This window comes from Macaca fascicularis, chromosome 13, assembly GCF_037993035.2.
Source record: "Macaca fascicularis isolate 582-1 chromosome 13, T2T-MFA8v1.1".
Taxonomy (NCBI): Eukaryota; Metazoa; Chordata; class Mammalia; order Primates; family Cercopithecidae; genus Macaca; species Macaca fascicularis.
The window spans coordinates 51,825,824-52,062,815 of record NC_088387.1 but is presented as its reverse complement, the minus strand read 5'-3'; the positions used below and the strand labels follow the sequence as shown (position 1 = coordinate 52,062,815).

The following is a 236,992-nucleotide window of genomic DNA, read 5'->3' as shown; positions in this document are numbered from 1 at the left end:
GTCTCGCTGTGTCACCAGGCTGGAGTGTAGTGGTGCAGTCTTGGCTCACTGCCACCTCCGCCTCCTGGGTTCAAGCAATTCTCCTGCCTCAGCCTCCTGAGTAACTGGGACCACAGGCACGTGCCACCACGCCCAGCTAATATTTGTATTTTTAGTAGAGACAGGGTTTCGCCATGTTGGCCAGGAAGGTCTCGATCTCTTGAGCTCATGATCCGCCCACCTCAGCCTCCCAAAGTACTGGGATCTCAGGCATGAGCCACTGCCCGGCCTGTTTTTTGTTTTGTTTTGTTTTTTTACGAAGTGTTTCACAGCTAACATTTTATCTAATTTCAAGTCTTTCAATAGGATTACCATCATATGTGAACAATTTTCAACATCAAATGCAAAAATAGGGTTACTGGGGGCCGGGCACAGTGGCTCACACCTGTAATCCCAGCACTTTGAGAGGCCGAGATGGGCAGATCACCTGCGGTCAGGAGTTCGAGACCAGCCTGGCCAACATGGTGAAACCCCGTCTCTACTAAAAATACAAAAATTAGCTGGGCATAGTGGCGGGCGCCTGTAATCCCAGCTACTCGGGAGGCTGAAGCAGGAGAATCGCTTGAACCTGGGAGGCAGAGGTTGCAGTGAACCGAGATCGTGCCATTGCACTCCAGCCTAGATGACAGAGTAAGACTCTGTCTCAAAAAATATATAAAAAAATAGGGTTACTGAAGATCACTGTGGCCACTTAAATGTAAGTTAATTAAAATTTAAAGAAATTTAAAATGTACTCCCTCAGTCACACTAGCCACACTGTAAGTGCTCAGTAACTCATGTACCTGGTGGCTACCATATTGGACAGTACAGCTATAGAATATTTCTATTGCAGAAAGTTCTGATAGCTGATGTAGAATATTGGACTGGTAATTGTTAAACTGTTTAAGATGAACCTGTGTAAAGAATAGAAAATAATAGAGCCAGGGGTACAAATGATAAGCATAAATGACTTGTCAATCTCCTGAAATGTGTTCAACCAATATGGACCCAATCATGTGACTGGATTAAAATTTTTTAAAAGGCATGGCACAAACTCTCCTCAACCAGAGAGTTTTAATTCTTCCCAAGGTGTAAGGTACAGGGGTACAAAGAGCAAAAATCCTCAAAGGGCATCAATCATTATTAACTAGTGGTCAGACTGTATCTGATTATGGAGCAGAATTACTCAACAGCATACATTCATTTGTAAAGTATGAAAGGCTGGGCCTAGTGGCTCATGCCTGTAATCTCAGCACTTTGGGGGGCCAAGGCAGGAGGATCTCTTCAGGCCAGGAGTTTGAGACTAGGCTGGGCAGCAAAGCAAGACCCCATCTCTACAAAAAATATTTTTTTAAAAAATAGGTGAAGCCAGATGCAGTGGCTCACGCCTGTAATCCCAACACTTTGGAAGGCTGAGGAGGGTGGATCACCTGAGGTCAGGAGTTCGAGACCAGCCTGGACAACATGGTGAAACCCTGTCTCTACTAAAAATACAAAAATTAGCTGGGCATGGTGGTGCGTGCCTGTTGTCCCAGCTACTCGGGAAGCTGAAGCAGGAGAATCGCTTGAACCCAGGAGGCAGTTTGCAGTGAGCCAAGATCACGCCACTGCACTCCAGCTTGGGTGACAGAGTGAGACTCCATCTCAAAAAAGTAAATACATGAATATAAAAGTAATAAAAATCAGCTGGGTGTAGTCCTCGCTATTCAGTAGGCTGAGGCAGGAGGACTGCTTGAGCCGAGGTCAAGGCTGCAGTGAGCTATCATTGTACCCACTATACTCCAGCATGGGCAACAGAGTAAGACCTTGTCTCTTAAAAATAAACTAGAATACTTTTGTAATGACTGGTAATTTTATATGAACTAGGACTGGCAAAGGTTAAAAAAAAAAATCTAACTTCCTGGCTCAAAATAAAATTTCCTGCGTCAACAACGACTTTGCTGTTCAATCCTGTAGGTTAGATGTGCATTCCCTTTAACTAACATTTAAAATTGACCACTTTGCTCTCCTTAAAAAGGAGTCTTCTCTTAAACTTCTCTGACATCACACTATTTCTATTTCTCTGGACACTCCTTGGTCTAATTTTGTTTTCTTCCTCTGGCTGTCTCCAGGCTCTTTTCTCTCCTGAGCCTGCACCAAGTGATTTCATGTACTCTCATGGCTTCAAATGACCATCTGTATTTTGATAATGCCTTTTCCTATAGTTCTAGCCTAGATCTCTCTTCCAAGTTCCAGATACACATCTAGTTGACATCTCCTCTTGAGTGTTCAAAATAGCACCTAAAGTTAGCGTGTCCAGATCTGCATGCATCTGCTTTCCCCGGAATTTGTCTTGTATGCCTCATGTCAGCAAATGACACTACTCAATTATGCAAGCCAGAAACCTAGATATCATTATCAAATCTTCCAACTCCCTCATGCTCTGCATCCAGAAATCACAAAGTTCTTGTGATTTTACCAACTGTATCTCAAATGCAGCCGCTTCTCACCTTGACCACTGCCACCATTCTAGTACAGACCATGATAATTTCCAACCTGGATTATTGCACCAACCTCCTGTGTTTTCCCCTTCTAATTGAGTCTCCACATTACCCAAAGAGTTATCTGCATAAACTCAAATCTCTGTCTATTCTCCTATCCTCAAAATTCTTTGAAGGTCCCCCATTTGCCCTCAGGATAACTCTGTACAATAGCTAACGAGTCTGTTTCAGCCTTGTCTTCACATCTCCACACTCTGCCCCCAAGGTGGCTGTCATACTTTTCTTTAGTTCTCTAAAGAGCCCATCCTGTCCCTCGCTTCCTGCCCTTGCACATGCAGTCTCCTCAGCCTGGACAATCTCTTCCACCTTTCCCCACCACAGATGTCACCCCATTTCACCCGGCTAGTCTCTGCTCATACTTTAGGTCTTGTTTGGACGTTGTTTTCTCCTGGAAACTTTTCTTGACAACCTTCCCATGGTATGTGCCCTCCTAGTACTCTGTTCTTTCCCCATTAATGCACTTTCACACTGTTTACTTGTTTGTATCCCCCACTGGACTGCAAGCTACTCACGACTTGTGTCTTTTGCATTGTTAAATCCTCTGATACATGTGGTGTGCCATAAATGTGTGAATAATGACAAACTGTAGTAACATGCCTTTTTTATTTTCTGATGTTTTGACATCTGGGTTCTTACTAAGACTTATCTTCCTAGGACTAATTCCTAGAGATTGCAAAAGACTCCCATTGGAGCATGCCTTACATATACACCCCAGCCAATCCAAAGCCCACATCCCCAACTACCTCCTTTAACAAACTCTCATAAGCCAAGCCAATATTCTCATCCCCTAATCACCCCAGGGCCAGCCTCTTACCTGACAGCCTGCTGAAGTTATTCAGACTAGCCAAACTAGCCAGTCTTAGAAGTTGCTTACCCTGCCTCACCCATTCCTTCCCATGACAACCACAGTAAAGTCTCACCCATGCTTTCCCCTCATTCCCTTCACCTCCTGGTCAACTCTAGTGCTTCCCTGTGTGGAATACCATGCTTCCTGCTTCTAGGAAACTGACTGTAATGTTTTACTCAGTTAAAAACATCTTCCTTCGTGACATTCACAGCTGTGTCTCTGTGTCTTACCATATGCTATGGTTTGAGTGTGTCCCTCAAAAGTTCATAAAATGCAAATTGAATTCCCATTTTAACTGCGTTGAGAGGCAGGACATTGGAGAGGTGATTAGGTCACAAGGGCTCCACATTCATGAATGAATTAATGCCATTACTGTGAGAGGGGGTTTCTGCCGAAAATGATGAGTTTGCCCCCTTCCCCCTTGCTCTCTGTCGCACGTGCTTCCTCACCACATGATGCCTTCCACCATGGGATGACCCTCACCAGATGCTGGCAGCATGCTCTTAGACTTCCCAGTCTGCAGAACCACGAGCCAAATAAACTCCTCTTCTTTGTAAATTATCCAGTCTGTGGTATTCTGATACAGCAGTAGAAACAGACTAAGGCACCATATCTGATTAAAACATTCCAGATTTTTAAAACACACATTTACTAAGTGCTATGTGCTATTATTCTTCACAACAGTCTAACGTATTAAACTTTATTATTCCCACTTTAGAGAAGAAAAAACTGAAAGCTTAAAGCTTAAGAATATTGTCCAAGGTGGTAAAGCTGTGGAGCAGTGGAGCTGAAAGTAAACTCAAACCCCAGAGCTGTTTTCCTTTAAAAAAAAAAAATTGCATATGTTTAAAGTGTACATGATGTTTTGATATACATAGTAAAAAGATTAGGACATGCAGGCAAATTAATATATCCATCACCTACCACTGTTACCTCTTGTTTTGTGTGGTAAAAGCGCCTAAAATCTCCGCTCTGCAAAACTTCAGTATACAATATTAATAACTCTAGCTCTGTGGCACACTGGACCTCTAGACTTATTCATCCTACATAACTGCAAGTTTCTACCCTTTGAACTACACCTCCCCATTTCCTCCTCCTCTCTGCCCTTGGTAACTACCATTCTACACTGTGTATGTGACTCTTTTTGGATCCCAGATATAAATGAGATCATGCAGTATTTTTCTGTGTCTGGCTTTTTTCACTTAGCATAATGTCCTCCAGTTTAATTCATGTTTTTGCAAATGGCATATTTCCTCTTTTAAGTCCAAATAACATTCCATTTTATATATAGCACGACTGATCCATTCATCCATCAATGGACACTTACGCTGTTTCCATATCTTGACTCTTGTGAATAATGCTGCAATTGATGTGGGAGCCCAGACACCTCTGTGGTGCTGATTTTATTTCCTTTGGGTATATATGCAACAGTGGGATTCTCTGGGTCATGTTGGTTCAATATAAATCAATTTGAAAATCAATTCATGTAATTTACCATTTTAACAAACTAAAGAAAAATCACATGATCATATTAATAGATGCAGAAAAAGCATTCGACCAAATATAACACTAAAAGGTTTAGTGAATCTTGGCCTAAACCTTACACATTATACAAAAATCAAAATATCATTTAAATATAAAATGTAAAATTATAAAACCTTTAGATTACGTAGGAGAAAGTCTTTGGACAGTCTTAGTCCATTCAGGCTGCTAGAACAGAATCCCTTAGACTGGTAGCTTTACAAACAACAGAATTGTATTTCTTACAGTTCTGAAGGCTGGGAAGTTCAAGATAAAGGCATCAGCAGGTTCTTCATCCGGTGAGGGCCTACTTCCTGGTTCATAGAACAGAATAGTGCCTTCTTGCTGTGTCCTTACATGGTGGAAGAAGAAAGGGAACCCTTTGGAGTCTCTCTTGTAAGGGCACTAATCCCATTCATGAGTACCCCAGATTCATGACCTATTCACCTCCCAAAGGCCCCACCTCCTAACACTATCACACCAAAGATTAGGTTTCAACATATGAATTTTGGGGGAAACAAACATTTAACCTACAGCAGGATTCTGGGCCTTGGCGACAGCTCTTAGGTATGACATTAAGAGCATAATCTGTAAAAAAGAAAATAAGTGGACTTACTCAAAATTTAAAACTTTCCTCTGTAAGAGATCCTGTTAAGTGGATGAAAAGATAAACTAGAGATTGGAAGAAAATGTTTGTAAATCATATATCTGACAAAGGACTCATATCTAGAATATATAAAGAACTCTGAAAACTCAACAATTGGCCAGGCATGGTGGCTCACACCTGCAATCCCAGCACTTTGGGAGGCTGAGGTGGGAGGATTGCTTGAGTCCAGGAGTTTGAGACCACCCTTGGCAACGTAGGGAGACTCCATCCCTACAAAAAAAAAAAAAAAAAAAAAATTTTTTAATTAGCTGGGTATGGTGGCATGCACCTGTAATCCCAGCTACCTGGGAGGCTGAGGTAGGAAGATCACTTGAGCCCAGAAGGTCGAGGCTGCAGTAAGCTGTGTTCACACCACTTGGGCGACCCCGTATCAAAAAACAAAACAAAACAAAACAAAACCTCAACAGTTAAAACCAATAATCCAAACAGAAAATGGACAAAAGATATGAAGAGATATTTCATCAAAAAGTATATATGGATGGTAAATAAGAACATGAAAATATATTGAGATAGCCATTAGGGAAATACAAGTTAAGACTGTGATGAGATATCACTATCTACCTATTAGAATACCTAAAAAATAGTGACAACACCAAATGCTAGTGAGGAAGTGTAGAAACTGGATTTCTCATACATTGCTGGTAGGCAAGTAAAATGGCATAACCATTTTGGAAAACAGATCGGCAGTTTCTTTAAAAAAAAAAAAAAACAACTAAACGGGCACTTACTATAAAGCCCAGCAATCACACTCCTGGGCATTTATCGGTAGAAAAACCTGTATACAAATAGTCATAACGGCTTTATCTGTAATAGCTAAAAGCCAGAAACAAGCAAAATGTCCTACAATTGGTGAATGGTTAAACTGTGGTACATTCCTACTATGGAATACTACTCCACCACAAAAAGGAACAGATAATTGATACAACAACTTGGATGATCTCAAGGGCATTGTAATCAAAAAAGTCCATTTTAAAAGGTCATGTATCAGCCAGGCACAGTGGCTCATGCCTGTAATCTCAGCACTTTGGGAAGCTGAGGCAGGTGGATCACTGGAGGCCAGGAATTTGAGACCAGTTTGGCCAACATGGCGAAACCTTGCCTCTACTAAAAATACAAAAATTAGCTGGGAGTGGTGGCACATGCATGTGAACCCAGCTACTTGGGAGGCTGAGGCAGGAGAATCGCTTGAACCTGGGCTACAGAGCAGGACTCTGTCTCAAAAGAAAAAAAAAAAAAGGTCATGTATCACATGATTCCATGTATATAACATTCTCAAAATGGAAAGCTACAGAGGTAGAAAAAAGCTTAGTGGTTGTCACAGGCCTGGGGTGGTGAAGGAGAGGTGGATGAATGTGACTACAAAGAGACAGATCTGCTCACCTTTTCAGTCATCACTTCTTTTGTTGTGTTGAGTTGCCATTGTTTTAGGTATGATTTTTCTGGTTTGGAAATTCCTCAGCTTCTGGTCTGCTGATGGCATCTTCCCTAATGTCCCATGCTGGTATGGATTTCGGGAGTAAGAAAGATGAATGTAATTCTTTGTAATTTGTCTTAACCTACTCTCCCCAAAAACAATTTTCAGCAAGTTCACCAATGGCCTCTATAAAGCTAAATCCAGTGGACAGTTTTCAGTTCTTATTTTAAAGCAGAAGTCCCCAGCCTTTTTGGCACCAGGGACCAGTTTTGTGGGAGACAGTTTTTCCACAGGACAGGGCAGGGGATGGTTTTGGGATGAAACTGTCAACCTCAGATCATCAGGTATTAGTTAGATTCTCATAAGGAGCATGCAACCTAGATCCCTCCCATGTGCAATTCACAGTAGGGTTCGTGCTCCTATAAGAAGCTAGTGCCTCACTGATCTGACAGGAGGCAGAGCTCAGGGAGTAATGCTGGCTCACCAGCTGCTCACCTCCTGCTGTGTGGCCCGGTTCCTAACAGGCCACAGACCCATACTGGTCCATGACCTGGGAACTGGGGACCCCTGCTTTAAAGGATTCTCTGCTGCATTTGACGTAGCTGATGGTATTAGTTTCCTGAGGCTACTGCCACCAATTACCACAGACCTGATGACTTCAAACAACAGAAGTTTATTCTCTTACCATTCTAGAGGCCAGAAATCCAAAACCAGTTTTACTGGGCCAAACCCTACTACAAAGTGTAGTAGGGGTGTGCTCCCTTTGGAGTTTCTAGAGAAGAATCTGCCAGCATTCCTTGGCTTGTGGCTGCACCACCCAATCTCTGCCTCTGTGGTTACACTGCCTCCTTCTCTCATGTATGTATCAAACATTCCTCCGCCTGTGCCTTATAAGGACATTAGTGATGGCATTTAGGGTCTATCTGGATAATCCAGGATAATCTCCCTGTCTCAATATTCTTAATCACATCTGTAAACATTTTCCCATAGAAGGTAATATTCACAGGTTCCAGAGGAAAGAACCAGGTATCTTTGGGTGGCCATTATTCAGCTTGCTACACTGACCGTTCTCATTCTTTCTCAAAACTCCACCCCTCTGAATTCTGGCACATTGTTCTGTACTCTTGTTTTGCTACCTGACAAGTGCATCTTGGCTTCCTTTGTGGGCCTTTCCTTTTCTGTTTAATCCCACATGGGGGCCATCCTTTGCTCACCTAGCACACTTTTCTCACTGGGACAATTTCATGGACTTCTGTGATTCATCACTCCCCCATCTGGATCTTTTTTTTTTTTTTTTTTTTCTTGACACAGAGTCTCGCTCTGTCGCCCAGGCTGGAGTGCAGTGGTGTGATCTCGGCTCACTGGTGCAAGCTCCGCCTCCCGAGTTCATACCATTCTCCTGCCTCAGCCTCCCGAGTAGCTGGGACTACAGGCTCCCACCATCACGCCCGGCTGATTTTTTGTATTATCAGTAGAGACGGGCTTTCCCCGGGTTAGCCAGGATGGTCTCGATCTCCTGACCAAGTGATCCGCCCACCTCAGCCTCCGAAAGTGCTAGGATTACAGGCATGAGCCACCGCGCCCATCCCCCCCATCTCTATCTTTAGCCATGATTGCTCCCTGTAATTATCAGACTCAGTCTGTAGCTGGTCAGATGCCTACCAAAAATATATCTATCTGGATGTTCCTCAAGTCCCTCACACTTAATAATCTTCTAAAATGAAATTCATGTTCTTCCTCTCACCAAAAGCAGAAGTGTAACTAGGTTCTCACACTGTGGAGCAAACATGTACAAAAGGAATTCCCCTGAATGGATATGGGGGGATCTAGGGGCAGGGAAGGGCCCATACTAATCACTGACATAGGGCGTCTCACATAAAAAAGGGATGTCCCTTTTACTGTCTTCTCCACCGTCTCCCACATGGACTCACCATTGTGTCTCAGTTAAGTAGTAAACTGACAAATTGTGATTTTTCTCACTTTAGTAGGCATCACTAGGAGAGACACACTTTTTGCTAGGCCCAGTGCAAAATGGAAATGCAGAACCTCTTGTTCAAAGATTAGCAGGAATTTCAAGAGTAGCAAAAGCTGAGTACTAAGCCCTTCTATGCCCAGGACCCTGTATGACTACACAGGTCACATGCCTGTAAAGTTGGCCCTGCCTGGAAGTCATTTCTTCTCTCTCTTCCCACTGCCTGGATCTAACCAGTCTCCAAGACCTGCCATGCTATTCCTCAAATGTCTCCTATGTTCTTTCTCATTCTCTTCCATCATTGCCTTAGTGCAACCCGTTATTCCCTCCACTTGTTCTTTCTGGCCCAGGTCTTTAGATCCAGATGAATCATCTAAAATGCAAATCTGGTCAGGTCACTCCCCAGCCTGAAATGCTCCAGTGGCCTCTCATAACCATAAGGATAAAATCCCAGGTACTTAGTAAGGTCTGCCATGGTGAACTCAAAGTGATGATAATATCAAACCTCTTTTAGTGCTTGTGTATGTCCCAGTGTGACACATCTCTGTGCCTTTTCTATTGCTGCTACTCCCGCTCTTTACCTGGACAATGTATTCTTTTGAGTCTCACAGCTCAACTAATTGTGTGCGTGTGAATGTGTGTGTACATAAACATTTTTATAACAGTGCCTGGAATATAATTAGCACAGTACGTATTAGCTATTATTATTATTCCAGGAAACCCTCTTGGACAAATTAGGCTGAAAAGCCTTCTTTCATGTCACCATAGCACACTGTGCATATTTTATCTTACCACATTATAGTGAAGATGTGTCTCCTCTGTCTGCCTCCACAGCTAGAGTGCAAGCTCCTTGAGGCAGGGACCATGTCTTACTCATCTTTTCATCCTAGTGCCAAAGTGGTATAGTGTCCTGTGCATCTTATGCATTCAAAAAATCTTTGTGTATTCAACTGATCCCCAGCATACCTTCCAATCACGTTTAGTCCTAGAGGGGTTTCTTAAAAAGCATTTTCATCAGATGAGACCCCACCCCTGAGGGGACAAGGAGAAAGAGAAGGAGTGTTTTCAGCCACCACCTGAGGCCACCATGTTCTTCCTCTCTTACATATCTAGTACATACCCCCTTAGGTTTCCCATAAACCCTGTCTTCCCTGTGGACAATTTCTTCAATCGTTAGTGGTGTATTTCTTCTTTCTCTCTCTCTCTCTCTCTTTTTATTTTATTTTATTTTATTTTATTTTATTGAGATGGAGTCCCACTGTGTCACCCAGGCTGGAGTGCAGTGGCGTAATCTCAGCTCACTGCAACCTCAGCCTCCCAGGTTCCAGCAATTCTCCAGCCTCAGCCTCCCAAGTAGCTGGGATTACAGGCGTGTACCACCACGCCCAGCTATCATTAGTGGTGTGTTTCTCCAATGATGTCCCTAAATCTTCTTCCCTGGGGCCTGCGCCTCTCTTGAACCTCCCCATTCTACACCTAGTGCATGATTTGCCAGGGTAATTCCAAAAGAGTCTGGGGGTCGGGGCTGGTGGTAGAAATCCTACATGTCATGGCTGGATCTTTCCTGGAAGTCTGGGTTGGAATAGGTATTAAAGAGGCCACTCTGAATGTATAAATCTAACTAAAAATGTATGTGATTGGTGGGCATTTTTTCCAACCTAATAAAGTCCCTTTCCATCTCCCAGCTCTTTGTATTTTAAAAGCCAGGTCACTAGATTTGATAATTCTGGAAAGAACTGACTGAAAAGAGTTGGTTTGATTAGAAATAGAGGTTCAACACTTTTACACTGTTGGTGGGAATGTAAATTAGTTCAACCATTGTGGAAGACAACGTGGTGAATCCTCAAAGACCGAAAACCAGAAATACCATTTGACCCAGCAATCCCATTACTGGGTACATACCCAGAGGAATATAAATCATTTTATTACAAAGATACATGCACGCATATGTTCATTACAGTACTATTCACAATAGCAAAGACATAGAAACCACACCACCCAAATGCCCATCAATGATAGACTGGATTAAAAAAATGTGGTACATATACACCATAGAATACTATACAGCCATAAAAAGGAATGAGATAATGTCCTTTGCAGGGACATGGATGGAACTGGAAGCCATTATCTTTAGCAAACTAACACAGAAACAGAAAACCAAATACTGCCTATTCTCACTTATAAGTAGGAGATGAACAATGAGAACACATGGGCACAGGGAGGGGAACAACACACACTGGGGCCTGTAGGGGGAGGAGCTGGGGGGAGGGAGAGCATTGGGAAGAATAGCTTAATAGATGCAGGGCTTAATGGGTTGATAGGTGTAGCAAACCACCATGGCACACGTTTACCTATGTAACAAAACTGCACATCCTGCAAATGTACCCTGGAACAAAATAAATAAAATAAAATAAAATAAAGAGGTTTGAGTCTTTCCTGGTAAGCTTATTTATGCTCTATCACAGATGGTTCAGCCTTGGGGCAAGATAGTCTTTCTCCTAATTTTTGTAGTTTTGAACATTCTAAAGTTGTTGTTGTTGTTGTTGTTTTCCCTGAGGACAGAGGCAACTTCGGGGAAGTACTCTGTGGGGTAGGATGGAATTTGGGGCCTTTAGTTTTCCTTCCAAGAGCCCGTAGGAGGTTTCGGGTGCCTTCTCAATGCTGGCATGAGAAAATATAAAGCAGATGGACGGGGGCCGGGCACAGTGGCTCACGCCTGTAATCCCAGCACTTTAGGAGGCCAAGGCGGGCGAATCACGAGGTCAGGAGATCGAGACCATCCTGGCTAACACGGTGAAACCCCGTCTCTACTAAAAATACAAAAAAATTAGCCGGGCGTGGTAGCGGGCGCCTATAGTCCCAGCTACTCGGGAGGCTGAGGCAGGAGAATGGCGTGAACCCGGGAGGCGGAGCTTGCAGTGAGCGGAGATCGCGCCACTGCACTCCAGCCTGGGCGACAGAGCGAGACTCCGTCTCAAAAAAAAAAAAAAAAAGGTGAACTTTGGTATATTCACTGCTTATAAATGTTATGTGGAAAAACATAAGCTGTTTGCTGTTTACAATTGGTTTCCTGTATTTTGTGCATGTGGACAAAAATGGGGGGAAAAATGAAAGATGTGTTAGGATAATGAGTATACGGCTGAATTTTCCAGGAATTTCTATAGTAATACCAAATCGCATGTTTTAATGCCCACCGTGAACAAAAGAAGACCGGAACCCTCGCGACTCATTTTGACGTTTTCTGGTCGGCGGTAAAAGCTCGGTTCCCGGCCCTCCCGGAAGTTGTTGCACAGTTGTTTCCGGGAAGCGGGACTCCAAATGGGTCGCAGTCGTAGCCGCTCCCCACGGAGGGGTGAGTCCTGTAGCATTTCGGAGGATGTGGGGCTCTGTCGGAGGCCGGTCCCTTTTGTTTTATTTTGTTTTGTTTTTGGTAGCCGGGTAGTAGAGAGGCGGGCTCTTTTCCCCAGGAGGAGAGCGAGGGGTGGATAAAGGAACGTAGACCTGGGCCCTTCCCTCTTCAGCCCACCTCCTCCGGTTTGAAGGCAGTGTCTCTGAATTAGTTTCATTAAGTCTTTGTCACCTTCATACAATAACCTTTATTACACTGTGGCCGGTGGGTTTAGAATTAGGCCTCAGTTCCTTTGCTGAATTTCTGGGCGACGGTGGGCAAGTCACTACTCAGCCTTTCTGAATCGAATTCCCAGAATTAGTCATTGAGGGTACTATTGCCAACTTTTAAAAACTGATGTGATAATTAATGTCACACCCTATAACATACAGTATGTGATTCTGCCTAGTTCTTAAATACTTAATAAATGTTAGATTCCTGCCCAAGTCATTACAGGGAAATCGATATTAAGAGTTTTGAGTCCTGGGAGCTCACTTCGTAATGTTTTCTGGCTCCCAGCCCCATAAATGAGGCAGCGCGATGTAAAGAAAGCTGGACTTCCATCAGGAGATCTAACTTAGACCCTCGGTTCTGCCCCGATTCGTTGGTTTTTTTCTTTTTAATCAATTTATTTACTTTTAATGAGACAGAATCTTGCTCTGTCGATCTCAGCTCACTGCAACCTCCACCTCCCGGGGTCAAGCGATTCTTCTGCTTCAGCCTTCCTAGTAGCTGGGATTACCCGTCCGTGCCACCACGCCTGGCTAATTTTTGTATTTTTGTTAGAGACGGGGTTTCGCCGCATTGGCCAGGCTGGTCTCGAACTCCTGACCTTGTGATCCGCCCGCCTGGGCCTCACAAAGTGCTGGGATTAAAGGCGTGAGCCACTGGCCTCTTTTTACCTTTTTAATGTGACTAGTAATGGTTTGCATTATTTTTCTACTGGACGGTGCAGCTCTAGATATTTGAGGTAATTTTCAGTTCTGCAATTTGTGTGCGATTCCATTAGAACGTAGGCGTTCCCGGTCCACATCCCGGGAGAGAGAACGCAGGCGCCGAGAAAGGTCCAGGTCTCGGGAGAGAGATCGGAGAAGGAGCCGTTCGCGATCCCCGCACCGAAGACGCTCCCGGTAAGGGTAGAAAATAAGCCAAGAGCTTTATTTACCGAAAGTCCCTAAGAAACTGGTCGCTGCTCTTAACTTTGTTTTGATCGCTTATAAGGGGATTTACAGTTTCCTGAAATGGAGGAAACTTAATCCAACCGTATTCTAAAGCTAACATTCAGCTTGGTTAAATGGGACTAATAGTACTCTACATCGCAAAATTGTCTTGAGGAGTTAATAAGAAATAATGCATGCAAACCACAGAGCATGGTGCTTGGCAAGAAGAAGAAGTATTTTATATTTTTGTTTCTTTCTTTTTTTTTTTTTTTTTTTTGAGATGGAGTCTCACTCTGTCACCCAGGCTGGAATGCAGCCACGCAACATCGGCTCACTGCAACCTCTGCCTCCCCTGGTTCAAGCGATTCTCCTGCCTCAGCCTCCCGAGTAGCGGGGACTACAAGGCATGTGCCACCACACCTGGCTATTTTTTTTTTTTTTTTTTTTTTTTGTATTTTTAGTAGAGACGGGGTTTCAACGTGTTAGCCAGAATGGTCTTGATCTCCTGACCTGGTGATCCACCCACCTCGGCCTCCCAGAGTGCTGGGATTACAGACGCGAGCCACTGCACCCGGCCTTTTGTTTCTTTTTTATTAACTTTTGGTGATAATGATTTATTCAAGTATGTAATCAAGAATGGATGATCTTGGAAGAACTTCAGAAATGGGCTCTGAGTCTTTTTTTGTTTTTGTTTTTGTTTTTTTGAGAGAGAGAGAGAGGGTCTCCCTGTGTTGCCCAGGCTGGTCTTGAATTCCTAGGCTCAAGCCATCCTCCTGCCTCGGCTTTCCAAAGTGCTGGATTTACATTTTTCTGCCTTCCAGAAAGCTTTCTAGCTCTAATTGTACTGAAGGCAACTGATGATTAAGCAGTAAACTACATTTAAAATTTTTTTTGTTAACAAGGCCTTGTCAGAACCTTTTTCCTCACTTTGCTATAGGGAATGACTGGTGGTTCTGCGGAGCTTGGCTCATGTATATCTGTGCTGATTGATACAAAGTTGATATGTCTGTTTCTAACATCTTTACTTGTAAATATTAGATCTCCAAGACGACATAGATCCACATCTCCTTCCCCTTCTCGACTGAAAGAAAGAAGAGATGAGGAAAAGAAAGAAACAAAAGAAACAAAGAGCAAAGAACGGCAGATTACTGGTAATGTTATTAGATAAATAACTGTAGTAAAAGTACAGTGATGATAAAATTATAAAAGTTTAATTTTGAACATTTAAATGTTAAGCCTTTTATAATGTTCATTGCATATGGTTTTGAGTTTTTTAGTTTTTTGTTTTTATTTTTTGAGATAGAGTTTCATTCTTGTCACTCAGACTGGAGTGCAATGGCACGATCTTGGCTCACTGCAACTGCCACCTCCCAGGTTCAAGGAATTCACGTGCCTCAGCCTCCCAGAGTAGTTGGAATTACAGGCACCCGCCACTATGCCAGCTAATTTTTGTACTTTTAGTAGAAACGAGTTCTCACCATGTTGGCCAGGCTGGTCTCAAACTCCTGACCTCAGATGATCCTCCCGCCTCTGCCTCCCAAAGTGCTGGGATTATAGGCGTGAACCATCGTGCCCAGCGTGAGATTTTGTTTTAATTACACCCTAGCAAGTTGCTGGTTATCTGTGGTGCTCCTGATATAGAAGGGAAGTTACAAACATGAGAATATTCTATTTTGGAAGTATCTTCAGAACTAGATAGTGTCATGCCTGATATTAAAGGTAGTCCTTAATATGAAACCCAGATTTTTTTAAAAAGGTAATCCTGTCTAAAGGCTTCAAGGAGAGGACTTTTTCTTTGTACCATAAGTTACATTCTGTCCAAATGTAAGAGGAATTTTTTCATTAGACTCATCTTCAGCTAATTGTTTTGTGTATTCTCTGCTAGTGAGGTGGAATGACTATTAATCTGTTACCACCTCTCTTTTTGTTTATGTATATATATGAAATGATAGAGAGTTCACAAAATTATTCATTTTTGCAGAGGAAGACTTAGAGGGCAAAACAGAGGAAGAAATAGAAATGATGAAGTTAATGGGATTTGCCTCCTTTGACTCCACAAAAGTAAGTAAAACGTGCAACATTCTCATTTGAATTAATCTGTTATGACTGTCCTGACTTTCCATGTTCTTTTCCATTTATACAAATGTGTTTGGTTATAAGACAGTAACTATCTGTTTGAAGAACTTTGAGAATACAGAGGAGGAAATAGTGAACTGCCATTGGAATTCGGGGAGTGGTTGCCAGGGACGATGTTTGAGTTAGATCTTAAAGGGCAAGTAGAAGTGATCAGACAAAAAGAGGAAGATGATTATTTCAGGTAAAGGGAAGAGCTCATGAAAATGCCATGTAGCTGTAAAGGAGCACAGTGTATTGTGGGAATTTCAAATTCTGCCGGGGATAAAGCAGTGCTGATGGGCTAGTGACTTAGGCTAGAAATAGAGGTAGGAGGCAAATTACAGAGGGCTTTTGATGCCCTTAGTCATGCTAAGGAATTCAGAGTTGATTCTTTAGGTGTTGAGGAGAGGAAGTAGTGATTTTTAAATAAGGGAGTGGCATGGTTATATGTGTGTTTTAGAACAATAACTCTGGGGGCAGCATGGAGGACAGATGGGAGGTGGGTTAGACTGGAGGCAGGGAGAACTGCTGATTTGTGCAAGTGAAAGATGATGAAGGCCTGAATTGAGTTGAGCACGATTCAGGAGCTGGGGGAAGTGGGAGTGAGTAGTTAGTAATGCCTCTCAGGTGTCAGGCTGGGACCCTGAGTGATACAGTTAACCCGGAACAGAGTTTCTGGAAGGGGAACTGCTGGGAAATGGAAGAACAAAATCCAGCTGCCAGATAGAGATGACATTGGGCAGCCGCATACATGTCTCACAGCTTAGAAGTAGGGTGGATAGGGGAGTGAATGCTGTCTAGCCTTCATAATAGCAGAGAGATGAGGGAAGAGGAAAAAGAGGGAGGGATTAGGTAGAGGAGGGAGAGCATAGAGAGAGAGATGGGGGAAGAGACAGATAGGCATAGAAAGAAGAAAGAGGAGAGGAGATGGAGAGAGGGAGGGTGTGTGGAAAAAAAAGCAATATATTTTTCAAAATCTCTTTTCTAGAATTTTAAGTCTTTCCATTTAGTTTTGCAAATGGAAATAGAGATGTTTGAGAAAAAATTGTCAAAAATAATCCACTTTCCCAAGTCTTGTATTCCATTGAGTTGCTAATGGAGTGGGGTAATCGCAGTTGCTTTAAGAGTTTCTTTCTAACTAATGTGACTGTGTAGGGCTCACATGTTTTAAAATGACAGTGTGTAACTTAGGAGTACTGAGGCATGACTGTTTTGAGGTGAGAAATTAAGAGCAATCTCTCATTCTTGCAATGGTTATGTGAACTCTGTTTTGGAATTTAATGAAGTTTATTTATCAGCTTTTTTTCCTTTGAATGCCCTAAATCCTTATTTGTTTTTCCAAAGAGTATTTTATAAATGAAAATTTGTTAATATATATGTTGGGTGAATAAAAATACATTAAAAGTAAAGCAACTATAGTTTTATTGTCTTTAGAAGAATGAGGAGGGAACTTTTTCCCCAAAGAAAATGGAATTATTTTCTTTGTTTTTTGGTTTTCCTGTTGTTTGATGTCAGATTTGAAGTTCCTGAAAGTCAGATCTAAGGGTGATGCCACCCATCACTTAAATGTAGTCAGTGTTGAGGATGTTTGCTTATAAGAGAAAAATTAGGTGAAAAGTCATAGATCTTATAAAAATTATGGAGTACCATCACACTAATTGATGTCAGTTTTTTAAAATGACATCTACAAGGATGTTAATTTAGTTTATATGCAGTTGGCTTCATGGCTATCAGTTATAAAGTCAGCTCATTTGTCTTTTTAAGTAATGTGTATCTTGTGATGTTTCATCATTGATCTATTGTGGGACCTCTTCATATGCCAGTGTAGTCACCCATTTTCCTTTCTATTTGATTGTATTTTCATTTTTTTATTTTTATTATTTTTTATTTTATTTTATTTTATTTTTTTGAGACAGAGTGTCGCTCTGTCATCCAGGCTGGAGTGCAGCGGCGCCATCTCAGCTCACTGCTACCTCCACCTCCCAGGTTCAACCAGTTCCCCTGCCTCGGCCTCCCAAGTTTCTGGGATTACAGGTGCCGCCACCATGCCTGGCTAATTTTTGTATTTTTAGTAGAGATGGGATTTCGCCATGTTGGCCAGGCTGGTCTCGAACTCCTGGCCTCAAGGGATCCACCTGCCTTGGCTTCCCAAAGTGCTAGGATTACAGGCATGAGCCACTGCACCCAGCCTCATTTTTTAGTTTTTTAGACAGGTTCTTGTTTTGTCACCCATACTGGAGTACAGTGGTATGATCATGGCTCACTGCAGCCTGACCTCCTGGGCTGAAGCAATTTCCCCACCTTAGCCTTTGGAGTAGCTGAGAGTATAGGCACATGCCGCCACGCCAGGATAATTTTTTTATTTTTTGCAGAGATAGAGTCTTGCTGTGCTGCCTAGGTTGGTCTTGAACTTATGACCTCAAGAAATCCTCCTGCCTCAGTCCATTTTTTTTTATTATTATTTTTGAAGAGACGGAGCCTTCCTGTGTTGCCTAGGCTGTACTCAAACTCCTTGGCTCAAGAAATCCTCTTGCCTCAGCCTTCCAAGTAGCTGGGACTGTAGCCTCACAGCAATGTGCTTGGCTTTTCCCTTTCATTTTATTAGATTGGTGCAAAAGTAATTACAGTTTTTGCCATTGAAAATAATGGCTAAAACTGCAATTACTTCAATAACATTCTTCTAGGAAGTTTCAAAGTTTGGTTTTGTTTATTAATGGATAATTTTCTATGCCAGCATTTAAATAAATGAGGATAGAACTAATAATATGCAACTCTGCAACTAGTTGCCAGAAATCAGTTAACCTTTAGGAATCGAACTTTGTAAAAAGGTTCTCATCATTTACTTTTTTGTGCCCAAGACCAGTTTCTCAGTCATGCTTACTTCCTATTATTGGGAGTTCAAAATCATATACCTCAAGTAATTTGTTGAGGACTCACCCTCCACCCCCCAAAAATACATGAAAATAGATATAGAAAAGTAAGACCAAATACATTTATTTTAGCCCCACTTCAAATATATATTAATCTGTGTATGCCTTTTGGCCAGTGGGTCAGAATCAGTTTTTGCCCTGACACCAATATCTAATTAAGTACACTACACAGATAGGCTACTCTTGCATAGGTAGTAATGGGAGAGGGAGGAGGTGGGGGTCACTTGTGTGTGTCATGACATTAACTAATGATACTCATCTAAGTCATTTTCTGAATACCTGGGAGTGCAGTTACCTAGGATGTAAGAATGCAAAGGTGACTCTCAGACATATCCCTCCATCAAGAAGCTTGCAGTCTCATAGGGAAAATACCTTTACGATGTACATCATGGTTTTATAGGGTAGAAAATGGAAGGTACTGGGCTGGGTGTGGTAGCTCATGCCTGTAATCCCAGCACTTTGGGAGGTGGCGGGGTGGGATCACGAGGTCAAGAGATCAAGACCACCCTGGCCAACATGGTGAAACCCCATCTCTACTTAAAATACAAAAATTAGCTGGGCGTGGTGGCGCATGCCTTTAGTCCCAGCTACTCGGTAGGCTGAGCAGGAGAATCGCTTGAACCCGGGAGGTGGAGTTTGCAGTGAACTGAGATCATGCCACTGCACTCCAGCCTGGTGACAGAGCAAGTCTCCATCTCAAAAAAAAAAAAAGAAAAGAAAATAGAGGGTACTGTGAGGAAAGCACAGTTAACATTTTTCTGCAGTTAGAGAAGATGGCACTTCCTAGCAACTGGAATGCTTGAATTGGGCCTTGAACAATGGATAATAACCAGATAGTTCAAGTTAGAGGCGGGGAAGGCAATTCAGGCATGAGGAACAACATGGGGGAAAGTGGGTATGTTGAGTTGACTTGGCTGGATTAGAAGACCTGAACAAGAATTTGTGAAAGAGAGAATGGGTGCTACATTCAGAAAGGTCAAGACGGAGTGACACATAACCTAGCATTTGTGTCTGTTATTCTGTTCTGATTCTTGATTTAAAGATCAAAATTGGGCTGGGCACAATGGCTCATGCCTGGGATTCCAGTACTTTGGAAGGCCAATGCAGGAGAATTGCTTGAGACCAAGAGTTCAAGACCAGCCTGGGCAACATAGTGAGATCCCATCTCTACAGGAAAAAAAAAAATTCAAAATTAGCCCAGATTGGTGGCATGTGCCTGTAGTCCCAGCTACTCGGGAGCTGAGGCAGGAAGATCACTTGAGCCCAGGAGTTTGAGGCTGCAGTGAGCTATGATCACACCACTGCACTCCAACCTGGCGACAGCAAGACCCTGTGTCTAAAAAATAATAATTTTTAAAATGAACAAAAAATTGCAAGGGCAACCATTCCAGCCATGATATGAGAATATTATTAGCTAAGGTTGTAAGTTAAATTTTGTGTAAATGTGAGTTTTTCTGGAGATTATACCTTTTATCTGGTTTCAAAGTATTCTTTGACCAGAAAAGATTAGATTCTGCTACCCTACTTTCTCAGCATGCCTTGCACATAGTACATACACTGTGAATGTTTGTTGGTTTGAATATTAATTGCTTATGTGCAATTGTAAAAGTGTGAGCAGAGAGTTGTACCGCTTGGGAGTTCATAGGATCTGGAAATTCTCTCTCCCTCATTGGACTCTTCTCCTCCTCCTCCTTCCTCCTTCCTTCCTTTATTCTCCTTCCTTCTCCTCCTCCTTCCTCTTCTTCCGCTGCTGCTGCTGCTCTTGCTGCTGCTGCTCCTTCTGTTTCTGCTTCTGCTCCTGCTTCTTGTGCTGCTGCTGCTCTTGGCTTCTGCTGCTGCTGCTGCTGCTGCTGCTGCTCTTGGCTTCTGCTGCTGCTGCTGCTGCTGCTGCTGCTGCTGCTCTTGCTTCTGCTTCTGCTTCTGCTTCTGCTGCTGCTGTTTCTGCTTCTTCCACTGCTGCTGCCGCTTCTTCTGCTGCTTCTCCTTCTCTTCCTCCTCCCCCTCTTCCCCCCTTCTCCCCCACTTCCCTCTTCCTCCTTCTTTCTTCTTTTTTTTTTTTTTTTTTTTTTTTTTTGAGAGTGGATCATGCTCAGTTGCCCAGGCTGGAGTGCATTGGATTGGTGTGATCATGGCTCCTTGCAGTCCCAAACTCCTGGATTCAAGCAATCCTCCCACCTTAGCCTGCCCCCAAGTAGCTGGGAGTACAGGTACATGCCACTGCCACCACACCTGCTTTCATATGTCCTGATTTAATGTATCCTCCCTGGTTTTTTGTTTGTTATTTGTTTATTGTTTTTCTTCAGGGTAAGAAAGTGGATGGCTCTGTAAATGCCTATGCCATAAATGTCTCTCAGAAGAGGAAGTACAGGTATGCATGGCCCCCATTATTATGTTTGAACTAATCAGTTTTGTACTTAGAACTTTATTATGGGATAATCACGTTTGTAGGAAATGTAGCAGTTTTCCATACAGTTCCTTGTTTGAATGAAATATTATCTTCATTGCTTATATTCTGGCATGTTAAAATTGTTTTCCCATTTACATGTGAGCTAATAGCTATTAGAGAGAGAGGGTAGTTGGCTTAAATATTTTAGGACTATAGATAGTAATTTCCTCAGAAAAGCATAATTTCAAGTCTATGGGCTTTGATTTCAGTATAATTTAGGTATAAAATAGATCCCTCCTGAACTAGATTGATTATGTAATGATTTCAACTGTAAATATATTCTTCTGTTACGTATAGGCATATTTTATTTGTACCACAGTTTTGGAACAAACCAATCCATACATGAATTCTTAATGAAAAAGTCAAGATATTTTCAAACATTGCCTTTCTCTCTAACTTTATCACTGATAAAAGATTAATAGTCCAGTTAATTTAGATTATGAATCATGTGATTGAAAATGCTATAAGCTAAGGTACTAGGATCATTTTGGACAATCTTTTGTAAAATTACCTTCAAATAAGGTCTTATGGGGAGAATCATTACAGTGTGCAATTGAATTGGCTTAATGGGTGCCTGTTTTGGAACTCCTCTCTATTTCTAAATTACCTGTTTCTTATTACCTAAAATAAATAAGGATTTTCAATTGATTTTTTTTAAGTCCGTAGAATCTTCTCAAATAATTTCAAAATTAAACTTCCATACTGCTATTTGGAGTTAAAAGAAATCTGAAAGTCTTTGGTTTATTTTGAAAGTAAAATAATCTCTAAATATACATTAAATTACCTTGAATAGTTTCTACCCTAGACTTTGCTATTATAAAGATGGTTTATAGGTTTAATCTCTGAAACATGTTTTTTTTTTTTATAAGAAGAGTATAGGATTAAAAAAATAAACAATGAATTTTCTCTTCTCATCACAGGCAGTACATGAATCGAAAAGGTGGATTCAACAGACCTTTGGATTTCATTGCATGAGAATTGAAATGTTGAAGGATAATATTTTTTCCCCTCATCTTGGTCAGAGAGTGGATTTTGTATTTTGTATTTAACTTGCATTCAAAAAACAGGATCTCAGTTCTCCCTTCTTGTAAAGTAAGAAAATCTTATTTATGATGTATGCAGTTAATTTACCTTGCCTCAAGAGAAGAAAGGTTAAATATTACATTTTTTTCTTTTAGGAAATATCATTTGTGGCAGGCGTCAACCCCATTTTATTTGTCCTTATTCCTGTGGAAGCAGTATATGTTTTCTTCTTGAATGCTCATTAGGACTTCTTAAAAAACATGAAAGTAATTTGGAAGTAAGTTTATCCAATAAAGCAGTATTTCTACCCTTTTAGATTTGATAAATATTTTTTATTACTAACGAATCTCCCTAGACATTTTCTTTTTTTTTCATGCATAGATTTAAGTATATTGATTGTTAGTAGTTTAAAAATGGGAAGAATGAAAAAGCATAACTAGATTTTTCTGTCTTCTATGGTCCCCCCCAAAAAAATGCCATTTATGGTTCTCTCCCCAAGTATAAAAAGCGTTACATGCAAAACAAAAGACCTGAGAGAAACCAAAAAGTAAAAGAAAAGCAGAAAATCACCTGTTATCTACTCCCAGAAAAAATCAATTTCAACATTTTGGTATATGTCTTTCCAGGCTTCTTTGGGTTAATCCCATCCATGAGATCAGAATATGTATGCAGTTCTTTCTTTAACCCTTTTTTCTCCCATGTACTGTGAACATTTAAAAAGTACTTTTAAATATTCTTTGGAAACTTAGCTTTTAGTAGCTACTTGGTTGTATCATAATTTATTAACTAATGTTTTATTGGTAAACATTGGCTTGCCTCCCATGACTTGCCATATAATTAAAACTGTGACTACTCTATCTCCATTACATACATATTTTTGTATGTTTCATTATTTCCTCAGGCTCCATACTTAGACGTGGCATTGCTGAGTGAGATTAAAAGGGCTATGTATACATGTTTTAAGACGTTTGGTATCTCTGGCTAGAAGGTAACAACCAACTCTATCCAGTAAAGTATGAGCATTCATGTTTCAGACACATGTACAAATATTAAGTGTAAAATTTGTTTTAAAGTTTCCTACCTGATGGGTAAAATAATGGTACTATTTGGTTTTGTGTTTTTGTTTCGTTTCTAGGGAGGATGAATATTTTTTAAATGTATTAGCCATATTTCTTTTGTGACATGCTAATTTTAAATCTTGGATCTATTAATATTTGTCTTTTGTCAAACTTTTCTTTTTTTCATTTGAAGAACACTCTTTTTATATTGAAGATAATAACCATCACCCATTCTGTTGTAGACTTTGCTGGTAGTTGAGGCTGTGTGGCTAGATTTTAACTTATTTTTCTGAGTAAGTACTACAAATGCGGAACACAATTCAGATGATACAAAGGATATCTAGTGATGCATTAATTGTATATCCTTTCAGAGATATTCCACATATACACAACCATATATTTTTATATATATATCTTATACATAAAGATAGAAGCAAACTCTTCATACTGTTCTGCACCTAGTCTTTGTTTACGTACATCTTATACATCTTTTGATGGTTTCTTATCGGTACCTGTAAAATTGTGTTGCTAGAGATTTGACTTGAAATCCTTAAGGCAGCATACTTTGCAGATAAATAATCTGAGAGAATCTAGTAGGTCAACAGATCTGCTCTCTGTGAGCTAACACTAAAGAAATAGAGGAAGAGGAAATCTTTGAAAAATCAAGAAAAGATACCTTTGATCCTAAAAGTCTTGGTTTGAAGGAACTTTTATCCATTAGATCATCTAATTCTGGAAGAATAACCAAAGTGCAGCATCCTTGTATTCTTCCTCTAAGAGGCTCATCCTCATAGGGGATGTAAATTGAGCCAGGTTTTCTCAGTGTCTAAATGATAAGAGCTTCAGGGCTCAGTCCTTGAACTCTCCAATCTCTTCTTTGGTGAACTGTCCATTTGTGTGGCTTCAAACACCTTCTGCCATGGCTCTCAAATTTATACTCCTCCAGTCAGACCATTTTACTGAATTACAATCATGTATATGCAGCTAGACTATTAGGCACCTCAAATTTAAGATTAACAACTTTTTTGAGGCTTTCTTTTTTGAGGCTTTCTTTTTTGAGGCTTTCCCATCACAGTAAATGGCCCTTTCATTCACTCCCTTGTTCAGACCATGGTCCTTGGGGTTGTCTTTGACTCCTTTATTTTATGTCTTACATCTGATTCATTAGCTGATTCTTTTGGCTTTAACATCAGAGTACATTTTGAATTGGACCACTTTTCACCACCTATGATAACCTAAGCCATCTCTCTTGCCTGGACTACTGCAGTAGCCTCCTAACAAGTCTCCCTCCTTCCACTGTTGGTGCTGTTTATTCTTCACCCAGTATCAGAGAGGAACCTTTTAAAATGTATATCAAGGCTGGGTCTGGTGGCTCATGCCTGTAATCCCAGCTCTTTGTGAGACTGAGACCGGCGGATCACTTGAGGTCAGGAGTTTGAGACCAGTCTGGCCAATGTGGTGAAACCCTGTCTCTACTAAATATTCAAAAATTAGCTGGGCGTGGTGGCATGCACCTGTAATCCCAGCTACTCGGGAGGCTGGGGCAGGAGAATTGCTTGAACTCTGGAGGCAGAGGCTGCAGCGAGCCAAGATCTTACCACTGTATTCCAGCCTGGGCAACAGAACAAGATTTTGTCTCTAAATTAATTAAATGTGCAACTAGTCATATTTCTCCTGGCTCCAGTGATATTTTTTTTTTAATCATTTAGAATGAAGTCCAGTCCTCAGTGTGGTCTACAGAGCCTCCACATGACCTAGACCCTGGCTTTCCACAGCCTCACTCCCTTGCTCACTGCACTGAGCTACACTGGCCAGCCTCCTTGCTGTTCTTTCAAAACAGGCATGTGTCTACTCCCAGAGTCTTCTCACTTGCTCTTTCTTCCTTCTGAAATGTTCCCCCACCTCCTTGATTTGCACAAGTAGCTTCTTTACATTGTTCAGATCGCTGCTCAAACTAAGGTCATTCCTGACCACCGTATCCAAAATAGCAAACTTTCTTCCCTATCTCTGCACTCTGCTTTACTCTTTTTTTTTAACCTTTAAAAAGTTGAGATTAAATTTATATACCATAAAATTTACCCTTCTAAAGTTTACAATTCAGTGGTTTTTAATATACACAGAGTTACGCATCCATCATTCCTAATTCCAGAATGTTTTTATAACTCCAGAAAGAAACCTCATATCCATTAATAATCACTCCTCATCCCCCCCACCCCTAGAATCCACTAATGTATTTCCTGTCTCTACAGATGTACCTATTCTGAACATTTCATATAAATGGAATAATACAATATGTAGCCTTTTGTGTCTGGCTTCTCTCATTTAGCATAGTGTTTTCAAAGTTCCTCTGTGTTGTAGCATGTATCAGTACATCCATCATTTTTTTTGTCTCCAAATAATATTCCATTCTCTATTTATACCACATTTGGGTTTATAATTCATCAGTTGATGGGCATGTGAGTTGTTTTCACTTAGTGACTATTAAGAAATAATGGTGCCATGGCCGGGCGCAGTGGCTGACACCAGTAATCCCAGCACTTTGGGAGGCCGAGGTGGGCAGATCACTTGAGGTCAGGAGTTCAAGACCAGCCTGGCCAACATGGTGAAACTCCATCTCTACTAAAAATACAAAAATTAGCCAGACATGGTGGCGTGTGCCTGTAATCCCAGCTACTTGGGAGGCTGAGGCAGGAGAATTGCTTGAACCTGGGAGGCAGAGGTTGTAGTAAGCAGAGATCACACCATTGCACTCCAGCCTGGGCTACAGAGCAAGACTCCATCTCAGAAAAAAAAAAGAGAGAAAGAAATGATGCCAGAACATTTGTATACAAGTTTTAGAGTGAACATATTTTCAGTTCTCTTGGGAGTATGCTCAAGAGAGTGGAATTACCAAGTCATATGGAAACTATGTTTGACTTAAACATAAAGCACTGTCAAACTGTCTTTCAAAGCTGCTGCACTATTTTATAGTCCCATTTACAATATATGAGGGTTCCAGTTTCTCCATGTGGCTCTCCAAACCCTCCTTTACTTGTCTTCACCGCATTTATCACTGCCTGACATACTCTATATTCTTTTATTATTGTCTGGTTCTTCCATTAGACAGCAAGCTCGGAGAAGTGGGGCATCTGTCTGGTTAGCTCTGCAGCCCCAGCACGACACAGTGGCTGGCACAGAGTACAACACTCAATGCATGTCTTGAATTCGTGAATATAGTTCTGTAACCTTTTTTCACTAACCGAGTCCCCTGATCTTCAGTTTACATCTGATTACCTTTAGTTACCCAAGTACTTTATTTTGTATTTAACTTGCATTCAAAACACAGGATCTCAGTTCTTCTTTCCTGTAAAGTAAGAAAATCTTATTTTTGATATATGCAGTTCACTTATCTTGCTTCAACAGAAGAAAAGTTAAATATTACGTTTTTTTTTTCATTTAGGAAATATCATTTGTGGCAAGCCTCTTTCTTGTAACAGTCTTAAAACATTGTGACAAAGCTAAACTCCTTTCGAACAGTACTCAGAATGATATTGCCCATTCTTTTTTTTTTTTTTTGAGATGGAGTCTCGCTCTGTCGCCCAGGCTGGAGTGCAGTGGCCCCATCTCCGCTCACTGCAAGCTCTGCCTCCCGGGTTCACGTCATTCTCCTGCCTCAGCCTCCGGAGTAGCTGGGACTATAGGCGCCCGCCACCTCGCCCGGCTAGTTTTTGTATTTTTTAGTAGAGACGGGGTTTCACCGTGTTAGCCAGGATGGTCTCGATCTCCTGACCTCGTGATCCACCCGTCTCGGCCTCCCAAAGTGCTGGGATTACAGGCTTGAGCCACCGCGCCCGGCTGATATTGCCCATTCTTATTGCTGATCCTTTGCTTTGTATCTTTTTTCCATGCCTCTATGTATATAACAGAGTAGGAAATTGGGAAAATACATAGTTTGGGCCTTTAAAAAGAAAATGCTGTAAGGGTTATTTTACAATGTATTTACTCAACACTGTGCCTTGGGGATCTTTTCTTGCCAGTATATGTAAGTCTACCTTTTAAAAAGCTGCTGCATAGTGTTTTGTGTGATGTACATATGACAGTTTAGCCATTGCCTTTTTTTTCTTTTTGAACCGCTCTGGCTGGAGTGCTGTGTGGTGTGATCACAGCTCACTGGAGCCTCAACTTCCTGGGCTCAAACAGCCCTCCTGCCTCAGCCTCCCAAGTAGCTGGGACTACAGGCTGCACCACCACACCCAGCTAATTTATTTTCTGAATAGAGATGAGGTCTCACTATGTTGTCCAGTCTGGTCTTGAACTCCTGAGCTCAAGTGATCCTCCCATTTCAGCCTCCCAAAATGCTGGGATTACAGGCATGAGTCACAGTCCCTGGCCAGTGCCTCATTTTCTAAATCACAGATTTGTACAGTGACTAATTTTTGCAAAGCAGAGTTTTTAAAGGTTTTTAAAATTTACTATTATGATGTTAGGTATCATATTAGTGTGTCCAAAGTAGCCACAAAGAAAGAGATGATACTGTTGAAGCAGAAACTTGAAATCCTGATTTATACTTCAAGGAACAAAATCAATTCCTCAAAACCTTATGAGGCAAAATTTATTTTAATGTCATAGTAGTTAGGTATCAAACTCAGTTATAAATAGGGGGCTTTAATTCTCATAGTGATAGAACTTTTTAAGCACTTCAGGATTATAATACCGTAACAGTTGTCTTCCCTGCCACTCTGGGGTGCTCTCTGAAGCGGCATCTCCGGCAAAGAACTCCATAGTGTGTGATGAGCCTGCTGCTTGTTCAGTATTGGCATTTACCTCTTAATATACTGTCCTGTGCCCATCTGGAGTAGGAGCCCCCCAGAGGAGACTGGGCAGAGATTTACTTGGCAGTAAAGATTATCTGACAAGTCTAATATTTTAGGTCTTTGTAATTCCCCATTTTCAAGGTATATCTCAATTAGTTTATCTTGATATATGCTCAGAGATATAAACTATTGCCATCCCATGTTTATGTTATTACACATAGCTTTTTATTTAAAGTTCTGGTCGTAAAACTCAGGTTCAAACATCCTAGAATTCACAACTTCTATGTTTGGAGCTGTGATTCTCAGTCAGTCAATGCTTATATCATGCCTTTGAGGCACTAGGTATTGAAAGTCACCACTTTTTCATTATCTTAGGATTCTCAATTCTTTCTTCAAGACTTATACTTTCAGGTTTTCTTAATTAACTGGTCATCCCATACATTTGTGTAAAATAATTTCTGGGAAACTCCGAATCTCAAAACCTTTGCTTTATACTTACTACTTCATTTCCAGTAGATGGCACCAAATACCCTTTGAAGGTCTTCGTTATACTAATTCCTAGTTGGTGTTGCTGGCTAATTGATAATTGGCGTCCACCACCAAGGAACGAACATGGTCTATTCTTTAGTCTGATTCTCTAATTTTTATATAATGTAGTATTTTTGTTTGGAGTCTAAGCTAGACTTGTTGGCATTTAAATTATTTGCTGTTTCTGGCTCAGATTTCAACCTTTTCTCCCCCTTTTTAAAACACAAGTGTGACTTTCCAGTCAGGGTGATGGTAGAGGAAGGGTCATGATACTGAAATAGGACTTGGTTAAAATAAAGAGTTGAGAGTAAGAGAATAGAGACATATGCCAAATGTTTGTAATAAAATCAAAGAGAAAATATAAATATACACAAAATCCAAAATGTTAGGATAAAGAAATCAAAGCATTTTTAGTATTAATCGCTTTGGGTACTGTAGTAGAATTGCACTTATGATTTTCAAGTTTGTTTTACAAATAACATGCAATTTAAAAATACTCTTTAAAAACTGTTAGATCCTTTTGTAGTTCATAAACATAGTAATTAGGTGTTCCCATTCATGTGTGAGACGTGCCCCCCAAAGAGCTTGTTACAGCATTGGCACATTACCTGTCTGATGGGGAGAAAAAAAATACTGTTATATTTTTACCTTCATTTCCAACTTTGTATTGTACCTTGAAAACCTTTACCTACAGTATGTGTATTTCATTAGTATTTTCCTAAAGAATCAGTTTTTAGATCCAGTTAACCACTGAAACCAGAATATGCCTATATGTCAGGCATGATTTACTACATGTTTATTCTATTTATTGAGTTGATTTAATTTTAGTGGGTTTGTGGACCATTAAAAAATACATGTTTAACATTTCCTACCATAATTACATTTACACCTTTGTCTTTTTCTTCAGTACTTGAGTTGTCAGTGTTTTGTGACTCAGTCTGGAAATCTGTTTAAACCACCTTGTCTTTATACAACTACCAACAGGAGGATTGGTAATTTGGGCTCTGGGTGAGATAGACCTAGATTCAGTTTCCATGTCTGCAGCTGAATGCATGACAAGGAAAATCATTTAGCCTCCCTGGGCCTCAGTTTCTTCACTTGCAAAATGTAATTAACACAACCTACCTCATGGAGCTATGTTGAAGATTAGAGATAATGTAGGTATGATGCCTACACATAGTAAGCTATTATATATTGGCAACAATAATAAACTTAAAAAAAAAAAGAAATATGTTCATGCTTTACTCATTTGTATTTTTGGGACTCAACCTACCAAGAACTTCATTTCTACTTTTAAAATTGGAGATGTCTGTCAGGACATTGGCAGTGTAGCTTGGTTTGCCATATAGCTTTCATCTCAAAAATTTTGATAGGTTTAGGGAACAATCTTTAAACTTTTTAGTTTTCTATACATAACATTCTATTAAGCATTTATATTGGTACCACCCCATGCGGAAACACACCATTTGCAGACATCTTAAAGAGTATTCTTGGCCAGGCGCGGTGGCTCAGGCCTGAAATCCCAGCACTTTGGGAGGCCGAGGCTGGTGGATCACCTGAGGTCAGAGTTCGAGACCAGCCTGGGCAACATAGTGAAATCTCGTCTCTACTAAAAATACAAAAATAAGCTGGGCGTGGTGGTGGGCACCAGTAATCCCAGCTACTCAGGAGATTGAGGCAGGAGAATCGCTTGAACCGGGCGGGAGAAGGAGGTTGCCGTGAGCCGAGATTGCGCCATTGCACTCCAGCCTGGCCGACAAGAGCAAAACTCCCTTTCAAAACAAAAAAAACAAAAAACCCCCAATAATCTTGTGAGTGCCTTCATCTAGAATTAAAAGGGAGGGGAAAACCCTAAAAGAGATTTAAGTCAAAGAATCTTAGAGTTTAATGCCATTCTGTAGGTTCACAAAGTCTCAGCTTTAAAAACCCACTCGCGTGAAAGGAATTAATTATTCCATCATTTCCCGGGGATGGAGGGGGTGCGGAAAAGGCGCATGAGCTCAATGCTGTATATTGGAGCCCGATTCCAGCTCTTTCTTGAGGGCAGAAAAAACGCCAGGCGGCAAGCATTTAACAACCGCCAGGCTTTTCTTCTCAAGCCCCGCAGCAGCCACGTGGCGCCTGCCCGAGCTCCCGGCTCACCGGCCACTATCCTACACCGCTCTCCGGGATGATTCGCGGCTGGGCCCTCGCCAGCCGGAGTTCCGCGAAGCCCAGAACCTCCAGGGCCGCGGCCACCAGACCCAGGGCTCCGGCCCCGAACCCAAGCGGCGCAGAGCGCCCAGGCGACGCGAGGTGCCAGCCTTCCATTCGAGGGACGCCTGGCAGGTCCCCGGAAGTTTTCCCCGGGGACAGGTCTTGGCAACAGGTCCGAGGCGAGACCGGGTGGAGCCGAGCTCCGCGGCTGCCGGTGAATCAGCGCCGCCCAGCGCCGGACCGGCCCTCCCAGCCAATGCCACACCTGGTGAGGAGCAGGCAGGCCGCTGACCATCAGCCACTTAGGGCTCGCCTGAACTGGAGAAAGGTGACATCATCGTAGCTGGGAGGTTTCCGAAGGCTTCACCAATGGGAGACCGGCGAGGTGCTTGCCTGCTACAGCTCTTGGCCAATACTAACAAAGCAAAAGGGGGCCCGGGTTGTTGGTATAGAACCAATGGGAAACAAGGAAGGAGCACGAGGCGGAGTTGCGAATCCTGTCACCAATTGGAAAGAGGGGGTGGAGCCCGGGCCTTGTCAAGCGTGACCAACCAGCGAGAGGAGCGGACTTTGGGGGGTGGAGCCGTGAAGCCCTCTCCCAATCGCACAAGTTTGGGGGCGGGGCATTCTTTGGGGGGCCCAATGAGGAACGCGGCCGAAGCTGGCCTGTCAAGAGAAGGGGCTGGGGGCGGGGAGATGGTGAGTCGGGGATAAACACTCCGCGGCGGTGGCGGCTGCTGCTCTGCTCCGGGTTCTGTCACGGTGTCGGCGGTGCCCAGCTCACTGGCCCCCCTCCCTCTCTTGTCGAGCGTGGTTGCCAGAGAGGCTCCCTCAGCCCTGCTCCGCGGTGTCCACAGCGGGCTCCATAGCGGTCCGGCGGCGGCAGCGAGCCCGTGGGCAGTGGGGGTTGGTCCCGTGGCTCCGGCCCCCGGTGCAGAATGGCGGCGGCGGTTCGGATGAACATCCAGATGCTGCTGGAGGCGGCCGACTATCTGGAGCGGCGAGAGAGAGGTGCACGGGGACGGGAAGGGGTCCACTCGAACCGAGGCCGGGGGTCCTGTAGGGCCGGCCTCAGGTCCGGGCGCCCAGCCGCTCCGGGGGTGGTTGGAGGCGGGGAGACCGCGAGCGCTCCCAACCCCTCCGGCTCTCCCCACGCGCGGTCCGAAGGGAGGCCGCCGCTGCCCTAGAGCAATGAATCAGATGGAGAAGGGGCTTTCGCCCGCCGGGGTCCCGAACGCCGCCCCTTCCGCAGTCCCTCCCGAATGGGTGGCCGGGGCCCCCTCCGATAGCCTCCCTGGTTTACCTCACCCGGGCTGGTCCCGGCCGGCCCCCAGGTGGGTCCAGCGCCCCAGTCTCCTGGGCAGAGGAGCAGCGCCTCACGGTGCTTGCCCCGCACCTTCGCCTGAGGCTGGTTCCACTTAACCCGCACCAACCTGCTGGACGTTGCCAGTGGGAAACCCAGGCTGCGTGAGCTTAGCCACTACTGTGTCTTTCTCAACAATGAGCAGCTGGAATCCTCTTTACACCTGCTCCGAACTGAGGGTATTCACACAATGTTGTTTTTTTTTTTTTTTTTTTTTAATCATTGTTCTCAGAATTCCACCTTACTCCATTTAATTATTTCCACAATATTCTTTTAAAGATAAATAAAGGAAAAAGGAAATACTGTAGAGAGGAGAGAGTATTAAATATTCTGGGCCCATTCATTAACTGGATCCTCCTGTTTTCTAGAAGCTGAACATGGTTATGCCTCCATGTTACCATACAATAACAAGGACAGAGATGCCTTAAAACGGAGGAACAAATCCAAAAAGAATAACAGCAGTAGCAGGTAATTTGGTAAATACTTCTTTCTGTCTTTTAGATTATATTGTAGGTGACACAAACTGCTGAATGTAAGTTGCCTGTTGTGATTATAACCCTATAAAATTACATTGTGGCCGTCATGATTCAGTAATGTACACATGGACTTAAGACCTTGTAGGAAGCTGTTTCTGTTTGGGTTGAGGGAACTGAAAAGAAAAATAGAAATGTTTTACATTTTTTATGAACTTTATTCAAAATTTAATTTCGCTTTTCTTCCCTTTTGGAACAAAAAAATCTGTGAAAGCTTCAAGTGAGATTAGCAATGGTGACAATATTTTCCCTTCAGAAGTTGCAGATCAGGGCAAGTTTTCTATAAGTCAAAATGCTGGACATTATCCATTTCTTTTACTTTTCGTTGTAATGATTTTATAAACACATTAAAGTACCTGATTTGGCATAAGTGGTAGGATCTCATACTTGACATGTAAATTAAATACAGTGGTTTGTTTGATACTCTAATTTGTCACCTCTATTTGTAATGGCAAAGAGGAATGATTGAGGTTAAAACCTACCTCTTTAGTGATAGAGGAATATATAATACCGAAATATTAATATGCTACAACCTTTCCATGTTAGTCTTATAGATTGTCTTATACCATAGTTCTTAAAAGCTGTGAATCTCACTGGAGATTTGGTTAATGGTCAGTTAAATCACATATTAAAGTCCTGTGCATAGTTTCTGGTACATGTAAATAGTCCATCAATGTTACTGCCCTTTTTCTCCCTTCTTTGCCCTTAAAATGTAGTTGGCTAGGAAATTCGTTTTATTAGATCCCTTCAACTATACCTTTCCTGCCAGTAAATTAAAAGCATTGATTTTTTCATCACTGGTTTAGAATCCTCATCCCTCCCTCACCCTCATGAATAACTCCTTGCAAGTATCTATTTGATATTCTCTGTGGCTTAATACAGACCAGGAATTTCCCACTTAAACCTAAAAATCACTTGTTCTTGCTGCGTCTTCTGTACTTGGTTCACCTCATTAGTATCGTTGGTGGAACCACAGGATGTGAGCAGCATTACTTGTGCCATGCCCTTGAATAAAAATGGCACATGAAGAATCAACCTGGTAATTACTTGGTGGGTTTTGCTTGTCCTCTAATCTTAGCATTACCTGAAGGTGGTAGCCTGTAGTTTTGTGCATGGATATGAAGGCACTTTAAGAAGGTTGTTAATACTGACTTGTAATATGCAATGGTATAAAAACAATTCAGCTGTGTTGCATTTTAATACAGTATTTTTTTTAATTTGTTTAAAAGAATTTTGAGGCCTTTCAGTTAATTTTTCTGGAAAAACATAGTCCATTTTGGCTTTTATTATTGTCCACTAATGATTTGAGAGGAATTGTCCATGTTACTTATTTAGGCTTAATACCTTAACACCTTATTTTTTTCCTTAGTTTCACAGGAAGGTTGTAGGGGATGTTCACTAGTGGGGATAAAAAAATGAGATGTTGAAGTGGTTTGGTCCCAAAAGGTGATTAGGAAAGAAAAATAATAGTAGTTAAGAATCTTAAGCCAAGAAATGGATTCTTTCTAGTAGAAAGAATCAGTACTATGCCAAAAAAAAAAAAAAAAAAAGGGCTACAAATTCTTCTGTTAATGGGTTGGTTTGCTTTCCATGGTTAGAGACAGGGGATTATCACAGTTGTCCATATACTTGACTGTTAGTGAGTTAGTGTAATATATTCAGTAGTGTAAGGATTTCTGAGAGACCATGATTAAACCTAGAGGTAGCACCAGGCACACGTGTGAGGCAGGAGCAGGTAGTTTTCTTTCAGTGTGATCATTTCCTTCATGACCCATTTGGAATAGCTCCTTTTTTGAGGAACAAGCAATCATAACGGAGAAAGCAGCTTGACCCCATGGTTTGAATCAGCTTTATATCCTCAGCCATGTATGGTCAGAATTTTGAACTGAGGTAAAGGATAGGGAGAGATTACTGCTGGTTTACATAACCCTTGGATAACAGTTTACTCTTGTTCATACAGGTTGAAAATGCTGTGCTTTTTGCTTGTAGAGTCTGGGGAGGTACTTTTCCTTGGACAATAAAAGATAAGATTTAGCCACATAGGAAACTTCTTGGGAACTGAAAATGCAGATCTTATTCACGTTTCTCTAGTTGCTTATTAAAACAAAAACGAAAATGAAATTGTGAATATCAGTTGTTTTTGAAATTATCCGTAGGAAGATGGAAGTTTCTTTCCTACTGATTTTTGAAGTCAATTACTAATTATTTAGAATTGAAATCTAGAACTTTTTAAAAGTGTGTTTTGTTCAATGAGTAAAGCAAGCTTTGGCACTCATATGAAAGAGGAAGTTCAGGACTTGCCACCCAGTTGTTTTATAAGACAGTGGCTAGAGTGGCCTGACATGAGGAGTCTTTTTGAACCCAAGGATCTTTCCTGGTTATCTCAGATACGCCATAATTTGGCTTAGTTATTTTTTTATTAGAGTGTATTTTTAAATGGTGAAATTTGACCTTTATCAGTGATTCCAGAGTTATCCATTGTTTTCCATAATCACATGGAAAATAGTTTTGACACAAGGCATCAATGTGTTCTTATAATGCTTTAATTAAAAATGTAAATGTTTACCCATCAATGGAGGTGGCTGGCATCTCGGAACTCATCATTTTTTAAAGGGCTGCTTTTTATTAATAACTCAGTTTCAGTAAACTGGATACCCTTCAGTAATGCTCTAGCCATTCGCTATAAGTCCCCCTTGAAAAAGCACCATGTGTTTAACACTCTCAAGTAATCAAAGAAAATCTGTAGTTTTAAAAATTTTGTTCAAATTTTGGAAGAAGTTGTGCTTCCTATGGAGTTTGTTTAAAAGTTTATTTTGGGGATTCAAAATTTTACATGAGTATATAACTCTATTAGTTTATCTATATATTTTCAAAGAATCCAGAAATATTTTGGTAAGAATTTCCTGTGTACTGTTATTTTCTACTGTCTTCTCAACCTGTTCACTTTCCTCTCCTCCACCTACAAGGGATGGTCCTTGTCTACAGTGAAAGAGGGTAATCTGAACCAACTGTTGGCATATACTTTCATCCATTTTATTTTATTTATTTATTTATTTTAGACAGAGTCTTGCTCTGTTGCCTAGGCTAGAATGCAGTGGCACCATCTCAGCTTACTACAGCTTCTACCTCCCGGGTTTAAGTGATTCTCCTGTCTCAGCCTCCTGAGTAGCTGGGATTACAGGCATATGTGACCATGCCTGGCTAATTTTTGTATTTTTAGTAAGGAAGGGGTTTCGCCATGTTGGCCAGGCTGGTCTCGAACTCCTGACCTAAGTTGTCCACCTACCTCAGCCTCCCACAGTGCTGGGATTATAGGCGTGAGCCACCGTGCCCATCTACTTTCATCTTTTAAAAAAAATCTGTCAGACTTTGAATTTACTAGTCCTGGTTAAAGTTAAAATGCCACGTGCTTTAGAGCCAAAGGTTTGCCGTATATGCCAGATACTTGTTAACTATAGTATCCTGTTGGCCACTGAAGGCAATAAACCTTCAGAACAATGTGACTGGAGAATGCTGAGGGATAACCAAGTGAATCAATGTAAAGCTTTTATTTCTTTTTAATTGAGATGGGCTCTTGCTGTGTTGCCCACACTGGTCTCCAACTCCTGAGCTCAAGCAGTTCTCCTGCCTCAGCCTCCCAAAGTGCTGAGATTACAGGTCTGAGCCACCATTTCTGACAATTTTAAAGTTTTGTTTTGTGTTGTTTTTGAGACGGAGTCTCCCTCTGTCGCTAGGCTGGATTGCAGTGGCACGATCTCAGCTCACTGCAACCTCCGACTCCCTCGTTCAAGCGAGTAGCTGGGATTACAGGCGCCCACCACCACGCCCAGCTAATTTTTGTATTTTTAGTAGAGATAGGGTTTCACCAGTTGGCCAGAATGGTCTCAATTTCCTGACCTTGTGATCCGCCCGCCTCGGCCTCCCAAAGTGTTGGGATTACAGGCATGAGTTACCACGCCCAGCCTAAAACTTTTAAGTTAACCAATTTTGGATTGGTTTGAATACATGAGGTCCATGTGTTGTTTACCTAGAAAACAAATATTCTAAACTTAAAATACTGTCATTTTCTCATTTATTTTTTCTTTGTGAATAAAAATTGATTCCCAAGGTCCTTGTGGAAGAGAAGTTTAATGCTAGGTTGGAAATTTCTCATTTCAAGACAACCTCCTCATTTCCTCCACTATCCCCCCACATTTGCTGTCCTTACCCCCATTCTCTGACGAGTGAACTTGGTGGTGGTGCCCCTGATGTAAATAAGTGGCTGAGCACTCTTGAGGTGGTATTCCTCCATGATAGCTGTGAGAATATATCTCCTAAGCCCAGTAAGGTGCTGATTATTGATGGCCCAACAGAATTCATGAGCTGAACCAGGGAGTAAACTCCTGAGCTGGTTAAACTCCAGAGAATTTTCATAAGAAAGGTCAAGATTCAGCTCCTTTATAATGCTGGTAGCTTCTTCCAGATTTATAACTGGTTAGGAAGGAGTTGTGTGAGGAGGACACTAAAAGGGCCACATTGACTTGTTATAACTTTGTGGTAACTTGTCCATAAAGTCTTAGGCCAGACCTTGTCTTTAAGGTCAGCCATAAATACACTAATCATATGGTTTCATATCTATCACACCTTTCATCCGAGGCTCTCTAATCAGTTTTACAGTTGCTACCTCATTGGCCTATACTTGTTCAGTAAATAATTGATAATTATTTTTATTCTCATCTTATAGACAGGTTAACCAGTGACAGGATGGTAAAGAATTTTATTTATTCCACAGCATATCAGTGGCAAAGCTGGACTTCACATTTCACTAACTTCTGCTTTAACCAACCTGTCATCTTTATGTTGAGCTGAGCTTTGGAAACCCCTTCCTAAAATCATTTGGTTGCTATTTAACAGTAGCATCTTGTACATGATAGTTACTTCAGGGAGTCAGAAGATTGGGGAAGAGGGTTATTTTACTATTTAAAACAGCATAGTCAAGCAACTTTACACAAAGTTTTGGTGTATGCTACCCCTAGGGAAAACTGCAGGGGTGGGGTAGGGATGCTACCTCCGTTGTTCTACCCTTAGCCTAAAGAAGGCTTTGTCATATTATGTAACGCAAATTCCCATTGCTTTGTGCAGCTGTTTTTGCATAAATAGACCCCTTTTCTTCCTTGTCTTAAAAGGGATTATTTTTCCACTAGAGAAGGCATGCTTCTTGGTTTGTCTCTTTACCTTGAACTCTATTTTAGGTATTTACATTTATCTAACTCTTCAAATGGACTAATTTTTTTAGTAGAGCCCAGTGAATTTTTCTCCCTTTCTACATCTCTCCTATCAACTTCGGAGAGAAGGAAGTTAAAAGAATTGTGTTGGTGTTGAAGTAGTTCTTTAAGACAAAAATATCTTATTCTTCTTTTATTGTTCCCTCTTTCAGATCAACTCACAATGAAATGGAGAAGAATAGGTGAGTTGGGGATTTGGGAGGTGGAATGCGGGGAGCTTTGTTGCATTCTCTGTTCATTAAGTTCAAACTTGGTTGCTCTTTTTGACTCTTCCCACTAGTAACACCTGATTTCAGAATTCACCCAGGGCCCTCTAAGCAGCATTGCTCATAAATTACTTAGGTAGATATAGAGCTTGCCAGTTAAAAGACTACACCCCTAACCCTCACCCCCACCAGCCCACTCCTGAAGAAAGCCTTTGGATGACTATTCCACAGACCAAAGCATTTTAGTAAGAGGCAATATTTCCACAAATAGTGTTTTTTAAAAATTACATGCTACTGAATATAATTGGCAATGTTATCTAAAATATGTATACATAGATATATATACACAAACATAATATATGTGTGTAATATTAACACATGTGTATTAACATGTGTATGTATGAGTATTTGCAGTTTACTTGTGAATGAAGAGTCTCAAAATTCAGGCAAATGTATGCATAGCAAAAATTGGAGATGGTGCCTAACTAGAGGAGGCCTACCACCCTCACTGGGCTCCATCTTGCCACAGCCTGAGTGGAATCTCTCTCACCTGGATTGCTTCTTGCTGCTTACTTAAATCTTTATTTTCCAAATCCAGTTGCCCCTCCTTCATTGAGGCCGCTGAGTGGTTCTCAACTCTGGTTGCACATTAGAATCACTTGCAATGCTTTCTGTGTATTTTTAAACATATTTTTATATTAAACACATTATACACATAGACTTGTAGATTTTTCTGGTGAGAGTAGAGAACAAAGTTTTATTTCTGCTGATTCTATAAAATAACTTTTTATTATAGAAAATTTCAAATCTGGACAGGTACAGTGGTTCACACCTGTTATCCCAGCACTTTGGGAGGCCAAAGTGGCTGGATCACCTGAGGTCAGGAGTTTGAGACTAGCCTGCCCAACATGGCAAAACCCTGTGTCAACTGATAATACAAAAATTAGCCAGGTGTGGTGGCACGTGCCTGTAATCCCAGCTACTAGGGAGGCTGAGACAGGAGAATCACTTGAACCCTAGAGGCGGAGGTTGCAGTGAGCTAAGATCCCACCACTGCACTCCAGCCTGGGCAACAGAGTGAGACTCTGTCTTAAAAAAAAAAAGAAAAAGAAAAAGAAAAAAAAAATTTCAAATCTACAAAAGTAGAGTGACTAATCAACTCCTATGTATCCATTACCCAGCTTCAGTAATTATCAGCATTTTGCCAGTCTTCTATAAGCAAAACCACCTCTCCCCATGGAGTATTTTAAAGCAAATTTTCTTGTATATCTCTAGTAAACACCAAAAAAAAGCCACAAAATACCCAAAACAACAACAACAAAGAAAAAACACTTGGTTTTACCATACTGAAAAAAAATTAATGATAACTTTCTGTGGAGCTTTTAAAAGCCAACAAACAGACAAACAAAATAATGCCCAGACCTTACCTTTAGCAATTCTGATTTAACTGGTTTGGGTTGAGGCTCTGCACTCATATGTTTCAAAAGCTCCTCAGGTGATTCTCATGTGCAGCCATGGCGGAGAACCATTGAACTAGCCTCATTCTGGTCTCTGGGCTCCCATCAATTTGAAATGCGGGCTACCCATCCAAATTGAGTGCTTTCTCAGTGCCCTGCATGAACAAGAAAAGGATGTGTAATGATGGCTCTGTAAAGACGTGGTTATTTCCTGCCAACCCTCTTTGAAAAAGGAGCCTGACTCTGAAAGTCAGGATCTGAATTATATTTATGTTTCATCAGTGAAAGGGCAGACCAAACCCTTCCCAGGCAGGTAGAATTCTAGAAGAGGGCGGTTAGCTTTACTCCACTATGGAATTTCGTGTGTGTGTGTGTGTGTGTGTGTGTGTGTGTGTGTGTGTGAGATGGTGAGTGTGCCTCACTGCACATATGCTTCTGCTCATCCCTTCATCTTCCCTTTTAATTGTTCTATGATCGTGACTGACCATGTTTTAAGTTGAAGCTTCCTTTATGCTTTAGCTATTTACATATCATGAACTAGAAACACAAAAGTATCTCTTAAAGTGGAAAGGTAGTCAGTGTGGCTTCTCTTTCTCATCTTTAGATTTTCTCTTCAGATTCTCTCCCTTCTTCCTGCCTTTGCAGTGATGTGGGTAAACCGGGACTGTTTCTACTAAAAAGTCTTCTAGTTCTTCACCCCTCTAATACTTTACTTTGGTATTTATTATTATTATTATTAAAATTTGATCCCTTCACATAAAGACTTACTAAAACTTTGTGACTTTTGCCTCTGCAGGAATGCCACAGAATGTCAATTGTATTATTTATTTTAGCACCTCAGGGATGTTTATTTTTTGTCTATGGTGGCCCCAGAACTTGTGCGTGTTACTGGGTATTAAATGCGTTCCTAGTAGGGTATTAAATCAGCAAGGTCCTCATCCAAGATAAATGTGCAGTTTGTCCAATGGTAAAGATGCAGAGACAGTTTCAGTTAATATACTAAGTGCTAAGATTGAGGTGTGCACAAGAAGCTGGAGGTAAAAAGTCTAGAAGAGTGGACGTGAAGTCACCACTAGGCAACCTGCCTATAATTGAGCTTGCTTCCATATGACCAGTCAATTTTGCTTGTTGAAGGGTTAGTTATCTAGTTTCCTTCTTTTCTTTTTTGGAATTTGGTCTTTTAAGGTCTTGATAGTCTTTCTCGTCTAGAGCATGTGAACAGAAGAGAAGGAAAATCAGGACTCAGTTTACTTAATTTAAGCAAGCATTGGTTGCTGCAGTTCAGGGGAGGTTAAAGCTGCTGGGCTCCCCTCTCTTATTAGCGTGGATGTTTACGAACTTCAGGGTTTGGAGGTCAGTTGAACAGCTGTTTTTGTACTCTTCCTGGTTTTAGTAGCTGAGTTCTATAAAAGAATACCACTCTGGTAAATGCTAATACACTTTAGCCATTTTTTACCTGATAACATTGCATAAAAAGATTATCATGGCTTTCATTGCTTCTCGGCCTTTTGGCTATAATCAAGTGTAAAAAGATTGCCATGGGTCTCAAAAAAAAAAAAAAAAAAGGAAGAAGAAAAGGCAACTTAGAAAAAGAACTTCTAACAATGGGATTTTCCCTTTTGATATTGCAGAGCTGATTATACTTGGGTTAGTTTTCTTGAATGGAAACCTTTTCTATAGCACTTTAGAGATCCTAAATAATTAGTGTTACTCTATGTTATCAGGACTTAACTGTAAGGATATTATACCCAACACCAACACTTTGAAGTATCTTCGCATTGGTGGGACAATAAATGAAAAGACTTCTAGAATGGTGGTGGTAGTATTCTCTACTCAACAGAATAGGTGTTGAGCACCTAAGATGCCATGTAGTAGGTGCTGGGACTACAGAGTCCAGTAAAGGCTACGCACTGCTGTGGAGGAGCTCAGATTAATATCACTCTACAGGGGGTTTGTCAGTCAGCACATGGCCTGTGTTTCTCTGCATTTTAACTAATTTTCTGGGTCTGAGCTCCTAAGAAAACACCCTCAGGGGTGTGGGGGTGGCGGGCGGTGTGTGTGTGGTTTTTCTTTTTTTAAACTAATCTTGCAGAAAATTTTGAGAAATATAGAAAACAATACTAAAAATTTAAATCATCCATGGTTCTGGCACTCAGAGAAAACCAATGGAACTTGGAAGTATATCTTTCCAATTGTTTTGGAAAAGAACTGAAAATATAGTTTTGTGTGGAAAGTTAGAAAATTCAGAAAAGCACAAAGAATGTAAAATCACCTGTAATAGGCCTCTCAGAGGTAACACCTGCTAACATTTGTTCTATATCCATCTAGACTTTTGTGTACAGTTTTTTTTAACCAACATGGGATCATATAGTAATAATTTGTAGCATCTTTTCCAGTTATAAACATTTACCAGTGTCATTAAATCTCCTTTTCCAACATTACTTAATGCCCAGTATTATATTATATGAATACGTTAAACCTCGTGTAATCAGTCCCCTAGTTTGGATTCTTCCCAGAACCTAAACAATGCTTTCTTAAACCACCTGTAGAAAAATCTCTGTCCAACGTCATAATTATTTCCTTAGGATAAATTTATAGCTGTGGAATTGGTGGTGAGCACGTTTTTAGGATTGCTGGATTGTCCACCAGGCAGGTTATAGGCAGTATTTTCCCTACACTTCACAAGTTGATGTTATAACTTAAAACCTTTATGAGTTTGATAAGTAAAAAATAAAAAACACCCACACAGGCAACTTGTTTTAATTTGCATTTCTTGTACTACTAGCATAGTTGAGCAGTGTTGATGTTTTTGACTCTGTGCGTCTCTTTGTGCAAATTGTCTATTCAATAGCGTTTGCCCAATTTTCTACTGAAGAATTTATCTTTATTTTGAAAAGTTTCAGTAATTTAAAGGACATATATGAAAGATATTGACACTTTTTCTATCACATAACTGTCCAGTTTGTCATTTAGCTTTACAGAATCAGTCTTCCCTCACTGATTCAAGTTGCTGCCTTTGGTGTATACTTAATTTTTGTTTATGGCTAGGTCTCCTTCTAGACTTATTCTTCCAGTCCATTGATCCATCTCTTCTTTCTATGCCAATACATACCCTTGCATTCTCCTTTTTTTATTTCTCCATGCTCTTATCTATTTTCACCAGTTTATTTTTCCTGAAAAAACTTTATGAATTCCCCAACCCCTAAATTCTTTTGGGAGTTTAAAAATTAACATTGCATAATTCCAATATAAGTTAACCTTGAAAAGTTCATGCTTATATATTAGATCTTTTCATCCAGGATTTGGTGTGTGTCTTTATTGAGATCTCTCTTTATTCAGATCTGTCTCTAAGCAAAGTTTTGTAGCGAAGTTTTCCACACAGGTCTTATACATGTCCTGTAAAAGGTATTCCTGGATTTGTATATTTTTAGATTGCTATTGGTTTCCCATTTTAGTTAACTAATTGATTATTGTTGGAATATAAAAATATTTGAATATTTTGTTGTTATATACCCTTTATTGATGATAATTCTGCTATATCTTTCTCTTAACTGAGAATTCCTCCACTTTAAAATAAAGCCTTTCAATGAGCCCCTCAGCAAATGGAGACTGAGCGAACACATGTAAGCTACAGCCAATAGGTCAGGAGCCAGGTGGTAGAATAGACTCTTTTTTCAAAAGATGGCTCTGGCATTTCCTTTAATAGTAGACATCTATTTTTCTGGAATGGTGCATATGCAGCTCTTGCTGGAATTAGGTGCCTGGTCTGGAGCTACTACCTCTGCCAGAGTCTTCTGATCCTGTGACAGAAGATTTCTGTGTGGCTCCATGGGGAAGACTCCGCAGCCCAGTCTAAGCTGTTATTTCCATTTGATCAAACAGTATTTCAGTGGCATCTGGTCTGGCATGAGAAACTAATTCAGTCAGGTCTCTTCTGGAAGAATATTCTAATTGATTACAGGTCCCTGTAATTGTTCCTTTTGGATTTTGATTTTTCGAATGACCAAGTCCCTTATATCAGAAGGGCTGGGGCCTGACTTTTGCACTGGGCCTGAGTTGTGGTATGTGTTGCATCACTCTTACTGTTTCTGAACTTTCTTGACCACATTCAGATTTCACTCTGGGATGTTGTAACAAGTCCATGTTTGTTGCAACATGGGGTAAGGTTATTACGAAGGAGAGACACAGGGATCAGTGTATAAATCCAGTCTATATTGATGGTCTGGAGAAGAACTCACATTTGTACCACAAGAATCATCTTTCTTATACTATAACCCTTGAGTAGATGACACCTGCCTTTGGCAAGACTTGGAGGAGAGACACACGCTGGTCATTTGACCAATTTCTAGTCTCCTACCTGGAACTCTGGGGCTACTCCCTGACTTTTTGTCATAGGCATTAATAGTCAAACAGTGGGATAGAGCCAACAAGTATGATTATAATATATATGTTGCATTTGAAAATTAGGCTCTAAAAAGGAAGTATTAATGAGGTGTACTTATGTATTTTATACTTTAATAAAGAAGTGATCTTATCTCTCCAAAATGTAGCCACTGTGAACTGCTATTTATGTATTATTCACTGAATATATTAATATCTTTGTATTTTCTACAAAGATTTATCAGCACAACTGTGAGAAATATTCAAAACCTTTTAGGGTTCCAATTAAGTTGGTAATAATGATGCACTTGGCAATTGTTTATAAAGGGATCATTTTAGAGAAAGAAGGAAAGTATTTTTTCCCTTTTCAAAGCATGACTTGTCATCTTCACCTAGTAGGGCTTTGTTCTCAATGCAGAATCTCTTGTGACCCTTGACACTTTAAGGGATTAATTTTACGAGTCCCATTAATAAGACTTGCTCCTTCTTACTTTATACTAAATACCTTCTTTTCCTTATTATACAGCTCATACATACCCATATCTAAAATTATTTTTGTTCAACCTCCAATTATCTTATAGGATTTAAGATGCTATTTAATTGGGTAAGTCTGTGCACCCACTGAGATAGGTGATAAAATGGTGAAACCTCAAAATAGGCTACCCTGTTTAGGGTGATCTATTTGGAAAGGAAAAGAATGTTATGATAGGCTATGAAAACTTGGAAATAAGTTAAGTCAGATGGGATGTTTGAGGGTGAGGAAAAAGAAAGAACGTGTTTGGTAAGAACAAAGGGGAGCCCATTCTATAACTTTAGGTGGGAGCTGATATCTGTCAGGGTTTGAATGTAGCTCCTACAAATCATTCTGCAATAATTCATCTACATGTTTGAGCACTCCAACTAAATTTTAATTACCTCAAAGGTAGGGACTTGATCTTACTCAATATTGTATCCCAAGACTAGCTGGGGGCACTGGCTCACACCTGTAATCCCAGCACTTTAGGAGGCCGAGGTGGGAGGATCAGTTGAGCCCAGGAATTCAGGACCAGCCTGGGCGACATAGTGAGACCCATCTGTACCAAAATAAATAAATTAATTAATTAGCTGGGTGTGGTGGCGTGCACCTGTAGTCCCAGCTACTCAGGAGGCTGAGGTGGGAGGATTGCTTGAGTCTATGAAGTTGAGGCTACAGTGAACTGTGATGGCACCAGTACACTCCAGCCTGGTTGACAATGCAGAAAAAAAAAAAAGAAAATATAGCCTGTGACCTAAGAAAGCAGCAGAACATAACATAATAGTTTTTTTTTTTTCTTTTTTTGAGACAGAGTCTTGCTCTGTCGCCAGGCTGGAGTGCAGTAGCACAATCTCAGCTCACTGCAACCTCTGCCTCCCAGGTTCAAACGATTCTTGTACCTCAACGTCCTAAGTAGCTGGGATTACAGATGTGCACCACCACACCTGGCTAATTTTTGTATTGTTAGTAGAAATGGGGTTTTGCCATGTTACCCAGGCTGGTCTCGAACCCCTGGCCTCAAGTGATCCACCCACCTCGGCCTCCCAAAGTGATGGGATTACAGGCATGAGCCACCGCGCCCGGCCCAGCCTGTTACACTTTCAATGAAGAGAAGTAATCACAGATAACAGTGCTTCCCTCAAACACACACACACATACCCACATACCCCTCATTTGGTAACTTCTGGTCTTGATTACATCCAAGTCAGAAAGAACTTTAAGGATAGTATATTAAGTGCAGGAGACACTATCTACAGATAGCACCATCTGCCTAATAATCCTACTCTGTTAAATCTATTCCCCAATTTGCAGATCTACTAGCCTGAGAGAGATTCATAGATAGAATCAAGGAAGCATGGTCTGTGAAGAGCTACCGTCAGAATTGTCTGAGACACGCAGGTTAGCCCAGGTGCCTTCTATCAGTGCCAAAGCTCTGGTAGGAGCTGGTGCCTCAAACAGCTCGGCACTTTCTTCATTAATAACTTCCTTCACTTGGATGTTTACTTTCCGTAATTCATGGCTGGCAAGAGTTAAGGAAGACTAACAACAGAAATATGTGGTATCTGAATATATTTTATATTTAAATCTTTAATCTGTTTGGAATTTATTTTGATGTTAACCTCCTCACTCTCTTGCCATTTTCTGAGTAATCCATTCTTTCCCCAAGGATTTGTGGCATTATCTCCTTTATGTGCTAAATTCCTATCTATTCTTAGGTCTGTTTCTGGGGATTTCTATCCTGTTCACTTGATTTGTCTGCCTATTCCTGTATTAGTACTACACTGTTTTTAATTATTGAAGCTTTATAATACAATTTAATATCTGGTACAGCACATTCCTCCTCATTATTCTTCTTTTTCAAAAATTTTGGCAGTGTCTCACACATCTATTCTTCTAGATGAAGTGTAGTCCCAGCATTAAAAAGAACACTGTTGGGAGTTTTTTTCTTGGAATTGTGTTAAATTTGTAAACAAACTTGAGGAACATTGACATTTTTTGTTTGGAGGGTTCATATCCAGGAATCTGCTATTTTTTTCATTTACTCAAATATTCTTTGTCTTTCGACAGAAAGTTTTATAGTTTTCTTCCCATAGATCCTTCCCAATCTGTTTTAAATTTGCTCCCCAGTATGTTATACTTTCTTCTTGCTATTGCACGTGAGATATTTTAAGATCTGTGTGCTTGGGCTTCGCAAGTCAATACGTATTTGCCTCTATTTTTATTTTCCTTTGGCCCTTGCAGTAGAGGTCAAGGAGGCAGGCCCAGGCTCTTCAGAATGCTTGCTCCTGCAGCAAGCAGAAGTGAGGCAGCTGCCTCTCTCCCAACCGTGGAATCCTTTCTACCCCTGCCTCTCCATGATGTGAATAGGAAATAAAGGAATCTTTTATTTTGCATTCATTGGCTTTATAAAACCCTTGCTAATTTTGTAAATGTAAAGAAATAGTACCTTTAGCATAAGCATTTTCTGTGTTTCCACAGAAAATGGATTAGATTTTCCATTAATTATTTTAATGACAAAAGATGTCCATTTTCTTCAAGGAAGCATTCAGAAAAATGGATTTTGCCAGTTAGCCTCTGTCTGCCTAGTGAGACATTTTTTAGTTCCTATTGATTGTAAAAGGAATATTATAGGGCCATTATTATCTGTGTTTGCTCACAGTAAATCTCCTTCTACAGAGGAAGCTAGGATTGAAAGGATAACTGCTACCACATACAGAGTACTCCCTGTCAGACCCTGACCCAGGGGCTTCCATACCTTGTCTCAGTCAGTACCCATGGCAGCCCTCCCAGGGAGGCACTTGTCACCCTCTTTCTACTAATAAGGAAACTGAGGCTACACAGAGTTAAGTAATTTGCTCAAGGTCACACAGGGAGTAAGTGGCAGAGCCAGGATCTCAAACATTTACTGTTTTTTTAATACTAATTTTTAATTTTTGTGGCCATGTGGTAGGTGTGTATATTTATGGGGTGCATGAGGTGTTTGATACAGGCATGCAATGCATAATAACCACATCACGTAAAATGTGGTGTTCATCCCCTCAAGCATTTATCCTTTGTGTTACAAACCATCCAGTTCTACTCCTCCAGTTATTTAAAAATATACAATTAAATTATTTTGACTATAGTTACCCTGTTGTGCTATCAAATACTAGGTGTTATTCATTCTTTCAAGCTATTTTTTTTTTAAACCCATTAACCATCCCCATCTCCTCCCCACCCCCACCACCTTTCCCAGCCTCTGGTAACCCTCCTACTCTCTATGTCTGTGAGTTCAATTGCTTTGATTTTTACATCCAACAAATAAGTGAGAATAAGCAATGTTTGTCTTTCTGTGCCTGGCTTATTTCACTTAACCTAATGATCTCCAATTCCAGCCATGTTGTTGCAAATGACAGGATCCCATTCTTTTTATGGCTGAATATTGCTCCATTATGTATATGTACCACATTTCTCCAGGCATTTACTCTTAATCACTGCATTAATGTTTGGTTGCATAGTGACTGAAAGAGTCAGAATATTTTCTAAAAATTTAAAATAAAAATCAATAAAATTTGGGATACTTAAAACTTACTGAAGAGAATCTATAGTTGTACCTAAATTCGTTATTACTAGTTATAGGCCATACTTGCTTGGGAGCATGACTTATTATAGTTCAAAGATTGGTTTCTTTATGCCGCTGTAGACCAAAGGTATATCAGCCTATTCCGAATAATTAAAGTTATATTTCTGAAGAGTCAGAAGGTGAAGTTTGTTAAAGTTCATGACCTAAGTACAAAGCAGTGTGGATCAGTGCTAAAGGAAGAGGCAGCCAGGAAGCTGGGAGGTAGCTCTTGGCAACAGAGCGAAGACTGTCTGAAGAAGATGTGATGGGAAGAGAGCCAACTGCAGGGGTTAGATTGAGGTGTCAGGTGGCTTCCTGTTGAGGATATATGGCAAAACCCCTGCTAGTTCCCCAAACGGGAGTTTGACCTGGTTTAAAATGGGACAGCAGGGCAGGGAAGTAGTCAGAACTGAGAAGACAATGCTGAGATGGGTGGTGGTTCTGCTTGTTTTGGATCTGGGAGCTCCGTGGGTACTCAGGGCTGGCAGAGGGATTCTAGATCCCAGGAGTTTGTGTGTGTGTATGTGTGTCTGTTTATGTGTCTGTGTGTGTGTCAGGGTTGGAGAGCCTTGGTAGGAGCTGTACGTAACAGAGGGGTCTGTTTGCTTTTTTTGGTTGAGAGATTGGATTTCACTACTATATGATGGAACTGAGTCTACTTAATATATTTCATTGCTCTCCTGTGGTTGGCCCGGGCACCAGTGTGGGGATGGCTGCAGGCAGTGGCATGTGGGCAGGGGGCAGCCATCAGGCTGCAGCTGTGAGGTGCCAGAGAAGGCCAAGGCAGACCCTGCCAAAGACAGAGTTGGCTTTGGGTCTCTGCAAAAATCCAGAAAGAATTCTGGTCCTATTTTTGTAGAACTAGGCCAGAAAACACTGAATGAACAAGTATGAGCCTCAGCTGGAATTAGTCAAATGGCTTATTTCTAGTTTCACAACTAGGAGTGTTCTTTGGAAACCCACATTTAGGTAGTGAAAATTGCACTTTCTGGGCAAGACTCCTATAAGGCTAGAAATGACAATGCTTCAAAAGATGACTTTATTATATTTTTATCAGTGGACAAACTTCCTAAAAAAATTCACACACTCATATCTGCATATAAACCAACATCATAAAAGTACTAATATGACAATCATGCAGACTGAATCATGCAGTCTTTGCAAATAACAAGCTGACTGAAAAATATCCAAATATAATTTTAATTTTTGAACTTTTTCTTCTAATTCGAAAATTAGCTCACACCTGTAATCCCAGCACTTTGGGAGGCTGAGGCAGGTGGATCGCTTGAGGCCAGGAGTTCAACACCAGCCTGGCCAACATGGTGAAACCCCATCTCTACTAAAAATACAAAAATTAGCCGGACGTGGTGGCCGGCACCTGTAATCCCAGCTACTCAGGAGGCTGAGGCAGGAGAATCTGTTGAGCCTGGGAGGCAGAGGTTGCCGTGAGCTGAGATCACGCCACTGTACTCCAGCCTGGGCAACAATAGCGAGAACTCCGTCTCAAAAATAGAAAAAGAAAAAGAAAATTAGTCTATAAGTTTTATGACAAGAAATAAGACAAATTTATAAATGTATAAATTATACTTTCTCATAGTGTTTCTAATAACATCTATTTTCATGGCTCTTGTTGAAGAATATTATCCAAGATTAACAAGTATGTTTTACATACAAGTTTTCTTCCCTTCCCCTCCCCGTCCCCACCCGTTGCAGTAGTGGGAGGAGCAAACCTGTAAGGTGAGTCTTTGCTATGACTCTGCCACATGGACAGGTTTTCAGAACAAGTGAAAGACTTACAAAATAGTAAAACCCGTGTCCCATTACCTCTTCCTAGCTCAGAAAGGAATGCTGTACTCCCCAAGCTTGCCAAACCTTAGAGTGCCCTTGGAGAGTTCAGGCTACTTCCTCATGACCTAGAGGAGGCAGGAGGCTCAGAAGGAAGGAAGTCTGATGCCTCGCTTACTAGACCTGGCTTGGGGGAACATCCTGAAGTCTCCCTAGAGAGTGTGAATTGACTTCTTACATTAATATCATGCATATTCACCTGTCCTATAGCTTTCTGAAGCCATTTCCTTTTTTTGGTCTACATTTCAACTTTTGCTATACCAGTACAATTCTTAAGAGGAAAAACGGCAAACCTATAAGGCATTGCATTGTTTCCCAATTCAGCTGGAGGGCAGCCTCCTAGACTCCAGGAAGCTCTGCTCCAAGTAGGTTGTGTGTGGGCAATGAATGTTATCTAAAACCTGAAGACTCTGAGCACTGCTGAAGGTGCAAAGATGCAGTAGAGATGGACTCTGTCCTCTAGAAGCTTAAAGTCTAGTTGAATAGATGACATAATCCATTCAGCAAACACTTATTAAGCACGTATGTGTTTGAGGCACTGTGGCAGCACAGCAATGATTAAGCTGCAGTCCTGACTTTCTAAGGAGACTGCAGTGAATCGTTAAGTAACAATTACAAAACAATTCAGGCAGTACAGTGAACTTCCCAGTGAATAGTATAAACAAGTGGTGCTGAGAAAATAGAGGAATCACTGTGAGCTAGGATGGCTTGGGAAGGCTTTAAGGAGGTGGTAAGCTTAAGCAAAAACCCCAAATCTCAGCTGTTTCTTACATTCACAGAATCTTCCAGGTTCTAGAATAAAGCACAAACCATTTCAAGGAAATGTAAATTTCTAAATTGGAGCAACTCTTGTGCTCTCTCTTCAGTCAGTTGCCATGTCTGCTTCTTCATCTAGCTCTTTTCCCTCTCCCACTCCGTGCCGTTGCATCGGTCTGACATACTCCAAGAACAAAAAGTATAAAAAATGACTCAGTAAAAACCCCCCTCGCTTCCTTCCTTATCTCTGTCTGACTGTTCCTTGCCTTCTCCCTGCCTAGCCAGTTTCTTATGTGTCGTTCCAGAGTTTGTCTACATACAAGAAAACATGAATATAGATTCTTGTTTTCCTCCGCCTTTAAGACAGTATGGTATACTTACAGTTTGGAATCTTGCTTTTCTCCACTTCACAATATATCTGGAAAATCTTTCCTAATAGGACATAAAGCACATTCTCATTCTTTTTGATAGCTACATAGTACTCCATGGTGTGGATGTAGCATAATTTATTTAACAGTTCCCTCCTGGCTGGTCATTTGGGTTGTTTCAATCTTTGCTATTACAAATAAAGCTTCAACAAATAACGCCACAGATATATATGCTCCTTGACTTATGATGGGGTTATGTCTCAAAAAGCCCATCATAAATAAAAAACATCCCAAGTCTAATATGCATTTAATACTTCAATAAACCCATTATAAATTTTAAAAAATTGTAAATTGAACCATCGTGAATCAGGGATCATTGCTGTATATAGTATTTACATATGTGAATGACCATATAATAGCAGATATTATTCCCTACCCCAACGCTTGTATTATCAACAGACTTAGCTTTGAAAACCTTGGATTTTGCTTCTCATTGGTTTTCACCAGAATTGTCTGGTTCAAAATATGTTTATTCAGCAAGAGGTCATTGGTAGCATTTGCCATAGCAAGGGCTGGGCAACTTCACACTCTTTTAGAACTCATTCTGCCTGGGGTGCTTCTGGCCCACTGTGAAATCTCAAATGCTGCCATGGTCTTGTTTTCATAGACGGGCTCATCTTCGCTTGTGCCTGGAGAAGCTGAAGGGGCTGGTGCCACTTGGACCCGAATCAAGTCGACACACTACGTTGAGTTTATTAACAAAAGCCAAATTGCACATAAAGGTAAGTGTATTGTTGGGATGCTGCTTTATCCTTACCTGTTCAGTGAGGGTTTGTCTGTTGTTATATCTCCAGGACAGTCCTCTCCCCAGAACTCCTCCAGTCTGGCTATTGGATGAATCACAGGTACCTCAAATGCAACCTATTAAAAACCTAGCTGAGTGTTTCTCACTCCCATGCACCAGAGGTTAAATGGTCCATCCAACTCTCCATCCAGTTGTACAAGCCCGAAACTCAGGAGTCCTTGATAGCTCCTGCTCCTTAACTGTATATATCTAGGCCATCTCCAAGGCCTAAATATTTTACAACCTGGTCTACTTCCATCTTCATCCCCACTGTCTACTGCAATAAAATCCTCAGAGGTCTCCTTGTATCCCTCTGGGTCCCTCCCGTCTGCTTTCCATACTTCCTGAGAACAGTCCTTTCAAGGTGCAAATCAACATGCGACCTTGTTTAAAATTCTTCTGTGGCTCAGGACAAGCTCTATCACCTGGCCTGCCCCAGGCTCTGCCTTGCCTGGTCCTCACCTGCCTCTGCAGCACCATCTTGTTCCCCAAGTCCCCTTTCTCCAGCTCTTCTTCCAGTCCCTGGCACTGTCATATTGTCTTACTTTAGGGCCTTTGTCCATGCTGTTCCCTTCTACTTATTCTTCAGATCACAGTGCAAGTCTCTCTAGCTCAGAGAATCCTTCGCTGACTTTCCCGACTCAGTGACCTCCTTCCTGTGACAGGTGGTCCAGGCACTGGGTATCTCTTAGCCCTGTCATAACTGACATTTGACAGTGGTTTGTGTGACCACTGGGTTGTCTCAGTCCTTAGACTATATGCTCCACGAGGCAGGGGACTGGGTCTTTGTGTTCACCTCGCAGCCCCAGCACCTCCCAGGGTGTTGGGCACAGAGTTGACACTCTCTATGCTGCCTGAATAGCAAAGGGTAAGGGGAGTTGGATTCAAAGTCTGCAGAGCCAAAATCCCTGTTTAGCATGTTCGTATAATCATATTATAGTTGGACAAATGTTACTTTAATTATGGTTAGTAGCCTACATTCATGACAATTCTGGGAGAAAACCTCTATTTAAAGCAAAACAGCTACAATTAAACAATCTTCTTAATTATCTGAAGAATATGAGAAGCTAGGGGGCAGATTTGTAAAAATGAGTATTATATGGAAATGTGTTTTCTAAACTCTTCTGTTGGACAAATTAGAATCAGGACAGCAAAAGGGACTATTATTTCCTGCTAACAAACAGAAGTTAATTGAGATTTGGCATGACACAAAAAAGTGCTTATGTAATTGGGACATGTGCTTGAATAAACATAGTTTTAAATGGAAGCATGTTTCCTAAGCTCCCGTCACGTGCAGTTTTCTAGTTCAGAGATCAGGTGTTCAGGGGATCGCTGCAAACAAGGGAGATCAGGTTGGGGGCTGCTGCCTGCAGTCTTTTTGATACTAAAACTGAGGGCTACCAGGCTGCCACCATGTGAGAGCTCTCCCCCGAATCCCTGTGACAGGACAAGTACCCCCAGCACTGGCGATGCTGAAGAGTCAGACGAAGCCAGGAGTCACTGGCCAGTCGACTTCTGTCTCAGGGAGAAGCTTGACGAGTGGCACCAGAAGGCGTCTGAGGAAGTTTGGCGCATTCTACTGCTAGAAAGGAAGACGCGGGGGGCATTGACCATTTAGAAATCTCCCTGTGGGGCCCAACAACTACCCCTTTGACTTGCAGAAACTTGAAGATTGTGACAGAAAAGCCGTTCACCAAATAGACCAGCTTCAGCGAGAGCAGCGACACCTGAAGAGGCAGCTGGAGAAACTGGGCATTGAGAGGATCCGGATGGACAGCATTGGCTCCACCGTCTCCTCGGAGCGCTCCGACTCCGACAGGGGTGAGCCCCTCTCACTCTCCTCCTGTCTCCCTTGTCCTCTCCCACTTCCAGAGCAGGGGTTCAGTGCTGCAGACAGGAGGCAGAGTGTAGGAAGAACTAAGACATTGGGTATGATGTAGAGAAGTCGAATAGTGTGACCTGCAGTGACAGGTTCCTCCTCCCTGCTAACAGTTAGGTGACAACCCACAGAAGGGTTTGATTGGGGTTGGTTTTCAGCCTGAGTTTGTTTTGTTTTGTTTTGAGGCAGAATCTTGCTCTGTCACCCAGGCTGGAATGCAGTGGTGTGATCTTGGCTCACTGCAACCTCTGCCTCCCGGGTTCAAGTGATTCCACTGCCTCAGCCTCCCAAGCAGCTGGGATTACAGGCACACACCACAATGCCTGGCTAATTTTTGTATTTTTGTAGAGATGAGGTTTCACCATGTTGGCCAGGCTGGTCTCAAACTCATGACCTCAAGTAATCCACCCACCTTGGCCTCCCAAAGTGCTGGGATTACAGGCGTGAGCCATCACGCCCGGCCAAATTTTTGTATTAGTAGAAACGGGGTTTCACTGTGTTGGCCCAGCTGGTCTCAAACTCCTAACCTCAAGTGATCCACCCGCCTCAACCTCCCAAAGTGCTGGGATTACAGGCATGAGCCACTGCACCTGAGTTTTCTGCAGAGCGCTTCCATCAGTGTTCTTCTCTCTTGTCCTCCCTGCAGAAGAAATCGACGTTGACGTGGAGAGCACGGACTATCTCACGGGTGATCTGGACTGGAGCAGCAGCAGCGTGAGCGACTCTGACGAGCGGGGCAGCATGCAGAGCCTCGGCAGTGACGAGGGCTATTCCAGCGCCAGCATCAAGAGAATAAAGCTGCAGGACAGTCACAAGGCATGTCTTGGTCTCTAAGAGAATGGGCACTGCGGCTGCCTCCTTGAAGGTTCTCCCTGTTGGTTCTGATTAGGTAACGTATTGGACCTGCCCACAACTCCCTTGCACGTAAACTTCAGTGTCCCACCTTGACCAAAATCAGCTTTGTAACTGTTTTCAAGGAAGTGCTTAGGATTGTGGGTTTCTGATTGCATCCACTAGCTTCTCTTTTACTCGCCATAAAAATTTGTCTCTGAGAGACTATACATTCCAATCAATTTGAAGCATCCAAGAATTCTTAGACCGAGTAAGCAATGTCCACATCTCAGCAGTCCCCCTCTTTGCTCTCCTCGTGTCCTCTCCCAGACCTTTCTTCCAGTTTTCTGGCTTACTATGTTACTTGCCTAGGAGGAACGTCCAAGTGTGTCTTGTACTTAGGAAACTGAAGGAAACAAACTTTTGAAATTGAGATCCTGATCTCAGAACTCCAAAGTAAGCTTTGAAAGCGGCATTTAAGAGCACTTAACCATGGACCTCACCACCAGTGAGGAAGTCAGGAATACCTCTAGAAAACACGCCCTTCACACTGCGCATGTTCATTCCCCCGACGCACCGCGTGTGGATGGGAGCAGTATTTCTCACTTTAAAATGGACACCTTGATAGTGTGTCTTTGGGGTTGCACAGCTCATCAAAGTTCCAAATTGTTTGTTCTCACAAACAAAACGGTACAATCTATTTTTGTGCGATGTTCTTGGGACCTCGTTGTGTTCTGCTATCTCGAGGCACATTCTCCCCTCCAACTTTGTTAATGCTACTTGTCTCTGGAACATTTTTTTTTCCTACCTCAGAGATAAATGAGATCTCCATTTCCCACTTAACACAAAGTGATTATCCTTTTTTTCCCCCCAAATAAGTGACATTTGGTCCAATTATAATCTATTTTCCTATGAACTTTCAGCAATAACTGAGCTGTGGCACTAGCAGCGCTAGTAGCCATTATCAGTGAAAGAAAAAGTCCACGTTTCTACTCTGTTGCAGGTGAACAGGAGAGGATGGTACACCGTTACTAGAACTCCTCTCCTTATTGATTATTTTTGGACACACCCAGAAACTTCTTTATGGAGGCTTTTGGGTTGATAGTTTAAAAGGCCGATTTTTCTTTTTGGTTATGATTTCTCCCTTAAGTGGTCTCCAACTTTGTAGCATTTTTATTTAAGCTAAAACAGAGCACATGTATATGTACATAAGACACATTAAATCTATAAATACTATTTATTCATTTTATATAAACTAATGTAATGGAAAAAAATTCTTATGACTTTGTGCTTTTATAGATGTTCTAGAAACTTTGTATGTAGGTATCTACAAAATTAGTTCATTCCCCTGAATATTTTTGCATTCATATTTTTGAGGTCTTGATGTTTTCAGCCTCTGGCGAATCTTTTTCATTGAATTTGAACCATTTGTAAAATCTGTGATGCTGAAGCAGAGTGTGTCACAAAGTGATGAGAACATTCCTAAAATCCATGGACGCACTGCGACCTAAGGGCTCAATGGCTGACTCGGCAGCGGGCAGCCACCCCCCCCCCCCCCGCGCGCCTGCTGGCCTGTGGTCACTCGCACACCACAGCCTGAAGCTCCCCCAGCGTCTGCACCTCGCACACAGCTAAGGTCAAAGTTCAAACGCACTCCCCACGGAAGCTCATTCTATGCCCGAAGAGCAATCTCAAAAAGCAAGATTACTTTTATGTGTTTTAAAAAATGATTCTTTAATGTATTTTTCTAAATGTTCTAATTGGAAGTAGTGGATTCTTAAATGATTCCAAAGTCATCTGTAATTCTTCTGTCTTTGTTTTTTCTTCATTTCAGCTTTGGCTGGGGGGAGGGGCAGGTGACACAAATGATTTTTTTTTTTTTTTTTTAATTTTTGGAATCTTTTCCAACAACCAGCTAAAGATTTGCACTGAAATACAACTTGTATGCCTTTTGCATTTTTAAAGCCTGCTTCCTGGATTTTAAGCAGAGTGATGGTGTTCACAGAGCCAGCTCAGCCTGTAACATGTTTGAAAAAGATATGTCTGCACTTTGAGGTCCCTTTTGAATGCCATTCACTAGACCTCTCAAGCATTTTGTTTCATTGCTACATCCAAGCGCCTCACAAGTCCACGATGCGGGACAGCATCGAAAGCTCAAGACTTTGGAAAAAGCTTGTGGGCTTGCACTGGGGGAGGGAAGGGAACAAAATTTGTGTACTTCTTTGTTTAATTTAGAAATAAGGCATCCAAGAGATGCCATTATTTTCTGTGTTTCAATTGTTGTGCCTTTGAGTTAAACTGCATTTTTGTCTTTTGGTTGAAATCTGAAATGTACTGTCCCAATATAAAACAGTAATTATTTGACCTTTGCACTGTTTGTCTGGTCCTTTTCAATTTGATTGCATATAAATGTGGAACTTGATAGATCTCTATATTTTTAATGCACTTGTGATAAACTGACAGCAGGGTTAGACATTACTTTCAAAGCTCGAGGTAGACCGAGTCAGCATGCTAGACAGGCTTCTCTCTCTAACCAAAACTGTAATCTTCAGGACCAGCAAACTCAGCCCAAGGCAGCTAATCCCCTGACCCCATCCTCCGCCCCCGCTGCTGACCAGCAGCCCTGGTTTGCCAGTCTATCCTCTCTCATTCACTGATCCACCAGCCTGACTGCTAAGAGCTATAGTCTTTTTAGTTGTTTTGTCTTTTTAAGCAAGATGAAAACCTTTCTAGTAGGGATTTGGGGTTGGGAGGGGATGGGCAAAGATATAAACCCCAGCCTTTAAGACTTTGACAATTGTACGTAAATATAGACGTGTATAAATATAGGCACATGCATATTTTTATGTGAAAGTTGATTTTAAAAAACTAAAAAATCTAAACTGCACTCTTATTGATACCATCATAGTGCAAGTGGGAAAAATAAGAGTACGCAGTCTAATTTAATTTCATTCAGTGAGAAAATATATATGTGTGCTTCTGTAACATCCTGAAAACATAGCTTTCCATCCCCTGTTGGCTTTGAATGGTGGGCCGAGCACCCAGGGTGTCTTTATTTTGGTTCTCTTTTGCTAAGCAGAGATCTTGAATTCTTCAAGGTGCTGATAGCAACTGCTGGCTCCTTTCTGTAGTCACACACCTAATGCTAGTTTAGTGATTCAAAATGCATCACATTTTTAGGCAGGACCTAGATTTTCCCAGTCAACCCAAGATGAAAATAATTTCAGTGTTGATTCAGAACTGAACATGAAGTAGCCCCTCATCCTGCAGTTGGCCACTTGAGTGTTTTTTTGTTTTGTTTATTTTTTAAGGTGGGCATTTTCCTTTAACCTCTACTTTTTCAAAAGCAACAAAGGGGCCTTGACCTAGGTTTCCTGTGGGCCTCTCTTCTGCATCCCCAAAGTGGCCAAGAGCAAATCCTGGGGGCTAAGAAAAAAGAAAAAAGTGTAAACTAGGTAGGATTGTGATGCTCAAAATAACCGTCTAGCAATATCTTAGAGCTTGAGAATGGATTTTGTGGGCTTATTTCTTCTTGCCTCTTCCCCATCCTTTCAAGAGAGAACTTATTTTTGAAAAGTGTCTATACACACACACACACACACACACACACACACACACATTCATTATTATTTAGGTTTTTATACCACACTGTATTGGCAAGAATACCACTATCATTGTCCTTTACAGTCTACTTCCCCCAAGTCTTGGTCTTTTTTTATTTTTTATTTTTTCATGAACCACACAAGAGACTTTAAAATCCTGGTCTTTTCTGTTTCTTCTTTGTTTCCCCAAGTTTGTCTGCACCTCTTTGCCTTCCCTGAGTGTTGAACATCAGGTAGTAAAAGGCTAAACGCGATTTCCTGCACGTCAATCTATTCTTTTTCTATGTTTGACTCCAGTGCAGCGTGTTTAGCGTGTCTAGTAGCTGGCTACTCCTATTTTAAAACTCTTCCTGGTTGAAGACAACCCAAAGGCCCTTTTCGATGAGGTGGTTTTCTCATTCTACATCCTCTGATATCTATAGACTGTAGGATGCTTTGCTTTCAAAGATAACTGGGTTAGAGGGTGGGGTGTGCAATAGGTGATTTATCATGATTTTTTTCATTATCAATATTACATGGATGATTTTTCTTAGATTCTTCTGAAAGAAGAAATTGACAGGCACTGCTAGATTCAGCTATTGAATGACTGAAGAGATTGAGTATCTGACCTTTTCTCAAAATCATAAAGTGAGAAATCATAAGGCACCCAATTTTAAGATTTATCCAGATTTTTACATTTTGATTTCTTCTCTCTGGGGGGGTGGCAAGTTGAGGGAGCATTCTTCATTTTAGCTTTTACCTGACAACCAAACTTGCCTTTACCCCCGTCCCTAGAACTGGTGCTCTTGGAATATTGCTGTTAACCATCATTTTGGGGGGGCCATCTTCCTAATGCTACATACAGCCTGACAGGGGAGCAGCAGATGAAAGGGTATGCTATTCTGTTTCCAGATGTTTCTTTATGTAAATATGACGCCAATGTAAATCCTGTGTCAAGACCATAGAGAATGGTGCTTTTTACTACAGTTAGCACATGCATTTTTAGAAACTACATGTTTTAGAGAATCTTTGCTGTGTATATGTAAACTGTATTGTTCAACCGTTAACAAATAATAAATTATTTCATTATTAAAGAAATTGTGGTCTTTCTGATGTTTTGTATCCCAGTTTACCCTTTCATGGTTGTCCTTGCAGAACTGCGTTCATCAGATTTCTTTTTTTCTTTTAATTTAAGGGAAACATCACTAGCTAAGTTTTCAGCCCTTGGAGCCTGTGATGAGGATTGAGATTGTGTAGCTCCAGTTGAGCCCATTTGTTGATCAGAATTAGCCACAGTCCCACCCTCTCCACTGCCCCATCATCCCACCTACTGGTTTCACCTGCTGGTTCACTCACTCTTGGCTGACTTGCCCTTTGTTTTGGGTGTCTCTGATGATGCAGGTAGCGCACTGGGGCTGTAAGCACTGCCAAGACTTCCGCGTCTTTCGAGCAGCCTGTAGCCTGGGAAAGATGCACACAATTTAATGCGGTGTAATTAGTTGTGGAATAAAGTTGTATGGTAAAGTTCCATGAGAAGTCAGAGTTGGTGCATTCGAGCTAGGCCCTGGAGGAAGAGTGAGTGTTTGCTGGGAAAGGAGCATTACTGGGAAGGAGAACATCCAGGGCAGTTGAGGCAGGTGCTTAGGCAGGGCAGAGCTTCGTGGGGCTGTGGTATGGCCTGGAGGCTGGGGCACGTGGAAGGAAAGAACTCGTGGATTGCACAACTCACTGAGAGGAGAGAGGCATTGGCTGAGGATGTCCATTCTGTTACATACTAACCCATTTGGTTAGTATACATTTATTCATTCACTGAACAAATACGGCTTGAGCACCCGCTCCGTATCAGGCTGTGTCCTAAAGGTGAGGACACATCTAAGAACAGCACACAAACGCCCTGCCTCATGCTGCCACCTTTCCAGCGTGAGTCTCACTGGTGCTCAAGTCCTCGTCTTGGCAAGTTCGCCAAGTGCAGTGTGTCTTCCTGTTTTTGTTACACCAGGAGAGCACTTTTTCAGAGTCAAGAGGAAGGAAAAAGTTGTCCTTCTCCTTGTTGACCAATGTCTTCTTATTCTAAAAACCACCTAAAATTTTTGAAAGTTTTTTATGGTGCCCTATAAGTTAACTACATTGGCATTGTGCCTGAAGGGCTGATGAAAAAGGAACTTTCTGGTACTGCTACTTTGGAAAGTGGCCTGCCTTGTCTGCTTTCTCCAAAGGGTAGGGGTGGCAGCTGGGTCCTTTTAGGATGTGTGATTCTAGGGATCCATCACCGTGGACGAGCTCCAAATGGAACCCAACCTCATTGTGCATTGGTCACAACCTCAACAAAAGCTATGTTCTCTACAGCATCAGGATCCCTTGTTTACTGTGGTTGTGGAGAGGAAGCTTTGAACTGTGGATAATTAGAAAGACAGCTTTCACATAAAATAGCCTCCCCCACAAGATGACAAATCTTATTTCCGAAGTTTCCTGACTTGTTCACAGTAGCTGGATGAAAAAATATCACTTGTTATAGTGCTGTATGGGCCCATGTCATAATGAGGGTCAACCCACATTTACTGAGTGCTGACTAAGGGCTGAGTGCGCCACTGCAGGGCCTCTGTGAACCTTCACATTGGCCCTGGGAGGGGAGTGCTAGCATTATCCAAACTTTACAGGTGAGGAAGCTGAGGGAGAGAGAAGTGAGGCATTTTGCCCCAAGCCCACAGAGCTGGTGAGGGGTGGGATTGGAAGCGTCATCAGCCTGGCTGCTGAGTCCCATACTCCCTTGCCCCAATTTTTACAAGAGCTGTGCCACATTGTCATCAGTCTTCCATATACAGCATCTTTTCCTGTTTAAGCCTTTGAACGAGGCTACCTATTTTCTATGGGGGGGACCTTAGATTCCAGACAGTGGAGCAGAAAACTGGGAATTCACAATACAATTACTAAGGCATGGCTCTCCTCTCAAACTTAACTTCTCTCTGTGCCTGTTGTGAAGAAGGACCCCCTACTACTGATCCTCCTGGGGATCTGGTGGGAATAAACCAGCATGCTCTCAGAGGAAGACACTCTATCCCATGTCTTCTTGGTGGCGAACCCTGTGACATCGCTTATTTATTCAACCAGTATTTACCATACACAACTTCTACTTAAGCCTTGGAGTCTCCATTACCCAGTGCAGTTTTGGCCTGCCTCTTCTATGTCACTATGACCTAGATGAGGAGGGCCACACCAAGGCTCTCTGCCAAGAGACTATGGAAGGCCCATTGCCCACTTAGGCCTTCCCATCAATAAAGGACACTTAGGCCTGTAGTCCCAGCTACTCTGGAGGCTGAGATGCGAGGATGGGAGCCCAGGAGGTCAAGGCTCCTGTGAGCTATGATTGTACCACTGCACTTCAGGCTGGGTGACAGAGCGAGACCCTGTCTCAAAAAACTAAAACTAAAAAAACAAACCCTTGTAACCTGCACATACACCCCCTGAATCTAAAACAAAAGTTGGAATTATTTAAAAATATATATAAAAGGAAAGGACATTTGGCTTCCAGTGGCCAAGGGCCCTACAGGCGGGGTCTCTGCAGGTAGTATTGCTCAGGGCTCAGGCCAAACGGGGTGGCAAGGCAGCTCCCTCCCACTCTGTTCCATGCAGAATTCTGGAGTCATTGCCTCTGAGAGTTTCTTTGTGGGACTGGATGAGGTAGATGCGACTGCTGGCTGCTAGCTGGGTTGAACATGTTGCCCAGAGGAAAGGGAAGCTTTATGCTGGGACAGAGTGACTAACCCCCTTTCAGGAAGACGGCAGGGCAGGCTCTAACTGGCTGAAGCTTCCGGGAGCCTCCCGGGCTGTGGGTGAAGGCTGCGTGTCTGGTGAAGACAGGCTAAGGATTTAATGGGCCAGGCAAACCATCTCATCCAAAGGGATGACCACAGGAAGAGCCAGCATAGAGGCCAAGGGCATGCAGCTGAGGCCAGGTCAGAGCGGGTGCACTGGGGTTATTGGAACTGGAGAGGCCACTCAGGCCCTGGAGAAAAGGGAGGGGGTTTTTCTAGGATGCTCTTGGCCTCGCCTGGGGGCAGAGGTGAGGAAGACAGTCAATGCAGGGAGCCCTGTGTCAGAAATATGTCTACCTTCAAAGAAAGCAGCCATCCTGGAGGAGAAGGCACCTGGGAGGGCCTGAGGGATAGGGGAAAGAAAGAAAGGCACAGGCCAACCAACCCCATTGGCCAGCCAGATGGCTGGACTGGGTGACACCTGGAGGCAGCCCCCAGCCATGTACAGGGGCCAGTAGGCATGGGAGACCCAGCATCTGCTGGGGAGTCCATTTAGTTACAAGCAGAACATCCCGCACACTCGCCTTGCCACGCTGATACTGTCATCCCCCGGAAGGTGGAAAACACCATTGCTGCGAAGCTTTCGAGCCAATAATGACCAACAGGGATGAATAGGCTGGCCAAGTGGAAACGGAAACTCAGGGGGAGTGCCCATGTCCTCTCGGTACCCCGGAAGGTGGTCCTGGGTGATGGTCACATGCACAGACTCTGGTCAAATGGAGCTAAGTGTCGATGCCAACTCCACCCTTACACCCTAGGTGACCCCAAGCAAGTATCTGGGGCTCTACCGACCCGGTCTGTAGAGTGAGGATAACAACAGCATGTACTTCCCAGGGCTGCTGGGGGGATTAAGTAAGGTAAAGTATGCAAACAGCTTTTCCTTGTGCCTGACATGCAGAAAGCGTTCAGTACATATGAGCAATTACGATCATTTTCCCAGCCAAGGAGAGAACGTTCGAACACTGTCTGGCATGTGACTTGGATTTTCAGAATACGAAATTCCAACACTCAGAGAAGAAATAAGCTTGGAAGGGAAAATTACATTAGAGGGTGGGGAAGTGTTCAAATATGTCATTCTGACTGTGCTGTTTAGACAACAAACAGTGGGCAGGAAGTGGTTAAACCGAAAGGGGGAGCAGAGGGTGACTCAGGGACAGAATGTGGGCATTGACAGTGGGGGGGGGTGGGTATTTTCCAGGTGGTACCTCACCTAGGTGCTGTTCGGAAGGTCAAAATGACCCTAAGACCCCTCCAATCCTACAGGGCAGCTCCTCTCATAGAAAGAGAGACCAGGTCGTACAGAGGTGACTCAGAGAAAGAGAGACAGAAGGAAGTCCTTGCTAAAATGCCCGTATGTTGCAAGTATCTCGTCAGAAGAGTGCAAGATGACTTCAGTTCCAGCATTCACATGTACCTTTGCTCTACGAATTCAGAACAACAGTAACTGTTAGAGCTCCACCAAGACAGGAACAACTCTACACTTCCAGTGTGACCTCTGAGCAACTGCAGAGGTTGTGACAATTCTTGGCTACTTTACAGTTAATAACCTTAGTCAAAGAAGCCACCAGTCAATGCAGACTAGCACAGGGCATGGAACAGCGTGGGGCCCAGAAGAGGTATCAGTGGAAGTGTAAAGAGATAATCAGGATAGAACCTGGCCCTGCTTTCTCGTCACCACACTTTCTAATGTCAGGGAAAAGTATTCTTTTGGGACTAATTACAGCAATCCCATTGCTTTCCCCTGAAAAACAGGTGTGTTTACCTCAGGGAAACAGTGAATCATGCAATAGATCATCTTTCTCTTCTTCTTTTGGCCGTCAGGAAACTCAGAGCCAAATTCACACTTCACCTTTAGTAATTTTGTGAGAACCTGTAATTTGCATGTTTGTGACCCAGTTTCCCCTTAGTCTCTTCTCTGGCCTTGACTTTTACTCAACATTTTTCCTATTTTAGTATTTGTAATTTTGGAAGTCACTTCTGATTCACCTTTGTAGAGAACAGGAGGATACTGCCATGCGGAATCACTGTGTAAAATAAAAAAATGCTTTGCAAGCAGAGGGAAGTGAGGTTGACTAAGCAAGAGTGAGGTTATTGGGGTCAAGGGTGTGGAGAGGGAAGGTGAGTATGACGGGTTTTTTGTTTTTTTTGTTTGTTTTTTTGGTTATGGAAACAAACTTGCCAAGGAGTAGGAGGGAGCTGCCCCAGGGCTGGAAAGAATCCCTCCTGTCTAGAAGAACTGGGGCTCCTCGGGGGATTTCCAGAGGCCAGAGGCAGTGGCAGTGCTGACCTGGGTCTGAGTCCCCTGTCAGAAACAGGAAGGAATGCCATCCTTTCTCCTCAACTGGAGAAAGTTCATTGGATTGCAAGTAAATGAGAATAATTGCTCTATGGAACTAGCTTTGAATCTGCTCTGTTACAGATTTGTTGTTGTTGTTGTTGTTGTTGTTGTTGTTGTTTTTGTCGCCCAGGCTGGAGTGCAGTGGCGCGATCTCGGCTCACTGCAAGCTCCGCCTCCCGGGTTCACGCCATTCTCCTGCCTCAGCCTCCCGAGTAGCTGGGACTACAGGAGCCTGCCACCTCGCCCGGCTAGTTTTTTGTATTTTTTTAGTAGAGACGGGGTTTCACCGTGTTAGCCAGGATGGCCTCGACCTCCTGACCTTGTGATCCTCAGCCTCCCAAAGTGCTGGGATTACAGGCGTGAGCCACCGAGGCTGGCCACAGATTTTTTAAGAGTAAGCTTGGGAGACAGAGGGAGACCCCATCTGTCAAAAAAAAAAAAAAAAAAAAAAAATTAGCTGAGATGGTGGCCTGTGCCTGTGATCCTAGCTGCTTGGGAGGCTGAGGCGGGAGAACTGCTTGAGCCCAGGGAGGTCGAGGCTGCAGTGAGCCACCATTGCACCACCGCACTCCAGCCCGGGCCACAGAGTGAGACCCTGTCTCAAACAAACAATCAAAATTAATAGCTTGCAAATTTCAGTATTTTATTACCCCATCCCTCGGCCCCCACCAAGGTTAGATTAGCGGAGACAGGTCACTGCAGGAAGCTGTCCAGCGGCATGGAGGGGACACTGTCCTCAGCCTGTTCCAGTAAACGTCAATACAGCCATTTGCAGTCGGGAATGGATGGCACCTTCTCTACGTCTAGGAATGACCCCGTGGTTGCCAGACGGCACTTAGGGCCTGACAGAACCAGGATCCAAGAGTGCTTGACAGGCCGCAGCGGGGGCAGCTTGAACCAGATGCCTTTAGGAGGGATCAGTGGAGGCTCCCGGCAGGCTGGGAAGGCTTGCAGCCACGGAGGGCGGTGCTGAACACCGCGGCGCGCCCTGGAGGAAAGGGGGCGGGCTGCTCCGGCAGAGTGGAGGCCTTTGGTCTCAGGAAGAGGCCCCGAGGGAGGGGGCTGCCCTGCCCCCGGGGCCACCGGACCCCACAGAAGCCTCCGAGCTCCTCTCCCTGTTTCCCCGCTCTGCCCGCGCCCCCCGCCTCCCCTGTAAACCCTGCCCTCCCGCAAATGCCGTCCGGCTGACAGCACTCAGGCCTCCCCAGCGGCGGGTCCCCACCCGATCAGGCCCTGGCCACCCCCCAGCCCTCTCCTCACTCACTCTTCCCTGGACACCTGGGGTCCCCCACTTGGGGCACCTGCCTGGCCGCTCCCCCGGGCACCCTTGCCGCAGACTGCGCTTCAGTCAGGTCTCAGTGCAAACGTCCCCGTGTCCTTGAGGACCCCCGACTCCACCTGTATAAAATCGCAGCTCCCTGGTCACTTTCTATCTGCTGTCCCCGCAGTGATGCATTTCACTTTCTCTTATCGCCACCTGACACCTTGTATTTTACCTGTGTGATGTTCACACGGAGCTCTGCCGGAGCAGAGACTGCAGGCACCCTGCGGCTCTGACCCAGTGTCCAGGACCATGCCTGTGGGTGCTCAGCAATGGCCACTTGTGGATGGATGCGCGAATGAGTGAATGAATGAACAAACGAATGAATGCTTTTCAAGAGAGACAGAGGTGAACTTCAGGCTCAGAGCTAAGGCAGGACAAGAGTCTCCAGTATCATATGGCCCCAAGCAGAGGTGGTGAAACGCAGCCAGTGAGGTTTTTACTAAAAACAAAGGACTTGATCACCATCAGAGTTGTACAGTACAGTGAGGGCCACAGAAAATGCCTGGGTTTTGGAAGAATCCAGGTGACTGGTTCAAAAACAAAAGCAATTGGACAGAAAACAATTTGGTTGAGAACAAGTTGCAGCGGAAACAATTCAACCCAAAGGACAATTTGGTCTAAAAGTATACCCCACATTATTTTTCAAAAATTAGAATTTTAATGCAGCATGAAGGTGAATTGCATCATTTTGTGCCTTTTCAAGTATTTTGCTTACATTTCGGGATATTTAGTTTTACCCTGTGCTTTAAATTTCTAGTTAATTTTTTAGTTAACTATTTTTATTCTGTTCATTTTTAACGTTTTTTATCATGATTTGGCACATATATATGTATTTGTTTGTTTGTTTGTGTTTTGAGACAGAGTCTAACTCTTTCGTCCAGGCTGGAGTGCAATGGCATGATCTCGGCTCACTGCAACCTCTGTCTCCCGGGTTCAAGCGATTCTTCTGTCTCAGTCTCCTGAGTAGCTGGGATTACAGGCGTCTGCCACCATGCCCGGCTAATTTTTGTACTTTTAGTAGGGATGCGGTTTTGCCATGTTGGGCAGGCTGGTCTCGAACTCCTGACCTCAGGTGATCCACTGGCCTCAGCCTCCCCAAGTACTGGGATTACAGGCATGAGCCACCACCCCCAGCCAGCACATATAGATGTAAAAGTGCATAAAACATAAAGGTACTGTTTAATAGTTATAAAGTAAGAACCCACAAAAACAAAACTAGTGAAGAGCCAGGACATCACTGGCCCCCAGGTACACCTGAGTGTCCTTCCCGACACAGCACCCTTGTTAGCCCTGAAGGACATAGCCACCCTGCTGCTGGGTGACTGCGTCCTTTTGGCCTTTGTCCTTTTGCCTCCTAAGAATGCATGTCTGTGGCTGGGCTTTAGGTTTGCCTATCTGCTTGAGAATACTACACAAACGAAATCATATTGTAAATGTTTTGTGTCTGGCTTCTTTCATTCAACACTGTGACATTCGTTTTTCTTGTGTGGTTGCAGTACACTCCTTTTCATTACCGTACTGTGAGGTTTATAACAGCAAATGTTGGAAACAATCTAAATGTTAAAAAATAGGGGAGGCTAGGCACAGTGGCGCATCCCTGTAATCTCAGCACTTTGAGAGGCCAAGGCGGGCGGATCACTTGAAGTCAACGGTTCCAGACCAGCTTGGCCAACATGGTGAGACCCTCGTCTCTACCAAACACACAAAAATTAGCCAGGCATGGTGGCTGGCTCCTATAGTCCCAGCTATTCCGGAGGCTGAGGCTGGAGAATCACTTGAACCCAGGAGGAGGAGTTTGCAGTGAGCCAAGATCGTGCCACTGCACTCTAGCATGGGCAACAGAGTGGGACTCTGTCTCAAAAAAAAAAAAAAAAAAAAGATAAAATAGAGGATTGGTTTAATAAAGATGAAAGTTTACAAAACAGAAATTACGATATAATACTACTTTTGTTAAAAGGAAAGAAAGAAAAGGCAAGAACGAGAGAGTGAGAGCGAAAGAGTGAAAGAAAATACATTCATATGAGTGTATATAGAGAAAGGTCTGGAAAAATACACCATGTTGTACCTAAGCAGGGTGAGTGAGTTCAAGGTTCTTATATATGTATATAAAATATGTGAGTGTGTGGCCCAGGTACAGTGGCTCACGCCTGTAATCCCAACACTTCGGGAGGCCGAGGCAGGCAGATCACAAGGTCAAGAGATCGAGACCATCCTGGCCAACTTGGTGAAACCCCGTCTCTATTGAAAATACAAAAATTAACTGGGTATGATGGCGGGCGCCTGTAGTCCCAGCTACTCGGGAGGCTGAGACAGGAGAATCACTCGAACCCAGGAGGCAGAGCTTGCAGTGAGCCGAGATCGCGCCACTGCACTCCAGCCTGCCGACAAAGCGAGACTCCATCTCAAAAAAAAAAAAAGTGAGTGAGTGTGTGCATGCGTGTGTGTGTGTGTGTGTGTGTGTATGATATGTAGATCTAGATATAGATTCACTGAAGTTTCTGCTTTTCCCGCAAGGCTCACTCGTTGCTTTTGTAATTTAAAAAAAGAAAATACTAAAAGGAATTTAAACCATGAAAGAAAAAACAAAGCAATAAAAATGAACAATCAAAAAAGAGGATTTGGAGTTTTAGGGAGGTTTTAGAGGTTTTTTCTCTCCTAGTTTATTTTTAGCCAATTATGTCTCCTCTACTTGTTTGATGATTTTTTTTGGTGAGTTTTTTATTTTCATAATTTGATTTTTAGATAAATATTTCCAACCACAGTTAACTGTTTCTGAGTTTTGTTAATACCATATACACTGCTTAGTTAACCAAGACCTAGTTGTTGGTTACTTTAGCTTTTCAAATTCATTTTTGCCCACCTTGTCTTGCCTTGCTCTGTTTATAATAGATGAAAACAACCTAAATTCATTTTAATAAAATCTTTGTTTGTCCAAACTGTTCCAGCTAACTAAATTGAGTGCTCCAAAGTCAAGCCGGCTTAAATTCCAATCTCAGTTCAGCCCCTTACCATTTACACAACATTGGGCAAATTAACCTCTCCCAATCTCAATTCCCCCATCTACTAAATGGGGATAAAACCTACTTTGTAGATGTTTTGCGAGAATTAAAAAGACATTGCCTGGCTGGGTGCAGTGGCTCACGCCTGTAATCCCAGCACTTTGGGCGGGAGGATTGCTTGAGTCCAGGAGTTTGAGACCAGTCTGAGCAACATGGCAAAACCCCGTCCCTACAAAAAATACAAAAAGTAGGCATGGTGGTGCATGTCTATGGTTGCAGCTACCCAAGAGGCTGAGGTGAGAGGATTGCTTGAGCCTGGGAGGTCGAGGCCACAATGAACTGTGATCGTGCCACTGTGCTCCAGCCTGGGACGACACAGCAAGATCCTGCAAGAAAATAAAAAGAAAGGAAAAGAAAAGAAAAGAAGAGAAAAGAAATGGCAAGGGAAGGGAAGAAAAGAAAAGAAAAGAAAGAAAAGAAAAAGAAAGGAAGAAAAGGAAACGAAAAGAAAAGAGAAAAGAGATCACCGCATAAGCAAGCTGTGAGTTCCTTCATCTAGGGCTAGATAATTCTTTGTTGTGTGGGTTGCTTGGTGCATTGTAGGATATTTTGCAGCCTCTGACCTTTACTTACTAGATGCCAGTAGTCCCCCCATCCCCCGTCCCCTGGAAGATGTGACAACCAAAAATGTCCCCAGACATTGCCAATACTGCCTTAGACCTGTCCCTCTCTCACCTCCATAACAAATGCCCCCAAGTCCTGTTGGTTCCTCCTTCATGTTACCTTTGGAATCGGTTCCCCTTTCTTCCTAGCTGGCTTAGCCCTTCAGTCCTCACCAGGGCAGCACAGAACCCCCGAGGCAACCTCCCTCCATCAGACCTTCTGCCCTGCCTCCCTCCAGGGGCTGCACAGAGGGGTGAGACACGAAAACATGAAGGTCTGCTTTTGCTCTTTGATTTTCTCCTGTTTCTCCCAGCTCAGGCAAGTATCCAGGCCTTTCATTTTACTAAGCCAAAAGCCAGTGTCGCGTGTAAGACCCAGGACACTTTTCTTCCCCATCTTCTGTGCCTGCCTAAACCCTGGATGAGTGTATGTCCCAGTGCTCGGACAGGGAGTTGTGGGTGGTCTCTGGATGAGTAAGGGAATATGCAGAGGGCAGATCTGGCTTGACAGGGGATCAACAGTGGTCAGTCCTGAGGACAACTGGCACCCACACACCTCTCAGCAGCCTCGCTTCAAGCAAGTGGCAGGACATCACAAGGGGTGGGTGCCTGGCGTCCCTAGAGAGGGAATACCTAAGACGGGGCCTCCTTGTGCCCCGTGCATGGCAGAGAAAGCAGCACAACCTTGTGGCCGGAAGGGCTCACATGTGCAGGGACGCTGGGCATTTCCATGGACACAGTGTGACTGCCACTGGGCAGCTTCGACCTGCAGGGTCCCCTTTCTCCAATGCTTCATTGCTGCATAAGTTTCTGGGACCTTTCCCCCAATCCACGGTAAAAAGAGCTCGCCAAAGCGACTGAGAATGGATTTCTCAAATGCCTGGCTGAATGGGGACTCAGAGTTGGACTTAATTTTCTTTTTTTTTTTTTTCTTTTTTTTTTTGAGAGCAAGTCTCACTCTGTTGCCCAGCCTGGAGTACAGTGGCACCATCTTGGCTCACTGCAACCTCCACTTCCCAGGTTCAAGCGATTCTCCTGCCTCAGCCTCCCAAGTAGCTGGGATTACAGGCACACACACCCCCATGCCCAGCTAATTTTTTTTGTATTTTCAGTAGAGACAGGTTTCACCATGTTTTCCAGGCTGGTTTTGAACTCTTGACCTCAGGTTATCTGCCTGCCTCTGCCTCCCAAAGTGTTGGGATTACAGGCATGAGCCATCATGCCCGACCAATTCACTTTAATTATGGAAAACGTTCTTAAATGACATCTCTCACATCAGCATCTATGAGTTTGTAAACTGAGGTTCAGATGCATCTCATGATGCAGAAGCCATCACGTCACTTCCCTGCCTCCAACCCTGCCCTGGCTCCCCATTACCTAAGAATGAAGGCTCTTCATGGTCCACCACAGAGGAAGCAGGGGCTCAGCCTCCACTCCAACTCCCAGGCCAGACATCACTAATCGATCACAGCATCTCGCTGGCTGTGTCTGAACATGGTCCCAGAATCCTTTGCAGCACTGCCCACTAGTCAAACTACTTCTGTCAGGTAGTTTCTCTATTTTACCCCCATTTCCCCATTTTACTGCTTCTTAGATCCAGATATACCACTGGCAGATACATTTACATTGCAGAGGTGGTGGTTGTTTCCTCCAAAAATATTAATAAACTTAAAACACACTTTTGAATTGAGTGCATTTTAGAGCCGAAATAAAAGCAGCATCTCCCTCCCTGGTCTCCTGGAGTTTCCTCAAAGGCCATGTGAGAGGATCCATGCTGGCCCCTGTCTTCTCCTGTCTCCGTTAGCCGACACCAGCAGGCTGGTCCTTGCCTCTCTGTTTTCTTCCCTTTCCTCCCTCTACCCTAAGTATTTCTGGGAAACATCAACTCATTTGTCTTTCAAGACTCACTTAAAGATCTCTAGGGAGCTGTCCCTGACCGCACAATGTCCCATCCAGCACAGTAGTGGGGAGGAGGTCACAGCACGGGGTCACTCTAAGTCCTGCCTACCTCCCTCTCCCAGACTGTTCTAGAGGACAGGGCTCCCTTCACACCCTTCCTAGTGCAGGGAGAGGCTCTGCTAGGAGCTCCTAGAGACGGGAAGAGCGCCACATGTGCCTTGGAGAAGTCACCACAGTCCAGCTCAGAGTTACACAGTTCTCCAGGCTTGGGGCTTACAGACCCACAGTATCAAGCAATGAAAACTTGAAAGCCAATTGATTAGCCCGCGGTGAAAACATAACAGTCAGGTGGAGTGGATGGTCACAGTGGTCTGACCAGGGTCTGCCCTCCTTGCTACCCAGCCAAGAGGCTTCCTTACCCAAGGTTACTTGGCAACGGTGGAGTCAGTACAGGAGCAGTGACTGATGGGCCTGGAACGTGGGGTGGTGTCAGTTCTGACAGCTGCCCCAGTATCTCCTCAGTGGTAGAGGATCAGGTGGGCGGACCAGGTCACCTCCCTGGAGCGTGGAGGGTGGCCCTTCCCTCGCATGGCCACAAGGGCAGGACTCGTGGCCTTCAGTCTGTAACTCCAGCTGCCCTCTTGATGGACACATCGTGTTCTCAGATAAGGACACACCTTCGCACTGGTCCTCGAGGCAATCCCTGCACACCTGGGAGGCCTCCACTCTCCCGCCGCCGGCAGCACTCGGCTTCCTCACTTGTCTTTCTCATTTGCTGCCAAGGGCCACCCACGCCTGGCACTGGGTGGGTGATCTGAATGACTGGTGGCTCCTAGGCTTCTTTTTCGTAGGTGCATGGGTTAGCAATTCGGAAACTACTTTCTGGGTATTTTAGAACCGGGCAAATAAGTAACCTGGAGCCAGGTTTCTCATTATTAGAGAAAGAAGTTGCAAATCTCAAGGGGAAGGTGACGATCCTTTTGCAGCTTGTAAGCGTGATGATTGGGTGTTTGCGAGAGCGTGTGTGATGTCCCACCCTCACATCTTGTTACAACATCAGCACATTAGCCGTGCGACATGAGAAATAATAAAGGGGAAGCTTAGACTAAACCCTAGAGTGTGGGGTTGGCATTGGAAGTATCAGCATGAATTCCTATTTTTATATATATAGAGAGAGAGAGATAAAAATATAGAGAAGTGGGCCGGGTGCGGTGGCTCACGCCTGTAATCCCAGCACTTTGGGAGGCCAAGGCGGGCAGATCACGAGGTCAGGAGATCGAGACCATCCTGGCTAACACGGTGAAATCCCATCTCTACCAAAAAAAACTACAAAAAATTAGCCGGGCGAGGTGGCAGGCGCCTGTAGTCCCAGCTACTCAGGAGGCTGAGGCAGGAGAATGGCGTGAACCCGGGAGGCAGAGCTTGCAGTGAGCCAAGATCACGCCACTGCACTCCAGCCTGGGTGACAGAGAGAGACTCCATCTCAAAAAAAAAAAAAAAAGAAAGAAATAGAGAGAAGTGTACTCTATGGTTTTCTTCTTAGCTCTGACCACTGAGAGGTCCTAGGAGTGATGACATGCCGGCAGCAAGAAGCACACACACCTGACACCCATATCCTTGTTTCTGAATATCTGACCCCACTCAAAGGAGCCAGGGCTCCTGGAGAAATGGCTGATCCCAGGGCTGGTACAGGGAAGGGACAAGATGAGCCTGGAACACCTTTTTTTTTTTTTTTTTTTTTTTTTTTTTGAGACAGAGTCTTGCTCTGTCAGCAGGCTGGAGTGCAGTGGCACGATCTTGGCTCACTGCAACCTCCACCTCCCAGGTTCAAGTGATTCTCCTGCCTCAGCCTCCTAAGTAGCTGGGATTACAGGCATGCACCACCACGCTTGGCTAATTTTTGTAGTTTTAGTAGAGATGGGGTTTCACCATGTTGGCCAGGCTGGTCTCAAACTCCTGACCTCAAGTGATCCACCTGCTTCAGCCTCCCAAAGTGCTGAGATTACAGGCGTGAGCCACCACACCTGGCCTGCCTGGAACATCTTATTTCAGAAAATAAGGAAGGGCCCTGATGATGATGGGGACACGTCCCAAGGAGACAGGAGCCAGTTTGAAGCTGCTCCCATGGCCAAATCTAAAAGAGTTTCAGCATCCAAATAAATAATGATTGTAAATGAGTATAACTCATAGAAAAATAAGAATCTCTAAGTCCACATAGTATAAATCAACCAATAAATGAGTAGGGAAAGCTCTCCTGTAGAGTTGAGGGCCAGCTAATAGGTATAGAAGGATAGAATTAGTCCTGTACACCCAGCTACTTTGGAGGCTGAGGCAGGACGATCACTTGAGCCCAGGAGTTTGAGACCAGCTAGGGCAAAAAAGCAAGACCCTGTGAAGAAGAAAGAAGAAAGAAGGAGAAGAGGGAGAGGAAGAGGAAGAAGAAGAAGGAGAAGGAGGAGGAGGAGGAAGAGGAGGAGAAGGAGATTAGAAAATCACCATCATTTGGTAATTTGGTAACATCACAGTGACAATTCAGGCAAGGACCATCAATGGGTGCTGAGTCTAGTGGTGACAGTCTTATGAGAAACAGGATATTTATATGGCTTCAGAGTGTCTCCCCACAAGACACTTACTCATGATGGGGGTAAAATAGTTATTTATGGAGTAGAACCCTGGCAAACAGCACTTTGACCAAGTGATGAAACAAGTCAGCAACCTGTGCCTCCTGACACAATGTACCGAGGACACACCATCACTTCTGGGTATTCCTGCCCGAAACACACAGCCTGAATCTCACCACAACTGAACATAAGGTTCAGCCCAACTAAGGAATATTCTACAGAATAACTGGCCAGGTGACCTCAAAACTGTCAGGGTCATGAAAACAAAGACAGAGGAATTATTCAGATTAAAGGAAATGAAAGAGACATGGTGACTAAATGCAATATGTAGCTGAATTCAGTCCTGGACCAGAAAATAATTTGGGGGCCAACAATGTTCTTGTTGGGATAATTGGAAACATTGGAGTCAGGTCTGAAGATCAGGTGATAGTGGTAGTTTATCAGTGAACTTCCTGATTTTGATAACTACATCATGGTTATATAAGAGAATGCCCCCTGTTTGCTGAATCCACGCCTTCCTAACTGTGGTGCAGCACTCTTCAGTGGCCTCCTGACAAAAGTGTTTCTGTCAAGAAGTCTGATGCGGGGGCACGCCCAAGATGACCGAATAGGAACAACTCCAGCCTCCAGCTCCCAGCATGAGTGACTCAGAAGATGGGTGATTTCTGCATTTTCAACTGAGGTACCGGTTCATCTCACTGGTGAGTGCCGGACAATCGGTGCTGGTCAGCTGGTGCAGCCCAACCAGCGAGAGCTGGAGCAGGGCAAGGCATCACCTCACCTGGGAAGCGCAAGGGGGAAGGGAATCCCTTTTCCTAGCCAAGGGAAACTGAGACACACAACACCTGGAAAATCGGGTAACTCCCACCCTAATACTGCGCTTTACCAAGAGTCTTAGCAAACGGCACACCAGGAGATTATATCCCACACCTGGCCCAGAGGGTCCCATGCCCATGGAGCCTCCCTTATTGCTAGCACAGCGGTCTGAGATCTAACTGCAAGGTGGCAGCAAGGCTGGGAGAGGGGCGCCTGCCATTGCTGAGGCTTAAGAGGTTAAACAAAGCCACCAGGAAGCTCAAATTGGGTGGAGCCCACCGCAGCTCAAGGAGGCCGGCCTGCCTCTGAAGACTCCTCCTCTGGGGACAGGGCATAGCTAAACAAAAAGCAGCAGAAACCTTGGCAGAGGTAAATGCCCCTGTCTGATAGCTTTGAAGAGAGCAGTGGATCTCCCAGCACGGAGGTTGAGATCTGAGAATGGACAGACTGCCTGCTCAAGTGGGTCCCTGACCCCTGAGTAGCCTAACTGGGAGACATCTCCCCCTAGGTGCAGACCGACACCTCACACCTCACACAGCAGGGTACACCCCTGAGACGAAGCTTCCAGAGTGAAAATCAGACAGCAACACTCTCTGTTCAGCAATATTCTATCTTCTGCAGCCTCTGCTGCTGATACCCAGGCAAACAGGGTCTGGAGTGGACCTCAAGCAAACTCCAACAGACCTACAGCAGAGGGTCCTGACTGTTAGAAGGAAAACTAACAAACAGAAAGGACACCCACACCAAAACCTCATCAGTACGTCACCATCATCAAAGACCAAAGGCAGATAAAACCACAAAGATGGGGAAAAAGCAGTGCAGAGAAGCTGGAAATTCAAAAAATCAGAGCGCATCTCCCTCTCCAAAGGAACGCAGCTCATTGCCAGCAATGGAACAAAGCTGGACGGAGAATGACTTTGATGATTTGAGAGTAGAAGGCTTCAGTCAATCAAACTTCTCAGAGCTAAAGGAGGAACTACGTAACCAGCGCAAAGAAACTAAAATCCTTGAAAAAAGAATGGGTGAATGGATAACTAGAATAATTAATGCAGGGAAGACCTTAAAAGAACTGATAGAGATGAAAACCATAACACGAGAAATACGTGACAAATGCACAAGCTTCAGTAACCGACTCAATCAGCTGGAAGAAAGAGTATCAGCAATTGAAGATCAAATGAATGAAATGAAGCGAGAAGAGAAGTGTGGAGAAAAAAGAGTAAAAATAAATGAACAGTGCCTCCAAGAAGTATGGGATTATGTGAAAAGACCAAATCTACGTCTGATTGGTGTGCCTGAAAGTGACAGGGAAAATGGAACCAAGTTGGAAAACACTCTGCAGCATATCATCAAGGAGAATTTCCCCAACCTAGTAAGGCAGGCCAACATTCAAATTCAGGAAATACAGAGAACGCCACAAAGATGCTCCTCAAGAAGAGCAACTCCAAGACACATAATTGTCAGATTCATCAAAGTTGAAATGAAGGAAAAAATGTTAAAGGCAGCCAGAGAGAAAGGTCGGGTTACACACAAAGGGAAGCCCATCAGACTAACAGCAGATTTCTAGGCAGAAACTCTCCAAGCCAGAAGAGAGTGGGGGCCAATATTCAACATTCTTAAAGAAAAGAATTTTCAACCCAGAATTTCATATCCAGCCAAACTAAGTTTCAGAGATTTTGTCACCACCAGGCCTGCCCTACAAGAGATCCTGAAGGAAGCACTAAACATGGAAAGGAACAACAGGTACCAGCCATTGCAAAAACATGTCAAAATGTAAAGTCCACCGATGCTAGGAAGAAACTGCATCAACTAATGAGCAAAGTAACCAGCTAATATCATAATGACAGGATCAAGTTCACACATAACAATATTAACCTTAAATGTAAATGGACTAAATGGTCCAATTAAAAGACGCAGACTGGCAAATTGGACAAAGAGTCAAGACCCATCAGTATGCTGTATTCAGGAGACCCATCTCACATGCAGAGACACACATAGGCTCAAAATAAAGGGATGGAGGAAGATCTACCAAGCAAACAGAAAACAAAAAAAAGCAGGGGTTGCAATCCTAGTCTCTGATAAAATAGGCTTTAAACCATCAAAGATCAAAAGAGACAAAGAAGGCCATTACATGATGGTAAAGGGATCAATTCATCAGGAAGAGCTAACTATCCTAAATATATATGCACCCAATACAGGAGCACCCAGATTTATAAAGCAAGTCCTTAGAGACTTACAAAGACACTTAGACTCCCACAGAATAATAATGGGAGACTTTAACACCCCACTGTCAACATTAGACAGATCAACGAGACAGAAAGTTAATAAGGATATCCAGGAATTGAACTCAACTCTGCACCAAGCGGACCTAATACTCCACCCCAAATCAACAGACTATACATTCTTCTCAGCACCACATCACACTTATTCTAAAATTGACGACATAGTTGGAAGTAAAGCACTCCTCAGCAAATGTAAAAGAACAGAAATTATAACAAACTGTCTCTCAGACCATAGTGCAATTAAACTAGAACTCAGGACTAAGAAACTCAATCAAACTGCTCAACTACATGGAAACTGAACAACCTGCTCCTGAATGACTACTGGGTACAAAACGAAATGAAGGCAGAAATAAAGATGTTCTTTGAAACCAGTGAGAACAAAGATACAACATACCAGAATCTCTGGGACACATTTAAAGCAGTGTGTAGAGGGAAATTTATAGCACTAAATGCCCACAAGAGAAAGCAGGAAAGATCTAAAATTGACACCCTAACATCACAATTAAAAGAACTAGAGAAGCAAGAGCAAACACATTCAAAAACTAGCAGAAGGCAAGAAATAACTAAGATCAGAGCAGAACTGAAGGAGATAGAGACACAAAAAACCCTCCAAAAATTCCATGAATCCAGGAGCTGGTTTTTTGAAAAGATCAACAAAATTGATAGACCGCTAGCAAGACTAATAAAGAAGAAAAGAGAGAAGAATCAAATAGACACAATAAAAAATGATAAAGGGGATATCACCACCGACTCCACAGAAATACAAACTACCATCAGAGAATACTATAAACACCCCTATGCAAATAAACTAGACAACCTAGAAGAAATGGATAATTTCCTGGACACTTGCACTCTCCCAAGACTAAACCAGGAAGAAGTTGAATCCCTGAATAGACCAATGGCAGGCTCTGAAATTGAGGCAATAATTAATAGCCTACCAACCAAAAAAAGTTCAGGACCAGATGGATTCACAGCCAAATTCTACCAGAGGTACAAGGAGGAGTTAGTACCATTCCTTCTGAAACTATTCCAATCAATAGAAAAAGAGGAAATCCTCCCTAACTCAGTTTACGAGGCCAACATCATCCTGATACCAAAGCCTGACAGAGATACAACCGAAAAAGAGAATTTTAGACCAATATCCCTGATGAACATCGATGCAAAAATCCTCAATAAAATACTGGCAAACCGAATCCAGCAGCACATCAAAAAGCTTATCCACCATGATCAAGTGGGCTTCATCCCTGGGATGCAAGGCTGGTTCAACATATGCAAATCAATAAACGTAATCCAGCATATAAACAGAACCAAAGACAAAAACCACATGATTATCTCAATAGATGCAGAAAAGGCCTTTGACAAAATTCAACAGCCCTTCATACTAAAAACTCTCAATAAATTCGGTATTGATGGAACGTATCTCAAAATAGTAAGAGCTATTTATGACAAACCCACAGCCAATATCATACTGAATGGGCAAAAACTGGAAGCATTCCCTTTGAAAACTGGCACAAGACAGGGATGCCCTCTCTCACCACTCCTGTTCAACATAGTGTTGGAAGTTCTGGCTAGGGCAATCAGGCAAGAGAAAGAAATCAAGGGTATTCACTTAGGAAAAGAAGAAGTCAAATTGTCCCCGTTTGCAGATGACATGATTGTATATTTAGAAAACCCCATTGTCTCAGCCCAAAATCTCCTTAAGCTGATAAGCAACTTCAGCAAAGTCTCAGGATACAAAATCAATGTGTGAAAATCACAAGCATTCTTATACACCAGTAACAAACAAAGAGCCAAATCATGAATGAACTCCCATTCACAATAGCTTCAAAGAGAATAAAATACCTAGGAATCCAACTTACAAGGGATGTAAAGGACCTCTTCAAGGAGAACTACAAACCACTGCTCAGTGAAATAAAAGAGGACACAAACAAATGGAAAAACATACCATGTTCATGGATAGGAAGAATCAATATTGTGAAAATGGCCATACTGCTCAAGGTAATTTATAGATTCAATGCCATCCCCATTAAGCTACCAATGACTTTCTTCACAGAATTGGAAAAAACTGCTTTAAAGTTCATATGGAACCAAAAAAGACCCCGCATTGCCAAGACAATCCTAAGCCAAAAGAACAAAGCTGGAGGCATCACACTACCTGACTTCAAACTATACTACAAGGCTACAGTAACCAAAACAGCATGGTACTGGTACCAAAACAGAGATATAGACCAATGGAACAGAACAGAGCCCTCAGAAATAATACCACACATCTACAGCCATCTGATCCTTGACAAACCTGACAAAAACAAGAAATAGGGAAAGGATTCCCTATTTAATAAATGGTGCTGGGAAAATTGGCTAGCCATAAGTGGAAAGCTAAAACTGGATCCTTTCCTTACTCCTTATTCGAAAATTAATTCAAGATGGATTAGAGACTTAAATGTTAGACCTAAAACCATAAAAACCCTAGAAGAAAACCTAGGCAATACCATTCAGGACATAGGCATGGGCAAGGATTTCATGTCTAAAACACCAAAAGCAATGGCAACAAAAGCCAAAATTGACAAATGGGATCTAATTAAACTAAAGAGCTTCTGCACAGCAAAAGAAACTACCATCAGAGTGAACAGGCAACCTACAGAATGGCAGAAAATGTTTGCAATCTGCTCATCTGACAAAGGGCTAATATCCAGAACCTATAAAGAACTCAATCAAATTTACAAGAAAAAAACAAACAACCCCATCAAAAAGTGGGCAAAGGATATGAACAGACACTTCTCAAAGGAAGACATTCATATAGCCAACAGACACATGAAAAAATGCTCATCACCACTTGCCATCAGAGAAATGCAAATCAAAACCACAATGAGATACCATCTCACACCAGTTAGAATGGCAATCATTAAAAAATCAGGAAACAACAGGTGCTGGAGAGGATGTGGAGAAATAGGAACACTTTTACACTGTTGGTGGGACTGTAAACTACTTCAACCATTGTGGAAAACAGTGTGGCGATTCCTCAAGGATCTAGAAATAGAAATACCATTTGACCCAGTCATCCCATTACTGGGTATATACCCAAAGGATTATAAGTCATGCTGCTATAAAGACACATGCACACGTATGTTTACTGCAGGACTATTCACAATAGCAAAGACTTGGAATCAACCCAAATGTCCATCAATGACAGACTGGATTAAGAAAATGTGGCACATATATACCATGGAATACTATGCAGCCATAAAAAAAGATGAATTCATGTCCTTTGTAGGGACATGGATGCAGCTGGAAACCATCATTCTCAGCAAACTATCGCAAGAACAGAAAACCAAATACTGCATGTTCTCTCTCATAGGTGGGAATTGAACAATGAGATCACTTGGACACAGAAAGGGGAGCATCACACACCGGGTCCTATTGTGGGGAGGGGGGAGGGGGGAGGGATGGCATTAGGAGATATACCTATGTAAATGATGAGTTAATGGGTGCAGCACACCAACATGGCACATGTATACATATGTAACAAACCTGCACATTGTGCACATGTGCCCTGGAACTTAAAGTATAATAATAAAAAAAAGAGAATGCCCTTGTTGTTGTTTTCCCCTAAGAAATATACATTGAAGTATTTAGAGATAAAAGAGCATCATATTTGCAATTTTCAAAGGTTCCTATACATATAGATACAGAGAAAAAGAATGAGAATGAGAGAGATGATGAAGTTAATTGGTAAAATATCAATATTTGGGGAAACTGGGTGAAACATATGGAAATTCTTTGTACTGCTCTTGCAACTTTCCTGTTAGTCTGAAATTAAGACTTGAAGGTTTGCTGGATAAAGCATAAAGAATTATCTAGTGTGGTCTGGGGAACTGGCATGCATTCAGTTTGTGGTGGTCATTATTAGAGAAGAAGGCAGCTTGTAGGAGCCCCTTAACTAAAGGTTTTAGAATGTTCTAGGCCAGGGCTTTTCAAACTCTTATATCCCCTAGAATTACTCGGGGATCTTGTTCACTGCAGATTCTGGCGCAGGTCTGGGTGGGATGGAGAGTCTGTATTCTCAATGGGCTCCCAGGTGATGCTGAGGTCGCCTTCCTGCTGGTTCATGGATCACCCTTTGGGTGGCACAGGGGTAGAAGCCACTGGAATTTTGACCACCGGTTCCCAAGCCTGCTGTACTTTGGGACCATTGGAGGAATTGATGTTCATTGGTCTTCTCTGGTGATTATTATGTGCTCCCAAGGCTAAACCTTCACATCGATCCTGCATCCTCCTTTCCATCATCGCAAATGCAGACCCTAAGTCTAAGGGCTGCCATGGTGTCCAAGCGGAGCCTTTGCTGCTGCTTTACTCTTTCCTATACCCAGAAGCCAGATGAATCTTCCTGCTCCCGCATGGTTCACTGTGGGAGGCAGGTGTGAACTCCTCACCCAGGCAGCAAGCCCTCTGTAGTGTGGCCACTACCCACTTTTTCTGGCTTCTCTCCCGGGCTTCTCTGTTGTTTGATACCTGGCTTCCCAGAGAGCAGCTGCTCACAGTCCTGCAGCCGGGTTCCACATTGACGCATCGGCAGCTGTGATCACTCTCACACCCATGCAGCAGCGGTCTCAGGCTCACTCAGGTCTCCCAGTAAGAAGCACCACATGGTCCCTTCCTCCATGGGGGCCGTGCTTCGGATGTCACAAACCCCGCCCCTCACTGTGCCCTCTCAGGGGGCCCACATTTCTCTAGGAGAGAAAACTGGCTGAGAGCTGGGACCTGGGGGCTCAGACAGGCTCTCCTCACTCAGAGCAGGGGAAGAAGGTGTCTGCTGCTGGGACACAGCATCCCATTCGCAACCACCCAGGACAGGGCTCCGCTCCCTGTGGTGTGTGGGGAAGGGCAGGGAGGCTGGGGTATTGCTCTGGAATTCTGGCCTGGCCACCAATTCCTTAGTCCCCTCCCCAGCTCCCCACCCACCTGCTTACAGACCCTTTACCCTCCCTCCTTCCATCCTTCTACCCAGAACGTGGCTGGGATCCAAAGGACCTGGAGGAAAATAGGTCACAGGGAGGTGCCACCTGGATTGTTCCCTCAGGAGAGGGCTCGGCCCATGAGAGAGCAGCATGTGTTAGGCCACAGAGACCAGGGCTGAAAATCACATTTGAGAAGGGGGATGCAGGACCTGGGAGGCATCCGGAGGCTACCCCTTCTCCAGTTCCCCCATCACCTTATCCAGCTCTCACCCCCTCTTCTCCAGTTCCCCCATCACCTTCTCCAGTTCCCCCATCACCTTCTCCAGTTCTTTCCCCCTCTTCTCCAGTTCTCCCCCCCTTCTCCAGTTCTCCCCCCTTCTCCAGTTCCCCCATCACCTTCTCCAGTTCTCCCACCCTCTTCTCCAGTTCTCCCACATACTTGTCTAGGCATCACTTTTCTGGAAAGAGATTTCCTCCTGATCCCACACCTGTCCTTCCCTCCACATGCCCTGGGGCTGATGGAGCTAATTTCAGTTAAGATGCTTGGCTGCCCAAGGAAGGGGCCTGGGTAAACCCCGGGGATTAGGGGCTGAGTCATGCCTCAGTTCCCAGGAGGATCACAGCTGGAATCGGAGGGAAGAAGGGGCCAGGGAGGGGCAGCTGATCCTGGCTCAGATCAGCTTCAAAAAGTCCAGAGGCTTCACTCCTGCCTTCTGTCCTCCCTCAGGAGCTGTCCAGGTGGGAACTTCAAGAGGCTCATTCCACCCTGGAGGACGGAAAATGGTCCTTCACGCCTCCATCAAGAGGTCCGGGATCCCTGCATGCTCGTGTCTCTGACCTTGCGCCAATCTTCCTGGGCCCAAAGTTTGGAGGGTGCAGGTCATCTCCCCTGAGAACGGGCTCGCCCCATGTGCTTGGTGGGGAGGCCTGAGATTTGGAACAAATTGGCTCCTCTGTGGAGACTTCTGTCCACTCAGCTTCTCCCTTGGGGTTTCAGATTCCCAGCCCTGCTGCATTCCAGAAAAATACAGAAATTTGGAAGCAAATACGAGGTGGATCCCTAAAAGAGATGCACACCCCATTTCCAGATCTGGGAACGTCCTCCTCTCCATCAGGTCGCTCTAGTTTCAGGCTCTGTTGCAAGTTCCTCCAGGAAGAGGCTGACCTCCCACCGCCAGGACCCTGCATTGCCGCTGCCTCCCCCGTCCTCCAGCACACCCTTGGGCTGTCCCACGCAGGTTAACACTTGTCTCCTGGCCCTGCTTTCTGCCTCCAAGTTCTCTCTCCTGGACAGCTGTAAGAACCTATTTGCCCAGCAGACACTTTCCTGTTTGTTTATCATAATCATAATTTCCCAATCCCCAATCAAGACATCTCACATAAGACTTTAGGGTCGCTTTTGGGTATAGGGGCAATGTGTATGGTAAAATACTACAGATTGAAATAAGTAGAGGAATTATGATGATTCAAAATAACGCGAGTAATTCTGGAGGGAATAAGTCAAAATATTTTATGCTGAGACTGTCTTAGAAAATCCAAGACATGTTGTCACTGTGTATATGTTCTTATACCTCCAGCTAGGCACTCATTAGACACGTGAATCTCCCTTGTCTTTGATGTTGACTCCCTCTCACATTCCTCTCACCCTCAATCAACACATTACATGGTTTTTCCATGAATCAATCTTTATTGGTGTTTGCAGCAATTGAATTATTGGCACAAGGCACAATGGGCTTCAAAGCAAATGATAGACAGAAAATACCATTGTACAGGTGGAAAGGCTCTTCAGGCAGTGTCTCAGAGAAACTGTGACCCTCACAAAGACCCTGCAGCTAGGACCCAGCCCAGCTGAGACAGGCTCTGAGAACCTGAGAGTGACCAAGCCATACCTCAGGGGATCTGAAGGGGTCCCACAGTTCTTTCAAAGACAAGCATTTCTAGCTTCCTTGGGAGCTCTTCCAGCCTTCGAGTCTTTGTCATCAATAGCAGCTTGATGACCATGAGGACCCTGTCCCTCTAAGACAGCCTGATCTCCCTCACCTGTGCCTGTTCAGTGGAAGCCTCCCCAGCCAGGGGCAAATTAAGGCCCCTGCAGAGGGAGGAAGAGAGGAGGGAAGAGCAAGAGTTGATACGCGGATTGGCCAAGCCCAGTGATCCCCCTGAGGATATGCGCCCCCCGCCCACCACAGTAGTGGGCCTTCCCACCAATATTTAGGAGGTTAGAGAAAAGGGGGCTTCTCAGTGGGAGAACTCCTGCCGCCCTTCTTCTGAGGAGGGGTCCTCCTCTATGAGCTCCAGGTCAAACTCATCTTCCAGGGACCCTCCCACAGGCAGAAGGCGGAACTTCTTCCCTTTCAGGGTGCATGTGCGGTGCTCAAAGTCCAGGACAGCGTTGTGGTCCTGGAGCACATCAGTGCCGATGATGGCTTCCTCGGCACTTGCATTGGCCACTAGGAACTGTGCCTTCAGCTTCAGCTTGCCTAGGGACACTGCTGTATCCCAGACACCCAGGATCTTCATTTCAGCACCATTGGCCACCTTTACCACGTTCTCAAAGGGCTGCAGAGTGTCCAGATCGCCATCGGTGACCTCCTCCCACAAGTTTGGGTGGACCACAGAGACCTGGGCCCCAGAGTCCACCAGGAACCTCACGGGCACTTTACCAATCTTCCCCTTGAGATAGTAGCCCTTACCCATGCTGTTGGCAAAGACGATCTCTTTGGGCAGGTGGCTGGGGGCAGCTCCAGGGACCCCAAAGGCCTTCAGGAGGGTCTCTTTCACAGTCCCGTAGTCTCCCTGGTCCTGGGGACTGAGCCCATTGTAGATATCCAGGGCCTCTCCTCTGAGGGACTCTTTCAGGAACCTTAGCTTGGTGATATGGTCCCAATGGTTGAGGTCGTTGATGACTTCAAAGCGGTGCAGCCAGAGGTTTGGGACGACATTGGCCCCATCAAAAGGCTCCGGGACAAAGGCATGCTGCCGGCGGCCTTCCTCACTCCTGGCGCTGCTCCCGGCCATCCTGCTGCTCTCCCCTGGAACTTCAGCAGCAACCCACGCCAAGAAGAGAAACCCACAGAGCAGTGGCGGCGCAATCACGCTGGAAAACGGGGCCTCTGGAAGCAGAGCGGGGATGACTTGCCCAGCCTTGGGCAAGCAGGAGGGAGCAGGTGCCGTTGGCAGACTGACTGCTGGGGCAGAGGCAGGGAGTGCTGTGGCCTGCTCACTCTGCAGAGCCTTTTTGATTCCTAGGCTGGCCCCCGGGCTCCCCATTTTTCTTTGTTCTGGAAGCTCCGCCCCTCCTCGCTCCACCCTCCTGCCAGCATCCGGCCCGACTAGCAGGATGGGTGCCTCACCCTCCGCATCCATCCTTGGACCAACACCAGCCAGCCCACATCCCAAGAAAGGCTGGCCTCTGTTGAAGGGGGCTACCCTGTACCCTCCCCAGCCTGTGTTCCAGAATAACAGATGAGCACATGGAGGATGTGATGACATTCAGGTATTTGTCATCAGCCAGAGAAGGAAGACGGAGGCAGGGACCGGATGCCCATCAGCTCTGAGACCGGGGAAGCCCCTGTTGGCCTCCCCCACAAGTGACTACTTTGAGTGGTCAAAGGAAAAGAGTTTACATGTACAGAGCTCCTACCACGTGCCAGGCACTGGGAAGTGTCTCACACACATTCTAAAGCAGGTATGGGATCCTATGGGATTTCCTACAGAGGGAGGTAGAGGAGGATCCCAGAATCAAGAACGCACAGAAATGGTCTTTTTTGAGTGAGGGGATGCGCACACACACACACACGTGCACAATCATCTTACATGGACTCAATTGCTGCAGTAATTTTCCTTCATTGATCACCCCTGATTCAGAGGCAGAGGTGGCCGAGCAATTCTGGGTAGGCTCATACTGGACTCCATGAGCGTTGTCTCCACTCTATTTACCCCTCTCCATTTCCAAGAACTGTTCCAAGGGTCCCTGCCCCAGGCCCTGCAGCCCTTCCTTTCCCACTTCCCAACATGGTCATTTGTGGAAAGATCATGGGGAAATTTAGTCCCTTTTCATTTTGAGAGGGAAACCTTCCACCATGTTGGCGATGCCAGTGGTGAGGACCTGGAGGGCTCTGGCTGTGTGCCCCTCCACTGCAGGGGTAAAGGGTAGCACCGGAGGACCTCCAGGCGTCTACAGGGGCGATCTGTGAGTCCAAGGGCTGGAGGCCTGACTTGGGGCTGTGCAGGGGCTGTGGAAGGGATCCACTTTTATGTCCGCATTCAAATGTTGCTCCACGGAGCCTTCTGCCTGTCCCTAGCAAGGGCACCCACTCCTGGTTGAGCGTGTTTTACAGTGTGCTCTGGTGGTTCGTTCACAAGTCTGCCTCTCGCTATGAACCAGAGTCTGGGGCTCGCAAACTTGGCATCTGTGATTGTCTCCAGCCCCCAGAACAACTTCCTCTGGGACCCAGGGGCTCTTTGCTGGGCTCCAGGCCTAGCTGTGTGCTGTCACCAAACAGGAATGATTAAGGATCGGAGAGGAGGAAGACTCGACGGCACACCTGTGGCTCTGGGGCTGTTTTTCCTGGCCAAGAGCCTGTCCCTCTCCAGCTCCCTATGCCATGCATCACTCAGTGCCTGGCAGAATCCCAGCAGTACCCTGCCTCTGGACAGTCCTGCCTCGGGATAGCCCAGGTCCCCAACCGCACTGCAAGACTGTGCTGTCCCCAGCCCCTTCCACCTGATTCAGTGAGCCAGCGGAGAGGCAGCTGGGTCAACACCTCTCATCACAGCTGCCTGGCTAAGGTGGGGCCATTGTGGCATTCCAGGAGCCCAGAGGAGGGGGAAATGGAGTCACTGAGAAGGTGTTGAGAGCAGGTGGTTCTTTGAGAAGATTGCATAATGAAAACCCTGCATCCAGAGAAATGGCCCAGCCACACGCAAGGCCAGGAAGCCCCTTCTGCAGATGGGCTTTTGCAGATAGCTTCCCAGCTGCTGGGATGAGTGCTGTTCTGTGACTCAAAGAGCTGACCCAGTGGTTTCCCGATTCCCTGGTATCCATTCCCTCCGCACATCTGGTCCCCTGGAAGTGGAAATGAGTGAGGAGGTTAGCATGCGACCAAGGGAGGAGCGAGGCAGGGTGGCCTGTCAGCTGACAAGCTGGGACTGCTAAATGCCCTGAACCAGCTTTTCAAACCATAGTGGTAGACATTGAATTCCAGTCTCCCCGCTGCGCTCAGACTAGAAATTGGTGGTTCCTTGGGACCTCATTTGAGTGGGTTTGGTGTTCACTTTGGCAAAGTCGTTTCACACACATCATTCCGTGAGCAGCGTGACAACCTGGGAAGCAGAGCAGCTCCGCCCAGGACCCTGGAGCACAGGAGCTTCCATGGCCCCAGGTCTCAGGCTTTCCAGCGGCCAGAGAAGGGCATTTTGCAAGGACAGGGAGGTGGAGTGCTGGGCTGGGAGAGGTACAGCATAAGCGCTGGGGGCAGGGGTCTTGGTGGGCAGTGGAGAAAGAGCTGCTTGTTAAATATTCAGGAATTTGGTGGGTCAATTGTTAAACCAATTGGTGCTTGAAATCAGACTTGGTGGAAGTAGTTACACCACCAAAATTGGCAAATACTAAATGAAGACTTTTTCCCCCTCTGGAATCCAGTTCCATCACACCCCTGCATGGAAGCCTTGGTCACACTGACTCTCTAGGGCAGGCAAAGCACTGTGGCTGGTGATGAACAAGTTTATGGTAACCTCCACCCCTGCTTAGCTGCTTGGGCCCCCTCACCAAGGAGCCCAAGCCCACCTTGGCCCCATCCTTCCCCACAGTCTTTAGACTTCTGTGCCGCTGTGGCTTGAGGCAGATGACCCTTCAGGTTGTCTGTCCACACAGCTCCCTCTGGGACCTCCACAACAGAAGCACGCAGGGGCCTCGTGGTTACCGTGAGAGCTGGAAGGGGTCGGCATCAGCCTCTGGCTGAGTCTGGGAGTCTGTCTCTGGCTAGGATCAGGGACATGGGTAAAGGTTAGTTCTCAAGTTCCCTTATGCCTTGGGAGGTACCCATCCTTAGAATAGCCTGGAAGCACACAGACACCTTGGAATGGCTATGCCAGAGGTGCCCCATGAGCTAAGCCAGTCAGGGCAGCCAGGTGCCACTACCTCCTCCCAGAACCTAGGAAATCATGGTTAATTATTGACAAGTATAGGTATTGGGGCGGGACACCCTCATTATCACCCATTAGCGATTCCTGGGTGTACCCTGAAGCAGGCACACCGTACTTAACCCTGGAGGAGCAAAGCAGGACAATAAACAGGAAGGAGTGGGGCTTGCCACCCTCCACGCCCCCTCACTGAGATTTCTGGGCTGTGAGCTCCACCAACCCAATTCTTTCTCAGTTCCCTGGTTGCCTTTTGCCGTTTCTTTTCTGTTGTTTTTTTAAAATTGTTTCACTTCTGATATTCACTTGGATCTTTTGCCTGCTTTAGTCTCCCTCAGGACAGTTGGGCAAATCAGGACAAGCCCAAGACTGGGCCCGTCGGGCCTCCTGAGACCTGAAGCCCTTGGTGGGCAGTGAGTTCACCCTAAACGCTTTATTTTATTTTTATTTATTTATTTATTTTTTGAGACGGAGTCTCACTCTGTTGCCCAGGCTGGAGTACAATGGTGTGATCTTGGCTCACTTCAACCTCTGCCTCCTGGGCTCAAGCGATTCTCCTTCAGCCTCCCGAGTAGCTGGGATTACACCAGGCTAATTTTTCGTGTTTTTAGTAGAGACAGGTTTCACCATGTTAGCCAGGATCGATCTCCTGACCTCATGATCCGCCTGCCTCGGCCTCCCAAAGTGCTGGGATTACAGGCATGAACCACCACGCCCGGCCCACCCCAAACACTTTAGACCAAGGGTCCAATCTTTTGGCTTCCCTGGGCGACACCAGAAGGATTCTCTTGGGCACACATAAAATACACTAACACTAACGATAGCTGGTGAGCTAAAAAAACAAACAAACAAACAAACAAAGTCACAATTTTTTTTTATTTTTGAGTAGAGACAGGGTTTCATGTGTTAGCCAGGATGGTCTCAATCTCCTGACCTCGTGATCCGCCCGCCTCAGCCTCCCAAAGTGCTGGGATTACAGGTGTGAGCCACCGTGCCCAGCCAAAACTCATGTTTTAAGAAAGTTTACAAATTCGTGTTGGGCTGCGTTCAAAGCAGGCTAGACATGCTTGCTTTAGATTGTTCCTGTGGCCCGATGACTTCCCAGAACACAGTGGCAGCTTGCAGAGGAGCCTAAAGCCTTCCAAGTCCTGAGGGTGGAGGGCAGGGCCCACCACGCAGGGTGGAGTGGGGAGCAGACCCTGCCTTCTAGGGAGATCGGTTTTTGAGCCAAGAGCCCAGGGCAAGAGACACCTTACAGACTGGGGTGCCCCTAGTGAGGCCCAGGCTGGAAGAGGAGGGTCGGGAAAGGGTAAGACCAGCACAGCCCTAAGCCGTTCTGCCAGCCCACCTTGGCCACTTCCCCACATTGCCAAGGTCAAGGCCACCCTGGGAAGCCGGTGGGAAGAGAGCAAAGGGGGACCCAGGGGCCTTCGGGGTGGCATGGGGAGGTTGGAGGGAGACAAGGAGGTGCACTCCTCCATGGGCGTGAGACCCACCCTGCACTCAGAAAGGCCCCAGTTTGGTGTGATGCTCTGCTGTTGCTGTCCTGAAATTCCTGGTAATTTTGAATGAGGGTCCATGTTTGTCTTTCACACTGGGACCCTGCAAATTAAGTAGCTGGCTCTGTCCCCACCCAGTCCAGTGGTGGGGTCTTCTCTTCATTCACATGCACGTACACGCAGACACACACGCTCCCTACTACACACCACGTACACGTCCGTCCACAAAAACACACTCCTCCACACTACACACACACCCCCTGCACCTGTGAAACACGCACGGCACCCACAATCACGCTACAGTTCTCGGTGCAAAACAGCTGAGCAATTGTGTAACTTGCACATATAATTCAGATCCCATCTTTCATTTCATGTATTTATTTGCACCCACATTTACATCGAGTATTAAAATCCTATTTATTTGAGGCACCTGCTGTTTGTTAGCCTCTGGACACACTTGCTGCTTCAGAAGACCAGGCAGGTCCCCATGGCCACAGCTTACAAGCTAATGAAAGCAGGATCTAGATGTTTAACAGCCAAGTGTTGAAGAGTTTAAGACCCATGGATATATGCAGGCTGACCCACTTACTGCACCCTGTCACAACCACGCTGCTTTGAAAGGAGCCAGTCTCTAAGTGGGTCAGCCTGCCTCCTGCTCCCTGCCACCTGGTGAGGGCAGGGACTGAGGCCTCCATCCCCCGACCCCCCAACCCCCCACCTCTGGCCATGGCCGCCAAGACGAAGGCCCTCCCATTTGCCTGCCCCTCTCCTGCACAACTGGGCCCCCCGGCCCAGGGTTGGCGTATGTGTGGGGTTGGTGGCACAGCTCCTCCGAGCACCGTCCCTAACCGCATTCTGCTTCCAGCGTTCCGCATCAGTAGGCTTATGGCACCAGATCCTCAAACTGAAAAGAGACATGAAGAGGTGAATTTTGGACAAAAATCTGGTCAGGAACTCAGATCAAAGCTGGGTGGGCTTTGACCAAAGCAAGGTACATTCAGAAATCCAAGGCACCTGCAGTTTCCTTATCCCCAAACCTAAAGCCCCAGATCACACATGCCTTCTCCGACCATGCGGGCACCACGCAGCATCCACAGTCAGTCATGGCCAAGGGCACACGGGCAGGACAGCCTGACCTTGACTGGACCTCCATCTTCGTCCCTGCCAAACCTCCTCAACATGAGTGTTCCTGCCACATGCCTCACCCAGGAGGCCAGTGTCGCTGCTGAAGGACAGAGCTCTCCTGCCTGCAGAGCCCTTCCCCAGCTTGCCACTGTTCCAGAACCTCTCCTTCCCGTTTGGGTCTCCCTCCTACCCTGCTTTGCCCCTAGTTCAGAACCCCTCTAACCGAAGTGGCCCAGCACAGCTCACCAGCCAAATCCATTTTGCTGTCAGGAGGCAGCAAAATGCTTAATGCGAGTCTCAGCCGTGGGGGGTCCTGGAGGTGTTTGGGGAGCAGTGGTCCTGGCCCCAATGCCATTGCAAGCCTCCAGGCCTGGGGTCAAGGGCAGGACCAACCAAGAGTTGGTGAGAGCAAGTTGCTGACTAACTCCTAGAAGTCCACTTTGCCAAAACTGGTTCTCTCCTGTTTTTATCTTTCAATCAAATACGAAGATTACTAAGATGTCCTGAAGGCCTTCTCAGCCGCCTCCTCCGGGCCCAGCCCTCTGAATTGGGTTCCTGCCTTTTTCCCCAATTGCTGGTGCCCCCACCCTAGACCAAGCCTTCATCCCTTCCTGCCCCATCCCTGCCACGGAGGCCCAGGGCCCTGCCCGGCAAGAGGGGCTGGCTTTAAGGAAAGACCCTATGCAGATTCCCTTCCTCCCATCCCCTCTTCAGGGTCCCCTCCACTTAACTGAAGTTGGGAGTGGGACTTATAACACAGGTCCAGACAGCTTTGGGGACATTAAGCCACTTTTGACAAACACCCCTGCAATTAGTGAAATATTCAGGCAATTAAAACATACAGATTGGGTAATCTCCAACTACAAGTGGGCTTCTAATGACACCAGGAAACTTGGCTTAGAGCTGAACACATGGAGGGCTTCTGTCCAACTTAAATACCTCAAAGGCAGCTTCGAAATAATCTGGAAATAGTTTGAATTGTCTCTAATGATAACTAGTATTGTGAGCGATTAAAACCTATCAAATATCCTCAGCACAGGAAGTTGAGTCTTTTCAATCAACTGCCAACCTAGCTTTGCTGCTAACATACAGAAGATGGGGGGCGGCGGCAGAGAGGGGGTACCTTCCCTCTGGCATGTCAAAGTGATCCAGAAGATGTGGGAGAGACAGGAGAGGGAGAAAGGGAAAACAGCAGAGCCCTTACATGTACAGAGATCTCCAGGTGGCTGGGCGCACCATCCACACACATGTATTGAGCACTACTGTGTGCCAGACACCATGCTCATGGCTGTAAATTAGTGTCAGGTGCTCAGAGAGTCCGTGGCATAGACAGGAATGGACAATGCCAAATAGGTGGGTTGATTCAATTCCATACATACTTACTGAGGCCAACGCTGCCTCACTTTGAGAGATGAATCAGACCTGTGCCCTACCCTCCCAGAGTTCACAGACGAGTGCGAGAGACAGACTCAAACCCAGCTACTCAGGGATGAGCGCAGGAGGTGCGGGGCACACTGGAGGCTTCCGGGCAAGATGGTAGCCCAAGGAGCCTCAGGCAACTCCCCCAACCAGACATCAGCCAGTATCACCAGAGAAAAACAAACATGAAAGGAATATTACAGGGGAAACCTGCAGTAGCCCTGAAACCAGGGAACGAGGGCATCCACAGACCAAAATCTTGGATTAACTTTTGTTGCTAAAGGCAAACCATCTGAGGGGGGATGTGGGTAGTGAAGGCCCTGAGAGTAAGTCAGTGCACGTGGACACACAGGATAGGACGTCTTGCGGGGATTGGGATAGTCTCCGGGTAAAATGGAAACTGTGTCTGTGAACACAGAAAAAAGACTGGGAAGAAAGACACCAAAACAATGACAGTGGTTATTTTGGGGTAGTAGAATCATGAATGATCTTAACTCTCTTCTACAGATATTCTGTAAATATATCCTCTAATAAGAAAAAGTTATTTCAAATTAAGAAAACTTGTTCTTGCCATTTTCTGTAAGCTTAAAATTACTTCCAAATAGGCCAGGCACGGTGGTTCACGCCTGTAATCCCAGCACTTTGGGAGGCTGAGGTGGGTGGATCACCTGAGGTCGGGAGTTCGAGACCAGCCTGGCCAACATGGTGAAAACCTGTCTCTACTAAAAATTACAAAAATTAGTCAGGTGTAGTGGCAGGTGCCTATAGTCTTGGCTACTTGGGAGATTGAGGCAGGAGAATCGTTTGAACCCAGAAGGCAAAGGTTGCAGTGAGCCAAGATAGAGCCACTGCACTCCAGCCTGGGTGACAGAGTGAGACTCCATCTCAAAAAAATAAAAAATAAAAATAATTTCCAAATAAAGTTTTTTAATAGGGAATAAATAGGAAACTTCTGTACTTTTCACTCAGTTTTGCTGTGAAATCTAAAACTGCTCTAAAAATAAAGTCTATTAAAATTTTAAGTTTTTAAAAAGGTGCTTTCAAAACTGGTACATTGAACAGGCATGGTGGCTCACACTTGTAATCCCAGCACTTTGGGAAGCCAAAGTGGGCAGATCGCTTGAGGCCAGGAGTTCAAGGCCAACATGACAAAACCCTGTCTCCACTAAAAATACAAAAATTAGCAGAGGCTGGTGGCGTGCACCTGTAGTCCCAGCTACTTGGGAAGTTGAAGTAGGAGAATCACTTGAACCCAGGAGGTGGAGGTTGTGATGAGCTGAGATCGCACCACTGCACTCCAGCCTGGGTGACACAGTGAGACCCTGTCTTGGAAAACAAACAAACAAACAAACACAAAAAACTGCTCCATAAAATAAGATTGGCGATATTAATCATTATTAAAGCTGGGAAATAGATCTAAGAGGGATTATTTGAGTTTCTCACTACTTTTGGGTGTGTGTGAAATTTTTCCATAGTAAAAAGTAAATAATAAGCAAGCAAAGGCTCTGTGCCAAGACCCTCCCCAGCCTAGTCTGCTCAGCTCTTGGCCCACTCCTGGGCAGTCTGCATGGGCCTGAGTCTTGGGCACTGGAACCCCTAGTCACTGGGGACAGGCAGTCCCAACTCTGGCTCAGTGTCCCTGGTCCCCTATAGCACAGGCCTCTCCCAGGGCAGCCACTCCAGCCTTGCACCCTCCCACCTCGTGTCCCACTCTCCCACCTTGTGTCCTGTACTCTCTTTTCCTGAATCTCCAAATTCTCACTCTCCATGGGTTCCCTGCCTTTATCCAAATCAGCACGCAAGAGACTTTCACATCTTTTTTTTTTTTTTTTTTTTTTTTTGAGACAGAGTCTCGCTTTGTCGCCCAGGCTGGAGTGCAGTGGCCGGATCTCAGCTCACTGCAAGTTCCGCCTCCCGGGTTTACGCCATTCTCCTGCCTCAGCCTCCCGAGTAGCTGGGACTACAGGCGCCCGCCACCTCGCCCGGCTAGTTTTTTGTATTTTTTAGTAGAGACGGGGTTTCACCGTGTTAGCCAGGATGGTCTCGATCTCCTGACCTCGTGATCCGCCCGTCTCGGCCTCCCAAAGTGCTGGGATTACAGGCTTGAGCCACCGCGCCCGGCCGACTTTCACATCTTAAAAAAGAAAACCCTCACATGATCCTGAATCTCCTTGGTCAATGACCACTTGTCGCCTTCCTTCCCAGACAGTTTCTAGAAGGGTCGGTCCACACTCACAGGGCCAAGGTGCCCGGATGCCCTACTGTGGGGCAGGTGGAGGCTGAGGCCTAGCCTGCACTCCTCTTGCCAAGCCTATGTGCCAGAACAAGGGGCTGGATCTGCCTGGAGGAAGGGGTGCCCCTTTCTAATTTGCACATGGTGCGGCGTGGTCCGGGGCAGCCTGCTTACACTCTGCCTCATGGCGTTACCTCCATTCACACACAAAGCCCCACCGCCCTCTGCCGTCAGCCTTGCCAGGGACATCGGCGGTTCCCCGAGGCTGCAGTCTGGCCCTCTCAGCCTCAAGGACTCTGGCCTTCTGAAGCCCTTGCACTGCTGCTTTCCTCCTAGGTCTTCTCTGCCCCTTTGGTTTCTGTGGCCCAAGTTTCTGGGTCTTCTACCACTACGACCCCTCCCCTCTGTCCTTTGTGGGTTCCTCTCCCTGTGAGTATCTGTGGATACTCACAGATGTGGCTCCCTGAGGCTCTGCCTACAGTCCATTCCCCCTCATTCCATACACTCTCCAGGCCAGGGACGCCCCCTCTGCACCGCTTACCCATTCTCTCCCTGCTGCCCCAGCTGCCCACCTGACATGTCTGCCTGCAAGTCCACTTTCAACAGTGAACGTTCTCTCTTCTCACCAGACACCCTCTGCCTCCTGTGTTTTTTGTTTGTTTTGTCACCTAGGCTGAAGTGCCGTGGCTCCCTGAAGCCTTGACCTCCCGGGCTGAAGCAATCTTCCCACCTCAGCTCCAGTTCCACCTTAGAGGGGATCACAGGTACGCACCACCACATCTGCCTAATTTTCTTAATTTTTTTTTTTTGGTAGAGACAGGGTCTCCCTATGTTGCCCAGGCTGGTCTTGAACCCCTGGGCTCAAGCAATCCTCCCGCCTTGGCCTCCCAAAGTGCCAGGATTACAGGCATGAGCCACCACACCCGGCCTGCTGTGTTCTTTATCTGGCAATGGCACTGCTATCTAGCCAGCCCTCAGAGTCATAGACACAGGGGCCTTCCTCACCTCTGCCCCTTTCTCATGGCCCCACCTGGACTGGTGGGTCGCCAGTGCCCTCAGCTCCTCCTCCTGAGTCTCTCTCCCACCTCCATGCCTCCTCACACCCTGGCCTCAGGACACCCTGCTGAGGTCCGCAGTCATCCTACAGGTCTCCTTGCCTCTGCCTCCTCTCCATTAATCCACCCTCCTCAGGTCACAAGTCATCTTCCAAAGATGTAAGTCTGCTCATGCCATTCTTCTGTTCAAAATTCTCCCATGGCTCTTCATCCCAAAATAAAATCTTGACATCCAGCAAGACTCATGAAGTCCGCCTCCCTGCTTCATGCTCTACCTACACAAAATGGCGTGTAGTTCCCCAAACAGGACAGGCTTTCTTGTACCTTGTCACAAGCCACTCAGCCAGATGAGCCCTCTCCACACCCCTGTTCTCCTGGCAAATGCTGAGAAGTCAACTAAGACACTACCACCTCCAGAAAGTCTCCCTTGATTTCCCTGGCAAACTCAGGGTCTCCCTCCTCTAAGGTGCTATCACAAGGGACTGCCAGGCCCAGCTTCTCTCTGAGTTGCAGCACTGGTACAGTCTAAGCATGAAAATCCTGGTGTTTCTGGGCCTTTGGTCTCATCCATAACCTGCACATCCTCCAGCTCAGCCTGTCCTCACCCCTTTCCCATGAAGCACTGCCGGATCTTCCTCAGCGACTGCTTCTGCCTCGATGGCTCTGAATGTCAGGCCTGGCAGTGCTGTCTTTATCTGCAGATGAGCCGCATTCAAAGTTGCCCTTTTCTGGCCAGGCACCGTGGCTCACGCCTGCAATCCCAACACTTTGGAAGGCCGGGGCAGCAGATCACCTGAGGTCAGGAGGTCGAGACCAGCCTGGCCAACATGGGGAAACCCCATTTCTACTAAAAATACAAAAATCAGCTGGGTGTGGTGATGGCTACTCGGGAGTAATCCCGGCTACTTGGGAGACTGAGGCAGGAGAATTGCTTGAACTTGGGAAGTGGAGGTTGCAGTGAGCTCAGATCATGCCACTGGACTCCAGCTTGGGTGACAGAGTGAGACGCTGTCTCAAAAAAAAAAGTTTTGTACTGTGCTCATAGTAAGAAAGACATTTTTCATCATAATCCAGTACACATATGCATGAAAATATATGTAGCTAAAACAAAATGTATTTACTATGTGTAATATATTCTGGTATTTTCTATTTGGAGCCACTTCTTTTTTAACTCTGGTAATGATACTGAAAACTAATCTCCCAACCCACTAATTGATCCCCACCTACTATTTGGAAAACTGCTGTAGCCAGTAGGGATCACTAAAGGCTCCCAGCAGGGGATCAACGTGATTAGAATAGCATGTTAGGACCCTGCCTCTCAAATGTTCTAAGGTTCAGGATCTGTTTTGCAAATTTCCAATCTGTCACGTACCTTACTATTTAAAAACACAATAAGAATGAATTCTCTGAAGGTAAAATAACAAAGATATTTAAAAATGCAAGCCTAGATTCTTTATAATTAGATTCAACAGACAGTGTGGGGTGCTAAGAGCATCAGGTGCAGGAACATTTGGGGAGGCCGGAGATGTGAGGCGGGTTTGCAAGGCTTTGTGAGGAAGACCACAAGCCCTTGATATGCAGCCACGTCTGCCCTGCCAGTCTCCGTCCTGGAGCATTTGAACTTGCATCGTCTGGGGGAGCTTTGCTGAGAAGAAAGGTGCCTCTGTGCAGTCTTTTGCCTTGTCAAGAGGGCCAGGCTGCCTAAATTCAACTCCTGACTCAGCCACTAACTGGCTACAAGCTGTGGATAAATGACTTAATTCTTCCAAGCCTTGGTTTCCTCCTAGGATTGTCCTGGAAGATTAATCAAGCAATCCGTACCATGGGGCTTAGCCTAGTGCTGCACCTGGTTACACTCGACCCTCTTGCTCTCGTGGCTGTAATTCGGTTGCTGTCCTCTGGGTTTTGGGGTTTTCTTTCTTTACTTTTTTTTTTTTTTTTTTTTTTGAGATGGAATCTTGCACTGTCAGCCAGGCCGGAGTGCAGTGATGCGATCTCAACTCACTGCAACCTCTGCCTCCCGGGTTCAAGAGATTCTCCTGCCTCAGCCTCCCCAGTCACTGAGATTACAGGCGCCCACCGCCACACCCAGCTAATTTTTTGTATTTTCAGTAGAGATGGGGTTTCACTATGTTGGTCAGGCTGGTCTCCAACTCCTGACCTTGTGATCCTCCTGCCTCAGCCTCCCAAAGTTCTGGGATTACAGGTGTGAGCCACCGTGCCCGGTCCCCCCACCTTTTTTTTTTTTTTTTTTTTGATGGAGTCTTGCTCTGTCGCCCAGGCTGGAGTGCAGTGGTGTGATCTCGTCTCATTGCAACCTCTGTCTCCCGGGTTCAAGTGATTCTCCTGCCTCAGCCTCCCAAGTAGCTGGGATTACAGGCTCCCGCCACCATGCCTTGCTACTTTTTAAAAATTTTAGTAGAGATGGGGTTTCACCATGTTGGCCAGGCTGATCTCGAACTCCTGACCTCAGGTGATCTGCCTGCCTGAGCCTCCTAAAGTGCTGGAATTACAGGCGTGAGCCACCCGCCAGGCCTGCCGTCCTCTTGGTTTTCACGTCTTCTGCAGTCTCTCCTTAGTCTTCTTCGTCCTCCCTGGTCCTTTTTCTTGGCCCCACACTGACTACTCAGGCCAAACTTTCACCCTTCCTCACTTCTCCACCTCCTGCTTGCAGAAGATGGCTTGCGTCCTACTTGGCAGAGAAATGGCGATCTCCCACTCCACCCTACCCCAGGTTTTCTTCACTCCTACATCCCTTTTCAGGGACTCTGTGCCTAGCCAGGCTAATCCTTCCACCTGAGGCCCCTCCAACCTCCTCAGCAGCCTCTTTCCATCAGTGATTCCCATCCTCTTCTGGGAATCTTTCCAAAGAGTCAAATCTCTGGTCACTCCTCATCAGCCTAAGGCAACCTGCCCAGTGGTATGCTGGTAGATGTTTAATTAACAATGAGCTCTCTGGGGAAAATGCATGCATATATACACATACATATATTTATGATAAATTTTATTGACATAAAGGATGGCTAATAATTTACAAATAATAAAAAATATATACTATCCTTTATTGTAAATTGCACATAGCCATTTGGGTCTTACAGAACGCTTTCACTGATTTTTGCCAACCTGCTGAATCCATAGCCAGCCTACAGTTGTAACTGACAAATGAACGTAGTTCCAACATGAATGTTAACTGATATTTTTTTTTGTACCAACTAGCAAGAAAAAAGTGAAACCAGAAAGACAGATGTTGGAACTTCACTTGTTTTTTTTTAAAGAATGCGTTGCCCAGACCTTGGAGTGCAGTGGAATGATCATAGCTCACTGTAACCTCAAATTCCTGGGCTCAAGAGATCCTCCTGCCTCAGCCAGTGCACACCACGCCCAGCTAACTTTTTTATTTTTTGTAAAGAACTGGTTTAGTTATGTTGCCCAGGCTGGTCTTGGACTCCTGGCCTCGAGCAGTCCTCCTGCCTGGACCTCCCAAAATGCTGGGATTACAGGCAAAAGCCACTGCACCTGACCAGAACTTCACTTGTTTGTCAATGGTGTTAGCAATTTCTTTACTGAAGCAGAGAATAGTTTTTGAATACTGGAAGAATATTTGCTTCATTTTTCTGTGCCATTCACAATGCAATGGCCATTGGCAAAACATACATTTAAGTTTAACGTGCATTATTAGCATTTTCTCCATAACTTTCTTAAGTCTAGATAGTCAACCAAATAATGAATAAAGCCCTGATTTGTGGTGGTTGCTGCCCATTTCTGTGGTGTAAGTATTCCCACTATGGCTGATTTCAATCCACCAATATGATGTCACTGAATGCAGACTTGGGGAAAAAGCACAGTAACACAATATTATGTAGTATTTCTACAGACATAATAGATGTACATAATCTTAAAATAATAAAGAATAATAAAATATATAATTATTGCCAGGCATGGTGGCTCATGCCTGTAATCCCAGCACTTTGGGAGACCGAGGTGGGTGGATCACCTGAGGTCGGGAGTTCGAGACCAGCCTGACCCACATGGAGAAACCCTGTCTCTAATAACAATACAAAATTAGCCAGGCATGGTGGTGCATGCCTGTAATTCCAGCTACTTGGGAGGCTGAGGCAGGAGACTCCCTTGGACCCAGGAGGCAGAGGCTGCAGTGAGCCGAGATTGCACCATTGCACTCCAGCCTGGGCAACAAGAATGAAACTCTGTTTCAAAAAAAAAAAAATCATTAGGAAGTGATGGTTTTTGAAAATGTATTATTTTTGCCTTAATATAATTAATTTAATGGTAAGTTTATATAATTTAATTTAAAATTTAGTTTTTCATAATGGCTGGGTTTAACCATTGGTTCACGAAATTCCTGAAGATTTAACAATCAGCTCATAGGAACTGTTATGATCTGTGCACACCTGGATCTGAACTCCGACCCCAGCTCTGCCGTGAGCAGGGCCTCAAAAGGCTCTCCAAACACCTGATGGCCCTGCCCAATGTATACTTTTCAGATCTGATCAGCGAAACGGAACTCATTTTCCTTCTCTCCAGTCTGCTCCTTTGTGGGCTGCCACGTTGGTGGAGGGCTTTGCCATTCACCCTGGGGTGGCAGGAGTTGCGGATGAGAACTCTGGACAGGAAGAAGGCTGGGATCAGAGGATGGGGATTTTGGAATTGTTTAGAGCAGAGGTGAAATAGTTTTGGGTAATGACAATGTTAGGTGGGTAAAGAGTCCCTGGGCTGAAGAGGGCACGGAACTGTAAGGCTAGGCTGTTCCTGGAGGTCGGGGCATGGGCTGATGGCACGTTCACACTCCTGTTAAACATCTTCTGTCAACTATCTTCCCTGCAACAAGTTATGTCTGACAGCCCTCCAGAGCTCCTGGGGCAGGGGTCCCAGAGGAGACTGTGAGTCACACGCCTGACAACCTCCCACACCCATACTCTTCTGGGATCGCTCCAGGCTAAGGTTGGATCCTCAGGCAGGAGGAAGGAGGATCAGCCTTGACCAGAGGCACAGAAAGGAACAAAGCCCCTAGCCCCTTCCTTGAAGGAAAGAGCTCCTTCTGAGGACAGAGAAGGGTCTGGAAGGGATGTGGAGGCAGGTGTTTAATGAAGGACTTGACTGTATCTGGGCTTTCCATGGCGATGATGCCTAGACGGAGGCCAGAGTGTCCTAGGTGAAGTGGATTCTGAATGGAGCCCACAGAGAACAAGAGCCCAGCCTGCAACCCACCTTTCCTTGCACGTCATCTAACTTCCCATCTGTACTGCTGCCCCTCAGCCTCCCTGCTGGTGCCGCTCCTCCCCCGAGAAGCTTCCCTGCCTCCCCCCATGTACTTCAGGAAATTGGTAAGTTGGGAAAGCACCCAGAATTACTTGAGGAAAGACTGTAGCAAGTACAATTTGAATTTGCCAACAGACTTTACCACCAACTTCACTCGCCTAGGGAGAGAGGCCAAGTCCATGGGTTTCTCCCTGTGGTTCTGTGACTTCACTGGGAAAATGTAGGCCTTGCTGAGCCATGGAGGAAAAAGGAGTGGAGTGTGACGGAGACAGGAGACAGAAGTCCCTCACAGTGCCCAGCGTGCTGAATGACGGGCCTCATGGCCAGGTGAGTGGAAGGCCGGGCAGAGCTGCTTGTTTCATGTTCCCTACTCTTTCCCCCGTGGTCAGTGAATTTGCTTTGGCTGAACCAGGGACGATTTCTACATGGCCTTGAGGCCACAGGCATATGTAGGCAACTGCACACCTCAGGGTACAAGGGGTTACACCTGTCCCTTGCTCAAAAGTCATGGGAAGTTGCTAAACAGACCAAAAGAAGAACCAGCACGCTTACTGCTCTCCGTCCTCCCCTTTCCCACCCCACCCTCAGCTGTTAGCTCACAGAGGGTCAAAACAAGCAAGATAAAATCTGTCCAACTCACAGCTTCAAAGGAACACAAGTTAGACATGTGACCCAACCGCACCCAGCCTTGTCCCTCCCAGGTGTGTGGCCCTGGAAGGCCCAACCCTCCGGCCGCGTGGCCCATGTAGACGCCAGGTGGGCAAAGGCTTTCATTCCAGACCCAGTGCTGCCCTCCCACAAGATCCCAGTCTGAGTATGGTCTTCCTGTGGTTCTCCTTGGAAGCCAGGCCCAGCTCCACAGCGCCTCCTCCTCAAGCTCACCTGGCTCCCTCCAATTCGATCTGGGGGAGGAGGTGATGCGGACCGAAGTCTTCACGGCAACCTCAACCCTGAGGGCCCAGAGTCAGTGCTGGAGCCACCTACCAGGAGTCACTTCCACAGCCCTTGAGGCTGAATGAGAGCCTTTGGGTTCCTGGATAGCGGAGAACACAACCCAGACATGGCCCTGGGTATGAAACAAATCCTTTCTGAACCTGACACCAGACTTTTCCCCAGAGGTGATTTTTAAAAATTATTTTTTGAATGCTTTCCAGATTTGAGTGAATGAATGAATGGGTGACAATGAACATAGTCATAGCCTTCAAGGCCTGTACACTTGTGGGTTAAGAAAGCCCCTTCCCAGCCTAGCATCGCTGGCCCCCTCCCTCTCCCCCTCCAGGCACAGAGTGTCCTGGAAGGGATAATGGCACAATACGGCCTCTCCACACCTTATTCCCACCATCTCCCGTCGCTGTGCCCCCATCAAAGCACACACAGAGTCCCAAATCAGACCAACCTATAGGAACAGAGTGCCCCCCACAAAACACACACACTCATACACTGAGGAGATACAAATTGGGCAAAAATGGAACAGGCAAGGTGACTCATGCCTGTAATTCCAGCACTTTGGGAGGCCGTGGCAGGTGGATCGCCTGAGGTCAGGAGTTTGAGACTAGCCTGGCCAACATGGTGAAACCCTGTCTCTACTAAAAATACAAAACTTGACCGGACATGGTGGCGCACACCTGTAGTCCCAGCAACTCGGGAGGCTGAGGCAGGAGAATCATTTGAATACGGGAGGAGGAGGTTGCAGTGAGCAGAGATCAAGCCACTTCACTCCAGCCTGGGCTACAGAGTGAGACTCTGTCTCAAAAAAAAAAAAAAAAAGGAAAAAAAAATGGGCAAAAATGTAGAAATTTAGTTTTACTGAACTTTTTTGTAAAATTATGGGAATTCCCAGTGTCTCAAAAGAAAATGACAACCTCCAGACAAGCACATTTAAGTAAACAACGTAAAGGCACTGGCAGCCACTGTGGGTGGGAAGTCATCAGCAGTGGGAGCCCTGCCCCCTCAGGGTTCCGTCATTGTTTTGCAGGTGTGATTCCTGCTTCCTCCACCATTCTGTAAGTTGTGTAAGATGCTGTTGAAAGAGCACGGGACTGAAAGGCAGGAACCTCACGTTCCAAACCCAAGACTGGCCAGGTAGCTGCGTGACCTTGGGCGAGGTCCTCTATATCTCTGGGTTATCATGTCTCCATCTGTAAAATGAAGGTTGACCTTCTTGTATAATTTCATGTCTTGGGTTTCTACTGTACTCTCACTCTACCTGGCCCATTACCACCTAGGAGGGGCCTAATAAATACAAATGAAAAGTGGCGCCAAATGATTTTTTAGTCAATATAACCCCAAATCTGGTTTCAGCTAAGATTTGGATACAGAAAGTACCATTTCCCCACGAGTTCAATCGGAAAGTTGGGTGGAATGCATCTTTGGAGGGCCACAAGGTGGAAATTAAAAGAGTAACTCTAGAGGAGTGAAGAAAAGGAGGTGACAAGGTGGCCAGTGGGACCTGTTGGTGTCACCCTGAGTTGTATCATTCCAGGCTGTCTGGCCCGTCCTCTAGGTCATGAGCCCCAGAAGTGGGTCCCTGCCCTTGGGTGGTGAATGACAAGTGTGGGTATGGATCCCCCAGACACTAAATTCAAACTCAGATATCCCTTACCCTGCCCCAGCCCATAAAGGAAGCAGGCTGGGGCTCCATGGGCTTCCTTTGCACAAATGCAACTGGCCAGGTGCCTGTTTCTGGCTACAACTCTCTGCAGGGCGGGCATGCTGGCAGTCTTGGGCCTTAAGGCCAGCCAGTGATCCCAGCACTCTGAGAAATGCTTGCTCCAGCTCCCAGAGAAGCCTCTTTCCCAGGGGCTCTGTGCTCTCCCAACACTCTCTCCACCCCTCCAGGCCTCTGGGGGAGTCTCCTTGGGGAAAGTTTTCCCAGGCTGGTTCTGAGCATGGTCACACACTCATCCCTGGATAGTTGCCCCACAGAGGGGACACAACCCGGAGGGCCAGGGAGCTCAGTCTGAGAATGGGACCAGCGCTGCCTCACCCACCAGGCCACCGTGGGAAAACAACTTTGGGCCCCATTTTCCCCTTCATAAAATGAAAACAACAAGCCCAGCCCATCAAGCAGTTATGTGGATTAAAGGAGATAACGCATCAGGGCCTTAGGTCAAACCCAGAGCTAGCTCCCATTCACCCTGATGATTAGGCAGAGCTACAAAAGCCCTCAAAGATTACACCAACCACAGGCCACAGCAAGGCATGACAAGGTTAAGAAAGCCCTTTCCCAGCTTGACATGGGTGAGGGTGTCCTGGTGAGGCAGTGACTGGGAAAGGCCCCGAACACCGGAAGCAAACCTCGCGCCCTCCGAGGTGGTAGCAGCCCGTGGACAGGAGAGCCGGGCTGCTTCAGAGGTCATAGAACCTTCCCCTTCATTGCACAACTGAGTAAACTCCTAGACGATGAGTGACTTGTCAGAGGCCACACGGCAGATCTGTGCCATTTGGACAAGAGGCTGTATCTTCGTATTTCTTCTCCGTGTGGCCAGATTATTTCCTTGGATACTCATGTGTGTTTCAATGGTTGCATTTTTCCTCCTCCTCCCATTCCAAGGTGGTCTTGGACCTGTCCTCTTTTGGGTGTCCCTGCTGCAGGAGACATGTTGTTTTTGTTTTTTTGAGACAGAGTCTCATTCTGTCACCAGGCTGGAGTGCAGTGGTGCGATCTCACCTCACTGCAACCTCCACCTCCCAGATTCAAGTGATTCTCCTGCCTCAGCCTCCTGAGTAGCTGGGACTACATGTGCGCACCACCATACCCAGTTAATTTTTGTATTTTCAGTAGAGATGGGGTTTCACCATGTTGGCCAGGATGGTCTCAATCTCTTGACGTCATGATCCACCTGTCTCAGCCTCCCAAAGTGCTGGGATTATAGGCGTGAGCCACCGCACCCAGCCAGGGACGTTTGAGTTTCAGGACCAGGTAGAAGCCACCCCAGGCCCTTCTCTCCTTTGCCTCTTTGTTCCAGTATCTGGGCTCCTTGTAGACTCTCAGGGAAGAGTCTTGGGAGAAAATGAGAATGCAGAGGGGAGGAGGAACTGGGGACTGGGAAGAGGGCAGAGGCCTGTACTATGTCTCTCTGGGAGGGGCAGGACACAGAGGTGAGGAGGCCAGCCCTGGACATGGGACCCCCCTCAAACTGGGCACAAAGGCCCCCAAAATGGCCTGGGGGCAGAGTCTCAGCCTCATGAGGTCCTTGAGAGTGACAGGCCCCTTGCCTGCCCACATTTCTGGGCAGCCTCCTGGATTCTGGGGCGACCCTCACTGGATGGGGCCTAATAATGACCAAGATGAAGTTTCCGCCTCCTCAGGCACCATGGGAGCTCAAAGTTGGAACTGAGTTGATTTCAGGAACGTTTCCTGCCACCTGGGTTGGTGGACTGAGCTCCACGCTCTCCACATGAGGCATTGCTCGGTCCCCTTCACCACACTGCTCTCCACACCACCATCACCCACTTGTACGATGCTTTACACGGTGACTTCACGACCATCCATCCAGTACCTGAACAGGCCTAAATTATGCCCGTTTAATGGATGAAAAAACTAGGGCTCAGAATAGAATGAGTTTTCTCCCTGCCACCGGCCTGCCCTAGCGAGCAGGGAGCCTCATTGTGAGTTCCACCGCCCTGGGCAGGCCTCTGAGGGAGAAACCAAGTCTGTACAGGGAGCATGTGGGCAGCCTGCCTTCCCCCATGGCCCCTTCAGTGACTTAGTAGGATGCAGTACCAGTCACAGCTTCTAGATGCTCACCTGACTCTGGCTGTGTGTCACCTTGAGTGGAAGCTAAAGATCTAAACACTGACAAAAATTCCTGTAGGTGATTGAGAAATCAAAAACAAAGAAAACCAACTGGCCACCAAACAGATGAAAAAATCCGTAAACTCATTAGCAATGAATTAATGCCCATTAAAGTCACATTGTTATTATTGCTGTTTCTCTTTTAAGTTGGCAAAGTCTTTTTCTCATCCCCTGCAATCAATGCTATTTGTGGGAATATACATTTATATAATTTTCATGTATACATGCACACACATACATACATATGTGTGTATGTGTGTATTTATCTAAGAAGCCTCACAAATATTCACACCCTAAATACAACATGCTATCTTGGAATGTATCCCAGTAAAGGACATTCATGGAAAAAAAATGAGTGAAATCCCAAAATATCTGGAGTTTACTTAACAGTATCATACCAATATTAGTTTATTAGTTTTAGCAAATGTACCCTGGTTAGGTAAGATAGGAACGTTAGAGGAAGCTGGATAAAAGATATATGGGAACTCTCTCTACTATCTTTGTAACTTTCTACAAATCTAAAATTATTTTTTTTATTTATTTACTTTTTTAAGACGGAGTTTCGCTCTTGTCGCCTAGGCCAGAGTGCAATGGAGATATCTCAGCTCACTGCAATCTCCCCTTCCTGGATTCAAGTGATTCTCCAGCCTCAGCCTCCTGAGTAGTTGGGATTACAGGCACCCGCCACCACGCCCAGCTAATTTTTGTATTTTTGGTAGAGATGGGGTTTCTCCATTTTGGCCAGGCTGGTCTCAAACTCCTGACTTCAGATGATCTGCCCACCTTGGCCTTCCAGAGTGCTGGGATTACAAGCGTGAGCCATTGCACCTGGCCTAAAATTATTTTAAAATAAAAAGTTGTTTTTAAAGTTCACATTCTTTTACCCAGAATTTCACTTCTCAGATTTTATCTAAACTTATCAGAGAAATAGATCAGAGAAAGGCCATCCTTTACTTACAAGAATATTGCACCACTTGTGATAATCACAAAAAAATATGAAAATTATCTACATGTCCAAGAACAGTAAGTAGATTAAGTAAATTATGCTGCATCTAATGATGATAAAATGTGACCAGAAAGTATTACATTATAATATTTATTGATGTGGCAAATGCTTATAATAGAAGGTTAAGTGAAATAATTAGGACACAAAACTAGATACACTTTAAGCTCAATAAAATTTTTTTAAACTATGTACTATATATTAATAGTTACAAATGGATCATATAATTAGAGTGAATCATATTTTCTTCTAAATGCATTTATAAATTTTTACACAAAGAAATATGTTTTTAATCAGGAAAAAATGGTGTTTGTTTGTTTATTTTGAGATGGAGTCTTGCTCTGTTACCCAGGCTGGAGTGCAGTGGCGTGATCTCAGCTCACTGCAACCTCCGCCTCCTGGGTTCAAGCCTCAGCCTTGAGTAGCTGGGTTTACAGGCACATGCCACAATGCTCGGCTAATTATTTTGTATTTTTAGTAGAGATGAGGTTTCATCATGTTGGCCAGGCTGGTCTTGAACTCCTGACCTTAAGTGATCTGCCCGCCTTGGTCTCTCAAAGTGCTAGGATTACAGGCGTGAACCACCACGCCTGGCTATTTTCTCTACTTTTAAATGATGCACAGGTTGGTAGAGCCCAGTTGCCTGTACCCCCAGAGCCAGGTCTATGTAGGCAGAGCAGGTGGCCATCTGCAAGATGGAAGGGGCCCTGAGGAAGTGATCATAACTGCAAATCTCTCCCTGTGAGTACCTTCCTCTCTCCCTCCCTCTCATCTATCCATCCATCCATCCATCCATCCATCCATCCATCCATCCCTTAGGGACAAGAGCTGCAATGATCAGGAGGCCTTACAACAGGGATCTACTCTTCAGAGCTACCCTTTGAAGTGGACATTCTGTGATTAAATCTCTTTTATTGAGGCTAAGCGTGGTGGCTCACGCCTGTAAAGGAGGATCATTTGAGCCCAGGAGTTTGAGACCAGCCTGGGCAAGAGAGAGAGACCTCATCCCTACTAAAAATTAAAAAAATTTAAAAAAAAATAGCCAGGCCCCTTGGCACATGCCTGTTGACCCAGCTACTTGGGAGGCTGAGGTGAGAGGATCACTCAAGCCCAGAAGTTCAAGGCTGGAATGAGTTGTGATCCAGTCATTGCATTCCAGCCTGGGTGACAGAGCAAGACCCTGTCTCAAAAAATAAGTTTTCTAAGATTTTTAAATTGACCACTTATGTGGAAATTAATTGATCAGAGCTTTCTAGCCATATGGGTAGCTGAAAGGGGAGGAGGCACATGAGGTACCAGCTTTACTAAAGAAAAGAGAAAGGGAGAGGTTGGCAGCAAGCAGCGCCTCATGGAACAGATGCATCTGGGTGAGGACAGGAGGACACTGGACGCTAGGAGTCATCAAGCAGAGCAGGGAAGACAGAGTCATGCAGGCTGGGCAGTCCTGGGGGCTGCTTCCCCCACTTCTCAGGCCTGCAGCTGGTCACCACGAAACCTCAGGCCTCTGAAGTGTGGCCCCTCAGACCTGAAAGCCCTTTAAGATGCCCTGAGCAGATGCCATCGCTGTGTCAGAACCCTGGAGCAGAAAGGGCTGGCAAGGCTGGCAGGTGGGCCCCTCTCCTCACCCTGTGGGGGCCTCTGGAACCCTCAGCATTTTCTTTATTTTTTTGAGATGGAGTCTTGCCCTGTCACCCAGGCTGGAGTGCAGTGGTGTGATCTTGGCTCACTGCAACCTCCATCTCCCAGGTTCAAGTGATTCTCCTGCTCCAGCCTCTCAAGTAGCTGGGATTACAGGTGTGCACCACCACACCTGGCTAATTCTTGTATCTTTAGTAGAGACAGGGTTTCACCATGTTGGCCAGGTCGGTCTTGAACTCCTGAGCTCAGGCAATCTGCCCACTGCGGCCTCCCAAAGTGCTGGGATTCCAGGCATGAGCCACCGTGCCTGGCTGGAACCCTGGGTATTTCTGTCTTCCTCTCATTGGAGCCTCTTGTACTCAATGCTGAAGGTCTCCTAGTGGCCTCCCCATGAACACATTTTTGCAGGATTTGGCCAAGAGCGAAGTAAAAAGAAGAGCTGGTTTTGAAAAGGCAGAAGTAGGAAGAAGCAAATGGGGATTTCAGCACTGGCCTGAGTTCTGTTTCCTAGGGCATAGGGAATTCTGTGAAGAGCAGGTGAGGATTTGGCCTGGGATTCTCAGGGAGGGACCAGAAGGCAGGAGGCCTCAGAGCAGGGCAGCCCTTTGGGCAAAGCTGCCACCTCCTGCTCGGGCCCGGCTAGGCTGGGCTGGGCTGGGTGCGGCAGGCAGGGAGATGGTGTGTTGAAATTAAAATTGGTGGAGGAATTTGAGGAATGGGGGAGGGTGGGGGAACAGTGATTACACAGTTCTGTGCATGAGGGCTGACCCGGAGGGCCTAAGCAGGCACTGGCGTGGAGGTGGGAAGGTGGGGGATTCTCATGTGCGGTGGTCAACGGTTATGCTTGTCCAGCAACTTCTGCTTCCCTTCTTCTGGACAGCACCTCACTTTTCTGAGGGGGAACTACGTCTCCCGCAGTTCCATCATGGTCTCGGTGGGGCTGTCAGCACAGGATCCCAGCCAGCCAGTAAGACTGTCTGAGAGATTTGAACCTGGAGGTCACACAAGGAGGCTGGCACCGCATCTGCCCAGCGGCAGTCTTCCTATTCCTGAAACCCCAGTCCCTCCTTTCCCAGCATTCCTGAGGTCTTGGGATTCAACTCCAACTCTATGAACTAGGAAGTTTTATTTTCATTTTTATTTTTATTTGAGACGGAGTCTCACTCTGTTGCCCACCACTGGAGTGCAGTGGTGCAATCTCAGCTCACTGAAACTTCCACCTTCCAGGTTTAAGCAATTCTCCTGCCTTAGCCTCCTGAGTAGCTGGGATTACAGGCGTGCACCACCACACCCAGCTAATTTTTGTATTTTTAGTAGAGACAAGGTTTCACCCTGTTGGCCAGGCTGGTCTCAAATTCCTGACCTCAGGTGATCTACCTGCCTGAGCCTCCCAAAGTGCTGGGATTACAGGCGTGAGTCACCATGCCCGGCCAGAAGTTTTTAAATAAATGCTCTTTTTGGCTTAAGTTCATTAAATCCAAACTGACACCTCATGCAAAACCTGAGCTATGGTAACAATAATCCCCATTATTTGCAGCATGAATACACTAAGTGAGTTCTACCCTGTGCCGAGAATAGTGTGGGACACATCATATACATTAATCTGATTCTTCTTGTACAGATGCAGCAACTAGGACATAGAGATAGAGATCGTGTCTAGAGAGCCACATTTAAAAGAGATAAGAAAGGGGATTCAGGTCCAGCTTTTTTTTTTTTTTTTTTTTTTGAGATGGAGTCTTGCCCTGTCATCCAGGCTGGAGTGCAATGGTGCAATCTTGGCTCACTGCAACCTCCGCCTCCCAGGTTCAAGTGATTCTCCTGCCTCAGCCTCCCAAGCAGCTGGGATTGCTGGTGTCCACCACCACACCCAGCTAATTTTTTGTATCTTTAGTAGAGACGGGTCTTCACCTTGTTGGCCAGGCTGGTCTCGAACTCCTGTCAGGTCCAGCTTTATCTAGCTTCCAAACCTATGTGCTCTCTCCTTCTTTTCTTTGCTCTTCCCTCTCTTCCTTCCTTCCTTCTCTCCTTCCCTTCTTTCCTTTCTTCCCTTTTTTCTCTTTCTTTTGGAATCAGACCTCAGGGACAGATTTCTGAGTTAGCCACACTCCTCATTTCCTGGCACCTGATCGCCATTGGTTCACGCCAAGTCCTTTCCTTGTTTCATGATGCACATTCTTCCCATCTCACCAAACCCCCTTCCCATGGCCCCATGATCATGGCTCACATGTGATGGGGCCTGGCCTTTCACCAACAGGCACTCCAGATACTTGGTTGAGTCAAGCCTTTGGGTTTCTTTGTGTCCTTGGGGATCAAAATCCACTTTTGAGTTAGGAAACTTTTCAGCAGTCCCATCCATTGGCCAACCCATCAGCCCTGTTATGGGCTCAGCTCCGGGCTGGGCTGAGATATAGAATTGGTAAGAAAGGGAAACTTCAAGAAGTTTAAAATTCCTTCCATTCAACAAATGCATATGGGCCACTGACTTCCTGTGCAGGTCCGGGATAGAAAGATGAATACAACTTTCTGGCCCCTGAAAGCCACGAACCTAGTAGACAATTAAGCAATTACTACCTTGGGTCACAAACTGCTGTAGACAAGGTGGTCGAGATCTCAGACAGACATGGAACCCAGCCCTGGACATGAAGCAGATAGCAGTGTTAGCCGCAGAAATCACAAAGAACCATGCACCTACATAAGCACAACTGTTTCTGCTCACCCGTCTCGGCATTGTGCAATCACAGTGGGCAGACTGCTCATCAAATTTGAAGGGGAAATTTGGAATGGCCAGACTTAAAACACAGACTATGTGGCAAGCAGTAATAAAAACTCACCGTCGGGACCGGGGGAATACCTCAGAGAAGGAAGCAGTCATCCTTGACCTATGGAGACTCAGAGTAGGGGGCCTGGCAGACTGTCAAGTGGGACACAGATGTCCCCATCCATAGATGCCTGCCCAGGAGCAAGCAAGGCATTTAACATGAATCCCAATCAAAAGACAAGTGCAGAAAGCTCTGCCCTCAGGTAGATTCATAGCTGAGCCTGCTTCCTGCACGGGCAACTCTATCTACATGAGGCCCAGGACATGTGGCGGTGGGTAGTTTAGCTAATGGGGGGAACGGTCCTCCCCAGCAGCCCCTCTGCTCAGCAGCTGAGAAGGCAGCAGTGAGCACTCCCCTCGCCCAGAGACACACAAGTGTGCCCAGAACGGAATCTGCTCATGAGGGGCTGCCCCCTGGGGTAGGTCAAGGCATCCCAAACCAGCACATCCATGTGGCGACACCTACAAAGGCTCTATAACTCAGGTCTGTGTCCCCAGCCCAGCAGGGCTGAGCAGGAGGGAGCCCACACTGGAAGTGGAATGACAACTTCCCAGACCCTCAGCCATGAAGCAGACCACAGGCGCTGCCCTGAGTTCTGACAGCAGTCCCAGTTCCTCTTCAGGACCTGGGGACCCTTTAATCCAGATGGTGGGGGGCAAGAGAACCTTAAGATCCCTTTCTGGGGGGCCCTCACTGCTACCTTGCTGGGCCAGGCGTCACCTTGCTGTGTCTGCTTTGATCACACCCACTGGGACACCATTTGGGGTTCCAGCTGTGCACACCTCTCACTGTGCGCCAGGAGAGTGGGAGAGGACTGGGAGGCCACTTAGTGGGCAGACTCTCAGCCTGCTCTGGCTGGAGCTGAAGAGGCATCCTGTCGCACAGTACACAGCACATACTGTGCAATGCTGTCCACCCCACCCTTGCCTTGTGGGGTCTGAGGCCTGGCAGAGAGGGGGCTTAGAACTGTGGAGAAAGTCCTGCAGAGGATGTGCACCTTCCTCTGGGCTTTGAGAAATGAGCCACCTTGGGTTAGGAAGAAAGGAGAAGAAGTAGGAATGCTGCTCCTGGGGAAGGGATCAGGGAACAGCCGGAACAAAGATGCAGGGGTGGGAATGGGTGAGAAGTCTGGCCTGAGTGAGGAGAAGGCACTGGGAGGAGGAGTTCTGAAACACAGCAAACCCCTAGGCCAATTGCCAGCCCCTCCTGGTTCCTTCACTGCAGCACCAGGCACAGAAGCCGCGATGTTCCCCAAGGCTATGTCCTTCTCAGCATCTCCTGTCTCCCTTCCCCTATCCCTCACCCCTGGTCCAAGTAGCCAAGCCCCAGGATCACAGGAAACCCACGGTGGGCTGTCCTTGGCCCCTGACACTTCAGTCCCATTCTTCTGGGCCTCTTGACTCTTATCTTTGCCCTGGATGGACTTTTACATTCGGCTCGGGGTGGTGGCTCACATCTGTAAACCCAGGGCTTTGGGAGGCCAAGGCAGGAGGATCACTTGAGGCCAGGAGCTCTAGACCAGTGTGGGCAACAAAGTGAGATCTCATCTCTACCAAAAAAAAAAAAATTTAGCCAGGTGGCACATGCCTGTAGTCCCAGCTACTTGGGAGGCTGAGGTGGGAAGATCACTTGAGCCCAGGAGTTCGAGGCTATAGTGAGCTATGATCTTGCCACTGCACTCCAGCCTGCACCACAGTGAAACCCTGTTTCAATAAATAAATAAATAACAAATAAATGGTTGTCTCAGAGCTGAACAGGGACTGGAATGGGAAGGTCTTGGGACCCCGTGTAGGTAGGACACTTACTGACTGGGTGCCACCTTCAGGTAGCAGAGTTCCCAGGTACAGCTGCTCTGAGGCCAAGGCCTCCCATTCATTCATCCAACAAATACTTATCAAGCACCTACAATGTGCCAGGCACTGCCCTAGTCTCTGGGGGTACACTATGACGAAGAGATTTAAAACTTCTGCCACACTGGGGAGAATGTGGAGAAACTGGAACCTGTGTGCATTGCCAGTGGGTATGTAAAGCGGTATACAGCCACTGTGGAAAATGATATGGTGGTTCCCCAAGAAGTTAAACATAGAATTACCATATGATGCAGCAATTTCACTTATTTAGGTATAGACCCAAAAGAACTGCAAGCAGGGATTCAAACAAATATTTGCACACCCATGTTCACAGCAGCATTATTGGTTTGCAATAGCTGAAAGGAAGAAACAACCCAAGCGCCCACGCATGGCTGAACAGATGAACATGTGGTACAGTTACACAATGGAATATTATTCAGCCGTAAAAAGGAATGAAGTTCTGACACATGCTACAACATGGATGAATCTTGAAAACATTATGCTAAGTGAAAGAACTAGACATAAAAGGACAAATACTCTATGATTCTACTTACATAAGGTATCTAGAGTAGTTAAGTTCATAGAGACAGAAAGTAGAGTGGTGGTTGCCAGAGGTGCAGGGAGGGAAATGTTTAGTGGGTAGTGGGAGTTAGTGTTTAGTGGGTAGAGGGTTTCAGTTTGGGAAGATGAAGAAGTTCTGAAGAGGAATGGTGTTGATGGTTACATGATGTTGTAAATATACTTAATGTCACTGAATTATACACTCAAAAACCGTTAAAATAGTCAATTTTATGTTATATATATTTTACCACAATTAGAAACAAACAAAAACCTTCCCCATGGAACTTATGTTCTTCTGAGTTGCCCCAGATAAGAGCTTATAATGAAGAGTGGTGTTAACTCTGCCACCTCAAAGCAGGGGTCAACATGGGGTTCTGCAGAATAGTCTGGAGTAGGGTGGGAGGGGTCAGGAAGCCTGAGGTCACAAACAGGTTCCTCTCACTCTCTGTACCCAGAACAGCTCTCCTGTTACCAATTTTGAACGTATTCTGATAAAATTTTATTTGAAAAAAATGCTGCCACCACTAAAGAACTTTTTTTTTTTTTCCTAAACCATTGCCTTCCTTCTCTAAAACAATCACTGACTGAGAGACGCTTCCATGAAGAGTGAGCAGGCAGGGGCCACTTTGCAAGAATCTGCATGGGCAGGGGATAGGGCCCAGAGGGCAGGGCTCTCACAGCCCTGCCACCCTTCCTCTGGGCTGGAGGGTCAGTTATCAGATTTCTGGCTCCATCTCCTCCTGGAGGGCAGGGTTCTCGGCTGACTTACCTCTGGTCTTGCCCAGGGTGGTATATGGAAACGGCACCTGATTTTGGCATTGGAAACCTTGGCTCCAAGTCCTGGCTGGGCCTTTTATAAGACATTTAATGTCCCAGCCTGTTTTCTTAGCTGTAAAATGAGAATAACCCTGACACCACCCATCTCCCAGGATCAGACACAACACCACAGCACACCACAACACGGTGCTTGGCACAGAGGGGGTGCATGTACACGGGGGGCCTCAGTGTTCAGGCCCTAAGGCCCAGGAATGGGGGGCTGTGGGCCCCAGCTGTGCCCAGGAGGCCCTGGGGTGGGTCCCTGAGCCCTTGGAACTGCCCAGCCAGCCCTGCCAGTCCTGGCCAGTCCCGGCGCTCATTTGGGGCGTGGAGGGGGCACTGAGTGCACAGCCGCCCCCAGAGTAAACAGCCTGATGAGCACGGGACAACAAGATGCTGAAATGCTTCTGAGCCACGTCATTGTTTCAGAGGCCCTGGCCTGCCACCCCTGGGAGCCTTCCTAGGTCCCACCCAGGTGATGTGACCACACCCTGTGCTGCCCCTAACCCATCTCTGCATGTGACAATTCTGTGCCTTCTACGCTGGGCCATGACTTCTGGAAGGTGGGGACCCACCCTACTGGTCTTTACTCCCCTGGCACATAGACGGGGTTCAGTAACTGCATTTTGAATCGGCGGTGATGATGATGATGGTGACAATGACAGTTGCAGCAACTATTCAGCACATGGCCCTTGTCATGGGTGTGGCCACAGTGCTAAGAAACTTCATTTAACTCTTTTAACCTTCACGGAAATCCTCACAGGTGTGTCCTGTTGCCATGATCCTCATTTTTAATGAAGGCACTGAGGCGCAGAGAGCTTAAGTACCTTGCCAAAGGTCACACAAAGTGACAGAGGCAGGACTTGAACCCCAGTGTCTTGGTTTGCCCTTTTTATTTTTGTTTTTATTTTTATTTTTTTGAAACGGAGTCTCACTCTATTGTCCAGGCTGGAGTGCAATGGCAAGATCTTGGCTCACTGCAACCTCCACCTCCTGGGTTCAAGTGATTCTCATTCCTCAGCCTCCCAAGTAGCTGGGATTACAAGCCCCTGCCACCATGCCCAGCTAATTTTTGTATTTATATTAGAGATAGGGTTTCACCATGTTGGCCTGGCTGATCTTGAACTCCTGACCTCAAATGATCCACCCACCTCAGCCTCCCAAAGTGCTGGGATTACAGGCGTGAGCCACTGCAGGGATTTAAAAAAAAAAAAAAAAAAAAAAAAAAAAACATTGCTGAGCAAGTTTCTCTTCTCTGTCTTGAAATCTAGGACTAATAAATGGATTTGTCTCTGGTCATGCCACCTCTCCCCAGAAGTGCTGCTTTGGGGGCTCTGGCCAACCTGGATGACCACCCGTGGGGAACGTGACCACCTGCGGGGAATGTGACCACCTATGGGGAACGTGACAAGTGGGTTGTTTTCTAGGATAGAGTTGAGGGAGCTCTATTTTACATTTTCTCTACTGTTAGGGGCTTCATTTCACTCTTAATGATCTTTGTTCCACCTTTTTTTTTCCTCCCAGTGTGAGGACTATTCTCAAGGGAGGTACAGTTAGAAACAAAATGGGAACTGGGTACTTATTGTTCTCTCTACTCTGCGTCTTCCCCTAGCTGAGGGGAGTCGCTGCCTTGTCCATCCTCTTGCTCCAAACAGACCAATAAGGAAGCAAACAAACAACTTTGGTGCTGACCAGGATTCCTTTAAAATCGCTGCTAATTCTAGACTTTGGTCCTTCTGGACATTCTGACACACCCGAGGTATATCACAGCCAAGGCATCAAGCAGTGTGAAACCCCAGCAGGTTCACTGAAAACCTACACTCATCTGTCCTCCTTGGCTGCTGCCTGCCCCCTTCCTCCCCATTAAAATCATTTGCGATTTCATCATCAGAATCTAATTTCCACTCGGTGGAATGCTTATGCCTGGCAGGTTTTCCTCTACTCCTCACATTATTCTAATCCCACTGAAAAAAGAATTCCTTTAGGGAGCTTGTTGAGACCACCACTTTGATCAAGCCCTACTTCACTCTGGCCTTGGGGACATGTCACAGAGTGGCTTGTCTAAAATCTTTTCCTAGAACTTTGATATTGTTATTTTAGGTTATTATTGTGATTTCATGTTATTCTCCCCGCTTTGGGAGAAATGGTTTCATCATTTTGTAATTAAATTAGATTTGCAAAATGTCAACAATAGGATGTGCAATGCATTACACGTGCATAACGTAGTAATCTATTGTCAAGACAGAGACCTCCTGGTGAGGTGACAGAGTCCCGGGCCCCCCTGCCTTCTACTAGACCGTTACTTTCTCAGATGGTGAGGAATAAGTCATCCTTATCTAAGAATCCTTATCTAAGAAATACCTGGCTTTTCTTTGAGATCCCCTCACTGATTGAAGCACCCCTGCAATCACCCAGGGTGATTCACAGAAGCAGATCTGGGGACCACATGGCCAGGGAGCGGGGAAGAATCAGGCTACCAAAGACACAGACACTGGGCGCAGCCTGCCTCAGCGAGTGGGCTGCCCTGGCTTGGGCCATGTAGTGAAGAGGGCAGAATTTGTCCTTAAGCCCATGCCAGCCTACGCCTCCACCACTGCTCCCCAAACTGCACCCCTAGCCCAAATCTGAGTTGCTGTGTCCTGTCCCATGGCTATTTAGGCCATCCCACCAAGCCTGCCATCCCCAGGGAGTGTCCAGCTCAGAGTCCTCTCTCCATACCTGTCTCTAAGTATCAGCAAGCTTTCAGACTGGAAAGGATTTATTCACAAACTCATGCAGGTGAATAAAGGGGTCCAACAGTAAGGGAGACATTTTCAGCTGTGAAGCCAACTAGGGCTGTGTGGAGAGGACTTGCACCCTGAACCTGAAATCACAGTGGCCTCAGTCTCCAAGGTCCTGTGAGAAGCACGGCCGGCCCGAGTCAGAGCCACTCAACAGCATCTTATTCATCCAGAGTCACTGAGGTTCCCATCAATTACATTTTCTGAAAATGAAACTTGAATTGCCAAAACACTATTTTAACCACTATGAAAAGAAGAATCTTCCTAAAAGGGGGCCCATAGTCCCTAAACCTTAAACCTTAAACCTCTCCTTTTCCCACTGAAGTGGTCATCGTTATCCCTATGGAATGGGACAATAATGTGATTGTGTTTCTATGTGCTGTTTAATTACAGCCTTCCTTACAGCCTTCACTTTCCTGTTTTCTACAAGTCTCTCTCTAAAAACCACTTTCCACCAGCCACCCTTCCAGGCTGTTTCTTTTGCAGAGAGCTGGAAAATCAGACAGCATTCCTGTTAGGACAGTGTGCTCCACAGATGTCAGCGAAGCTTGAGGCCCACAGAGAAATAAGGCACTTGGTTCAAACGCAGGGATTTTGATTTAGCTATTTCTTAGGGTCTTGTTTCCAATACATTCCAGTTCACGGCTAAAATCCAAAGGCAGATGGGGCCAAGACTCACTTGCACATGGAATGCTCCTTGAATCTATTTCTCATGGTCCTCTGATTGGTAAGATGTTTCTGTCGTCGTGACACTATCAGGCAGGAGCTCCAGGGCTTGCTCTGCTTCTATTTGTTATGTGTAGCCCTGCTAGATGAGCAGCGTTGTGAGACCCCTAGACCTGAGAGGTCCCATTAAGAGGAATGAGATCAAGAGAGATGAGATGTGCAGCCTGTGTCCCTGACTCTGACCTGGCATCCTTCTCTTTGGTGTCTTGTGTGTTCTATAGATTTCAATCTCCTGACACAGGTTCCGTGGCCATGGCCATTTTACAGCACGACCAATGGAGCAGTGAGAGTGTGAAAAGAGCAGGGCCCCTCAGGGAGACCACCTGGATGAGCTTGCTCATGTGCTAGCTCTTCAAGGAACCCAGGGTGCAGCGTGTGGGCAGTACAGTAACGGGCATCCTGGGCTGTGTTTGGAGCTGCTCTGAGTCAGGCAGGGCTGGCTGTCACAGCTGGGGCGAAGATGCAGCCAGGGTCTCACTCTGTATTGCTCACTCAGTGGGTTGTGACTTGCTACTGGGTCATGAAATCAATTTAGTGGGTCACAACCAGCCTTTCTCTTTAAAAAATAAACAGAATAGGACAGGGGTGGTAATCCCAGCACTTTGGGAGGCGGGCAGATCACGAGGTCAGGAGATCAAGACCATCCTGACTAACATGGTGAAACCCCATCTCTATTAAAGATACAAAAAAAAATTAGCTGGGCATGGTGGCGGGCACCTGTAGTCCCAGCTACTCAGGAGGCTGAGGCAGGAGAATGGTGTGAACCTGGGAGGCGGGGCTTGCTTGAGCCAAGATGGTGCCACTGCACTCCAGCCTGGGCAACAGAGCGAGACGGAAATAAATAAATAAATAAATAAATAAAATAAACAGAATATCCAAGTGCATCACATGTAGTCAGGGTGAATATTATTTTGACAAAACTTTTGCAGCTGGGCACAGTGGCTCACACCTGTAATCCCAGCACTTTTGGAGGCCGAGGCGGGCGGATCACGAGGTCAGGAGATCGAGACCATCCTGGCTAACACAGTGAAACCCCATCTCTACTAAAAATACAAAAAAAAAATTACCCAGGCGTGGTGGCGGGCGCCTGTAGTCCCAGCTACTCGGGAGGCTGAGGCAGGAGAATGGTGTGAACCGGGAGGCAGAGCTTGCAGTGAGCCGAGATTGTGCCACTGCACTCCAGCCTGGGTGACAGAGTGAGACTCCGTCTCAAAAAAAAAAAAAAACTTTTGCTTCAGTGTTATGTATCCATACATTGAGGTGTGTCCTGGTTGGGACAGAAGATATCTTTCTCACCATGAGCAGTGGTCAAAGAAGTCAGAAACAAGTGGTTACATGCACATCCATCCTGCAGCTGATCTTCCTGAGACCCATCCCTGCCACCTCACCCCCAGCTGGGAAGCCAAATGGAATTTGTTCAGGGCCCTAGAATTAGCCTCACCTGGAAGGGACAGAGGAGTCTGGGAAGCCTTCTTGGAGGAGGTGGGGCTTGCTGTGGTGGGAGCAGGGAGAGGGACGCAGGGCAGAAGGGAGGACAGGAACAATGGTCCCAAGGTGGGAAGAGCTGGAAGAAGGAAGCCTGGAAAGGCCTGGGAGGAGCAGTACTGGACACCGCCTTCTCATGCAGGCAGAATGAGGGCTGAGTCCAGGGTTGGAAGGGAGAAAGAAAGCTCATTTGGTTTCAATGTGGAAACAGCCAAGTAATCTTCTACTTGATGCCTGCTTTTGTAGATGGTTAGAATCATCCTTAGTTAAGAACCAAGGCCTCCTCCTCCTTTATTCCAAATCCCTCTGGGGAGCACTTGGTAGTGGAGCAGTCAGGTGAGGTATCAGGCCTAACATCCCTAGCTCTCACCGACCCAGAGAATACAACTTCATAGTGCCTGCTTTCCATTTTTCAGTTTAAATTACAATTTTAAGGTGGGATGTGGAGGTTCACCCCTGTAATCCCAGCACTTTGGGATGCCAAGGAAGGATCACTTGAGCCCAGGAGTTTGAGATCAGCCTGGGCAATATAGGGAGACCCCCGTCTCTCAAAAAAAAAAAAAAAAATTAGCTAGGTGTGGTGGCACACACCTGTGGTCCCAGCTACTTGGGAGGCTGAGGTGGGAGAATTACGTGAGCCCAGGAGGTCAAAGCTGCAATGAGCCATGATCACAGCACTGCACTCCAGTGTGGATGACAGAGTAAGACCTTGTCTCAAAAAAAAAAATCAATTTTAATTCATTAAAATGAAAAAATCCAGTTCTTCAGTCACACTGGACACATCTCAAATGTTCAATAGCCACATGTGGCCAGCAGTTACTGCATGGAACAGCACAGAGAACATTACTATCATCATGGAAAATTCTAGTGGGCAATGATGTTCTAGAACAAGGAAATAAATAATTTATTCATTCCCTCAGGAATGCAACATCTTTCGTTATTTCTATGACACCTGAAATTCTAAATGCAAATGCTTCTGAGAGAGGCACTGGAATGACTTAAGTTCTTACCAAATAGTAACTGGTTGATATCAAGGGTCCAAAGAAAGCCACCATCTAAGGAAACCATCCACCTGAGGCTGACAGTATGGGGGGTGCAGGGATGTCAGACGGTCAGATACTGTCCCTAACCAGAGATGCTGTCCAAGAATGCTGATGGATAGGGTTTAAGCACCTCCATCAAGGAGTGTGGAAAACTGTGTGACCTGTGAAGAAAGAAAATGACCCAAAGTTAGTATTCATCTTCAGATGAGGGGACAGTTTATTTTCCAACAGTCCTCAGCAGGGGTTATTACATGAGAAACAAGCTCTTCTCTATTTCTAGGTAAGGCAGAATAAGAAGTGGACACACAAAGAAGCTGGGTGTGGGGCTCATACCTATAGTTCCAACACTTTGGAAAGTTAAGGCAGAAGGATGGCTTGAGCCCAGAAGTTGAAAGCTACAGTGAGCTATGATCACACCACTGCACTCTAGCCTGGGTGACAGAGCAAGACCCAGTCTATTTTAAAAAAAAAAAAAAATGGATGCAGGCCTTTGCAGAGGAGGATGCTTGTGAACTTGGCTCTCCTCTGCCCTCCACATTTTACTCAAAGACCAAGCCCATGGCTTTATCCATCTCCTCCACACCAACACCTCCCAGAACCATAGTACTGACCTAGGCCTAGAGATCTAAATACTAACTTATCCTCACCAGGAGCCCAAAAGCAATTGTGACAATCTCTGTGCTCTGCCCCCACCACTTCTCTTCCTGTAGTCCCTACCCTGGCTCATGCTCCACCACCCTCATCCAAGTCAGCACCTGTGAGTCACCCTGGGCTTCTCCTCCTTCCTCCCTCCCCTGTGCAAAGTCACGTCTTGGCCACCTCTCCCATCTGCCTCAAGTCAGCCCTGCTCTCCTTCTCACCAGCCCTGCCCCACCTGTGGCCTCCTCCTGCCACACCTGCTCTCTGGCAGGAGCCGCCTGCTGACTTCACTGCTTCCAGTCATGGCCACCTCCAGCCCAGTGGCACTGAACCACAGATGAGCAACAGAATGACCTGGGGAGGCGCTTAAAATCTAGATCCTGACTCAGTTATCTGGCCGGGTCAAGCGTGTGTATTTTTGCAAAAGTGCCCCAGGTGATTCTGACACATACTCCTAGTTAAGAACCACGGGTACAGCCGCCTCTTCCTGGTTGTTATTAATAACAAGAGAAACAACAATTGACATTTTTTTGTGCACTTACGTGCACTGCCTCATGTAATCTTTATGACAACTCTATGAGGCAGGAGCTGTCTTCTACTCCCATTTTACAGTTGTTGAAACTGAGGCATAGAAAGTCCCATGGCTAGTGAAGGGCAGGACCAGCTCATGACCAGCCTGACTTCTAACCGCTGTGCTCTCCATACCCCTTCATAAAGCCGAAATTCATACATGGCTCCCCTCCTCACACCATTTCCTGATAGTTCTAGGAAAAAAAAAAAAGCAGTTTGGGGACACATTTATGATTTCCCTCTCCACCCAACCTCCTACCAATAGCTTCTTAACGCTAAAAGAAGTCTCTTGATCAGGGTCGTGGGGATATAGTGAATATCTATGTAAAAATTCACTGAGATGTATGCTTAGGATTTGTGACTTCATGTTTGTTATTCTCCAATGAGAAAAGGCCTTTAAAAAGTCACTTAAAAAAGAACCTAGCAAATCTGAAACAGAGAAAAATATGCATCTGCTAAAGAAACTGGGGAAAGGCCATAAAAATACTAGCAACTGTGAAGAATTCTTTCTGGCAATAACACAGGTAAGAATAGGCTAGGAAAAGATCCCCAGAGCTAACCCACAGGAAATGCTCGAAAGAAACCAGTCTGGGAGAGGGCACTGACTGGAGGCAGGGCCCCGGGCACAACTGACAGGAAACCCCAACACAGTGGGCTTGACGGCAGTCAGGCACAGGTCAGAAGCCACAGCAGTAACAGCAGCAGCAACACAGGGACTCTGAGGGCCCACAGGACTGTCTTTGGGCCAGGGGCTGGGGGCTGCCCCAGGTGGAGGTCAATGACAGTGAGTTAACTCCTTAACTTTCACAATTCACAAAAATACTACAGATTCCATCTAGATTAATATTTATTTTATTTTTTGGAAACAGGGTTTCACCTAGCCCAGGCTGGAGTGCAGTGGCTAGTCACAGGTGCAATCGCGATGCACTACAGCCTTCAGCTCCTAGGCTCAAGCATTCCTCCTGCCTCAGCCTCCCAGGTAGCTGAGACTCTAGGTGCACACCACTGTGCCTAGCTACATTAAGATTTAAATTTAAAAAAAAAAAAACACTAAAGTATTGAGATAGTTTGTGTGAATATATTAATATAAATTCTGTAGCAGAAGAAGTATCCCTGAAACTGACATAAAGACAGAAACAATGCCTGTAATCCCAGCACTTTGGGAGGCCAAGGAGGGCAGATCACTTGAGCTTAGGAGTTCAACACAAGTCTGGCCAACATGGTGAAACCTCGTCTCTACTACAAAAATACGAAAACTAGCCGGTGTGGTAGAGCATGCCTGTAATCCCGGCTACTCAGCAGGCTAAGGCAGGAGAATCACTTGAACTCAGGAGGCAGAGGTTTCAGTGAGCTGAAATCGTGCCACTGCACTCCAGCCTGGGAGAGAGAGAGAGACTCTGTCTCCAAAAAAAAAAAAAAAAAGACAGAAACCAGCCCAGTCCTAGTGATCCAAATACCAGTGACCTATCCGGCCAGGAGCCTCCACGCAACAATGCCAAAGGGAACTGTCACGATTTCTGCACCCCACCCCCACCACTCCCCTTCCTGTAGTCCCAATCCTGGCTCATCCTCCACCTGCTCACACTCTGCCCTCCTCCAGGTCAGCACCTGTGAGTCACTCAAGGCTCCTCCTCTTCCTTCCTCCCTCCCCCACTCAAGGTCACCACATCTTGGTCACCTCTCTCATCTGCCTCCAATTGGCCCTGCTTGCCTCTGCTCTAGCCCTGCCCCACCTTCGGCCTCATCCTGCCACACGTGCACTCTGGCAGGGGCCGCCTCCCTGCTGGCCTCCCTGCTTCCAGTCATGGCCACCTCCAGCCTCACGATTTGTAAAGCCTATATAGACTACCTTGATACATGGACATTTTAGATTCATGAATGCTTTAAACATGAACAAGACTAAATGACAAGTGACAATCTAGAATAAAATATTTGTAATACATGATAATTGGGCAAGGTGGCTCACACCTGTAATCCCAGCAACTGGGTAGGCTAAGGCAGGAGCATAACATGAGGCCAGATGTTTGAGGCCAGCCTCGGCAACATAGTGAAACTCTCATCTCCAAATAAAAAAAAAAAAAAACCACACACACACACACACACATATATGACAGACAAGGAGTTAATAGCCTGAATACATCTTTGTATAAGAAAAAAATAATATACCACACTAAATACTAACAACAAACTGCACAAATGAAGTGGGGAAAATGGAGAAATATATCAATAGAAAACAGATAACTGACTGGGCTCGGTGGCTCACACCTGTAATCCCAGCACTTTGGGAGGCTGAGGTCGGCAGACTGCTTGGGCTCAGGAACTTGAGACCAGCCTAGCCAATATGGTGAAACCCTGTCTCTACTTAAAATACAAAAACTATCTGGGTGTGGTGGGGGGCACCTGTAGTCCCAGTTACTCGGGAAGCTGAGGTGGGGGATCACCTGAGCCCAGGAGGTTGAGACTGCAGTGAACTGTGATCATGCCACTGCACTCCAGCCAGGGCAACAAAGCAAGACCCTGCCTCAAAAAAAAGAAAAAAAAGAAAAGAAAAGAAAACTAGATAAAGCACATAAGCAGATAATTCATCAGAAAGAATTACCAACGGTTGGCCTGTAAAAGAGTCCAAGTAATAAAAAGAAAAAAGGAAAAGGAAAGCAAACTAAAGCAACAATGATATACTATTTGTTTTTGTTTATCAAATTTGCAAAATTTCCAAAAATGCTAATCCCCAGTGTTGGGAAGGATGTAGTGAAGGAGGCACTCTCATAGGATTGGTGACAACAGCCTAAGTTGATACATCCTTCCTGGAAGGCGATTTGACAATACGTACTAAATCCTTCAAAGTGTGCATACTCCTTGATCTACTCTACTTCACTTTAAAAAAAAAAAAACACACTAAAGTATTGAGATAGTTTGTGTGAATATATTAATATAAATTCTGTAGGAGAAGAAAGTTTCTTTCTGAAACTGACATAAAGACAGAAACCATGCCTATAATCCCAGCACTTTGGGAGGCTGAGGAGGATGAATCACTTGAGCTCAGGAGTTTAAGACAAGACTGACCACATGGTGAAACCCCGTCTCTACTAAAAAAATACAAAAGTTAGCCGAAGTGGTGGTGCATGCCTGTAATCCCAGCTACTTGGGAGGCTAAGGCAGTAGATCCCCTTCTACTTAAGTGGATCAAAGTAAGGATGTGGCTGGGTTTGGTGGCTCACACCTATAATTCCAGCACTTTGGGAGGCCAAAACAGGTGGATCACCTGAGGTTAGGAGTTCAAGACCAGCCTGACCAACATGGTGACACCCTGTCTCTACTAAAAATACAAAAACATTAGCCAGGCATGGTGGCACATGCCTGTAACTCTGGCTACTCGGGAGGCTGAGGCAGGAGGATCACTTGAGCTCGGGAGGTGGAGGCTGCAGTGAACCAAGATCTCACCATTGCACCCCAGCCTGAGCAGCAAGAGCGAAACTCCGTCTCATAAAAATAATAATGATAATAATAATAAGGATGTGCACAGAGTCAGAATTACATATAATGGCCACAACTGTTAATAACCTAAAATGGCAATAAGAAGGGATTAGTTAAATCATGGTAAATTCGTAGTGAAATATAAGCGATCCATAAAAATTTCATTGACAAGAAAAAATGTTCACAACGTACTGCTGAGTATAAAAAGCAAGTCATAGAACAGACATACAGTATAAACCTATTTATGTAATAAAATATATAGGCATAGAAAAAATATCTTAAAGGATATAACCAAAACCATAGCAATGTGTATCTCTGACAAATATTAGCATGATTTTAAATTTTCTTTTTCTGTTTCCTACTTCTCTTGTAAGAAACATGGCAATGTGCACTGGCAGAAACCCTGCAGGTAATGCAGACCCCACCATACCCCCACCATTCCAACTACCTGGTGGGGGTCCCTGTCCAGAGCTGCCCTGTGGCTCTGAGCATTCGTACCCTTTGTATGAGACATAAATGCTATTTCTTTGTGCTGCCGTTTAACTTTTCAAGCTTAATTTTGCCTCCTCGATTTGCTGTGGTAAGACTGTGGGTAAGGTTTGTGTCTCACATTTCTTGTGTGTTCCTCTCACTGCCTACTACATAGCAAGTTCACAGCAAATAGCCTAAGCAAAAATGTGTCACTTCTGTGCCCAAGATCCTGTGGCATCTGAAAGAACCCAGTTCTAGGCCAGCTTGAGGCTGTATGTTGTGGGCTACCTGTCAATCTAGTTCTATGAAGATGCCTATTATGCCTATTATGCTGCTAATTACTGTAGAGTGATGGGGCTGTTTGTTTAAAGCATAGGTTATTGCCCTCACACCCAGAGGCAAAGCCAATCCTGTGGCATCCTGTAATTAATGAGCCCATAGTATTTCTTCCTGCCTCTAGTGCAAAGTTGGCTTTGATCCAAGGGAGTGCTTCCCCTCCATCTATAACTTCACATCTTTGCTGTTGGAGGCCTCTTCTGAGAAAGTACCTCCTTTCCTAAACTGGGGGCCTGGTCAGAATAGCCCTATGTCCCTGGTGTTCCAAGTCAGCTTCACCAGCTCTCCCTGGTCCTTCTGAGTGACAGAGTATGCTCTTAAGTCCAGGCAAATCTACTACCCAAGCAGCTCAGTTTATAGGCCCAGAGGCCAAAAGAACCCTAGAGACCACTGCAGGGGTGACAGAGGGTTCGTTCATTCAAATTCAACAAGTAAATGTTTATAGCTGTCGGTAATCTCTGCAATCAGCACTCACTTCAGTTAAATCCTCTGTAGAAAAATGAGTTAAATTCTCTGGAGAAGGAGTCAGAATCAGGGAGAGGCCAGACAACTGCCTCTTTTTCTCCTTGTGTATGTGTGAATGTGGCTGGTGTTCACAAGGTTCTTGAAGGAGTGGACGGAGAAGAGAAGTCCTGAAGCCTTTGCCATGAGCACATGTGAGAGGCTTTCTGGAGGCCAAGCCCAGACTTCCATCATGGGGACCTTGGCCACGGTACTTCACAGCTCTGTGCCTCAGCTTCCTCATCTGTAAAACAGGATGATCATAGAGCACCTGCCTCACAGAGTGGTTGTTAATGAATGTTAAGCAGTTAGAACAGTGCCCAGCCCAAGGTGAACAGGATACAAGTGTTTGCTACTATTAACAAAAGCAGAGGGAGCTTTTTGAAAATGTCATCTTTTGAGTCCCCTGAACACTCTCTTGCTCCTCTCTGTGAAGAAAGATTCCACACAGCCTGGCATGAGAGCAAACTCCCTTCCCATGAGCTTTAGAAGCCAAAGAAGTGGCCGCAGATGAGGTGGAAGACAGCTACTGGCCACAGAACATTCCTTTGGAAACTCTTCTCTAAGCAGCCCACCAAGGGCCTTGGGTGTTGAGAGAGTCCAGCCAGCCACGATGGCTGCCACAGGCCTAAAACAAGGGTTGTGCTGTAGTTTGAATGTTTCTCCCAGAAAGTATGTATTGGAAACTTAACTTCCAACGCAAGTGCTGGGATGTGGAGCCCGAGAGGTGATCAGGCCATGGGGCAGAGTAAATGAATGCCATTATCATGAGAGTGGGTTCCTCACAAAAGGACAAATTTGGCTCCCTTTTCTCTCTTCCACTCTTTTCGCCTTTCCACCTTCCACCATGGGATGATGCAGCAAAGCCCCTTGATCTTGGACTTCCTAGCCTCCAGTACTGTAGGAAGTAAATCTCTGCTCATTATAAATTGCCCAGTCTGCGATATTCTGTGATAGCAGCACGAAATGGACTAACACAGGGTGTTTGAGAGGAATCCCACACTGGCTTACGGGAGCGCCATCTGCCACAAATGGAGTCTTCTAAGGGCGAGGGCTGGCCAAGGCTCCAATTCTTGGAGGAAAGGTTTCTTTTCTGTAGCCTGAAAGTCTGAGATAGAAAAGCAGAAGAGGAATAGTGACCAACTCCAGATGGAGTCCTTCTTAAGAGGTGGGGTAGGCCAAGCACGGTGGTTCATACCTGTAATCTCAGCACTTTGGGAGGCTGAGGCGGGCAGATCACAAGGTCAGGAGATCCAGACCATCCTGGCCAACATGGCAAAACTCCGTCTCTACTAAAATACAAAAAATTAGCCAGGCATGGTGGTACGCACCTGTAGTCCCAGCTACTTGGGAGGCTGAGGCAGGGGAATCGCTTGAACCTGGGAGGTGGAGGTTGCAGTGAGCCGAGATTGCGCCACTGCACTCCAGCCTGGCAACACAGCAAGACTCCGTCTCAAAAAAAAAAAAAAAAAAAGGGGGGGGTGGGGTAATCCAGTGCTAGTCAGTTAGTTGGTCTCATGGCAGGATACTACTTCAGACACATCAGTATTTGCAAAGAAGATAGACTACACGAGTCATTAAGAAATATTTATGTTCTTATATGGTAGAATCTGTTCTTCCCTCCAAATCTAGACTTTCTGAAAGGAAGTTAAACCTCTTCTCATCTCCTGCTCCATCTCCTCACCTAAGCCTCAGCATTTTCTTGTTCAATCAACAAACATCTTGAGCCAGTCTTGGGCCTTAGGTGAACTGATGTCACTGGTCCCCATCTGTTGTTACCTGCTCACTAGGGCTCAGAATGCCACTGCCTTTTGTCTATTTTGTTAAATGTTGTACCCCCAGTGTTTAGAATAATGCCTGGCTCACAGTATGTGCTCAGCAAGTAGCTGTTAAATGAATGCATGAATATGCTGCAGTGTCCATCGCCCTCCCTCAAGCCCATGCCACCCTCACACAGAGAGGTTCCACTATGGTTTCTTTTTATTATTATTATTATTATTATTTTGAGTCAAGGTCTCACTCTGTTTCCCAAGCTGAAGTGCAGTGGCAATTGTAGCTCACTGCAGCCTGGACCTCTAGGGCTCAGGTAATCCTCCCACCTCAGCCTCCTGAGTAACTGGGACTACAGACACAAGCTACTATACTCTGCTAATTTTTAAACTTTTTGTAGAGACGGGGTTTCCCTAAGTTTCCCGGGCTGGTCTTGAACTCCTGGGCTCAGGCAATCTTCCCACCTTGGCCTCCCAAAGTGCTGGGATTACAGGAGTGCGCCACCATGTGCACCCAGACTGTGGTTTCTTTTATCAATGTTTTTTTTCCATTTCTACATCCACTTTTATCTAATTCTGTTGTCTTCCTGACAAGCATACCAAATTGTCAATTTTATTTGTCTTAAGTGTATTTATTAAAGTTACAGATTTTCTTGTTTTCTAATTCATTAACTACTTATTTTATCTTAATTTGTTCCAGTTCCTTCCTGTCAGTTTATTTTTTGTTGTCTTGCTTCTTGAGTGTCCAACTTGCTCAGTTAAATTCTACCTGGTTTAATAATAAAGCATTTAATTCTAAGCATTTTTCTTTGAGAATTTAGCTGAGCCATATTTAGTAAACTTTGTAGTGTCTTCAACATCCTTAATTTCTCCATAGCTTGTGACTGCATGTAGAGAAGGACAATCTATCCCACTACCCACCCCCAAACTTCACCAGCCATTCTCCTGTTCTTTGAGAGGGAAATTGGTATCTACTCATTGTTTATAAAAAGCTTTTTGTAAATATACCTTCAAGCCACTTCCCTTCATCCCAGATACCACCCACCCCTCAGCTCCTGTTACATAGAGACTCAGGAGTCATGGGGGAGAGCCATGTGCTGGGCACTGTCTGCCCTTCAATAGCCCAGGGTTTCTCAGTGTCAGCACTATTAACACTTTGAGCTGGATAACTCTTTGTGGCCAGGCTGTCCTGTTCATTGTAGGATGTTTAACAGCATCCTGGCCTCTTTCTACCCACTAGATGCCAGCAGAATATGCACATGTGCACGTGCACATGCCCCATGTGCGTACACATATATACACCCCAAGTTGTGACGACTAAAAATATCTCCAGACATTGCCAGATGTCCTGTCCTGGGGCTGGCGGGTAAAACTGTCCCTGTTTGAGAACCACTGATACAGTCCTTTAAAAGCCACAGCCATGGAGAAGTCAGGACACACAATCTTACCTCCCACTTCCGCAAAGGTCTGGCAGGACCAAGGCCTGGAGGTCCCACAGTGGGGCCCCCTGTGGTTAGGTGTAGGAGCTGCAAATGAGGCAGCGAAGGGGGCCAATTCTGTTTCCTTAGGTGGGTATAATTTTTCCCTCTTGCAGATGGAAAGAAAATAGGATCTAGGTGGCTTCTAGCTGGGAGGTACCTTCAAACTTAGGAGACCAAGAGGGTACAGGGGCAGGCTTCTCCAGCACCCAGTGGCCTTGGCCTCAGAGGGCATAAGAGGACACCAAGACTCATGGGAGCCCAGTCCAGCCCAGAAGGGAGAGGGCCAGATAGGATTCAGAGCTGAAGCCCTGGCCAAAGCAGACAGAACAGCCTTACTTCGTAGAGCCTCAGGGTACAAGAGCATCGGCAGCCCCTCTGTTCTCTGAAAGCAAGTGGGATCTGTACTTGGTCATAAAAAGATGCCCATTACTCTTTACATAAAATAACATCCTAATCATTCAGCGCTATTAACGTGTGAAATGCACATACCTTGACCTAGCAGGTACATTGCTATGAATGTATTTTATGGATATAACAGCACAAGTGCTCAGGGTCTACAGAGAAGCTGTGGCATACTAATCCAGAGTGCAGCCTTAGGGCCTGGCTGCCTGGGTTCAAGTCCCAGATCTACCACCTACCAGATATGTGATCTTGGGAAAGTTATTGACCTCTTTGCAACAGAGTTCCTTCATCATGAAGTACAGGCAGTAAAAGGACCTATTCCTTGGGCTGTTACTAAGATTATGTAACTTACCATATTCCAACAACATAGTCTGTGGTCAATAAATGCTAGCTAAAAATCTGGGAATTTAAATGCCAGTCATTGGTTAAATACATGTGGCATATTCATTCTGTGAAATACTGGGTAGCCATTAAAAGAAATGAAGTAGGACTATATCTACTTAAGCCGGGCGCAGTGGCTCACACCTGTAATCCCAGCACTTTGGGAGGCTGAGGTGGGTGGATCACCTGAGGTCAGGAGTTCTAGACCAGCCTAACCAACATGGAGAAACCCCGTTTCTACTAAAAAAAAAATACAAAATGAGCCAGGCATGGTGGCGCATGTCTGTAATCCCAGCTACTTGGGAGGCTGAAGCAGAATTGCTTGAACCCTGGAGGTGGAGGTTGCGGTGAGCCAAGATCGCACCATTGCACTCCGGCTTGGGCAACGAGAATGAAACTGTCTCCAAAAAAAAAAAAAAACAAAAACAAAAACCTATATCTACTTAAATAAGAACTTATTTAACAATAAGTAATAAATAAGAATATATATATAAAATAGAAAAATTGTGCTAAATTTTATAATAAAGATATACATACAGAAAAGTATATCTCATTTGAGGTTATTTGCATATAAAAAGAGCTATGCAGAAATAGCTATGTGAATTTAACTACATAGAAAGTTTCTAGAACCCTCAAGAAGCTCATTATATCTAGGGAGAGGGACTGGAGGACCAAGGAACTTTTGCTTTCTCCTTTGGTACTGTTTGAGTCTCCTACTATTAGCATGTATTTTTATTTATTTACTTAGAGACAAAGAGTCTCACTTTGTTGCCCAGGATGGAGTGCAGTGGTGCGATCTCAGCTCACTGCAACCTCTGCCTCCTGGGTTCATGCAATTCTCATGCCTCAGTCTCTCGAGTAGCTGGGACTACAGGTATGCTCCATCACGCCCAGCTAATTTTTGTATTTTTAGTAGAGACAGGGTTTCACTATGTTGGCCAGGCTGGTCTTGAACTCCAGACCTCAAGTGATCTGCCCGCCTCAGCCTCCCAAAGTATTGGGATTACAGGCATGAGCCACCGTGCCTGGCCTATTTAAAAAAAAATAATAATATTCATCTTTTTGAAAAGAATGAGATAGATTTATCTCATTCTTATTCATTCATTTCCACTGCTGTGGAAAATTTTTCAAGATTTATTAATTTTTTTAAGTGATAGAATATGAGTAATATAATACAAGTCACAGGAACGAATCTCCTTCAGAAATCCAAGTGTGCAAGAAATCAAGTTTTAGTCTATAACTGAACTCATTGATTATAGTAAGCTTCAAACTTGACAATAGAAAACTTAATTTCAGGTATGTCTGAAATCTCCAGAATACTGAGAAGTGCCAGGCATGGGGCTGCCGATGAAGTCAGCAGAGGCCCGGTCTGGCAGCCTCTGCTGCTCTGTGCCTCTTGGGGCAGCCAGGAACCTTGGATCAGGTTGCCTGTGTCTTCACAGCCTAGTCCAACCTTGTCCAATCCACAGCCTGTGGGCCACATGCAGCCCAGGACAGCTTTGAATGTGGCCCAATGCAAATTTGTAAACTTTCTTAAAACATTATGAGATTTTGTGATTTTTTTTTTCTAGCTCATCAGCTATTGTGTTAGTGTATTTTAGGTGTGGCCCAAGACAATGCTTCTTCTTCCAATGTGGCCCAGGGAAGCCAAAAGATTGGACACCCCTGGCTAGCCTTACCATGTGAATGCCTCTTTCTGGGACTGTAGTCCTGCCCCCAGCCAGACTGGGGAGGACAGGGCTAAAAGGGTTGGGGTCCTTTCCACTCCCAAGGAAATCCTTCTTCCATCGTTTCCAGTCAAGGCATTCAGTCTGTGCAAGAGAATCCTTGTCCTTTGATGAGCTACTCAGCAAATCCTGGAGTTGCCCTAAATGCTTAAGCTTTCAGCACACAAAAGCCAGAGATGCCTGAAGATTAATTCAGTTTTCTAACCTGAAAAGCTGCTCTGGAGGTAATAAGCTCCATCAATGTGAGGGCAGAAAAAGGGAAAATTCAGGGGAGAAAAAAATTAATTTCTCAGATACTATCCCAGCCACTCACATGCAAAGCAAAAAGTTTGAACATTTCCACCAAATAATTAATAGTGCCTACCTGTATGGTAGGCTTTAGAGAGGTGCAAGGAGAGCATTTATATATTAGTCTATATATTTCCAAACTGTTTGGATTTTTAAATGATGAAGCTGTATTCAGCACTGCTTATATAACTTACTGTTTTTTTTTATTTATTTATTTATTTATTTATTTATTTATTTATTTATTTTGAGATGGAGTCTTGCTCTGTCACCCAGGCTGGAGTGCAGTGGCATGATCTTGGCTCACTGCAACCTCTGCCTCCTAGGTTCAAGCGATTCTCCTGCCTCAGCCTCCCAAGTAGCTGGGATTACAGGCATGCACCATCCCGCCCCACTAATTTTTGTATATTTTAGTGGAGGTGGGGTTTACCATGTTGGGCAGGCTGGTCTCAAACTCCTGGCCTCAGGTGATCCGCCTGCCTCGGCCTCCCAAAGTGCTAGGATTACAGGCATGAGCCACCGTGCCCAGCCATAACTTATTATTTTAAATAAATAAATACCCACACATCTTTTGCCTCCAGGGGGACAATGCAGGCTACATCTGTCTAGTAAGCTGGTGGGCAGACCTTTGGGAAGCCTATTTTCATGAGGGGTAGAAGGGTTCTGAAGGAAATAACTCTAAGGGAAGAAGGAAAACAGGCACAACAAGCTGATCCAGAGACAGTTTTGTTCAACAGAAAGAACTGATTCTGGGCTGGACTGGTATTTGTAATTTAGCTGCATCTGTGGGGCAAAGCCCCCCGGCTCTATAAGGCAATGCAGGGACCAGCAGCCCCACAGCACTGCTCCTATAGGAGTGTCCATGACTCCCAGCAGGTATGGGGTACCTGATGGGTGTGGCTGTGTCCAGCAAAACTGATAGCTACATGGGGTGTGGTAGGGGCAAAGAGAAGTCACACAGCTGGAGGAGGGGAAAAGATGGGAAGGTAATGGTAACTGTCTAACCTTGTCCACTAGCACAGGGGAGTCACACACCCTGGGGATGCCTAAAATGCTCATGGGATGAGGGTGTGTGAACTAGACAGGGGTCTAGTTCCTATACTCGCAGGTAGGGGTAAGGGAGACGCACGAGTGGACAAGCTCTAAGTATGTGATAAGGGCACAAGAGTCCAGGTGTGTGTACAGGTGGGGAGAATAAGAGAGGGAGCCACAAAGTCTACAGGGGAGGGACCAGGAAGGTCTCCTCAACAGCTGACGTGGAGTGATTCACAGTTGGACAGATAGGCAGTAGGGATTTGCGTGGCAAGGGTGGAGGGCACAGGGAACTCCATGTGCAAAGGCCTGGAGCTGACAGAGCGAGCAAGCAGCGTTTGGGGGGAACTGAAATCAGTTTGGGCTGATGATAACGAATACAAGGGAGTGGTAGACAACAAGGCCACAAAGGTTGTGTTTCATGATAAGGAATTTGGACTTGATCCTGCAGGCAGTGGCGAAGCTCACAAGAGAAGTATTTAACAGGAAATTAGATGATCAAATTTTCCAGTAAAGTTTTTCACCACAACACTCTCATCTCTCTTAGTTAATTCCCACCCAGGCTGCAGTCTGAACGTGAGAGCTGCTTCCTCCAGGAAGTGTTCCCTGAAAACCCTCAGACTCAGCCCTCAGCCAAAACTTCTAGGGGTTCTCAAGCACCTCTGCCATCTTTCCCCACTGCACTGGGTCCTAATGACCTGTGCCCTGTCCTTTTCTCTCTTCCTTCATATGCTGTGAGTGCTGGAGGTCAGCACAGTATCTGTTGTGTCCTACCTATGTTGTATTCCCACAGCCTGCAGAGAGCCTAGTATGATAAGTACTCAATAAGTATTTATATAATGAAAAACACATTATCCTTAGTAAACTAATGCAGGAACAGAAAACCAACTACCACATGTTCTCACTTACAAGTGGGAGCTAAATGATGAGAACTCATGAACACAAAGAGAGGAGCAACACACACTGGGACCTCCTTGAGGGTGGAGGGTAGGGAGTTGGGAAAACGGAAAAGAGCAGAAAAAATAACTCCTGGGTACTAGGCTTAGTACCTGGGTAACGAAATAATCTGTACAACAAACCCCTGTGACACGAGTTTAACTATATAACAAATTTGCACATGTACTCCTGAACCTAAATTAAAAGTTAAAAAAAAAAAAAAGTGTGAGAAGATCACTCTCGTGGTTTCCAACCAGAACTGTAGAGTACAGGTTGAAAACAGGTGGCAGGCGGCCAGGAAGAAGACCCTTGCAATCGTTCAGGTGAGAAGGGATGAGTGCCTGAGCTGAGGCAGTGGTGGAGGGGCTGGAGAGCAAGGAGAGACTGGGAAAATGTTTAGGCGGCAAACTGATAGGCCAGGTGAGCAGAGGAGGGAAGGAAGGGAGCCAGATAAGGGAAGGAGGACTCCTGGGATTCTGGCTTAAGCGGTTGAACAGATGATGGATTAACCAAGACTGCCTATTCCGGAAGAGGAAGCAATGTATCAGGGAAGATGAAGAAACCAGTTTAGACATGCTTTGACTTGCCTGTAGAGCATACAGGTGGAAAGGTCTCTGGTGGAACCACAAAACGGGAGCCTGGGACAGACATGTGGATTGAAGATAGAGATTTGGGAGCTACCAGCCTGCAGGTGATGGTTGAAGACCAGGGAGGAAATAAGATCACCCAGGGAGAGGAGGAGGAGACGAAACAACAAGAATGCCAACCTGTAAAGAGTGAGCTGAGGAGGAGCCATGGAGAGAAAGGGAAGCATGAGAGAGGGAGGAAAAGCAGGAGCTGAGAGCAGCATCACTGCTAAGGGAGGAGCAGCTTCGGGGGCCAGCAAACAGAGTCCAACAGTGTGGAGAAACAGAGCCTGCCCAGGCCTCCATTTACAACTGAGGAAAATGAGGCCAAGGGAGGCTGATCAAGGGTGCTGGAGGCATGTGCCATTAGTACCCATGGTCATATAGGCCATGGCTCTCAAATTATGATTCCTGGACTCCTGGGTCCCCAAGACCCTTCCCAGGGGATCCAAGAGGTCAACATCATTTTCATAATAATACCAAGAGTTTTTCTGCAGCATTCCCTTTGCGGACATTTGCACTGATAATGCGAAAGCAATAGTATTTGGTGCCTTCTAGAGCCTTAATCAATGAAGAGGCACCAAACTGCACCAGGAGTCATAGTCTTCACCCCCACGTACTTGCAGTTCAACAGAAAGGCAAACTTCATGTAAGAATGTCCGTGATAGAGTAATAATTATTAATTTTATTAAAACGTATCCCTTGAATACATGTCTTATTAATACTCTGTACACAAAGCACTTCTGCTGAATACCGAAGCACTTGAAGCACTTACCTAATTGTTTGAATTGCAAGCTGACCTACCTGCTTTTTCATAGAACATCATTTATATTACGAAAAAAAAGACTAACAAACTATGATTATTCAGACTTGGGTATCTGGCAAACATTTTCTCAAAAATGAATGAAGCGAACCTGTCACCTCATAGAAAACAACTGACAGTATTTGTTGCCAACTGTAAAATTGGAGCTGCAAGTGAAGATTTAAAATTTTAGAAAATGTGTATCCATGTTGGTAGATACCTTAAGACTTCTTAACACCTCAAGACTTTTCTGATGAAATCAGTGGTAACACTGACAAATATTAATTTTTGGTATTACAGACTGAAATGTGCCTATATTTAGAAGATGTGTATAATTCACTGAACCATCATTTTCAAAATGACCAATGTATGATGTTACAAAATCAGGCATGAATAAAAAACCCATTCAAAGTGCAAGATAGAGCAATGAAGTTTACTATAGAAAGGTATGAGTTCACTGATATGGATTCAACTAATTTTTTACACATATTACAACTAATTTTTCAGAAACTGCCATTTGTCTAATTTTGATGACATACCAAAGAAGAGTATCCACCATGATCTAAAAAGGTTATTAAAATACTATTTTTTCCAACTCCAAATCTGTATGTAGCGGGATTTCCTTCATCTACTTCATTCAAAACAACATACATAACAGACTGAATACAAAAACAGATATGAGAATCCAGCTGTCTTCTACTACTATCATCTACATTTTTTTTGTTTTAGAGAAGACAGTTGTTTTTATAAAAAGTATGTTGGCTGAGCGCAGTGGCTCATGCCTGTAATCCCAGCACTTTGGGAGGCCAAGGTGGGTGGATCACTTGAGGTCTGGAGTTCAAGACCAGCCTGGCCAATATGATGAAACCCCATCTTTACTACAAAATACAAAAACTAGCCGGGTGTGGTGGTGGGCACTCGTAATGGCACATTTTTCCAAAATACTAATTGTAACGTTTATCATATTTTGGATATGGTAAATATTGTTAAAACCACTAAATAAAAGTTATTTGGAGTTGTCTATAATTTTTAAGAGTGTAAAAGGGCATATCATTGGATTTGTCAATGACTTCTTGAATATAACACCCAAGGCACAGGCAACAGAAGAAAAAAAAATATATTGGACCTCATGAAAATTAAACACTTTTTTGCATCAAACGGCACTTTCAGCAGAGTAAAAAAGGTGATGCACAGAATGGGGAAAATATTTGAAAAGCACATCTCTAGTATGGTTTAACATGCTAGGATACATAGAGAAATCTAAATATTCCACAACAGAAAAACCAAACAACCCCATTCAAAAAGGGCAAAGGACTTGAACAGACATTTCTCCAAAGAAGATATACAAGCACAATAAGCCCACAAAAAGATGCTCGAAATTGTAAAAAGCATGGGGAAAAAAAAAAGGAGACATATGGTACTACATCAAACTAAAAAATTTCTGTGCAACAGAGGATACAATCAGGAGTGAAAAGGCAGCCGGGTGCAGTGGCTCACGCCTGTAATCCTAACACTTAGAGAGGCCGAGGCAGACAGTTCACGTGAGCCTACGAATTCAAGACCAACCTGGGTAACATGGTGAAATCTCATCTCTACAAAAAATACAAAAATTAGCCCGATATGGTGGCATGTGTCTATGGTCCCAGCTATTTGGGAGGCTGAGGTGGGAGGATCCCTTGAGCCAGGGAGGTTGAGACTGCAGTGAGCCACATTCATGCCATTGTACTCCAGGGATGATAGAGCAAGATCCTGTCTCAAAAAAAAAAAAAAAAAAAAGAGTGAAAAGGCAACCCACAGAATGGGAAAAAATATTTGCAAATCATGTATCTGAAAAGGACTTACTATTCAGAATATATTTTTAAAATTCCTACAACTCAACAACAAAGAGCAAATGCCTTCATTTTTAAAATGGGTAAAGCACTTGAATAGACATTTCTCCTAAGAAGAGACACAAATGGCCAACAATCATATGTAAAGATGCTCAACATCACTAATCATTAGAAAAATGCAAATCAAAACCACAAAGAATTATCACCTCACACCCATTAGGTTGGATACTACCAAAAATTTAAAAACAGACCCAACTATATGTGGCCTATAAAGATTAAATTCACATTTAAGAACACACATAGAATGAAAGTGAAAGGCTCAGGCAAATGGAAACCAAAGAGAGCAGGGGTAGCTATACTTAGATAAAATAGACTCAGTAAAAAACTGTAAAACAAGACAAAGAACATCATTACATAATTATAGAGGATCAATTTATCAAGACAATACAACAACTGTAAATATACAGTTGACCCTTGAACAACACGGGTTTGAACTGCACGGGTCCACTTATATGCAGATTTTTTCCAACCAAATGAGGATCGAAAATACAGTATTCACAGGATGGGAAACCCATGTATATGGAGGGCCAACTTTTCATATACATAGGTTCTGCAGGGTAACTGCGGGACTTGAATGGTGCAGTTTTTGTTATACACAGTGGTACTGGAAGCAATCCCACACCAAGGGACAACTGTAAATACACCCAACATCAAAGCATCTAGATACATAAGGCAAATATCAATACATCTTGAGAGATTATAATACAATAATAGTAGGGAACTTCAGGCCAGGCATAGTGGCTCACACCTGTAATCCCAGCACTTTGGGAGGCTGACGCAGGTGGATCACTGGAGGTCAGGGGTTCAAGACCAGCCTGGCCAACATGGCGAAACCACGTCTCTACTAAAACGACAAAAATTAGCTGGACATGGTGACTCCCACCTGTAATCCCAGCTACTCGGGAGGCTGAGGGAGGAGAATCACTTGAACCCAGGAGGCAGAGGCTGCAGCAAGCCGAGATTTCACCACTGCCCTCCAGCCTAGGTGACAGAGCAGGGCTCCATTTCAATAATAATAATAATAATAGTAGGAGACTTCAATAGTCCACTTTCAATAAAGCCAGAAAATCGAAAAGGAAACATCAAACTTGAACTACACTTTAGACCAAAGGAACCTAATAGACATATAAAGAACATTCCATCCAACAGCAGTAGAAAATACATTCTTCCCAGGTGCACATGGAACATCCTTGAGGGCAACTCACATGTTAGGCCACAAAACAAGTCTTAATAAGCTTTAGAAGACTGAAATCATACCAAGTATCTTTTCTGACCACAATGGTATGAAACTAGAAATAATAAAAGGAATTTTGGAAAATTTCACAAATACAAAGAAATTGAACAACATGCTTGTGAACAATAGCCAGACAAGGACACTACAAGAAAAGAAAATTATAGACCAATGGGACTACATCAGCATAGATGCAAAAATCCTCAATAAGGCCAGGAGCAATGTGACTCACACCTGTAATACCAGCACTTTAAAAGACTGAGACAGGAGGATTACTTGAGCCCAGGAGTTTGAGGCTGCAGTAAGCCAAGATTATGCCACTGCACTCCAGCCTGGGTGACAAAGCAAGACCAGCAAACCGAATTCAACAACACATTAAAAAGATCATCCAGGCCAGGCTCGTGTCTGTAATCCCAGCACTTTGGAAAGCCAAGGCAGGTAGACCACTTGAGGTCAGGAGTTTGAGACCAGCTTGGCCAACATGGTGAAGCCCCATCTCTAATGAAAATACAAAAACTAGCAGGGCATGGTGGCAGGTGCCTGTAATCCCAGCTACTCAGGAGGCTGAGGCATAAGAATTGCTTGAACCTACGAGGCAGAGGTTGCAGTGAGCTGAGATCACACCACTGTCCTCCAGCCTGGACGACAGGGCAGCAGAGTGAAACTCTGTCCCCACTAAGGAGAAAAAAAAAACGATCATCCATTATGTTCAATTGGGATTTATTCCTGGAATGCAAGGATGGTTCAACATACACAAATCAATAAATATGATACACCACATTAACAGGAGGAAGGACAAAAGTCCAATGATCATCTCAATTTTTTTTTTTTTTTTTTTTTTTTTTTTTTTTTTTTTTTTTTTATGGAGTCTGGCTCTGTCACCCAGGCTGGAGTGCAGTGGCGCAATCTCGGATCACTGCAAGCTCCACCTCCTGGGTTCACGCCATTCTCCTACCTCAGCCTCCTGAGTAGCTGGGACTACACACGCCCACCACCACGCCTGGCTAATTTTTTTGTATTTTTAGTAGAGACAGGGTTTCACCATGTTAACCAGGATGGTCTTGATCTCCTGAGCTTGTAATCCACCTGCCTCGGCCTCCCAAAGTGCTGGGATTACAGGCATGAGCCACCACGCCCAGCCTGATCATCTCAATTGATGGAGAAAGGTATTCAACAAAATTCAACATCCTTTCATGATTAAAAACTCTCAATAAATTAGGCATAGAAGGAATGGACCTCAACACAATAAGGATCATATACAATAAGCCCACAGCTAACATCATATTGAATAGTGAAAATTGAAAGCTTTCTTCTTAAGATTAATAATAAGACAGGCTGGGCGTGGTGGCTCACACCTGTAATCCCAGCACTTTGTGAGGCTGAGGCGGGCGGATCACGAGGTCAGGAGATCAAGACCATCCTGGCTAACACGGTGAAACCCCATCTCTGCTAAAAATACAAAAAATTAGCCAGGGCTGGTGGCAGGCGCCTGTAGTCCCAGCTACTCGGGAGGCTGAGACAGGAGAATGGTGTGAACCCGGGAGGCGGAGCTTGCAGTGAGCCGAGATCGTGCCACTGCACTCCAGCCTGGGCGATGAGCAAGACTCCATCTCAAAAAAAAAAAAAAAAAAAAAAAAGATTAGTAATAAGACAAGAATGCTTATTCTGGACACTTCTATTCAACATAGTATTGGAAATCCTAGCCACAACAACTAGGCAAGAGAAAGAAATAAAATTTGTATAAATCGCAAAGGAAAAAGTTAAATTGTGTTTGTTGATGACATGATCTTTAGATAGATAGACAATAGTAAAATATCACCAAAAAATGTTAGAACTGATAAACATATTCAGTAAAGTTGCAGGATACAAAATCAACATGCATTTGCTTGTCTGATAGTATTTTTTAAAAAAAGAAACAAAAATCAACATGCAAAATTCAGTATTGTTTGTATACAATAACAATAAACTATCAAAAAAATGAAGAAAACAATCTCATTTACAATAGCTATTTTAAAATACTTAGGAATAGGCTGGGTGCAGTGGCTAATGCCTGTAATCCCAACACTTTGGGAGGCCAAGGTGAGAGGATTGCCTGAGCTCAGGAATTTGAGACCACACTGGGCAACATGGTGAAAACCCCATCTCTACTAAAATACAAAAAATGAGCCAGGTGTGGTGGTGTGTACCTGTTTAGAAGGCTGAGGCACGAGAATCACTTGAGCCCGGGAGGCGGAAGCTGCAGTGAGCCGAGATCACGCCACTCCAGCTTGGACAACAGAGTGAAACTCCATCTCAAAAAAATAATAATAATAATAATAATAAAATAAATAAATAAATAAATAATACTTAGGAATAAATGTAATCAAAGAAATGAAAGATCTGTACACAGAAAACACCGTTGAAACACTGATGAAAGAAACTGAAGAGGACACACACAAAACATGGAAAGATATGCTGTGTCCATGGATTGGAAGAATTAACATTAAAATGCCCATACTACCCAAAATGATCTACAGATTCAATGCAATCTCTATCAAAATACTAATAAAATTCTTCACAAAAATAGAAAAAACAACTCTGAAATTCCTATAGAACCACAAAAGACCCCAAATAGCCAAAGCAATCTGGAGAAAAAAGAACAAGGCTAGAGGTATCATACTATCTGTCTCCAAAATATACTACAAAGCTGTAGTAACCAAAACAGCATGGTACCACCAAAAAACAGACACATAGACTAATGGAAAAAAATAAAGAACCCAGAAATAAATCCATATATTTACAGTCAACTGATTTTCAACAAAGGTCCCAAGAACATACACTGGGGAAAGGACAGCCTACTCAATAAATGGTGCTGGAAAAACCGGATATTCAAATACAGAAGAATGAAATTAGATGTTCATTTCACACCATATACAAAAATCAAAAGTGGATTAAAGACAAACATAAGACCTGAAACTGTAAAACTACTAGAAGAAAGCATAGGGGAAAAGCTTCATGACATTAGTCTGGGCAAAAATTTTGGATATGACTCCAAAAGCTCAGGCAACAAAAGCAAAAATTGACAAATAGGATTACATCAAACTGAAACTCTTCTGCACAGCAAAGGAAACAATATAGTGAAGAGACAACCTACAGAGTGAGAGAATACATTTGCAAACCATGTATCTGAGAAGGGGTTATGATCTAAAGTGTATATAAGAAACTCAAACAACTCAGTAGGAAGAAAACAAATAACTAGAGTTTTAAAATGATCAAAGGACTTGAACAGACATTTCCCAAAAGAAGACATACAAATGGCCAACAGGAATCTGAAAAGGTGCTCAACTGCACTAATCACCAGAGAAATGCAATTCAAAACAATGACATATCACCTCACTCTTGTTAGAATGGCTATTACAAAAAAGAAGAAAGATGACAAGTATTGGCAAGGACGTTGAGAAAAGGAAACCCTTGCACATTACTGATGGAAATGTGAATTAGTACAGCCATTATGAAAAACACTATGGTGATTCCTCAAAAATTTAAAAGTAGAACTACCATATGATCCAGCAATATCACTACTGGGTATACATCTAAGGGAAATGAAATCAGTATGTTGAAGAGATATTCACACTCCCATGTTCATTACAGCATTATTCACAATAGCCAAGATATAAAATCAATGCAAGGGTCCATCAGCAGATGAATGAAGAAAATGTGATACATACACACAATGGAGTACCATTCATCCTTTAAAAAGAAGAAAATCCTGTCATTTGTGACAACATGGACGAACCTGGAAGATATTATGTCAAGTGAAATAAGCCAGGTACAGAAAGACCTCACTTATATATGGAGTATAAAATAGTTGAACTCATAGAAATAGAGAGTAAAATGGTGGTTACCAGAGGGTGGGGGGTGAGGAGATTGGAAAGATGTCAAAGGACACAAAATTTGTTAGACAGGAGGAACAAGTTCAAGAGAGCGACTGTATGTCATGCTGACTACAGTGAGTAACAATACATTGTATATTTGAAAATTGCTAAGAGAATTAAGTGGTCTTATCACAAAAAATGGGAAGTATATGAGGCAATGCATATGTTCAATAGGTTAATTTAGCCATTCCACAATGTGTGTGTGTGTGTGTATATATATACATATATCAAAACATCATGTTGTATACCATAAATCCATATAATTTTTACTTGTCAAAACACACATTTTTTAAAAATCAAAAATAACAAGTGCTGGCAATGATATGGCGAAATTGAACCCCTAATGTAGTGTTACTGGGAATACAAAATGGTGCAGCTGCTGGAGAAAACAACATGGCAGTTCCTCAAATAATTGAAAATAGAATTACCATATGATCTAGCAATTCTACTTCTGGTTATATAACCAACTGAATTGAAAGCAGAGTCCTGAAGAGGTATTTATCCACTCATATTTGTCGCAGTATTATCACAATAGCAAGCAAGGTATAAGCAACCCAAATGTCTATCAGTGATGAATGGATGGACAAAATGTGGTGTATACATACAATGGAATGTTGTTCAGCCATAAGAAGGAAGTTCTGAAACATGCTACAATATAAACATTTAAGACATTGTGGGCCAGGCACGGTGGCTCACGCCTGTGATCCCACCACATTGGGAGGCAGAGGTGGGCGGATCATCTGAGGTCAGGAGTTTTGACTAGCCTGGCTAACATGGTGAAACCCCGTTTCTACTATAAATACAAAAAATTACCCGGGGTGATGGAACACACCTGTAATCCCAGCTACTTGGGAGGCTGAGGCAGGAGAATCACTTGAACCTGGGAGGCGGAGGCTGCAGTGAGCTGAGATCATGCCATTGCACTCAAGCTTGGGCAAAAAAAAAAAGACATTGTGCAGGGTGATGTAAGCCACACAGGGAGATGTGCTATATGATTCCACTTACTTGGGGTGCCTAATCAGATTCATGGAGAACAGAGGATACTGGTGGTGATCAGGGGTTGAGGGAGGGAGGAATAGGGAGTTTTCATTTAATATGGATAGAGTTTCAATTTTCAAGATGAAAAGAGTTCTAGAGATAAAGAGTGGTGATGCTTGCACAATATAAATGTACTCAATACAACTGAACTGCATACTTAAAAATGTTGTGTGTATTTTACCACAGCTTTTTAAATTTTTTAATTATATAATAGAAGCTGTATGTCCATTGAAAAATGCTCCCCATTGCTCCCTCCCCCAGTCCCTGGTGGTCACCATTCTATTCTTATGTATGTGGAATATGCATCATATAGGTAGAATCACATGGTGTTTTTCCTCCTGTAACTGGCTTGTTTCATTTGGCACAGTATTCTCTAGGTTTATCCATGTTGTTACAGATAGCAAGATTTCCTTCTTTTTTAAAGTTGTATAGTATTCCATCATGTGTACATAACGTTTTTTTCATCCATTCTTTTGTATGCAAGATGAATAAATTCTTTTTTTTTTTTTTTTTTTTTTTGAGACAGAGTCTTGCTCTGTCCCCCAGGCTGGAGTGCAGTGGCGTGATCTCAGTTCACTGCAAGCTCCGCCTTCCAGGTTCATGCCATTCTCCTGCCTCAGCCTCCCCAGCAGCTGGGACTACAGGCACACACCGCCATGCCTGGCTAATTTTTTGTATTTTTAGTAGAGACGGGGTTTCACTGTGTTAGCCAGGATGGTCTCAATCTCCTGACCTCATGATCGGCCCGCCTCAGCCTCCCAAAGTGCTGGGATTACAGGCATGAGCCACCTTGCCTGGCCAAGATAAATAAATTCTAGATATCTGCTGTACAATATAGTACCTATAGTTAACGATAAGGTATTGGGCACTTTAAAATACACTAAGAGAATACATGTTATCTTTTTTTTTTTTTTTTGAGACAGAGTCTCACTCTGTCGCCAGGCTGGAGTGCAGTGGCACTATCTCGGCTCACTGCAACCTCCGCCTCCCGGGTTTAAGCGATTCTCCTGCCTCAGCCTCCTGAGTAGCTGCGACTATCGGAGTATGCCACCATGCCCAGCTAATTTTTTTGTATTTTTAGTAGAGATGGGGTTTCACCATGTTAGCCAGCATGGTCTCGATCTCTTGACCTCGTGATCTGCCCACCTCGGCCTCTCAAAGTGCTGGGATTACAGGCGTGAGCCACCACACCTGGCCGATATACGTTTCTTTTCTTTTTTTTTTTGGTTTGTTTGTTTGTTTTTGAGACAGAGTCCGGCTCTGTCACCCAGGCTGGAGTGCAGTGGTGCGATCTCGGATCACTGCAAGCTCCACCACCCAGGTTCATGCCATTCTCCTGCCTCAGCCTGCCAAGTAGCTGGGACTACAGGTGCCCACCACCATGCCCGGCTAATTTTTTTGTATTTTTAGTAGAGACGGGGTTTCACTGTGTTAGCCAGGATGGTCTCGATCTCCTGACCTCATGATCGCCCGCCCTGGCCTCCCAAAGTGCTGGGATTACAGGCGTGAGCTACCACGCCCGGCCCAATACATGTTATCTTAAGTGTTCTTACCAAAACACACACACACACACACGTGCGCATGAACACAAGCAGGCCAAGCACAGTGGCTCATGCCTGTAATCCCAGCACTTTGGGAGGCCATGGCAGGAGGATCACTTGAGTCTGGGATATTGAGACCAGCCTGGGCAACGTAGTACGACCTCAAGTTTACAAAAGACAAAAAAAAAAATGAGTAGGGCATGATGGCACATGCAGTGAGCTGAGATCGCACCACTGCACTGCAGCCTGGGGAGTGAGACCCTGTTTCAAAAAAAAAAAAAAAAAGAAGAAGAGATTCCAAGATGGCTGAATAGGAACAGCTCCAGTCTCCAGCTCCCAGCGTGAGCGACACAGAAGACGGGTGATTTCTGCATTTCCAACTGAGGTACTGGGTTCATCTCACTGGGGCGTGTCAGACAGTGGGTGCAGGACAGTGGGTGCAGCCCACCAAGCAAGAGCCGAAGCAGGGCGAGGCATCGCCTCACCTGGGAAGTGCAAAGGGTAAGGGAATTTCCTTTCATAGTCAAGGGAAACCGTGACACACAGCACCAGGAAAATGGGGTCACTCCCACCCTAATACTATGCTTTTCCAACAGTCTTAGCAAAGGGCACACCAGGTGATTATATCCTGCACCTGGCTCGGAGGGTCCCACGCACACTGGGCCTCCCTCATTGCTAGCACAACATTCTGAGATCTAACTGCAAGGTGACAGCGAGGCTGGGGGAGGGGCGCCTGCCATTGCTGAGGCTTGAGTAGGTAAATAAAGTGGCTGGTCCAGGTAAGCTGGAACTGGGTGGAGCCCACCAAAGTTCAAGGAGGCCTGCCTGCCTCTGCAGACTCCACCTCTAAGGACGTGGCATACGCAAACAAAAGGCAGCAGAAACCTCTGCAGATTTAAATGTCCCTGTCTGACAGCTTTGAAGAGAGTAGTGGTTCTCCTAGCATGGAGTTTGAGATCCGAGAATGGACAGACTGCCTCCTCAAGTGGGTCTCTGACCCCCAAGTAGCCTAACTGGGAGGCACCCCCTAGTAGGGGCAGACTGACACCTCACACAGCCGGGTACCCCTCTGAGACAAAGCTTCCAGAGAAACAATCACACAGAAACATTTGCTATTCAGCAATATTCACTATTCTGCAGCCTCTGCTGCTGATACCCAGACAAACAGGGTCTGGAGTGGACCTCCAGCGAACTCCAACAGACCTGCAGCTGAGGGTCCTGACTGTTAAAAGGAAAACAAACAAACAGAAAGGACATCCACACCAAAACCCCATCTGTACATCACCATCATCAAAGACTAAAGGTGGATAAAACCACAAAGATGGGGAAAAAACAGCAGAAAAGCTGAAAATTCTAAAAGTCAGAGCGCCTCTCCCCCTCCAAAGGAACACAGCTCCTCGCCAGCAACGGAACAAAGCTGGACGGAGAATGACTTTGACGAGTTGAGAGAAGGCTTCAGACGATCAAACTTCTCCGAGCTAAAGGAGGAAGTTTGAATCCATCGCAAAGAAGACAAAAACCTTGAAAAAAGATGAGACGAATGGCTAACTAGAATAAGCAATGTAGAGAAGTCCTTAAATGACCTGATAGAGCTGAAAACCATGGCACAAGAACTACGTGACAAATGCACAAGCTTCAGTAACCGATTCAATCAACTGGAAGAAAGGCTATCAGTAATTGAAGATCAAATGAATGAAATGAAGCGAGAAGAGAAGTTTAGAGAAAAAAGAGTAAAAAGAAATGAACAAAGCCTCCAAGAAATATGGGACTATGTGAAAAGACCAAATCTACATCTGATTAGTGTACCTGAAAGTGACGGGGAGAATGGAACCAAGCTGGAAAACACTCTGCAGGATATTATCCAGGAGAACTTTCCCAATCTAGCAAGGCAGGCCAACATTCAAATTCAGAAAATACAGAGAACGCCACAAAGATACTCCTCAAGAAGAGCAACTCCAAGACACATAATTGTCAGATTCACCAAAGCTGAAATGAAGGAAAAAATGTTACGGGCAGCCAGAGAGAATGGTCAGGTTACACACAAAGGGAAGCCCATCAGACTAATGGCAGTTCTCTCAGCAGAAACTCTACAAGCCAGAAGAGAGTGGGGGCCAATATTCAACATTCTTAAAGAAAAGAATTTTCAACCCAGAATTTCATATCCAGCCAAACTAAGTTTCATAAGTGAAGGAGAAATAAAATCCTTTACAGACAAGCAAATGTTGAGAGATTCTGTCACCACCAGGCCTGCCCTACAAGAGATCCTGAAGGAAGCATTAAACATGGAAAGGAACAACAGGTACCAGCCATTGCAAAAACATGCCAAAATGTAACGACCATAGATGCTAGGAAGAAACTGCATCAACTAACGAGCAAAATAACCAGCTAACATCATAATGACAGGATCAAATTCACACATAACAATATTAACCTTAAATGTAAATGGGCTAAATGCTCCCATTAAAAGACACAGACTGACAAATTGGATAAAGACTCAAGACCCATCAGTGTGCTGTATTCAGGAGACCCATCTCACACACAGAGACACATATAGGCTCAAAATAAAGGGATGGAGGAAGATCTACCAAGCAAATTGAAAACAAAAAAAAAGGCAGGGGTTGCAATTCTAGTCTCTGATAAAACAGACTTTAAACCAACAAAGATCAAAAGAGACAAAGAAGGCCATTACATAATGGTAAAGGGATCAATTCAACAAGAAAAGCTAACTATCCTAAATACATATGCACCCAATACAGGAGCACCCAGATTCATAAAGCAAGTCCTTAGAGACTTACAAAGAGAATTAGACTCTCACACAATAATATTGGGAGACTTTAACACCCCACTGTCAACATTAGACAGATCAACGAGACAGAAAGTTAACAAGGATATCCAGGAACTGAACTCAGCTCTGCACCAAGTAGACCTAATAGACATCTACAGAACGCTCCATCCCAAATCAATAGAATATACATTCCTCTCAGCACATCGCACTTATTCCAAAATTGACCACATAGTTTGAAGTAAAGCACTCCTCAGCAAATGTAAAAGAACAGAAATTATAACAAACTGTCTCTCAGACCATAGCGCAATCAAACTAGAACTCAGGATTAAGAAACCCACTCAAAACTGCTCAACTACATGGAAACTGAACAACCTACTAATGAATGACTACTGAGTACATAACGACATGAAGGCAGAAATAAAGATGTTCTTTGAAACCAATGAGAACACAGACACAATAAAGATACAAACAACACATTTAAAGCAGTGTGTAGAAGGAAATTTATAGCACTAAATGCCCACAAGAGAAAGCAGGAAAGATCCAAAATTGACACCCTAACATCACAATTAAAAGAACTAGAGAAGCAAGAGCAAACACATTCAAAAGCTAGCAGAAGGCAAGAAATAACTAAGATCAGAGCAGAACTGAAGGAGACAGAGACACAAAAAACCCTCTAAAAAAATCAATGAATCCAGGAGCTGGTTTTTTGAAAAGATCAACAAAATTGATAGACCACTAGCAAGACTAATAAAGAAGAAAAGAGAGACGAATCAAATAGATGCAATAAAAAATGATAAAGGGGATATCACCACCAACCCTTGAGAAATACAAATTACCATCAGATAATACTATAAACACCTCTATGCAAATAAACAAGAAAACCTAGAAGAAATGGACAAATTCCTGGACACATACACTCTCCCAAGACTAAACCAGGAAGAAGTTGAATCCCTGAATAGACCAATAACAGGCTCTGAAATTGAGGCAATAATTAATAGCCTACCAACCAAAAAAAGTCCAGGGCCAGACAGATTCACAGCCGAATTCTACCACAGGTACAAGGAGGAGCTGGTACCATTCCTTCTGAAACTATTCCAATCAATGGAAAAAGAGGGAATCCTCCCTAACTCATTTTATGAGGCCAACATCATCCTGATACCAAAGTCTGGCAGAGACACAACAAATAAAGAGAATTTTAGACCAATATCCCTGATGAACATCGATGCAAAAATCCTCAACAAAATACTGGCAAACCGAATCCAGCAGCACATCAAAAAGATTATCCACCATGATCAAGGGGGCTTCATCCCTGGGATGCAAGGCCGGTTCAACACAGGCAAATCAATAAATGTAATCCAGCATATAAACAGAACCAAAGACAAAAACTACATGATTATCTCAATAGATGCAGAAAAGGCCTTTGACAAAATTCAACAGCCCTTCATGCTAAAAACTCTCAATAAATTCGGTATTGATGGAATGTATCTCAAAATAATAAGAGCTATTTATGACAAACCCACAGCCAATATCATACTGAATGGGCAAAAACTGGAAGCATTCCCTTTGAAAACTGGCATAAGACAGAGATGCCCTCTCTCACCACTCCTGTTCAACATAGTGTTGGAAGTTCTGGCCAGGGCAATCAGGCAGGAGAAAGAAAGAAAGGGTATTCAATTAGGAAAAAGAGGAAGTCAGCAGAGCGGTTTGGTCATTCATTGGGCTAGTGTCGGTTCTTTGCTCCGCGATTGCGGCTCTTCCTCGGGCAGCGGAAGCGGCGCAGCAGTCGGAGAAGTGACCTAAAACTTCGGCATTGGGTGAAAGAAAATGGCCTGAACTAAGCTCGTAAATCCACCAGTGGGAAAGTGCCCGGCAAACAGCTGGACACGAAAGCCGCCAGGAAAAGCGCCCCCTCTACCGGCAGGGTGAAGAAGCCTCATTGCTATAGGCCCAGGACCCTGGCGCTTCCAGAGATGCGTCCCTATCAGAAGTCGACCCAGCTGCTCATCCGGAAGCTGCCCTTCCAGAGGTTGGTGAGGGAGATCGCGCAGGATTTCAAAATCGACCTGAGGTTTCAGAGCCCGGCCATCCGTGCGCTGCAGGAGGCTAACAAAGCGTACCTGGTGGGTCTGTTCAAAGATACTAATCTGTGTGTCATCCACGCTAAGGGAGTCACCATTATGCCCAAAGACATCCAGTTGGCTCGCCGGATCTGGGGAGAGAGAGGTTAAGTGAAGGCAGTTTTTATGGCGTTTTGTAGTAAATTCTGTAAAATACTTTGGTTTAATTTGTGACTTTTTTTCTAAGAAATTGTTTATAATATGTTGCATTTGTACTTAAGTCATTCCATCTTTCACTCAGGATGAATGCGAAAAGTGACTGTTCACAGACCTCAGTGATGTGAGCACTGTTGCTCAGGAGTGACAAGTTGCTAATATGCAGAAGGGATAGGTGATATTTCTTGCTTCTCATGATGCATGTTTCTGTATGTTAATGACTTGTTGGGTAGCTATTAAGGTATTAGAATTGATAAATGTGTACAGGGTCCTTTTCAATAAAACTGGTTATGACTTGAAAAAAAAAAAGGAAAAACAGGAAGTTAAAGTGTCCCTGTTTGCAGATGACATGATTGTATATTTAGAAAATCCCATCATCTCAGCCCAAAATCTCCTTAAGCTGATAAGCAACTTCAGCAAAGTCTCAGGATACAAAATCAACATGCAAAAATCACAAGCATTCTTATATACCAGTAACAGACAAACAGAGAGCCAAATAATGAGTGAACTCCCATTCACAATTGCTTCAAAGAGAATAAAATACCTAGGAATCCAACTTACAAGGGATGTGAAGGATCTCTTCAAGGAGAACTACAAACCACTGCTCAGTGAAATAAAAGAGGACACAAACAAATGGAAGAATATTCCACGCTCATGGATAGGAAGAATCAATATCGTGAAAACGGCCATACTCCCCAAGGTAATTTATAGATTCAATGCCATCCCCATTAAGCTACCAATGACTTTCTTCACAGAATTGGAAAAATCTACTTTAAAGTTCATATGGAACCAAAAAAGAGCTCGCATTGCCAAGACAATCCTAAGCCAAAAGAACAAAGCTGGAGGCATCATGCTACCTGACTTCAAACTATACTACAAGGCTACAGTAACCAAAACAGCACAGTACTGGTACCAAAACAGACATACAGACCAATGGAAAAGAACAGAGCCCTCAGAAATAATACCACACATCTACAACCATCTGATCTTTGACAAACCTGACAAAAACAAGAAATGGGGAAAGGATTCCCTATTTAATAAATGGTGCTGGGAAAATTGGCTAGCCATATGTAGAAAGCGGAAACTGGATCCCTTCCTTACACGTTATACAAAAATTAATTCAAGATGGATTAGAGACTTAAATGTTAGACCTAAAACCATAAAAACCCTAGAAGAAAACCTAGGCAATACCATTCAGGACATACGCATGGGCAAGGACTTCATGTCTAAAACACCAAAAGCAATGGCAACAAAAGCCAAAATTGACAAATGGGATCTAATTAAACTAAAGAGCTTCTGCATGGCAAAAGAAACTACCATCAGAGTGAACAGGCAACCTAAGAATGGCAGAAAATGTTTGCAATCTACTCATCTGACAAAGGGCTAATATCCAGAACCTACAAAGAACTCAAACAAATTTACAAGAAAAAAACAAACAACCCCATCAAAAAGTGGGCAAAGGATATGAACAGACACTTCTCAAAAGAAGACATTTATGCAGCCAACAGACACATGAAAAAATGCTCTCATCACTCGCCATCAGAGAAATGCAAATCAAAACCACAATGAGATACCATCTCACATCAGTTAGAATGGTGATCATTAAAAAGTCAGGAAACAACAGGTGCTGGAGAAGATGTGGAGAAATAGGAACAGTCTTACACCGTTGGTGGGACTGTAAACTCAACCATTGTGGAAGACAGTGTGGCGATTCCTCAAGGATCTAGAAATAGAAATACCATTTGACCCAGTCATCCCATTACTGGGATATACCCAAAGGATTGTCAATCATGCTGCTATAAAGACACATGCACACGTATGTTTATTGCAGCACTATCCACAATACAAAGACTTAGAACCAACCCACATGTCCATCAATGACAGACTGGATTAAGAAAATGTGGCATATATACACCATGGAATACTATGCAGCCATTAAAAAGGATGAATTCATGTCCTTTGTAGGGACATGGATGCAGCTGGAAACCATCATTCTCAGCAAACTATCACAAGAACAGAAAACCAAATACCGCATGTTCTCACTCATAGGTGGGAACTGAACAATGAGAACACTTGGACACAGCAAGGGAAACATCACACACTGGGGCCTGTTGTGGGGTGGGGGTACGGGGGAGGGATAGCATTAGGAGATATACCTAATGTAAATGACGAGTTAATGGGTGCAGCACACCAACATGGCACATGTATACATATGTAACAAACCTGCACGTTATGCACATGTACCCTAGAACTTAAAATATAATAAAAAAACAAAAATTAAAAAAAAAGAATGCAAGCAATTTTTTGGAGGTAATGGGTAAGTTTAGCATTGTGGTTGTGGAGATGGTCTCATGGGTGTATGCACATGTTCAAACTCGCCAAGATGTATACTCCTCAAGATATATAAATCAAATGTGTGCTATTTTTTGTGTATCAATTATAACTCAATAAAGCTAAAAAAAAAATGAAGAAGGAAGAAGGGTATAAAAGGGTCCTGAGACCAAAGCACTTGAGAACTGCTGATACAGGACATCCATTTCTGCCTCCTGGTTTTTAGGCCCAGTTTCCAACACACCTTCCCCTCCCATGCTTCTCCACAGAATACAGAATTATAAAATCCTAAAAACAAAATCAAAATCAAAACTGAAGAAGAGATAAGACAGAAAGCACAGTGAGCTAGAGAGAGAATAATATCCCCTCTTTCTTTTCAAAATAATTTTCCCTTAAGGGAAGGGCCTGCTAAGTAGTCCCGCCAGAACAGGCTGGTTTCATCTACAACCCCTCCCTGCTGCTACATGTGGCAAAAGAAAGATGGGGGGCGAGGGCCTAAGCAGTAGTTCAGGTGTCTTGTCTTCTTCACATTCTGAATCTGATGTGCTACAACAGCCAATTAGGCAAGGCAGGTGGGGACATTTTTTATTAGTCACGATTTGCAGGGGAGAGAAGAGAGGTCTATGCCTTGCTTATTACTAGTAAATAAAAGACAGGGCTGAGAGCAGGGCAACCTCCTGGCTGTAGTCCAGGGTTCCCCCCATTAGGCACTCTCTCTCTGCAGTAGACGCCTCTCTGAAGATGCCTCTCTTCTCCACTCAGGCCTAGAGGTCCACCATTAAAAGATGCATTGTTGGCCGGGCATGGTGGCGCACTCCTGTGATCTCAGCTACTTGGGAGGCTGAGACACAAGAATCACTTGAACCCCAAGAGGCAGAGGTTGCAGTGAGCCAAGACTGCAGCACTGTACTCCAGCCTGGGCAACAGAGAAGATTCTGTTTCAAAAAAAAAAAAAAAAATGCATGGTTGTACTTGCTAATAAAGTATTTTCTTGCATCTATAAACCATGTAGATTTCTTTTTTAAAAGTCCTTTTTTCTATTACTTTGGGTTGTTGATCTTTTCGTAATAGTTTGGAAGAGAAAGTGACTCATTGTATTACTTTTCCATTGCAAAATTAGTTTTTAAATAATTAGAAAGAAAAAGTTAATGAAATAGAAGACAAACAATAGAGATGACAAAACGGGTCCTTAAAGAAAAGACAGACCACTAGTAAAACAGATCATAAAAAAAGGCTGAGGCCAGGCACAGTAGCTCACACCTGTAATCCTAGCACTTTGGGAGGCGAAGACAGGAGGACTGCTTGAGGCCAAGAGTTCAAGACCAACCTGGCCAACATAGCAAAACCCTGTCACTATTTAAAAAAAAAAAAAAAAAGACTGAAATATTAAATAATATTGGGATGAAAAATGGAAGATAAAATCGAGCTTTAAAATATAGTAAGACTATGCAAAATTTATTCCAATAATTTTAAAACTTTTTTAAGAAAAAAATAAAAATTACCAAAATTGACTGGAAGAGAAGAAGTAGTAATATAGTTTGGGTAATACTTAATAACGGCAGCAGAAGTGATATGCTAAGATCTCCTCATAAAGTGCAAACCCGTCAAGGCAGTCAGTAATAGTAAGTCGTTCATCAGTTGCAGTCTTCTGTGACAAAAGAGATGGGTCTTTCGAGCCTGGGACTATCAGTCTGGTTTGGAAGGAAAGGAGATGCTGAGAGAACAGAGAGGGGCTGGTACTGCCCCGTGGAGTCAGATTACTCCAGGGCTGGGCCAGGATACCAAGAAATCTCCTACTTGCCTCCCCAAGGGGCAGCACCCCTGTCAATCTGGCTCAGCCCCAAGGTTGCCCTGCCCACAATCCCCTCCTCACTAACCCTCTTCCTCCTTCCCTCCTCTCCTCACTTCTTCTCCCTCTTTCTCAACCCTCTTCTTTCCTTTCCCTGCCTCCTCTTACCTCCCCTGTTTTCTGTTGGAAGACAGCTGTAGCTCCAGGTGTGACTGGTGTCATTGGGTGCCACACCACTTCTCCCCACATCTCACCCCCTCCCTACCCCAGACAGAGGAGTTGCAGCAAATAGGTGGAGTTCTAAGGCCCAACCCTCAGCCTGTCTTGGCCCACTCCCCAAACTCATTCCTAAGGCTGATCTCATGGACACAGAAGAGGTCTAGGAAGGGAAGGGTATGCAGTAAGGGGTGACTGATGTCATAGCTCTGAGCCCTGGTACTAGAGTTAATGCAAAAGATCCACCTTTTGAACCCTGCACTGTCTGTAGCTCAAATATATGTCCCACATATATAAACACTATTGTGTCTCAAATTTGTCAATGTGATTGGATGTACAAAAATTAAATATACTTAAATTTGTCATTCTTTTCATACCAGCTTATAACCACTTGTATTATCTCAACAGACACTAGACACTAGAAGCACCACCATTATAACACACATACATGCATGCAAATATGCGTGTTGGGGATTAGAAATGCATTAAATATTTTAATGATAGAAAGAGTGATCTCCTTCAGGAAAAGCATGGAGCAGGACATGGTGGCTCATGCTTGTAGTTCCAGCTACTCAGGAGGCTTAGGCAGGAGAGCCACTTGATCTCAGGAGTTCAAGGCCAGCCTGAGCAACACAGCAAGACTCCATCTCCAAAGGAAAAAAAAGAGAGAAAAGAAAGAGGAGGAGGAGGAAGAGGGAGGAGGAGGAGAGAGGAGAGAGGAGGAGAGAAAAGAAAAGGATGGAGATGACCAGTGTACCCAACATTGCTGTGGTCGAGTTCTCATGTCTCCTTATGGTCCTATCCATGGGGTGGGAGGAAAGGAGGCCACAACAGAGTTGGGTTTATGTATAAAGGATTCCTTTGTGGACTGTGCCAATGATTTACTCCTGGACTGATGCTATCCCTTAGCAGCCCCTCAGGCAGATGCTTTGGTAAACCATCTACCTTGCTCAAAGCCTGGAAGGTGGGATGAGATTTGGAGAGCAGATACTCTCTATGAACTCCAGCTTCTGCTGACACAAATGGTCTGGAGTAGTCTGACTATCCAGATACACAGAAACTGATGCTGCAATGGCTGTGACCATACCAAAGGCCAGGACACTTGACCAGGCACGTCCAAGTGCATTAATTGACACAATGGGTTGAAAGAATTAAAATATGGACCATACCAGAAGTTTGTGCTCCTTACCAAAGTCAGCCTCTGGTGAGAATACGGATTGGAATCCAGCATCAGAGAACTAAAAACCTATAAGGATGAGAAAGAGATGCCACATTATGGGCACTTCCCAGTCTTCCTCTAAGATACAGAACAAGAGCCAGGCACAGTGGCTCATGACTATAATCCCAGCACGTGGGGAGGCCAAGGTGGGTGGATTACCTGAAGTCAGGAGTTCAAGACCAGCCTGACTAACATGGTGAACAACCCTGTCTCCACTAAAAATACAAAAATTAGGTATGATGGCACATGTCTGTAATCCCAGCTACTTGGGAGGCTGAGGCAGGAGAATCGCTTGAACCCAGGAAGCGTAGGTTGCAGTGAGCCGAGATAGCACCACTGCACTCCAGCCTGCGCAACAAGAGTGAAACTCTGTCTCAAAAAATATATATTATATATATATATATGGAACAAGAAAAGGATACTCACTTTCACTACCTTTATTTAACATAGACCTGGAAGTCCTAGCCAGAGCGATCAGAAAAAAAGAAAGAAAGGGCATCCAGATTGGAAAGGAAGAAGTCAAATTATCCTTGTTTGCAGACAACCTAAAAACCTAAAGACTCCACCAAAAAACTGTTAGGAGTCAATAAACAAATTCAGTAAAGTTGCAGGATACAAAATCAACATACAAAAATCATAGCATTTCTGTACAACAGCAAAGAATCACAAAAAGAAATTGAGAAAGGAATTCCACTGACAATAGTGAAAAAAAAAAAACTTAGGTACAAATTTAACCAAAGTAAAAAATCTCTACAATAAAAACTATAAAACAAGATGAAAGAAATTTAAGAGGATACAAAAAATGAAAAGATATCTCATGCTCATAGATTGGAAAAATTTATACTGTTAAAATGCCCGTATTACCCAAAGCAATCTACAGATTCAATGCAATCTCTATCAAAATACCAATGACATTCTTCACAGAAATCGAAAAAACAACCCTAACATTCCTAGGGAACCACAAAAGACCCCAAATAGTCAAAGCAATCCCGAGCAAAAAGAACAAAACTAGAGGCATCGCACTATCTGACTTCAAAACATACTACAAAGCTATAGCAGGCTGGGAGTAGAGGCTCACTCCTATAATCCCAGCACCTTGGGAGGCTGAGGCAGGAGGACTGCTTGCATCCAGGATTTTGAGACCAGCTGGAAAACACAGTGAGATCCTGTCTCTACAAAAAATTTAAAAATTAAAAAATTAGCTGGGCGTGATGATGTACACCTGTAGTCCCAGCTACTCAGGAGGCTGAGGTGGGAGGACCACTTGAGCCTGGGAGGTCCAGGCTGCCGTAAGCCAAGATCGTGCCACTGCACTCAGCCTGGGCAACAGAGCAAGACCCTATCTCTCAAAACAAGCGGGGGTGGAGCAGGATGTAAATTAGTACAGCCACTGTGGAAAGTAATATGAAAGTTCCTCAAAAAACTAAAAATATATCTACCATATGATCCAGTAATCCTACTGCTAGGTATAATACATATAAAAGAAAGGAAATCAGTATATTGAAGAGATATCTGCACTCTCATGTTTTACTGCAGCAGCAGTCACAATAGCCAAGATGTGGAATCAACCTAAGAGTTTATCAACAGAAGAATGTATTAAAATGTAGTATATATACAAATACAGTCATAAAAAAGGATGAAATTCTGTCATTCGCAGTAACATGGATAAAACCAAAGCCATTATGTTAATTGAAATAAGCCAAGCACAAAAAAGGTGATCTCATGGAAGTAGAGAGTAGAATGGTGGTTACTACAGGCCGGGAAGGGTGGGAGAGAGACTGAAGAGAGGTTGGTTAATGGTTACAAAAATACAGTTAGATAAAAGGAGTAAGTTCTAGTATTCAATAGCACACAAGGGTGACTATAGTTAATAATTTGTTATATGTTTCTAAATAACTAGAAAATTTAGCATGTTACCAACACAAAGGAATGACAAGTGTTTGAGGTGATGGATATGCTAATTAACCTGATTTGGTCATTGTACATTGTATGTATCAGAATATCACATGTACCCCCATAAGTATGTTCAATTATTATGTATCCAAAAAAACCCTACAGGATAAGAAAGAGGTGCCACATCATGGGCACTTCCCAGTCCAGGGTACTGTGATTAAAGCTCCCCAAGGAAGGTCCTCAGATCCTCCAACGTATCTAGTGAAAAGATGCCTAAAACCCATAATTAGAACTCTCGCTTCCTTTCACTGCAATTCTACTAGGTTGGGTCGCACTGGGGGAGGCTGGGTGGAGCTAGAACCAGTATTATTCTGAGCTGTTGGCACTCTTTTCCACTCCAGTACAGTTGAAGATACTGAGAACGGAGTGTGATGGGGTAGATGTGGAAATAGATGGAAGTAATGACGAGAAGACAACTTTCTAATATTAGCCACAACTGATTCATTTCAGGTCTCTCTCCCATGAACCCCACTGAACTTATTTGCGTTGACTCTTTGGAAATTAGTGAACACCTGCTTCAAAGTACTCACCTCTCCATGCCACCTGAGACCTAGGAAATAGGGTGCTTTCTGCATGGGCTCTCTGCCGGCTCAAGGGCTATAAATTATGAAGTGATGAACTCAAAACCTTCCTCTTTGGGTGCCTCTGGAGGTGACATAGTAGGAAGCCTGGTGCTGTAGTTTGAATGCATCCACCAAAGTTCACGTGTCGGAAACTTAATCCCCAACGCATCAGTGTTGAAAGGTAGGATCTTTAAGAGGTGATTAGGTCATGAGGGCTGTGCTTCATAAATAGATTCATGTCATAGTCACAAGACTGGGTTCCTGATAAAAGGATAAATCTGGCCCCCTTCCTCCCTTGCGCATGTATACTTTCTTGCCCTTCTACATTCCACCATGGGATGATGCAACAAAAAATAGCCGGGTGTGGTGGCACAAGCCTGTAGTCCCAGCTACTCGGGAGGCTGAGGCAGGAGAATCGCTTGAACTCAGGAGGCGGAGGTTGCAGTGAGCCGAGATGGCGCCACCACACTCCAGTCTGGGAGACAGACAGACTCTGTCTCCAAAAAAATAAATAAAATAAATTCTCCTTCCCAAAATATCAACCCTGACACCTAAACTTCCACCACCACCAGAGAGGCCCTAAAGTTACTCAATGGGTCTCTGTTAAAATACAAATATCCCTCAACTCAGAGTAGGGGGTAGGGGACTGGTGTGATGTCATTCAACAGCAAACCCATTGTAACCCTGGAATTTCTATATCTGGGGCTGAGTGGCAGCAATCCAACAGGAAGAGGATTGGGGCAGGGAAGTGGGAGGTAATTATATTGAATATTTATTTGGAATAACTTTGGCCAAGGGACTGACAGAAATTTAGAATGCTAAAGACATATAAGCAACACCCTGACTACCATTCCAGCAAGAGAAACAAGCTGAATGCAAAGACATTGGCAATAAAAAAATAGGAGTTCGGCCGGGCGCGGTGGCTCACACCTGTAATCCTAGCACTTTCGGAGGCCAAGGTGGGCAGATCACAAGGTCACGAGATTGAGACTATTCTGGTCAACATGGTGAAACCCCATCTCTACTAAAACACAAAAAATGAGCCAGGCGCGGTAGAGCACACCTGCAGTCCCAGCTACTCAGGAGGCTGAAGCAGGGGAATCACTTGAACCCAGGAGGCAGAAGCTGCAGTGAGCCAAGATGGTGCCACTGCACTCCAGCCTGGCAACAGAGCAAGACTCCGTCTCAAAAACAAAACAAAACAAAATAGGAGTCCTGGACTTAGTGGAGGACATCAAATTCAACTCCCTCCCCTACTTAGCCACTTTGCTTGTCAGAAGCAGGTAAGCACACCAAGGCTGAGCTAAGAAATATCCACAAGGGGTCTTGTGTCCTCAGAATTCTTATCAAGGACCCCTCTCCAGAGGAGGCTGAGGAGGGAGTGCAGGTCCTTGGGCCACAAATCATGGGAGAAGGGCACAGTGAATTGTCAGCTGTCTTATCCAGTCATAAGAAGCAATCTCACTGCCTCTTGTCACATGATCTTTTTCTCCTTCCTCCTCTGGTCTCTCCCTCTCCACCCTTCCCCTCCGTTTGCTCTGTTTTAAAGATTTGGTTAAAATAGATGCAAACTCTAGTCTTTTCTATTTTTAATACCTAGCCATTACATAATCCACACCGTAATTGCTGACTTGAAAAACTATTGGCAACAGTAGAAAATCCCCAGAGTTTTAAACAGGAAAAGGACTATTACAGCACAAAAGCCTTTGGTAGTTTTACTGACTAGTAAACCATTGGTAATCGCCACTTGCCAGTGGAAGTCACATGGGCCCTGGGAAATACTCCCCCATCTCAGGGAAAGCAGGCTAGGGGAAGGGATGAAATGCAGCCTCAGCTGGGAGGAGGAGGGTGCTGGTGGGGTGGTGTACTGAGCTCTGAGTGGGGCTCGAACAACAAGGGAGCTCCAGCCAAAAGTGCTGAGGGAGTGAGCTTCAGGTTGTACTCAGGCCACCTTTAACTGCTTTTGTTTCTTGTTAGGAGTGAGTGAAGTCTCCAGAGGCCCAGTCCTTTCCCTCTCAGTTTCCCACCTTCCTACAGCCTCCAGCACATTCCTATAAGAGCCTGAGGGAGGGTGGACTACTCCAGTTAAATAGGTGATTTTATAAAGACACAGAAGCAGGGAAGGCTGCCTGTTTGTCACAAAGACCTGACCCACTCCTCTGCAAGGCTTTCCAGACATTAGGCCAGAACCACACTATTTAATTCAATAAAATGATCCAATGAAAGTTTAAGAACCAGTGGTTTGGTTTACAACCAAGAAGTTAATTATCTAATTGAGACAAATTCTCTGTATATGTGTATGTGTTGGGAGTGTGGACAGTGTATTAGATGCAGAGGGGACAGAGACTACTCTAATTTTGCCACTTCTGCCACAATCCTAACCCCAATCAAGGAGGATCCGAGTAACCACATGGCCATTCATTCAATAAACGTATGCTGAATGCCACATACCAGACTAGGTGCAGGGGATACAACACTGAGCAAAATCACTGCCCTGCTAGAACTGCTAGGTCAGTGAAGGAGAGAGACATTAATCAAAATTATTACATAAACACACCATTACAATCATAATGAAGGGTTATGAGGAGAAGGTACAGGGCACTAGGAGCATTTAGAATGGGGGTACCGGATTGGGTCTGAGGGTTCCTAGATTATCCTAAGGACTTCAGGGTTCTTTTAAATCAGTACCCCTTCTTCTTCCCCTCACCCTCCTCCTTCCTTGCTTCCTGTAGTTAATATTTACTGGTTTTTTTCTACAAGGAGGATAATAGCAGGTTCTTCACATGCATGATCTCATGTGATTCTCATGACAAACTTACAATTCAGCACTTTAAGACAAAAGATCTGTTGAAAAAGGCTGATCCACATTTTGTAAGGAGAACTATATAAAATTTATGGCACTGATTAGTTAAAACTCTTTTGGCTGCAAGTGGCAAAATTCCAAATCAAATTTTCAAAAGGAGGGGTAAAAAAAGGGAAAACCTGGGCCCATGTAAATGAAATGTCCAGGGTTAGACTAGCTTAAGACACAGTTAGATCCAGGTGCTCCAAAGATGTCATGTGGCCTTCATCTCGCTCCATCTCACAGCTCAGCTTTCATCTATGTTGGTTTCATTCTTAGCCAGCGTTCCCCTCGGGGTGGCAAGATGGCCCCCGGCAGCATGAGGCTTACATTTTACAGGCTTGGGAACCCAGCTGGAAAAGAAATGAGTTCACTTTCTTAATAGTTCCAACAGAAATCCAGAGTCATGATTGGCCTGGATTTGGAACCATGCCCATGTCAACTGCTATTCTCTGACTGCAGTCATGTGTCCTCCAAGGGATTTATCCCACCAGAATCTGGTCTGAGAGTGGGGAAGGACGTGGTCCCCCAAAGGAAAATTAAAGTGTTCTTACCTAAGAATGAAGACTGTACGCTGGGCAGTCAAAGCCCACTGATCTCTATTGTCCTCAAAGTTTGGAATTATAGTGAATGTTAAGACTATAAGATAGATTCCTCTATCAACCAGGTTCTCCTCCCTAAGGAATGAGCAAGAGTATTTTGTTCGGTGTGGCACTAGCTGCATTCACTCTGGTCCTCCCTCAGCTGCTCAGACACCTTGGCTTAGGATAGTGATTGGAGTTAATATTTGCTTAAGACCAAGTGTGGTGGCTCACAATTATAATCTCAGCATTTTGGGAGGCTAACATGGGAGGACTGCTTGAGCACCAGAAGTTCAAGATCAGCCAAAGCAACCTGGCGAGACTTGGTCTCTACAAAAAAAAAATTTGGGCATGGTGGTGTGCACCTGTAGTCCCAGCCACTCAAGAGGCTGAGGCAGGAGGATTGCCTGAGCCCAGGAGGTCAAGCCTACAGTGAGCCATGATTGCACTACTGCACTTCAGCCTGGGTGACAGAGTGAGATCCTATCTCAAAAAAATTTATTTTGCTTAGGTCCTTGCTCAGAGCAGTCTTCAAGTTCCAAGACTTTGTGTAAGACTTTGCCCAACCTCTTTACCCCTAATGATATATCCTTCTCAGCAATGGTGTGGCTGAGGAGACTGAAACTCTCTCTTTTAACTAGCATCCTCAGGTTCTGTGTAACTCATAAGGTGGGAAGAGTATAACAAAGTCCTTTGTTGGGAAGTTTGCTGTTCCTCTTTGGAGTCTGAATAGAGAGACGAATAACATGATGGTTCCTGAAGCATCAACAGGATCTTGGGGACCACTGTTAAACACTGTATGAGTTACACAGCACTACAGCAATCAGATGTCAGCTACAACCACCCTATCCTTGGGCATGTTTTAAAAACTCCCTGAACCTCCCTAACCCAAGTTCTATGAGAAGTCCAATGGCCTTCCCAGAATTTCTGCAAATCAGGAGCTAATGCTCTTCATAGTCTCTTTGGCTCTGACTCCATTTCTTGCTGGACTTCTTATCTCACTTCCTGAGGTGGATCTCTTCCTCTGCTCTAAGCTGTTCCAGATATAGGACTCAGTCCCCCTTTTCCATGCTTTATCAAACAGAAAAAAACAAAAACAAAAAACAAAAAAAAAAAACACATATATGCACTCACTCAACACACTGTATGCCCATCAGACTTTCCTGAAGGTATGAAAAGACTGAGGGGTTATTACCACACTGCTTGGCCCCTTTATCCTCTTCAAATGCTTCTCACATTGTGTTTGTGTACTGGGGTGGGAGAGAAATCCCCCTTATATTATTCAGAACAACTTAGCTCTCCACTCCCTTTTCTCTGACTTCCATTGACCCATAGCTGGAGCCACCCACAGTATGAACTATCCACTTCAGCTTCTACCCTTGATCAGCACCAAGGAACAAAAAGAAGTTTTGAACTTTCACTCACCACTACCATTCTGTAGTGGTAAAGGGAATGGAATAATTTTTTCCCCTATGTATATGAATTAAGCCACCCCTCTTTAGGAAAAGAGCTGGCCACAGCCATTTTTTTGTTTTAAATAAGTTTCTATTATATCTCTCTATATAAACTCTCCAGCTCTAAGTAAAGCCTATGTAACAAGTCTGAAACAATTCCCATACACTCATTGACAGTCTTCTGACACTGAGGATGTGATTAAGGAAAGCAATGCTTCTGTTCCTAAGACACTGCCTATATTTTATTTTTTTGAGACGGAGTTTCGCTCTTGTTCCCAGGCTGGAGTGCAATGGCGTGATCTCAGCTCACTGCAACCCCTGCCTCCCGGATTCAAGCGATTCTCCAGCCTCCTGAGTAGCTAGGACTACAGGCGTGTGCCACCACACCCAGCTAATTTTTGTATTTTAGGCTGGTCTCAAACTCCTGACCTCAAGGGATCCGCCCGCCTCAGCCTCCTAAAGTGCTGGGATTATAAACGTGAGCCACGCGCCCAGCCAACGCTGTCTATCTTTAAAAGAGAAAAGACTTGCTGTCCCTGGGCCACCTTATGATAGAATCCCTGTTGCTTCTAGGCTGTAGCTTTGAAGCCTCAAATCCCAGTGAAATAGGCAGAACCAGAGCGAGCTTAAAGTACTCCATTCACCTAGGTTGATGAGGGTCTGAGACCAAGATCAAAACCAGCTGAGGGGCCTCTCCAAAAGAGAGGCAAGGACAAATGCAAGGGACAGGTTTCCTCCAATGATTGAGGCCAGCTCTAAGCCTTGCCTTCCTGGGTCACTCAGGTTTATCTTTCCTTTTGAAGAGGATGAAGCAAGCAAGGCCTCCTATGCAGAGGCCCCAACCCCTCCAACTGCATCAGAGGCAGGGGCAGAGAGGTTCTTGCATGGCTGTACATACCAAAAGTGAGCAAATTCCAGGAAAGAAGAATCCTGAACTTTGAATTCCATTATTCATCATATCAAAAAGTGCAACTGCAGACATCATGGCCCAGCAGCCTACTCAGGAATCCTTTTAGGCTAGGCACAGTGGCTTATGCCTGTAAACCCAGTTCTCTGGGAGGCTGAGGCAGGAGGACTGCTCGAGCTCAGGAGCTGGGAGACCAATCTGAGCAACACGGTGAGACCTCGTCTCTATAAAAGATTTTAAAATTAGCTTAGTTGGGCATGGTGTTGTGCACTTGGAATTCCAGCTACTCTGGAGGCTGAGGCAAGAGGATCACAAGAGCCTGGGAGGTTGAGGCTGCAGTGAGCCATGAGCATACCACTGCAATCCAGTCTGGGCAAGAGAACAAGAAAGACTTTGTCTCAAAAACATAAAAATAAAAATGAAAATAAAAATTAAGATTTTTAAAAAAGGAATCCTTTTAGTCCCTGGGAACAGAAGGGTAGTGAGAGTTCTCTAAATCTTTTCCAAGGGCTAGAATTTATAATACCAGATTAAACTAAAAAAGAAAGAAGGAAGGTGAGGATGCAAGGATGGGGAATAAGTCTTTTTTCTTACATTAAAAAAAAGCAAAGGTTAACATTTCATTCATTAAGATCATAATTAGAAAAACACAGCCTTGTCCAGGTGCAGTGGCTCACACCTGTAATCCCAGCACTTTGGGAGGCAGAGGTGGATGGATCACCTGAGGAGTTCCAAGACCAGTGTGGCCAACAAGGCAAAACTCCGTCTCTACCAAAAATACAAAAAATCAGCTGGGGGTGGTTGTGGGTGCCTGTAATCTCAGCTACTTGGGAGGCTGAGGCAGGAGAATTGCTTGAACCTGGGATGCAGAGGTTGTAGTGAGCCGAGATTGCGCCATTGCACTCCAGCCTGGGTGACAGAGTAAGACTCTGTCTCAAAAAAAGAAAGAACACAGCCTTAAATTTTAACCTAAAAGCACCCACAAATAAAATTTAAAACAGGGGCCAGGCACGGTGGCTAACACCTGTAATCCCAGCACTTTGGGAGGCTGAGGCGGGAGGATCACTTGAGGTCAAGAGTTTGAGACCAGCCTGGCCAACATGGTGAAACCCCAACTCTACTAAAAATATAAAATTAGCCAGGCGTAGTGGCAGGCACCTGTAATCCCAGCTACTCGGGAAGCTGAGGCAGGAGAATCACTTGAACCCGGGAGGCGGAGCTTGCAGTGAGCTGAGATTGCACCATTGCACTCCACCTAGGCGACAAGAGCAAAACTCCATCTCAAAAAAAGAAAAAACAAAAAAAAAGCTAAAATGTAAAACAGGTTATATGCTTTTGCTACTTTTTTTTTTTTTTTTTTGGAGACAGGGTCTGGCTCTGTTGCCCAGGCTGGAGTGCAGTCATATGATCTCAGCTCACTGCAACCTCTGCCTCCTAAGATCAAGCTATCCATCCTCCCACGTCAGTTGGCTCAGTAGTAGAGACATGGTCTCTACTGCCCAGGCTGGTCCTGAACTCCTGAGCTCCAAAGATCCACCCACCTCAGCCTCCCAAAGTGCTGGGATTACAGGGATAAGCCACTGTGCCCAGCCAATATATACATTCTAAATCAAATAATTATAAAATTTTTTAAAATAAATGGGTGCCAGACAAGATGGCTAATGTCTGTAACCTCAGCACTTTGGGATGCTGAGGCAGGAGAACTGATTGAGTTCAAGACCACCCTGAGCAACATAGTATGACCTCATCTCCACTAAAAATAAAAATAAATTAGCCAGGCATGATGATGTGAGCCTGCAGTCCCAGCTACTCAGAAAGCTGAGGCAGGAAGATCACTTGAGCCTGGGAGATCAAGGCTGCAGTGAGCTATGATTGAGCCACTGCACTCCAACCTGGGATACAGAGGACGACCCTGTCTCAATCAATCAATCAATCTATCCAGCAATGGGGACCATGAATGGTGGCTCATGCCTGTAATTCCAAATTGTGGGATTACACTTTGAGAGGCAGAGATAGGAGGATTGCTTGAAGCCAGTAGCTAGAGGCTGCAGTGTGCTATGCCGGCACTACCGTACTCTAGCCTGAATGAAAAAGCAAGATGTTGTCTCTAAAAAGAAATTTAAGCCAGGCACGGTGGCTCATGCCTATAATCCCAGCACGTTGGGAGCCAAGGCAGGTGGATCACTTGCGGTCAGGAGTTCAAGACCAGTCTGGCCAACATGGAGAAACCCCATCTCTACTAAAAATACAAAAATTAGCTGGGCTTGGTGGCACATGCATGTAGTTCTAGCTACTCAACAGGCTGAGGCTGGAGAATTGCTTGAACCCAGGAGGCAGAAGTTGAGCCAAGATCACACCATTGTACTCCAGGCTGGGCAACAGCAAGACTCCGTCTCAAAAAATAAAATTAAATTTAAAAATAAAAAATAAGGCCGGGCACGGTGGCTCACACCTGTAATCCCAGCACTTTGGGAGGCCGAGGCAGTTGGATCATGAGGTCAGGAGATCAAGACCATCCCTGGTTAACACGGTGAAACCCCGTCTCTATTAAAAAAATACAAAAAAAATTAGCTGGGCATGGCAGCGGGCGCCTGTAGTCCCAGCTACTCGGGAGGCTGAGGCAGGAGATGGCGTGAACCCGGGAAGCGGAGCTTGCAGTGAGCCGAGATCGTGCCACTGCACTTCAGCCTGGGTAACAGAGCGAGACTCCGTCTCAAAAAAATAAAAAATAAATAAAAAATAAATGAGAACATTCTATCCATACTGTTCCTCATTCGCTTTTTTCACTGATACAGAAACCTACTTCCATCCTTTTTTTTTTTTTTTTTTTTTTTTTGAGACGGTGTCTCGCTCTGTCACCCAGGCTGGAGTGCAGTGGCCGGATCTCAGCTCACTGCAAGCTCCGCCTCCCAGGTTCACGCCATTCTCCTGCCTCAGCCTCCTGAGTACAGCCTCCTGAGTAGCTGGGACTACAGGCGCCCGCCACCTCACCCGGCTAGTTTTTTGTATTTTTTAGTAGAGACGGGGTTTCACCGTGTTAGCCAGGATGGTCTCGATCTCCTGACCTCATGATCCACCCGTCTCGGCCTCCCAAAGTGCTGGGATTACAGGTACTTCCATCTTTTAACAGCCACATAGTACTTCATACTACCCCTACTTGTGGATATTTACCACTGCAATAAACATCCTTGTCTAGAGAACTCTGTGCTCAAGGGTAAGCACTTCTTTGTATTCTCTGCCCGTTTTCTACCAGGGTTTGTCTTTTTCTTATTGATTTGTAGAAACTCTTTATAGATATTAGCCTATTGTCTATTACATATATTGCAAAATTTTTCTGCCAACCTATTGGCTGTCTTCTAACTTCGTTTATAATGACTTTTGCCAGACAGAAGTTTTTCATTTTTATGTAGCAAAACCCATTACAAACCAAAAGTACACAGATGGCCAGGCGTGGTGGCTCATACCTGTAATCCTAGCACTTTGGGAGCCTGAGGTCAGGAGTTCAAGACCAGCCTGGTCAACATAGTGAAACCCCATCTCTACTAAAAATACAAAAATTAGCTGGGTGTGGTGGTGAACACCTGTAGTCCCAGCTACTTGGGAGGCTAAGACAGGAGAATTGCTCGAACCTGGGAGACGGAGGTTGCAGTGAGCTGAGATTTGTGCCAGTGCACTCCAGCCTGGGTGACAGAGTGAGACTCCCTCTCAAAGAAAAAAAAAAAAAAGTAGTACAGAGACAGGAGCAGTGCACCCCAAGCTCTGATCCAAACAGCCTCTTCTGCTTAGGCTTCTGTGGTGAAATGGCTGGTTAGGCAATCATTTTCTGAGCTGTTCACATCTGGTTTTATAGCCAGAATGGTGGTGAAAATGGGTCAAGGTAAAAAGGGGCAAAAAGAATTGTGAAGATTTTAATGTATTTGAGTTATTTGGAAGTTGCTTTTTAAATGCTTGCGGTCATGAACTAACAATGTTGAAAGAATCCTGAACCACTGAAAATTCAAAAACATCTATATGAACAATTATCTGAGTATTTCCAGACTCTTCCAAATTATGTGGACTTTTTAGGGCATTTTCTGCTGTCACTGTGAAGCAGATGACTGAACATAGCTCAAGAAAAATAAATTTCAGACTCCAAAGGAACAGAAAGGCTCAAGAGTCCATTGACTCCTAGAGTTTTAAGAAAGAAACCTTTTTAAAAGCTTCCATTCAGCCTCTCACAGATGATTAGCACTGGCTCAGCTCAATCTGATCTTAAACAGTTAAAAAATCCTAGCGGCCAAATGGGATTTTGCCTGCAAGAGGGCCACAGGCTTTTCCCCCAAGAATTAATGGCGCCTGTTACCTGCAAAGGAAGATCCAGGACTTTGTGGAGCTTGTCCTACTTGGCCAGAACACCCTAGGCCCCATTAAGACTCTGCATTACTTAGATAGGCAGTACAGAAAGCAAGACTGAAAGGTGGTCCTAGCCACCTTCCCTCTAGCTGAAACTTGTTACTCATTTAGGAACTTGCTTTCTGGGAAATGAAAGTCATGCCATGAAATCATTCTTCAGTACCTAGCAATACTAGGAGGAGAAGCCCTGGAGTTCGGGGCTCCAGTGAACTAACATTGTGCCAAGCCTGGGAGACACAGCAAGACCCTGTCCAAAAAAAAAAAACAAAAAACAAAACAAAACAAAAAAAGACACCCCACAAGGAGAAACAGACATTCGCCTCAAAGATACTTTTTTCTTTTCTCTTTTTTTTTTTTTTGAGACGGAGTCTTGTTCCGTCATTCAGGTTGGAGTGCTGTGGTGCAATCTCGGCTCACTGCAACCTCCACCTCCTGGGTTCAAGCAATTCGCCTGCCTCAGCTGGGATTACAGGCACGTGCCATCACACCCGGCTAATTTATGTATTTTTAGTAGAGACGCGGTTTCACCATGTTGGCCAGGCTGGTCTCGAACTCCTGACCTCAAGTGATCTGCCCACCTTAGCCTCCCAAAGTGCTGGGATGACACGCATGGGCCACCACGCCCAGCCTCAGTGCTACTCTGAAGCCACTATTACTACAAAAAAATCCTTCCTTTCATGAGGCTCATGCCAAACAACTACACTCTTCCTCACTGCTATCATCTGCAGACCTTCCGGTTATCAAGGACTTTGGCCTCTGAGGCACAGAATGCCTTTCCACCTCAAGTCACACCCTTTGCCTGGTCATGGCTTTCTATATTTCTCCATCTCCTTGTTTTTACTTCTACAGCTTCTGTTCTTCAACTTCATTGGGATTTCCAGCCCCTTGACAACCCCACTCTCTATCATATGCCACCTATCACTCCTCTCTTGGGTTCATTTCTTTCTCTAGCCAGCTAGAGGCCACTTTCCTACCAATACCCTAGACCCCCCTATTCCATGTCTTCCATTTGCCCCACAAAACACAGCTACTATCTGAACACAAATGTCCTCCTTTGTTTTAACCCCAAGTTGCTTTGTGCTGCTAAAGCAACCATGAAGTCATGAGGGCTACTTCCTCTAAAATTCATCATCTCCTATGTTAGCTGGGTCTTCAGCCCAGCTCAGGTGTCCTCCTACAGCAGCTTTTAAAAACCATACCATTCTGCCCACTACCAGCAGATGACCTCAACTTCTGCCCAAAGAAAACAAAACTCAAAAGAAGAAAACTCCAACTTTCTGTCTCCCAGAATCTTACCAAATCCCTCTGCCCAATTACATCCTTTGCCCCATCAAACGAAATTTAAAAGTGCCTAGAAGAGCCTGGCATGATGGCACATGCCTGTAGTCCCAGTTACTTGGGAGGCTGAGGCAGGAGGATTATTTGAGCCCAGGACTCTGAAGACAGTCTGGGTAACACAATAAGACCCTGTCTCTAAAAAATTTGAATAAATTTAAATATTTTTTTTAAATGCTCAGCCAGGTGCAGTGGCTCTCATCTATAATTCCAGCACTTTGGGAGGCCAAGATGGGAGGATTATCTGAGCTCAGAAGTTCAAGACCAGGCTGGGCACAGTGGCTCACACCTGTAATCCCAGCACTTTAGGAGGCCAAGGCAGGTGGATCACCTGAGGTCAGGAGTTCGAGACCAGCCTGGTCAACATGGTGAAATCCTGTCTCTACTAAAAAAAAATTGGCCAGGCATGGTGGCATGCATCTATAGTCCTAGCTACTCGGGAGGCTGAGGTGGGAGAACTGCTTAAACCCAGGAGGTGGAGGTTGCAGTGAGCCAAGATTTTGCCACTGCACTCCAGCCTGGGCAACAGTGAGACTCTCTCTCAAATAAAAAGAAAAGTTCAAGACCAGCTTGGGCTACATAGTAAGACTTCATCTCTACTGAAAATTTTTAAAATGGCCGGGTGTAGTGGCTCATGCCTGTAATCCTAGCACTTTGGGAGGCTGAGGCAGGCAGATTGCTTGAGCTCAGGAGTTCATGACTAGCCTGGTCAACATGGAAAAACCCTGTCTCTACAAAAAATACAAAAACTTGGTTGGGCATGGTGGTGCATGCCTGTAGCCCCAGCTACTCAGGAGACTGAAGCAGGAGGATCACTTGAGCTCAGAAGATGGAGGCTGCAGTGAGCTACAATCACACTACTGTACTCCAGCTTGAGCAACAGAGACCTTGTTTTCAAAAAAAAAAAATGTTGAGCAGAGTGTTGGCAAAAGCTAGGAAAGCAATAAAGGGTGCTTTATTGCACCTGGCCAATAATTTTTAATACCATGAATGATAACAGATTTTCCTTTGTATTAACGCTACCTCTGACCATATTATAAGCAAAACTGTTTATTTTTTAAAACAATCCAGTTTTCACAAAACTCACCTAGTTCTCTAGATCCAAAAGCTGGAAACAATCTCTCCTCCCTCTGAATTCCTACAGATTAGGTGGTGGTAATGTTCATCTCAGTGGTAGCCCTGTCCTTTGTTCAGCTCAAGTTTAATCTCTCTGCCAGTACTCAGAACGCAGTAACCCCTTCTCCCCAAGGGCCTTGCTCAACAATTTTTATTTCTATTTTCAATTGTTATTTATTTTAGAGACGAGGTCTCACTCTGTGGCCCAGGCTGGAGTACAGTTGCATGATCACAGCTCACTGCAGTCTTGACCTCCCAGGCTCAAGAGATCCTCCTACCTCAGTCTCCCAAGTAGCTGGAACTACAGGTGCATGCCACCATGCCTGGCTAATTTTTTAATTTTTTTTGTGGAGACAGGGTCTTATCATGTTGCCCAGGCTGTTCTCAAATTCCTGGGCTCAAGTGATCCTCCACTTCAGCTTCCCAAAGTGTTTGTTTATTTTTCCTATCTTCAACTTCTCCCTCTTATCCAGCTCTTTCCCCACAGCAAAAGGACATGCTTGGGTCTCAAAATGTAAATCAATAGCCCTCTCCACAACCCATGTCTTCCTTTCACTAACTCTTCTCACTTTATAGACAAGCTTCTTAAAAGTGCAGCTTCCCTGACTGGGTCCACATCCTTGCTTCTCATTCACTAGCTACAGAGCTACCATCCAGTAAGAGTGAATTCCTCTTACTTGCCAAAGGTTCTGCTCTTTGGAAAATGGCTTCAGTGATTATCAAAGAAGCACAAGGAAAAGAAGTATGCTGTATTGCTATTAATTCAGAGTTTTAATAATATTAATAATTTTTTGTTTTTGAGAGTCTCGCTCTGTCACCCAGGTTGGAGTGCACTGGCGTGATCTCAGTTCACTGCAACCTCCGCCTCCTGGATTCAAGTTATTCTCCTGCCTCAGCCTCCCAAGTAGCTGGGATTACAGGCACACACCACCATGCCTGGCTAATTTTTGTATTTTTAGTAGAGATGGGGTTTCACCATGTTGGCCAGGCTGGTCTCGAACTCCTGACCTCAGATGATCCACCCGCCTCGGCCTCCCAAAGTGCTAGATTACAGGAGTGAGCCACCACACCCAGCCAATAATTTTTTTTTTTTTTTTTTTTTTTTTTTTTGAGACGGTGTCTCGCTCTGTCGCCCAGGCTGGAGTGCAGTGGCCGGATCTCAGCTCACTGCAAGCTCCGCCTCCCGGGTTTACGCCATTCTCCTCCTGCCTCAGCCTCCCGAGTAGCTGGGACTACAGGCGCCCGCCACCTCGCCCGGCTCGTTCATAATTTTTAATACTATGAATGATAATAGATTCTCCTTTGTATTAATGCTACCTCTGACCATAGTATAAGCAAAACTGTTTAAAGTGTTCTTTAAAACAATCCTGTTTTCACAAAACTCACCTACCTCTCTCAATTTAAAAGCTAGAAAAAATCTCTCCTCCCTCTGAATTCCCACAGATTAATCTGTATCTGTCACATCCTAACACTCTATCTACAATTAAAATTATTTTTATACTGAACAAAAGTTCCTCAAAAGCAGGCTCAATTCAAGTTATCACAGAACTCTCTGCAGTTAAAAAATATTTGAAAATGAATAAATGCACTTTATAAACACCTGTTACAGAAGGGCTAATTTTAATTATAAATCAGTCTAATCAACTCATTAAATCAGGCCACCTGAAAAACCTCCACTGTCATTTTGCTAACTTAATGTTAGTTTTCCTTATGTATTGAAGCTAATAAAGTTGCATTCACTCATTCATATCCTATAATTTAGGCTTTCACTCATTGAAACATGCCTTGAAAAGTCTCAAATACTGACACTCATGATACTGTGTCATTTTGGTTTCAGTCTGGAATAACTAGGATAAGTCAGTGAGGTCAGCATTACCCAGTCTGAAAGGGATGAGCAGGGCATTCCTAGGGGAAGAATGCATTTGCCTCCTCCCTCACCCAAAAAATACCCAGGGAAATGCTCCTCCAGGAAAGACTGAGACTTAACTCTCAGGCAGTGCCTGCTCCCGTCTGCTTCAATTCCTTTCATACAAGCTGAGTGGCAGCTCCTCATCATGGATGTGGCTTTGCCACTAGCTGGACCTTCCTAGGGTTGCTCATTTCTGAAACAAGAAAATTTGCCTTGGGGACCTCAAGTGTTTTTTTTGTTTTGTTTTGTTTTTAATAGAGATGGGGTCTCACTATGTTGCTGGAGCTGGTCTCCAAGTTCTGGGCTCAAGTGATCCTCCTGCCTCAGCCTCTCAAAGTACTGGGATAATATAGGTGTGAGCCACTGCACCCAACCCCTCAAACTTTTTCATGCTGATATTCTGTGAATAATCATACATTATTTACCCATTTGAAAATCAGATTTCAGGCTGGGCGCGGCAGCTCAAGCCTATAATCCCAGCACTTTGGGAGGCCGAGGCAGACAGAACACCTGAGGTCAGGAGTTCAAGACCAGCCTGGCCAACATGGTGAAACCCCTGTCTCTACTAAAAATACAGAAAGTTAGCCAGGCGTGGTGGCACACGCCTGTAGTCCCAGCTACTCAGGAGGCTGAGGCAGGAGAATTGCTTGAACCCGGGAGGCGGAGGTTGCAGTGAGCAGAGATGGCAGCACTGCACTTGAGCCTGGGTGACAGAGCGAGACTTTGTCTCAAAAAAAAAAAAAAAAAAAATCAGATTTTATTTTGAAAGGCAGGTCCAATACTTAAAGAACCTGGTGGGAAATCCTTTTGTGATATGAACACCACTGCCCACAGACACCTCCAATATAACTGTTAGATCATCTATATGAGACCAACAATTCTCCCAAAGGCAGAATGTGGCAGTTGCTGTCAGGAGCTTCTTCCAAAGCACTGACATTCCTGCCCCCACAGACCCTCTGAAGAAGGTAGTTTCTTTTAACCCTTACCCAGGCAGAATTATGGGCTTGGAGTTGGTGTGCTAAGGGTAAAAAGGTGGCCAGGAATACTCAACAGGAAACACAGGCAGGCCAGGTAACAGGCTCCAGTCCCCAGTCCCTCTGGAGCCAGAACCAGCACCTCCCAGTTTGCTTTACCCTTGTAGAGAGTGTAATTTCCAGCAGGGCTAAATATCACGAATGGCGTACAGCCAGAGGGCAGGGCCCTCTGTGTAATCAAAAACCAGAGATGGGTCAGAGAGGTTCCGGATTTAGAATTCAAGCAATGAGAAGGAAGGGAGGTGAAGAGCCTCCTACAGCAGACCTATAAAGTAGGGGCCCTCTCTGGGCAAGATCCAGGTTGCCAGTAGGAAATCTCCTACCTCCATGACCCTCCTCAATTGTTCCAGGGACTCTCAGCAGGCTGATCTTCTAGGAGGAGAGATCCAGTGACTGGGACTCAAGTGATACCAGCTTACCAGTTTTGAAAACACTCCTTCTGCCGGGCGCGGTGGCTCAAGCCTGTAATCCCAGCACTTTGGGAGGCTGAGACGGGTAGATCACGAGGTCAGGAGATCGAGACCATCCTGGCTAACACGGTGAAACCCCGTCTCTACTAAAAAATACAAAAAACTAGCCGGGCGAGGTGGCGGGCGCCTGTAGTCTCAGCTACTCGGGAGGCTGAGGCAGGAGAATGGCGTAAACCCGGGAGGCGGAGCTTGCAGTGAGCTGAGATCCGGCCACTGCACTCCAGCCTGGGCGACAGAGCGAGACTCCGTCTCAAAAAAAGAAAAAAAAAAAGAAAGAAAGAAAACACTCCTTCTTTGTGGAATTACCAGCTCATAGAGCAGAAAAGTCCTATGGTGCCTCCATGTCCTCCCTCTCACTATAAAATCTAAGCAACATGATTTGTCCCTAAACCACCCAGCAAAACTACAGTGTGAGGTTGTGGGAAGACTGTTTCACACAGCTCAACATGCCTCAAGGAGAAAGATTCCACTAGTAATTCTCTCACTCACTCATTTACTGGATCATCATTTTCTGACTGCCCACAATGCACCAAGCACTGAGGTGCAAGATGCCTTGCAGGATTCTTAGCAGACACCAGTCTAGCAATTGCAGGAGAATTTCTGTTAACACTGACCCTGTTGATTCTGAACTCCTCATAGGAGATAATTACATTTTGTATTTATACTATTTGAATGAGTCAGTTAAATAATTTAATCCCATAAGTATGACTGCCTTGAAAAACTGAAGTGACTTAAGGGACTCCTGATTTTCTACTCATTAAAGCAGCTCCTCTCAGGATCTCTATCAGCTAGCGAATACACAAGTGGAGGTACCATGGAATTCCAAAAATAAACAAACCTAATGACTTCACAAATTTTTTTTCTCATTTAACTAACTCAAAAAAGCCCTTCTGTCACTGGTCTAAGTCAATATGCTTTTACTGTATTACTTTCAAAGAAATGAAGCCAGAATTCAATAAAGAAATGAGAAATGAACTTTGAGGATGAATATCTGAGTTTGAATCCTAATTCTGCATTCTCAGATATATTCAGCCTCAAAGTTCATTCCTCATTTCTCCACTCCCTGTCTCTTAGAGATGAATTTTCCAAGGAGGGACAGACAGAGCAAAAGCTGCCGCCTGGAGCTAGGAGCAGTGAAGAGGTGGGCAGAAGAAGAGACAACTGTTACTTGAACGTGGTGGGTGGGCTGAAACAAGACAAAACTATTTTACCTTGGTGGGCTTGGTAATGAAGAGCCATTGTAGGCTCTTGAACAGATAGTGGTGATAAAAGCAGTGATCAGCGCAGGTTTTATGGTGTAGCATGCAAAATGAATGAAGCAGAAAATGAGATTAGAGAAACCAGTTAGTAAGCTGTAATGGCAATACAAGTCTGAAATAATAAGGTAGCAACTAGGGTGGGCAGTGGGATTATAAAGAAATGGATCAATCTTAAGACACTTTATAGAGTAAGCGCTGATTTGACAGTCTCTCAGGTAGGAAGAGGAGAACAGAGTAACAAATCACTGATAACACCAAAGTGTTTGTCTACACCAAAATTGAAAGGTTACCTATCAGTGTACATACAAACAAAAAACAAAAAAAAGTAATAATCCAAAACACACAGGATTCTGTTACCTAAGTCACCATAATGTCACTTTGTAAAGTAATTTTTATTTTTTTCCGAGACAGGGACTCACTCTGTCACCCAAGCTGGAGTGCAATGGCACGATCATGGCTCACTGCAGCCTCAAACTCCTAGGCTCAAGGGATCCTCCCACCTCAGCCTCCCAAAGTGCTGGGATTACAGGCATGAGCCACTGCACCCAGCCTAAAGTAATTTTTAAATGCTGTTGTGGCTGTTGTTTATGATTACTGCCCACTCCTACCTCTCCCTACTCTCTACTCTTTAGGTTCTAATTGAGACCACACACTCCTCTCCAGTGTCTCTCAAGGAGACTTCCGGCAGGAAGGGAAGAACCAAAATACCACCTCCCCTCCAAGCCTGTCAAGGGTGCCAAATCTAGGGGAGTCTCCACTCCCACCTACTGCTTCTACTTTAGAAGTAATTTTTTTCTCTAAATGGAAATCTCCAGCCTATAGAACACTTCCTCTTGGATGTACCTCTAGCTCTTCAAATTCAACCCCAGGAAACAAATCCATCTTCCCCTTCTAGAGGAGTGGCTCCCCTTTCCAGTTAGCCCCATTTCCATCACGACAGGTAACCTTCCAATTTTGGTGTAGACAAACACCTTGGCATTATCAGTGACTTGTTACTCTGTTCTCCTCAAACTCCTGGGCTCAAGCAATCTGCCTGCCTCAACCTCCCAAAGTGCTGGGATTACAGGAATGATGAGCCACTGCACCTAGCCTCTTTCCTTTTTTTTTTTTTTTTTTTTTTTTTTGAGACAGAGTCTTGCTCTGTCACCCAGGCTGGAGGGCAGTGGCGTGATCTCAGCTCACTGCAACCTCCGTCTCCTGCGTTCAGGCCATTCTTGTGCCTCAGTCTCCTGAGCTACTGCTGGGACTACAGGTGTGCACCACCACTCCTGGCTACTTTTGTAGAAACTTCCCAAAGTGTTGGGATTACAGGCAGAAGCCACTGCACCTGGCTGAAATAGCATTTTCTATATGCTTTGTTAGTCACATTTGATTTCATTCTTCTATGACTGTGGTCTATTTTTTTGTAGTATTTGCTTTTTTTCCTATTAATGTGTAAAAGCTCTGTGTACATTAGAGATATGCTGAAAATTGGTTTTTAACCAGTTTGTCGTCGACTTTTAATTTTGCTTATGCTGTTCCTTTTTTTAGCTATTTCATCACCTATTTTCCATTATAGTTTCTGCCTTTAGTGCCATACTTTTAAAAAAATTATCTTCTAGTACATTTATTACTTTAGTTTTTATGTAAAAACTTGTAATCCATCTAGAATTAATTTTGCTACATGGTGACAGAAATTTTTTTTCTTGTCAGCCAGTTGTCCTGTATCATTTGTCCTAACACTATCCTTCCCTGTTGAAACCTAGGTCTGTTTCTGGACTTTCTAATCTATTCTGAGCTCTCCTCCTTGACAAGAATCCTTCTTCCCAGTTGGACTAGTTTTTCATTTATCCACAACAGGTTTTACGAAGGTTGCTGCTTTTATTGTTGCCTTTACCTAGAATATCCTCCTATTTTTCCTCCATAGATCCTTCAATGTAAAACCATTATGAGGATAAGCAGTAAGTGCTATTCAAAACAAGAAATACCTTCAAAAGAGGGAAGATAATGGAAAAGTAAACATCAGAGGGTCTACAGATTATTCTTTGTGTAGCTAAAGAAATATTCATGAAGGCTGGACAGAGTAGCTCATGCTTTTATTCCCAACACTTTGGGAGGCCAAGGAAGTTGAATTGCTTGAGGCCACAGGCCAGTTCGAGACCAGCCTGGGCAACATACCAAGACCCTGTCACTAAAAAACAAAAAAAAAAATAGCCAGGTCTGGTGGTGAGCACCTGTAAGTGCTAGTTACTCAGGGGGCTAAGGTGGGAGGATTGCCTGAGGCCAGGAGTTTGAGGTTACAATGAGCTATGATCACATCATAGCACTTCACTCCAGCCTTGGCAACAGAACAAAACCATGTCTCGAAAAAAAAAAAAAAAAAAGAGGCGTATGAAGCTCTTTACTTCCCTTGGTGGGCTCTGGACACACAGAAGTGAACCCAGAAGTGATTTTAGGATGAAGAGTTTGAGAGAGTTAAATTGCTTGCAAAATAGAATGAGAGAAGTATTTGGAGTTCTAGTGGTAATATGCTAAGGAGAGTTTGCAGAGGAGAGAAAGATTAGATTATAAAAGACCAAGGCTGGCAGGGCGAGGTGGCTCACACCTGTAATCCCAGCACTTTGGGAAGCCGAGGTGGGCAGATCACCCAAGGCTGGGAGTTCAAGACAAGCCTGACCAACAGGGAGAAACCCTGTCTCAATCAAAAATACAAAAATTAGCCAGGCATGATAGTGCATGTCTGTAATCCCAGCTACTTGGGAGGCTGAGGTAGGAGAATCACTTGAACCTGGGAGGCAAAAGTTGCGGTGAGCCGAGATCGTGCCATTGCACTCCAGCCCAGGCAACAAGAGCAAAACTCCGTCTCAGAAAAAAAAAACCAAAAAAACAAAAAACACAAGGCCAACATATGTGGGTGATATGAGTAATGACAAATCCCTACTGGAGGGGTGGGCAAGAGTACTCTGAGGAACAGGAATAACCAGTATTAGAATTCAAGTTGCTTACTTTGTTGCTATGTTCAATGTTCAATTCTCTCCATTATCCCAAACCTTTGATAAAAGTCTGCAACACATATAAAGGCTTTAGCTGTGAGTTCTACATCTGTATCAATGTGGATGGAAACAAGGACAGTGTACTTGATCTAGTAAACCATCCATAATCTGAATAAATTCAGTGGAAGCAAGAGCTCAAAATCAGAGCACCTGGGAATTTGAAGAAATCTGAAGAAGGAATCAGGACAATTCCTGCTGTAAGTTGAAGAATGACATTTTAAGCCAAAACTTTAAGGAAAAGGATGACTCCAGCTAGCTGATGGGTTACACTAGGATGCTGAATCCTTAGACTCTTAAACCAAATTACATGAGGTTCCACAGTGATTTACAGAAACAGCCAGCAGGGGAGGTGCCAATTACTTTGCTTGCACAAGAAACAAACTGAGGATCATACGCCCCACCTCTTCTCCATTCTGCATGCTCCTAAAGAGGTCTTCTGGCCCCTACTGCACCTAAGGGTGGCCTTAGTCAACTCTCAAGTTTTCTCTCAAGGTTCTAGCCCTCAGATGCTTCCTCTCCAGGACTTCCATTTTACTTAAGAGTCTGAATCTCAGCTTAACCTTTAATTGTTCTTGAATAAGAAAAGAAAGAACCACATCCTAGACATCTTACAACCGGAGCCTATTAAATTCCCAGGGGGGGAATAGAAGACAGTGATGCTAAAGCATGTTAATAAATGACCCTAGTTGGTGATGCTTCTAAATCAAGGAAATGAGGAGGAGGAGGAGGAGGTTTGGAATGGGGAAAAAGAATGGTTTGATGAAGAATATAATTTGGCTTGAGACATGCTGAGTTTAAGATGCTTAAGAGCTATCCAGGTTACAATGCCAATAGTGTTTGGCTATTATGAGTAAGAAACTCAGAAGAGAGAGAAATCTAGGTGGGGGATGATAGTACTAAAGTACTTGATGTATTAGTGGTAGCTGAACCAATAAATATAGATGACATCATCTAGAGACAGTACATAGAGGGAGTAGAGACAGTTGGGCATAGTGGCACCCACCTATGTAATCTCAGCTACTCAGGGAGGCTGAGACAGGAGGATTGCTTGAGCACAGGAGTTTGAGGCTGCAGTGAACTGTGATCACACCACCGCATTCTAGCCTGGGTGACAGAGCAAGACTTTGTCTCTTTATTCATTTTTAAAATTTTTATTTATTTTGAGATGGAGTCTTGCTCTGTTGCCCAGGCCGGAGTGCAGTGGCGTGATCTCAGCTCACTGCAACCTAAGACCTTCCCTAACAGCCTTCCTAAAGCTGCTAACAAGTTTTCCAGTTATAGGCCAATAAATACTTAGCAAATGCCAGCTGGGCACGGTGGCTCACGCCCATAATCCCAGGACTTTGGGAGGCCGAGGTGGGTGGATCATGAGGTCAAAAGTTCAAGACCAGCCTGGCCAAGATGGTGAAACCTCGTCTCTACTAAAAGTACAAAAATTAGCAGGGCACATTGGCAGGCACCTGTAATCCCAGCTACTTGGGAGGCTGAAGCAGAAGAATCACTTGAACCCGGGAGGTGGAGGTTTCAGTGAGCCGAGATTGCGCCACTGCATTCCAGCCTGAGTGACAGAGACTCCGACTCAGAAACAAAATAAAGTAACATGGCAAATACCTATAGACCAAAGAAACTACAAGCTCTATTTAAGATCTATGAATGCCCATTTCAAGCCCTCTTCCCACTTTCCAATAAGCAAGTTGACTCCCTGGTCTTCAATTAAAACCATGGTCTTTCAGAAGAAGTGGCAAAAATGGACAAATGCCACAGGCTAACGCCCTAAGGGTGGGGCTTGTATATGCAGAATACTGCTTACTGGATGTTCAAAGAACATACCAAGGACATGGTCCATCTGTATCTAATGTCACGGTCAAAGCTGAGCCTTTCCATCTAGTTTGTCTTATGATTAGCTAAGCCAACTATCTGAGTTGAGATCAGCCAACTAATAGATCTCACTCACGACAATAAAGACACATATATGAGGGTGTCAAGAGGACCCAGTAATTTCTTCATCAGAAGTCTTAGAGATTTCTTTCAGGTGATCTTTCCCTAGCTGTGTTGGTTGGGAATGGCATGCAGGGGAAGTAACTGGCTTGCTCTTTGGTTACTAGCTATGTCAGCTTCAATTCCTGGTACTTGGTCACCCACCCAGTCAGATTTAAATGGCAACCCACCTGTACCACCACCCTGCCCACAGAGCATGAGCTTATCTCGAATTCAAGGATTGAAAAAAATATTATAGTCTAGACTGCCCATAAGATATAGAAGAGAAATTTAATAGGGAAGGTAGAAAATTGATGTCATACCCATTCCATAAAAATGAGCTACTTCCCATTTGGCACTGATCCCCATGTGTAACGTCAAAATCCTGAACTAGTAGTAAGACTTGAGACTGATGCTGAGATGAATATAGTCCCAGAGTAGAAGGAAGTGTGCTCAGAAGTGCTCTAGAGAAATTCTGAAGGAGGTCCAACCTAGGGAAGAGAGCCTCAGAGAAGCCCTCCTATCTTGTATCCAGAAGCCAGTGATGGCCATGGCCATGATGGCACCATAGCATTTACCACTTCCTGTTTCCACTGGGATGGAGAAGAGGATTCAAAGTGGACGAAAGAATGCAGAATTCTTCCTTCCTCCTCATTTCAGAGTTCCATTGTGGATTAGAACTATCTATCCTTTTGCAGACACACAGGAAATAGTGATTATTACCTTCATCTGGAATTTCAGATGAAGGTAATAGTAACATTATCTTCATCTGGAATTACTCCATTTGATGTCCATTCCTTTGGAATAAATATTCACTCTTTCCAAAACTGTACTCCACCAAACACATATTCTGTAAGATTTTAATAAATATTCCTTCAGGAAAAAAAAAAAAAAAAGGATCTCTAGTTAAATACGTTTGAAAAATGTTACATATTCTACTTCCCTTTTGGAGTTTTACAATGCATATTAAAAGCTCTTTTTGAGGTGGAGGCAGCTGGACAGCTAACATGAAATCCAGGGCAAGAGCTCAACGAAGCTGAGAGCCTTGTTCTAGAAGGCAGCGGGACAGACTAGCATGACATCTAATTAGCCCAAAGAGTAGATGGCAAAGTTCAAGGTGGTCAACACAGGGAGATCTGTGCATGGACAGAACTCTACCTACTAAAGCCTAGATGCAAGAAAAGGCTCTAGTATCAGATAAGTGACCTGGCTAGGGGAAGGCTGGACAGTCCCTGGTAAGGGACTGACAGCAGGGCTTTAGTCCTGGACAGGGTTAGGAAGTCCAGGCAGAGAAACAAGACAACGCTTGTATTTCTAGGTAAAAGTCAAAATAAAGGTGAGACGGCGGGAAAGCAGAAACTGATAGGCAGAGAGCTGTCATTCAGGGCACAGAACACATGCCCAGGAGTTCCTTCCTACTGGAGACACTGGTTCTAATATCCTAGTGATCAGCAGATCCTGCTTTCCACTAGACCTCATGTATGAGGCTGCAGGGGTTGAGAGGAGAGAAAATGGTGTGGGAGGTTCAGAAATCTCAAGTAGTGCGTATTCCATTAAAGTAGGAGGTACAGACCTTGCCAAACTTGGGGGATAGGGAGGAGAGGCCGTTCCTAGGCTGCCCACTAGGGAAATGTGTCCAAAAAAATTAGCTACAACCCAAGAGTCCTCAGTAAAGCCAAAAGTCTGGATCAAAAATAAAGTGCTCTAGACTTAGGATAGGAATATGGACAGTGAAATTGAACCTCAGGGTGGAGGCATCTATAAACCCAATTGTAAGGAGCTCAGAAAGGCACTGAGATTTGAGTTGCCTCTGCAAAATATGCCCTTAGGGGAGAAAATGCTGTGAGAATTCTAATCATAAAGGCAGTTAGAGAGCACTGGTGAATGAAAGATGATGCCAAGTCAACTAGGAAGGGTCTCTCTTTGGCAGAACTCGGGCCAATAAAGTCGTATGCCTTCTTTGGGAGGCCAAGGTGGGTGTATCACCTGAGGCCAGGAGTTCGAGACCAGCCTGGCCAACAAGGTGAAACCCTATCTCTACTAAAAATACAAAAATTACCTGAGTGTGGTGGTGCGTGCCTGTAATCCCAGCTACTTGGGACGCTAAGGCAGGAGAATCACTTGAACCCAGGAGGTGGAAGTTGCAGTGAGCCAAGATTGCTCTACCGCACTCCAGCCTGGGTGGCAGAGTGAGACTCTGTCTCAAAAAAAAAAAAAAAAGTTGTATGTCTTAATCATAGGGACTATCTTCACAGCTTCTGGATCAGCTATTTTGGCTCCACAAAATTAGTGCACAAGGAGGAACTGTACCTTTGCATGGACACCTCAAGTGCTTTGTCATTGCTTCTGGCATGGCTTATTTTGCTTTCCGGTAAAGCTCTTAGCATAGCTCATTGGGAAATTGAGACCAGAAGTTGTCCGTGACCACCAGCCACGAAGGAAATGCCCTACCCTTGTTGCCACTGGTGGCCTCTTTTGCGCCACCATTTTGCATCATTTCTCGGAAGCTGTGCCTCCCCCCTTCTAAGATCTGTGACAGTCTTGTCTGAGGACATCACAGTAAACCACAGACCCAAAGGTCCAGCACTCCTGGTTACATTCTAGCTGTCAGCAGCTCTCCACACAACACTGTGCCTCCATCCGAACGCGCTGGTGGGAAATCTGTCTACTCAGCATACCCTCTTTGGGGGTCATGGGCCTCCATAACCATCACCCTCAGCTGCTTGTTTTTTCTCAGACAAAACTGCGAAGGAAACCAAGTATTTCTTTAGGGACCCAGCATCTCTCTTCAAGGCCTTTATCTCAAACTCATTGGCGTCTCCTTCCTGTCCCTACAACTAGGAGCACAGTGCCTTCTCCTCTCTATCCCTTCCTCAGTCTAGTTCTCAGAAATCAATCTTATAAACTCATTCACACTTCCACTTAACATGACCAAGATGTTTCACAATCAAAACCCTTCCTGGAGTCTCTTCATTTTTAACAGGGTCTCAAAGATTTAAATCAAGAAAAAGAAATTTCAATTGTGGGATTCCAAGCAATAGCAAACAGCCAGGACAAGTTTTTGAGGGGCAGGACACATTCTTGGTGCCTGAAATTATACCACTTGACAGACCAGCTCTTTGTATTCCATCACCTGACACCTTCAAGCCATCTCTTCTGCTAGCCCAGGGGCCAGCATCCCTGAATGTGTGCCAGCACCCACTGCTATCTGTCTCCCTTGGAAAAGAAAAAAAGAGACACACATAATTTTTTGTTTGTTTGTTTTTTGAGACGGAGTTTCACTCTTGTTGCCCAGGCTAGAGTGCAATGACACGATCTCCCTCTCGGGTTCAGGCGATTCTCCTGCCACAGCCTCCCAAGTGGCTGGGATTACAGACATGAGCCACCATGCCCAGCTAATTTTGTATTTTTAGTAGAGACAGGGTTTCTCCATGTCAGTCAGGCTCGTCTCAAAGTACCGACATCAGGTAATCCGCCCGCCTCGGCCTCCCAAAGTGCTGGGATTACAGGTGTGAGCCACCGCGCCTGGCCGAGACACCTCTTATTTACTCAGTAATCATTCAATGTTAACAGTCACAAAACAGGTGCCACCAGCTCCAGTACATGCAATAACACACCACACCCTCACCTCTAGCCCCATCACAGCTGACTTTGTGAGCCACATCAACAGATTTTATGTAGATGATAAGACAGAGCCACTTTAGTAGCAAACCAATTACCAGTGGTGTTTTGACACGTGTGGCCTACACTGTGATGAAGAACAAAGACTTCTTGAAATCCTCACCTACAGCCAATTGGTATCTTTCCCACATATGTTGTTGCAGCATCTCTATATATAGAATCTAGTACTCTATAAACAGAATGTTCTAGCTAAACACGTACCAACAAGCAAATCGCGAGGTAGGTAAAGACAGCATCTCATCACCCTTCTTTCTCCCACCCTTTCCTAAATCTCACCAGGGACAGAAAAGCTCTGTGAAAACAGCATGGGTTTTGGCGTTGTACAGACTTGAGGAGAAATAAATCCTAGCTCAGCCCTTTTATTAGCTGTGTGACCTTGGACAAGTTATATAACTTCTTTTTCAGCTTGCTCACGTGCAAAAAATGGGAATACTTTATTGGTTTGTACTACAATTAAATTATATATGAAAGCATCTAATACATGCCTGGCTCTCAACGGACACAAGTTTCTGTTATCCATCTAAACTATCATGTACCTGGTATCCTCAAGCTATCAAAGCCAATGTGTGTGCCCCACACAAATCTTTTCTTTACTAAACCCTATTGAAGCTGCCATCCCCTACAAGAGCTGATCTAATCACACTGTTAAAAGGAATGCAATTCTGATGAAATGAATTCAAGTAAAACATAAACAACATTGCTGGGTTTCTATACTAACTCTGGGTTGGGGGGTATTTCTGCATTTAAAAAAGAAGCCTGGTTGGGAGGCCGAGGCAGGTGGATCAATTGAGGTCAGGAGTTCGAGACAAGCCTGGCCAACATGGTGAAACCCCATCTCTACTAAAAAACAAAAATTAGCCAGGCATGATGGCACACACCTATAATTTCAGCTACTTGGGAGGCTGAGGTGAGAGAATCACTTAAACCCAGAGGCAGAGGTTGCAGTGAGCCAAGATCACACCACTGCACTCCAAGCTGGGCAACAGAGCGAGACTCTAAAAAAGAAGCCTGGAAATTCAAATGAGAGGCAGGATGTGCAATGGTGAGGTTCTCCTAAAGGACAAGAGACCAGTATTCACCTTTTCCACTGCAAGCACAGCCTCTTTTCACTCTCTCTGCGGAAGATGAGAAACCAATCCGAGCTACAGAACATCAGCTCAGATTGCTGAATGTCACACCTCAAATCAACAGCAGGTCCAGAATAGAACTTGGAGCCTTGGCTACCCCTCCTGCTCTAGTCAGCACATGTCACTTCCTTACCCAGGAAGTTATGGTGTTGTTTTTTTGTTTTCCCTAGGAGGTTTCCAACACTATTTTAAACTCTTTGGACTCAAAGCAACAGGATTTGACTATGGTCACAGCCTTGAAACTGTGTGTGGGAGGCCTGGACCTTACTTCTAGCATCACACCTTTTTTAAATGGTCTCAACAAGGCCCAGATTAATACAGGTGGTACAATGAACCTATGTCTTGACTTGTCTCTTAGTGATCCAGGAAGGAGGATCACAGAGAAATTTCTAGGTTTTCCACATACAGGATCACAGAAGCAGATTATTCGGGCTAAAATCAGCCTAAGTATAATCATGTGACACATGTGCTATGCTGACTATAAATCACAATTCAGCATGGGAATTCTCATTATTAGGAACTCTTTGGCAGTATGTATGTTCTCCTTTGACTTTCCTGGCAAGACCCTAGTGAGCCAAGGGCACTAGCTCAGGCTAGGGTCTGAGAAGCCAAACACCCTTGGGGGAGGGAGGGTGGTGGAAAAGGCTGGCTGGCAGCTTCAGCAGGTGGTATAAAGGGGAACTGAAGGTGAAGTCTAGGGTGAGGGAAGGACTGGTCCAGGCAGGATTACTCAACAGCATGTGCTCAGGGAACTGGCAAAACAAGAACAACAACAACAAATATTTTAAGTTATTTTATATTTATCAAAGTGGTAACCATGGTAAAAATCAGAATTTTGCTGCATTTTCTTTACATTTTGCTAGGTTTCTTTATACTTATTTTGCATTTACACTGCTTTTAAAATACATACTGAGGGATGAAAGTATGAGGGACATCATAATTTTTCTATTGCTTAAGACTGTTAAATTCTTAATCTGGCCTCTAACTTCAGGAACAAGCAAGGAAAGTCAAGAGTTTGAACTTTCCAGGTCAATATTCATTTCTTCATTCAATAAATATTTCTTGAGGGATTAGTAAGTATCAGGCCTTTGCTCAGTCCTGGGATGCAGCAGCAAACAAAAGAGATGTGGTTCCCGGAGTTCAGTTTACTGAGTGTGGGTAAGAACAAGAACAGGATCTAAAGCCAAAAGTCTTATTGGAAAAGAGGCAAGATTCCACAGCCAGCAATGAAATGCCAATAGAAAAGCCCATATTCAGGGAGATGAGCTGGTTCAGAAAATGGTCTCATCCCCTCACTCACTTTGACAGGGGAGACAGCCACTGTGGTAGGTTGAATTCATCAATGTAAGTGCCCTCACAGCCAATGCCACCATGAAACTGCCCCTTCTCTGTTCACAGCCATGTAACTATAAGCTATGTGCAAGATGTTGAAAGCTCCAAAGAAAAACACAAGATTTGAATTGTCTACTGACAGAAATTCTAGAAGGTATACTACGCCAGAAGTGGGAAGTACAAAACCAACTGCCAGAGGCAGCTGGGGGATCCTCCCCCGACATTGTCACTACACTTCTCTGACACTGCATGAAAAGTAAAAATAAAGACAGAATAGGAAAGGGAAAATAAAGGGGAGCGGGGAAGAGGGATTGAAGAAGAGATCGGGTGAGATGGTCAGGCTACAGTCAGAAGCCTCGTGAGAGGAGTTTCCGATTTACGGTATGAAGCAGGCAAGACATGAAGAAAGGCTATGGCCTGATGTGTTAGAAAAACGAGTCACGGGCCAGGTGTGGTGGCTCATGCCTGTAATCCCAGCACTTTGGGAGGCTGAGGCAGGTGGATCACAAGGTCAAGAGATCGAGACCATCCTGGCCAACACAGTGAAATGCCATCTCTACTAAAAATACAAAACTTAGGTGGGCGTGGCAGCGTGTGCCTGTAATCCCAGCTACTCAAGAGGCCAAGGCAGGAGAATTGCTTAAACCCGGGAGGCGGAGGTTGCAGTGAGCCGAGATTGCGCCACAGCACTCCAGCCTGGTGACAGAACGACACTCTGTCTCCAAAAAAAAAAAAGGGGGGCCGAGCAGGGTCGCTCACCCCTGTAATCCCAGCACTTTGGGAGGCCGAGGTGGGCGGATCATGAAGTCAGGAGATTGAGACCATCCTGGCTAACACGTTGAAACCCCATCTCCACTAAAAAAGCCGGGCGTGGTGGCAGGCGCCTGTAGTCCCATCGGGAGGCCGAGGCAGGAGAATGGCGTGAACCCGGGAGGCAGAGGTTGCAGTGAGCTGAGATCGCGCCACTGCACTCCAGCCTGGGCGACAGTGCGAAACTCTGTCTCAAAAAAAAAAAAAAAAAAAGAAAAGAAAAAAGAAAAATGAGTCATTCCAGCAGCTCAGCTCCAGCACGGTCAGAACGTGATGGCCATGGTAAAGGTGGAGAGCCAACAACAGCAACAGCAGGAGGTACAGAATCTATGCACAGCCAGCACAGTAGGGGCCTACAGAGATCTCAAAGTGTTTGACTTCTCTGGGCCTCAGTTTCCTTTATCTGAAAATGAAGATGGTAAGAGTGTACATTAATTACCTAGGACTGCCATAAAATTACCACAAACTACATGGCTTAAAACAACAGAAATTTATTCTCTCGCAGTTCAGGAAGCTACAAGTCTGAAATCCAGGTGTCAGTAGGGCCATGCTCCCTCTGAAGTCCCTAGGGAAGAATCCTTCCTTGTCTCTTCTAGTTTCTGGTGGTCGCTGGCAATCCTTGGAGGGCTGCAGCCATTCCTTAGCTGGCAGCAGCATAACTGCAATCTCTGCCTCCATCTTCATGTGGCCATCTTCCCTCTGTGTCTCTCTCTTCTTATGACAACACCAGTCACTAGACTAGGACTTCCCAGTTAAACTTCATCTCAACTTGATTATGTGTGCAAGGACCGTATTTCCAAGTAAGATCACATTCATAGGTTCTGGGGCAACATGAATTCTGGGGGATACTATTCAATTTGGTACAGAGCACCAACCTCCTAAGAAGTTTATACATGTAAGGTATTATACTTAGGACCATGACTGGCACACAATATGTGTTGTGTAAAGGTTGGCTACTCTTCTTCAACATCTCTGGCAGGTAGCTGTTGCCAAAAGGGTATGTAGGTATGTTCTGTTATGTAAGAATCACCCTCCCTCCATTTTGAGTCAGAGGCAAGAAACTGAATGAAACTAGAGTTCTGAAATAAGCAGATTAGGGCAGAGCTAGAGCACACGTTTATTACCATTCAGTACCCCTTATCAATATCCTAGCAATATTCTCAGGTTGGAGTGAAAAAATACCTGCTACAAGCACTTGTTTTTTGAACAACATAGACTTTATCATTCCAAATGAACAATGGCCCTTCAAAGCAGTCCCCTTGTTAGGATCTGCCTTGGAAGACCCTTCAAAGCCAGCCAAGAAGCTGCAGCAGAGAGACAGCAGTCTCGTAACTTACAATTCAGACTGTAAGTTCTGATCCCAAACTGTTTTACATGGTATATTCACCCCATGGTTTGGTAATGAAATGACCTTTGGCTGTATCCAAACATTAAATCCATTCTCTGAGATGGAGATTTGCTATTTCTGAGGATGTGATATTCAAAATAACAAGCCACTTTCAAATTAGGGAAGAGGAGAACAGATTAAAGGCTCCTGCTCTTACTTCTCCTTCTTTAATGAATGAATTTGGGACAGCTACCCAACTGAAAAAAATACATAAGGCGGGGCGCGGTGGCTCACGCCTGTAATCCCAGCACTTTCGGAGGCCGAGGCGGGCAGATCACAAGGTCAGAAGTTCGAGACCAGCCTGGCCAACATAGTGAAACCCAGTCTCTACTAAAAATACAAAAGTTAGCCTGGAATGGTGGCACGTGCCTGTAGTCCCAGGTACTTGCAAGGCTGAGGCAGGAGAATCGCTTGAACCCGGGAAGCAGAGGTTGTGGTGAGCCGAGAACACGCCACTGCACTCCAGCCTGGGCAACAGTGAGTGAGACTTCGTCAAAAAAAAAGAAAAGAAAAAAGAAATACAGCCAGATTCCAACCACTCTCTTCATATCAAAATAAATACCAGATGGATCAAAGATTTAAATTTAAAGATAAAAGATTTAAACACACAGAGTACTCAAAAAGAACAAGTAACTATTTTTGTAATTTTGAGGTGGGGAAGCATGCTTTTTCTTTTTTTTTGAGACAGAGTCTTGCTCTGTCACCCAGGCTGGAGTGCAGTGGCCAGATCTCAGCTCACTGCAAGCTCCTCCTCTCGGGTTCACGCCATTCTCCTGCCTCAGCCTCCCGAGTAGCTGGGACTACAGGCACCCGCCACTTTGCCCGTCTAGTTTTTTTTGTATTTTTTAGTAGAGACGGGGTTTCACCGTATCAGCCAGGATGGTCTCGATCTCCTGACCTCGTGATCCGCCTGTCTCGGCCTCCCAAAGTGCTGGGATTACAGGCTTGAGCCACCGCGCCTGGCCATGGGAAGCATGCTTTTTCTAAACATTGGTCTAGTAGCAGGAAAAATTATAAGGGAAGAGATTTTCTGACTACTTAAAAACGTAAAATTTGCATACAGAAAAAAAGCTGCATAAACAAAGTTGAAAGGAAATGACAAAATGGGAACAATTCTGTATTATATATGATAGTCGACACGTTAAGTCTTACAAATAAAAAAAAATTATTGGAAAAAATGTGCAGGCAAGGTGCAGTGCTTCACGCCTGTAACCCCCAATGCTTTGGGAGCCCAAGGCGGGAGGAGCACTTCAGTCTAAAGTTCAAGATCAGTCTGGGCTGCAAGAACCCATCTCTAAAAAAAAAAAAAATTAGCCGGGTGTGGCAGCAGGCACCTGTAGTCCCAGCTGCTCACGAGGCTGAGGCAGGAAGATCTCTTGAGCCCAGGAGTTCAAGGCTACAGTGAGCTATGATTGCACCACTGCACTCCAGCCTAGACAACAAACCAAGACCCTGTCTCTAAGAGGAAAAAAAAAAAAATTCAAAAGTCATGAATAACTGATTTAAAGAAAAAATAGAAAGGTCCAAAATACATCTGAAAATTCAACCTTTAATATTCAAATAAATGAAAATTAAATCATACTTATTGAGTGCTATGTTTCAGTTACTATTTATTCTAAGCATTTTACTTGGATTTATTCCTCACAATAACCCTATAAAATAAGTGCTATCATTACCTCACAATAACCCTATAAAACAGGCGCTATCATGCCTACTTTACCACGATGAAATTGAAGGACAGAGAAGGTAAATGACTTACCTAAGGTCACCCAGTTAGTAAATGGCTGAGTCAGAATTCATCCCCTATCAGGCTGGCTCCAAAGTCACATTCTTAACCACTGTGGTACAAGACCATGTCTTACCTGTTAGATGAAGAAGACAAGAAATACAACACCCAATGTTATCAAAAGCATGGGAAAACAGGCAATCTCATGTGCTGCTAATATAAGTTTACATTCTTAAGGGTAGTTTGGCTCCATGAATTGACATTTTAAATATGCATACCTTTTAACTCAGCAGGTGAATTTCTTGGAATTCATCCTGAAGAGATAGTGCACAAGCATGTAGAGATGTATATATCAAGTGTTTATCACAGAATGCTCACAATAATCAAAATATTGCAAATAAAAGCCCAGTAAGTATACCAAATGTCCAACAAATTCATTCACTCAACAAATATTTATTGAGCATCAATGATGTACCAGGAACTGTTCTCAATACCAGGTATAGAGCATGGATAAAAGAAAAAAGGGCCAGGCATGGTGGTTGACGCCTGTAATCCCAGCACTTTGAGAGGCTGAGGAGGGAGGATTGCTTGAACCTACGAGTTTGAGACCAGCCTGGGCCACACAGTGAGACCCCCATCGTCAGAAAACATTTTTTAAAATAGCTGGGTGAAGCAGCACATGCCTGTAGTCCCAATTACTTGAGAGGCTGAGGTAAGAGGATCACTTAAGCTCAGGAGATGGAAGTTGCAGTGAGTCGAGATCATGCCACTGCACTCTAGTGTGGGTGACAGAGCGAGACCCTGTCTCCAAAAAAAGGGGAGAAACACTCATTCTATGATACAGAATGGGATACTGCCTGATTCTAGCATAATAAAACAATCTTTAAAATAAAAATCCCCGTCTTCATGGAGCTTATATTCTAATGGAGGGAAGTTAGGCAATAAGCAAATAAATGAGAAGAGTATATATCAGGTGATGCTAAATGCTATAGAGAAAAATACAGAAGGGAAGAGAGATAGGGAAGAAAGGGGGATTGTTATCTTGTTAACGGAGTCAAAGAAGACCCCATTGATAACAGGTAAAACAAATGGATTAAATATTAGAGAATAATAGCAGTATGATATATCCACTCACTGAACTATAATTCAGCCCTTTTTTCTGTATTTATTGACATGAAAATGTCCTCAATCAAGTGAAATCAAGTGAAAAAAGATGATAAGACAGTAACAAGGTATGACTCCACTGATATAAAATAACATGTATATATATGCTCATATTCCAACTGGGAGAGTGGACCAACATCTAACAAGATTAATACTGAGTAAGGGTCCAGGCTGAGTGCCAGGCAACAGGATAAGCAGTATGTTTGTTCACACACCCATTCACTGATCCTCCTCCCAATACCTATACTTTGCTCCAGAAAGAATTTAAGGACAGCGAATCTACACACCCCCTCAAGTTCTTTATTTCTCTCATCCTTTCTCTCTTCTTCCCAGAAGCCAGGCCAGTGACAGTGTGAAAAACGTACATAAAAAGGATGGAAGGAAACCTCTACAGAATCTGGATGGGATTCCTCTTATTTCAACACATAGGAAACAGGTCCTGGGAAGCACAACTCCTCCCTGCACACCTGCAGGATTTGAAGCAAAGCTACCTGACTCAGATTCCCTATTTTATCCCCTACTAAACCCAAGATGCCCTGCAGGGACAGCTGGGAGCAAGCCTGGCTCATCATATGGAGGTGACAGGCCACAGGAAGCCAGAGCTCTACCCTTGGTACACAAGGCCTGTATCTTTCTATGAGCAGAAATGACAGAGTCAAACCGTTTTTGGCCCCTACCCTGTCCTCTCATCCATGCCTGTACTCATAAGCTATCCTGGCTAAGTTAATTCATGCTCAACCCCCTATATTCACCGCCTTGCCCAGTTACCCCAGAGATTCACAGATTTCCCCAGTAAGAGACTAAGTGCCTACCAAGAAAGCTGCCTAGAGTGACCAGACATGTTAGTGTGATTCAAACATTTCCAGTCTTGGGTGAGGGTAGCCAGGGTTCAGATCTATCTGCTCTTAGATATGTAGGAGCAGACTACACTTCTTGTTTGACCATAAATCCACAAACAAGGAACTGGAAACTTTCCAAAGGCGAAATCCACATTGTTGTTGCCTGTATCTTTAGCCTGGGGTAGGGGGGGTATAGGCACACGAGTGGAGGCAGGGCACCCAGGGAAAGACTCAACTACTTCAAAACATTTCTCACATACTGTCACCTTCTGGACACCAACTATAAGCCAGGCTCTGTGTTAAGTGCTTTCATATACTACTGACAAAAAAAGCAAAATCACTTTTATCAAATATTCCTACTACGTGCTACTGAATTTAAGACGCCAAAAGCACATTCAGGTCCAGCTGCCCTGCCGATAATTAAATATTCAGGCTTGATGTTAAGCAGAGGATAGAAACCTGAGATTCTCTCCTCAGGGTTATCACAGAAGTGTACATACTATCAAGTCAGATTCTTCAGGCTCCAATCTGGCTCCAGCTCTCTTACCTGTGCTTTCAGCAGGAAACATCACAAACACTCATGTACACATCTCAAGTCCCCAACACACTTGGTCTGCAAGTGGAAGAAATTTCCTGCTAGAAATGGGTACCACATGAGGTAGAAAAAACCAAAAGTAATCACACTTCTTCAGCAGAGGAACCTCTTTCTCCACTTTCATCTCTGCCAAATATGTATTTATTGAACAACTCATATTATGCTCATCACTACAGGATACAAGATGCCTCCTGCCTTCAAAAATTTACTCCATTAGGGAAAACAAAATCAACACATAGGAAGCATGTCATAAAAATAAGAGGACTTGCCGGGCACAGTGGTTCATGCCTGTAATCCCAGCACTTTGGGAAGCTGAGGCGGGTGGATCACAAGGTCAGGAGTTCAAGATCAGCCTGGCCAAAATGGTGAAACCTCGTCTCTACTAAATATACAAAAATTAGCCAGGCATGGTGGCAGGCGCCTGTAATCCCAGCTACTCAGGAGGCTGAGGCAGGAGAATCGCTTGAACCTGGGAGGTGGAGGTTGCAGTGAGCTGGTATCGTGCCACTGCACTACAGCCTGGGTGACAGAGTGAGACTTCGTCTCAAAAAAAATAAAAAAAATAAATAAATAAGAGGGCTCCAGGATTTCTAGTGCATGGAACAGGAAAAAAGAGATGCTGGTAAAACAAATGGAAAAGTATGTAAAATAAGACAAATGGTGGGATGTCCTGGTATATACAGCTATCTTCAATTTCAAATAACCACATCTCCCCTTTTTGGTTCCATTCCTAGTAGAGTGATATTTTACTTCAAGAAAAATCTCCAATACAAACATCTGAGACATAAAGTTGGGGATCATTCATAAGGCAAAAAGGAGTCTCCTCTTTGCTGTAAAGTTAACTAAGATATGATTTAACCACCCCTCAAACTATCCCTGTATCATACATACATACATACATACATACATACATATACATACAATGTTTATACCCAACTTTTCAGGATCACATTTATAAGGTGAAGCAAAGTAGTTTTAAAAAGTATTCAGGACAGGCGAGGTGGCTCACGCCTATAATCCCAGCACTTTGGGAGGCCGAGACAGGTGGATCACCTGAGGTCAGGAGTTTGAGACCAGCCTGGCCAACATGGTGAAACCCTGTCTCTATTAAAAATACGAAAATTAGCCAGGCATGGTGGCGCATGCCTGTAATTCCAGCTACTCAGGAGGCTGAGGCAGGAGAATCACTGGAACCCGGGAGGCAGAGGCTGCAGTGAGCAGAGATCGCACCACTGAACTCTGAACGCCACTGGGCAACAGAGCAAGACTCTGTCTCAAAAAAAAAGAAAAAGACACGTGCACATGTGTGTTTATTGCAGCACTATTTACAATAGCAAAGACATGGAACCAACACAAATGCCCATCAATGATAGACTGGATAAAGAAAATATGGTACATATACACCATGGAATACTATGCACCCATAAAAAGGAATGAGATCACGTCCTTTGCAGGGGCATGGATGAAGCTGGAAGTCATCATCCTCAGCAAACTAACACAGGAACATAATACCAAACACCACATGTTCTCACTCGTAAGTGGGAGCTGAACATTGAGAACACATGGACACAGAGAGGGGAATAACACACACCAGGGCTGCTGGGGGGTGGGAGGTGGGGGGTGAGGGGAGGGAACTTAGAGGACAGGTCAATAGGTGCAGCAAACCACCATGGCACACATACACCTATGTAACAAACCTGCACGTTCTACACATGTATCCAGTTTTGGTTTTTTTGTTTTTTAGAATAAAGAAAAAAAATTTTATAAAGGCAATGTATCAGGTTGGGTGTGATAGCACATGCCTGTAATCCTGACACTTGGGAGGCCAAGACGGGAGGATTGCTTGAGGCGAGGAGTTCAAGACCAGCCCGGGCAACATAGCAAGAAGACTCTGTCTCTACAAAAAAATTAAAAATTAAAAAATAAAATATTTTAAAAGGCAATGTATTGATGAAGAATGGCTAAACTATGATGCATACATAAAATGGAATATTATTCGGCCTTAAACTGGAAAGAAATCCTATCACATGTTACAACATGGATGAACCCTAACACATGCTAAGTAAAATAAGCCCATCACACACACAAAAATACTGTATGACTCTATTTATATGAGGTAGTGAAGTATTCAAATTCATAGAAACAGAAAGTAGAATGGTGGTACCAGAGAGAAAAGAGGGGTAGGGCAAGTAGAGTTGTTGTTTAATGGGTACAGAGTTTCAGTTTTGCAAGATGAAGTAGTTCTGGAGATCTGTTGCACAAAATGTGAATATACCTAAGACTACTAAAACGTAAAGACTTAAAAATGGTTAAAATGGCAAATTTTATGTTTGTTTTTTACTATTTCTCATACACTTAAAAATGGTTAAGAAGGTAAATTTTATGTGTCTGTTTTTTACCACAACTGCTTTTTTTTTTTTGAGATGGAGTCTTGCTCTGTCACACAGGCTGGAGTGCAGTGGCGCGATCTCAGCTCCCTGCCACTGCAACCTTCACCTCCTGGGTTCAAGTGATTCTCCTGTCTCAGCCTCCCAAGTAGCTAGGATTATAGGTATGCGCCACCTCACCCAGCTAATTTTTTTTGTATTTTTAGTAGCAACTGGGTTTTGCCATGTTGGGCAGGCTGGTCTTGAACTCCTGACAAGGTGATCCACCCGCCTCAGCCTCCCAAAGTGCTAGGATTACAGGCATAAGCCATCGTGCCCAGCTCACAATTACTCTTTTTAAAAAGGTAATGTTCATATGGGGAAAAAAAAATTCAGCAACAGAGAAGGATATTAAAAAACAAAAAGGCCAGGCATGGTGGCTCATGCCTATAATCCCAGCACTTTGGGAGGCCAAGGCAGGTAGATTGCTTGAGTTCACGTGTTCTAGACCAGCCTGGGCAACATGGCAAAACCCCATATCTATTGAAAAAAAAAAAAGAAAGAAGAAAAAAGAAAACTTTCAGAAACAGTATGGGTATATAACAAGTATACAGAGTTTCTCCTCTTTTTACATACAAATGCTAACACTAGTACACTAGCCATAAAAACTATTCTGCACGTTAGTTTTCTCTTAATGACAGATCTTGGAGATTGTTCCATACCAGCGTGTTTGTGTATATCTGTGCAATTTTTCTTTTTCCTGCAACCAACCATCCATCTTTTTTTTTTTTTTTTTTTTTTTTTGAGACAGGATCTTGCTCTGTTGCCCGGGCTGGAGTGCAATGGGATGATCTCGGCTCACTGCAACCTCCGCCTCCCAGGTTCCAGCAACTCTCTTGCTTCAGCCTCCCAAGTAGCTGGGATTACAGGCATGCACCACCACGTCCAGCTAATTACTGTATTTTTAGTAGAGATGGGGTTTCACCATGTTGGCCAGGCTGGTCTTGAACTCTTGACCTCAAGTGATTCACCGGCCTCGGCCTCCCAAAATGTTGGGATTATAGGCATGAGCCACCACACCCAGCCAGTAAAAAGGTTTTTTTGGTTTTTTTGGTTTCTTTGGTTTTTTTTTTTTAGAGGGAGTCTTGCTCTGTGGCCAGGCTGAAGTGTAGTGGCACAATCTCGGCTCACTGCAACCTCCGCCTCAAGTTCAAGCAATTCTCCTGCCTCAGCCTCCCGAGTAGCTGGGACTACAGGTGAGTGCCACCACACCCAGCTAATTTTTTGTATTTTTAGTAGAGACAGGGTTTCACCATGTTGGCCAGGATGGTCTTGACCTCTTGACCTCGTGATCTGCCCGCCTCAGCCTCCAAAAGGCTGGGATTACAGGCGTGAGCCACCATGGCCGGCCAGTAAAATGTATTTTTAAAGCAAAACATATTAAGGACTTTGCAGATCAATTTTGCACAGCTTTTCCCTCAACAAATATGTTCAGGCCAGGCATGGTGGCTCATGCCTGTAATCCCAGCACTTTGAGAGGCCGAGGCGAGAGGACTGCTTGAGCCCAGTTCAAGACCAACATGGGCAACATAGATCCCACCTCTGCAAAAAAAGAAATTAGCCAGGCATGGTGGCTCAAGCCTGCAGTCCTAGCTACATGGGAGGGTGAGGTGAGAGGATCACTGCCGCTTGGGAGGTTGAGGCTGCAGTGAGTGGAGACTGCACCACTGCACTCCAGCCTGGGTGACAGTGCTAGCTAGACCCTGACTCCAAAAAAAAAAAAAAGTTCAGATTTCACTCTTTATATATCCTCCAGGAAAACTGAGTTAATGATTGATATTTTCTTTGGTTTGACTTGAGTAACATTTTCACCTCAGCTCATTTCTTTTTTTGTTTTTCTTCTTTTGAGATGGGGTCTTGCTCTGTTGCCCAGCCTGGAGTACAGTGGCACCACCTCTGCTGTCCTGGCATCCCAAAGTGCTGGGATTACAGGTGTCAGCCAACGCACCTGGCCAAGCTTATTTCTACTAGGCTGTATGTGTTGGCTTTATCAGTACCACAAGGAATCGTGGATACGATCAAGGAAATACATGAAATACACATCATCCTTTCAATGCTATGGTCACTCTTTACACTCTGCTGTCTTTATCAATGGCTTGTCAAAAGTATTCATTTTATTGTGTTTAACTCTGAGGAAACTGAGTCTCACTCTGTCACCCAGGCTGCAGTTAACCTCCACCTCTTGGGTTCAAGCAACCTTTACCTCCCAGGTTCAACCAATTCTCCTGCCTCAGCCTCCCAAGTAGCTGGGACTACAGGCACGCGGCACTGCACCCAGCTAATTTTTGTATTTTTTGTAGAGAGAGTGTTTTGCCATGTGGGCTAGGCTGGTCTGAAACTCTTGGCCTCAAGTGATCGCCTGCGTCAGCCTACCAAAGTGCTGCAATTACAGGTGTAAGTACAGGTGTAAGCCACCGTGCCCGGACTCTGCAGAAATTTTTTTTTGAGACAAAGTCTTGCTCTTGTCTCCCAGGCTGGAGTGCAATGGCATGATCTTGGCTCATTGCAACCTCCACCTCCCAGGTTCAAGTGATTCTCCTGCCTCAGCCTCCTGAGTAGCTGAGATTACAGGCGTCTGCCACCATGCCCGGCTAATTTTTGTATTTGTAGTAGAGACGGGGTTTCACCATGTTGGCCAGGCTGGTCTTGAACTCCTGACCCCAGGTGATCTGCCCGCCTCGGCCTCCCAAAATGCTGGGACTACAGGCACGAGCCACCACACCTGGCCAGAAATTTTTTTTAAGTTTTATTACCCAACTAATTTTTTTTTAAAGCATCTCTTTCACTTCAGTGTCTCTCAGTCTGCTGACTGGTTTTCTCTTTTTTTTATGGTAAATTGAATTTTTTTTTTTTAATTATACTTTAAGTTCTGGGATACATGTGCAGAACATGCAGGTTTGTTGCCTAGGTATGCACACTGGTTTTCTTTGAGGGAGCATAGTGAGGCAGAAATGAGGGCTCCTTAGATACATTGGGGTTCAAATACCAGTTCTGCCATTTCCAAGTTAATTAATCTCTTAGAGTAGCCATCCCCCAACCTTTTTGGCATCAGGAACCCGTTTCATGAAAGACAATTTTTCCATGGACAAAGGGGAGGGAATGGTCTTAGGATGATTCAAGTACATTACATTTATTGTGCACTTTATTATTATTATGTTGTAATATATAATAAAATAATTATACAACTCACCATAATGTACAACCAGTGGGAGCCCTGAGCTTGTTTTCTTGCAATTAGATGAGATGGGAGACAGTGACAGATCATCAGGCATTAGATTCTCATAAGGAGCATGCAACCTAGATCCCTCACTTCCTCAGGTCACAACAGAGTTCCTGCTCCTAAGAGATTCTAACACTGCCACTGATCTGACAGGAGGCAGAGCTCCGGCAGCAATGCGAGTGATGATTGTAAAAATACAGATGAAGCTTTGCTCACTCGCCCACCACTTACCTCCTGCTGTGCAACCTGTTCCTAACGAGCCACAGACTAGGGTTGGGGACCCCTTTCTTAGAGCCTCTGGGTTGTCACCTGTAAAAGAAAGGCGCTACCATCTATCTCTTACACAGGTGAAATCACAACATACGGTTGAAAAGCCTATTAGAATGCTAGGTGTGCTGGCTCATGACTGTAATCCCAGCACTTTGGGAGGCCAAAGCAGGTGGATCACCTGAGCTCAGGAAATCGAGACCAGCCTGGCCAACATGGTAAAACCCATGTTCACTAAAAATACAAAAATTAGCCGGGTGTGGTGGCACACATCTGTAATTCCAGTTACTTGGGAGGCTGAGGCATGAGAACTGCTTGAACTCGGGAGGCGAAGGTTGCAGTAAGCCAAGATCATACCACCGTGCTCCAGCCTGGGCAACAGAGTGAGGCTCTATCAAAAAAAAAAAAAAAGGCCTATTAAAGAGGAAACAGTGCTGTCTCTGTTGAACCAGCACTGTCTCAGAAGTCAAAGAAATGCTTCAAGAAGTAGTAAAGGACAAGAAGGAATCTGCCAAGTTGACATGAGAAAGGGGGTTTCTGGAAGAGGCAACAATACATACAAAGGGCAAGAGTTGGGCAGAGCCGCCAGGCACAGTGGCTCACACCTGTAATCCCAGCACTTTGGGAGGCCGAGGCAGGTGGATCACCTGAGGTCAGGAGTTTGAGACCAGTCTGACCACCATTGTGAAACCCTGTCTCTACTAAAAAAATACAAAATTAACCAGGTGTGGCGGCACACACCTGTAATCCCTAGCTACTTGGGAGGCTGAGGCAGGAAAATTGCTTGAACCTGTGAGGCGGAGGTTGCAGTGAGCCGAGATCGCTTCACTGCACTCCAGCCTGGGCAACAACAGCGAAACTCTGTCTCAGTTAAAAAAAGAGCCACAATCCAACAACACAGATACTAACAAGAAGATAAAAATGTGGATTAGTCAACAAGTAGTTATTGAGTGCCTCTACATACTAGGCACTGAAGATACACAACCAGGAACAAGCTCCCTGCCTTCACAGAGCTTCAAACCCACCAGGAGAGAAAGACAAACAGTTAAGTGGTCTTATGTAAACAAATAAGGTGCTAACAGTTTCTTTATATACAGCGCCAAAAAAACCCTTCAAGAGGAGATAATGCTTACTTGACAATTAAAGGCAAGGGACAGGCTGGGCGCGGTGGCTCACGCCTGTAATCCCAACACTTTGGGAGGCCAAGGCGGGTGAATCACTTGAGGTCAGGAGTTCAAGACCAGCCTGGCCAACATGGAGAAATCCTGTCTCTACTAAAACTACAAAAATTAGCCAGGCATGGTGGCGCATGCCTGTAGTCCCAGCTACTCGAGAAGCTGAGACAGGAGAATCACTTGAACTCGGGAGGCGGAGGTTGTAGTGAGCTGAGATAGTACCACTACACTCCAGCCTGGGTGACAGAGTGAGATTCCATCTCAAAAAAAAGCAAGGGATAGTTAATTGAGGCAAAATGCACAGTAAAGACTGTTCCAGGCAGAGGCTATACAGCATTGCAAAGGCTCTCAGGCCAGAAACCGCTGGAGAAGGGGTCAACGAACTGTGAGCAGATGAGGGTGCCAGGAGTAGGGAAGGAGGGGCCTGGGATGACACTTGAAAAACATGCAGGGACTAGATACTGCAGGATCCAAGTAAAGAACTCAAATCTCTTCCCTGCCCCTTCAAGGGTAGAGAAGTGGCAGAGTCCTGTAAGTCAAAATATCTCTAAATATGGTCTGGAGGACTGGGTGCAGTGGCTCACACCCATAATCCCAGCACTTTGGGAGGCGGGTGGATCACCTGAGGTCAGGAGTTCAAGACCAGCCTGATCAACATGACAAACCCCCGTGTCTACTAAAAATACAAAAAAAAAAAAAAGAAAAAATTTAGCTGGGTGTGGTGGTGGATTCCTGCATTCCCAGCTACTCTGGAGGCTGAGGCAGGAGAATCTCTTGAACCCAGGAGGTGGAGGCTGCAGTGAGCCAACATCACTCCATTGCACTGCAGCCTGGATGACAAGAGCGAAACTCTGTCTCCAAAACAAAAAAAAAAAAAAGGAGAAAATAGATATCTTTGGCTAGGCGCAGTGGCTCATGCCTATAATCCCAGCACTTGGGGAGGCTGAGGCAGGTGGACTGCCTGAGGTCAGGAGTTTGAGACCAGCCTGGCCAACATAGTGAAACCCTGTCTGTACTGAATATACAAAAATTTAGCTGGGCATGGTGGCAGGTGCCTGTAATCCCAGCTACTCAGGAGGTTGAGGCAGGAAAATTGCTTGAACCCGGGAGGCAGAGGTTGCAGTGAGCTAAGATCGCGCCATTGCACTCCAGCCTGGGCAACAAGAGCGAAACTCCATCTCAAAATATATATATATATGAGATCTGGAGATGATGACTAGTGTCAGAATCGCCTGGGAGGCTGATCAAGCTGCAGATACCTGGTCACCACCCCAAACTTACTGAATTAGAGTATCTAGCAGTTAATACCAGGAATCTGCATTTTAAACAAATATCCAGCGCCCCCTCCCTCACCCTCATAGGTAATTCTGATACACTAAAGCTTCAAAACCATAACTCTAGGAACAAGGATAATGAAGAAAGGCCCTTACTTGAAGCTGGCTGTCAATGTCATAATTAGAGTACTATGTAAAGTCAGAGTCAAGCTGAGCATTAAGTAATCTAGACAGAGCACTCTGAGCTAGGTGTGAAGGCGCACACCTATATCCCAGCTACTTGGGTGGCTGAGGCAGAAGGATCATTTGAGCTCAAGTTCAATGCTGTAGTGTGCTATGATCATGCCGGTGAACAGCCACTACACTCCAGCTTGGGCAACATAGTGAGACCTTGTCTCTAGAAAGAGAATCTGAATGAATTATGGAATTTGAAGGTCCCAAAGCGGGAAATAGAAAATAGAAGGCAGGACACTATAGCCATGGGACTTAAGAGAACAGAAGGAGCAAGTAAAGACAGTGAGCAGTCTCACGGAAATCACTAACAACAGTCATGATCTCCAGCTCTCTTAGGTTGGTTTTCCCAGCATGGCCCTAGGAAGGGAATGCAGCTCACCTCACAGAGACTAGATGACCAGGCCATATACTGCCCAGTCTGTGCACATAACCACTCCATCCAACCTTCAAAAGAGAACACACCCTTCCTCAGTAAGTACTCTATCTTCATGAATCCCCATCAGCCTGCAAAAGAGCTCTGAGCTACATACAAAAACATTCAGAACACCTCTAAGGGCCAGGGACTAGCGCTACCCCTCAAGACTCTCTACTTGGCACATCAGTGCCCCCAGCCCTGTCAAAATTTAAGAGCCAGGTCAGAAACCTTGATGCCCACTCCTACATACCTTCAGATCCCACCATTCATGCACATCCAGCCAGTCTTCCACTACTTTTTCCTATGCCTCACGGACACAGTCCCATACTATATTCTACAGAATACTTGTTCCCCAAAATTCAGAGAGAAATTCCACAGATTCATGTTAAACAGAGTCCTGAACTCCTAACGCTGCTGAGGCCAGCTCCTATGCCTGGTTCAGTGGGAGGAGGTAGCCTGAAGAGAGCTCACACTCCCTTCAACCTATCTGAAGGAAGCTCCAGCACTACTGCAGGCTTCTGTACACGCAACTTGTTTCAAAGATAAGGGAGCTGAACCTGATATATTTAAAAGAATGGATGATAGGCTCTTGGCAGCAGAAATTGAGGTGGGGGAAAAGTTAAGGTAGGATTTCTGGGGATTTCATTTTAAAGTAAAGAGCCCACAAAACACAAAGAAAGTAATATACACTCTCACTCAAATCCTTGTATGTCAACTAACTGATCCTTTCTATAATCCAAAAGCTGGTTCCAAACTAAAGAGGTAAGAATGCTAAAAGATGATTTAAGTAATCCCCAAGATTATTTATGACCCTAATCCTGAACTGCTTGCCCTGTTCCTTCTTACACTCTACTCACTATCCAAGTGCTCCAGGTTTATGACTTAATGATTCAGCTTCCTGCTTCAGCCTTGTCTCATCCTTCAGGCCTTTTGCTTCCTTCTTTGCTTAGAATTCTACTCCACTGTCAGTTATTCTGCCCTCAGCTACCTGAAGTTAATAATAAGCCTACCCAGATTCTCAACCTTTATCCTCAGGACACATGCTGCCTTCATGAGCAAGTCTTTTGTGTCAGGCTTACCCTGGTTTCATGGATATGACCCAATCATTTTAGATGGTTCATCCAGGCAAACAAAGGAATCAACAAAGATGGACGAAATAGGAAGAATGACAATGAACCAAGGGCCAGTGTTTAAAACTCACCCTGACATCCTAAAGTACACCTTCCTACACCTCAGGTGCTGCCCCCGATACTCTATCCCCCTCCCTAGTGCCCCACCTCAAAGGTCCTTCTAGCCACTGCTGATAAGCTTTGACTAGGAATTCATGGTGAGCACAACATAAGCTTATAGTCTAGTGAAGGACACAGACAACAAAAGAATTACAATACATATGATAATTAATGGCAAAGCATGCAGAGTTGTATGATCAAGGCTAATCAGGTGAAGTTATACCTAAGCTGTAACTTGGATGATGAACAGGAGATATCCAGGCAGTGGCAGAGCATTCTAGGCAGTGCCTAGAATGGTGTGTTCTAGGCACAGTGAAGAGCACATGCAAAGGCCCTGCAGCAAGCGAGCACATCTAAAGATATGTCATGAGCTGGAGGATGGGAAGGTCAAGATAGGGGACTGATACAGATGATGTTGGAGAGGCCAAAAGGGCCTAATAAGACAAAGGAAGTTGTTTTACTATTCACTTCACAAGTATTTATTGGCAATAATGTGTCAGACATTGTCCTAGATGCTAGGAATACAACAATTAAACAAACAATATCAACCAGGCACAGCGGCTCACACCTGTAATCCCAGCACTTTGAGAGGCCAAGGTGGGCAGATCATTTGAGGTCAGGAGCTCAAGACCAGCCTGGTCAACATGGTGAAACCTTATTCCTACTAAAAATACAAAAATTAGCCAGGCATGGTGGCACACACCTGTAATCCCAGCTACTGAGGAGGCTGAGGCACGAGAATTGCTCGAACCCGGGAGGCAGAGGTTGCAGTAAGCCAAAATAGAACCACTGTACTCCAGCCTGGGCAACAGAGCGAGACTCCACCAAAAAAAAAAAAAAAAAAGGCCGGGTGCAGTGGCTCACACCTGTAATCCTAGCACTTTGGGAGGCTGAGACAAGCAGATCATGAGGTCAGGAGATCGAGACCATCCTGGCTAACATGGTGAAACCCCATCTCTACTAAAAGTACAAAAAATTAGCCGGGCATGGTGGCGGGCACCTGTAGTCCCAGCTGCTGGGGAGGCTGAGGTAGGAGAATGGCATGAACCTAGGAGAGAGAGCTTACAGTGAGCCGAGATCGCGCCACTGCACTCCAGCCCGGGCAACGGGGCAAGACTCCGTCTCAAAAAAAAAAAAAAAAAACCAGACAATATCCCTGTTCTCTTCTAATTAGAAAAGACTATAAACAAATATGTAAATAAACCAGAAAATTATCAGATATTGGTAAGTGCGATCACAGTATTAAAATAAGGTGACATAATAAAAGCATATGGGTAGACACTTTAGAATCATTAGTCAGGGGAAGACCTGTCTGAAGAGATGGCATTTAAAAGCAGGGGCAGGATGCAGTGGCACAGAGATGAGCTGTGAGACCTCATTTCTACAAAAAATTTTTTTAAAAACTAGCCAGGCATGGTGGCGCATGCCTTTAGTCCCAGCTACTGGTCAGGTTGAGGCAGGAAGATCCCTTGACCCCAGAAGGGTACGGGGGTATGCCGAGTTATGATCACACCACTGCACTACAGCCTGGGTTACAGAATGAGGATTCTGACTACAAAACAAACAAACAAACAAAAAAAAAAAACACACACACACGCAAAAAGAACAGAAAAGAAAGGAAGGAAGGAAAGAAAAGAAAAATCAGGTATCTCAATAAAAGGAAGTCATTAAAAGCTCAATGGAGGCTGGGTGCTGTGGCTCACGCCTGTAATCTCAGAATTTTAGGAGGCTGAGGTGGGCGGATCACTTGAGGCCAGGAGTTCAAGACCAGCCTAACCAACATGGTGAAACACCATCTCTACTAAAAATACAAAAATTAGCTGGGCATGGGGGCGCACACCTGTAATCCCAGCACTTTGGGAGGCCGAGGCAGGACAATCGCTTGAAACCAGGAGGCAGAGGTTGCAGTGAGCCAAAATCACACTACTGCACCCAAGCCCAGGAGACAGAGACTCTGCCTCCAAAACACAAAGTAGTTCAACGGAAATATCACTAACATCTAACCTTTTTTTTTTTTTTTTTTTGAGACAGAGTTTTGCTCTTGTTGCCCAGGCTAGAGTACAATGGCGCAAACTCAGCTCACTGCAACCTCCACCTCCCAGGTTCAAGTGATTCTCCTACCTCAGCCTCCTGAGTAGCTGGGATTACAGGCCCCCACCACCACACCCAGCTAATTTTTGTATTTTTAGTAGAGATGAGGTTTGACCATGTTGGCCAGACTGGTCTCGAACTCCTGACCTCAGGTGATCCACCTGCCTTGGCCTCCCAAAGCACCAGGATTACAGGCGTGAGCCACCGCATCCGGCCTCACTGACATCTTTTTAAGCAGGAGAATTATCATTTAAGCAATCATTCTTACATTTTACTTTATTTTTTTTGAGACAAGGTCTCGCTCTGTCACCAAGGTTGGAGTGCAGTGGCATCATTACAACTCACTGCAGCTTCAACCTCCCAAGCTCAGCCTCCCAAGTATCTGGGACCACGGGTGTGCACCAGCACCACATGTGGCTAATTTGTTATTTTTTGTAGAGACAGGGTCTCACTATGTTGCCTCAAACACCTGGGCTCAAGCGATCCTCCCATCTTGGCCTCTCAAATTGCTAGGATTACAGGCATAAGCCACCACGCCTAGCCCATTCTTCCATTTTATAAAGACCACTCTGGCTATAGTGTGGAGAACAGAATGGAGGTAGGGGTGAATAAAATTAAGACTGGAGGCAGTGATAGATAATGGATTGTATAAACTAAGATAATGATGATAATAACAACTAACATTCATATAGCAATTAGTAGGTGCCAATCTATTATTCTAAGTATTTTACATATATTAATTCACTTAATCCTCACAAGTACTCTTTTATAAATTTAAAAACTAAGGTACAGGGTAGTAGCAATGGAGAGAAAAAGTGATTAGATTCAAGAAATATTGAGGAGGTAGGGAGGACAAGTCCTAGTGACTGGTTGTCAGATGTGGGAAGGGAAGGAAGGAATGATTAATCATTGCTATGTTTGGGGCTTTAGCTACTGCATGCTGTCTATAATGTATATGATTGGGCACTGGAGAAGGAGCAAGTGAGAAAAAGCAGGGGGCTACAAGACATCCCAGTGGAGTTGTAAGCAGTTGGATAATCTGGTCTAGAGATGTGGGCTGGAGATTTGGGAACCATCCACGTGTAGATGGTAATTGAAGCCGCCAAAGAGGTTGAGATCACCCAAAAACTGGAAATACCTTAATGTCTCAATAGAAAAATAGCCAACTAAAATACAGCATATCCATTCTATGAAATACTATCCAGCACCAAAAAGAATGAGATATGCCTTTTTGTATTAACATGGAATACTGTCAAAGCATGTTATTAAATCAAAGAATACCAGAACGATACATAAAATGTTATATCACTTGTATAGAGAATTAAATAAAACGCAAAATAATACTTTAAATTTTTTCTGGGTTCATACTTATGTAAGCAAACACACAGGAAAAAGTATGGCAGGTACATTCCAAACCACCAACACGTTACCTCTAGTGAATACAGAAATAACTGAAATGGGGAGACAGGAATAGTCAAAATATGCTCTACGATGTTTTGATATTTTAAAAATATAATTTATTATATTCTCTGTAAATTAATTTTTCAAAAAGAATGCACAGAAGGAGGAGCTTACAAAGGAAATATTTTGCTTCAGATACTAAATTATCTCTGTCCTTCCCATCCTCCACTGGCCTTGAGGTTCACGTATTCTGGCTTCTCATCTGCCTACCTCTGAAATGTTAACACCAAGCCCCCTAATTCCATACTCTATCCCAAATCCTTGGCCCCAGGCAAGGCCTGGCCACCAATCCCTGAGCCTGGGCTATAGCCCTAGGAGGAGAGATCAGACACCAAAGTCTCAACACACACAGGGGAAATGGGTATAGATGCCAGCTTCAAGGACAGTGATCAAGTGGCCTTGCTGGCCAGCAGAAATTTCAAACAGAAAAAGGTATCTGAAAGTATCTGGCCATTTGGAAGCAGCTCTGGAGTGCTGAGGAATGGGGCTGAGCAACAGTCACGCAAAGTCAGGGGTGAAGTAGTAAGGGGTGGGTTGAAGAGCGAGCTAGTTTCATTTGTGAAGATTCCAAGTGAAGTGCTGCAATCTTATGGAAACCAGGTTTACAGAAAAAGGAGGAGTCAAGCTGCATTCTGTGAGAGTCTGGTTGGAGAACAGGGGTTTCTAGGCGTATCTAGAGGAGTCAATTCCAAAGCAGCAATTCCAAAAGGCACATTAGTAAAGGTTTAGTAGCTAGAGCAGCAGAACGAAGCTACAGATGTAAATAGAAAGGAGGTAAGGAAGATCTACAAATGAGGCAAGATGAAGGCAAATTAAAGCCTTTCCTTCGGCCAGGCACAGTGGCTCATGCCTGTAATCCCAACACTCTGGGAGGCCGAGGCGGGTGAATCACCTGACTGAGGTCGGGAGTTCAAGACCAGCCTGACCAAAATGGAGAAAACCCGTCTCTACTAAAAAAAAAAAAACAAAATTACCCAGTCGTGGTGTTGCATGCCTGTAATCCCAGCTACTGGGAGGCTGAGGCAGGAGAATCGCTTGAACCCAGGAGGTGGAGGCTGCAGTGAGTAGAGATTGTGCCATTGCACTCCAGCCTGGGTAACAAGAGCAAAACTCTTGTCTCCAAAAAAAAAAAAAAAAAAAAAAGCTTTTCCTTCGTCAGTAAACCAAAGGCAGAGATGATCATGGGCAGCTTTCTGGTGATTGTACCCTTAAGTTTCAACTTTCTGTAGGTGAAAGACAATGTACTTGGTCATGTTTTCCTGGTTACCCAAAAAATGACACAGCCCAGACCTTACCCAACAGCTGATTCACCATCAATTAATCTATATCACAGCCTGCTGGTCCTGACACCTCACACAGTCACATACTAGATAGCTCTGGGGAAAAAAAAACAACCCAAGGTGAGCTGTCAAAGTCCTCTTCATACCTGACCTCGCCCTCTGGAGTAGGTTTCATTTCAAAACTGAAAGGGACTAAAGGGCTGGGGAAATCCAAAGATCAACAGAGCCAGGAACAGGTGGTTCCCAGCAGAAGCGTCCCAGGTTGGAACTCAAAACAGAAACCAGACCACTGATAAGACATGGTTTATGATGTCTGTCTCCAAGCCTTCAAATGCCATTTATGTTTTCTGATATTTACAATAGGGCATGACCACATTTATCCAACTCCTGACTACTAAAAATCTAACTCTCCGAGTGCTCAAGCAACTTCCTGGTTTTATTACATTTTAGAGCTTTGGGGTAGCTCCAATAACTGGGACGCAGGGAACGTGCGAATTCTTTAGCCCTTCAAATGGGCCACACATAATGAATTTTATCCCTTCCTCATTCTTCATCTCCCCTCAAAGCCTTCGCAAAATTCCTGTCTCACTAAAAAGTTTCCAAGTTGTTCATAATGGCCCTCTCAATGGAGTAATATTCAATACACAAAAGTCTAGTTCATCAAAGGAGTCAGGTTATTTGCTTGAGGTTCATCTGTAACTAGCTATATGACCTTGGACAAGTCACTTCACCTTTCTGAGCTCAATTTCAATTTCCTCATCTATAAAGTAAAGAGGTTGGAAACAAAAGAAAGGGAAGCAATAAAACAACCTCGAACTGAAAAAAGACTTTAAGTTCTTAAGTCTAAAAGGCTCATCGAGTGCCAACAAGGGTTATTTTTAAAAGGCTATACACCTCAGCCTGGCCAACATGGCAAAACCTCATCTCTATTAAAAATACAAAAATTAGCCAGGCGTGGTGGCAAGCATCTGTAATCCCAGCTACTCAGGAGGCTGAGGCAGAAGAATCGCTTGAACCCAGGAGGCAGAGGTTGCAAAGAGTCGGGATCGTGCCACTGCACTCCGGACTGGGCGACATGAACAAGACTCCATCTCAAAAAAAACAACACAAAACAAAAAGACATACAGGAAGCATACCACAGGAAATTCTAAGTATAAATAAAAATTCACAAACTTCCAGAACAAGAGAACAGATTATTACTTACAAGGAAAAAAAATCCCACTGGACTTCTCATCTGTATCACTAGAAACTCAAAACACTGGAAAGCTACTTAGACTCTGTCGAGACTAGGACCAGTATTCCAAGAATTCTAAACCTAACCACAATATCATTCATACACAAAGGTTAAAAAGAAATTGGACATTAAAAGACTTTGAAAGTACCACCCATGCCCCACTTCTAAGAAAATCACTCAAAGAAATGTCCTACTTGACTGGGAGCGGTGGCTCACGCCTATAATCCCACCACTTTAGGAGGCCAAGGCGGACGATCACGAAGTCAGTAGCTCGATACCAGCCTAACATGGCGAAATCCTGTCTCTACTAAAAAAATAAAATACAAAAATTAGCTGGGCATGGTGGCACACACCTGTAGGAGGCTGAGGCAGGAGAATCACTTGAACTCAAGAGGCGGAGGTTGCAGTGAGCCGAGATTGTGCCCTTGCACACCAGCCTGGATGACAGAGTGAGACTTCGTATCAAAAAAAAAAATGTCCCAGCCAATTAATATTTAACTGTAACAAAGCTAGGAAAGACAAACTATATAAAAAACATATGTTTCCCCTCTCCAACAAAAAACTTTTAATGAGTTTGGACCAGATAACTTCAAAAGGCCTTTCCAAGTATAAGCAGAAACTGCCCTGTACACCACAGTCCTTTGCAGTCTGGGTTTGTGAGTTGTTCATCACCTAGTGGCCTGATGAAGTAAATGCAGTTTGTCAAGTGCCCGGATAAACTTCCAGCCATTTTGTGAGCTCTGATGGTGTATGCAGCAGAGCAGCAGCCTGACCACCTAATGATTACAAGAGTAGGAGACTGTAAACCCTCCAAACTCATAGACAATTGTAAACTTAGGTCAACATTTATTCATTCTTCAAGGAGGAAGGGAAAGCATACCCACCTTCTAACTAAATAATCCTAAGTGAAGCACAAATTTGTCAGGCTGCATCTACAAAGTAGGGAGAGGTAGAAATTCCTTTTGTGCAGACTGATCTGAATTGAAAGAAAGTTTAGATATTAGGATAAACTGCAAATATGTCTCATACATAGGAAGACTGTCTTCAAGGGTTCACAAGTTGGCATGCGGAAAATGTATTATATTTATTCTGTATAGTTCTGGGGTACTGGTCTAAAATTAGGCCAGGCACAGTGGTTCATGCCTGTAATCCCAGCATTTTGGGAGGCTGAGGTGGGAGGATCACCTGAGGTGAGGAGTTCGGGACCAGCCTGGCCAACATGGTGAAATCCCATCTCTACTAAAAATACAAAAATTAGCCAGGAGTGGTGGCACACACCTGTAATCCCAACTACTCAGGAGGCCAAGGCAGGAGAATCACTTGAACCCAGGAGGTGGAGGCTGCAGTGAGCCAGTATCATGCCACTGCACTCCAGCGTGGGCGACAGAGTGGGACTCCATCTCAAACATAAATAAAAATAAAAATTAATGAGAAATCTCGATTAGATTTCAATTCAAAATAAGAAATAATTTTCAGCAGGGCGCAGTGGCTCATGTCTGTAATCCCAGCACTTTGGGAGGCCAAGGCAGGAGGACTGATTGAGGTCAGGAGTCCAAGACCAACCCAGGCAACATAGCAAGACCCAATATCTACAGAAATTTTTCTTTTTTTTTTTTTTTTTATAAGAAAGAGTCCTGCTCTGTTGCCCAGGCTGGAGTGCAGTGGCACGATCTCGGCTCACTGCTACCTCTGCCTCCTGGGTTCAAGCAATTCTCGTGTTTCGGCCTCCCAAGTAGGTAGGATTACAGATGTGAACCACCATGCCCAACGAACTTTTTTATTTTTATTTTTAGTAGAGATGGGGTTTCGCCACATTGGCCAGTCTGATCTCAGACTCCTGGACTCAAGTGATCCACCCACCTCGGCCTCCCAAAGTGCTGGGATTACAGGCATGAGCCACTGCACCTAGTCTCTACAGAAAATTTTTAGAATTAGCCTGGTATGGTGGCACACGGTAGTCCCAACTACTCAGAAGATTGAGGCAGGAGGATCACTTCAGCCCAGGAGTTCAAGGCTACAGTAAGCTATGATCACACCACTGCACTTTGGCCTGGGTGAAATAGCAAGACCCTGTCTCTTAAAAATAGAAAAAGGGCCGGGCGCGGTGGCTCAAGCCTGTAATCCCAGCACTTTGGGAGGCCGAGACGGGCGGATCACGAGGTCAGGAGATCGAGAGACCATCCCGGCTAACACGGTGAAACCCCGTCTCCACTAAAAAATACAAAAAAAAACTAGCCGGGCGAGGTGGCGGGCGCCTGTAGTCCCAGCTACTCGGGAGGCTGAGGCAGGAGAATGGCGTAAACCCGGGAGGCGGAGCTTGCAGTGAGCTGAGATCCGGCCACTGCACTCCAGCCTGGGTGACAGAGCAAGACTCCGTCTCAAAAAAAAAAAAAAAAAAATAGAAAAAGACCAGGTGGCCGGGCACAGTGGCTCACGCCAGTAATCCCAGCACTTTGGGAGGCAGAGGCAGGAGGATCATTTGAGGTCAGGAGTTTGAGACCAACCTAGTCAACATGGTGAAACCCTGTCCCTACTGAAAATTTAAAAATTAGCCAGGCATGATGTCAGGTGCCTGTACTCCCAGCTACTGGGGAGGCTGAGGCAGCAGAATCACTTAAACTCGGGAGGCAGAGGTTGCAGTGAGCCAAGATTGTGCCACTGCACTCCATCCTGGGTAACAGAGCAAGATTCTGTCTCAAAAATAAAATAAAAATAAAATAAAATAAATAATTTTTGCTGGGCATGGTGGCTCATGCCTATAATCCCAGTACTTTAGGAGGTCAAGGCAGAAGGATCACTTGACCCCAGGAATTCGAGAACAGTCTGAACAATATAGTGAAACCCTGCCTCTACAAACAAAAAGAAGAAAAAAAAAAAGAAGAAAAAAAAACAACAGCTGGGCATGGTGGCATGTGCCTGTATTCCCAGCTACTCGGGAGAAGCTGAGGGGGAGGATCACTTGCGCTACGGAGGCTGAGGCTTCAGTGAGCTGTAATCCAACACTGCACTCTGGCCTGTGAGACAGAGCAAGACCCTGTCTCAAAAAAGTATTATTATATTTCTACCAATGAGAGCTTTTCAACAATAATATCCTCAAGAAGTGATGAGCTCCCCTATTAATGGAGGTATTCAAAGAGAACTTGAAAGATCATTTGTCAGGAGAATGATAGAAAGCATTCCTGTAACTGGATGGCAAGCTGGAGACAAGGAGACTGCATTAAATTACTTCAAAGGCTCTAGCTCCAAGAGTTTTTATTCCAAATAAAAACAAAACAAAACAAAAACCACTAATAAATAAGAAGTCCTCCTTCTATTTAAAGATCCAACCAGGTAGTACAACTTAGTAGCTAAAAGTACAGGTTTGATACTACTTTCTCTTGAGTAAATCTGGACAAATTACTTAACTCTACTTGCCTCTAGTTTAGAATAGGAGTACCTATTTCGTAAGATTACTGTGAAGATTAAATGATACGATACTTAATGTTAAGTACTTAAAACAGTGTCTGACACACGAACGTGTTTAAAACTAGCAGCTTAAAAAGGAAAGAAAAAGAAAAGGTAGAAATGGGAGAAAGGCAAGGAATGAAACCTAAATGTGCGGCTTGTTTTCATTATGTGTACCCAAGCCTCAACCAAAGCATTCCTGGCTGTTGCTGGCCAGAGGCTGGGTTCCCTTGGCAACCAGCCTCAAAAAAGAACCTAGATCTACCTTCTTCAGGGAGACGGCTCATCCCTTGCCCTAGAATCTGGCATCTTCCCTGCACAAGGCAGACTCTCTAAGAACTCACAGCTGGGCGTGGTGACTCACGCCTGAAATCCCAGCACTCTGGGAGGCTGAGACAGGCGGATCACGAGGTCAGGAGATCCAGACCATCCTGGCTAACGTGGTGAAACCCCGTCTCTACTAAAAATACAAAAAAATTAGCCGGGCATGGTGGTGGGCGCCTGTAGTCCCAGCTACTCAGGAGGCTAAGGCAGAATGGCGTGAACCCAGGAGGTAGAGCTTGCAGTGAGCCAAGATGGTGCCACTGCACTCCAGCCTGGGCGACAGAAACTCTGTTTCCAAAAAAAAAAAAAAAAGAACTCACAAATACCACTGCCCCAAACTCAAGGAGCTAAACACGTGTTACTCTTACTTCCTATGATCAATTACAGGACATCAGAGTTCAAAGAGACCTCAGAAGCCATCTAGAGCAACTCCTTTGTTTTTGTTTTTTTGTTTTTGTTTTTGTTTTTTTTGGAGACAGAGTCTTGCTCTGTCGCCCAGGCTGGAGTGCAGTGGCACAATCTCGACTCACTGCAACCTTCACCTCCTGGTTTCACGTGATTCTCCTGCCTCAGCCTCCCGAGTAGCTGGGACTACCGGCGCACGCCACAACACCCGGCCTTTTTTTTGTATTTTTAGTAGAGACAGGGTTTCACCATATTGGCCAGGCTGGTGTGAAACTTCTGGCCTCGTGATCCACCCACCTCAGCCTCCCAAAGTACTGGGATTACAGGCATGAGCCACCGCGCCTGGTCGCAACCCCTTTGTTTAATAAATGAGCACCATAAAACTAAAAAAAGTGAAATCCTAAATATGGCAAGTTGGTGGCAGAGCCAAGACAAGATCATAGTCCTCGTTATTCCTAGTCCAGTGGTCAAAATCTTCCCATTTTTCATATGAGAAAAACAGAACTGGCCCTACTACTCTTAAACCACACAGTCCACACTACCTACTTAACAGAGGTAAGAAAAGACTACAGGCAGTAGAGTGCAGAGGTTAGAGCATGAACTTGGGGCTGGACGCAGTGCCTCATGCCTGCAATCCTAGCACTTTGGGAGGCCAAGGGGGGCGGATCACGAGGTCAAGAGATCGAGCATCCTGGCCAACATGGTGAAGCCCCATCTCTACTAAAAAATACAAAAACTAGCTGGGCATGCTGGCACGTGCCTGTAGTCCCAGCTACACAGGAGGCTGAGGCAGGACAATCGCTTGAACCCAGGAGACGGAGGTGGTTGCGGTGAGTCAAGATCGCACCACTGCACTCCAGCCTGGCCACAGAGCAAGACTCCATCTCAACAAAAAAAACGCAAGCATGAACTCAGGTCAGACTGCCTTATTTAAATCCCTGCTCTACTACTTATTAACTGCACAACTTGAAGCAAGTTTTCTAACCTCTCTTCAACTCTATAAAACAGGGATAAAGGTCACCATGAGGTTATTTTTAAGGATTAAATGAGATAATTCGTGTAGAGTACATAGCATGTAGAAAATTCTCAATGTGTGGCCGGGCACAGTGGCTCAATGCCTGTAATCCCAGCACTTTGGGAGTCTGAGGCAGGCGGCTCACCTAAGGCTGCGAGTTCAAGACCGGCCTGAGGCACATCGAGAAACCCCATCTCTAGTAAAAACACAAAATTAGCTGGGCATGGTGTCACATGCCTGTAATCTCAGCTACTTGGGATGCTGAGGCAGGAGAAGTGCCTGAACCTGGGAGGCGGAGGTTGCGGTGAGCCAGTGTCACGCCATTGCACTCCAGCCTGGGCAACAAGAGCGAAACTCCGTCTCAAAGAAAAAAAAAAAGAGAATTCTCAATGTGTACGCTGTTCAACTACTCATCATTACCAGTCACGTGAGAAAATAAACAAGCATAATAGCAAGAGAGGCTGGACAAGCTCTTACTTCTGGTCCAAAAAGCACTGAGACACAGGTGTTTGTTAAGCTCCATTTCCTGGCCCAGAAAACACCCAAACCCTCAGCAGAAGAATATAACTAACCTATCATTCATGTCTTTGGATCTAGGGAAGAATCAATTCAGAGAATAATCAAGGCACATGCTACACTGATAAGATCCTTAAGATCACAATGCAGGTTAGGTAAGTCAGAACTCAAGCCTGACCTTTACCCCTACACTCAAGTTTGACAAGATGCAGTTTTTGCCCAGTCTTCCTCTCAACCTACTAAGGTGATGCAGCATAATGGTTAATAGCAAAAGCTCTGGAGTTTGACTGCCTGGGTGCAAACTAGTTCCATCATTTATATACTGTGTGACCTAGGCAAATTACTTGATTTACCTTATTTCTCTAAGCCTTTGTTCATCCATCTTTTAAATGAGAATAACAACTATTTTAATTTTTATGATAACAGCTGACATTTGGTAAGCACTTTCTATGTGCCAAGCACTATGCTAAGCACTTTACATAGTTTATGTCATTTAACTGTCACCACCATCTTAGGAGGTAGGTATTATCATTATCCTCACTGTACAGATACAGATGCTCCTTGACTTATGATGAGTTACATCCCGAATACCGTAAGTCAAAAACACAATTAATATACTTAGCCTACCAAACATCATAGCTTAGCCAAGTCTATCTTAAATATGCTCAGAACACTTACATTCATTAGCCTCTAGCTCGGCAAAATCATCTAATACAATACCTATTATAAACCTGAATATCTCATGTAATTTATTAAAAACAGTACAGTGTGCAATATTGGTTGCCTTCATGATTGCATGGCTGACTGGGAGCTGCAGCTTGTTGGTGCAGCCCAGCATCATGAGAATATATCATACCATGTGACACTAGGCCAGGAAAAGATCAAAATTCAGAATTTCAAGTGCAGTTTCTAATTAACGTATATGGCTTTTGCACCATCGTAAAGTTGAAAATTGTAAGTCGAACCACTGTAAGTCAGGGACTATCTGTACAAATGAGGCATAGTTTTCTTGTTCAAGGCCACACAATCAGATACTGGCAAAACTCAGGTGTCAAAGCAAGAGGTCCGACTCCAAAGTCTATGCTCCTTACTCCTACACTACACTGGCTCTAATTCTCATAGTACAACAATCATATGGTTGTTAGAAGATGGCAACCAACATAAAGTGCTTAGCACAGTGCCTGGTTCATCAAAAATGGCCATTACTATTATTTTTTATCATCATTATCAATCCCTTTAAGCCTCTCCCAAAGATTACTACCTCCTAAGTTCCAATTTCATCTAAAAGGAAAGGGTTGTTTTCTTACCTAGCTACCACCTCACGGAGTAGCTGGGAGTGGGGCTGTAGTCTTTTTGTTTCATTTCCCTCATGTAATACAGGATAAGTAACTGGATGGAGAAAAAGGGAAATATTTATTAGAAACATGTTACTCTATAAAAAGCAATATTCTAAAGTCTTTGTTTTTAAAAGTAAAACCTTTATTACTCTCATTGGAAAAAAAAAAAGCATACACTTATTATAAAACTTTTTTTTTTTCCAAAATAAAGCAGAGATAAATAATATTTACTTTAAAAAGAAACTGTCGGCCGGGCACAGTGGCTCACGCTTGTAATCCCAGCACTTGGGGAGGCCGAGGAGGGCAGATCACCCAAGGTCAGCAGTTCGAGACCAGCCTGGCCAACGTGATGAAACCCCGTCTCTACTACTAAAAATACAAAATATTAGCTGGGCATGGTGGTGTCCACCTGTTGTCCCAGCTACACAGGAGGCTGAGGCAGGAGACTCACTTGAAGCCAGGAGGCAGAGGTTGCAGTGAGCTGAGACGACGCCACTGCACTCCAGCCTGGGCAACAAGAGTGAAACTCTGTCTCAAAAAATAAAAAATAAAAATTAAATAAATTAGCCGGGCGCGGTGGCTCACTCCTGTAATCTCAGCACTTTTGGAGGCCGAGGTAGGCGGATCACGAGATCAGGAGTTTGAGACCAGCCTGACCAACACAGTGAAACCCCGTCTCTACTAAAAATACAAAAATTAGCCAGGCGTGGTGGCACACGCCTGTAATCCCAGCTACTCAGGAGGCTGAGGCAGGAGAATCACTTGAACCTGGAAGGTAGAAGTGGCAGTGAACCGAGATCGCGCCACTGCACTCCCGCCTGGGGGACAGAACGAGACTCTGTCTCAAAAAACAAAAAATTAAATAAATTTATTCATTCAGCTCCTATGTCAAAGGCACTGTTCTAGGAGTGGGGCTATAGCAATGAGCAAAACAAAACCCTAACCATCATGAAATTTACATTCTAGTGGGTGGTGACATGTAATAAACTATGGTAGAGAGTCCCTAGAACACAATGCCTGGCACGCAGCAGACAGCACTCAATAAGTACTTGCCAAATAATGAACAATGAATGAATGAACAGTATGTCAAATAGCAAGCACTATGCAGAAAAGTAAAACAGGGAAGGGGAGCAGAGAAAGCAGAATGCAGAGAGATAGCTTTTATTTTAAATAAGGCAGTTAAGGTATATTTCACTGATTAAATGACAGTTGAGCAGAAACCTGAAGGAGATAAGGGAGAAGGCCATACTGACATCTGGAAAAATGATGTTCCTGGCAGAAAAAACAACTACAAATGCCCCAAGGCATGGCATGCTGGAGCAACTGCAAAGGAGACCAGCGTGGCTATAGCACAAGGGGAAGTGGTATGAAGTCAGAGCACTGGGAGACGGTAGTGTGGATCCTATATGGTCTTGTAGACCATGATAGGGACACTACCTTTTAATCCAGGTGGGATTTTAATCTGGGCACCCAGGTGACAGTTTTCAGCAAAGCAGTGACTTGATCTAATACACACTTAAAAGAATTATTCTGGTCACTGTTAAAATTAGATTTAGGGGGCAAAGAGCAAAAGGAGGAAGATCATTTAGAAAGCTATTCCAGTGGCAGCAGGGCAGGTGGTGGGAAGTGTTTAAATACTGGATATATTTTAAGGTGAAGTTGACAGGACCTGCTGGTGAAATGGATGAGGAGAATGAAAAAACAAGAGTTAAGGGAGACTCTCTATATATTCAATACACAGATGAATAGCAACTCTGAGATGGGGAGGACCTTCCAGAAATGCAGATTTGAGAGGAGATGTTCTGAAGTTTTTTAATAAGTTCAATAGACTATTAGACACCCAAGTGGAGATATCCAGCGAATAGTTGGATATAAGTCTTGAGTTCAGGGAAAGACATTGAAGCTAATAATGTAAACTCACGAATTGTCAGGGAATAACGGCATTTAAAGTCTTAATCAAGTCCAGCCTGAGCAACATAGTGAGACCCTCTCTCTACAAAAAAATAATAAATTAGCCAGGCATGGTGATAGGTACCTGTAGTACTAGCGACTGAGGAGGGGTGGGAGGATTTCTTGAGACCAGGAATCAAAGGCTACAGTCAACTATGATCATACCACTGCACTCCAGCCTGGGCAACAGAGTTAGAATCTGTCTCTAAAAAATAAAGTCGGCCGGGCGCGGTGGCTCAAGCCTGTAATCCCAGCACTTTGGGAGGCCGAGACGGGCGGATCACGAGGTCAGGAGATCGAGACCATCCCAGCTAACACGGTGAAACCCCATCTCTACTAAAAAATACAAAAAACTAGCCGGGCAAAGTGACGGGTGCCTGTAGTCCCAGCTACTTAGGAGGCTGAGGCAGGAGAATGGCGTGAACCCGAGAGAAGGAGCTTGCAGTGAGCTGAGATCCGGCCACTGCACTCCAGCCTGGGTGACAGAGCAAGACTCCGTCTCTAAAAAAATAAATAAATAAAATAAAGTCTTGAAAGAGAGCACCTAGGAAAAGAGTGTAGACAGAGAAGGGATCCAAGGATTGCTCTGAGTACTCCATAAATGGAGGCTGAGGAGATGAAGAATAAGAAAAAAAAAAGTTGAGAAGGAGGAACCAGTGAGGCAGGAACAGTAACAAGGGAGTGACATCCTGGAAGACAAATGAAGCTAGGGCGCAACAGACTGTCAAATGCTACTGAGACATCAAGAATAAAAATGGGTGAGAAATGACCACTAACTCTACACACATTTTCTAAGCTTGTTCTTTCCTATTCCACACATAACACTTTTCTTCTCTTTTAATCCACATAAAAATCCCAGCACTGGCCGGGCACGGTGGCTCCAGCCTGTAATCCCAGCACTTTGGGAGGCCGAGACAGGTGGATCACGAGGTCAGGAGATCGAGACCATCCTGGCTAACATGGTGCAACCCCGTCTCTACTAAAAAATACAAAAAAAAAAAAACTAGCCGGGCGAGGTGGCGGGCGCCTGTAGTCCCAGCTACTCGGGAGGCTGAGGCAGGAGAATGGCGTGAACCCGGGAGGCGGAGCTTGCAGTGAGCTGAGATCTGGCCACTGCACTCCAGCCTGGGCGACAGAGCGAGACTCCGTCTCAAAAAAAAAAAAAAAAAAATCCCAGCACTATCCAACAAACACACAGAAGGTTTCTATTTAATTCAGCTATATCCGTGTCTCAGAAATACAAAAAGCAAAAAGCAAAAATCAATGCTCTTAATCGGGACACAACGAATATTACACAGTGAATAATGTTGAACAAATGCTTTGTCTGGTTGAAGTAACTCTCTGAGACAAAATCCCTAAGTCTTGCTTGTACTTAGTAAGTGGGATCAGAGAAACAAGTTATTTAAATGTATTTTTTTTGTTGTTTTGCATAAAGTAGCAATCATTCTTGAACTCCTTTCTCTCTTCCCTAACTCAAATCTCCTAACCAGTTTAACAAAGACCCTAAATTTCCACACATACCCCTCCTCAGAAACAAAGCAAAACACAGTAAGATTCAAAAGTTAGATGAGAAAGAAGTAGTACACTGTGCACTGTGCCCTGCCTTTTTTTTTTTTTTTTTTGAGACAGAGTTTCACTCTTTTGCCTAGGCTGGAGTGCAATAGCACGATCAACCTCTGCCTTCCGGGTTCAAGGATTGTTCTGCCTCAGCCCCCTAAGTAGCTCGGATTACAGGCATGTGCCACCACACCCAGATAATCTTTGTATTTTTAGTAGAGACGGGGTTTCACCATGTTGGCCAGGCTGATCTTGAACTCCTGACCTCAGGTGATCTGCCCACTTTGGCCTCCCAAAGTGCTGGGATTACAGGTGTGAGCCACAGTGCTCGGCCTACCCCTTCTTTCTTTTATGGGACAGAGAGTTATCCATCATTTGCTAACTCAAAGTTAGGTTTAATTTACATTTTCTCCTTAGAAGCTCTAGATAGATGGCCGGGCATGGTGGCTCACACCTGTAATCTCAGCACTTTGGGAGGCCCAGGCGGGCGGATCACGAGGTCAGATCGAGACCATCCTAGCTAACGCAGTGAAACTTTATCTCTACTAAAAATACATTAGCCGGGCGTGGTGGTGGACACCTGTAGTCCCAGCTACTCAGGAGGCTGACGCAGGAGAATGGCATGAGCCCAGGAGGCGGAGCTGGCAGTGAGCCGAGATCTTGCCACTGCACTCCAACCTGGGTGACAGAGCGAGACACTGGCTCAGGAAAAAAAAAAAAAAAAAGAATCTGTAGACCTTAAGTATAATTTCTGATGTCTTCGCCTTAAAAAAGAATTATTGCTATAAAATAAGGCCTTTAACTTTCTGTGCTCTAGCAAGTATAGTCAAATCTCAACAATCTACACTACTGAAGTAGCAAAATAATAATCACCAAAAACTGGATAATGTAAACATCCTTCATTCATATCTTCCTGAAATGACTACAACTTCTAAATGGACTGTGCTCTCTTTGACTTCAGGCCTTTGTTTCCTCTGCCTGGAATACCCTTCCCTGTCCTCCACCTTGCAGTCTGCTAGTTTGAAACTCCTTGCCTCAACCTGCCCAGCAGCTGGGATAATTATTTTGGTAGAGACAGGGTCTCCCTACGTTGCCCAGGCTGGTCTTGAATTCATAGGCTCAAACAATCCTCCTGCCTCAGCTGCCCAAAGTGGAGGGATTACACGTGTGAGCCACCACACCCAGCTATACCAACCCCAACACACTTCTTACATTTCTCAGAGAACCAAGAAGTGATCTCCTAACAGCAGTGCAGGGTCACCAGCAAATGAGGTCAAACTGTTATTATCTACAAAATGGGTAAGACATATTGCTTGGAAGTGCCTGTTTCTGGCTTCTGGCTGGAGGCTACACTTCCCAGCCTGGCATTTACTTATGAGAAATAAAGCACTCCTTTCCATATAAAAAAATTTTCGCCGGGCACGGTGGCTCCAGCCTGTAATCCCAGCACTTTGGGAGGCCGAGACGGGCGGATCACGAGGTCAGGAGATCAAGACCATCCTGGCCAACACGGTGAAACGCCATCTCTACTAAAAAATACAAAAAACTAGCCGGGCGAGGTGGTGGGCGCCTGTAGTCCCAGCTACTCAGGAGGCTAAGGCAGGAGAATGGCGTAAACCCAGGAGGCGGAGCTTGCAGTGAGCTGAGATCCGGCCACTACAGTCCAGCCTGGGAGACAGAGCGAGACTCCGTCTCAAAAAAAAAAAAAGAAAAAAAAAATTTTCCATCCTGGTTAACACGGTGAAACCCCATCTCTACTAAAAATACAAAAATTAGCCAGGCGTGGTGGCACACGCCTGTAGTCCCGCTACTTGGGAGGCTGAGACAGGAGAATTACTTGAACCCGGGAAGCAGAGGCTGCAGTGAGCCGAGATTGCGCCACTGCACTCCATCCTGGCGACAGAGTGAGACTCTGCCTTTAAAAAAAAAAAAAAAAAAAGGCCAGGCGTGGTGGCTCACGCCTGTAATCCTAGCACTTTGGGAGGCTTAGGCAGGCAGATCATGATGTCACGAGATCGAGACCATCCTGGCTAACACGGTGAAACCCTGTCTCTACTAAAACTTCAAAAACTTAGCCAGGCACGGTGGTGGGCGCCTGTAGTCCCAGCTACTCGGGAGGCTGAGGCAGGAGAATGGCGTGAACCTGGGAGGTGGAGCTTGCAGTGAGCCAAGATCACGCCACTGCATTCCAGCCTGGGTGACAGAGCAAGACTCCGTCTCAAAAAAAAAAAAAAAAAATTTTAAGATGATGTATTTTTAGCTGTAGTAACCTAGAAAGTAACAGAGAAAAGGCTTTCTCAATTTACTCTTATTTTCTTTTTTCAGATAGGGTCTCAATCTGTTGTTCGGACTGGAGTGCAGCTACATGATCATGGCTCACTGCAGCCTCTGACTCGTAGGCTCAAGTGATTCTCCCACCTCAGCCTTGCAAGTAGCTGGGACTACAGATGCATGCAACCACACCCAGTTAATTTTTTTATTTTTTTGTAGAGACAGGGTCTCACCATGTTGCCCAGGCTGGTCTCCAACACCTGGACTCAAGTGATCCTCCTGCCTCAGCCTCCCAAAATGCTGGGATGACAGGTGTGAACCACCGTGTCCAGACTACTACTACTTAAAAAAAAAAAAATAGAAAGATAAATCTTAAGGGGGAGAAAAAAGGAAACCACTTAAAAAAAAAAAAAAAAAAGCTACGTGTTAGTAGGGCAAAAAAAATTTTTTTTTTTTTTTTGAGACAGAGTCTCACTCTTTCGCCCAGGCTAGAGTACAGTGGCACCATCTCAGCTCACTGCAACCTCTACCTCCCAGGTTCACATTCACATGCCTCAGCCTCCCAAATAGTTGGGATTACAGGCACATACCACCACACCCAGCTAATTTTTTTTTTCTGTGGTTTTTTTTTTTTTTTTTTTTTTTTTTGAGACGGAGTCTTGCTCTGTCGCCCAGGCTAGGGTGCAGTGGCCAGATCTTAGCTCACTGCAAGCTCCGCCTCCCGGGTTTATGCCATTCTCCTGCCTCAGCCTCCCGAGTAGCTGGGACTACAGGTGCCCACCACCACGCCCGGCTAGTTTTTTGTATTTTTTAGTAGAGACGGAGTTTCACCGTGTTAGCCGGGATGGTCTCGATCTCCTGACCTCGTGATCCGCCCGTCTCGGCCTCCCAAAGTGCTGGGATTACAGGCTTGAGCCACCGCGCCCGGCCTTTTTCTGTATTTTTAATAGAGACACGGTTTTGCCATGTTAGCCAGGCTGGTCTTGAACTCCTGACCTCAGGTAGTCTATCTGCCTCACCACCTCATCCACAGCACTTAGCCAGTACGGACCAGTACGGCGACTTTAAATAGCTATAGGCCAGGCATGGTGACTCACACAGGAAATCCTAGGACTTTGGGAGGCTGAGGTAGAAGTATCACTTGAGCTCACGAATTCAAAGCCAACCTGAGCAACATAGCAAGACCTCATCTCTACTAAAAATAAAAATTAAAAAATTAAGCCGGGCATGGTGGCTCATGCCTGTAATCCCAAAACTTTGGGAGGCCAAGGTGGGTGGATCACCTTAGGTCAGGAGTTCGAGGCCAGCCTGACCAACAAGGAGAAACCCCGCCTCTACTAAAAATACAAAATTAGCCGGGCGTGGTGGTACATGCCTGTAATCCCAGCTACTCAAGAGGCTGACGCAAGAGAATCGCTTGAACCTGGGAGGCAGAGATTGCAGTGAGCCAGGATCATGCCACTGCACTCCAGCCTGGGCAACAAGAGCGAAACTCCATCTCAAAAATAAATAAATACATAAATTAACGTAATTTAATTTAATTTAAAAATGAGCCGGCATGGTGGGTACACATCTGTAGTCCCACTTACTGAGGAGGTAGAGGTGGGAGGACTGCTTCAGCCCGGGGGACAGAGGTGGAAGTGAGCTATGATGGCGCCACTACACTCCAGCCTGGGTGACAGAGCGAGACCTTGTCTCAAAAAATAAATAAAAATTAAAAATAAAAAAATTAAATAACCATAGTATGCTTGCTGAATCTAGTAGGTTAGAGAAAATAAATGTGGTCCCTGCTCCCAGAGAACTTGAGTCTTACTGAGGAATCTTTCCCACCCCTTCCAAACTCATAAATGTAAACATCAGAGAAAACAGGGAAGAGATTTTCTAAAACAAGAGTTAGGAACTTAAGGTAAATGCATTGGCTCTTTGGGGACAGAAAAATAATGACTGGCTGGAAAGCCTTTTGAGTTTAAGGTAAAGCTATCCTACACATCAAAGTCTATATGACAAGCATCAGAAGCCATGGAAAGGTATAATCCATAACTAGGAGTCAAGAGGTTCAGCTCAGGTTCTAACAGGCTGTGTAACCTTGGGCAAGTCACTTCACTCCTGTAATCCCAAAATGGCTCTTCTGTAAAATGGGCATAATAAGACCCTACTGGCAAAGTTGTCTGTGATGATTAAACGAGTAACACAAAATCACTTTGAAAGGTTTTACGTGACATACCAACTTAACATTAAGAGGAAGCAACAATCATTTCTCTGAATGTAGCATAAATCCTGTGGTTCAACTTCCAAAGTCTAAACCTGACTCACCTTCTTAGCCTTGTCAAACCCCTCAACCAACCTGTGGTCACTGAGAGAGAGGAGACGAGTCATGTGTGAGGCTCCAGGGGTGAGGCAGTGACTACTCAGTCAGTTGCTCCATGTCTCAGTGGCTTCATCTATAAAATGGGTGGTGTGTAATTCACTCAGATATCCACAGATAATGCAGGTCTGAGGAACAGAGTGGAGATTTTACCAAAAGTGCAGAAAATATTTACATAAACCTCCCGCCCCCCAAGAATAACCAAGGTCATCAAATATCATCATTCCCTGGACATAAGTAGAAAGACCCTTAGAGATCATTTAATCTCTTGCTTTATAAAAGGGAGAACTGAAACCCTGACACATGAGTTATAGAAGTCTCGAGCTAGTCAGGGGCAGAGCTAGGACTAGGGCCCAGAGCCACAGATTCCAAGGTACAGTGACCTCTTTGCCAGATCACAGCATCACCCAAGGTTCCTATATGACATGTTATCAACCCCAAGACACATTACAATTTAACCAACGGCCAAACGTGGGCTACCGAAGGGAGAAACTGTAAGACTCTGGGGGAAGGAGGGAGGCTAACAGCTGGGGAAGTTGGGAAAGGGAAAGCTTCTCTGAGGAGGTGCATTAAGTCCCAGGAGTACATAACAGGAAATTATGGAAATATTTCAGTAGGTAGACTTGGGAAGAAAAACCTGATGGATAAAATTTTCTCTAGGGAACAGAAATAAGTTAGATTTATAAGACCAGAAGGCTTTGGTTGAACATTCCTTGATTATATGCAATTTAGTCCTTTTGTTGTAACCTGAGTTTCTAACACTTGGTAATATTAATTCCCTTATCTATTGTCTCCCTATGAGACAGGACCTTCTGCAGAGACCACATCTAGTTTAGTGGTTAAGTATGGAGTCTCTGGACTCAGATTGCCTAAATTCAAATCCTTGCTTTACCACTTAATAGCTGTGTGACCTTGGATAAATTCCTTCACCAATCTGTACCTCTGTACCACCCATTTCAGGAGGTTTTGTGAGGATTAAATGTGCATAAGCGATCACAACTTACTAATGGGTTTTTAATTACTTTATAACGTGTCCTTTTTATATATAAAGAATAGAAATTACCCAAGTATACTGCATGTAGCAACAAGTATTGTTTTGCAAAAATTTTGTTATACATGTGTGCATAAATGTCTTAAGTCAAAATGTAAAATTTGTTTCTTACAGTGTTTTCTTTAAAAATGTGAGACACTGAAGACATAAAATAAGGCTTAGAACAATGCCTAGCATACAGTAAGCACCTAGTGCTATAACTGTCATCGTTGCTGTTATGTACCTATTAAATGTGTTTGTAGAGTTATATAAGCCTACACGAAACCACTTTGGAAAATATATCTGATAGTAACGCAAGTTAAAGGCAAAGCCTTTCTCTTTGCCTCTCATATCCGCACAATCAGAGCCCTGCTCAGGCACCCGTTTGTTGCTTGACCCACCAGCTACGTGTTGCACTCAACTGAAGGGTCCATAGACTGACCTAACACTCTGTCATGCTCTGTCAATCTCTGCAGAGAAACGGAGGCTTCGTGCCAGAGTGAATTTATTTTTACCTGGCTGGTGTGCTGGGGTGGGGGAGGCAAGAGTCAAGCCCATGGGGAGCTGAGGGAAGCAAGTGAGTCATACAGAAAACTGTTTGCTCCCCCAGAGCCAGGTAGACTCACATGTGCCACAGACAAGGCCAGACCGACAGATACCTGAGCCTCTGGGCGGGCTGAATCATTTCCCCCTCCCTATCCTCACCAGACACTGCATAAGACAGCATTTCAGCCCGCCTGCCTGTTACAGGTGTAGCTCTTATCAGGAAAAGCTGGGAGCCGCCAGACAGACACAAAAGGGGGCTGACTACACAACAAAGGTTACCTCAAGGGCTCATTTAAATGACAAGCTCACCTAAACGTTTAAAATAGTATTTAAATTCCAAAACCCTGATTTACAGAAAAATCTGGAAAATGTGCTCACCAGTAAGGAAATCTGGAGGTCCATCCCCGACATTGTGTGACCTTGAATTAGGCACTTCATCTTTATGTTTAAGTGTCTTCCTCTGTTCAAAAAAGAGAGAAAGAGATAAGAACACCTACCTCAGAGGATCATGGTAAAAATTAAAGATAGAATACGGTGAAATGCCTTGCATCGGATGTGCTGGCACTGGCCAATGCACAATAAACGCCTGTCCCTTCTAAACTAAGAGTGAACACTGAATTGTGGTAAACTATTAGTAAGATTCACCGGCCAACAGGCCTATGAAAAAGTCTTAGGCATTCTGGTCTCTTCGTATTTCTCGTTCTCTCCAGCACAACGGCCCATGCTAGGAAGTCTAGAAAAGCAGTAATTTATCTCATTCTTTAAATTAAGCAGAGGTTTCTAAATGCTTTGGTACTGTGGGGACCCAAATTATCCCTTGATACTGCCCCCTATTATTCATCGTTAAGCTTTAAAAAGGCGAGAGATTAAATATTGTGCCTACATTTTACAGTTATTCGCGTTCCCGTTTCAAATTAAAGGGAGGGAAACGCGTTAAAATTAGGCTTCCGAGCTTCAGACCAGCCTGTGGGGTTTTCTAGGTCATAAAACTCGCGGAGCGGGAAAGGCCCCGGGGAGGAAGGGGGGTACATTCCAGAGCTTTCGGGCCGACCCCAATTTCTCGTTGGCGACGAATGCTAGCCACGTGTCGCCATTTTGTGTTCAGGCAACATGGCGGCCGCCCCTCGGGGAAGGAACGGGGAAGGCGGAGTAGCGCCACGTTAGCCGCTTTCCCTGAGGGATTCTGAAGCACGTTGTGCACGGGGCCCTTGCTGGTCTGGCTTAGCCCGAGGAGGAAGGGGAAAGGGCAGAAATCACAACTCGTATGCCAGCGTCTTAAACGACACTTCCTCAGCGGGAGGAACCTGCAAAAAAGGCCTTCCAAGATGGCGGGCCACGGGGCCGCCCCCGGAGAGTCGGGTGCGGTGGCTGCGCCCATGGGCCCGAAAGGCAGCCGCGGGAGCCCAGGCCGCGCGGGAAAAGCCGCAGAAACGTCCTGAAGCCCCGGCCGGCATCCCCTGAATAAACAAGGCCTCCATTGGCGCACACTATTGTTTCTAATGTCGGAAAAGGGTGCCGCGGTGAAAACGACCCAAGGGCAGGAGGTGGGGTTTCTGTGGCTTTAACCGAAAGAAACTTGCGAAACGCAAACAAAGCATTATGTAAATGGACGCCATTCTTTCCAGGACCACGTTTCTAGCACGCCCCGCAAACAGCAGAGCCGCGATTCGAGAGGCGGTAGTGAGCGGGTTTCGGTCTTTCTGCCCACCGGCCGCCGCCGGGGGGCAGGGGCCGGGGTGGGGGTCGATGAGGCGCGCCCGGACGCCGGGGACGAAAAGGCCCCACGTGCCCGCCCGCGCGCACCCGCTCTGCAGGCCTCGCCTCGCCGCCCCTCCCCCGCCGGAAGACGGCGTCTGCCCCTCCCATCCCCCCACACCCTCGCGCACGCGCCCTGGTCACCTTGCGCGCACGTTTTAAACCCGCGGCGTCCCGGCTTGTGCCTGCAGTTTCCACCTGGGCTGCCCGTGTCGTTCCTCGCACGACCCCCCCCCATGTAGGGCAGGAAAATAATGTCTGTCCCCCATACACAACACTAGTATTTTCAGTCACCCGCCAGTGCCGTTAGAGTTAATAAAATACGTAATCATTTTAAAACTTTGCCGGACTCACAGTTTCCGCCCATAGTGCGCTTGATTTTCACTACTGCAGTGTCAGAAGGGTTTTTTTTTTAAGGACCATGTGAGGGTTGGCGCAATCTTGTGACCTAAAAAAGACGGGTCCTCATTTTTTTTCAAGGGGTCCTGCGCAGCAAGCACTTCCGGGGTCAGAGGGTACGCGGGGTTGAAAGCGGGCTTCCCGCCCCGCCCAGACCGCCGAGGCTGCTGCCGGAGTCGCCACCGCCGCGCCCTCGCCCACCCGCCCGCCCGCCGCTCCCGGCCCCGCTCGCCCCCTCCGCCGCCGCCGCCCGCCCCTGCGACTACGCTGCGGCCTCCCGCCCGCTCCCGCTCGCTCCCGCGGCCCTCGCTCGCCTCGCGCCGGCAGTTTTGGGCCTACACCTCCCCTCCCCCCGCCAGCCGCGAAAGACTTGACCACGTAACGAGCCCAACTCCCCCGAACGCCGCCCGCCGCTCGCCATGGATGCCGGTGTGACTGAAAGTGGACTAAATGTGACTCTCACCATTCGGCTTCTTATGCATGGAAAGGAAGTAGGAAGCATCATTGGGAAGAAAGGGGAGTCGGTTAAGAGGATCCGCGAGGAGAGTGGCGCGCGGATCAACATCTCGGAGGGGAATTGTCCGGAGAGAATCATCACTCTGACCGGCCCCACCAATGCCATCTTTAAGGCTTTCGCTATGATCATCGACAAGCTGGAGGAAGATATCAACAGCTCCATGACCAACAGCACCGCGGCCAGCAGGCCCCCGGTCACCCTGAGGCTGGTGGTGCCGGCCACCCAGTGCGGCTCCCTGATTGGGAAAGGCGGGTGTAAGATCAAAGAGATTCGCGAGAGTACGGGGGCGCAGGTCCAGGTGGCGGGGGATATGCTGCCCAACTCCACCGAGCGGGCCATCACCATCGCTGGCGTGCCGCAGTCTGTCACCGAGTGTGTCAAGCAGATCTGCCTGGTCATGCTGGAGACGCTCTCCCAGTCTCCGCAAGGGAGAGTCATGACCATTCCGTACCAGCCCATGCCGGCCAGCTCCCCAGTCATCTGCGCGGGCGGCCAAGATCGGTGCAGCGACGCTGCGGGCTACCCCCATGCCACCCATGACCTGGAGGGACCACCTCTAGATGCCTACTCGATTCAAGGACAACACACCATTTCTCCGCTCGATCTGGCCAAGCTGAACCAGGTGGCAAGACAACAGTCTCACTTTGCCATGATGCACGGCGGGACCGGATTCGCCGGAATTGACTCCAGCTCTCCAGAGGTGAAAGGCTATTGGGCAAGTTTGGATGCATCTACTCAAACCACCCATGAACTCACCATTCCAAATAACTTAATTGGCTGCATAATCGGGCGCCAAGGCGCCAACATTAATGAGATCCGCCAGATGTCCGGGGCCCAGATCAAAATTGCCAACCCAGTGGAAGGCTCCTCTGGTAGGCAGGTTACTATCACTGGCTCTGCTGCCAGTATTAGTCTGGCCCAGTATCTAATCAATGCCAGGCTTTCCTCTGAGAAGGGCATGGGGTGCAGCTAGAACAGTGTAGGTTCCCTCAATAACCCCTTTCTGCTGTTTTCCCATGATCCAACTGTGTAATTTCTGGTCAGTGATTCCAGGTTTTAAATAATTTGTAAGTGTTCAGTTTCTACACAACTTTATCATCCGCTAAGAATTTAAAAATCACATTCTCTGTTCAGCTGTTAATGCTGGGATCCATATTTAGTTTTATAAGCTTTTCCCTGTTTTTAGTTTTGTTTTGGGTTTTTTGGCTCATGAATTTTATTTCTGTTTGTCGATAAGAAATGTAAGAGTGGAATGTTAATAAATTTCAGTTTAGTTCTGTAATGTCAAGAATTTAAGAATTAAAAAAAACGAATTGGTTAAAAAATGCTTCATATTTGAAAAAGCTGGGAATTGCTGTCTTAAACTCTTTGTTGGTGCCTTTTTTTCCCTCCCCTTTTAGCCTGAGGTGTTTGGAGGGAGGAGGGAGAAGGGTGGGCCCGTCCTTGGTATTCTCTGAAGCTCTTCTCACCTTATCGGTAAGATTCCATTCCCTCTGTGCCCCAACAAAGGAACATAGCAGGCTGGGCCTGCTTTGGGATGTTTCCAGGGACAGAGGGGTTCAAGTTCCAGAGAGAGGCCTCATGCCCATTTCTCTGGTAGAAACAAGGTTTTCTCGAGGGGAAAAGGTGTGCCCACTCAGTAGGACCTCTGAATGGCAGAGCGTCCTCTCCATCTAACCAGTTCCCCCCACCCCCACCTCACAGGATAAACTTAGGAACAAAAAAATATTCTGGAGTGGGAGGAGCCTGGGGAAGGGGTGTGGGGGGGAGGGAAAGGAAGGGAGGGCAGTGGGCGGTGGGGGGGCTTGGGGGCTTGGAGGAGGGTAACAGCTGCCGGGTGGTGGTGGGACTAGAGGGGTCTTGGTTGGGCAGCAGGGATGGGAAGGGGGGAGGGGATAGTACCAACGAGACGCACGTGTCAAGCATGCACCTGTGGCAAGCAGCCTGTCAGAGGATGTTATTACACCTGCCAAGTGGTGTATCCAGAAACAAAAGAGGCCCAGTTTCCAATTCTTCAGCTGTGTGCAATGTTTAGAGAATCACTATACCAGGAAATAATCCTGCCTAAATGGGTCAGTCCTCACAAGGTGGGAATGTAGACCAATGCAGTGACTATAACCTAACAATGATCTGCGTGTTAAAGATGCAGATTCCTCTGTCCCACCCCAAAACTAATCAGCTGCATTTTTAACAAACACCCCAAAGGAGTCTTAAGATTTGAATGCCACTGATTGTCTTCAGTGGAGGAGAAAGATCCCGCTGTGAAGGCCGTAGCAGCCTCACGCCCACGTCAGCCAATGGGACTATCCCTGACCTGATGAGAAGGAAAACTGCTAGGCAAAGGCAACATTGGAAACAATAGTATGAGAAAATAGAGCCTGAGATGAGGGAAAGAAGAAACAATAGTATCAAACAATAGACCAGTAGGTGCCAAAGTGGGTAGTTCAAATCCCAGGCACTATGGGAGATCACTCATGGCAAAGAGAAGTTCCTGTGGGAAGGGAGTATTATCCACAGTAAATATTTGTTGAGGCTTATTATGTGGTCACGCAGGGTTAGGCAAGCAGTCACTGAAAGGAGCTCAAATTCTGGAGTTAGACTTGCTTTCAAATTTGAGTTCTGCCTCTTATTCATGGCTTTGGGCAAAGTAATCTCTATAAATGAATATGTTAAAAGTAACACCTTCTGGGCTTGTGAAAATAAAATGAAAGCATGTATATAAAACAGAACAGTGCTTAGAACACAGTAAATTTCAGTGAACTCTGGATTATAAAAAGCCAAAAGGCCCATTTCTGGAGGCTGAGGGTTGGCCACAAAATCTGGGCAGAGAAGACATGATTAAAAGGGAACAAAGCAATGTGTATTAAATGAGTTGGACTGAGAGGCTAAGACAGGTGGGGAGTGAGGGGGACCTAGTGAAGACACAGAAGTGGGTACCATGCCTTCTGGGAACAATGAGCAGAAATCCAAATCAAGGCAAGAGTGGGTGTAAGCTTGAACCCTCAGACACCAAGCCAAATAGTCTGTGAAGAATCCCTGAAACGCTGGGTGAAGCAGTTGGAAAGCCCTGTGAAAAGCAGGTCTGAATACCAAAAATTAGGCCAGGTGCGGTGGCTCATGCCTATAATCCCAACACTTTGGGAGGCCGAGGTGGGCAGATCACTTGAGCTCAGGAGTTTGAGACCAACCTGGGCAACATGGTGAAACCTCATTTCTACAAAAAAAAAAAAAAAAAAAAAGAAAAATTAGACAAGTGTGGTGGTGTGCTCCTGCAGTCCCAGCTACTTGGGAGGCTGAAGTGGGAGGATCGCCCTGCACCTAGGAGATTGACGCTGCAGTGAGCTGTGATCATACCAGTGCACTCAGCCTGAGCGACAGAGCAAGACCCTGTCTCAGAAAAAAGAAAAGTAGGCCTGAAACTCCTCCCTACTGTATCTTATACTGGGCAAAGCTGGCAATAATTTGTAAAATAATGATTTAGGCAGCAAGGCATAGGATGAATTGCTACTTGGAGAGATGAAAGGCAAGAATAGCAGTTGGCAAACTACCTCAAGGAAGAAGCAGGTTCTAATATAGGCTGGCAAGTGGTACCAATAGGAATGCAAGGAAAGGAACTAGTCAATGGCAGAGAAATTGAAACTGGGTGTGGAGGCCAGAGGAAGATGTAAAGAGGGGGAGCAATGAATTCAGGCATGGTAATAGAAGTATATGCAGACAGAAATATTCAACAAGTAGCTAGAAATAGACAAGATTGAGGTGAAGTCAAAGCTGCATAGGAACAGAGGTAAATGAGGGGAAGGGACTGGAGATGGAGTTTTGGGGTATTTCGTTGGGTTGAAGGACCTAGTTTTCTTGTTCACTGTCTATCCTAGTACCTGTCACCATACCTGATACATAGCAGGGACTCAGTAAATATTTGTAAAGTGTATGTGGAAGAGGCAGCCAGTGAGGACAGAAGGAATAGTTGAAGCAGCAGGAAATAAATCAGGAGAGTGCCCTTGAGAGAAGTCAAGGAGGAACAGTCCAGGGCTGACGGAGTGATAATAATGCTGTAAGGAGGTTATTTAACAGATTTGATTGAGCATCTACTGTGGGCAAAGTACTCTGAATTACATCGTGCTGTTGTGGTGCGCTTGGAAGATGTCTAGTAGCTGATTGAGAGAATGATCTGTGGTAAAGAGAGGAAGAGGAGGTGGAGGAAGCCATGAAATTACTTGGGGCTAAATTATCACCAGCATTGAATGCCATAACAAAGGCTTTGAGCATCGTACTGAAAATCGGTGGTCTCCAAACATTTTCTTAAAGTGTAGGCCTTCAATAGCAAGTCTTTAGCATATACCTTTATAACTCGTTTATTTATAAATTATATATGTATACTAATCCTCATGCTTATTTATAAGCTATATATAAGCAGAATCCTAAATATTATATACTCAAGGAAGAAGCAGGTTCTAATATAGGCTGGCAAGTGGTACCAATAGGAATGTAAGAAAAGGAACTAGTCAATGGCAGAGAAATCGAAACTGGGTGTGGAGGCCAGAGGAAGATGTAAAGAGTATGTTAAATATTATCAGTTTAAAAACAAATGAAATCTCTTCTGAATCAAAGACAAGATAATGTTTTTAATTGAAATCTAAATTATTTATTTACTTATTTATTTTTGAGACAAAGTCTTACTCTGTTGCCCAGACTGGAGTGCAATGGCATAGTCTTGGCTCACTGCAATCTCTGCCTCCTGGCTTCAAGCAATTATCCTGCCTCAGCCTCCCAAGTAGCTGAGATTACAGGTGCCTGCCACTACGCCCAGCTAATTTTTGTATTTTTAGCAGAGACACGGTTTTACCATGTTGGCCAGGCTGGTCTCGAACTCCTGACCTCAGGTGATCCACCTGCCTTGGCCTCCCAAAGTGCTGGGATTACAGGTGTGAGCCACCATGCCTAGTCTAAATTATTTAATTTATTTTGAGACAAGGTCTTATTCTGTCATCCACGTTGGAGTGCAGTGGCACAGTCACAGCTCACTACAACCTCAACCTCCCCAGCTCGGCTGATCCTCCCACCTCAGCCTCCTGGGTAGCTGGGACTACAGCCGTGTGCCAACACACCTGGCTAATTTTTGTATTTTTTTGTAGAAACAAGGCCTCACTATTTGCCCCAGCTGGTCTCGAACTCCTGGGCTCAAGCAATCTGCCCTCATTAGCCTCCCAAAGTGCTGGAATTACAAGTGTGAGCCACCACACCTGGCCAAAATCTAAATCTTAATAGTTTTTGTTGTTGTTGTTTCTGAGACTGAGTCTCACTGTCTCCCAGGCTGTAGTGCAGTGGTATGATCTCCGCTCGCTGCAACCTCCGCCTCCTGGGTTCAAGCGATTCTCCTGCCTCAGCCTCCTGAGTAGCTGTGATTACAGGTGCACACTACACCTGGCTAATTTTTGTATTTTTAGTAGAGATGGGGTTTCACCATGTTGACCAGGCTGGTCTCGAACTTCTGACCTCAGGTGATCCACCTGTCTCGGCCTCCTAAACTGCTGGGATTACAGGTGTGAACCACTGCACCCAGCCAATCTTAATAGTTTTTTTACCCCTTCACCCAGTCCTGTCAGACACCAAAGTAATTCTGGGGAAGACAATTTCACTGGAATGAGTATGTTTGGGGAGCAGAATTTCAGAAGAGTGATGTGGGGAAGCCAGTTTGCAGCAGGAGAGGAGGGCATAGTGGGTGAGGAAATGGAGGCAAGGGTGTCCACTGCTCAAATACTTGATGGTGCAAAGGAGAGAAAGAAGTAAGTCAAAAACTTCAGCAGGAAAAGACGTTTGTTTTCTTGTTTCTGAAAGGAACGTCACTAACAGCAGATACTAAGGAACAAATGGCAAGCTGAGCGTTAAAGGTACAGGTAAGAGAAGACTGTTACTCTAGCCGTAGTCTGTTGGACTGTTGGAATTTAACTCTGTCCCCTCCTCCATAGGGACTTGCATCTCAGAATTCCTCTCCTTTGTCCTTTCTCTTTGGGGCATCTTGAGCATGTCCTGTCCTCTTCTGGAAATTGATGAGGCCCCATGCAGTTGCTGATTCTTGTCACAGCCCTGTTCCTGCCACCAGCTGTTAGGCCATAGCCACTGCCAGAGTTGGGAAGAGCCGGAACAGGTTGACAAACACCTGTTGTGTCATAGCCATAGTAGTTGTATCATGTGTTTAGAAGGCTGGTCTCCCCTAGTCCCCAATCCCCTCCCTTGCCCCACTCAAATATAGACACACACATACACACATGTACATGACCACCACACACTCCCCTCCAGTCAGTAGTTTGGAGAGTGAATCACCCCACTTGGGTTCACCCCTAGAGCAGCTACTTATTCCCTGTGACCTGAAAAGTAAGCAGTATTTACCAAGAACTTCAGGTTCGTGAGTTGAACCCACTTCACTCCTTGCTACTCTTGGCTACCCCAAGTGGTGAACCACATACTGTCCAGCATCTCTGGGCCTGCCACCTCCTGCCAGTGAGACAGCGCCCAGCCAGACATACAAATAGGCAGTCACAGCAAGAGAAGCCTCCCCTTGCCAAGTCCTCTGCTCACCTCACCTAGCCTGGCCACCTGAGGGGCCTTCCTAAAATTCAAATCTAAACACGTGTCCCCCAATCAAAGGCCTTCAAGTCCCACCTCACCCCCATGGTCTATGAAAGAAAACCCAAACTCTTCAGCACAGTTTTCCAGACCCTTGAACATCTGTCCCCCACCAGCCTCACCAGTGCAAGGCCCACCAAGTCTCCTGCCGCTACCTTCAGCCTTCCATACAAAATAACTGGCAGTCCCCCCAAAGTCATTCTGTGTGGGCATCCTTGCCTGCGGGACATCATTGTTTCTTCACTCTTCTGATCCTGGCTGTGCTCTTCTTCCTTACCTGCCTGGGGTTCTGGGGTTCCTGCTCTTTGAGCATCAACATTCTGCAAGGAAAATCACACTGTTCACACTGTACTAAGAATTGGGAGACCTGAATTCTAGTCCTGGCTCTGGCATCAGCTCACTGGGAGAGCTTGGACAAATTCCTCCCTCTTTCTGGGTCTTAGTGCTCCATCTAAGAAGACGAGATAAGTTCAGACCCATGATTCTCTGGCTGCCTTGGAAAATAAGGCTTCCTTTGTGGGCACCCATCCCAGCTTCTGCCTCCTGCCACAGGGCTGACTTCTGACACACAGGCCTTCTGTAAATAGTCTAACAGAGAAAAGCGGAAGTTGACAAAAAACTGGCAGCAACAAGCCCCAGCTTGGCATTTTGGGTAACTATTCATGGGTACTTGACTGAGGAGGAAGTAGAAAGGAAGAACTTCAGAGAGATTTGCTCTGAACATCCCTGATCTATCGTGCCTGTCACTTTAGACTTTTTCTTATTTATTTATTTGATTTATTTATTTATTTTTAAGACAGGGTCTATCACTCTGTGGCCTGGGCTGGAGGACAATGGTATGATCACAGCTCACTGCAGCCTCAAACTCCTGGGCTCAACTGATCCTCCTGCTTCAGCCTCCCAAGTAGCTGGGATTATAGGCTATCACTTTATACTTTGAGGGGAAGACGCAAGGACAGTAGAGGGGAAGAAGACAGATATGCCAGAGAAGGTTACACACGAGGAGAAGTTAATCCCTAAAAGCAAGCCCAAGCCCTCGCCCCACCTTTCCCCTGCCCTCCTGCCCTCACAGCAAGGGCTTTAGGAGAGGGCTTGGCTGCCCTGATTGTCCCCTGTACCTTGTGTCCACTGAAGTACGGAGATGGTAACTGTGCTGCCCTCCTTCTCTTCCCAGGAGTGCATTATGCCTCCAAACATCTACCACTGGGCTGAGTGAGCCTTGGTAGGGAGCTGAGGCCACTGTCCTTCAGTGTCAGCAAACTCATACCATGTCAGCTAGTCACTCAGGTGGTGCAAGATGCCAAATTGGTTATTCCCTGAGCAGTTCAGTCACAGTAAGCTGACTCTAAATGGACGGTCTACACATTTTTCATCTTGTCTGTAATTACTTGTATTGCCCAATTGTTCTTTTTTTATTTTTTTATTTTAATTTTTATTTATTTATTTTTATTTTTATTTATTTATTTTTTTTTTTTTT

General features: G+C 44.8%; 4 protein-coding genes, 1 long non-coding RNA gene and 2 other non-coding genes across 59 annotated transcripts; 5 read left to right on the top strand and 2 right to left on the bottom strand.

Annotated features, from left to right (window-relative positions):
• The first annotated feature begins 12,270 nt into the window (after window positions 1-12,270).
• SNRNP27 (small nuclear ribonucleoprotein U4/U6.U5 subunit 27) lies at window positions 12,271-22,911 on the top strand. 2 transcript variants are annotated; one of them, XR_283259.4, is made up of 7 exons: window positions 12,271-12,331; window positions 13,377-13,497; window positions 14,566-14,678; window positions 15,509-15,588; window positions 20,876-20,940; window positions 21,939-22,110; window positions 22,197-22,911. XR_283259.4 is itself a non-coding variant. In XM_005575670.4 (6 exons), the coding sequence occupies exons 1-6, from the start codon at window positions 12,298-12,300 to the stop codon at window positions 21,991-21,993; spliced, it is 468 nt and encodes a 155-aa protein (XP_005575727.1). In that variant the 5' UTR covers window positions 12,271-12,297; the 3' UTR covers window positions 21,994-22,911. The 2 variants fall into 2 exon arrangements, 1 of the variants encoding a protein (XP_005575727.1); XM_005575670.4 differs by having other exon boundaries at window positions 21,939-22,911.
• A 6,023-nt stretch (window positions 22,912-28,934) lies between these two features.
• LOC123568530 (small nucleolar RNA U13) lies at window positions 28,935-29,038 on the top strand. The gene has a single exon (XR_006691901.1). It is a non-coding gene; the product is annotated as a small nucleolar RNA U13 (small nucleolar RNA).
• Window positions 29,039-31,317: 2,279 nt separating this feature from the next.
• MXD1 (MAX dimerization protein 1) lies at window positions 31,318-59,136 on the top strand. Of its 3 annotated transcripts, none has more exons than XR_006691664.3 (7): window positions 31,318-31,627; window positions 32,348-32,447; window positions 37,929-37,958; window positions 51,571-51,685; window positions 53,409-53,568; window positions 54,273-54,515; window positions 56,423-59,136. XR_006691664.3 is itself a non-coding variant. In XM_005575667.4 (6 exons), exons 1-6 carry the CDS (start codon window positions 31,555-31,557, stop codon window positions 54,458-54,460), a joined length of 666 nt encoding a protein of 221 aa, XP_005575724.1. In that variant the 5' UTR covers window positions 31,318-31,554; the 3' UTR covers window positions 54,461-59,136. The 3 variants fall into 3 exon arrangements, 1 of the variants encoding a protein (XP_005575724.1); XR_006691663.3 differs by having other exon boundaries at window positions 56,292-59,136; XM_005575667.4 differs by having other exon boundaries at window positions 54,273-59,136.
• A 12,910-nt stretch (window positions 59,137-72,046) lies between these two features.
• On the top strand, window positions 72,047-72,150 carry LOC123568531 (small nucleolar RNA U13). The gene has a single exon (XR_006691902.1). It is a non-coding gene; the product is annotated as a small nucleolar RNA U13 (small nucleolar RNA).
• An 11,260-nt stretch (window positions 72,151-83,410) lies between these two features.
• Window positions 83,411-84,990, bottom strand: ASPRV1 (aspartic peptidase retroviral like 1). Its single transcript, XM_005575666.4, has one exon. The coding sequence runs from the start codon at window positions 84,759-84,761 to the stop codon at window positions 83,982-83,984; it is 780 nt and encodes a 259-aa protein (XP_005575723.3). The 5' UTR covers window positions 84,762-84,990; the 3' UTR covers window positions 83,411-83,981.
• A 4,755-nt stretch (window positions 84,991-89,745) lies between these two features.
• LOC141408332 (uncharacterized) lies at window positions 89,746-228,372 on the bottom strand. 50 transcript variants are annotated; one of them, XR_012422271.1, is made up of 13 exons: window positions 228,330-228,372; window positions 226,599-226,680; window positions 224,593-224,772; window positions 216,472-216,553; window positions 210,345-210,436; window positions 194,957-195,051; window positions 193,107-193,172; window positions 190,590-190,692; window positions 127,201-127,294; window positions 127,014-127,110; window positions 125,977-126,246; window positions 119,979-120,172; window positions 89,746-90,287 (listed from the first exon to the last, which is right to left on the bottom strand). It is a non-coding gene; the product is annotated as an uncharacterized lncRNA (long non-coding RNA). The 50 variants fall into 50 exon arrangements; XR_012422268.1 differs by lacking the exon at window positions 228,330-228,372 and adding an exon at window positions 227,104-227,323; XR_012422270.1 differs by lacking the exons at window positions 210,345-210,436; window positions 228,330-228,372 and adding exons at window positions 199,032-199,109; window positions 227,104-227,323.
• Window positions 228,373-228,526: 154 nt separating this feature from the next.
• PCBP1 (poly(rC) binding protein 1) lies at window positions 228,527-230,216 on the top strand. The gene has a single exon (XM_005575665.4). The coding sequence runs from the start codon at window positions 228,794-228,796 to the stop codon at window positions 229,862-229,864; it is 1,071 nt and encodes a 356-aa protein (XP_005575722.1). The 5' UTR covers window positions 228,527-228,793; the 3' UTR covers window positions 229,865-230,216.
• The last annotated feature ends 6,776 nt before the right edge of the window (window positions 230,217-236,992 follow it).

Excerpts from the sequence above, each read along its gene's own strand:
- ASPRV1 (XM_005575666.4), bottom strand. The coding sequence starts at position 84,761 with ATGGCCGGGAGCAGCGCCAGGAGTGAGGAAGGCCGCCGGCAGCATGCC.
- PCBP1 (XM_005575665.4), top strand. The coding sequence starts at position 228,794 with ATGGATGCCGGTGTGACTGAAAGTGGACTAAATGTGACTCTCACCATT.
- SNRNP27 (XM_005575670.4), top strand. The coding sequence starts at position 12,298 with ATGGGTCGCAGTCGTAGCCGCTCCCCACGGAGGG. Across the intron at positions 12,332-13,376 it reads TAGCCGCTCCCCACGGAGGG|AACGTAGGCGTTCCCGGTCC; the intron begins GTGAGTCCTGTA and ends CGATTCCATTAG. Across the intron at positions 15,589-20,875 it reads CCTCCTTTGACTCCACAAAA|GGTAAGAAAGTGGATGGCTC; the intron begins GTAAGTAAAACG and ends GTTTTTCTTCAG.
- MXD1 (XM_005575667.4), top strand. The coding sequence starts at position 31,555 with ATGGCGGCGGCGGTTCGGATGAACATCCAGATGCTGCTGGAGGCGGCC. Across the intron at positions 37,959-51,570 it reads AATGAAATGGAGAAGAATAG|ACGGGCTCATCTTCGCTTGT; the intron begins GTGAGTTGGGGA and ends TTGTTTTCATAG. Across the intron at positions 51,686-53,408 it reads AAGCCAAATTGCACATAAAG|AAACTTGAAGATTGTGACAG; the intron begins GTAAGTGTATTG and ends TTTGACTTGCAG.